At 49.8% G+C, this 287,185-nt stretch overlaps 2 protein-coding genes across 5 annotated transcripts; one reads left to right on the forward strand and one right to left on the reverse strand.

Annotated features, from left to right (window-relative positions):
- The first annotated feature begins 83,881 nt into the window (after window positions 1-83,881).
- On the forward strand, window positions 83,882-177,612 carry SLC6A6 (solute carrier family 6 member 6). 4 transcript variants are annotated; one of them, XM_023547868.2, is made up of 16 exons: window positions 83,882-83,983; window positions 99,075-99,112; window positions 116,519-116,627; window positions 130,444-130,683; window positions 132,262-132,396; window positions 134,160-134,403; window positions 146,657-146,789; window positions 155,068-155,202; window positions 156,481-156,584; window positions 156,721-156,845; window positions 160,767-160,879; window positions 166,946-167,077; window positions 168,930-169,032; window positions 169,597-169,697; window positions 172,227-172,397; window positions 177,362-177,612. In XM_023547868.2, exons 3-16 carry the CDS (start codon window positions 116,609-116,611, stop codon window positions 177,500-177,502), a joined length of 1,896 nt encoding a protein of 631 aa, XP_023403636.1. In that variant the 5' UTR covers window positions 83,882-83,983; window positions 99,075-99,112; window positions 116,519-116,608; the 3' UTR covers window positions 177,503-177,612. The 4 variants fall into 4 exon arrangements, with proteins under 4 accessions (XP_023403636.1, XP_023403637.1, XP_023403639.1 ...); XM_023547869.2 differs by lacking the exon at window positions 116,519-116,627; XM_023547871.2 differs by lacking the exons at window positions 83,882-83,983; window positions 116,519-116,627 and adding an exon at window positions 84,186-84,237.
- Window positions 177,613-187,448: 9,836 nt separating this feature from the next.
- Window positions 187,449-222,562, reverse strand: GRIP2 (glutamate receptor interacting protein 2; the record flags this gene model as incomplete). The annotated part of the gene is made up of 23 exons (XM_010589937.3): window positions 187,449-187,674; window positions 189,695-189,841; window positions 191,044-191,187; window positions 200,353-200,458; window positions 202,183-202,375; window positions 203,238-203,417; window positions 204,050-204,189; window positions 206,250-206,394; window positions 207,286-207,431; window positions 207,532-207,598; window positions 208,334-208,414; window positions 209,661-209,806; window positions 210,372-210,558; window positions 213,706-213,855; window positions 214,216-214,344; window positions 216,654-216,823; window positions 216,936-217,083; window positions 218,300-218,445; window positions 219,574-219,649; window positions 220,363-220,449; window positions 221,097-221,242; window positions 222,064-222,199; window positions 222,442-222,562. Coding segments are annotated over 23 exons (3,150 nt in total), but the record flags the coding sequence as incomplete, so codon positions are not given.
- Between the last annotated feature and the right edge of the window lie 64,623 nt (window positions 222,563-287,185).

Raw genomic sequence — 287,185 nt, forward strand, 5'->3', positions numbered from 1 at the left:
TTTAGCAAGCTGTCCCTTCCCCTCGGTGGGCCACAAGCACCTTACTTGCATAGTCCCACCCAATCACTGTGTGGGAGTCACAAAGACTACAACTAGAAGGTCTGTATTAAGTAATTCACTGCACCACAGAGTTCAAATCGCCGACCTTTAGCTTAGCAGCCAATCACAAACCACTTGCACCACACAGGGATCTAGAGTGACCACGTGTTGTTGTGTGCCATCGAGACAATTCTGACTCATAGCGACTCTACAGAACAGAATAGAACTGCCTCATAGGATTTCCAAAGAGCAGCTGGTGAATTTGAACTGCTACCTTTCAGTTAGCAGCCTGAGCTCTTAACTACTGCACCACCAGGGCTCCAGTGACCATATGACCCAGCAATTTCACTCCTAGGTATACAAAGATGTGGTGCAACCCGTGTGAAATTGTGCACTACAAGTTAGCAAGTAAGCAAAAGTAAGCCCACGAGTGCTGTGCTTACTCTAAACTGGTGTGTACCTCGCTTACCGGCTAATCTGCCCCTGAATGTGGGGATGAAAATAGAATCTACACCGTGGGGCTATTGTGAAGATGAATGGATGTACTTAGAACAGTGTTTGTTCCTGCTAAGGGCTGGGTAAGTATCAGCTACCACCATTCTTGTGACTATTGTTGGTAGCTGTCATTGAGTCGGCCCCCACCTCCTGGGGACCCCATGCACAATGGAAAGAAATACTGCCTAGTCTGCACCACCGCTAGGATCAGTGGTGGATAAGGCCGTCGTGCTCCATAAGGTTTTCATTGGCTGATTTTTGGAAGAAGATCACCAGGCCTTTCTTCCTAGCCCATCTTAGTCTGGAAGCTCCACTGAAGCCTGTTCAGCATCATAGCCACACGCAAGCCTCCAATGACAGATAGTGGCCGCACATGAGGCCTTGCTGTTGTAGTTACGCTAGACATGAGCAGTCTGAAGGAAGTCAAGGGGGCAGGGGACCCATCCTGAAGGAGACTCTTGGTTGGCCAGACGATGGTGGGAGGTGGGGGCAGTTGAGGAAGCAGCTTGAGCAAAGGTTGCCTGGGTAGAAGGCACAGAAGAAGTGTGCACAAGAATGAGAAATGAGATAGGTTCTGCAGGGCTGGGGCTCCTGGTTCTCTCTTCCCTGCCCCTGTGTCTACTTTGGAGAGTCGGAGGTGGGCTTTCCCTCCACATCCCCAAGCAGCCTTGTAGCTTCAACTTTAAAGGAAGCCCCTGGATCCAGCCCAGTGGGAAAAGGTCAAGTGGAAGTGGGCAAAGCGGCTGGGGATGGAGCTGGATGCCAGGGGCTATGAGGGCAGGTGGGCATGAGATACTGACTTCACGGGTTTGCCTCACTTCATCATCATTGCCCTTTGAGGTGGCACATCATCATCCCCATTTTACAGATGAGAAAACTGAGGCTCAGAGAAAGGAACCACCTGGCCAAGGCCACCCAGCTAGTGAGTGGATGTGCTGAAGTTCAAACCTGCATTCATTTCCCTGAACCCCACATCCTTAACCACCAAACCATGGGAGGAAATGGTGGCTGGGGAGGCTGGAGCCTTGGGTTTATGTCTGGTGTTAGACTGGGCTTAGACTTCCTGTGAACCCCAGGAAGCTCACTGAGCTTCAGTTTCCTCCTCTGCAAAATGGGACTGCAACACCCAATTTACCCAGCTGGTGGTCCAAGGAGCATTCACAAAGTGCCAAGCACCTCTGAGTGTCCAGGACGGACACCCTGTAGCTGTGTGACCTTAGGCAATGCCTTCTGTTCTCTGAGTCTCTGTCACTGATGGGCAAAAGTGATTTCTAAGTGACTCCCATCAGGCACTTCCTGAAATTGTACACCTGGGTTTGAATCATGGGGCCTCTTCACACAGTTTTGGAGACTCTGTCTGGAGGTAAAGCTCACAGACTTGGCGGGAGAAGGGATATCAGATTTAGCAAATAAAAATAAAGAATACCCATTTAAAATTAAACTTCAGATAAACACCAAGCACCTTTTTAGTATAAGTATGTCCCATGCAATATTTGGGATATACTTATACTTAAAAAAGAAAAATCATTCCTTGTTGACCCAAAATTCACATTTAACTGAGCATCTATATTTTGTCTCCTGATGCTGATCCTTGATCTCTTTTCACCAGCAAAACATGGCCACTGGGAACCAGGGGCTTTGTGGGTGGGGGTAGGAAAGTCAAAGGAAAAACACATCTTTCTTCCAGCCTCCTCCCCGCTTCTGTTCTTGTTTTGAAATTTACCCTTGCAGTTGACTAAGAGCTGGCACCATTAGTGCTGGGAACAAGAGAGATGTGATGTAAGAATATGCTTTTATCTGATGGGCAAGCTCAGAATGGCTGTTCGGGTGTTTGGGGCCAGGGCACTGGTGGGTGGGGCAGGAGCCTAGGGCCTTGTCAGCTTCAGATCCCAAATTACCTGCGTCACCCTCTCCTGCTTGCCAGTGCGCCACCATGACCTGAAATCAAAGGACGCTCTTGGGCCTGGGTTCTCCCTGAATCCCAGGAAACACCATCCTGGGTGATCTGGTTTGAAGCTGGAATGGGGTCTCGGAGCACTCAGCAGTGAAGAAGTACTTCTCCTCTGAGCCTCATCCTTCCCACCTGTGAAGTAGGGACGTAATCGTTCTGCCCACTCAGGCCAGGGAACAGGTTGTCTCAATCCCCCAGCCAGTGCCTGTCGCGTGGTGGTCTGCACCCTGCCATATGACACAGCTGCTCTGACGTCCTTGAGATCCTTGAACGTGTCCTACTCCAGGGCCGGCTACATCTTTTGTGGGACCTGGTGCAAAATGAAAATGCGGGCTCTTTGATCAAAAAGCAGGAATAAAGTGTCATTAAAGGTACTACAATGTAATGTTTTCCTTTCTCCATTAGTGTTTTTTATTTGCTGTTTGATGTTGCATGCCCTTGGGCACGGATACTCATGGGGGAGTGCAGACCCTCATAGGCACCCAGCAACCTGTCCCATAACTTAGCACATATACGCCCACCGGCCGCTGGGATCTCTCCACTAGCTGCCTGGCCAACACAGCACACACACCCTGGACAGGGGTGGCAGGTAGATCAAGCCAGGTGTCTCCCCTGCCCATGGAGGACAGACAGTTCACGAGGGTTGTCATATCCATGCCTGGTACCTTGATCCCGTGCCGAGTTGCCTGCCAAGCGCTTTGTAGTGCTGCCAGCGTGGGGTGAGGACAGCTACCGCCTTGCCCTGCCCCAAGACACTGTGGGGCACACACGCATGATGCTGACCCTCTCTGTGCCCACACCCAGGTCCTCGGGGAAGGCAGCAGCAGTCACTGGGTGGAGCCTGGGGTGCTGGGGGTGGGGTTATGGGCAGGAACTTTAATGTCTCCAAGAGGTGGTAGGATGTGGGACCAAGTATGAGCCAAGGCCCCAAGCCCATGGTGCATGATCCATTGTCCCTTCAGACTTTACTTATAAAACAACATTCAAAGATAAAATGATTACGAATTTCAAGAGAGCAACTGCAGAGCTTTAACTCCCAGCATGGGGTCCTTCTGAGCACCAAGCCCTGCACAACTGCCTCAGTCTCACCTGCATGAAGGCGACTTGCCGCATTCCCTCCTGCTCCAGGGCCTTTCCATGTGAGGCTCCCCCTGCTCAGAATGCTCTTTTCCTCCCTAGTTCTCCAGTTCACTCCCACTCACCCCTCAGATCCTGCTTGGGCATCACTTCCTCTGAGAAGCCCACCAGGATCTCCCCGCCTGCATCAGTCCCTCCCACGATCATGCTGTTGTCGCAGCTTGTACATTTGCATGTGTGTTCCTGTAAGTCATTTCTGTCGTCCCGCCAGACTACAGGCACCGTAAGAGCAGGGTCCAGGTTTTGTTATTCAACCTCAGAACACCCTGGAGCTACCATATATTAGACATTTCCAAAACCAAAAAACAAATCCATTGCCGTCGAGTCAACTCCGGCCCATAGTGATCCTATAGGACAGACCAGAACTGCCCCATAGGGTTTCTGAGGTGCAGCTGGTGGATTCAAACTGCTGACCACGTGGCTAGCATCTGATCTCTTAACCACTGCGCCACCAGGGCTCTAGTAGGCTCTTAAACCGAAAACACCAAACCCATTGTCGTTGAGTCAACTCCAGCTCATAGGCTCAAATGAATGATTTACTGAACAACCGAATGACCTGGCTGGAGAGGCAGGACGTGCATCCCAGGCCGTGGTCTAGAGGCGTGAAAGGGTACGGAGTGCTTGAAGGACATTGCGGCTGTGTCAGAGGGCGCGTGCAAGGGCTGAGGTCAGATCGTCAAGAGCCTGGAATGCGAGACTGAGAGTTCAGACTGTGTCCGGTACAGGCTTCTATGGGGGAAGTATTAGCAATGGTATGATACGGCCACAGCTCTGCCGAGAATGGAGTCCCTGGATGGTGCAAATGGCTAAGACGCTGGGCTCCTAACCAAAAGGTTAGAGGTTCATGTCCACCCAGTCTACTCTGACACACATGGAGTCATCATGAGTCAAAATCGGCTGTACAGCAATTGGAGCTAAGAACGGATTAAAGTAGGGGAAGATTGGAGGCAGAAGCCAGGAGTGGGGGAGGCTGGTAAGATTGTCCAGGTGCGGGGTAGTGAGGGGGGAAGAAAGCAGAGTGGTTTAGCAGCTGCCCTGTAGGCTTGTCCCTCTCAGGCTAATCCCTTTCCCTGGCACAGGTTAGAATGAGGTACTTAAATATCACGTGGTAGCTGAGCCCCATCATATGGGATTATTGCATGCTCATGGACTTCCTGGCCCAGAGGAGGGAGGTAGATGCACTAAGCCAGTCACCTCTGAATCCCACTGCTGCTACCACCCCTACTGACTATGCCTTCCCTGACCCAGGGTCCCAATTTAGGTCTGAGTTGAAAACCCCTGTCCTAGAATGAGAGGGAGCATGAAAACATTGGAGAGCTTGCTGGACGTTGGAAAAGGAGGAGTGAGCAGGGATGGGCAAATGCCAACTGAGGAGAGTCAGTGACAATTCCAGTAGCATCCGAGATTCCGTCTTGTCTCCTAGAACAGAGGGACACCCTGGGACAGGCAGAGATGCTGTTGGGTCTGCAGGAGGAGGGAGCAGAGTGGCATGAAAGTCAGCTCGCAAGAGTGGGCCACGCTGTCAGTGGTGTCTATGCCAACTGATTCTACTGGATGTGAGAGAGACCCTGGGGCAAGGGGAAGTGCTGGGGCAACTGGAGACCATGGGCTAGGCTACGTCAACCAGGGAGCTGACCAGCTCGCTGCTCTCGAACCAGATGGTCCCAGGAAGAACAGGGAGATGTGCCAGGTCCTGGGGAAAGGGCCCAGTCAGGATGTCAACTGTGTAAGTGGATTAAACAGGTGAGCGAGCATATGTTTTATAACCTTCGGGCACTGTGATGGGGCCTTAGAAGACAAGACGAATCAGCTAGATGTCCCTTCTGCCCTCAAGGAGCTTCCAGTCCGCTGGGGGAGAAACGTGGCTGTCACTTTTCTAGACAAAAGGTGTCGTTTTCTTAAGAGAAGAGTAAACGCTGTTGGGGAGGCCCAAGGAGGGAAAACACAGCCGCAGACACCCAGGTTGGATCCTGGGCTCTGCCGCAGACATGGTGAGGCCTCACTGGGCCTCAGTTTCCTCTCTCTGGTTGGAGTGGTTCTCAACATTTAACAAGCATCAGAATCCTGCTGCTGCTGCTGGGCCCAGGGGCCACACTCTGAGAACACTTGGACAAGAGTAAGGGGTTTTCAAACGCTGCTTTAACCAGATAACCTGTCTTCATAAAATCTCCCAGAGGGCCCTAAAGCAGAGAGAACAGGTAGGGTGGTAGAGGGCCAGCTCCCTCCCCACTGAGTGCCATGCTGGCTGCTCTGTCTATGCTTTCTCTTCATTCATTACAGATGGATCCAGCAAGCCCTGGGTTAGCACTGGAGACACCCCCAGGAGTCAGACACTGTGTGCCCACTAACAATGAGAACTTGGGGAGGCCCTGTGCCTTCTCTGACCTCCACATCCTCATCTGCGAAATGGGTCGTTGTGGGGGCAGAAATCCTCCCCCACCCCTCCACCCTCCTACCCTCCACCCCCACCTCAGGCCTGGACTACAGTCAGCATTCCTACTGTTAGGACATCTCCCTACTTCCTTTAAGGTGGCTGCCTCAAATTATGTTGCTGGAGGCCAAGGATCTGGCTGCATTTGCCCCCCAGCCTCCAAACCACAGGCATGCAGGCCCCTGCTTTGAAGGAGCAGACTGGTTAATCCAGCCCAGGAGCCACTGGCCTCTGGCTTTGGGACAGAACATCCAACAAGGCCACAGCTCTTTGGGGCTTGCTTATCTCTCTCCCCACCCTGTGCAAAGCCCCTTGGACAGGGGCTGAGTCACAGGATGTTGTTTGGTGTTTTGTTATTGAATTTTTCTCGAAGAAAGAGCCCACTGTGTTGTCCATGCCTGGGGGCTGCTGGGGCCAGGGTGTCAGTTCCTGTCTCCCTCCTGCCAGGGCCAGTTGCTGCGGGCAGAGGGCCATGCTTAGTTCCAGGGCCTTAGTTTTCTTCTCCCAAGGTCTCCTTCCTCCAAGGAGCAGCTGTCAAGAAGATAGAGCAGTTTCTAATGTCCCAGTCCTGAACCTGGCATCCAAAAAAGTCTGGGTTCTGGGCAGCTTGGAGCCCAGTTGCAGGCCTCGAAGGCCTCTAAACCCTGTCTCTGTCTGGCTTAATGGGCAACAGGTCTGAGGCCACTCACACGGGCTGTGACCACCTGGATCCAGAGGCTCTTGGGCTCTGCTGGGTCTGGGTACCACAGGCAGCTGCACACTCTGGGCTGCCCCTACACCAGCCCAAGAACACACACTGCAAAGAAGTGTGAACATGAGAAAAACATGTGCCAAGGTCCCTGGAATTCAGCCATAGCATTTTTCTTCTCAATTCCCCAGTTCCCCCAGCCCAGCAGGGCTTCCAAGAGCCCAAGCAGTCACATCTACCACCCTGTTGTTCCCACCTGGCAGCCTTGGCTGGAGCTGGTCCTCCCACCTGTCTGGCCCTCCCGTCATTCCAGAGTGACCTAGGTTCCAATGTATTGAAGACGGTGAAATCTCCCAGGATGCGGGACTTTAGGTGCTCAGACTGGGAAAGCCCCAGACAAACTGGCTGGAGGGTCACCCTGTGCTACTTTCTGCACTCCACATCAAGACCCCCACTAGCTCGCATGGGTGTGGGAACACAGGCACAGAATGGAATAGAAATTCAGAGTCCAGGGTCACATCCCTCCCTCCTCACACATACTCCTTCTGCCTCCCCTCCCACCCCGCTTGCCTTGCTTTGAGGAACCTGGGACCAGATTTACAGAACGAGGTGCCATCAAGTCAATTCATGGCGACCCCATGTGTGTCAGAGTAGAACTGCTCTCTATAGGGTTTTTTTGTTTTTTCCTCCACAGGGTTTTCAATGGATGTTTGTTAAGAAGTAGATTGCCACACCTTTCTTGAGAGGTGCTTGGGATAGACTCGAACCTCCAACCTTCTGGTTAGCAGCCAAGCACATTAGCTGTTTGCACATAGGAAAAGGGGCAAATCTTAAGGCAGCCAGAGTGGCAGAGACTGAGCCTGGAGAGAGAGTGAAGGGAGCAGGCAGAGCTTGGATTTCAGTCTCTCAGGCACTGGGACCACCCAGGGTGCAACAGGGCTGAGCTGTGCCCCTGCACCTCCTGGGGTGACCAAGAAAGGCCTTTCTGAGGAGGCGACCTTTGAGCTGAGACCCAGAGAAGGGTAGGAGCCCAGCTCTGGGGGAAGTGTGTTGCAGCAGAGGGAACAGCCAGTGCAAAGACCTTGAGGCAGTAATTAGTTGGGTATGTACTTGGCCGAGGGAAAAGTGGTGAGAGGTGAGGCCAGAGGCCTGTGTGAGCCAGGCTGGGCAAAGCCCTGAGAGAAGTGGATACTCAGGAAATGCCTGTGGGTCTGCAGAAGGGACATGACCCACGTAGGGTCACGCAGCCAGCTCAAAACCTAAGCCCGCGGTAGCCCTCAGCTCTGCAGCCAGGCCCGTTAGAGGATGCTGCTGTTCTGGGGCCCAGGGGCTGGCCAGCACGCCAAGAGGATTCTAGGATCCAAGGCATAATTCCCCAATGCCCTGTTCAGCTAGGAAGGGCACCCAGAATTGACCAAGGGAAGATGCAGCCTTAGGTGGGCAGACATGCGCTCCAGCCATTCTGAAGCAAGGGCGCAGTAACCTTAGACAGGGGGCAGCACCCGGACCCCTGAAACTATCAGGACAAAAGCCATCATTAAGGGCCCAGCTTCACCTCCAGTCTGGTGGCTGGGTTCTAGGCATTTCTGGGTAGCCTATTGTCTTAGGCTGGGTTCTCTAGAGAAGCAAAACCAGTAAACCATATAAATATATATATAGAGAGAGAGATTTACATCAAGGAAATGGCTCACATGGTTGTAGAGGCTGGAACATCCCAAGTCCACTTTTCCTGAAGCACATAGCCACAGGGGCTGGTGAACCCAATATCATCAGGTCGAAGAGCAGGGCTCTTGTTCACAGGCTGTGAAGGTCAGCGAATTCCAAAGATCAGCCGGGAAGACTGCAGATAAGCTGCTAGCTCAGGTGCCAAGAACCAGAGATCAGATGAATGGGAACCAGCTGCAGGATCCAGGACAAGCAAAAGCCCAAAGCCTTGACAGAATATCCACTTACATTCAATGTCGGCTACACGCCCAAGGAAACTCCCTTTCAACTCACTGGCTACTCACAGCATATCCCATCATGGAGGTGATCACAGAATATCAAATCTCATCATGGAAGTGATCACACCATCATACAACTATCAAATCACTGAGAATCATGGCCCAGAGAAGTTGACACACAGCCTTAACCATTACGCCCATCATGTGTCAACGAGATAGAGCAAAAGTTACTGCCTCTGAGTCTGAGCAAGCTTTGCCATGGCTAGGAGATGGAGTATGGCCCTACACCTATCACCCACTCACTCACTCATTCATTCATTCACTCATTGGAAGAACATTAACTGAGAGCCAGGCTTTGGCTCCAAAATGAGTCAGATCCTATTTGGAGTCACAAAGCCTCAGATCCCCTCAAGGCCCTAAAAAAAGAAAAAAAAGCAAGAGGAACTTGGCTTCAAGGGGCAGGAAAAGTTCCAGAGATTATGACATTTGAACTAAGGTCTGTTAGAGACTGGGCAAGGCCATTCCAGGCACAGGGTACTGGCTGTGCAAAAGACCAGAGCTTCGAGATTGCAGAGCACTGAGCACCAGCGGAAAGGGCTAGGAATTGGGCATGTGGGCATCACAGGCTGCAGGGAAGACGTGGAGGGACAGGAAGGAAATTGGGGTGTGACCAAGGTGAGGACGGATGAACTCCATCCTTGGCTTCCTGACTGCAGGGCTGGCAATCTGGCCTTGACCTTGCCAGAGCTCAGCCCCCTGGGCCCTGGAACAGTTGTTCCCTTTGGCAGCCCTGGCCACTTCCCTGCATGGATTGAGATGATCATAGAACCATCCTTGCATACCTGGTATGAATCCTACTTGGTCATGGTGTGTTATTTATTTTTTTGATACAATGCTGAATTCTGTTGGCTAGAATTTTGTTGAGAATTTTTGCATCAATATTCGTGAGAGATATTGGTCTGTAATTTTCTTTTTTTGTGGTGTCTTTGCCCGGTTTTGGTATCAGGGTTATACTGGCTTCACAGAATGAATTTGGAAGTATTGCTTCCTTTTCTACATTCTGAAATAGTTTGAGTAGCACTGGTGTAAGCTCTTCTCTGGATGTTTGGTAGAATTCTCCAGTGACGCCATCTGGGACAGGGCTTTTTTTGTTGTTGGGAGTTTTTTAAGTTACGTTTTCAATCTCTTCTCTTGTTATGGGTCTGTTCAGATTTTCGACATCATTTTGTGTTCATTTAGGTAGGTAGTGTGTCTCTAGAAATTTGTCCGTTTAGGTTTTCAAATTTTTTGGAGTATAGTTTTTCATAATACTCTGTTATGATTCTTTTTATTTCAGCTGGGTCTGTTGAAATGTCACCCATTTGCTTTCTTATTGGAGTTATTTGTGACCTCTCCTGTTTTTCTTTTGTCAATTTGGTCAGTGGTTTGTCGATTTTGTTGATCCTTTCAAAGAACCAACTTTTGGTTTTGTTGATTCTTTCTATTGTTTTTCTTCAGCGGAAAAAGAGGAAGACCCTCAATGAGGTGGATTGACACAGTGGCTGCAACAATGAGCTCAAGCATAACAACGACTGTAAGGATGGTGCAGGACCGGACAGTGTTTCGCTCTGTTGTGCATAGGGTCGCTATGAGTCGGAACCGACTCGACGGCACCTAACAACAACAACAACATCGTTTTTCTATTCTCTATTTCATTTATTTCTGCTCTGATCTTTATTATTTCCTTTCTTCTGGTGGCTGTGGGCTTCTTTTGCTGTTCTCTTTCTATTTGTTCAAGTTGTGCGGCTAATGTTTTGATTTTGTCCCTTCTTTTTTGTTTAAATAAGTTTTATTGTGCTTTAAGTGAAAGTTTACAAATCAAGTCAGTCTCTCACATATAAGCTTATATACGCCTTACTACATACTCCCATTTACTCTCCCCCAATAAGTCAGCCCACTCCCTCCTTCCAGTCTCTCTTTTCGTGACCATTTTGCCAGTCTCTAACCCTCTCTACCCTCCCATCTCCCCTCCAGACAGAAGATGCCAACACAGTGTCAAGTGTCCACCTGATACAAGTAGCTCACTCTTCATTAGCATCTCTCTCCAAGCCGTTGTCCAGTCCCTTCCATGTCTGATGAGTTGCCTTTGGGAATGGTTCCTGTCCTGGGCCAACAGAAGGTTTGGGGACCATGACCGCTGAGATTCCTCTAGTCTCAGTCAGACCATTAAGTCTGGTGTTTTTATGAGAATTTGGGGTCTGCATCCCACTGTTCTCCTGCTCCCTCAGGGGTTCTCTGTTGTGCTCCCTGTCAAGGTAGTCATCGGTTGTGGCCGTGCACCATCTAGTCCTTCTGGCCTCAGGATGATGTAAGTCTCTAGCTCATGTGGCCCTTTCTGTCTCTTGGGCTCATAGTTATTGTGTGACCTTGGTGTTCTTCATTCTCCTTTGATCCAGGTGGGTCGAGCCCAATTGATGCATCTTAGATGGCCGCTTGTTAGCATTTAAGACCCCACACGCCACACTTCAAAGTGGGATGCAGAATGTTTTCATAATAGAATTTATTTTGCCAATTGACTTAGAAGTCACCTTAAGCCGCAGTTCCCAAACCCCCGCCCTTGCTCCGCTGACCTTCGAAGCATTCAGTTTATCCCGGAAACTTCTTTGCTTTTGGTCCAGTCCAGTTGAGCTGACCTTCCCTGTATTGAGTATTGTCCTTCCCTTCACCTAAAGTAGTTCTTATCTATTAACTAATCTGTAAATAACCCTCTCCCACCCTCCCTCCCTCCCCCATCTCATAACCACAAAAGAATGTGCCTTTTTTTTTGATGTGTGCATTTATTGCTATAAATTGGCCTCTGATCACTGCCTTTGCTATGCCAAAGTTTTGGGTATGATGTGTTTTCATTCTTGTTCGATTTTAGGAATTTTTTTATTCCATCTCTGATTTCTTCTATTACCCAGTGATTTTTAAGCAGGGTGTTATTCAGTTTCCATGTAATTGATTTTTTTCCTTGCTCTTCCTGTTGTTAATTTCTACTTTGATGGCATTGTGGTCAGAGAAGATATTTTGTATTATTTCAGTGTTTTGAATTTTGTTGAGGGTTGCTCTGTGGCCTAAGATGTGATCTGTTCTGGAGAACATTCCATGTGCGTTGGAAAAGAATGTGTGCTTTGCAGCTGTTGGGTGGAGTGTTCTATATGTCTATGAGGTCAAGTTGGCTGACTGTGCCCTTTAGCTCTTTGTATCTTTGTTAAGTTTCTTCCTAGATGTTCTATCCTTTAGCAACAGTGTTGTATTAAAGTCTCGTACTATTATCGTGGAACTGTCAATTTCTCTTTTCAGTGCTGTTTGAGTTTGTTTTATATATTTTTGTGTCCTGCAGTTGGGTGTGTACATGTTTATTATGGTTAAGTCTTCATGATGGATCATCCCTTTAATCATTATATAGTACCCTTCTTTGTCTTTTATGGTGGATTTTGTTTTAAAGTCTGTTTTATCTGAGATTAGTATTGTCTTTCCTGCTCTTTTCTGGTAATTATTTGCTTGATGTATGTTTTTTCCATCCTTTGATTTTTAATAAATTTATGTGTTTGCTCCTAAGGTGTATCTCTTGTAGGCAGCATATTGATGGATCTTGTTTTTTTAATCCATCCTGTCACTTTCTCTCTCTTTATGGGTACATTTAGGCCATTTTCATTCAGTGTAATTATTGATAGGTATGAGTTTATTGCTCTCATTTTGTAGTGCTTTTTTTTTGTGGTGCTGACATTTTCTTTGTTGCTCTTACTCTCCTGTGCTGAGTTCCTTTTGTTTGTGGATTTCTTTCTCATTTTTTTGTCTTTGTGGATTTTGTTTTTTTTTTGGAGACTTTACATTTTTCTTCTTTATTTTGTTGAGTAGGTTTGTTAACTTTCTTTGTGGTTACCTTGAAATTTACCCTCATCTTCCGAGGTTTAAACCAGTCTATTATTACTTGGTATTGCCTTGTCTCCTTTGCCATTAGAAAGTTCTATACCTGTACCATTTATTCCCTTTTATTGTTCTGACATTGTTGTCATTTACAGATTAACCTCTCTGGTTCCCTGTTGCAATTGTTTTGGTTTTGGATAGTCCTTGAGAGTTCATTTCCTAAGTTGGTATCTGGCTGGTACAGTCTTGAGTCCTAGATTCAGGCTGTCATCTGATGTTGTTTGTTCTCAGACTGAAGGACGTCCTTTAATAATTCTCGTAAGTTTGGTTTGGTTTTTACATATTCCCTTAAATTCTGTATCTGGAAATGTCTTAATTTCACCATCATATTCGACCGAGAGTTTTGCAGGATATATTATTCTTGGTTGGCAATTTTTTTCTGTCAAGGTTTTATATATGTCATCCCATTGCCTTCTTGCCTGCATGGTTTCTGCTGAATAATCAGAGCTTAGTCTTATTGTTTTTCCTCTGTATGTGACTTTTTGTTTTTCCTTAGCTGCTCCTAGGAATTTTTCTTTGTTTTTCAGTTTTACCAAGTGAGATTATGATATGCCTCTGTTATTTTCTTTTAGGATTACCCTATATGGGGTTCATTGAGCTTCCTGGATGGTCAGCTTTTCATCTGTCATGATGTTAGGGAAATTTTCTGTCAGGAATTCTTCGATGATTCTCTCTGTATTTTCTGTTTTCTCTCCCTGTTCTGGAACTCCAATCACTTTCTAATTTTTGCTTTTGATTTTATTCCACATAATTCTCAGGGTTTCTTCATTTTTCTTCATTCTTTTTTTCTGCTTTTTCTTCAAACAGAGTTGTATCCATGTGTTTGCCTTCAAATTCTCTGATCCTGGCTTCCATTGTTTCAAACCTGCTCCTCAGCCCTTCTATGACACAGTCCATTTCTAAAATCTTGTTGCTTATCTTTGGGATTTCTAATTGTTGTTTTTGTATGATTTCTAGTTGTGACTTTATTTTTGGCATTTTGGTCCTGTATTGTTTTCCTGAATTCTTCCATTTTTTTGTCTGTATTTTCCTTGAATTTGTCTGCCTTTTCCATGAATTTGTCTATGTTTTCCTAATTTTTGTCTGCTTTTTGTTTCAATGTTTGGATAGCTCTGAATATTAGGGATTTGAATTCCCTGTCAGGCAGTTCTAGTGCCTTTTCTTCTATTGGAAAGTCATCTGGTGTTTTATTTTGGATGCCTTTTTTTTTTTTTTTTTTTTTTTACTAGAACCATCCTGTCCTTTTTTTTATATGTGTTTTGATATTGTCTGCTGTCTTTGGGACATTCAGTAGTTATTTTCTTCATCTCTTTTTCTGTCTTGTTTTTTGTTTTATTTGATTGTATCTGAGCAAACAGGCTGTGTGTTCTTTGTTGTTTGCTCATCTGTGGTCATGATACTTTTTACCTCCTTGTCCAATGGGCAGGGCTGGTCACTCAGCTATGGTGCAGCAGGGCAGACCCAGCTGAAGGAGAGAGGCTGGGATAGGTGGTTTGTGGCATGTACTGGGGCTGATAGGGTAGGCCAGGAATCAGTGCTGGGCAGGTTCCGGTAGTCCATGCCTGTGCTGCTCAGAGGTGTGATGATGTTCACTGTATGGTGCAGGTAGGCAGGAAGGAGGGGGGAAGTTATGATGTGTGGAGTTAATATGGGCATGGGAAAGAGGAAAGAGAAACAGGAGCCAAAAACAAACAAACAAAAAGAGTGCTAAGGGAGCTTGCTGTTGGATTGGAGAGATGAAAAACAGAGAAATGGAGAAAAACAAAAAGGGAAAAAGAAAGAAAAAAATAACTAGGTAAAAATTTGAAAAAAGAAAAAAAAAAAAAGCAGTGGCTCCCAGGCTGCGCAGTATAGCCTGGCTTGAGGGAGTATAGATGTCACACTGCACCAGGTATTCAGGAGACAGGAAAAGAAAGTAAGTATAAAGGGACAAGAACTGAGAAATGAAGAAAGACCAAAAGGAAAAAAAGAAAGAAAAACAAAAGAAACACCCCAGGGGCTGCACAAACTGGGGAAGTGGCTCCTAAGATGTGCAGTACAGCCTGCTTAGAGGGGGCTCCCAAGCAGAGAGGGGAAAAAAAGAAAAGAAACAAACAGAACAAAGCAAAAAAAAAAAAAAAAGCCCAGGGTATCCCACCAGCATATTGTCATGGGTCTGGGGAGTGGTTCTCCAGTTGAGTGGCGCTTCACAGCCTTTCAAGAAGAAACGAAGATGGCACATGGAGCTGAGTCTTTGAGAGAAAGCAGGGGAAGGTGATGAGAGCCACCGAAGAAACCAAAAGAAATGGAAAGAAGCAACACTAGCAACAAACAAATGGCACTCTGGGAGCTGGTCAGTGTGGGTGGGATGAATCCAAGCTGCCTGGGGTGGAAGCAGTTGCCTTCCGGCCAAGAGACTGCAGCTGGCACAAAGCAGAGGAGGCCAAGGTGGGGAGGGAAAAAGGGAGGGGGTTAGGAAAGTGTATATTGCTGGTTACTAGGTGCTCTGTCTCCTGCTGAGAACTTCATGAAGCTGCTCTCCTGTATTGCCTGTCCACTGATCTCCGGTGTGGGTGGGGCAAATCCAAGCAGCATGGACACTGCGCTTCTTGACCGGGTGAGCCACTGCTGCCAGCCAGGAAGCACGGAGGTAGAGCAGCAGGGAGAGGATGGGGGGTGGGAACATGCTCTGTCTCCTGCTGGGAGCTCCATGAAGCTGCTTTCCTGTGCTCCCTGATCACCAGTCTCTGATGGGAGTCCAAGGTGGCGAATCTATGCTGTATCAGCTGATAGAGGACTTCTGCACGTATCTCTCCTCGCTCTCTGTTCTGTCAGTTTCTTATTCCATTCAGTGTTTGGCTGAGTTCTTTAACTCTTCATTTGACACTTTGGGTTCAGAAATGACATTTGTCTCTTTTTTATTTAGTTTTTCTGGTCTTTGCCGGGGAGGGGGTGGTCGGCATGTTGCTTCTGTCTATGGCACCATGCTGGCCAGAAGACTTATTTGATTTCTTGACTGCTGCTTCAATGGGCGTTGATTGTAGATCCAAGTAAAATGAAATCCTTAACGACTTCAATATTCTCTCCATTTATCATGACATTGCTTATCCAGCCAGTTGTGAAGAGTTTTGTTTTCTTTATGTTGAGGTGTAATGTATGCTAAAAGCTGTAGTCTTTGCAAGTAAAATGAAATCCTTAACAACTTCAATATTTTCTCTGTTTATCAGGACATTGCTTGTTGGTCCAGTTGTGAGGAGTTTTGTTTTCTTTATGTTGAGGTATAATCCAAACTGAAAGCTGTAGTCTTTGATCTTCATCAGTAAGTGCTTCAAGTCTTCTTCACTTTCAGCAAGCAAAGTTGTGTCTTCTGCATATGACAGGTTGTTAATGAGTCTTCCTCCAATCCTGATGCCACATTCTTCTTCATATAGTCCAGCTTCTCAGATTATTTGCTCAGCATACAGACTGAATAAGTATGGTGAAAGGATACAACCCCAACACACACCATTCCTGATTTTAACCCATGCAGTATCCCCTTGTTCTGTTTGAACGACTGCCTTTTGATCTATGTACAGGTTTTGCATGAGCACAATTAAGTGTTCTGGAATTTCCATTCTTCATAAGGTTATCTATAATGTGCTATGATTCACACAGTCAAATATCTTTGCATAGTCAATGTCTTAGCCATCTAGTGCTGCTGTAACAGAAATACCACAGTCTAGTAGGAGTCCAAATTCAGGGCATCAGCTCCAGGGAAGGCTTTCTCTGTTGACTCTGGAGGAACACCCTTTCATCAATCTTCCCCTGGACTAGGAGCTTCTCCACACAGGAACCCTAGGTCCAAAGAATGCATTCTGCTCCCAATGCTGCTTTCTTGTTAGTATGAAGTCCCCTTGTCCTCTGCTCACTTCTCTCTTTTATAACTCAAAGAGATTGGCTTGAGACACTATCTAATATTGTAGATCTCATCAGTACAATTGCCACTAATCCATCTCATGAACATCAGTGACAGAATTTGCAACACACAGGGAAATCATCAGTCGACAAAATGGTAGCCAATCATATAGTACAGGGAATCATGACCTAGCCAAGTTGACAGATATTTTGGGGGGACACAGTTCAATCCATGACAGTCAATAAAACACAGGTAAACATCTTCTTGGTATTCTCTGCTTTCAGCCAAGATCCATTTGACATCAGTAACAGTATCCCTCGTTCCACATCCTCTTCTGAATCTGGCTTGAATTTCTGGCTATTCCCTGTTGATGTACTGCTGCAACCATTTTTGAATTATCTTTAGCAAAATCTTACTTACGTGTAATATTAATGATATTATTCAATAATTTATGCATTCTGTTGAATCACCTTTCTTTGGAACGGGCATGAATATGAATCTCTTCCAGTCAGTTGTCCAAGTAGTTGTCTTCCATATTTCTTGGCATAGACAAGTGAGCACTTCCAGCACTGCATCTACTTGTCAAAATATCTCATTTGGTATTCAGGCAATCCCTGGGGCTTATTTTTCATCAATGCCTTCAGTGCAGCTTGGACTTCTTCCTTCAATACCATCGGTTCTTGATCATATGCTACCTTCTGAAATTGTTGAACATTGACGAATTATTTTTGGTACAGTAACTCTGTGTATTCCTTCCATCTTCTTTTGATGCTTCCTGTGTAGTTCAATATTTTACCTATGGAATCCTTCAATATTGCAACTTGAGGCTTGAATTTTTCCTTCATTTCTTTCAGCTTGGGAAATACTGACCATGTTCTTTCCTTTTGGTTCTCTAACTTGAGGTCTTTGCATATTTCATTATAATAACTTTACTTTGTCTTCTCGAGCTGCCCTTCAAAATCTTCTGTTCAATCTTTTACTTCATCATTTCTTCTGTTCACTGTAGCCATTGACATTTAAGAGCAAGTTTCAGTCTCTTCTGACATCGATTTTGGTCTTTTCTTTCTTCCCTGTCTTTTTAATGAGCTCTTGTTTTCTTCACGTACGATGTCCTTGATGTCATCCCACAACTCGTCTGGCCTTCAATCATTAGTGTTCAATGTGTCGAATCTACTCTTGAGATGGTCTCCAAATTCAAGTGGGATATACTCAACTTTGTATTTTGGCTCTCGTGGACTTGCTCTAATTTTCTTCAACTTGAACTTGCAGATGACATTGATAGTCTTTTGAAGTCAGCCTCTGGCCTTGCTCTGACTGATGATATTGAGTTTTCCATCGCCTCTTTCCACATATGTAGTCGATTTGACTCCTGTATTTTCCATGTGATGGGGTTCACATGTATAGTCACCATTTACATTGTTGAAAAAATGGTATTTGCAATGAATAAGTTGTTGGTCTTGAAAAATTCTCTCATAGAATCTCCAGTGTTGTTTCTATCACCAAGGCCATATATTTCAACTACAGATCCTTCGTCTTTGTTTCCAACTTTCGCATTCCAATTACCGGTAATTATCCATACATCTTGATTGCATATTTGATCAATTTCAGACTTCAGAAGTTGATAAAAATCTTCAATTTCCCCATCTTTGGCATTAGAGGTTGATGTGTAAATTTGAATAGTAGTCGCATAAAGTAGTCTTTGTTGTAAGCGTTTGGATATTATCCTATCAGTGGCAGCATATTTCAGGATAGATCTTGAAATGTTCTTTTTGACAGTGAATGTGGTGCCATTATTCTTCAATTTGTCATTCCTGACATAATAGACCATACAATTGTCTGATTCAAAATGGCCAATACCAGTCCTAGCTTGGCCATGTGACTTGCTTTGGTCAATGAGACATCAACAAATGTGATATAAGCTGAGGTTTAGAAAGTGCTTACACACTGAAGCTTACTTCTGGAGAGGCTGCATGCAGTGAAGAAGCCCAGGCTAGACTGCTGGAGACATGGGGCTAAGCCAACAGCTGTGGTCCATGACCGCAAAGCTGTGAGCGAGGCCTTGAGTGAGCCCAAATGAAACCAGCCAAAGAACTGCTCACCTGAGCTATCAAATGGTTGCTATTTTAAGCCATTAAATTTTGGGGTGGTTTTGAAGCATCAATAGATAATTAAGACAAACTTTCAAGTGTCTAGTGCCCAAAGAGAAAGAGGTGGGCAATTCTGTACAGATAAGACACAGAGCCATGGCTGTGTGGTGTCCTGTCCAGGGAGCACTGTGGCAAGAAAAAACTTAAGGGAAAATTTGGGAGCTCTGGATCACTGACATCTGCATCCCCAAGAGGAAGTATCAGGAGTACACAGCCCCTCTAAATTCTGGACCCCAAAAAGGATTTTTTTTTGGCCTAATTTCCACCCATCACTGCCCTTCCTCAAACACCCAGCCACCCTCAAAGGCTGTCAATTCACACCGTTCATCCAGCACCTAATATGAGTCCAGGCACATAGTAGGTGCTTTATAAGTAGTTACCGAATAGTGGTGGAATGCATTCCTCCTCGTGAACCACTGTTGAAACACTTAAGTTCAAGCTGTCTCATTCTAGAACTGGAAAGGGTGGGTCCTTCCTCCACTTTAAACTGGTTGGAGTGTCCACCTCCCCCCTTAGAATAGGTGGATGTTGGCCTTTCCCTCTTAGGTCCAATGAGTTGTCTACCTACCTCTTTAGACTGAATTGGGTGTCAGCCTTCCCCATCTCAGGCTTAAAGGTTTCTGAATATCCCCTGGGGATGGATGGGAGCACCTGTCCCATCCCCTAGACTGGAAGGGGTGCGTGTCTGTCTCTCACCTGAGACTGAACGGTTGTAATCTGCTTCTCCCCTTAGACCAGATGGAGTGTCCACCTCCTCCTTTAGACTGGATGGGGGTAATTCACCTCCCTATGTTTGGACTGGGAACTCCTTGAGGGTAGGGTCCCTGCCTAATCCATCTCTGTGTCCCCACACCCAACACAAGACCTGGCCCCAGTGGTCTGCAGGGTGGAACCCTGTGTGTCCGAGGAGGCTCCTAACCTGTTATCGCTCTCCCACTTCCTGACTTTTTAGCCTTGTTGCTCACACCTGTAGCCCACGTGGGATACTCAGAAAGAAGGACTGATACACACCACAGCCCAATTTCATTTTCACCAGTTTCCTCTACCTAGTTCCCCCTCCTAAAGCAGATTTCTTGCCATTTCACAGAAGACGAAACTGAGGCCCAGAATGGTTAAAGGACTTGGTCAAGATTCCAACCAGGAGTAGGTGGTAAAGGCAAGACTCAAGCCCAGACATGTGGCTACAACCCAGATTCCCGAGAACCACCAGTTACTGCAGTGCTGGGCAGTCCTGGAACTTTGTGTTCTTTACTGAGGCCCTGGGTGAGGCTCATGCTTCAGTCTTGAAATGCTGCCTGGAGAGGGCCCCTCTGGAAAGGCTCTGTTCCTTGGCAGGGTCATCGAGAACCACCTGAGAAGGGCTGGAGGAAATGGTTGGAGGCCCACAGGTACTCAGCAGCCCTACAAAGAGCACTGGGGAGGAGTCATATATAACTGGGTTCCAGGCTTGGTCCACAGCTGACTGGCCACATTGCCTCGGTTTCTTCAGCACCTGAAAGCATGGTGCCGAGTGCCCGGCACATAGTAGGTGCTCAGTAAACATGAGCTCATGGGCCTCACAGGCCACAACATGTCTTGTTCTCCCAACCTCCTCATTCACGCCTGCTGCTCTATTTTCTGGGCCAACCACCAGCCATACATTTCTTTCCCCTTTGCTTTAACCAAGGCAAGTTGGAGTTGGCCACAAAATGGAACAAAATTTGTGCAGGGGAAAACAAAAACCACAACCCAGAACACACAAGCCACCCAGCCTGGATGTCCATGAGTGGCATTCAGGTCAGAGGCAGGTCCATGTCCAGAGATGGTCAGCCAGGGTTACTGAGCCCACTTGGACTGTCGGGCTCTTCTGAGAGGGCTGGAGAACAGCTCGGGGCCCTGGAGTTGCCAGCACTGCGTGTGAATGCAGGCTTCACCTTTCAGTCATGGTGTAACCCTCTGGTACATTGCCTCTCTATTCCTCAGTTTCCCCATCTGTGACATGTGTAGCAGTGCCTATCTCTCTACTTAAAGATCACACATTAGGAGGTTTTTAAGAGGCAGCTATTAGTATTTTTCACCTTCACTGTGGACACTGTGGGGGAACTTAATGCTGCTGTGGACTGAAAGAACCCCCCAGTCTGCACAGCCCCCTCACACCCCACCAGGGCTATGGGCAAAGTAAAACATTGGCGATGGCCCCTCACTGCCTCTAAAGAGCCTGCCCAGAGCCCTGAACACAGTAGGTCGTTTGTAAGTCATAGATCCAGCCCTGCGCATTCATCTAACTCTTAAACATTTCTTGTGGTGATTTTCTCTAGCCTCAATCCTCTTCCTTCAAATGAAATCTTACAAAGCGGCCCAATGGAGAAAAAACATCACAACAACCCAGGTTCATTTTTACCACAACAAAACAAAAAACCCCAGACCCCTGGCTGAGAGGGGAGGGTTCCTGAGTCTTGCCCGCTTGGTGCCCCTTTCCACTTTCAGCCAGTCGTGGACACCCCATTGAAACACAGTGTGCAAAACCTTGCTGAGCCCTGTCGTGATGACATCAGCTCACATTTCTAGGGCACCTGCTGTGTACCCAGCACTGCCGAGCCTGTTGTCTCCACTCCAATGCTCACAGTCCCAAAATTGAGCTCTCATCATCCCACTTCAAGGTGAGAAGACTCAGGCTGAGAAGGGCTAAGTGAATTAGCTGAGGCCACCCGGCTCTTTTGGGGTGGACTGAGATTCAGTCTGGGGCCTGTTATCCCCTCAAAGACCATGCTCCTTCCACTGCCCCACTTGACGCATGGAGAAACTGAGGGCCAGAGTAGGGGTAGCAGATGACTTCCTGAGGCCGTGCCCAAATCTCCTGAGCTTGGTTCAAGGACTTGTGTAGCCTGGGAGACTTCCAGGCTTCAACTGTGGCCAGCACTGCCTGTGGGCTCCCAGCAGGGTGAACTGGCTGGGTTGGATTTTATAACTGCCCCAGGGGCTGTTGTGAGATAGGCCTGAATCCAGAACAGTGAAACCACACCCAGGTTCAGGATCTCTACAGGCTGAATGTTGTCATCACTTTTCACACGAAATCCAGCTACAGAGCATCTGAGGATAACTGGAATGGTGGGGCTACCATGTCCAACCCTACTGTTTACAGATGGGGAAACTGAGGTCCAGGAGTTCAGTGGGCAGTCATTGGCCTTCCAATGGGCAATCACTGTTGCCACTATTTTACGTGTGATATCAGTGACCATGTCCTCTCAATAGCCCCAGCAGCATTTACCAAGCTCCAACTGTAGGCCAGGTATTTTGCTAGATATGTTCTTAACCATCATCTCCTTCACTCTGCGTAACTGACCACCTCATAGAATGGGAAACTGAGGCTCAGACAGGGAAGGTGACTTGCCACCTCTGCCTGACTTTAAGACTCATTCTCCAAACGGCACCTGAACTCACGGTAGGTGTGGTTGTATAAGGTGGAGGGAGGAGGACAATCTATAACTCTAGAGACAGCCACTGAGAAGCCCTCCCCCGCATCCTCATCCTTTACTGCATGTATGTTTACTGAGTGCATGTATGTTTACTGCCAGGCTCATCGGTGGTGCTCAGGCAACTTGGGCAGCTCATAAATGCTTATTGAATGAACGAATGATTTCAAATAGGGCACATCCAAAGGCTCCCAGCCACTGACCTTGGACAGGCCTGGAGGAATCTGCCCCATCCCCCCACCACCACTCTATTTTCTCTTTTCCAACCCCTGCTTCTCCAGGTGAACCACCTGCCCAGCGCCTCCACCCGGTCCTGCTAATTTCTCATGTTCGGAATTAATTGTCTTTGCTTCCTTCTGTTTCCTGTTTATCCAAGCTGAGTTGCTCCATGATCCGTTCCTGCAAAGACATCTCTCTCTTGACTCATGACTCATGACTGAGCACTAATGGGTTGGCTTGGTTCCTTTCTAGGAGATGTGGTAGGGGGAAGTTGTGAGAAAATAGAATCCGAGGACTTGGGCTGTGGTCTGGCAGTGTCCAGAACTGGGGCTCAGCCAGGGGCTGGAGTTAGGGCTAAGTCTGGAGCCAGGATCAGGGATCATCCAGGGATCAAGTTAGGGCTTAGCCTATGATCAGGATCAGAGCTCAATCTATGACCACGATCAGGGCTCAGTCTTTGGCAAGGGTCAGGGCTCAGTTAGGAGTCAGGGTCAGTGGCCATCCAAGGATCAAGGTCAGGGCTCAGTATAACATGGGTCAGAATTCAGCCTGGATTAATGTTTGAGCTCAGACAGGGACCAAGATCAGATTTGAGTCGATAATCAGGAGCAGGGCTTAGTCATTCCGTGAACCAGGATTATGGATTTTTCTATGGCAAAGGTAGGCTCTACCTAAGACCAGGGTCAGGGCTACTTCTATGGCCAGAATTAAGGCCCAGGCTATGACCAGGATCAGGGCTAAGTTTGTAACTAGGTTCAAGATTCAGGCTATGACTGGGATGAGGATTCAGTCTGAGACCAGGATCAAGACTCAGCCTGCATCTGTGTTTAGAACCTTCTGTAGTTTCTTAACAACACAAGAGAGAGAACACAGCTACCAGAACCACTTAGCTCCCTCCCAAAATTTGGACCCCTGGAAACAACTGAGTTTTCCTTTCATTCCTTTAAAGCTGGTTTCTTTCTAGCAAGCTCTCCCCTGGTGCTGCCCCTCTGCCCTTGGCCGCCCTCTCCAAGGGAGCTGTCTTAGCGCCTCCCGTCAGACCCTGCCTCCCCGTCTTCCTGCCAGGGAGCCTCCTGGCTCCAGGGTTATTAAGACAGGAATCTGTGGGAAGAAGAGGGTAAACAGAATCCATCACGCAGGGCTGGGGCAGGCGCCCGTTTCTCCCGTGGCTCCATGGGGCTGACTCGGAGGAAAACCAACGCACTAAGCGAGTGATGTTGACAGGAGGCTTAATGAAAATCAGAGGGAGGTGCCCTGGCCAGGGCCTACGTGGAAGGAGGCCCTGGATGGGTAATTAAATTAATTCTGGTGTATGTCCCAACAAGCGCAGAAGCAAGAGCCAGGGCCAGGGCCCATTCATCCAGGGCTCCAGGAGTTTGTCATAATTACAGAGAAAAATAAGTTTTGGAACTTGGGCCCCCAGAGTTAGGCCTGAACTGCTTTTCTCTTCCAGGAAATGCTCATGTGGCAAAGCTACACCTGCACACCAGGGTCACCTCTGTGGGTCACAGGACGTGGACGAACACAGAGCAAGGACTTGGTTCTTGCCCCCATTTCTCAGATGAGGCCAACTGAGACTCAGGGAGCAAAAGTGTCTGGTTCGGGGTCATGGGATCAAGCCCCAGGCTCCAGTTATCCTTCCTCAACACTTCTGTCAAGTGTGGAGGCTGTGCGAGGGCAGTAGAGAGGGATAGCTCTGCTGAGATAGAAGAAAGGAAGGCTTCCCAGAGGTGGTGATGACCTTAAGGGATGAGTAGGGGTTGGCCAGGCAGAGAAAGGGAATGGGCACACCAAGTGGGGGAAACAGCACACACAGAGGCATGGTGGCTGGACAGAGCACAGCATGGTGGGCAGAAGGAGTTGCCCAGTGGGCTGAGCACTGTGTAAGAGCAGGGCTGGGGAGGAGGTTGAGGCAGAGTAGTGAAAAACCTCATCTGCAGGTGAGTGCAGAAAGGTTTCCCACAGCTTGTCTTATTTAATCCTCATAATGATCCCATGTTTCCATCTTACGGATGAGTAAAATGAGGCTCAGGGAACTTGAGTCAGCTACCCAAAGCAACACAGCCAGGCAACAGCGAAGCTGGGATGAGAACCCACATATGTCAGGTTCAAAACTGTCCCCTTAAACACTCTTCTCTCCTGCTTTACCCCGCAACTTTCCAGCTTTCCAGTTTGGCTCAGCCTGGGGTGCCAAGTCATGGAGATGCTCCCTGCCTGTGTGGAAAACCATCAGATTCTCCAGGAAGCAGGGAGAAGAAATGAGACCACTTGCCCTGGAGCAGAGCAGTCATAGGGAGCCCTGCTGCTGATCTCGACCCTCTGCAGGGCTGTCTCCAGGATGAGTAAACAGAGAGGTCTGGGGGCCTAAACCCATGGCGGTGGGGGTGGGGGGAATTACAGGGAAGCAAGTTCTAGTTGAAGTGACCCTCTTAACTATGGGCTGCTAGACAGAAACTGAGTTCCCCATCCCGGGAGGTATGTAAGCAGGGGAAGGACGGGGAACCGGGAGAGGAGATTCCTGGATTGGGCACCTCTTAAATCTGCAGATCTGAGTTCCCAGCAGCCCCCACTTCTCCCAGGAAAAGCCGTTCTAGGCCCTTAACAATGGAGGATGTCATAAAATGAAGCTCTAAGGAGAGATAAGACCTGGCCAGAGGACCTATTTGCTTCCCAAGACAGTGTCTCCCTTTGGATGTTCCCAGCACCTTGAAAATATCCCCCAAGTGGACTCCGAAGGAGAAATCCTCACATGGGCAAGGATCTCTCAGTGGGGGTTCCATCCCTTCCCTGAGCAGGAGGTGAAGGACACAGCAGCCCAGAGAGGAGGAGCAACTAGTGGGCTGTCACACAGCACAGTCCAGGTGAGCCTTGTGGAGAAGGGATGTGGCCAAAGTGAGGCTCTTCTTTTGGATCCGAGGGTCCTCAAAGTTGCCCTTAATCAGGAAGGAGAGTATTTATTTTCAGCTGAATATTTCCCCAACCGCAGACGAGACGGGATAGGACTACATATTCCAGATTCCTGGCGGCTTGGGAAACTGCACTGAGGGTCCTGCCGGGTCACCTTGCCTCCTCCTGGTGGAGTGGTGTCCAACCCCAAGGCCTGGGGTCTGGCTGCCAGCTTGGAAGAGAACTCTGTCTGTGGCAAAACATGTTGGCCACCTCCCAGCACTCCTCCTGCCCTCATCCTTTCAGACTCCCCCATGCCTCTCCTCCACTCTCAGCCCCACAGATGTGAGCCAGGGCCCTGAGGTTCACCCAGCACAGTGCGGACAAGCATCTCAGGCGGAGGGAATAGCATGTGCTGAGGTCCAGCGGCCAGACAGCCCACCTGCATGGAGAAGGGCCCTGTGCTCTGTAGCTGCAGCAAGGGGTGGAGAAGTGCCAGGAAGGGTGGGTGAGGACCTTAGCCAGGGTGCCACACTAGGATCTGCATTTGTCTTGGGGCAGTAGGGAGCCATGGAAGTTGAGCAGGGGAGGGCCAGGGTCAGAATTGGGTCCCTTGGTCAGGGCAGAGTCAGCGGCCAATGGATTTCCGGGTGAGCACGAGGAAGCCAGGAGATGGAGGAAAAGGCTGGAGTGGGGACCCGGCCCAAGCCAGGTGCAAAGGGGCGTAGGCCGGAGCATCTCCAAAAGATGAGAAAGGCAGGGCCAGATAAGGGACTAGCCATGGGGGTGACAGACAAGAGTATTAGGGTTCTCATTTTACAAAAGAGGAAACTGAAGCTTAAAAGGAGGAAAAGCGACTTGCCCAAGGTCACTCAGCTAGGAATGGATGGAGCTAGCACGTGGGCTCGAAGCCCGGTGCTGTTTCTCTCAGCTGCAGCAACTTAGGCAGGTGAGTTCCTGCCTTTGTAGCTTGTGGTCTGGATTTCCAAGGGAAGTCACACCCCAGCTGGGGGGCCCTGGTCAGAGGATGGCATGTCTCCCCCCACCTTCCCTGCCAAGACCCTGGCCCCCTCCAAGTGGGTGCAGGAAGCCCCACTCCCCCACATTGTCTGCTTCTCCCGCTTCTGCTCTTTGAGGGGCCCATTTGGGGAAGTTCAGGAATTGCCCTCAATTGCCCTCCCTTCCTACCTTCATCCAACCTAAATCCACCCCCATCCCAGTCCCTGCTGCTCTCCTAAGACAGGCCCCATTATTGCTCACCTGGACAACTGAGCAGCTTCCTCCCCAAGCAATGCAGCATGTTGACCCCATGCATACTACCAACTTAATGACACTGAACTGCTTGACGTCCCCAAATAGAGCATAGGCTTTCACGTGTCCATGACCTCACCTTTGCCACTCTCTCTGTCTAGTACCCTCTTCCGGACAAACTCCTACTCACCCCTTGATACCCAACTAAAAATTTACCTGTGCAGGGCTGCCCTCCCAGACTGCCGCCAACAGAATCAGTGTCTCTCTTCTCCAAACCGTGGGGAGGTTGCCAGTTTGTCTGCCTTGCCAACTGGGAGGGCCTTGGGGGCAGGGTGCCTCTCTCACCTCTGCCTCCCCAGCCCCCAGCACAGTACAGTAGGTACTCAATAACTGTTAGAGAGATGGATGAATAAATGAATGAATGAATGAACAAATAAATGAAAGAATAAAAACACTCCCAGCCCAGAAGCACACGGGGTCAAAGACAAGTTTTGAAGCCAGACAGACACGGGACAAATCCCAGCTCTGCCTCTTGCTGGCTGGGTAGCCATGAGGCTTCACGCCTCTGAGCCTCAGTTTCCTACACTGTAGACTATTGGCAATCACATTTCGGTATGCAACCTGAAGAGCAAATTTGGTAACACATGGATAACAGACGGAGCCAAGCGCCACAGTTGAGAGCATGGTCCGTGGAAGCAGCCAGCTCTGCTACTTACTGGTTGTGTAGCTTCAGACAAGTTACTTGAGTGCTCTGCACCTCAGTTTCCCTGTCTATAAAATGGAGAATAATAGTAGTACCTACCTCATAGGGTTGTCAGGATCAAATATGGAAATGTGTGCAAAATGTTTTTAACAGAATGGAAAGTAGCACAGGCCAAACATGTACCCAGATGCCGTTGAGTCAATTATGACTCGTGGCGACCCCATGTGTGTCAGAGCAGAACTGTGCTCCATCAGGTTGCCGATGGCTGACTTTGCAGAAGCAGATCACCAGGTCTTTCTTCCGAGGCATCTCTGGGTAGACTCAAACCTCCAACCTTCAGTTAGCAGCCGTGCGCCTGGCACATAGCGTGTGCTTGAATAGTGTCTTGCCTCCCCCGCTCCCCCACCTCCTCTCATCTTCCAGCCCAGGCAGGGTGACCCACGTCCAGGGGTAGAGGGGACTCTGTTGACTGTCAAAACCAAGGCACCTCTCCGTGGGCAACAATCGGGGGTCAGACACTGTAGGGTCCACTGTTTTTACAGGCAGAGACCCCACATGGATACTGAATTAATCACCTACGTTAACAATAAAGGCCTTCACTTCAGAACATTCACTAAGAGGAGAAAAATATAAAGCAAGTCACACTGCAGGGGGACTTCAATGGAATGGCGTCAGCCTCTGCAGCGCCTCTCCAGAAGCACCTTTTCAATGTGGTTCTTTTAAGTCTTAAATCAAAGCATTCCCTTCCATTCAGCGAGGTCCTCATTGCTGTGAGCAGGATTACTTTAGCTGCTGGTTTTTTGAGCTCTAAGTGCTAGGTGAATGGCCCAATTATGTGATTTAATCCCTTTAGTCTGGTGGTAAGAGAATATCCTTCCCAATTTACTGAGGGGGTTGAGGCTCAGAGAGGCTCTCAAACAAACCCAGGGTCGCCCAGGATGGAAGCAGCAGAGTCAGGATTTGAACCTATATCCCGTATGACTCCAAAGCCAGCGCTCTTAACACCGTTGGCTATACATTGAATCAACTGCGAGCTTTGAAAAACTCCAATGCCTGAGCCCTACCCAGAGATTCTGATTCGACTGACCTCCGTGTGGCCTGGGTTTTATAAATCCCCAGGAGATTCTACAAGGCAGCCAGGTGAGCAGGGCAAGTCACAGGGGACAGAGGAGCCCTGTCCAGAGAAGATGTGTCCAATGAGAGAGATGTAGTCTGTGCACCTCTAGACTTCGCGACCATCTGGTCCTTGGTGAGCTGAACCAGCCCTTTCCCCTATCCTGGGTGTCAATTTAATCACCTTAATCAGTAAAGACCCAGCTGCCAGCCAAATGTAAGGTCAAGTCCCACCACTCTAAAACACCCTGCTGCCTTGCCTCATGATCCTCCCGTTCTGCAAGCAAGGATGTCAACGCACAGAGAGATGGAGGGGCCTGCCTAAAGTCACACAGCCACTAAAGAGATCCAGCCTCAGGCTTCTCCCACCCCGCCTCCTGAGTGATGAGGGGTGCGTGTGATAAGCACTGTCAGGGAGACTTGGCTGGAGAAGCTGGTGATGTGGAACAGAGACTAAAGCAGGTCTGGGAGCCTGGGGTTCTGTCTTCAGGTCTCTGGGGAGTTAGGTGGTAGGTCTGAAGGCCCAGAAGTGGCATGAGGTCCATCGGTCACAGGGAACAATGGAGCCATGTTCCAAGGAGACATGTCCAAGGAGAGAGATTCAATTTCTGCAACCGTAAGCTTGTCTCCTCCAAGGATGCAGTGACCATCTGTGCTTTAGTGAGTCAGCTCCCCCCAATTTATCAGTCTCAATTTAATCATTCAAGACCCAGACCCTAGCCAACCCAGGCTCTCAACTTCTGGAAAGCTCCAGCCCCATAAAGAGTCAGCAAGGGGGCAACAGGTCTTGGGCCAGAATTCCAAGAGTCCCTTCTGACTCCCTGGCCATTACCTGGGCAGAAGTCTCCAACTTGCCCTCCCACATCTGTCCTGGGCCTCTACCCTCCTCTCAGGGCTTCACAGAGACTGGGCTTTTCTAACCATTTATTCCTTTATTAGCAGTGGGGTCATTTCTTCAAACAAAATCTTTGGAACTTGATTTCTCTACACTGACTCAGGCCCGCTCATTTTGATGTTCCAATGAAATGTCCCTGAGCCCCCATCCTGCATGTAGGGACAATGTTTTCCTCCCTCCAAAAGATCTTCTCAAATCCACAAATGCCAGTCTTGGTTGTTCATCTACACTCCTTGAGACTGCAGGATTCCTTCAAAGATACTGAGTTCTAATCCCAGTTCCACCACTTCTGAGCTGAATGGCCTTGGCCTTGGATCTTAAGAGACCTAACTTCCCTGAGTCTCAGTTTCTTCATCTGCAAAATAGGTACCTACCTCATACTCACAAAAAGGCCGCCGAGATTAAATGAGATCATGGCATATATACATAGTGCTCTTAGCCAGTGCCTTGCATACAGTCAGCACTCAATAATGACAACTGTTATTATTAGCTTGATTGTTCCTGTTTTACTGATGAGGAAACTGAGACTCTGAGAAGGACAGAGAATAGCCCAGAGCCCACACAGAGGTGGTGCAGGCCTCTGGGATTCATGCTGCATGTGGCCCAGAGTTCTGATCCCAAGTCATTGTCTAGCTGCTAGGGATTAATCCCGGTGGCCATCCTGTGGGTCAGAGGATGGTGCACCTATGATGCACCCCCACCTCCCCTACACCCAGGCCCAAGTCCACACTGGCTTTAACAATTAATATAACATATTTGGGAACAATATATCTGATAAGGGTTTAATATCCAGAATACATGAAGAACTCCTACAACTCAACAACAAAAAGACAAACAACCCAATAAAAAAAAATGGGCAAAGGATTTGAATAGACAATCCACCAAAAAAGACATAAAGATGTCCAACAAGCGCATAAAAAGATGCTCAATGTCATTAGTCATTAGGAAAATGAAAATCAAAACCACAATGAGATACCATTTCATCCATACCAGAATGACTATTATCAGAAAAATGGAAAACAACAGGTGTTGGCAAGCATGTGGAGAAATTGGAATCCTCATACATTGTTGGTGGAATTTTAAAATGGTGCAGTCACTGTGGAAAACAGTTTGGTAGTTCCTCAGAAAGTTAAACATAGCATTACCATACTCATTTCCATCAAGTCAATTCCAACTCATAGTGACCCTATAAGACAGAGTAGAACTTCCCCATAGGGTTCCCAGGTTGCAGCTGGTGGATTCAAACTGCAGACCTTTGGTTAGCAGTCAAGCTCTTAACCACTGCACCACCAGGGCCCCAGTATTACTATATGACTCAGCAATTCCACTCCCAGGTATGTATCCAAAATAAATGAAAGCCTGTACTCAAACAATACTTGTACACCAATGTTCATGGCAGCATCATTCACAACAGGCAAAAGGTGGAAACAATACAAGTCTCCATAAACAGAAGAATGCATAAACACACTGTGGTATATACATACAATGGAATATTAGCCATAAAGAGAAATGAAGTACTGAAACATGCTACAACATGGATGCACTTTGAAAACATTACAAGGGGAGTTATTGCTTAGGTGGAGGGAGACGAGGGGAGTCATTGCTTAGTGGGCACTGAGTTTCTGTTAATAGTGATGAAAAAATCTGGAAATGAATAGAGATGATTACAGACATGATGAACTTAGTTGATGTCACTGATGTGTACAAGTAAAAACGCCTCAAACGACAAAGGTTTTGTAATATATTTTTTACCAAAAAATAATTAATATAGCAAACCTGAGCCCTTCAAGAGCCCCACTGTGTGACATGCCTATCATCACATCACCTCTAAAGCTCTCACGCCCCACCCCACTGCCTCCACCCTAGCCCAGGCCCCCTTAGTGCTCATTTCCTCACCTACCCTGTCTCCAGACTTACCCCCTCAATGGATTCTCTGCTGTCAAAGCCTTGTAGATTATTTTAAAACAGTGAGATCATCTGATTACAGTCTTCCATGACTCTTTACTACCTTCAGGAGATATCCCATCTCTGCCTGCTTCTGGAGGCCTTTGTGACCTGGCCAGAGCCAATATCTACATGGCCCCCAAACTTCACTGTATACTCTACCTACCTTGAAGCTCTTGCAGATGCCCAAATATGCCAAACTCTCTATTGCCTCTGAGCCTTTGCACATGCTGTTCCCTTTTTCTGCTAGAACATTCTTTCCCCCTTCTCCTCTGCTAACCAACTCCTGCTCATCCTTCAGCTAAAATGTTTGGGGTCTTCGATCTTTTCTGTGTGGGATCTCCACAGGTTACTTGGGCTTCCTCACAGCATGGTGGCTGGATTCTGAGAGCACACGTCTCAAAGAAACAGATGTAAAGTGTATTGCCTTTATGACCTAGCCTTGGAAGTCACACGGCATCACTTCTGCCATATCACAGGTCCAACAAAATTCAAGGGGAGAGAACACCTGGACCTCACCTCTCAAAGAGAGGAGTACCAAACTCACCTTATAAGATGGGAGATATTGTTGCACCATCTTTGGAAAGCATACTAAGTCCCAGGTTGGGCATAGGGGATGTAAATGTAAGAACTGCATAAGCACAGTGATTGTTAACTTTCCATACAAGGGCAAATGTCCGTGACCTTCACTATTGTCTTACACTAGGGCTTTGATAGATGTTAATCTTTTTTTTTTTTTTTTGGCTTAATTTTTTTATAGTTTATTTTATTTTTGTTGTTGTTGTAGAGGATATACACAGCAAAACATACCCCAATTCAACAATTTCTACATGTACAATTCAGTGATGTTGATTACATTCTTTAAGTTGTGCAACCATTCTCACCCTCCTTTTCTGAGTTGTTCCTACCCATTAATATAAACTCACTGCCCCCTAAGTATCCTACCTAATCTTTCAAGTTGCTGCTGTCAGTTTGATCCCATATGGATAGATCTTAAAAGAGTACAATGCTCAAAGCAGACATTTTTTACTAGTTAAGCTAAGCTTTGGTTTTAAGAAGACATCTGGGGCTATTTTTTGGTTTAAGGTTTAAAGGTTATCTCAGGGCAATAGCTTCAGGGGTTCATCCACCCTCCATGGCCAAAAGTCTGGAGTCCATGAGAATTTAAAATTCTGTTCTGCATTTCCCCGCTGTTGATCAGCACTCTTCTATAGAATCTTTGACCAAAATGTTCAGTAATGGTAGCCAGGCACCATCCAGTTCTTCTGGTCTCACGGCAAAGGAAGCGGTTGTTCGTGGAGGTAATTAGCACACATTCAGTTTCCTCCTCCTATTCCTGACTCTCCTTCTTCCTCTGTTGTTTCAGGCAAATAGAAACCAATTGTTGTAACTTGAAAGGCCACTTACAAGCTTCTAAGACCCCAGGCACTACACAACAAACTAAGAAGTACAACAGAAGCACTAAGCAAGTCATTAGGACAATTAACTGGAATGTCCCATGAAACCATGACCCTAACCTCCAAACTAAGAAACCAAACCCCATGAGGTGTTTGGTTGTACATAAACAGTCTCAGCAGCTATTCTTCTTCTTTATTTTTTTTTGTCTTTGTTGTAAATATATCACACAACTTTTGCCAATTCAACTTTTTATAGGTGTACAACTTATTGACAGCAATTATATCAATTGGCTGAGCAACCCTCACCTTAATCAATGCTATTTTTCCATCACCATAAACCTAAATGCAGTACTCCATAAGCAATAACCCCCACTTTCCCCCTCCCTCTCACCCCTGGTAATCACTAATAAACTTTGATCTCTATACGTTTGCCTGTTCTTGTCTTTTCATTTAAGTGAGGTCATACAGTAGTTGTCCTTTTACGATTGACTTATTTCACTCAGCATAATGTCTTCAAGGTCCATCCATATTTTAGCAGGTATCGCAACTGCATTTCTCTTACTGGCTGAGTCGTGTGCCACTGTATATGTACACCACGTTTTGTTTATCACTTCATCTGTTGATGCACATTTACGTTGTTTGCACCTTTTGGCTATTGTGTACAGTGCTGCAAAGAACATTGGTGTACGAGTATCTACTTGAGTATTTTGGGCATATACCTAGAAGTGGAATTGCTGGGTCATATAATAGTTCTGGGAAACCCTGGTAGCATAGTGGTTAAGAGTTTGGCTGCTAACAAAAAGTTCGGCAGTTCGAATCCACCAGGCACTCCTTGGAACACCCTATGAGGCGGTTCTACTCTGTCCTATAGGGTCACTATGAGTCGGAATTGATGTGACGGCAATGAGTTTGGCTTTTGGTTTTTATGGTAGTTCTATTTTTAGTTTTTTGAGGAACCACCACAATGTTTTCCACAAAGGCTGTGCCATTTTGTATTCCCACTAACTATGGATCCAAACCAAAACCCACTGCCAAATAGTCAATTCTGACTCACAGCAACCCTTAAGGACAGAGTACAACTTTCCCATAGGGTTTTCCAAGGAGTAGCTGGTGGGTTCAAACTGTGGACTGTTTGGTTAGCAGCCATAGCTCTGAACCACTATGTCTCCAGAGTTTCCATAAGGGTTCCAAATTTTCCCACATCCTCACCAACATTTGTTATTTTCTGTTTTTTTGTTTTGTTTTGTTTTTATCTTAGCCATTCTACCAAAACCAAACCAAACTCGTCACCGTCCTGTTGATTCTGACTCATAGCGACCGTAGAGGACTGAGTAGAATTGCCCCATAGGGTTTCCAAGGCCGGAATCTTTACAGAAGCAGATTTGCCACATCTTTCTCCCACAGAGCAGCTGGTGGGTTCAAACCCTTAACCTTTTGGTTAGCAGCCAAGTGCTTAAACACTGTGCCAGCAAACCCCCTAAAAAAAACCCCAAACTCGTAGCTGTCGAGCTGATTCTGACTCATAGTGACCCTATAGGACAGAGTAGAACTGCCCCATATGGTTTCCAAGGAGTGCCTGGTAGATTCCAACTGCCAACCTTTTGGTTAGCAACTGTAGCTCTTAGCCACTATGTCACCAGGGTTTCCACTGTGCCACCCAAAAAAAGCCAAACCAAACCCAGTGCTGTCGAGTCAATTCCGACTCACAGTGACCCTATAGGACAGAGTAGAACTGCCCCATAGAGTTTCCAAGGAGCGCCTGGCAGATTCAAACTGCTGACCCTTTGGTTAGCAGCCGTAACACTTAACCACTAGGCTACTAGGGTTTCCACTGTGCCACCAGGGCTCTGTAATTAGCTACCTCAGTGGGAGTGAAAAGGTATCTTATTGTGGTTTTGATTTGCATCTCTCTGATGGCTAATGACCTTGAGCACCTTTTCATGTGTTTATCAGTCATTTGAATGTCCTCCTTGAGGAAATGTCTATTCAAGTCCTTCGCCCATTTTATGATTGGATTATTTGTCATTTTGTCGTTCTGTTTTTGAAATTTTATGTTTATTGTGATTAGTAGATTCTTATCATATATATGGTTTCCAAAGATATTCTCCAAGTCAGTAGCTTGTCTTTTCATTTTTTTGTAAAGTGCCTTGATGAACAAAAGTTTTTAATTTTTATAAGGACCTATTTACTATTTATTTTTGTCTTTTGCTGTTCGTGCCTTTGTTGTTATATTAGATAATTCATTCTTAAAACCTAGGCCCGACAGTGTTACCCCTGGATTTTCTTCCAAGAATTTTATCATTTTCATTTTCACATTTAGGTCTTTAACCCTTTTTGAATTTGTTTTTGTGTATGGTGTAAGGCATGGATCCTGTTTCATTTTTCTGCATCTGGAAATCCAATTTTCCCAACACCATTTAATGACCGATAAACACATGAAAAGGTGCGCTTTCTTCCCTCATTGAATGGACTTAACACCCTTGTCAAAAATCAGCTAACCATAGATGTGTGGGTTTATTTCTGGACTCTCAATTGTATTCAGTTGGTTTTTGTGTCTATGGTTATACCAGTACCAGGCTGTATTGATTACCGTAGCTGCAGAATATGTTTTAAAATCAGAAAGTGTAATACCTCCTACTTTGTTCTTCTCTTTCAATATTCCTTTAGCTATCTGGGGCCTCTTGCCATTCCACATAAAGTTGAAAAGTGCTTTCCATTTCTGTAAAGAAGGCTGTTGGAAGTTTGATCGGGATTGCATTGAATCAATAGATTGCTTTGGGTAGTATTGACATCTTAACAATATTAAGACTCTGAGTATATGAAGATGGAACATCTTTCCATTTATTTAAGTCTTCTTTAATCTCTTTTAGCAGTGTTTTATAATTTTCATTGTGTAAGTCTTTCACATCCCTAGTTAAATTTATTTCCCTAGTTAAATTTATTTCCTAGGTGTTTTAGCCTCTTAGATGCTATTATAAATGGAATCGTTTCCCTAATTTCAGATTTCTAATTGCTGGTGTATAAAAAACCAGCTAATTTTTGTTTGTTGACCTTATACCCTTCAACTTTGCTAAATTCCTCTATTAGCTCTAGAAGTTTTCTGGTAGACTCTTTGAGACGTTCTATATGCAGGAACATGTCATCCATGAATAGAGATAATTAAGCTTCTTTTCCAATCTGAATGCCTTTTATTTCTTTTTCTTGTCTTATTGCTCTGGCTAGAACTTCTGATACAATATTGCATAGATGGTAGATAGTATCTTGATGGCCCTGAATGGATCAGGAAAGCTTAGCTATGATAGTTCTATCTTCGAAGGGCATAAAGGATGGGGGAAGGTTTTCGTCTGTAAAGGGAACATTTACAGTTTAGCACTCTTTGAATTTTAAAGCTCTAAGCCTTGGTGATCTTAAAAACTTCCCCTGTGGTGCTAAAAAGGAGAGATGGACCACAAAAACTTTCTAAAAGGTTTGGGATGGGGAAGTCAGAGAATTTTCCAAGTATGCCTGGTCCACTGAGGATTACATTCTTCAAAGGTTATCGTGGGAAAGGTATCTGCCTAGCTAGCACCCCTCGTTCCAACCACAGGAAAGATCTGGAAGTTTCTGGGGAGATGTGCCAATGGGAATGCTTGTGTACATATCATGGAGAGGTTGCAGAATGGAATTGCAGGGTGGGGGCAAGGGTGCTGGTGTGAACAGAACCCAACCCTGAGTTCCCCCCTTGTTTTTTACCCTAGGCCCTACTTCCTTTTGTCCTCTTACCAGCTGGGTCCAAATAATTCAGATTTCTGGGTAGTAAGGAATCTTTCAGACTCCTAGAATTATACCCTGACATGATATTTTGCTGTCATAGCTGTGAGGACCCCCCCTTTTGCCCTTGGGCCTTCAGTCACACCATGGGGGCATCCTCAGGGCCTTCAGAGTTGGTGCCTGCTCTGTCTCCTTGGCCAGGAAAGCAGCAGCTCTGTGACCTGGAGCACGTCACCTCACCTCTCTGAGCTGCTAGCCTCACAGGGCAGTTAAGAGATGGCAACATGAAAGCACTTTGTAAAAGAACGATAAACCAAAAACCAAACCCGCTGCCATCAAGTCGATTCCGAAGAACGATAAAGGACTGTACAAATTACACTCATGGTTACAATAATGGCACTCCTCTCCAAAGATGAAAGCAGGGATGGTGGGAAAGGAAAGGGGCTTAGGATAAGAAGGCAGGAATTTATTTTCTTCCAACTGTGAGCAAATCTTCCACTGAGCATTTATTGATCACCTTTGTAAGACTTCCTGGGTGGCGCAAATAGTTAAGTGCTCAGCTGCTAACCGAAAGTTTGGAGGTTCAAGTCCATCCAGAAGCATCTCAGGAGAAAGGCCTGGCAATCTACTTCCAGAAAAGCAGCCACTGAAGACCCTCTGGCACACAGGTCTACTCTGACACACGTGGGGCCGCCATGATTGGAGTCGACTCATTGCAACTGGTTTTACCATTTGCCAGGAATGGGGCAGCACGTGGACACGATGACACACAATGTACAAGTGGCTCCTGCCCTTGAGGGCTCACAATCTGGACTGTTTCAGAAGAGAGGCCTGTGGAGGGAAAGTCTAGGTGGAGACCTGGAAGATGAAGAGGAATTAGGTGGATGAAAGGGTGGTTTGGGGAGGAGTTTTCCTGAAGGGAACAGATTATGCAAGTACCCAGGGGTCAGAGAAGAAGGGGGCTTCTAGGGAAGGACAAGCCATTTGGAGCAAATGTCTGAGCACAGAGGAGAGCTAGGGACAGGTGGGGCCCAGACCAAGCACATGATCCTATGCTGGGGTTTGGAGAGCCATGGCAAGGTTTTCCACTGAGAGGCCAGTGACATGGTCAGGTTGAAGCAAGAAGACTGGGTTGGAGGGGGCAAGACTGGGCACCAGGCCACCTCATGCAGGTCACGTCACCTCCAGACTTCAGGCTTCTCAACTAGGCATCATTATTATGGGTAATGGGGGCTAGGGTCCAGGAGCAGGTCTTCCCTCTTCAGGCCAGCCCCTCGTGCTTCTCTCACAGTTGTTCTCCCTTTCTCTCCTAGGAGCAGGGCATAGAGCCAACTACAAGGATGTCCAGAGGAAACTCCCAGCTCTGGGCAGCCCCTGCCCTAGGTGGGACAAGGGCAGCCCAGATCTGGCTCCAGTGTTTCTAAGTCAAGAAGGCACCATGATGAGGCCAAGGGGACCCCACTTCTTAGGCTGAGGCTCAGCCTAGGTTCTGGGGGGGTACTGGGTAAGGCTCATCACTCAGAGGAGATGACACTGCCACTGTCCCAGGGTCCAGACCAGAAACCCAGTGTCTACCTTGACTCCACCCTTTCTTTCACTGTCCACATCCCATCGGCCACAGGACCAGGGAAATGCCCTCTCCTTCTCTCCCTCAGCTCTATCTATGCTATAGGCCCTAGGCAGCTTCATGGACAAGCAGTTCATTCATGCCTTTGTTCATTCATTCATTCAGCAAATATTCACTGCACACTGTGTGCCAGGCACTAGGTGCTAGGGCTACATATGGGAATGGGACAAGAGCCTCTGTCCTCCTGGAGTGCTCACTTGAAGGGGGAATAAATAATAAGAAAGGAAATGGTAAGTGCTAAGGAGAAAAAGAAAGCGGAGAAAGGGACTGAGAATGTGCTAGGGAGCCTCCGGATTGTTATTTTAAATAGGGTGATGAGAGAAGGTTGCACTGACAAGAGGACATTAGTGTAAAGGCCAAAGGAGGTGAGAGAAGAGCATTCCTGACAGGGGGAGCAGCAAGTGCAAAGGCCCTGAGGCAAGACTCTTCCTGCATTTGAGAGGAGCAGCTGGAGCCGAGTGAGTGAAGGGAAAGTGTAGGGGTCAAAGAAGGGGCCAGGCCATGCAGAGCCTTGTGGGCCATTGTGGGGACTTTGGCTTTTACCCAGAGTGAAGTGGAAACCATGGGAGAGTGTGAGCAGAGGAGGGGTGTGCCCTGATTTAGGGAATAACGGGATCCCTCTGGACCCTGTGAGGAAAAGAAGCTGAAGGGCCATCCACTGCCGCCACAAAGGGAGAAAGCAACCAGAACAGTGAAGAGACATGAGGGGGGCTGGGCCAGAGTAGAAACAGTGGATGGATGTGGTAAGAAGTGGTTGGATTCTGGATCTGTTTGGAAGGTAAAGTCAACAGAAACTGGAAAGAGAGAAAAAAATGGTGAACCCATGACACACACCTCTTCTTTTCCCTCCTACTCCATGCAGACATCATCCAATTGAGGTCTGTTTCTCATTGATCACAAAATGATCCCCAGAATCCTCCTCAGTCCAAACCTGCAAGCCACCATTCCCATTTATCAGGGTTGGATGCCCAATGGGACTGGAACGCAGGCTGGTTTTACACCAAAGGTGCAAATCATTATTTGTGGGCATCTGCCATGTGCCCTGCACTAGCTAGTTGCTTTTCAAACCCTCTCATTTCAACACTCACAATACAAATTGTGGGGTTGGCATTAGCATCTCCATTTCACAGAAGAGCAAACTAAGGCCCTGAGAGGCCAGAGACACCCCCCAGGTTTCCCCAGCTAGGAAATGATAGAGCAAGGATTCAAACACAGTGGTCACTTATTTCAGGGCTACCCCAGCTCCCCGTGAGAGACTCCCCCAACCCTGCTCAGGCCTCATCCACCATACCTGGGCCTCATGACCCTGCCAGGGCTCTACATTCCAACAAACAGGCTAGAGGCAGGTGTGGGCAAAGCACACCTGGAGGATGAGAACCCACCTGCCAACCCACTTGCCATCCCAGGAAGGGTGGTGTGGAGGCGAGCCTACACCCATGCTGGGAACCAGAAGCTAATTGAGGGCGGTCCCTGCCTGACCTGCAGCTGCAAGCTGAGCAAGCCATGGTCACCAGTCTCTTCTCTCCTCTAACGTACTTGGCAGTTTAGGGCCAAGAGTTATTAAGAAAAAGGTACACTGACAACACAGTGCCCATCGGCACCTAGTGATGGCTTAAACCAGCAGATGGGGCTGTCCTTGGTCACCTAGCACACATTTTCCCCCATTAGATAGCTGATTGCCAACATGCTGTCTGCCCTGAGAGACCAGAGGTGGGGGCACACCTGTGTGGGCTCCATAGCCAGACAGCCTGAGTTTGGATCCCGGCTCTGCCACATACCTGCTGCGAGGCCTTGGGCCAGTCGTTTTACCTCTCTGGGCCTCTGTCCATGTAAAAAGAGAATTCTAATAGTATCCACCTTATAAGGTGGAGTATTGGCGGTGGGGGCAGGGAGCACTAATACATGTGAAACATTTAGCACAGTGCTTGACACGTAGTAAGTTCTTGGTGTGGCTCTGCTGCCTGGGCCGGACATCTGGAATGGATGAGGGGCTGCTGCCTAGCAGACGCCTGTAGAGTAACCTTGTCCTGAAGAAGTGCCCTTGGGGACTGAGCAGGGATCTGGGCAGCTGGTCAGGCCCCATCCAGGCTGGGTGGCCTCTGGCAAGTGCCCAATACCACAAAGCCTCCACTTTGTTACCTGTTAAGTGGGGCCTCACAGGGCAGTCACGAGAATAACATGAGCTAATAGAAGCAGAGCCTGGCACAGCCAGAAGACAATGCCTCCCTGTGAGTACACGCATCCCTTTTCCAATGCCCATCAGTCCCCTGAAGAGTGGAGGAGGGCTCAGCCTGTGGCACCATGTCTGGTGCCTCTCTGACACCTGCTGTTCTGTCCCTTTAACAAAAGAAAGCAGGGCCCTGGCTCTGAGCCTCTGGAGAAAATGTTAAAACCTCAGTCCATCTTTATTAATTTTCTCAGTACCTTCTCTTTATAGCAGCCTTTTCCTGGATACAGCATCACGTTTCATTTTTAAACATGCGGACTTAAGCAATAGGAGCGGGTAGGAGAGGGGCTAAGTGCGAGGATTTGGGTCAGGCAGTTTGGGTTCAAGTCCCAGTTCTGCCTCTTACTTGCTGTGAGCTCTCAGGCAGTGCTCTCCTTGCCTCAGTTTCCTCATGTGTCCAATGTAAGGATGGCCACAGGGCCTGCATCTGGTTCTAGGGCTGTTGTGAGAGTTGATGCCCGCAGCGTTAGGGCTGGACACAGGGCACAGGCAGCGTCGCCTCCTGCCATGGAATTGTTTGAGAAAGAGGTTGGACACAGAGCGTGAGTGTTGAATAAACACGGTGACTTGCAGACATTACAATTTGCAGATGGCTGGGGCCTGGGAAACACCAGCCGGTCTGCCATCCGCCCCACACTGTTCCACCCCACCAGAGGGCCTGCCACTACCTGCCCGCCCCCTAAAAGCCCCCTGCAGCATGGCCTTCAGCTCCAGGCATGGAAAACAGGCAATGAGGTTTCTCAGCCTTTGTCCTGTGCCTGGGAGCCATTCTCTGGCCCCTAACCATTCTGCCCCCAGCACCTCCCCCACAGCCCTGACTCTCAAAGCCCCAGATTCCAGGCCCAACTCTTCCGCTAACCTGTACCTCAGTTTCCCCACCTGTGAAATGGACAGCAACGCCTATCTCTCACCCGTGAAATGGGTACCAAATAGCCCTTGCCTCCCAGGCCTGGAGCCTGTTATGATCACATGTTCATCGCTGTTCACTGTATCCACCTCCAGTATTGGCCTTGAATGGGGACCTGAAAGACCCCGCTGTGTGCCCTGTACCCACCCTGCTCATTCCTACCTCTCAGCCTTTTCCTTGGCTGGAACCCTCGCCAGGAATGCCTCCCCCCCAATTCTTTGCTGTCTTTCCAAGTCTTACCCAGCCCCTCTGCACATCACACATATAGACACCAAGGGGTACTACCTACCACCTGGCTGGCTGGCCAGGGCAAGGAGAGACAGCAGAGGACAGTCAGACCTGGGTCATCAACTGGGCGACCTGGGGAAAGTGACCTTACACTCCATGCCTCAGTTCACTCATCCACAAAATGGGAGCAGTCATAGTTCCCTCCTCATGAGGTTATTGTGGTGATTTTCTAAGCCATGTGCCTGGCCCATGGTCAGCCTCCCATGGCTGTGCTCTCTGGTCTATTATCATCTATGCGAGATTGAAACGGGAGGGGGCACCCTGCCTTCCACTGGGTGGTTTCTGCTACTGTATTTGGTCTTAGTGTGCATGGAAAAAAATTCATCCCGCCTAGGACTCTGCTCTAAACTCTCCGAACATCACTATCCAGCAAGGTCTCCCAGCACTTCTCTCCTCCCACCCTCATGCCTATGTTTGCACACCCACAATTCAACCCACCGCCACAGGGGGCCAGAGCAGTTTCTAGACCCCACATCTGTCTGGCTTCCGCCCGCACTGGAGTCTTCCCATGGTTTCTCACAGCCCTCATCCACTCCCCGCCTCTCCCCTGGAACTCAAGTCCTCTCCTGCTGCCTCTGGCTGGGGTCCCACCAGGTTGATGACACGCGGTTGTCCAAATGTGCCTCATGCTTTCCTGGTTTGCCCTCTAACCCAGAGGCCTCTTGGGCCAGCCCTGTCCCGTCACCTGCTGCAATCTTACTCATACCTCGAGGCCTCAGGCTTGCCACCATCCTGGGCAGAGCTGGGAGCAAGGAGTTAGCCAGGCCTGGGTTTGAGCTGTGGCTTCCAACACTTAGGTGCTACGTGATCCAGGGTAAGTCACTTTTCCATGCAGAGCCTTAGTTTCCATATCTGGGAAATAGGACAATGCTGGTGATTAGGGATACTGTAATTTATTGGGCAGTTCCAAAGCTCCCGGCACCCAGCCAAGCATTTTACAACCGTGATTTCACTTTCTCTTCCCAGCTGCACTGTGACGTGGGTAATGACTAACGCGTCCTGAACAGGGACTCTGTGCCAAGCACTGTCCCAAGTACTTTATATGTATTAATCCATTTAACCCTCAAGTGAACCCCATTGGAGAGGGACTGTTATTATTCCCATTTTACATGTGGGGAAACTAAGGCACAGGATGACCACGTGGCAGCCCAAGATCACACCATAATAAATGACAAGCCAGATTCACACCAGGCAGTATGGCTCCACAGCATATCACTTAACCACTATGTGGTACAATCTCTAAATATACCCATTTTAGATGAGGAAACTGAGGCCCAGAGAGGAGAAGTGACTTGTTCAAGTTCCACACAGCTAGGAAGTAGCAGAACTAGTCCAAGGTTGATTGATTCCAAACTCCATATCCACCACCCTATGCTGTGCTTAGCACATTGCCAGACACAGAGTAAGGGCTTCTTTAGAAGTGAATTGAATGGGGTGCCACCGATTAAGGGTGAGACCACTCTCTCTGGAAATCTGCAGGCTCCTCTTTTGGACCGCAGAGCCTTTAAGTCTGGGGTGGAAGTAAAATAGGAACTTTGCCTCATTCATCCATCTTCCTACCCACCCACTCATCCTTCCATCCACCCACTGCCCATATATCTACCTCCCCACCCACCCATCCATTCACCCATCCATCTATCTGTTCTGCCATCCTCCATCTCTCCACCCATCCACTCACCTATCCTTCCATCCACCCACCAACCTACCCTTACTTCCATCCTTCTGTTTACCCACCCATTCTTCCATCCGTCAATCCACCGACCCATCCATCCATTCACTCATGTATCTTCATTCACCTGCTCATCCACCCATCCAGCCACCCATTCCACCTTCCATCCACCCACCTACTTATCCATTCATCCATTCACTAATTTTTCCTTCCATCCATCTACTCACCCATGCATACATACATACATTCATTCATTCATACATCATCCACCTACCCATCCATTTACCCACCCACCCACCCATTTACTCATTTTTCATGCCAACCATCCATTCATCTATCCACCTTCCATCCATCCTTCCACCCACCCATGCACCCGTGTAAAAAAATCCAGGGGTGTCATCTGACCTCCTCTCTCTTCACGAGGGGGAAGGAGAATCAAGATCAACAGCCCAAGGCTGATTCCAATGAGAAGAGGTCAGGCATGCCTCCATCCTCCAATCTTTTTACCAGTTCTGACACCAACTGTCCCTCCCATGGCTCTCTCTGCTTCTCTGCTGGGTTTGATAATTCATTGCAATGGCCACACAGAACTCAGAGACAATACTTATGATTATGGGGTTTATTAAGGGAATAACAAGTTACAATTCAGGTTCATGGGCACTCAGGATACAGTTCTCCCATGAGGACAGACTCTTCCCAGCCATGCTCACAGGCACACCTCTCTTTGGCCCTCAGCCTCTGCCCTGCTCTGGCAAGTGTTACAAAGCTCTTTTAGCTCTGCCCATAAGTGCCCAGAGGCACTCTACTCCGCCAGTAAGCGTCACTATGAAGGTACTCAGCTCCAGCTCTGTGGGTCAGCAAACCTAGCTCCACCAAGTACCCGGATGCACCCTACTCTGCCGGCAAGCCTCCTGCCCAAAGGCACTCAGCTTTCTCACTCCATGGGCTGGGAAGTACATCACACCATCTCCTGATGGTCTTTCCTGCCGAAGGTTCTCTGCCACCATTTCTCACCATCTTCAGTGTTACAGTTATGTCTGTTTGTCTGTCTCTCTCTCTCAGTCTCCTGGTTCCAGGAGCTTCTCAGTGCAGGGATCCTGGGTCCAAAGGACGCACTCTGCTCTTTGCCCTTCTTTGGTGGTGGTGCAATCCTCTCCTTCCCACTTCTGGGATGGCTTATTACAATCCCAGGAGGATGGCAAAACTGATAAATCCCCTTGGTGGGCCACAATTACACTATTTGCACAGTCCCATCCAAGTGATTACAAGATACAAGACCATGGCAAGAAAGGTCACACAAAAGTGATCAATCACACTGCAACTCATACACCTACCTACCCATTCATCTATCTGTTCATCTATTCACCTACTTATTCTTCTACTCACCTTTCACCCACCTATCCTTCTATTCCTCCATCCACACACTCATCCTTTCATTCCTCCATCCACACACTCATCCTTTCATTCCTCCATCCACCCACTCATCCTTCCATCCCTTCATCCAACTACCTATCCATCCACCCATACACTCATTTTTCCATCCATCCGTCTGTCCATCCGTCCATCCATCCATCCATCCATCCATCTTTCCATCTATATATCTGTCATGGGTTGAATTGTGTCCCCCCAAAAATATGTGTTAACTTGGTCAGGAAGTGATTCCCAGTATTGTGTGGTTGTCCTCCATTTTGGGATTGTAATTTTATGTTGAGAGTATTAGGGTGGGATTGTAACACCACCTTACTCAGAATCTCCCTGCTCCAAGTTAAAGGGAGTTTCCCTGGAGTATGGCCTGCACCACCTTTTATCAAGAGATAAAAGGAAAGGGAAGCAAGCAGAGAGTTGGGGACCTCATACCACCAAGAAAGCAGCACCAGAAGCAGAGCATGTCCTTTGGACACAGGGTCCCTGTGCCTGAGAAGCTCCTCGACAAGGGGAAGCCTCCCTCCAGAGCTGACAGAGAGAGAAACCCTTCCCCTGGAGCTGACGCCCTGAATTTGGGCTTGAAACCTACTGGACTGTGAGAAAATAAATTTCTCTTCGTTAAAGCCATCCACTTGTGGTATTTCTGTTATGGCAGCACTAGAAGACTGAGACAACATCCATCTCTCCATTTCTCTGACCATCTAGCCACCCATCTGTTCATCCATCCGTCTGTCCTTCCACTCATCTACTCATCCACTCATCCACCCACCTATGCATTCTTCCATCCAACCATCCATCCAGCATGCTGGTCTATGCTGAGGATTTGGGTGAATTAGCTCCATTCTCTCATATCCACAACTCACTCCTCAGTAAGGAGACAGTCTCATAATTCAGTGGAATATTATATGACAAATACTATGTAACTGAGGTAGAATGAGAGGTCAGAGGAAGGGGCCAATGCTGCTTAGCCATCAAGGAAGGCTTTCTAGAAGAGGTACCCTTTGAGAGGTGTTTCAAATGAGGAGGAGCAGGAGTTAAGAACATTCCAGGCAGTAGAAACAGCCCATGCATTGGTCTGGAGGTAGATGTGGCTTCAGGACAAAGGTCCACTAAAAACAGAATGTGGGTAGGAGGTGGGTGTGGCAAGGGCAGTGAGTAGGTGACCCTGGCCTGACACACAGCAGGTGCTCAGGAAATATTTGCTGAATTCTGACTTCTCACACAGAATTGGGAGAGAAGGGAGGAGTTTGTAACTGGCCTTGTCCCTCCATTCCCCCTGCCCCACCCTGGGGACCCTGCCAAGCCAGCCAGATATGGTGGACAAGGAAGAGGGAGGGCCTGGCAGGAGGGGTGTTCCAGCTGCTGCCTCCAGCTGCCCCTGGGTTAAGGGCCCTGTGCCTGCTTTCAGGGAGGGGCAGGCCTGTTTGGGCTCCCTTGTTCCCACCCCTACACTCACTTATTCCCCCCAACCCCCGTGTCTCTACATGTTTGTCTGTCTTTGTTCTCTCCACTCTGTCCCTGCCTATATGCGCCTCTCTTATGTCTCTGTTTTCTCAACTTCCCTCTCAATCTCTGCTGCAATGTCTCATCCTTGCTCTGTGTGTGTGTGTGTGTGTGTGTGTGTGTGTGTATCTCTCCATCTCTGAGACAAATGACGCCAATGGCTCTTTGCCGCTCAGATATTTGGGCATTCCAAACACTAAAAAACTGGGCAGAAACTCAGCTGGAAATGCCTCCAAGACTACCTTGTCCTCAGATGGAGAAACCAAGGCCTCGTGTGAGTCAGAGTCATGGCCAAGGTCACTCAGCAATGAGAGAGGGTGGGAAATGACTCCTACCCACAGATCCAACAAGGAGCACACCAGCCACAGAGCCTCCAGGGTTTGGAGACCCACCCCTTCTGTTCAACTCCCATAGCCACGTAAACCTTTAAACAGCAACTAAACCCAAGGCTTGCAGGAGGGGTCTGCTCGCCAAGGGCCAAAGACTCTGCTTAGTGAAGAGCAGCCTCTTCAGAAGTTTCAGGACAAGGAGAACCCACTGGACACCAGGAGAGGTAGTCAGGAAGGCAGATGTCACATGTCTGCCTCAGTTTCTCCACCTGTCCCTCTCTGCCTCTATGATCCCTCCAGCCCTCAGAGGACTGTGATTGGAGTCTCTTTTTGAGATTTCCTCCCTGGCCTGAACTCTCGGAGACCCCACATTTCAGCTTCTCTCCATAAGCCCACTGATGTGAGGCCTAACAACTCAGGGGTCAATGTTCCGGACCTCGTCAAGCCTGGCTCAACCCCTTCCCTCTGTGTGGGCTTGGGCAAGCCAAGGCCCCTGTTGGTAAAAATGGGGCTAGTCACCCATCCCAGCAGGCAGATGTCAAGTGCCTGGTACATAGCAGGTGCTCAGCAGACCTGTGCTATCTCACATTAATCTCTCTGTGCCTCGATTTTCTCATCCATAAAAAGAGGATAATGCCACCTGCTTCTTAGGAGTGCCGTGAAAGATTAATTAACATTTCTAAGTGGCTAGAGCAGTGCCTGACACAGAGTAGGTACGATGCGTTTGCCATATTCCTCTTTCCTCCTTGTCCTCTTCCTTGTTAGTGTTGTAATTACTATTCCCTTGGCTACAAGGGACAAATTAAAACAGGCTTCAGCCGCTCATTTCTCTGACTGAGAAGATGTCAATTCTACTTGTGTTAGCCCAGGAGAAATTCCCACTTGCTGATACTATGATCTTGCCATCAAGCCCCACCTGGGAAGCAGGACTCCTGGAGCCTTGCGCCACCTCAGTCATGGACTGTTTGGGGAAGCACAGGCAAGTTTTTGACTCTCTCCATGCTCAGTGTCCCCATCTGGAAAATGATATAACTCCAAAGTCCCTTCCAATTTTGATGTAATTCAAATTTGGCAAATCTGGGCAAAAAACTATCACACCTGTTTATGTGCTAAATGTTGGGTGGGCCACCCTGTCGGGAGGTGTAGGGAGGAAAGGAGAAGCCTGGGCTCTGCTTGGGCTGAGGCAGTGGGCTCTGACCCTGGAACCTTCTGGAAATGGTCTGTCTATTGGCATTGAGGGACACTGACTGGTGGACTCATCATCTTGTATCCTTGGTCAGATCAACCTCTTAGTGGGCCCTCTCCCCACCCCCAAAATCTAACTCTTCTGCCCATATCCTCTAGGCTCAGCTCAAGTGCTCCTTCTTCAAGGAACTGTGTTGGGTTCTCCATCCCCTGCCAGGATGTTCCTTTTGCCTTTCTGTTTCTCCCCATCCCTGTCATCACCTTTCCCTGTCCCTCTACCCTTCTATTTGTCTCCCTCTCTCTTTCTCTTTCTGGTTGTCTCTTTCTCAGTTCCTCTGCATCTTTCGGTCTCTCTTTGTCCTTGTTACTATCCCTGCCCCTATCTCTCTCTGACTCTCTCTCTCTCTCTGTTTGCCACTGTTGTTGTTAGCTGTCGTCAAGTCAGCTCTGACTCATGGCAACCTCATGTACAGTGGAACAAAATGCTGCCCAGTCCTGAGCTATCCTCATGATCAGTTGCAGATTGAACTGCTGTGCTCCGTAGGGTTTTCACTGGCTGATTTTTCAGAAGTGGATTGCCAGGCCTTTCTTTTTAGTTTGTCTTAGTCTGGAAGCTTCATTGAAACCTGTTCAGCATCATAGCAACACACAAGCCTCCGCTGACAGACTGATGGTGGCTGGCTGTACATGAGGTGCATTGGCCAGGAATCAAACGCAGGCCTCTTACATGGAAGGCGAGAATTCTACCACTGAACCACTGCTCCCCCTCTTTGCCACTACCTCCCAGCAAATACTTAAGGGTCACATCCAACTCAGCACATGACCCCATGGCCCAGGCGCCCTTCTCTCACTGTCAGCACATCCCCTGGAGTAACTAGTGTGTTCTTGCCTGACTCCCTGAGCCCCTCCAGCATAAGTTCTGGGACATAGTCACTTCTTTGTTTCTAAACTCTGCTCCCTGACCTTGACTCTGTGCCAGCCCCTCTGTGGGCACTGTGTTCCTCAGCATCCCATCAAATTCCATGCCACCACCCAAGGAAGGGGCGTTGTCCCCACTTGGACAAATGAGAAGACTGAGAGGCTCAGATGGGCCAAGCAACATGCCCAAGATCACACAGCCAGGGTGGCAGCTCCAAGAACAGATCCCTGGCTGTCTGACCTGATTCCCACACTCTGGAATCCACCTTGCCGTTTCCCCTTGTTCAGCCTGAACCACCTCAGTGTGGAGCCTTCACAAAGCAGTAGGGGATCTGGGAGGTAGGGGAAGATGAAGTTTGAAGTGGAAGAATGACAAAGCAAGGAAGGAGGGGGGCAATGAAAGGAAAAGCAGGGCCTTGGTACCAGGCGACACCCCACTAGGATTTCCCAGCCAGGGCCTGCAGCAGTCTGAGCAGCGCTGTAGCTGAGGGTGACCTGAATTGGCTCTCCCTGCCCAGTTCATGTTTTTGTCAAGCTTGTGCCTCATGCCCAAGCGACGTGAGGGCAGGCAGGCTTCCCTGGCAGTGGCCGCCCCTGGCAGAATGGACAGGGGCCTGTGCCAGGCTCCAAGCTTGATGGTTGCTGGTAGGTGGGCAGGTAGGACGGCCTGTAAAAACTTTGACAGCAGCAGCTGCCTCTCCCAGGGAGCGGGGGGATGGTGGTGCAGACTCTGGGGAAGGAGGGCTTTTCCCTGGGCCCGTCCTTGGGGTGAAGCGCTCACTTGTCTGGGGCAGGAGCTGAAAGCTTACTGTGCCTGTGGCTGCATCCCAGGGCCTGTCCAGTGTGGGGACAATGCCAGCAGCCAGCACCTCTGGTCTCCAAGACGATCACTGGTGGCCTCCAAGGCTTCCCTCTGGCAGAGAGACTCAGGCTTCGCTTTGCCTGGAGTGGGGGAGGGAAGACATACCCCCTCCCTGTAGCCAGGTAAGGGTCTAGGCACCGCACAAAGCCTGTCCTGCAGGGAAGACAACAGAGGTGCAGAGAGGAGAGACCTGCCAAGGGTCACACAGCTAGTTCCCTGTGTGGGCTGGGGTTAGAGCCCCATAGGCTCACCTTGCTGCTGTCCTCTGCTCTACCCTGGATCCTGGTTGCACAGTGGTTAAGCGCACAGCTGCTAACCAAAAAGTCAGCAGTTTGAACCCACCAGCCACTCCTCTGGAAAAAGGTATGGCAGTCTACTTCTGTAAAGATCACAGCCTCGGAAACCCTATGGGGCAGTTCTACTCTGTCCAATAGGGTCTCTATGAGTTGGAATTGACTCAACGGCAACGGGCTTTGGTTAGCTGGATGCCCAGGGCCTGTTCAGCACCTGGTGAATAGCAGATATCCAGCATGTGTTTGATGAAGGAATGAATTTGGACAAACCTGGAATAGAAGCACCTCAGGATCATTAAATCTCAGATGCTCTGAACAAACAATGTTCAAGCCTTCCTCTGGGGCATGTACAATGATTATTCCCATATTACAAATAATAAGGAAGACTAAAGAGAACTGATACATTTGAATTATGGTGTTGGCAAAGAATACTGAATACACTGTGGACTGCCAGAAGAACGAACAAAGCTGTCTTGGAAGTACAGCCAAGAGTGCTCTTTAGAAGTGAGGATGGTGACACTTTGTTTTCCGTACTTTGGGCATGTTATCAGGAGGGATTAATCTTTGGAGAAGGACATCATGCTTGGTAAAGTAGAGGGTCATTGAAAAATAAGGAGACCCTCATCGAGATGGCTTGACACAGTGGCTCCAACAATGGGCTCAAGCATAACAACGATTGTGAGGATGGTGCAAGACCGGGCGATGTTTCATTCTGTTGTACACAGGGTTAATATGAGTGGGAACTGACTCAACAGCACCTAACAACAGAAATATTACAGATGAGGAAATTGAGGCTTGGAGTAGCATCCAGCTCAGGACCCTCTTATTCCAAGTCCCAGGCAGGAGATGTCTTACAGGCCAGAACACACCCTGTGCCCCATGGGTTGTGTCACCTAGCTGCCTTCCAGTGGAGACAAGCCAACTGATGGATTTGGGGCTGAGCCTCAGTTTACTCATCTGTGAAATGGGGAACACACTGTGCGTGGAGTGCTTCGAGGATTCAGTGCAATAATGCAGGTGAAGCACACAGTATTCCTGGCACCCCAAAATACTCAGTAAGCAAGGGACCATCATAGTAACTGTGGTCGTCACCAAGATGGGGGCTGATGAAGGGAAGTTCACTTGAGCTCCGAGGCTCAGGGTCTCCATAGCCCACCATCAGGGCCAGGGCATTTGCAGCTCCCTCTGTGGAAGGAGGTCAGGCCTGGTGACACTTTGCTCCCTGGCAATCTCTGAAAATCCCTCCCCATGTGACTCGTGGGCCCTTCTAATCGGTCACAAGGCTGACCTTGAGCACTGAGGCTGATCACACAAATTCACACTACCCTCCTCCCGCTCACTGTTGTTGAGCCCTGGGCTTGAGAGGTCTCTCCTGCCAGTGAGGAAGAGAGGCCCAGACAGCACCTGGAGTCCAGAACACTTCTGAGAGCAGGACTGAGGATCCATCTGGGCTCCAGGCTCCCAGTTACAAGGCCTGGTTTTGAAGGCTGGCACTAGCTCTGTCTGCCTCTGTGAACTTGGCCAGTTGCTTTGAGCTCTGAGCCTCATTTTCCTCAGCTGTCAAATGGGGTTATGATAGCAAAGAGCCTGGCACAAGGCACTGTATTTGTGATCAATGGATTTGTGCCAAGTAGGATTTGGGGGTTTGTGTCTCAGAAGGCCCCTGGCATGGGTCTGAATTCTATATTTACCCTGACCCTTGTGTGATACTGTCCTTTCTGCCTGCCTATGTTTTCCCAGACCTTCAAGGCCAGCTCAAATGCCACCTCCTCCTGGAGGCTTCCCTGATTCCCTCCTGGCAGGGACACTTTCTCTGGCCTCCCAGGTCCTGTTGCCCTTCATCCCAGCACTCCTTGAATGTGAGGTTCTTACCCTTGCTAAGGAGGCTGTTGCAGGCTTCAGTGGCTTTGTTCATTCTCATGTGTCCACAGGGCCTTGCTCACCTAATAAACTCTCTGAATGGATACGTTCTTTCTGTGCTTGACTGGAAGCTCCATGAGGCCAGGCCTGCTTACTTCACTCTTGGATGCCAAGGTCTAGCCCAGTGCCTGGCACACAGGATGACTGTGTGGGCCTTAGTCTCTCTTTCTGAAGAATGGGCAGGTAGACCAGATGGACCAGGTAGTAAGGTTCCTTCCATTCACTGGGACTAACTTCTATGTGTATTTCCAGGATAGGTTTCAATGACTCACCTCCTGATATTCACACCCACATGTAGTCCCCTCTCACACTGAACAAGGGTGACCTGTGTGATGAATAAGATAACGTCAAACGGTATTTCCAGGATAGGTTTCAATGACTCACCTCCTGATATTCACACCCACATGTAGTCCCCTCTCACACTGAACAAGGGTGACCTGTGTGATGAATAAGATAACGTCAAACGGCACGTGACCTCCGACAACATTAAGTCATCTAGGCATTGAAGCTTCCACCTTACTCTCTGGGACCACTTCCTCTGGGGAAAGCCAGCTGCCATGGAGGACACAGCCTGTGCAGAGGAACCTGGGCCTCCCACCAACATTTGACACCACCTTCCCAGCCCTGTGAAAAAGCTACCTTAGAAGTAGATGCTCCAGCCCTCGTCAAACCATCCCATGACAGAAGCCCCAGTCAACATCTTGATGCGACCTCATGGGAGACCTCAAGCCAGAATTGCCCAGCTAAGCTGCTCCTGAATTCCTAATTGTCTTAGTTTCCTAGGACTGCTGTGGCAAAGTATTGCAAATTGGGGGGCTTATAAGAACAGAAATTTATTGCCTCATAGTTCTGGAGAATAGGAGTCTGAAATCATGCCATCAGCTATGTTGATTCCTTCTGAAGCACTAAGGAAGAATCTGTTCCATGCCTCTCTCCTAGCTTCTGGTGACAGCCTGGGATCCTTGGTTTGTAGAACACTCCAATCTCTGCGTTGGTCTTCACATAGCCACCTCGCTTCTGTGTTTCTCTCTGTCTTTTCTCCTCTTTCACAGGACACCACTCATATTGGATTAGGACCCACTCTATTCCAGTAGGACCTCATGTTAAGTTAACATCTTCAAAGACCTTGTTTACAAACAAGGCCATGTTCACAGGTACAGGAGTTAGGACTTTAACATACATTTTTGGGGCACACAATGCAATACATAACACTGGCCTACAGAAAATGTAAGATGTAATGTTTTTTGCTGTGACACACCCTCCTTGGGGCAGTTTGTTCCAAAGTGATGAATAACTGATACAGACAGCCTGGGCTCCCCCTGTGTCCCTTGGAACCACCAGGACTTCAGACAGGAGCTGCCCCCAGGTTTCCAGGGGCAGATGACAACACAGAGCCCTGAACCCCACCTCTTGGACAAAGGTGTGGAGATGTGACCATGAGCCCTGGGAAGAAGGAGACAGCTCTTGGTCCCCAGCCCCAATCTGGGAACTTTCTGTCCCCAGAAGAACAGCTGACTGTTGTTGATGTTGTTTGTCACCTTGGGGTGACGTGAATGATGCTCCTTGAAGGCAGAGTGGGAGACACTGGGCCTCTGGTGACCCGTGGTAGTCAGGGAGGAGAGGCTGACCATGCTGTGAATCAGGGGGTGCTTTAATGCCTGTTTTTTTTTTATTGCAGCATCAAACCCAAGAAGTGACAGTTTCCCTGAATTCAGGTGCACCCCAGCAAGACTGGCACATCCAGGCTGGGCACCAGAGGTGAACCAGCCCTAGTTTCTGCCCTCTGGAAGCTCAGCCCAGGCCAACTAGCACTGACTGCACAGCCACTATGTGTGGGTGCTGGAGCTAGCACATCTGCAGGCCCCATCTTCACACTCAGAATCCAGCCACTTCTGGCCCCCAACGCTGCCACCATCCTTGCTGGCCTGGATTATTGCAATAGCCTCCTTGCCAGTCTCCCTGCTTCTGCCCTTGTCCTGTCCCCACTAGCACAGTCTGTTCTCCATATGGAACTCACAGCATTCTTTACAAATAGTAAATCAGATCAACACCCTCCACCAAACTTGACATAAAAGCCAACACTTACCTTTACAGTGGAGAGATCTGGGGGTCTCCACCTGGACCACTCAGCCAATCTTGCATCGCTAATAGTGGGGCCTCATGGCATTCTGAGCCTCCTGAATGGATGTGATATGAGGAACACTGCCCCACCTGTGAAGACTTACCTCAACTTATTCACTCTGCTTCATTCAACTTCAGTGCATATGAAATCAGGGGAGAGAGGAACACGTTAAAGAACACCATGAGGAAACACTCAGACATGGCAACTGTCTAGACTCTTCACCAAAGTCAATGTCTTATTTGTCATCACCAGAAATGGGAAACAGCCCACATGTCCATCAACAGGCAAATGCATCACAGAGTAAACATCTCAGCAGTAACAGGATCAAAGTGCTGACACACGTAACAATGTGGATGAGTCTCTCAGGCTTCATGCTGAGTGAAAGAAGCCTTACACAAAAGAGCACACACTATATGACCCCATGTATATGAAGTCCTAGGATAGGCCTAACCAATCTGCAATGACAGAAATTAGAACTGCGGCTGCCTCAGGCAAGGGTGATGAAAGCCAGGAAGAGGCTCAGAGGAACCTTCTGGAAGGATGGAAATGTTCAGTATCTTGATCTTGTAGTGATTATATATGTAAAAATTCACCAAGCCACATACTGGTCTTGCTCACTGTACTCACTTTATACTATGTGTGTCATAACTCAATCTTTAAAGATAACCAAATAAACTTATAAAAGTTAAAAGATTAAACTTTTATGAAATTAACATCAGGGGGAAATAGGTGGGAAACTGTTATAGTTTAAAAGATTTTAAAGTAACATAGCAATTTAACGCAAAATGTAAACCTTCATTAGCTCCACGAAAGGAAAGGAAGGAAAGAAGAAAGAGGGAGGGGAGGAGGGAGTGAGGCAGGCAGTGAGGAAGAAATAATGGAGATGTAGCAATGTAAATATTTGAGGACAATTTGAATAAGGATTGAGTATTACAGAATTTTTTTTATTAGATAATTATTTTAATTTTCTCTGATGTAAATGGTAATGTGCTTACATAGAGGAACACCATCTTGGCTACCAGAAGACAAGTATTTAGGAGTAAGGAGTCATTAAATCCTCAAGTTACTTTCAGATAGCTAAACATATCTATATATACACCCACTCCTCACTTACGAACATGGTTAGATTCCAAAGATCAAATCGTTCTGTGAAAATCAGCATTATGCAAAAATGGAGGACAAGCACATCAGATCAGAAAATGGAGGATGACTACATCATTACATAACTGCCAAATTACATCACTACATAACTGCCCAATTACATCATTACATAACTGCCAAACCACTGAGAATCATGGCCCAGGCAAGGTGACACATAACTTTGATCATCACAGCCAGCATTAGGCTTGCCTCACACCTCAGCATTCATTACTGCCAGATATATACCAATGCACAAAATAGTCAGATAGTAGATTTTTTTTACTATTGTGGTAAATGGGAAATGTTGGATAAAGAGAGAGTCAATAAGTGAGGGGTAGGCGTATACATGTGTACGTTGTTGTTGTTGTTAAGTGCCGTCCAGTCGATTCTGACTCATAGCGAGCCTATGTACAACAGAACGAAACACGGCCCGGTCCTGCGCCATCCTTACAACGGTTGTTATGCTTGAGCTCATTGTTGCAGCCACTATGTCAATCCACCTTGTTGAGGGTCTTCCTCTTTTCCGCTGACCCTGTACTCTGCCAAGCATGATGTATATGTAGATAAGGTAAATATGGTGAAATATAATGGTTGAATCTAGGTGGAATATATATGAGTAATTTATTCACATCAACTTTTCCGTATTTCAGGAAATTTTTACAAAGAAAAGTTGGAGGACAATGAATAAAATCTATAGTCCTGCCTGTGGGTTGTGAGGTCCTATGTAATCTAGCCCCGGCCACCTCTGATCTCATCCATCACTCTCCTCCCTGCTCTCCCTGCTCCAGACACACACAGACACAGGCACACACACACACACACACACACACACACACACACCTTCCTCACTCTTCCCAGAATACACCAAACTTTCCTGCCTGGGAGCCTTTGCAACTGGCTGTCCCCTCTGCCTGCAACACCCTTCACCTAGATACCCACATGGATGGCTCTTGTCACTCAGGTCTCAGCTCTGCTCCCAGGAGACCCAGTGGCCCAGTGCTGTCCCAGATGAGCCCAGCACTTTCCGACTTCCCACAACACCCCCCTTAGCATGTCAGTCACACTTTCCCTCTTGGACACAAGATAGCAGCTGCAACTCCTAGGTATACACCCAAAATAATTGAAAGCAGAAATGAAGAAAACACTTGTACACCAGTGTTCATTGCAGCACCATTCGCAACAGGCAAAAGGTGGAAAAAATCCAAATGTCCATCAACAGATGAATGGATAAACAAAATGTGGAGTATCACTTAGCCATAAAGAGAAATGAAGTCCTGATACATGCAACAACATAGATGAACCTTGAAAACGTTATGCTAAGAGAAATAAGTCAGTCACAAAAGGACAAATAATGAATGATCACGCTCATATGAAATATCTAGAAGAGGCAAATGCATAAAGACAAAAGCTTATTAGTGGTTACCAGCAGCTAGGGAAGGAAACTCATTGCTTAGGAGGCACTGTTGCCCTCCCCCTTAGGAGGCACTGTTGTCTCTCCAACCCTGTGGCCCCCCCCAATCAGAGTTCTCTTGGCCAGGAGGAAGTGGATAGCTGTTGGGGAAGCAACCACAGGGGTGGTCCTCACACATTTCTGTTAAGGGTGATGGAATCATTTGGAAACAGATAGTGGTTGTCATGGATTGAATTGTGTCCCCCCAAAATATCTATCAATTTGGCTATCTTATGATTCCCAGTACTGTATGATTGCCTACCATTTTGTCATCTGACATGATTTCCCTATGTGTCAGTTTGTTGTACTGTGGGGGCTTGCGTATTGCTGTGATGCTGGAAGCTATGCCACCGGTATTCAAATACCAGCAGGGTCACCTATGGAGGACAGGTTTCAGCTGAGCTTCCAGACTAAGACACACTAGGAAGAAGAACCTGGCAGTCTACTTCTGAAAAGCATTAGCCGGTGAAAACCTTATGAATAGCAGGGGAAGGTTGTCTGGTACAGTGCTGGAAGATGAGCCCTCCAGGTTGGAAGGCACTCAAAAGATGACTGGGGAAGAGCTGCCTCCTCAAAGTAGAGTCGACCTTACTGACGTGGATGGAGTAAAGCTTTCAGGACCTTCATTTGCTGATGCGGCATGACTCAAAGTGAGAAGAAACAGCTGCAAACATCCATTAATAATCGGAACCTGGAATGTACAAAGTATGAATCTAGGAAAATTGGAAACCGTCAAAAATTAAATGGAACGCATAAACATCAATATCCTAGGCATTAGTGAGCTGAAATGGATTGGTATTGGCCATTTTGAATTGGACAATCATATAGTCTACTATGCTGGGAATGACAACCTGAAGAGGAGTGGTGTAGCATTCATCGTCAAAAAGAACGTTTCAAGATCTATCCTAAAGTACAACGCTGTCAGTGATAGGATAATATCCATACGCCTACAAGGAAGACCAGTTAATACGACTATTATTCGAGTTTACGCACCAACCACTAGGGCCAAAGATGAAGAAATAGAAGATTTTTATCAGCTGCTACAGTCTGAAATTGATCGAACATGCAATCAAGATGCATTGATAATTACTGGCGATTGGAATGCAAAAGTTGGAAACAAAGAAGAAGGATCAGTAGTTGGAAAATATGGCCTTGGTGATAGAAACAATGCCGGAGATCGAATGATAGAATTTTGCAAGACCAACGACTTCTTCATTGCAAATACCTTCTTTCACCAACATAAACTGCGACTATACACATGAACCTCGCCAGATGGAACACACAGAAATCAAATTGACTACATCTGTGGAAAGAAACGATGGAAAAGCTCAATATCATCAGTCAGAACAAGCTAAGGGGCCAACGGTGGAACACACCATCAACTGCTCATATGCAAGTTCAAGGTGAAACTGAAGAAAGTCCACGAGAGCCAAAATATGACCTTGAGTATATCCCACCTGAATTTAGAGACCACCTTAAGAATAGATTTGACGCATTGAACACTAGTGACCGAAGACCAGACGAGTTGTGGAATGACCTCAAGGACATCATCCATGAAGAAAGCAAGAGGTCACTGAAAAGACAGGAAAGAAAGAAAAGACCAAGATGGATGTCAGAGAAGACTCTGAAACTTACTCTTGAGCGTTGAGCAGCTAAAGAAAAAGGAAGAAGTGATGAAGTAAAAGAACTGAACAGAAAATTTCAAAGGACCTCTCGAGAAGACAAAGTAAAGTATTATAATGACTTGTGCAAAGAGCTGGAGATGGAAAACCAAAAGGGAAGAACACCCTCAGCGTTTCTCAAGCTGAAAGAACTGAAGAAAAAATTCAAGCCTCGAGTTGCAATAGTGAAGGATTCCATGGGGAAAATATTAAACGACACAGGAAGCATCAAAAGAAGATGGAAGGAATACAGAGTGATTATACCAAAAAGAATTAGTCAATATTTAACCATCTCAAGAGGTGGCATGTGATCAGGAACCGATGGTACTGAAGGAAGAAGTCCAAGCTGCTCTGAAGGCATTGGCGAAAAACAAGGCTCCAGGAATTGATGGAATATCAATTGAGAAGTTTCAACAAACAGATGCAGCAGTGGAGGTGCTCACTCGTCTATGCCAAGAAATATGGAAGACAACTTCCTGGCCAACTGATTGGAAGAGATCTATATTTATGCCTATTCCCCAGAAAGGTGATCCAACCAAATGTGGAAATTATAGAACAATACGTTAATATCACACGCAAGCAAAATTTTGCTGAAGATCATTCAGAAATGGCTGCAGCATTATATCGACAGGGAACTGCCAGAAATTCAGGCTGGTTTCAGAAGAGGACATGGAACCAGGGATACCATTGCTGATGTCAGATGGATCCTGGCTGAAAACAGAGAATACCAGAAGGATGTTTATCTGTGTTTTATTGACTACGCAAAGGTATTTGACTGTGTGGATCATAACAAATTATGGATAACACTGCGAAGAATGGGAATTCCGGAACACTTAATTGTGCTCATGAGGAACCTTTACATGGATCAAGAGGCAGTTGTTTGGACAGAAAAGGGGATACTGATTGGTTTAAAGTCAGGAAAGGTGTGCGGCAGGGTTGTATCCTTTCACCATACCTATTTAATCTGTATGCTGAACAAATAATCCGAGAAGCTGGACTATATGAAGAAGAACAGGGCATCAGGATTGGAGGAAGACTCATTAACAACCTGCGTTATGCAGATGACACAACCTTGCTTGCTGAAAGTGAAGAGGACCTGAAGCACTTACTGATGAAGATCAAAGACCACAGCCTTCAGTGTGGATTACACCTCAACATAAAGAAAACAAAAATCCTCACAACTGGACCAATGAGCAACATCATGATAAATGGAGAAAAGATTGAAGTTGTCAAGGATTTCATTTTACTTGGATCCACAATCAACAGCCATGGAAGCAGCAGTCAAGAAAGCAAAAGATGCATTGCATTGGGCAAATATGCTGCAAAGGAGCTCTTCAAAGTGTTGAAGAGCAAAAACGTCACCCTGAAGGCTAAGGTGTGCCTGACCCAAGCCATGGTATTTTCAATTGCATCATATGCATGTGAAAGCTGGACAATGAATAAGGAAGACCGAAGAAAAGTTGACGCCTTTGAATTGTGGTGTTGGCGAAGAATATTGAATATACCATGGACTGCCAAAAGAACGAACAAGTCTGTCTTGGAGGAAGTGTGGCCAGAATGCTCCTTAGAGGCAAGGATGGCGAGACTGCATCTTACATACTTTGGACATGTTGTCAGAAGGGATCAGCTCTTGGAGAAGGACATCATGCTTGGCAGAGTACAGAGTGAGCGGAAAAGAGGAAGACCCTCAACGAGGTGGATTGACACAGTGGCTGCAACAATGAGCTCAAGCATAATGATTGTGAGGATGGCGCAGGACCAGGCAGTGTTTTGTTCTGTTGTGCATAGGGTCACTATGAGTCGGAACCGACTCAACGGCACCTAACAACAACACCATGTGTTATAAATCCAGTCACTATGATGTAATGAGATGGATTGGTGGCAGTTATATTGATGAGATCTATAAGATTAAATAAGTGTCTTAAGCCAATCTCTTTTGAGATATAGAAGACAGAAGCCAGCAGAGAGACATGGGGACCTCATACCACCAAGAGCATGTCCTTTGGACCTGAGGTTCCTGTGTGGAGAAGTTCCTAGACCAAGGGAAGATTGATGACACAGGCCTTCCTCCAGAGCCTACAGAGAAAGCCTTCTCCTGGAGCTGACGCCCTGAACTTTCACTTGTAGCCTAGCAGACTGGGAGAGGATAAATGTCTCTTTGTTAAAGCCATCCACTTATAGTATTTCTGTTATAGCAGCTAAGTGACCAAGACAGCGGTGATGGTTGCACAACATGCTAAATGTAGTCAGTGTCACCGAATCGTACATGCAAAAAATGTTGAATTGGCAAATGTTTTGTTATGTATATTTTTACCACAATTAAAAAAAAAAAAAAGATGGCAGCTCTGGGTATCAAGTTCCCCAAGAAGGGTGAAATGAGTCAACAGCACCCTCCTCTGAAAAAAAAAGAGGTGCTTATCTTCCTTCTCCAGGAGGAAATCTTTCTCAAAACTCCCCAGTGGGCTTCCTTTTATGTCTCATTGGTCAGAACCTGTTCCGCTCCTACCAGTTACAGCCATGGAGAAAGGAATGTCTAGACTGCCTACACCAATCAAGATTTGTCCCCTGGGTGGGGTTTGTTGATCCCTCCCCCACCCATCAGAGTTCCCTTGGCCAGGAGGAGGAGGATGACTGTTGAGGAGGCAATCACAGTGGTGGTCATCACACGTTTCTGGAGCTTGGAGATGGTCAAGCTCATTTTGCATCTGTGGCTTCTTTTAATCTTTTCATCAGGACTGGGAGCAGCTCGTGGCCTCCAATCCCATTTTACAGATGAGGAAATGTAGGTCCAGAGAGGTGGAATGAATTACTCAGAGTCATACAGTCCAGGCTGGTCTAACCCCAAATTCTCTGTAAGTGGAAAGGTTGCAAGGACAAGGAAGGCAAAATGTCATGGACATCTAGGAAGGGAGAGGTTCCGCTGGGTTGGGAGGCTCCTCCAGACTTCGTGGAGGAGGCGAGACCTGATGGTGCTGGGAAAGTGGGTGAAATTTCAACAAAGGGTGGAACAGAGTAAGTGAGGGCAAGGAGGGAGACAGGACCAGGCACTTTGGGCAATGAGAATGGAGGAGGGAAACTGGAAAGCAGTATGTGGCCAGCCAGATTGCAGGGCCATCTAGAGTAAGGGAAAGGAGCCTATTTCTGTTCTGCATACAGCGGGGAGCCATTGAAGGTTCTAGAGGGAAGGGGCCCTGCAGAGTGAGCTGAAAAAGACTGCAGAGGTGAGATGGAAGGCAGGAGATCTCAGAGGAGGCTGGTGCAGAGCTGTCAGCCTGGAAAGGAGGTGGCTCAGGGGAGGGGGGTTGGGGTAGAGGGATTTCTTTCAGGAAGAAACCACCAAGAAAGGAAGCTCTTTCCTCCCTTGGCAACCAACTTCAGCACTTCCTAGCCCTGGCAGTTAAGTTCTACCTATCCTAAATCCAACATGCGATTTCTCATTCTTGTATTCCCACATCCATTCATCCAACATCCACTGAGTAAGTAAATCGAAGCCAAATCGTGGTGTGGTTAAGAGCCTGAGCTTTGCAGCCAGAACAGCTAGGCCTCCTCCTGCTCCCTCTGCTCTGTGCCGACTAGCTGTGTCCTTGTGGCTTCCTCGTCTGTGAACTAGGAACATCAATAGTAATAATGAAGCTAACTCTCAGCATTTACAGGCTCCCGCTGTATATTAGGCCCTGCGCCAGGCTCTCCACCAGCACTGACTGGCCCATTTGGACCCCACATGTCCTGGGGCAGGTAGCATAGGGTTCCCATTTTACAGAAGGGGAGTAGCCCACACCTCAGGGTGTTGTCTTGGGGATTAAATGAGTTAACAGTGTAAAGCACGTGATTAATGTTAGCTATGGACTTCGTGGAATACAGCAATGTCCTTGTGGGGGCAGGGAATGGGGGGAACACAACATTAAGAAACAGTCACACGGATCTGAAGGACAAGCCCCGCGGGTTAGAGAGGCTGTGGAGGGGGATGGGAGTCCCTGGGTAGTGCAAACAGTTAATGAGCTTGGCTGCTAACCAAAAGGTTAGTGGTCCACCCAGAGGTGCCTTGGAAGAAAGGCCTGGCAATCTACTTCTGAAAAATCAGCCATTGAAAACTCTATGGACCACAATCCTACTCTGACACATGTGGGGTCGCCATAGGTCAGAGTCAGCTCCATGGCCACTGGTCTGCCTGGCCTGGAGGGTGAAGGGAGGGGTGGGGGGGGGAGCCCAGTGAGCCAACCTTGATGGGAGATTGCCCTGAGGAGCTGCAAAAACAGTGCTGTAGGAAGTGAGAACAGCCTTCTTGCTGGCTCCAGGCTCTTGAAGACAGGTCAGATTACTGCTTCCACTAACCTGTGTGTGGTTTTGGACAAGTCCCTCCCTGCTCTGAGCCTCAGTTTCCCTGAGAGAAGGGTCAGCCTGAACCATCTCTGAGGCTTACTCAGCCTCTGCATCTGAGGCCGATCACAGCGCACCCCATGCCCAGGGGGGACACCAAGCTCTCCTGGGCCATTATTGGAATCTTCCACAGCTCCGCCTAGCTTAGGCAGGCACTTTTCCCACAAGACTCCAAGAAGCCACTAGGAGGCTGGCTGGTGCCCCAGCAAGAAGCAGCAAGCTGTTCCCAGCAGCTGCCCTGACCTCTCAGAGTCCACCACCCACCCTCACCTTTAGGCACCAAAGGTCCTTCCTAAATTGAAACAAAAATGCCTGAAAGGGCTAGGGGGAGGTGAGGGCTCAGGCACTTTACTCCTCAGAGGTAGCTGTGGTTCCATTATGCCATTTCCAGATGAGGAAGCAGAGAGGAAGGGGACAGTTGGCACAATCACCCAGTGAGTGGCCAAGCCAGCTTCAGAGAGACTCCAGACCCATCCTCAGAACTACAGCCCTCTCAAGCCCCCTCAACAGGCCCAGGAGGGAGGTCTTGGTGGAGGGTTTGGGGTCTGCTCTTCAGCCTCTGCACCTGAGCCAATTCCAGAGCCCCTCACGCCCAGTGGGACCGCCAGCTCTTCTGGGCCAATGCTGGAATCTTCCATGGTGCCACCTAGAAGCTAGAAGCTGAGGGAGAGGTGAGCCTAAAAGCTGAAGTGGGTGTCAGAGAAGTCCTCTAGAACCCAGCTGTGTCCTGGCTCTCCCCACCTCAAGCCAGAGTTGGCAGAGACAGGGCACAGGGTGGCTGGTCCTAGCTGCCATATCCAGGAGTTGATTCTGGGCTGGGCGGGTGAGGGGAGGCACTGAGGCAGGCGACATGCCTGGGACAATTTGCTATTATTGTTGTCTTGTTGTTTTTTTTATTTTTGTTGTTTTGCTGCCAGCATTTGAACAGTCCCTGCGGGGCCTCCTGGTGCTGAGAACAGCAGGTACTTCACAGGCTGGTTTCCCCAGCCTCCTGTGAGGGTCACACTATCTGAAGATCCTCACCCAAGGCCCACAGCTAAGAAAGCAGCAGAGCTGGGTTTTGAACCTGGATTGTCTGACCCATCACCACAATGTCCCAAAAATCGAGAGCCTTTGTGTTAGCATCCTGTGACCCCCTGACCCACAGCCCCACTGAGTCGTGGCTAGCAGCTCAAGAGTTCCTGGGACCAGAGATGACTCCGTCTCACCCCACCTGACCTTGGGCTACCTCTCAGGTGCCCCCAGCCCTGCCGCTGCCCTGGCATGGTCTCATCTCCAAGCTCTCCACCTCCCTGGGCAGAGCCTCCTGGAGGTGCAGTAACCAGGCCCCCACACCAGGGGCCTCCTACCCCTCATTACTCACAGGATGCAATTTGTGGTCTCAATGAAACAGTACGTGAAAGGGCACTCGTGAGTCCTCCCAACCAGACCCAGAGGATGCGTGGTGAGCTGAAGCTTCCTTTCAACTGCTAATTGATAAGATTCTATGAATCATTAAAATGGGCACAGGGCAGCCGATTTTTATAGCAGAATGAGCTGTGGCAACAACCACCTCAGGGAGGCCAATTTTCTAAAGCCCTGGCTGACTTCCTTGTGGGCTTCTTCCGTTGTAGGAGAGAGTTCACTCCTATTTGGAGCCCCCCTCCTGCCTGCTGCCTGCCATCCCACCATCCCACCACTAGGACCCCAGGCCTCCGGAGCACCTTGGGCTTCTTGGGCTAAGGCCTTCTACCACCATGTGATTCTTTCCTCAACCCGCCAAAGTGGTGCTGGCATTGTGGGTACAAGATGACCCTCTGGGCAGGTGGGTTAGCAAAGCTCTGGTGCCTAACTCAAGAGCAATTGCTAGCTTTGCCTAGGGAACAGGAGGATGGGACCTGTACAGGCAAAGACACAACAATGTGAAAACCAAAGTCAGGTTGATAAAAATGAACTCTTGCATGTGGCTGGTGGGAAGAGTTTAGGGGGAGTGGAAGGAAGTCGAGAAGGAGGGGTAGGATATGGGAGACCTTGAGGACTGAGCTGAGGAGCTAGGGTTTGATCAAATGCAGGCCTGGGGTGGGTGGTCAGGCTCCAGCTGTTCCCCACCCAGCTGCCAGTGGCAATAGAGTGACATGGTGAGTTGGCTTTTCCCCAGGGGCTCAAATGGAAACTGAGGAGCAAGTGAGAAGAGTACCACCAGGGGACGGATTGAGGGGCAAGGCCTAAGTCAGGAACAGGGCTTTAGGCTCACTCTGTTAGGGGGAGAGTCACCGGGGTAGTGGGGGGGTGGGGTGTGGGTAGACCTGGGGGTGAGGAACTGACTAGGGGCTGAGTAGGTGGGGCATGGAGCCCCAGTGAAGAGCAGGAAAAGGCCAAGAGAGGGGAGGTTCTTGGATAATCCAAGAAGGCATGGCTCAACCTTTTATTGCACTAGATAATTAAGACACAGCCAGAGAAAATCCTGTGGATCACAGTGATCCAATCTGTGCCAAACATGAGGATGGTGCAGGAATGGGCATTGTTGTGTTTCATTGTGCATCGGCCACTGCCATGCAGTGAATTACTTAAAATGGCCCTTCTAGCCATAGTCTTTGTAAAATCCCCCTAAATGATTAGTGGGACTATGCAAATGAGGTGCTTGTGGCCCACGAAAGGGATTGGATAGCTTACTAATAATGTAAATAAGTTGCATGGCACTCTTCTGGGGGGTGGGACCAAGCAAATAAGGTGTATAGAACCCTAACAAGTGAATTGATCAGTTTTGCCATTCCTCTAGGCTTCAAATGAGTCATTTCAGAGGCATGTCTGACCTCCCCCTCACAGGAATCAGCCTTGGGCTGTTGATGTTGATTCTCCTTCCCCCTTGGGAAGTTAGTCGAGGAGGTCAGGTGTTGCTGCCGCCACACCATTTTTACAGTTGGCGTCAGGAGGGGAGGTTGTTGCAATGCTCCAGACTCACAGAAGCATGCGACTTGGTAACAAAAAGATCGAAGGGGCACGAGAAGTGAAATTTCGATTCGTAGGTGATTACTTTGGTTATTGTTACCTGTAATGGCTGAAATGAAAGAAAAAGATGTTATGGAGTGGCCTGGGGAAAAACCCAGGTTGATTAAACAAGTTGATTGATAGAGGCCAGGGTCTACTGGTTCCACCCAGCCAGAGGCCTGAGGCCATATGCATATGAATGGGAAGATAGTCAAAGAGTGGAGAAGATGAAACTGGAAGTTTTTAAAAAATGGTTCTGTATTTATTTGAATGTACTATGGATATTGAATACACCTAGTGTTGTAAAAAAAAAAATTACCATTGAGTTGACTCTGATTCACAGTAACACTACAGGATAGAGTAGAACTGCCCTATAGACTTAAATGTATGAAAGAAATGAATTTTGGGCATTATGGATAACAGAGAGCATGTAAGGCCATCTTTAGCCAATACTTAAAAAAAAAGCTAAAAGGGGAACTAGAATTTGCCTGAAAGAACCACAGGTTGTGGGTTTGAATGCAGTAGCCCTGTGTATAGAGTATCAGGGCCTTAGGTCAAAAATCTGAGCCCCATCCAGGAATTCTGCATTTGAAAAGACATGCAGACCCACCCAGAGCTGATGAGAGAGCAGATCTGCATTGGAAGGAAGAACCTGCAGGAAAAAAAAAAGACTTCTGCTTTTTGAATTTTGAGCAAGCAAGTAGTTTGCCTTTGGATGCATTAAGGCAGGAAAAGTCCGTGCATCAGAAGAGCCCCCTTAAAGGACTGGAAATTAAATGGAGCTGGTATAATTGCCAGTGGTGACCACCTGGGTCCACTAATGTGTGAAAGTGGGGCAGCAGTGAAGAGATGGGCTAAATTTGGACATGTTCCATTGACACCTATTGACAGAGCCTATTGGGGCTAGGAATTAAAGAAAGAAGGGGCTGGTTGGTCTGAAGTGCACTGACCTAGCCCACAAGGGCTAAGGATGAGCTGACCAGAACCCAAACAAATAAAGGGAAAGATGTTTGACACTGTGAGCTGGTGTAGATTGCTGCAATTTGATAGCTTGCTCTGTAACCAGTTACTTCCCTAATAAATGCCATAATTGTGAATATTGTCTGGGATTTCTGTGTGGCCATTGCAACAAATTATCAAACCCAGCAGAGAAGTAGAGAGGGCCATGGGAGGGATGGTTAGTGTCAGAACTGGTAAAAAGGTTGGAGAGAGGAGATGTGTTGGACTTTCACCTTGGAAAATGGTGTTGATTTTCCTTGCCCTTGTGAAGTTAGATGAGATCAGTTGCTGCCATCACACCATTTTTACAGTCAGCATGAGTCAGGGGCCAACTCAACAGCAGCTAGCAACAACAACAATAATCACTGGGCTATTTGAGGATTAAATGAATTGACATCCTACAGAGAACTAAGAATAGGGCCAGCATACAGTCCTGCTGCCACTACCCCTCCTCTCTCTTCTTCTCACTCCTTCCCCTTTATCTTCCTTTCTGCCTCCACCTCCACACACAGCCCTTGTCCCCATTTTCTTTTTCCTTTCTGAGAAAATAAGCATCCACCTGGCCAGGTGTGCTTTATAAAACGCAAACGGTAAAAATCCCAATTCCTCATCCTCACTACTATCATCTGAACTCTCCCTCTTTGGGTTCCCACTGCTCTTCCTCACCAAAGAGCCCAGTGAGATAGGGACAATCACAGTTCCACTTAACAGGTGAGGACACCAAGGCCCAGAGAGATGCAGTCACTTGCTAAAGTGAAACAACTCAGAAGCACCAGAGCTGGGGCTTGTTTGACTCTAGAACCCATGGGCTGGACCCTGCACTGTGCTGGGGAAAGGGCTAGGCCTTGGGGCACTGAACTCAGTAGATTTCATTTATTCATTGGCTCATTCATTCATTTATTAATTATCTTTGTGTTTCTTGATGGATTGCAAATTTCTTAAAGAAGTGGACTGCCCTATTTACTTCTGTATCCTCCTGTCCCTAGCCTAGGAGGTGCTTGTAGATGGGAGCTGAACAAAAGAATATTCATAGAAGAATATGAATATTCATAAAAGAATATTAAAAGGACATAAAAGGGTATTTAGGAACATAATATGTCTACACACCATGCCTTTGTTTGCTCATTCAGCTTACTCCCTGGACCACTATGTTTGGCTTCCGTCTCCTCCTGCGGTGTGATGGATCACTTTTGTGCGGCCTTTCTCACCATGGTCTTATAACTCCCACCCAAGTGATTGGATACGACTGTACAAATAGGGTAATTGTGGCCCACCAAAGGGATTGGTCAGTTTTGTCATCCTGCTGGGCTTGAAATGAGCCATCCTGGAGGTGAGAAAAAGAGGATTCTACCACCGCAAAATGAGAACCAAGAGTGGTGCGTATCCTTTGGACCTGGAACCCCTGTGCTGAGAAGCTCCTGGAACCAGAAAACAGAGAGAGAGAGAGAGGGAGCTATAACACTGAAGATGGCAAGAAGTGGTGGCAGAGAAACTGCGGCAGGAGAGACCAGCAGGAGACAGGGTAGTGGGTTTCCCAACCCACAGAGGGAGAAAGCTGAATGCCTTTGGACCGAGGCTTACTGGCAAAGTGGGGTACCTCTGGGCACTTATTGGCAGAGCTAAGAGAGCTTTGTAACGCTTATCTGAACAGGGCAGAGGCCAGGGGCCAGGGAGAGGCGTGCCTATAGGCACATCTGGGAAGAGGTTGTCCGGATGGGAGAACTGTATCCTGAACTTGAATTGTAACCTGTTACTTCCCTAATAAACCCCATGATTGAGAGTACTGTCTGTGAGTTCTGTGCGGCCATTGCAATGAATTATCAAACCCAGCAGAGTAGAGAGGGCTGTGGGTGGGACGGTTGGTGTCAGAATTGGTAAAGGTAGTGAAGAAAGGAGGCATGTCTGACCTCTGCCTCATAGGAATCTGCCTTGGGCTGAGTCTTCCTTGTGAAGTTACAGGAGGTCAGACCAGGGCCACTGACAGTTATTCTCCAGGAGGACACATCCCATCACCACTTTTCAATCCTCTCATTGAGCTGTTCTTTGGCGCTGTTGACCCCTCCTCCTTCATGAATCCTATGCTCTTCCATTGGTTTCCATTACATCCCTCTTCTGGTTTCCTTCGATCTCTTGTTCCTCTTCAGGCTCTATCGTGAGCTCTTCTTTTGATGTTTACCCCTTCAAGATGGGGACTCTCTTCTCTCAAAACACTCTCTTTCTAGATGGTCTCATGCATTCCCTGAGACTTAACACCCTGGTCCGGGAAACATAGTCCTTTCATAAAGGACCAAAACAAAACAAAACAACAAGTTGTCATGGAGTCAATTTCAATTTATGGTGACCGCATGTGTTTTAAAAGGAACCCTGGTGGCACAATGGCTAAGCACTCAGCTGCTAACTGACAGGTTGGAGTTTGAACCCACCAGCTGCTCCACAGGAGAATTATATGGAAATCTGCTTCCTTTAAAAAGATTTACAGCCTCAGAAACCCTATGAGGCAGTTCTACTCTGTCCTATAGGGTCACTATGAGTCAGAATTGACTCAATGGCACACAATAGCAACAATGTACAGTAGTAAAGGAGCCCTGGTGGTACAACGGTTAAGCACTTGGCTGCTAACTGAAAGATTAGCAGTTCAAACCCACTGAGCAGCTCTACAGGAGAAAGACCTGGCAATCGGCTCCCATAAAGATTACAGCCTAGAAAACCCTATGGGGCAGTTTTACTCTGTCACTTGGGGGTCACTGTGAGTTGAAAATTAACTCCACAGCTCCTAACAGCTAAGAACATAGCTACCGAGAACAGTTTTTTTCTCCTCTGATAAATGGGGAAGGGGACCCAGCAGGCTCTCCTGGCCTTGCCAACTCACAAAGGGTGGCAGGGGCCAGTTGACTGGAAGGCTGTCCAAAACATTGACCTGCTCTGTGACCCTAGTTATAAAGTACTATTTCCATTTCCCAATCTCCCAGAGTCACACAGCTAGCAAGCAACACAGCTGGGATGTGAAGCACACTTTGTTGGACTCCCAGTCCAGGGCCCCCTCCACAGATCCTGACCTCAGCCCCATCCTTTGAGCTGAGGCCTTTGAGCATGGCAAGACAGGCCTCACCAAAGAGGCAGCTCTATGGGTCCCAGGCAGCTGTGGACAAGCAGGGACTTGACTAAAGAGGAGGATTAAGGGCACTAAATCCACCCCTGGGGTTTGAAGGATGGCCAGAGCAGGAGGCTCCATGCCAAATGCAGGCCTATGGTGGGGGGAGTGGGCAGCTGCCTGGCTCCAGTGCTGCCAGCCTGTCCCCTTGGAATTCTCAGCACCTTCTACATGTCAGGCACATAGGTCAGACAGATGCCTGAGATGTGATCCTCCCAATAATCTCTTCATTGCAATTATCCTAACGGCCAAGGCTGAGAAACGAAGGGGTTTGGCAAGTACAAAATCTGTACGTCACAGGACAGGCTGGAGGTTCCTGCAGGCTTGTAGCCCCCAGATCCAACGGGGAGAGTGACGAGTGAAGGAGTTCTGGCAAATATATCCTAGAGAAACTTTCTTTTTTGCTCTTAAGACCTTCAGCTGATTGGATGAAGCCCACCCACACTGTGGAGGGTAATCTGCTTTACTAAAGGCCAACTGATTTAATAACACGTAGCTATTCCATAACAGAGCCTAGACTAGTGTTGGCCAAACAACTGGGCATCACAGCCTGACTAAGTTGGCACATAAAATTAACCATCACGGAGTTCCATCCTTTCTACTTCCTAGGTGCGAGACCTAGGGCAAGTTTCCCTCCCTCTCTGAACCTCGGTTTCCTCCTCTGTAAAATGGCGTTGGAAACGCTGCTTTCCTCACAGGGCGGTGATGAGGATAAAGTCAGAGCACGCATTTAAAGCACTGTCTCGGGCCGGGCTTACGGGACGTGTTCTAGAAACATTAGCCACCCTCATCTATAGGGTAGGGTCCACAGTTCCCTCTCCACACCCTGAGTCCAGATTCGCTTGGGGACTAGAAAGGCCACATGGTAACTATGTCACGTACTACGTAGAGCCCTAGTGGGCTCCAGAGTAGGCCCGAGGATCAGCCAAACTGTTCTGCAGCGACACCTGTGGCCATTCACAGTACGTGGGGTAAGAAATGTTTCTAGACAGCTTCACAGAATTTCAATCTTTGCCATTAAATTAGTTTTTTTTTTTTTTTTTTTAATTTTGTTTTCCAAAAAATTTTAGATATGAAAAGAGCAAGTCCTTGCTTGGGGGTACTGAGCTTCTGTTAGAGGTGACAGAAAAATTTGGAAATGGTTAGTGGTGATGGCTGCAGAACACCATGAATGTAATTAGCATCACTGAACCGTACATGGAAAAAATGGTGAAATAGCAAGGGTTTTGTTATCTATATACTTACCACAATAAAAAAAAAAAAAATTAGGGGCATTACGGATAAGGGATTGTTTGGGTCCTTAGTAGTACTCGTCAGTGATTCTCAAACCCTGATAGCTCATTAGAATGAGCTTGTTAAAATGCAGATTCTTGGGCCTGACATGCAATCAGCATCTCAGGAGGTGGTCATCAGCATTTTTTCTTTTTTTAAAAAAAGGTGAGTGTCAAGGTTATTTAGTGCTGTTTTAATGGGAATACCACAAGCAGATGACAATCTGAAAACTAAAACCAAGCCCAGTGCTGTCAAGTCGATTTCGACTCATAGCGACCCTATAGATGACAGTCTAGGAGGCTAGAAGTCTGAATTCAGGGTGCCAGCTCCAGGCGAAGGCTTTCTCTCTCTGTCGGCTCTGGGGGAAGGTCCTTGTCATCAATCTTCCCCTGGTCCAGGAGCTCCTCAGCCCAGGGACACCGGGTCCAAAGGACACGCTCCCCTCCTGGTTCTTCATTCTTAGTGGTAGGAGGTCCCCCTGTTTCCCTACTCGATTTTCTCTTTCGTATCTCAAAAGAGATTGACTCAAAATACAACCTAATCTATTGATTGAGTCCTGCCTTATTAACATAACTGCCTCTATTCCTGCTTCATTAACATCACAGAGGTAAGATTTACAACACATAGGAAAATCACATCAGATGACGAAATTCCCCATATTGAGGACAATCATACAATACCAGAAATCATGGCCTAGCCAAGTTGACACACATTCTGGGGGCATACAGTTCAATCCCTAACGGTGAGTCTAATGCACAGCCAGGGATGAAGCCCTGTAATAAACTTTACAAAGCAGGAAGGAGTGGGGCTTAGCTAGCTACCGAGTATCAGGGCAGGCTTCCCCAAGGGCGAGACTGAAGGATGAGCAGAAGCCACCAGGTAAAGAAGGGGCAAGACCATGTACCCAGCAGGGAATGGCACTTGCAATCTCCCTGTGGCAGGAAGACACTCAGCATCAAGTTAGACTAGAAGTTTCTCTTGCAAGGTTGGGAGCAAGGCTGAGCTCCCCCCTGCAGCTTCCCCTTTGGATCAGACCTTTCCAGAGGGGGAATAGTGCAAACACTCACTCCCACACTCTCTCCAGGGAGAACTGAGCAGCAGCAGAGTCTCTCTTAACCAGGGGAGGGAATGAAATTAGGACCAGAGTGTGTCAGACTGGGAGGGATCAGGCTGGGAGGAATCCCGCGGGTCTGATAACCCAGTGGTTTCAAAATGTTGTTATTTTTTAAATTATTTTGATGCCTCTTCATCAAATAAAATATCTTCCCACTGTCTAATGGTTGGAGCAAAGTGGTGTGATGTTGAGTGGTCTGGAGTCCTTTTACCTCCTTCCCACGTCCCCCAGGTCCTCTTGGGGCTCTGTGGAACCCAGTTTAAAACCTCAGGGAACCCAGGCTCAGGGATGGACAGCGGGATTGCCTGAGGTACTTGGCGTGAGGTACAGGGCAGGGGGAGCTCAGTCCCCAACTCCCTCTCCACTGCTCTCTGGGCTGCGGCTGAGCTTCCCAAGCACTTGTCTATTGAGTCTCCTTTTTGCTGCAAACCACCTAAATCATTACTCATTTAATTCTTTTTCCTTCAAACAGACTCATTTTAAAACAACTTGCCCACATTTTGTTAAAAAGAAAAGTTTCCATCACTGCTATAAACGGAAGGCCAGGATCCTTTCCATAAATACAAGGTACCTTAAAACTAAAGACAGTGAAACCCAGCCTATATGATTCTGCTGTAGCTGGGTGCTGCTGCTGGAAGGCTCTGCTCTGGGAGCTTCTTTGTTGAAAAGGGTGTTGAAAACACACTAACTCACTAGCTGAGATGTCCTCTTGACTTATCAGAGGGATAAAAAGAGAATGGAAAAGAGAAAAACTCCCCTATTGCCCAGAAATATTTCATCCTGGGATGCCTCCAATCACTGTGGCTTCAGCGGTGGGTGTCCCCCACCCTCCCAACTATCCTTTAACATTTGAGGAAATTGAGGCCCAGAAAGGTTCAGGGACTTGTCCAAGGTCACAGAGCAAGCTGGTGGCCAAGTCTGGATTGGAGCCTGCAGTCCTACGTGCTCTCCAGGAAACCACATGCCAGGAACTTCTCGGTCCTATCCAGGAATCCCACGCTGTGTGTCCAGGTGGCCATGGGCTGAGTACCTGGGCACAGAGCAGGAGCATAAACTCTGAAGGCAGAGCAAATAGGCTCAGTCTCATGGTGGAATCACAGAACAGTCATTACCAGCGAAACCAAACCAAAAATCAAACCCACTGCCGTCGAGTGGATCCCTACTCATAGTGACCCTATAGGACAGAGTAGAACTGCCCCATAGAGTTTCCAAGGAGAGCCCAGCGGATCTGAACTGTCGACGTCTTGGTTAGCAGCCATAGCACTTAACCACTACGCCACCAGGGTTTCCTTACCAGTGAAAGCTGCGTAGAATTATCACTGTGCTTCTAGACAACTGGATCTGGGTAAGACTTGGCTCACACAGAGCTTTATATTCCAAGTACTGATCATGAGAGTTTTCTCTTCTCACTCCACTGGGCCATCTACATCAGCATCCATGAGGGAAGTTGTCCCAATACCACAACCTGTCACATACGAGCACGTGCTAAGTGATAGTAGTCATGGTGCCAATCTCCAAACCCGGGCACCCCCTGTCCCTTGTCCTGGCCAGGAGGCCACCTTCTCCTTTGCCTCTCTGCTTCTCTCTCTTCTCCTCTCTGCTTTCCTTGCCCCTTTTGGCCCATGAGGAAGAGGGGCTCATGTCTTAGAGTCTGATACACTTGGATCCATATCCCAGCTCTGCTGTGTATCCTTGGGTAGGTGACTCACCATCTCTGAGCCTCAGTTTCCTCATCCATGAAATGGGCCCCTTATGTGACAGGTTATTAGGGAGGAGGGAGTCAACTAAATAATGTGTTTGGCTTGCTGCCTGGCACATAATAAAACCAGTTGCGTTTGAGTCAATTCCGACTATTCATGCAACTCTCTGAGTGCATGTGCGTAGAGTAGAACTGCACTCCACAGGGTTTTGAGTACCTGTGGCAGATTGCCAGGATTTTCTTCCAAGGTGCATCTAGGTGGATTCAAATCATCACTTTTGCTTAGCACTTGAACACTCAACAGTTTTCACCACTCAGGGACTCCTGACACGCAGTAGAAGCTCAGTAAATATTCATCTCTCTCCCACCCCCACACCCCACCAGACTGTGAGCTCGGTTTTTCTCTGCCCCATGCAAAGCTTACCCTGGGAGTTTTCAATAATAAATAATACCATCAACTATAATGTGAACTGCGCCTTCCTGTGTGTCAGGCCTGTTCTAAGTCTTTCCTGCATTAATTCATTTACTCTTCTCACCCAGCTGTGAACAAGAGGTACTATTACTACTCTTAGTCCCTGGCCAGAGGGTCTGTGCCCTAGAGGGCCCCTCAGTGGCACTCCTCTGCCTGCCCACTTCCCCACGGGATAAGGATTCTACAGAGCCAAAGGGATGTGCCCACTCAGAGCAGGCCCTCCCCATTCTTGCTCACACTCCGGTACTCCAAACCCCAGAGGCCCTGCCTATAGGCCTCTTCCTCAACCATCCATCTGGGGTGGAGAGTCCATCTGTGTGCAGCCCAGGCAGTGGGGTGGATGAAGAGGCTGTTTGAAGGGTTATGGGGCATGGCTGAGCTTCAACGAGCCTGGGTTGCCTACCCGCATGCATGCAAAGCTGCTCCAAGTAGGCGATAGAGCCTGGGGGCAGCAAGAGAGGATGGGGCCTCGGTCACAGCCTCAGACCTCAGCATTTGGTTCTCCCATGCCACCATTTGCTGGCATGAAACTCCAAGGAGTCTGAAAATTTTATATTTGAACGGTGTCTCTAGCTCATCGTGAAAATACACTGGCCAAGGTAGGAGAGGACGGCAAATTTTACTTAATAGTTCATTCGCTTGGTAAATAACATTTAACTTCTGAGACAGATGTGTGTGGGCCTCTACCTGTAGCCTTGCTGCAGACTTCACAAGGGTCAAGGTGCCTGGTGTCACCCCTGTTTTCTCAACCACTACATCACACTGCTTCACAGAGGCCAACGTGTCTGTCAAATAAAGGAACGTGCTGGGCCCAAGCCTTTCCATACACCGTGGAGAATAACAGGCTTAAAACCTGCAAGTAGCATCAAAGCACATCTGATAATGTTGCCGGTGGAGGCACAGGGCCAGGGGGCTGGATTCGAGTCTCATGTGGCAAGTCACCTCGCCAAGGTGCCTCCGTGTCCCCACTTGTATAAAGAGATCATTGGCTTCTCTCCCTCCCCAGGGCCTATCTAGGAATCCCCCTGATAGCTTGGACTTGTCTCTTCCCTTCTCATCCTAGAAAGGAGCCCCTCCTAGATCAGGCATCTGAGACCTAGATGGAGGACCTCCAATCTCATCCTTTCTACCATCTTCCATGTGGTCTACTCTCTTGCACATTCTAGCTAGTTTTGCCATTGTGGCAATAATAACTAGAATGATAGTAATAATTATGAGCACTCATCTGGTGCAGGCCCAGATTGGCACACTAGTCTTGACGGGGCTCTAGTGTCTTTCCAGTTTACAAAAGGGCAAACTGAGGCACTGGTAAGTGGCAGAGCCTGGAACTGAACCCACCCACATCTTTCTGACCCCCGAGCCCAAACATCCTGTCTCATGCCAGCAGCTACAGATTAAATGGCCTTCTCAGCACTGCTGTGTGTCATGGGACAAGTCACTTGCCCTTTCTGAGCCTCCACTTCCCTATGGAAGTAACCTCAGAGGGCATCTGGGGTCATGCAGAACTGAGGAATTCTGGGGTCTCAGGAGTGGAGCTGGGCCGTCTTTGAGCCTGGGCCCACTGCTGTGGCTCAGATGACCAGCCCCAGAGTCCAATCAGGCCCAGCCTGGGATCAGACCATAAGTGGGAACAAAACAGGCAGGGAGTTCTTCTCCCCGGCTTTGTTTATTGTCTGGGAGCTGGGAATATTTTGAATTGTTGTGTTTGGGGAGGGAGGGAAAAATAACCAAATATAAGAAGGCAGCCTTGTAGAGGCCCAGGCAAGAATGCAAAGGAATTAGGCCTGCCCAGGGATGTCTGGGAGGTGGTGGGTGTTGGACGAGTCTCCAGGACCCACTAGGTCAAGGATTCTTGGCACCGGCTCTGAGAAGACATTTGAAACACCTGGAGAGCTTTAAAAAAGCCTCATGGCCAGGCCACACCCCAGACCAATTAGACTAGCGTTTCTGAGGGTGGGACCCAGGCATCAGAATGATTTAAAGCTTCCTGGGTGATGCCTTAGAGGGCTTGCTAAAACCCAGGCTGCTGGGCCCATCCAAGTTTCTAATTCATGAGGTCAAGGTGGGGCCTAAGAATATGCATTTTTCACAAGTTGCCAGGTGATGCTGATGCTGCTGGTCTGGGGCCATACTCTGAGAACCATTCTCCTGAACTCCTGTGACTCAAAGTGGGCTCTGGGGACCAGCACTATCAGGGTCTCCCTGGAGCTCAGACCTCCTGAGTTGACTCTGCAAGTTAATAAGAACCCCAGGTGATTATATGCATATTACAGTTGGAGGAGGGCTGGTCTAGGCACCTCCTCTAACCTTCTGCTACAGATGGGGAGACTGACACCGTGGAGGGGAGTCTTGCCCAGGATCACAGAGCTGTGAAGGATCTCGTCAGGGCTGAGATACGGGTCTTTCTAGGGAAGATGGTGGAGGGCTGGCACCTGTGAGTAGGGCTGAATGCACAGTCTTAAAGACCACCCAAAGGATCAGTTCTGCAGTTAGTGGAGGTGTGAGTGGGAGAGAGTGCTCCCATAAGCGGGTGTGTATGAGGGGAGTGCTCCCATAGGTCTGTGGGGGGGGTGTGGTGGCTGGGTGCTCTTGTAGGTGTATATGTGAGTGCTCCCATAGGTATGTGTGTGTATGGGGGGTGACCCATAGTGGGCATGTGTGTGGGGTACTCCCATAGGTGGGTACGCATGGGGGAAATACTGCCATAGGTGGGCGTGTGTGGGGTGTTCCTGTAGGTGGGTATGTGTGGGGGAGTGCTCCCACAGGAGAGCATGTATGGGGCAAGTGCTCCTGTAGGTGTGTGTGTGTGAGGGAAATGCTACCACAGGCAAGCTTGTGTGTGTGGAGGGTGGTATTCCTCTAGGTGGGAGTGTATGGGGGGATGCTCCCACAGGTGGGTGTGTGTGGGAGTGCTCCCACAGGTGGGTGTGTGTGGAGTACTCCCATAGATGGGCGTGTGTGGGGATGCTCCCACAGGTGGGCATGTGTGGCGAGTGCTCCTATAGGTGGGCATGTGTGGGGATGCTCCCATATATGGGCACATGTGGGGAATGCTCCCATGGGTGGGCATGTGTGGGGATGCTCCCATAGGTGGGCATGTGGGAGTGCTCCCATAGGTGGGCGTGTGTGTGGAGTGCTCCCATAAGTGGGCATGTGTGCGGGGTGCTCCCAAGGTGGGCATGTGTGGCAACTGTGTGCAGCCTCAGCCCTATCATGCCACAGACACTTGTGGAGCACCCACCTCATGCCCAGCACACCTCTAAGCCCTGGGGATTCAGGCCAGGCCAGGCAGACAAGGCTCTGCCCATGTGAAGTGGGCAGTCTAGTTGGGGAAACGCACACTAACAGGTCAACACATCAATGATCAAGGGGCACTCACATGGGTACCCAAGTTATGACGAAAATACAATGAGTGTGTGGGCCACAGGGCACTTTGGGGCAGTGAAACTTTTCTGAAAGGCAGACACATGACGTGATGTATTTGTCAAAACCCACCAGACTGTACAACACCAAGAATGAAGCTCATAGTGTTGCCATGAGTCAGAGCTGACTCCTGGGCGACTAACAACAACAACGTCAACTATGCAGCTCAGTTAATAATAAGGTGTCAATATTGGTTCATCAACTGTAATGAATGTACCTACCGAGCCTGATGTTAGTAATAAGAAAACAGTGTTGAGGGGGTGGAGGGGGAATATGGTAATTCCGTACTTTCTGCATAATTTATCTCTAAACCTAAAACTTCTCTAAAAAGAAGTGAATTTTAAAAAGTCAATAAAATAAAATAAAATGAGATGATGGTGCTGTTTGGGGGCAGAGGCGGTGACTGTATGAAACACAGAGGTCAGGGAAAGTCTTCCGAGGAGGAGGTAGTGGAGCTGAGACCTAAGGGAGGAGAAGGAGCCAGCTCGGGGAGGATTGAGGGGAAAGTACTGGGGGGGCCGAGGGTAGCACGAGCAAAGGCCCTGAGGTAGAAGGGAGCTTGGAGTCTGAGGAAAAGTCAGGAGACCCTTGTGGGAGGAGGAAGAGGAGAGACAGGGATGTGCGGGGAGTGTGGGTTTAGCTCCGGTGTGGTGGGATCCATGGGGCTGTGGAAAGTAGGAGAGGGATCTGAGAGAACCTGTTCTGATTTTTTTTTTTTTTACTGGCGTGTAATTGCACAGTGAAACGCACAGATCTAAAGTCTATAGTGCAACAGAGTCTTACATATGTCTACACCCATGTCACCCTCATCTAGACCCAGACACACCCATCTCCATCCCTCAGACGGTCCCTCACGGTTCTGCAGTAACTCCCCCACCCAGGTCCCACTCTTTTATTCCCATCCCCACCAAGGAGTTCTGCCTAACTCAAAAGTTCACGTACACCACCAGCGTGTGGGCTGTCGAGGCTGGCGTCTCTCACTTCCGTTTTTACATGTCTTGGTAGCTGCTCCTTTTCCCTGCTGAGTTGTAGTCCTCGTACCTTTTTTCATTTCTCCTGTTGAGGTATATAACCTGGGCTGTTTCCATTTTGCTGTACTATGAATTAATTGTGCTGTTATTCCAGTTCTTGTCCAAGTCTTTGGACGTGTTTTCATTTCTTGTCCCTAAATACTAGGAGTGGAATTGCTGGTTCATAGGTTATGTGTATGTTTAACCTTATAAGAAAGGGTCAGACAGTGGTCCACAGTGGCTGAGCCATTCCGCCGCTGCCCCAAGAGTCCCCATCCCCCTGTGCTGAGCCGAGAATGGGTTGGGGCTGGGGGAGGGGAGGGGGTGGAGCCGGAAGCCAGCGAGGCGGCTTTGCGGCCACCCAGGGGGAGACCGTGGCGGCCTGGCTTTGGGGTGGCTGTGGGGCTGAAGGGTTTGTCACAGCCTTTGGTGAATGTGTGTGTGTCTCCCAGGTCTGTCTCCAGCACAGACACAGCAAACCGTCCCCAGGGGCCCTGCCACCAGCAGAGAGGAGGAAGTGAGCCTACAGGCCCACAGACCACATCCGCAAGTCAATTCCGTGCTGGGCTCTGCTAGGGACCCCTGCCTTCTAGGGGCTCTGGGTTGGTGGCTCTAAGTTGGCCTGAGGTCCAGGCTGCAGTGGGGCACCAGGCAAGTGCTTGGGGGCTGGAACAAAGTGAGGGAGGGCCTGGAGGTGGGACAGCCCAAGTATGAGTGGGGGAGGAATGGCAGGCATTGTTGTTAATGTTTGCTGAGCGTCCGTGTGCCCGCTTAACGCTCCACACAAGTCACCTCATTTCCATTTAATCCTCACAGCAGCCCGTGGCGTAGCGCTTGTTATTAGTCCAGTTTTACAGATTAGGAAACTGAGGCACAGAGTCACAGGATTCACTCTAGGTCACACAGCCAGCAAGGTATAAAGCTGGGATTTGCCAGCAGGCAAGAGGAGGGTAGGTAGGCAGGAGGCAGGTCAGCGGAGGCCCAGGTGCCATGGTAAGCCTGGGTGGCACACGGTCTGTACACCTCCAGAGGTGCGGAGACACACTGGAGTGTGCCCAGAAGTGAAAGTGACCAGGACACTGTCCCTTGGTCTCTTCACAGCTGTTCTGGGAATGATGCTCTGAGAGTCATAAGGCTGGCCTCAGCGGGGACGGGGACAGGGGTCTTCCCCGAGCTGGCCAGAGGACCCCACGGCGCCTGGACCTCCAGCACCATTGCCACAAGTCTTGTTGGTTGCCCGATAGCTGAGATAAACTCTTTGGCAAGGGACAAAGGGTTTTGTTCGAAGTCCTGGATCAATTTTATTTTACTGCTGCCAGTTGCTGAAAAATTATAACTAAGCAGCCTTTAAAACATCTCATTCCCTGCCTTTGAGTTAAGGGCTGTGGACTGATGTCCGAAACAACGGCCTTGCTCCTCACACCCCTTCCATTAGCTCTCATTGGCAATAGAGCTCCATTCTTGAAAGAGGAAGCCCAAGTCTCCGTGGAATTCCCTGTTACTATTTGGCTTCTGCAGGAAAGCTCTGCCTGGGTTTCCTTGAAGGTCGTTCCCTGTTGCCAGCACTTTCATTCTTCTTAGTGCCCACAGCCTCCTCCTGGAGTTTCCAGTACCCGTTTCTCGGCCAGGGGACAGAGGCTATACACTGAATGCCCCAGGGGTCTTAAACTCAGCCACCTGTAGGGGCTGGGCAGGTGGGACTCTGGTCGCCTGGGGAGCCTGTGCTCCACCTTGAGGGTGGTAGCTGATGCCACTCAGGTCCAGGTGATTCTAGACAGGGGATGGGTGAGTCTGGGGCAGCCCCCATCTTCCCATTTTTCAAGAGAAACCAGACATTTGGATTTTGAAAATGTGAAGTCTCCCACTTTTATATTCATAATGATTAACTCAAGATATTGTAAAGCCCAGTGGAGGCCAGGTAAGCATATCTGGGAGCTAGATTCAGCCCAGGGACCTCCAGTTTGAGACCTCTGACCTCTCTCACCATGGCCCAACAAGACAGGGCTTATTATCCATATTACAGATGGGGAAACTGAGGTTCAGAGAGTAGGGATATCTGGCCCGAGTCACGAGGAGCAGGGAATGTGAGCTGGGAGACTCCACTCCCGTGACCGGCTCTCTTCACCCACCCTGGCCTCAGGGATCTGGCTCCCCCTGCATCCCCACTTCCTGTCTGACCATCCCATCACCTCATTTTCGCCTCTCTTGAGGGCTGAGGGTGGAGTACTTCCTGCCTCCTTATTTTTCTCTCCTGGCTTTCGGGGCTAGGTTTTCTGTCTGGCAATTAACCATGCCCTAAATCCCCTCACTCAAGAATGTGGCCTGTAGCGCCAGAGTGACCTTAGACAAGTTACCTAACTTTTCTCAGTTTTTCCTTCTGTAAAATGGGAGAAATAATGGTACCAACTTCATAGGGTTATCGTGAGGATTCAGTGAGTTAACATATTTCAAGTGCTTTTAACTGTGCCGGGCACAATATAAGGATTTGTTAATTAAAATAAACTCAGCAAATGTTTGTTGAATACTTACTGTATGCCAGGCCCTGTGTCAGAACCTGGGACTCCAAGAGGAACCCAAGGATCAGGTCCCATCTCTCTTGGAGCTGACAGTCTAAAGGAGGAAGACAAATGATTGGACAAGCCTTGTACTGGGTGTCCTGAAAGCCCCCCACAGACACTACAGCCTCCTCTGGCCACTTTTCATCTACTGAAGAAGGGCTGGGCCATGCTTGGCTCCAAGGGCCAGGCATACTCCTGAGAGGCTGGTCACAGATGTTTATGCTGGTTCTGCTCAATAAACTAATGCAGAAAGCTTTCCTACTTGGGTTGTGTTTCTGTCCTGTCTGCTCATAATGCTTCGACTCGCCCCAGCCCAGCCCTGCCTCAGTTTCCACTCCTCACTATAGCCTGCCCCTTCTCCTTTCAGAAGCTGTCTTTCCCCCTGGGTTCTTGCCATTTCTTCTCTTCCTGTTCTTTCCCCCATCCATTCTCCAAACGCTTACCTAGCTCTTGAGCACCTGGTGGCCCTAGTACTCCAGGCCTTGTTAGGTTTCTGGGTTTTCTTCTAAGTGAAATTGGAAGCTATCAAAGTATTTTTTTTTTCTTTTGATTGTAGTGAAATACATAAAATATTTGCAATTTCAGGCATTTATCAAAAGGGTTTTACAAGTCTGTTTTCTGACTGCTAGGGGTCAAAGTGGAGGGATAAGAGGGGAGGCGGGAGACACATGAGGAGGCTTCTGCCGTGGAAGGAATGACTCCAGGAGTGGTCCCCATAGCTCAGAGGACTCACCCTTCTCACTGAAGCTGAGATCCAATTCCCATCTTAGCCAGAGGGGGAGGTGACCCAGCCCCTTTCCTGGGGGCTAGCCAGCAGCTGTGCTGGTTTACCACCTTACCCAGAGCTAGACAGACCCCAGTGGCATGAGATTCAAGGTCACTCCAGCCAAACCCGAGCTGGCCCACTGGCCTGGTGCAAAGACCCTCATCTCTATGCTGCAGCTTTTGCTGGCCTACAGAAGGCCAGACAATCGTGGGCCTTTCCAGACTGCAGCCCGAGCATGTGACTCCCTCCTCTCAGCCATTCATGGCTTCCGTTGCCCTCACTCTCCTCTACAACCCTTAGCGTGGTCCAAGCCACCTCCGCCTAGTGCTGCCACTGCTCTGGCCAGCAGGCCTTTGCCCAAGCAGTTTCCTCTGCCCAGAACACGCACCCCTCCCCCCTCCCCCCCCCCACCCCTCTTGGCTCTGTCAAAGCCTCCCCTTGGCTCAACCTCAATTCTTGAGCTACTTCCCAGGCTAGGGCCCTGCTGTCTGGCTTCAGCTCCTCCGCCCCTTGCAGGCACACATGTGCAGAGCGGTATAGAGTCCGTGCTTGACATCTGCTCCTTCAGCCCAAAGAGAGGTGGGGCCTCAGTTTCTTCTCTTCTCCAGCTTCACTTTTCTCACCTATAAAAAGAGTGCAATTACCCTGGGCTCAAAGGGGAGAGCCGAGGTGCCCAGAATGGGTGCCATCTGGGGTAGCTGTGGTACTGCTGGCACTGCCGATCCCTGGGGGCATCCTGGAGGAAGGGGTACCTGGGGCCAGCAAAGGAGGGCAGGAAGTGCATGTGCTAAGCCACCTTGCCTGGAGGCCAAGTGGGAGGAACCTGCTGGAGGTCAAGTTGGAACCAGGGGGCAGGGGGCTTGGATGAGGAAACCAGGAAGAGATGAGGGTCACCTCCAGAATGCTGCTCCTCATCCTCCCTGTGCCCCCTCAAGGGTGTCACTGTGGCCCTTCCAGGCAGGGGTCTAGCCTGGGCCAGGCCTGACTGGGGGATGGCTCTCTGTGCCTGTTTGGTATTTCTTCTTTAGTTCTTGCTTTAAGAGGTGGAAGGATCCACGTGCTCATCTCAGTTTCCCAGGGACAGAGAGGGAAAGAAAGAGAGAGAGGAGAAAGCTGTCACCCAGAGAGGAGAAAGGCCAGCTTCTCCTCCCACAGTCTCCCCCTCATGCCTGTCAGGGCTGGATGTAGGGAATGGTCTCCCAGGACCTGCTCATTCAAATAAGGACAAGAATAAGGGCACATTCCCCATCCTCTTTTAAAAATAGTTCAGTTGGCTGGCACACTCTTGGCATTTCCTAGGTGCCAGGTGCTGGTCTGCGTGCTTCACACTGTTAACCTTGAATTCTCATGGGCAAGCCAAGGGGATCCTTTCTACTATTTTTATCTCCATTTTACAGATGAGGAAACCTAGGCACAGAGAGCTTGAGTAACTCACCCAAGATTACACAGTGGAGACCGGGCAAAGACAGGATTCCAGGAGCCCTTTGCCTGTCTTCAACCGCAACCTCAGTTCACCGTCAGTCCACTGGCGGAGGCAGGGAAGGAGGGGCAACTGTGCCCATTTTTCAGAGGGAGGCACCGGGACTCCAATATGGATGTCTGGCCCAAGAGGGCAGTGCAGTGTTAGTTAGCCTAGTCTAGCTTGGACCTCGTAATTCATGGAATCTCAGGCTCTACCCAATGAGCCAGGTAGCTGGGCGCGTGGTGGCGTCTGGTGGCTGGTGATAGGGGAGAGTCGCGGTGGGGGGTTCTTTAGCTCTCCACCTGAAGTCTGGAGGGGTACTGAGGACGGGCTGTACCACTTGGCTCTAGCATCTGGGGGGAACGGTTGCCTCGCAAAGTGCGCGCTCATGGGGGAAGCAGAAGCCGAATATTCGCCGCCAGGCTAGAAGGTGTGTGCGCGCGCTCAGCGTGCCCAGGCTCTTTGTGTGTCCGAGCCAGTGCGCGCGTGCCTGCGTGTGTGTGTGTGTGTGTGTGCGTGTGTGCATGTGTGTGAGTGTGTGTCTCCGCGAGTGAGGCGGGGCCGGGCACCCAGGCCCCGCCCCGGCCCGCCCCCTGACCCCGCCCCCTGCCCGGCAGAGCTGGTATTTTTCCACCCAGCAGGATGGGTGATGCTAAGAGCTGCTCGCTCAGACAACAGACACTCGAGGTCAGGAAGAAGCGGCTTGTAAATTGCCGCTTCCTCCGCGCTGCAAGTGCGGAGCTCGGGCCACCGGCGACAGCCGCGCGCCGCCGCCAGCGCCGAGCCACGCGGGCGCGGGATCCCGAGGCCAAGGCGTGCGGAGAAGCATCGCTGAGCGCGGAGCCCGCCGGATCTCTGGCGCCCGACGAGTGGAGGGCGGCGCGGGCGAGCGCAGCGCGGGGAGTGCGGCGGCCACCGCAGGTACCGACCGCAGGGCGCGGCGAGGGCGGAGCGCGGGGGCCAGCGCAGCCTGCTCTCCCGAGCCCCCTCCTGAGCCCCGCGCTGCGAGCCGCCGCCTGGCGTGCTGGCCAGCCCGGCCTCCCCGCTACCGGGCACCCCATCCTGGCGCCCCTTTCACAACCGGGGAGGCACGGAGGGTCGCCTGCTAGATCCTGCTGGCTGGGCTGTTATTGTTTCCTCGGCGAAGGGGCTGGGGCTTCTAGAGCAGGCGGCAGGTGTGTGTGTGTGTCCGTCTGTCCGTTCATCCCCGTGACCCTGTGTATGTCTCTGTGCCCCTGAGTGTGGCTGTTTCTCTGTATCTGCAGTTTTGTGCACTTGTGCGTTACAGTGTAGGTCTGTTGTTCTCTGTGCTCTGGACGGTCCGTGTGCCTGGTGTGTGTTTGTGTGTCGGTGTGTCCCCGTGTGTGGCTGTGATACCTGAGTATGGCTGTCTCGTGTCTTCGACTGTGTGCACTTGTGTGCTCTGGTATGTGTCTGGATGCCCCTGAGTGTGGCTCTGCTTCTGACTGAGTCCTTAGCTATGCGACTGAGCCCCTGGCTGTGTGCACGTGTGTCTCCAAGTGCGGCTGTGTCTCAGGGTCCCTGACTGTACCTGAGAGTGTCCCCGGTGCCTAGAGGGTTGAAGGGCCAGAGCTGGTTCTCTGGGGCAGGCACTGAGAGGAGAGAGGTGGCGTGTCTCTGAGGGTGCTGCCCACGTACAGTGTGCAGGTGGTGGTGCCAGTGTCCAATAGTTCTGAGCCGCAGGACCGAGGCCCGGAGGGACAGCTGGAGGGCAGGTGGGCGGAGGGCAGGGTCAGCCTGACAGACACATCATCTTCCCGACTTTTCCCCTCCCTTGTGCGTATTCGCCTTTTGGGTAGGAGGTTCTCATCCCCCTTCCACCAGGGAAGCTAGAACCAGAATCCCAGGGGCCTCTCTTCCAGCCTGGAGCCCCGAGGGATACAACCCAAAGGCTAGACTTCAGCCTGGACGGCGGGGGACCTGTGGGTGGCCCTCACTGGCACAAGGAGGGAGGTGTGTGCTGGGCAAGGCCACCGGCCTGGCTATTTTGGTTACTGCCAGCCTTTGCCAGGCCGTGGTCTCCCCCAGGACCAGCCTTAAAGGCTTGGGAGACAGCCTGGATCCCCATTTCCTGGCCCTGGGAGATAAATCAGCTCAGTAACTGCCCAGACAGATGCTGGAGTGGAGGGTCTCTGGATTTAGTGGCACGTGGCTCCATTTGGATTTGAGTAAATTGGCCCCTGCTTTGGCACTGCTGATGTTCAAATAAATGTCATGGAGATCTTTTTTTAAAATTTCTTTTTAATTTTTTGTTGGCTGGAAGGGAGGGCATCTCGTCCAAAGTCTCCCAGCCAGAAGGAGTTTATTTTTAAGAGACAGAGTGCGGGTGAGCGCTTAGCAACCGCCTGCCTCCCTCTCGACCACAGAGTCATCCCAGGAGTGTGGGGTGGGCATGAAGGAGTAGGGGCGAGGGAAGGAATTTCATTAGGATGGTGTTGTGGGATACAGGAGGAGAACGAGGGCACCGGCTGAGAACCCGCCTTAGGGTGAGATTGGCAGAGAGGCTAGCGGTCTTAGACCTGCCTCAGTCTCCAGCTGATCTTGAACAAACTTCTTTTGACCTCAGCTTCCTTATCTGTAAAATGGGTGGGGTAGATCCTGGTTATGGGGTAAGCTGGGGACTGAATGGCAGGAGCTTATCCCCAGGTTTCTGGGTCCCAGTACTGCTCCCTGCCTTAATCAGCCGGTGACCTTGGACGTGTCCTCTTGGCCTCTACAGCCTCGGCTTTCCTGTCTGGGCAGCAAGGACGCCGACACCCACGTCGTTGCGTCCTTGAGGGGATTGAGGGAGATGAGGCTGAATAAGCCTGTGGTAAGCTGCAAAGCCGGGCTCGGCTGCAGAGCTGCTGATTAGCAGATGTCACGAGGTCCCAGGTCACTGTTGTATGAGCAAGGGCCAAGGTGCATTCTCGAGGCTAAGTCCTTCAGGGGGATACCATTATACTGACCTGTGGTGCAGCTGCAGATGGCCTCCCTTGCCCTGCCCCCGTCATCTCATCCTGCAGGGACTTGGTCACATCTGCTCTGCAGAATCCAGAGGTGCTAGTAGGTAGTGCCCATTTTACAGATGGGCAGACTGAGAGCTACCAAGAGGACATAGCCTTGATTGGGCGGTGGCGGAATTGGAGTTTGAAAAGCCTTTCCTTAACCAGCTGTGAGTTTTGGCCCCATGGGACTTTGATCTCCGGATGGCCTGGGGAGTTGGGATTGGACCAGTGCCTGGGGTAAATGAGGGACAAAGGCATCCTGGTCCTCAGGGTTGGAAGCTGAGCTCGTGGGTCCATTGGCACCTTGATTCTGCCCTAGTTATCCATTCTCTGTGCCTCCTCCAGGAGCCTAGCATCTCCCCTGATGCAGTGCCTCCCAGGTTCCAGCCCCCAGGAGGCAGTTTGGGCTCCGGGACCATATTTTCTAGCCTCAGTTTGTCTGTCTGTCCATCTGTCAAAGGATCCGGGAGCTGTACTTCTCTGAAAGTCTTTCCAAAGGTCCCAGGGTGAGAAGACACTTGGGAGTCATTGAGCACATTCTTCTACGTAGGGGAAATAAGTCTCAAGGACATCCCAGAATGCAGCTTGGTCTCAGCAGGGGGGGACCTGGGTGGGGATTGGGGCTGGCCTGGAGCCCCAGGGCTGCCCCAGCAAGCACCGGCTGGTCCCCTGCTTCTGCAGAAGGTCATAAGTGAGAGTCAGATTCTTTGGGGCTGCGTCTCGCTTCTCCGCGTTTGCCAGTCTGCCTTGGCTGAAGCCTTTGTTTAAATGTGTGGGTTCTGGGAAGAGCTGTGGGTATGGAAATGTCCAGGGTGGGCTTCAAGGGAAAACGAGAGCTCTTTTTAAATGTGGCTCAATTAGTTGGTTAATAAACCTTGGCTAACCTTGTGTGTTTTGGACAGGCACTAATTTGGGGTAGAACACTGGCTTTCAAGGGAGCTGGGATAGTGTGGCAGCTGCTGTGACCAAGCTGTCTGTGGGGTGCTCTGAAGAAGACTCTGGGGTGCAGAGTGTGTGTTGATGGTCGGGCAGTAGGCAGGAGGCACCCAAGCTTCTTAGAGGAGGTGATGTCGGAGTTGGCATTATCTGAGGCTGGAAAAACAGGATGGACTGGCATTCTGGGCAGGGGACATAGCAGGTGCAAAGGCACAGAGGCATGAAGTAGCCAAGCATGTTTGTAGAACAAGCTCCCCAGGGTCTCAGCTGGAGAGAAGAAAAGGAGCCAGGGCTGGATTTGGCAGTAGCTCCACAGTTAAGGGCCTTGAATGTGGGGTAGAAGGGCTTGGACTTTATTCTGAGGTCAGCAGGGATTTGAAAGAGGGTCAGACTGGGTTTGGGAACAATGGTGGAGAAGCCAGGCAAGCCTGGAGGCCAGGAGAGCCCTGATGGTGAGGGAGGAATGAAGCTGGTACAGGAGGCAGAGGGTGACTGGGCCACTGCTGGACAGGGCACGGAGCTTTTTCTGTGCCAGTGAGTCTTGCCCTGAGTGCTTTCTGTGAGCACAGGGTGAAGGCCTGAACATGCTGTTTAACAGGTACCAAAAAAAAAAAAAAACGAAACCCACTGCCGTTGAGTCGATTCCAACTGATAGTGACCCTATAGGAGAGAGTGGAACTGCCCCCATAGAGTTTCCAAGGAGCGGCTGGCGGATTCGAACTGCCGACCTCTTGGTTAGCAGCCATAGTACTTAACCACTACATCGCCAGGGTTTCCTTAACAGGTACACATGCCATTAATTTGCTGCGTTTGACCTTCCTGGGAACACGCAGCCCCAGCGTCTTTAAGGGTGAGTTATGTCTGCTCTGGACAGGCCTGTGGGGTTTCTCTTCCCACCTCACCGGGTCAGAGACTTGCTTTGGAAACCTGAGCTGAGATTGATGTAAGAGTGGGGGGTAGCGGGGTGGGGAAGGGCAGAGAGAGTCACAAGCAGATGTTATATTCCTAAAGCTCTGTAGGACTTGGCCAACCAACCCTTGCAAAAACCACCAGCCAGCCACCCAAAATAACAAAAGGGCCAGGGGGAGGGAAAGACAGTGTTGGGGGCTACAGTAGATGATAGACTGTGGTGGTTCACAGCTCTTGGTTAGGCACTGGACTTCCCTGAAGTACTTTCTTAGAAATTCAAATTCCCAGGCTCCACCTAGACATACTGAATCAAAATCTTTGGGGGGGGGGGTGGAGCCTGGGAATCTGTATTTCCTTAAAGTTTCTCATGTGATTAAAAAATTATTATTTTAAGATTGAGATATAGTTTAAATGAAATGCAAAGATTCTGTTACAGTTGGGTGAGTTTTGACAAATTTAAGAGTAGTAGTTAATTGCTGGGCTGCTAACCAAAAGGTTGGCAGTTTGAATCTACCAGCTGCTCCTTGGAAACCCTATGGGACAGTTCTACTCTGTCCTATAGGGTCGCTATGAGTTGAAATTGACTCGAAGGCAACAGATTTGGGTTTTTTTTGGTTTTTGGTATACACCTGTGTAACCACCACCCAGCCTGAGATATAGAACATTTTCAGCTCCCCAGAACCTTTGCTTGTGGCTTTCCCCTCGCAGAGGCAACCACTTTCTGACTCCTATCCCCGTAAATTAGTTTAGCCAAGCCTAAAACTTCACCTGAATGGGATTGTATAGTGTCTCCTCTTACGGGTTTGGCATCGTTTTCTCTGTCTTGACATTGTTGAGATCCATCCAAGCTGTTGAGAGTATCAATAGTTAATTTCTTTTTATCGCCAAGTGGTATGGCATTGTATAGGTGTGTGCAACATTTGTTTATCCATTCTCCTGTTGATGGACATTTGAGTTGTTTCCAGTTTGGGGCTATTATGAATAATGCTGCTGTGAGCATTTGTGTACAATTCTTTGTGAACATATAATTTCATTTCTCTAGGAGTGGAACTGCTGGGTCATAGGGTAAATGTATATTTAACTTTATAAGAAACTACCAAAGGCTTCTCTTTCATTCATTCTAGGGTCTTTTAAATACTACAGTAATAATACCTCAAGCAATACAAAACTCTATGAACTAACAAAGTGAAGTTCTACCTGTCCCCCTCCTTGATTCAAGGCCCACTCATGAGGGTCACCACTTTAATAGTTTGGCATATATTCTTTCAGATCATTATATTAAAAAAAAAATTGCAAACCAATTAGTCTTTAGTTTGTCATCTGACCATCTGTCCATTATCCAGCTTTCTTTGTGTTATAATAATAATAAAAAAGACCTTTAAGGCTGTGCATTTTCCTCTCCATACAGCTTTAACTGTTTCTGTGTGCAGAATACTCCTTTTTATTACCTTCTAGATTAATTTTCATTTCGGTTTTGACTTCCTCTTTGATCTGTTTAGAATCTATTCAGCAAGCTAGCTCTAGTTTTGTTGTTGTTGTTGTTTTAAACAAAAATGACATCATACAATATTTCATTCTGTCACTGCTGTATTCAAAATAGCAGACCATTGTGGACCTGCTGTGTGTCAGAATGAACAGATCTACCCAGGCCATTCTGAATCACTGGTCTTAATTACACCAAGTGCTGCCAACTCAGTGAATGAAGCACACCTACCTATTGACTTTGAACTTGCTCTGGAGGATGGGCAGGGGAGCAGCTCCTTCATTTTTCTGAGAAGAAAGGGAACCAATATTTATTGAGTGACCACTGTACTTTATCTCTCTTCTTGCATTTTGTCTAATCTTCCTGCACTTATTTTGTGAGATAAGGGTTATTACTCTCATCTTACAGAAGAATTCATCAAGGCTCAGAGAAGTGTCTTGACCCAGCACACACAACTAGGAAACGGTGGAAGGGGAATTTGGACCAGCGGCCACCTGACACCAAAGCCCATCTTCATTTCACTGATGGCACTACAAATGTTTACTGAGTACCTACTGTGTGTCAGGCATGTTGCCAGGGCCAGGAGCACAGGGATAAATAAAATGGCCCCCGTGTGCAAATAGCTCATAGTCTTGTAGGGTGCAGGGAGGGGAGAAGATCTGTATCTGGAAGAAGTTAATGTACAATCCCAGGAGGTTTATGCCAAGAGCAAGGAATGCCCTGGAAGGTCAGGGAGAGTAGTCCCTTCTCTGTGGAGTTTGGGAACTTGGAGTGTAGGATCACTGAGTTAACCTTCTCTGCCCACCCACTTTATGAATGAGAAGCTTGAAGTTTCCTGAGTGAGGCCTGTATCCACACAGGACTATAAAGCCATCGTAAGGGCTATTGTTCAGAAATGGATTGTTCTTCCCCAGTTCTGCCCCGCATTCAGCGATTATATAAAACTTCCCTTTGCAGAGGTGAAATTAAGGACAATGTTTTTGCCTTTTGATGATTGTGCTCATGGTTCTCAATGCTGATTTTATCACAGTTAATGGGGAAGAGGGCCAGAGATCCAAGCTGTACAAAGATTCCTTAGGGCTTGGCTGCCCCCAGATGCCTCCAGAGTCCAGGATGGGGGTTCCTGGAAAGCAGGGCCTTCTGCTCAGAGATGAGCATGAACCTGGCATGTGGAGAGCAGGTCTGGCCACATTTTTGGGCACAGCGTTGAGGAGGTGGCTGTGAGAGGGCTGAAGGGGCTGAGGGTAAGTGCCACCTGCCTGGTGGTGGTCTGCCTGCACCCTCAAATGGGGTTTGAGTAGGCCTGGGCTGGAAGGAGGAGAGCTGAATTCTTACCCTGCTCACTTGGGCCCTCCCTGCTTCCCTTCCCCCCTCCCCTGAGCCTCAGCCTCCATTAAGTGGAGGGGTGGGACCTCATCTCTGTGATCACTGTGCTGGGACATTCTGAGAGTCCCCACCCTTACCCAAGACTTTTTTGAGCACAATGTAAGTGCTAAATGACTCACTGCCATTTTCAATCGCCCTTCTAGCAAAGTCCTTAACTTGAGGATGCCTTGGTGCCTGGTGGGGGCTGAGGGGTGTGCTGGTTGGTGGATTTTAGCAGAGTCATGCTTAATGAGTGAAGGGCACCGGAAGGGGCAGTCTTGAGGGCTCTGCTTTCTTGGCCCCACAGCCAGTTGGTAGGTAGAGAAGATAGCTGCTCAGCCCTGAGGGAAGATTCTGAAGTCATGATTTCAAAGGCATTCCATCATCAGATGCATCTGGTATCTCCTCTCCAGCCGGACATCACTACTTAAGACAGCAGCCTCTTTATCAGCCTCTGTGCTTCCTGGGAGCTTCTCTGCACCACCCAGGGGACAGCTGTAAGCATGTCACTCTTCTGCTCTAAAGTCTTCAGTGGCTCCCTAGTGCTTTGTGAAATCAAGTCTAAACTTAGCATGGCATTTGAGGCCTTTCATGATCTGGCTCTTGCCCAATGTTTACCCTCATCTTTCTCAACTTCTTTCCTCTCTCCTGTGGTTTGGCGGGTTTATACTCCTTGGCTGAGCAATGGGATCCCTCGGCCTTGCCTGCCATTCTCTTGGCCCTCAATATACTTTCGGCTTTCTCTTCTTAGTCCCAGTCTTTAAGGGCCAACTCGATGCTGCCTGCTCTGAAAGCTTCTGTTGAGCCATTTGACAGTGCCAGGCATTCAAAGGTGACCTGAGTCAAAGTGGCCTGAATCTCTCCTTGCTCTGAGACCCTGTGGCCCTTTCTCTGGCCCAAGCTCAGACCTTTGTGGTCTTGCCTTATATCCATCAACCTTGAGAGGTGACTCCAGCATCCGGCAGAGGGCCTGATGCATAGTAGGTGCTCAGTACACAAGTAATAAAGAGTATCTGACTCCCTCTATCCTGAAATGAGAGGCTGAAGTTTGAATATCTGAGTGGGTCCAGGCTTGGAAATTATATTCACCCACCTACCATCTACCTACCTGCCCACATGCCTACTCACTTACCCATCCACCCATTCACCCGTTCATTCATCCATCTACCTACCCATCCATCCATCCACCTACCCATCTGCCTATCCACCATCCACCCATCCATCCACCTACCCATCTGCCTATCCACCATCCACCCATCCACCCACCCACCCATCCGTCTGTCTGTCCGTCCGTCCGTCCGTCCACCTACCCATCCATCCGTCCACCTACCCATCCGTCCGTCCGTCTGTCTGCCCGTCCATCCACCCGTCCACCTACCCACCCACCCACCCATCCAACATTTATTTGTTCCGGGCCATGTGCTAGGCACTGGGGATATGGCAGGTGAACAAGACAGACCAAATCATGCCCTAATGGAGCTGACTCTCTGGTAGAGGTGATAGATGTTAAACAAAAAATTACTCACAAATGATTAATGAAGTATAACAGGAGCCCTTTTAAAATCAAAGACCCAGTGTTGGGCATCACAACATCCTTGGCCGCTGGCTTCCTGTGTGGCCTAGGCAAGTCTTCTCTGGCCCTCAGTTTCCTAATGTTGTAAGGGATGGCCTGGCTCAGCATCATTTTTGGAGGAATTCCCTGCTGAGTAAAGAGGAAAAGACCCTTCCTTCTCTCTGTTGTGGGAACGCACGCTGTCACTGTTACCACGTGGGTGGCTGTACCTGTGGGTCTCCTGAAGGAAGTGGTTGCCCTCCTGTTGGTTTTTCAAGATGCCTCAGCTTTCAATCTGAAAGGAGGCACCCTTCTCAATCTGGGGTCTGGAGTTCTAGTCAAAAACATTTCCTTAGGGCTCAGTGGAATTTTCTTCCACCATTGGTAGAAGAACATAAATTAGAACAGACCTCAAAAAAAAGAAAAAGGAAGAGAAAATATTCCACACCTGCAGCCTCTTTGTGCAGATGTGAGCGGAGGTCATGTTCTTGGCTTCCACTCTCACCCAGAAAGGTCTCCTGGGGGCAGCTCTGGCCACAGATGTGTTGTGTGTTGTCCACACAGAGCTCTATAAATTTGAGCTAACTTTTTCGTATGAAAAGTTTATCAATGTATATCTATATAAAGCTTAAATATACACATACTTACACTTTTTATTTTGAAATGGTATTAGCTTCATATGCAGCTGTAAGAAATAATAAAGAGAGACCTGTATACACTTGACCCAGTTTCTTCCAATGGTAACATCTGCAAAAGTGTAGGACAATATCAAACAAGGATATTGACATTGGTACAGTCAAAACGATTAATACACTCGGCTGGTAACTGAAAGGTTGGAGGTTCTAGTCCACCCAGGGGTGCTTCAGAAGCAAGGCTTGGCGATCCACTTCTGGAAAAGCAGCCACTGAAAACCCCGTGAAGCGCAGTTCTGTGCTGACGCACATGGGGTCGCCATGAGTCGGGGTTGACCCCACAGCAGCTGGTACGGTTAAAATACGGAACGCTTACATCACCACCAGGATTCTTCCTTTGCCCTTCTGTAGCAGTGCCAACGTCCGTCTTCCACCCTGCCTTAACGACTGTCCTTGACCGTTATCAGTTCTCCATCTCTGGGGAATCAGACAGCCTGTAACCCTTTAGTGTTGGCTTTTTTCAGGCAGCATAATTCCCTGGAGATCCACCCAGGCTGTTGCATATCATCAATTGTTCATCTTCATTGCTGCCTAGTATTCTATGATGTCGATGTACCACCGTTTATTTAACCATTCATCCTTTGAAGGCCATCTGAGTTGTTTCTTGTTTCAGACTAGTACAAATAAAGCTGCTGTGAACACTCATGTCAGAGCCAATAGTTTTTAAATGTGGGCACTTTTTGCCCGTGCATCTTGCCACCTGGTTTCTCTAGACACATGGGGAGATGTAGCCGCCTTGGGCCTGCCATCCCTTTGGATGTTCCCTTGGACGGAGACATGGCCCAGGCTTCCCAGTGTGTCCCAGCCCCATTGACCACCTCCTTGCTATCTCATACTGGAGGTGTGGCAGTGTGGCGCCCCTCACTGCTGAAGATTTGGGAACAATCCCTGCTCCAGCTAATTGAACCGAGCCGAGTGCAGCGGAGGAGAGAGTGATTCATGAACTTCCTTATGCTTTCAATTTACAGCCCCTCGAACTGGAGGTAAGTCCTCCAGTTCAGGGTCCAGGTTCAGGGCGCACTGAATTTATGGACTTACTTGTATCTGGTGCCAACCTCGAGCACTTTCATCAGTAGACAGTTCAAGGCTGAAGCGGGGGAAATCCCTATGGTCCTGCACCCTGAAACACTCCCATGGGAGATCCACATCAGGCTGGAGATGTTTCTGGTCGGATGCCAGGTGATGCCCTATCCAGGGCTGCACTTGGGCCCCTGTCTGCTTTGAACTGTGGGCAGCACACCCCAAGTTCAGACCCCAGCTGGGCCAAGACGGCAGACAATGTGCCTTTGTGAACTTAAGAAATTCAGCCTTGCGCAGAGAACAGAGGCCGCCAGAGTCTTCCCCAAGCCCCACATCTGAGACCTGGAATGTTGTTTTCAGTATATTTTGTTACCGTGGCTGTGGAGTTGAGTCTGGGGAGGGTAACTGCTCGCTAGTTCTCGCAGAAGGACAGACCTAGCTTTCTGCTCCTCCTGGTAACTGGTTTGGAGGCTGAGAGACAACAGATAATTTTTCTCCCCTCTTTCAGCATTTCTTTACACCTCTGACCTCTGCTTGTCGTTAGCCTAGGCGGGGACTTCAGGAGCTGAAGCAGCTCAGGGGCTTGTTTGGTTGCATCTTGGCTCCATCTTGGAACCACTGTAGCAATAACAACAATGGCAATAGTAGTAACGGCATAGCCCAGCTCTCCGCAGGCCTGAAAGCATGTAGCCATCACGTGGGGATCTTGCGAAGATGCCCTTTCCTAGGTCTAGGGTAGGGCCTGAGATCCTGGATCTCTAACCAGTTCCCCGGTGCTGCTGATGCTGCCATCGATCTGCGGGACCACACTTGGAGAAAAGGCGATGAATGATCACTGTTGATGAGGCAGTGGTGGTCCCATGTTAGAATTCTGAATAAGGAAGTTCATGAATCACTCTCTCCTCTGCTGCATGGCTCTGTTGAATTAACTGGAGCAGGGATTGTTCCCAAACCTTCAGCAGTGAGGGGTGACACATTGCCATACCTCCAGGGCCAGGCCATGACATAGTGAGGAGGTGGTCAGTGGGGCTGGGCACACTGGGGAGGCCAGGCCATGTCACTGTCCAACAGAGCATCCAAAGGGATGGTGGGCCCAGGGCTGCTACATCTCCCCATTGTGTCTAGAGAAACCAGATGGCCAGGTGCAAGTGCAAAAATGCCCACATTTAAAAACTATTGGCTCTTGCATGAACGTTCACGGTAGCTTTATTTGTACTAGTCTGAAACAAGAAACAACCCAGATGTGCTTCAATGGGTGAATGGCTAAACAAACGGTGGTATATCAACATCATAGAATACTAGCCAGCAATGAAAAGAAACAAGCTATTGATAGCATGTAACAACCTGGGTGGACCTCCAGGGAATTACGCCGACTGGAAAAAACCAATACCGACCTCCATACAGGAGACCTGGGTTCGATTTCTGGCTCGTACACCTCATGCGCAGCTACCACTTGTCTGTCCGTAGAGGCTTGCATGTTGCTGTGATTCTGAACAGGTTTCAGTGGAGCTTCTACACCAAGACAGACTAGGAAGAAAAGCCTGGCAATCTACTTCCAGATATTAGCCCGTGAAAACCACATAGAGCACAACAGTTCAATTTGCAACCGATCGTGGGGATGGCACAGGACCGGGCAGTGTTTTGTTCTGTAATGCATGGTGTTGCTGTGAGTCAGGGGCAGGCTGCAGCTGACAACAACCACAACAGGTACTGGGTGCCTGTAAGCGTAAGCCAGACCCCAAATCATGCCCTGTGCTTTATAAGCATCATCTCCTTGAATTTTTCCAAAGATACTATTGTTTTTATTTTGCAAATGAAAACCTGAGGCTCCAGAGAGGGCAGGTAACTTGCCCAAGGTCACGCAGCTGGAAGGCAGCCACTGCCACTTTGGAAAGGATGCAGATGGGAAAAGCCCTTTTCTGAACAGTGACCACAGTCCAAAAACCACAGGCGGCTTTTCAAGGGAGCCAAGTCAGATGTAAATCAGTGGCGAGCCTAGCAGGCCAAACTTGCTGACAGCCGGCAGTGTGTCAGATTAAGACCCACAGTGGGATTTGGTGCTGGTGGACTGGTGATGGGGGCGCCGTTGGGGGTGTTCACAGCTCCTGGAAGGCCAGCATGGGGCCTGCTGGAGTCAGGCTCACAGCCTCCCCCATTATTTAGACAAATTCCAGGGCAGAGCACTGGCTGGAAGGGCCGGCAGTGGGGCCTGGCACTGTAGTTACTTAAAGACTAATCCATCCTTGAAACCACTCAGGTGTTTTCCCCAGCTGGGGGCCTGGCTTGAGGACAGAGAGGCTGTGGTCTCCTGCCTGGCGAGGGTTTTATTTTTGCACTGAGCACCTGCCCTCAGGAACTAGGAAGAGTGGGACAGAGATTTAGAGATTTGTTTCTCAGCATGATTCCCGGACCCACAGCTCGGGAGTCACCTGGGAGCAGGTTAGAAAAGCAGGGTCTCGGGCCCCAGCCCAGATCTGCTGACTCAGGTTCCCTGGAGATGGGGCCTTGCAGTCTGTGTTTTAATGAGCCCTCCCAGTGATTCTATGCCTGTTTAACTTCGAGAAGGGCTGTTTTCAACATCTTGGCAGGATGCCTGGGTTGGGATCAGTCCTAACTTTTGCGATGCACATGTGATAGCTAGGGCTAGGGCCACGGGGGACCACAGATGTCATTTCATCTGTGTGCCTCTTTTTCTGAGTGTCAGAGAGATAAAGGGACATGCATAAAGTTATACAGCAAGATCAAGGCAGGGCGTGGGTCTGGCTTCTTAGGGTTGCAAGTGGCAGAAAACTGTTCAAACTAACCTAAAAAAAAAAAAAAAAAAGAACATTTATTGACTCCTAGCTGAAAAGCTCAGTGTATACTTCAGGCACGGCTGGATCCAGGTGCTGAGAGATGTCATTGGGAATCAGTTTCTTTTTCTCCACTTTTGGGCTCCGCGTCCCTCTGTGTTGGCTCCATTCTCCTTGGACTGCCTCTTGCTGCTCCAAGCAAACGCCCTCCCAACCTAGCAATCAGAGAAAGAGCCTTCTTTTTTCATAATATTTTTAGCAAAAGTCCCAGTCATCGCTCACATTATCCAGGTGGGAGCTTAAGTACTATCCTGGACAATCACAGCAGCCCCCTCTGATTGGCTAGGCATGGCTCACCACCCATCCCTGGAAGCGGGAGGTAGGATCAGCCCACCAGAACCCCATGGACTGAGAGCAGGGTGCATGGGTCTCCACGTGGAAGAGATGCCCACTGTCCCCAGAAGAAGTGCATGGGTGCCAGCAGGTGACCTAGTGCCGTTCTCACCTTCTTCTCTGAGCTGGGCTGGCTTCATGCACCTGGTAAGGTCTCACCCCAGACAAAATTATGCTATCTTTCCCCTGGCTCCCTTAACACTCCTTTTGTAATTGCGTTTGCAACATCCTAACTTCATCTTTCACGGTTTCCCTCTACCCTTGGTACAGTCCAGTATAGAAAAGTACCTGCTGGCACTTCCACCCCCTGCACCCGAGGCAGACATTGCTAATCTACCCTAGTCTTCATGGAGCCAGGTGTCCACCCAGGTATGGCTCCAGTCTCTGTGAGAGCAGGGAACTCAGCTGTCTTATTCAGTGCCATGTTCCTAGTGCCCAGAACAGTGCTTGGAACATAGTAGGTGCTCAGTAAATCGTTGACTGATTGTCCCTACCCTGCAGTGCCTGGAACCTGTGTGAGCTGCTGAAGGATGTCGTCTGGGACCAGTGCTTACTGACTCTGGTGTTTTTGAGTTCTGGGGAAGAGGCTTAAGGGCAAGGCTACAGGTATGAGGAGGAGGAAAGAAGAGGTTTAAAAAGAGAAGAAAGAAGTGCCCAGCTCTGGAGGCTTTCTCTGCCCCCCCCTCCCTCCATGACCCCCTTCTCTTGTCTGGTAATCCCAATTTAACTGTTCATTGAGCTTAGATCTTGGTTGATAAGGAGCCTTTCTTAGTTTTTACATTTTTAGATTCTGGGCAACCTCGAGCACCTCCAGCCTCAGGCAAGTAGCTTTGTTGGTGGACTGAGAAGCCGAGGTGACCTGTCCCCACTTGTATTACTTCCCCAACTGAGTTCCAAAGAACAAGAGGTGTTATATTAAAAAAAGGGGATCTATGGGCAGTCATACTGGAGACCCCTCAGCTCAGCAAAGGTCCGCAGGTTTCCTTGGCGGTCCTTCTCAGAGCCTCTGAAAGGTTGGTAAGCATCATGGTCTCCAAGAACCTGGGGCTTCCGGGGCCTCCCACAAACCCTCCAGCTAGCCTTGGTGCTTCCTTGAGCTCATGCGGGGGAGTCTGTCACAGGCCTGGTCTCCTGATTGAGCTTGGGGGGCTGTCAGGGCTAGGGGCAGCCACCCATAGCCCTTTTCCCATGTGACCACTGGCTGGGCCCCTGCCTCTCTCAGCACAGGCAGGAGGATGCCTGGCGATTAGCCAGTTCTTGCTGCCCACTGGGTTTCAGGGACACAGCACCCAAGAGATGGGTGTGTGGGAGTGTATGTGTGAGCGCATATCTGCACGTGTGTCTGCGTTTGTGTATATTTGTGCGTCTCTGAGAGCGTATGTGTGCATGTGGTTCTGTGTATGTGACAGTGAGCTTCTATGTGAGTGTGAATATGTGTGTCTGTGTATGAGTGCACGTCTGAGTGTGGGTCTGTGTAACACTGTGCGTGTGAATGCCTCTGTGTGTGTGCGTGTCTGTGCATGAGAGTATATGCGAGTGTGTGAGTCTGTGTGTGACACTACATGTGTGAACGTGTGTGTCTGTAAGAATATACATGTGTGTCTGACTGGGAGGCTGTGTGTCTGTGAGAGCATATGTGTGTATGTGTGTGTGAGCATGTGTATATGAGAATGTGAGTGTGTGTGCGTGTGAGTGTGTGTGGTGTAAGCCAGAGTGTCCCAGCTTTCTCAGTCTCCGTGTTGATATGACCCTTCTCCAGCACATGCTATGTTTGGTGGTCACAAGTGAGAAGAGGACTTCCTGTGCACAGTCAGTCCCTGATGGAATCTTCTTTCCTTCTTTGCTTCCTCTCTTTGCAATAGGTCAGGAACAACCGTCCTTTCTGAGGAGACTTCAAAACGTAAGTGGCATCTTGATCTTGTCTGTGATGGTGTTGTCTTGCTGATGTGTGGTGGGTGACCTGAGGTGGGAACCCCAGGAAGAGAGGACAGAGCCCCCGAGATGCCAGGACCTGGTTCACCCATCACCTCCGAGTGGTGGTCCCCAGGCCTGGGTTGGCCACCTATGCCCACTCAGACCCCACGTGGGAGGTGGCCCAGCCAAAAGGCCAAGCACTGGTTGTAGAGTCCTGGCTGGGTCCCATCCTGACCCTGCTACAGCACCACCTCGGGCAAGTACGCTCCTCACTTCTCTCAGCCGGTTTCCTTGTTTGCAAACTGGATAACGAGGCTGTATTCAGACCCTGCTTTGCCTCTGGAAGGCTCTAAGGCAGCTTCATGGCGTGGTTATTCTGAGGATTAGGAGTGAGATGTATAGGAAAGGGTGAGCTTGGCTCCTCACAGAGCACAGGCAAGATATTCCAGAAATCGGGGCTGTTGGCACAATTGTTTTCTTTTTAGACTTTTTATTAAAAAAAAAATTGAAAACCTTCAGAAAAGTTGTAGGAGTATTACAGTGACTTCCCATCTCCCCATCCACTTAGATTTTCCTCTTGTTATATCTCTGCCACACCTGCTTCGTCTGTCTATAATATATACTGTCAACGTAGGCACGTCATATTCTTCTCATGCCTTTTTTTGCTGAATCACTGGGGAGTAAGTTACCGGCCCGATGCTCCTTTACCCCTAAGCCTTCTGCGTAAATTTTGTACGAACAAGGCCGCTCTCTCATAATACTCCAGCACAATTATCAACTCCAGGACATTTAACATCGACAGAATTCTTTTATCTAATCTGCGGGCCTTAATGGCATCTTGTTGATTGTCTCCATGTTTACAGCAACTTTTTTTTTTTTTTTTTTTCTTCCAGTTTAGGATCATAGTAATGCTTTTAAAAGGAGTTTAATGGGGCAAGAACCTGCCCTTTGTGCGACTGTCTTATCTTGTTCACCCTGGTTTGGAACGTTGTCTTGGTTACTATTGAAAGTCTCTTAATCAGGACATTCAGTAAGAAATACATTTTACAACAGGATGCAGTGAGAGCTCACACACGTAGACGTGTGAAACCGAGACCAAAGTTTCACCAAACAGGCCTGTGGTCACCATCTGCACTGCCCTATTCCATTTGGTTCTGTTCCATAAACATGATAGTCCTGACTCTACACTGATTTCACGGCCTGCTAGTAGATCCTACTCTGGAATTTGAAGACTTTCGCTTTCTGGGCAGAAATTTCTAGGAGGTAAAGTAGTGCCCCCGGCCAGATTCCCACTGGTCCAGGGAAATGCGGGTCGGATAGGGAGTCCCTGGGTGATGCAAATGGCTAACGCACTTTGCTGCTAACTGAAAGGTTGGAGGTTCAGGTCCACTCAAGTCACCTCGAAAAAAAGCCTTGACAATCTCCTTCCAAAAACTCAGCCACTGAAAACCCTATGGAGCACAGTTCTACTCTGACACCCACGGGGTCACCATGAATTGGAGTCGACTTGATAGCAACAGGTTTTCTGAAGCCACACTGAGAAAAAAGCCACTTTGTGGCCCCAACGATCGGTTGCCCTCAGCCCAGGTCCTCTGTCATGAGCAGCCACAGACCGCCCACCCCAGGGAGATGTGTTCTTCACCCCATGACGCTGGCCGTGGAAAATCAGACAGGTGTGCCCTTGGTGTCTCCTGCCTCTCTGAGCAGCTGTGGAGTGGGCATGAGGATAACCTTCGGCATCTGCCTCCAGAATGATCATTGTAATCCTAATCAATGTCAATACTTACAATTGCCAACATTTATGGAAGTCGTCACTGTGTGCTCATTTAAGATGGTGCTAAGAGGTTCAGTATGTATTAGCTCATTTCATTCTAGAACCCTGTGAGATGGGTACTCTTACTCTTTCTGTAAAAGCGACAGATGAATTTATTGAGTGCTTACTCTGCGTGTCGGGCATTGCTAAGCACTTTGTGAACTCATGCTGTCTTCCTATAGCCCTGTGAGGTGGGCACGGACATTATCTCCGTTGTCCAGGTGAGGAAACTGAGGCTCAGAGAGATGAGTGTACTCCCCCAAGGTCACACAGCTGGGAAGGATTTGAGCCCCGGTTGATCCGATGCTGCTGTGCACACTGCCCAACACTGCCCGGCCCACCTCCATGCTGGGCGTAGGCGCCCGGTCCAGCACCTTCTCTAGGCCTGGCTGCTGGTTAATGAGTAGCAGAGGGCAATGGGGAGCAAGATACCTGCTGCTGTGAAGCTGGAATGTGACTTCTGCTTCCAGATAAAGACGGTCTTGTGCAAGAAGCCCCAGCCCCCACCCAGGCTGGTGGCTTTATAGGTGGTAAACGGATGGAGTCCAGCCATTGTTCCTCTTTTTCGAGGCTTGCTGATCTGTCTGCACTGAGGTGGGAGCCCATTTTATAGGAGAAGCAGCTGAGGCTAAAAGGTGGGTTTGCTCTCAGGCCTACCTGATGCCTCCTCCAAGCAGCCCTCTTGGTTTAGTCTTTCTGTAAGAGCTCCCTGGCTCCCTGACATGGTGGGCAGTGGGATTTGGAGGTGGAGTCTTTAGAGGACCAGGATGGAAGAGCAGAAGCTATCACCTCTGAAGTGTGAGGACTACTAGTGTTTGTCTCTCCTGTCTGGGGTGGATCACTGGGTGCCTTTGACCTTCAGATTTCTATCTGAGAAAGGGGGTGATAATTGCTCATGAGCCCCTCACAGGGTCCTGTGCCACTAGGTAGAGATTATGAAGTGAAGAAGTAACCAAAATGACTTAGTCAAGGTTCTCTAGAGAAACAGAACCAGTGGGGAATTGGCTTATGCAGTTGTGGGGCCTAGGAAGTCCAAAATTCGTAGGTCAGGTGAAAGGCTTATATGCCCAAGTCCATAGGTCAGGTGATGGGAAGAGTGAAGAGTGAGGGAGTTCTGACAAAATGTCTATTTATAGTCTCGAGGCAGAGCACACCCTAGGAAAATACCCCTTTTGCTCTTAAGACCTTCAACTGATTAGATGAAGCCCATCCATATTATGAAGGATAATCTGCTTTGCTGAAGGCCAACTGATTTAATCACGCGGAACTACTTCGTAATAGCAACTAGACTAGCGTTTGACCAAATATCTGGGCACCATAGCCTAGCCAAGTTGACACATAAAATTAACCGTCACGGTCCACCCCTTGACTGCTTGGCACCCACATGCATCTCCTTAAACCATACATAATTTGCAAATAAAGACAATAACAAAGCCCTACTTTGCCTAATATGATACAGCTATTATCCTGCATTACCATTAAAAATGCACTAACCCCTTTTCCAGAGATGATGCAGAGTTAATGCATCTTATGTTTTATGATATATAATGGAATAAGAGAGGGAGGAAAACAAAGATTTACATATGCAAATCCATGTCTGTGCTGTGTGGGAGTGTCAAGTAAAATTAATCAAAATCCCATTTTTTCCACTTCTCTGTTCAGTTCTGACAACAACTGCCCTCACAGCACTTATTTCTCTGACCCTAGCTACCTAGATGGAAACCCTGATGGCGTAATGGTTAAGTGCTATGGCTGCTAACCAAAGGGTCAGCAGTTCGAATCCGCCAGGCGCTCCTTGGAAACTCTGTGGGGCAGTTCTACCCTGTCCTATAGGGTCACTATGAGTCGGAATCGACTCGACGGCACTGGGTTTTACTGGAGCTACCTAGAGCGAGGCCAGACCTCATAAGTTAAAAAGACACCATCCTTCAGACTGCCAAATAGGCAGATGCCAGCCACAAGTTTGGGGAGTCCCCACAACACCCTCATTTCTGAGCTGATGGCCTCCAAATTCAGGGGTTTTCCTCTGTTCCTTTAAGATTCTAGCTGCAAGTTCAGGGTTCTCCTGAGCTCTCTTACTTCTTACCTGCTGGCTCCCACTAATCCCTTGGTATCTTAGTTATCTAGTCCTACTATAATAGAAATACCACAAGCAGATGCTTTAACAAAGAGAAATTTATTCTTTCACAGTCTAGGAGGCTAAAAGTCCAATTTCAGAGTGTCAGGTCCAGGAGAAGGCTTTCCCTCTCTGTTGGCTCTGGTAAGATCCTTGTCATCCATCTTCCCCTGGTCTAGGAGCTTCTCAGCGCAGGAACCTTGGGCCCAAAGACACGCTTCCCTCCTGGTTCTTCATTCTTGGTGGTATGAGGTCCCCCTGTCTTGCTGCTTACTGCTCTCTTTTCTGTCTCAAAAGAGATTGACTCAGGACACAGCCTAACCTTGTAGATTGAGTCCTGATGCCTCGTTAACATAACTGCCTCTTATCCTGCCTCATTAACATCATAGAGGCAGAATTTACAACACACAGGAAAATCACATCAGATGACAAAATGGTGGACAGTCACACAATACTGGTAACCATGGCCTAGCCAAGTCACCACACATTTTTGGGGGACACAATTCAATCCATAACCTCAGGCTCCAGAATTATCTGGAATGACTCACAGAACTCACAGAAAGTGCTATACGTACAATTACAGATTTATTATAGCAAAAAGGATACATGCCGGGATCAAAACAAATAAGATGCACAGGGCAAGGTCTGGGAGGGCTCCCAGCACGAAGCTTCCATCTCCCAACAAGGGCAGGATCATTCTCCCTCCACCAACCGGGAAGCTCCATGGGCTTCCCAACAGGCTTCCTGATCCACAGCTTTTACTGGCTTCAGATTGGATCAGCACCCCCCTACCTCCCCTGATGTCAGCTGATAGGAGGCCACATGGTTGTCTTTCTGGTTAGGCCAGCTCCACGCATTAGCACAAACCCCCAGGTGTGGTCTAGAGGTCTAGATAACAAAGGCACTTTAACTACTTAGGAAATTCCAAGGGTTTAGAGTTATCTCTCAGGAACAAATTACTTGAGATAAGTAATTCTTTACTCCACATATACACACACAAAAATATATTAACAAAACAAGGAAGAAATACTCATAATAATTACAGTCCTCATGTCTGCAACTAGTCACATGGTCATAGCTGATATTTATAGCTTCCTTTTTCCACTACCCATTCCATATTCCCTTTGTCCTCAGCAAGCACCTCAGCTGGCTGTTCTTTACCTTCATCCCTGAGGGGTCTGGGCCATTAGTACTCAGTTGTGCCTGAGTTATTATTTATGAGCCAGCCACAAAAATTGTTCCTGACAGGGACAGTCCATGTAGTGGACAGTCCGTGGAGCTGAAGAGCTGATCCCGGGTTCAAATTCAGGCTCTGGACCATGCCAGCTGTGTGTCCTTGAGGGAAATCGCTGAACCTCTCTGAGCCTCAGCTTCTTCACCTGTAAAATGGAACAATAACTGCACCCAAGAGGATTAGAAAGACAGCAGCATCAGGGGTAAGGTAACTTCATCACTTTGATGACAGTAGTTTTGAAGCCCCCATGTGCCGAACAATTTTAGCGCTAAGCACCCACGTACAGTTTCTCATCTCATCCTCCCAGGTGGGGCCCCTTAGAGCAGCCCCCTTCAGCTAACAGAGTTGGCCCCAAGTGTCTTGGGACTATCCCCAAAAATCTGATCCACCCTCCCTGGTACCTCGGATAATTTAAGGAAGATAGGAGATTTTTAACAGCAGAACCTCTCAAGGGTTGGTATGAGATTTTTCTTGGGGCCTTTCCTGCTTCCCCCAACAGGCCTGTAAACTTTGGCAAGGTGGGGCTTACACAACAGACCTGTGACTTCTAGTGTCCTTGGAAAATGCCAGCTTCAGGCCTGTTACACAAGAGCGTTAAGCTCGCCCTTCCATCCAGGGAGAGGCCAAGATAATTATAAAATGATACTTATTGTTTGTTTGCCCTGATTATACAAGTACCATAATATGTTTTTAATACAGAAAACTGGGAAAGCCAAGAACAGTCTAAAGAAGAAAAGAAAACTCCTCCATGTTCCCACATCCAAAGATAACCATGGTGTGGCCTAACAGTGGGTGAAGAGAAATAGTTTTAAATTTTCTTGTCAAAGTTGAGTTCACAACTTTGGGAACCTACCTTCCCCTCAAGTAACATTTCTGAGCATTTTTTGGGGGGGAGGTCTTTGATCTTCTAAGTTCTTAAAGGGCCGCATTGGGCTTGTGGGCCATATAGTCTCAACTGCAATGGTAGGACAACCCAACCACAGATAACATGCAAATGAATGGGTGTGGCTGCGTCCCAGTAAAATTTTATTTGCAAAAACAGACCACTGAATTTGGCTCGGGGACCCACAGTGTGGTGGTGTAGCAGTTAAGAGCTACAGCAAGCGGTCGCTGCCAACCAAAAAGGTCGGCAGTTCGAATCCACCAGCAACTCCTTAGAAACCTTATGGGGCGGTTCTACTCTGTCCTATAGGGTCGCTATGAGTCGGAATCAACTCGAAGGCAATGGGTTTAGTTTTGGGGTTTGTGTGTGTGTGTGTGTAGTAGTGGATTGTTTAGGTAAACTCTTTCTTTAATCTAGTGATGGGGGTCTGGCCATTTGCAGTTTGTCTTTCTTGTAAACCACTCTGCAGTGAACATCTTCCAGTTTCCAGTGGGCGTCTTTACACACGGGCCTGGTCAAGAAGTTGGGATTGCAAGGCTAAAGGGGGTGCACATTTGTAAGATTCTGGACACCTGGTGCCCAATAATTGCCCTTCTAGTAAGTAGTTCCCCTAATTTGCACTCCCATCAGCCATCAGTCGCAGCCGCAAAGGCATCAAGAGCGAGTGGGCAACTCCCTGGCCCCTGCCTTCAGGGCTCTAGGGAACAGAGGGTGTCAGATCACCCATCACAGACAAGCAGCTCCCTGTCCACCAGCCTGCCTCATTTGGGGAAGGAAATGGTTATGAATACTGCACCAGACTTGGGGGGCGGGGAGGGTAAAGAACCACCCTTTAGAGAGAGGAGCTTCCTGGTTAAGACCTTGGGCTCAGCTGTACCGTGAGCCTAGGTGTGGATGTCATTCCATCTCTACCTTGCTGTGTGACCCTGGGTACATCGCTTAATCTCTCTGGGCCCCAGGGTCCTCTGTTAAAATGGGCTTGATGTAGAATCTCCTTTCTCTGGTCGTTGTATCAGGGGAGAACAACTGTGAAAATTCTTGGGACAGTGGCTGGCACATAATACTTACTCCATAAATGGCAGTTGTCATTATTGTGAATCCTAGTGCTAGTATTGTTGTTATTTTTGACCGCTCTATCTCAGAGGAGTCTGGATATATGGACAATAATAGCGTTTGCAGTCCTTTGCAGTTCTCAAATTTTTTCCGTCTTTAGTACTTATATCGTCTTGATAAAGTAGTTACTACTATCTCCATGTTACAGATGAAAAAGTTGAGGCTTGAAGAGGCGGTGACAAACTCGAGGTCAGCCATGTGTCAGGACAGGAGAGGATCCTGAGTTTGGACTGGGAGACCAGGACGCATAGGTGCCTCCTCTCCTCTGGCTTTACCTGTGGCGGGAAAGCTTGGGCCTCAGGTTGAGGAATGACTCCTTGGGTGTATCTTCCTGTCTTGGCCCTCAGCCAAAACAAGGGTCTAATGGGAATTTCTTCAGGGAGAGGGTATTTTTCCCCAGAAACTTACAGGGCCTTTCAGAGACCGGAGCAGCCCACCGTGGTGAAACCTGAGACAGGTTTCCAGAAGATATTCCTATCTGTTAGTCTGTTCTTAACCAGCAGAAACCCAGGGTTCCAAAAGCAGGAGCCTCTTGGATCCCTGGGGGCAGACAGCTTCTGGGTTTGGAGGGGCTGGCTCCCTGGGGCTCTCCTAAAGAAGGGTGCCCTGGGATTAGTATTCAGGCCCAGCTACCCGGAAGGACCCCTCGGCACCTCCTTTACCCACCCATTTCCCCACCAACTTTCTGGGGGACCTTGGGCAAGTCACTTCCCCTCTCAGGACCCTGGGTTTCCTCGTGTGTAAAACAAGGGGTCTGGATTCATTTGTTCCCAGAGTAGCTTCTCTCAGAATGGCAGTATTAAGCTTGGGACTTGAATCTCAGCTGTTCCATTTTAGCTGTGTGGCTGGTATGAGTGGCCTTCCTCTCTGAGCTGAGCATTCTGTAAGACCTGCAGAAGTGTATGTGCACCCAGGTCTGGGTGGGTGTTCAGGAAAGCTCTGCCCCCGCTTGGTCTGCAGCTCCTTGAATAGCTTGGGTGGGGCCTGCATACTGAGGCTTCTCACCCTCCCACCTTAGTCCCTAGGAGTAGCCCCAGGTATTTTTTTGGTGGCCTGATCCTCTGTCCTTCATTTCCCAGACCCCAGTCGGGTTCTCTCTTGCCTCCAAATTCCCTTTCCCTCCTCATTTATCTCCTCATCCCTCAGCTCCTCATCCCTCTGAGGTTCCCACCAGGGCTGCCATGTTGTGAAGGGCTCACACCTCTTCCCCTTGGTGCCCCCCGACACAGTCAGGCCAGTGTGGTTCATGTTTATCTCTTCGGGGTCATGCTGTGAGCGCCTGCCTGTTTCACTGCCCTGCCATCCCCTCACCTCCCGGTCTTTTCTGGGGCCCCATCTGCTCAGGCCATCTCCCCCAAATGGGGGCTGTCTCTTGTCCACCGAGTTCCTGAGGCCCATTGAGACCAGGTTCTGATGAGGAATCTGAGGCTGGATCCAAATCAGGTGGAAGATGCTGTGATCGATTAGCAATGTCTGTCAAGGGGGCAGGCTAGATGAAGGTGGCAGGAAGGCCGTCTGAGGGATATCCTTCTAAGGGACACCTGCTTTGGAAAAACCACGTGGAAACAGGAGGAACAGAGAGGACTGTCATAAGTGTGAGACAGCCAGCAGGCAAGAGGCTTCTTGTGGGTGGGAGGAAGAAGCGTGTCTAGGAACAAGTGTGACCATTAGGTCAGAGTCATGTAATTTGCACTCAGTAGAGGGTTTCAGTCCAGACAGCCAGAGAGCAGAGGATTTGATCACTCTTATTCCCTGAGTCTCATATTTTGTGCCAAGGGGCGGATAACACAGAGATCCCTAAGGACATTCTGCATAGGGTTGCCAGATAAAATACAGAGCACTCAGTTAAATTAGAATTTCATATAAACAGCCCCTACAATATTTGCTAAATCTGGCAACCCAAGCTCTAGAGCCTCATTCATCCAGTAGCCCAGGGAGGAAACGGTTATTCAAGGAAACTCATAGAACTGTTTCTTGAGGACTGGGATCTTGTGACTCTAGTCTCAGTGGACTCTAGTCCTGGTCTTGCTACCCCAGACCTCTGTTTCCTCACCCAGAGAACAAGGGATCAGCCTGGTCGATTTTACTAGGTCCAGCTCTGATTTAGAGATGGTCACTGAGCACCTGCTACGCCGCAGAATATTACCATCGTTTCCTTGCCGGGGCTCGGAGGGGCAGCAGCGATGTCACCAAGACTGCACAGTGAGAGATGGGTTTGCTGGTGTCAGAGCCCATGTTCCTTGCCTGTCCTCTTCTTAGGGGCACTGCCTGTAGAGCATTGGTGCCCTTTCCAGACTTGTCCCCCAGACCTGCCCCAGCCCCTGGGATGACCTCACACGTGAATGAACCAAGTCACTCATTCAATGTTCGTTCATTTGTTCCACTCGCAAGTATTTATTGAGCACCACTATTTACTAGGTGCAGTGCTAGGCAGCAGGGACAGAAGGGCGAACAAAGCAGGTGAGATGCTCACAGCCTCGGGAAGGGGCGGTATAAACCACCACCAAAAACCAAACCAAACCCATTGCCGTCAAGTCAATTCCAACTCATAGAGATCCTATAGGACAGAGTAGAACTGCCCCATAGGGTTTCTAAGGAGTAGCTGGTAGATTTAAACTGCCGACCTTTTGGTTAGCAGCTGAGCACTTAACCGCTGCTCCACCAGGGCTCCATAAGTGACCACACAAACAATTATTCAGTTGCAAAATGGGATGAAGGTCCCAGAGACTCAGACAGTGTGTATAACTGGGAGGTTGGGCCTTGTCTCAGGACGGCAGAGGGGAAAGATCTGGAGATGTGAGCCACTCCTCCTCATGAACCTGCCTGCCTCCACTTTTCCCATCCTTCCTCCCTCATAAAGGGCCTCTGAGGCTTAGAGAGGTGCAGTGACCTGCCCAAGTTCACACAGCACCCTGTAACATCGGGCCCCTGCTCCTCTCAAGTCCACTTTCTTGTCGTGCTGTCAAGGGAACAGTCTGACTGTGTGATCTCGTGCAAGTCACGTCCTCTGCTTAGGCCTCAGTTGCCCCATCTGTAAAATGGGGACAGTGTTCTCACTGGGTTAACTGCTGCACCTATGAGAAAACACTTTGGTGTACTGAAAAGCTTGCTGCAAATATTTCTTATTAATATATCTTATTAATAATGCACTTTAGGGGGTGATTTAGTTACATTTAACAGTCTAGACACTCAGCAAAGACTCATACTAAAAGAGACAAAACTAGAGAGCATGCAAAAAGATGTTGCTGCCAGACAAGATCCCCGAGGTGGCTGCTTTTTGGCCCTGATCCCCACACGTCTCTGAATATGACCCAGCCTGGGAGCACCATAGCTGAGGAACGTGCCTGTGGGACGTTTCTGGAGAGAAAGATCACCCCAACTTTTTAAAGCTCATGGTGTGGAGACCTTTCATTTCCCCTTGTCCTTTCCAGTGTAGGACCATCCGAGAACTTTACAAGTTTTCATCCCCCTTCCAGGCCTGCTGAGAGGGGAAAGGCCCAGGCAAGAGTATGTGATGTCAGGGAAAGTTTGGGGAAAACCTCTACGCATCTGAAAATTGAGAGTGAAAGTCTGATCATCCAGTCATCAAAAAGTTGTGTACTTTTCCTGTGACCCGGGCCCTGGGGACCGGAGATGGCAGCACTGTGTTCCAGGTATCGGGAAGACCTTGTAAATCAGGCATCCATCAGCACACCTCTTGAGGGTGCTTTGGCACATAAAGTTGGAAAAACTTGAATAACAAAGAAAAGCACGCCAGGTGGGGATGAGGCAGGAAAACATTACCAGAAGGGAAAGGGCACATGCAAAGGCCCGGAGGCAGAGTGAAAGTGTGGACTGAGTGTTCTAGATGCATAGGAGCATGGCTTGGTTGGAGCGTCGTGTCTGCAGGACAGTGGGGAGGGCGGAGGAGCTGGACATGTCGGTGGTCTAGCTTGATGACCTCAAATGTGACTGAGCAGTTGTCTCAGTGCACTCTGGGGAAACAGTCTAGAACCAGAGGGCATTAAATTATCAATGGCCGCAAGTGCCGCTTAAAGGTCGTGGCTGTTGTTTAGTTGTTTTGACAACTGGCTTCTGCTCAGGAAGAAAAACAGACAAGCCCAGCCCTCGCCCAAACAGGTGTAGGAGAATCACAGAGTCCCAGGGGGAAACCCACTCTAATGAGATTTCTAACCTACTTCTGCTGACTCACGTGGTTTTGGGAAAGTGTGAAGTCCCTCAGGAGTGGTGGAGGAGGGGCAGCACCAATTAGTGCGGCTCCATTTGGATGCTGATTGTTTGACACAGAACACCAGATGGAGAAACTGTTTCTCTGTTTTGCCTGCGTGGCGGATCTTGAGCCCTGAGAATTTCAGTTTCAGCCTCTCCCAGCACTTAGCTTGATGCTAGGAAGGGGCTTAGTCAGTGTTTGCTGCACAACTGCATGCAAGGGAAGATGCCAGATCTTTCTCCTGAGAGCCAGTTCACGCGTGTGTTGCAGCACTTCCGTCTGTCTTCCCCCGTGTCATGTGAGATGGCCCATTTTACAGGTGATGCAACTGAGGCCCCAAGAAGGAAGTGACATTTCCGAGGTCACCCTCACAGCTGGCAAGTGGCAGATTTAGGTTCCAACTAGAATCTTTTATGACGATGCAGCAGAGGCACAGATGGAACCAGGCGAGGTATATTTGGGGAGCAAAGTCTCGCAGGGACGTCCCTGCTGGAGGACTCAGAGAATAAGGCTGGAGAAGTGACAAAGGCCCTTCCTCCTCACCCACAGTGTCCGGGAGGCGTTATGTGGAACTCAGCCATCTGGGGGTCAGCAGGAACTGACTGACCAAGTAAATGGATGAGTTAATTAAAAAAGATGGCGGCTCTCTTTTCTATTTATAGTTGTGGCCTAAATCTCAAGGATCCTTGTACCCAAGGAGTGCAAAGGAGACTTTTTCAGATGGCCCAGGCCATCTACCAGGTGAATAAGCTGATTAGGTCCCTGGGCTGCAGCAGGATGGGACACTGCAGGAGGGCCAGGTGACAAACATGCAGAGGAGGCATACAGGGGTGGGGGTAATAAGGGGGCGTGCAAGGGGCAGGCAGGGAGGCAACAAGTACATTTCTATAAAGAGTGTGGGCTGGGAGACAGAACACCTGCGTTCTTCTCTCCCTTCCCATCATCAGCTCATTGAGATTAGACACACCCTGGACATAAGCTGCCTGACTGCTCAGGCCCCGCTGAATTTTAAATGGTTAAGAACTCCACTCTGGTGAGAGGGAGCAGTATTTAGTCATCACGGCAGGTATACCTGATGGTCACTATTAGGAGTTAAATGAGACATGGCCATGTAGTATCCCAGAGCCCAGTGGTTAAGGACCCGGGATCCAAGACTCTGGAGTCCGCCCCTGCATGGCTGTGCAACCTTGGTCAAGTCACTTGGCATCTCTGAGCCAAAGTTTCACATCTGCGAAGTGAGGGAAGATCCCTCCCTTATCTCATCGGGTGGTTGGGTGGCTGGAAAGGGCCAGGCAAGATGAGGCCTGGCCCACCGAGCTCAGCCTGGGGTGCTGGAGCCCTTCACCGGTATTGGGCTGCGTGATTTGGGGATTTTGCCTGCAATTAAAGCATTTCAGGTGTGTTTTTTGTCATCTCAAAATCTCTGAAAATACAATGGCGTCATTATCTTTGGACCAATTAGGAGATAGTGAAATAAATAAGGAAGGAAATGTGAAAAATATTTAGCAGAATTAAACCATTACTATTTTTATTATCTAGTGTCTCAATGATCTAGTGCTGCTGTTAACAGAAATACCACAAGTGGGTGGCTTTAATAAACAGAATTGTATTTTCCTCACAGTTGAGGAGACTAGAAGTCCAAATTCAGGGTGCTGGCTCAGGAAGAAGGTTTTCTGTCTCTGTCAGCTCTGGAGGAAGGTCCTTGTCTCTTTTTGAGCTTCTGCCCCTGGGTGATCTTCGTGCATCTTGGCATTTCTCTTCCACCGACTCTGTTTACTGGCTTGCTTGTTTAATCTTACATCTCAAAAGAGATCGACTCAAAACACACCCTACACAAACCCTCTCTCATTAATACGACAAAGACAACTCAAATAGGATTATAACTACAGGCATAAAGATTAAGATTTGCAACGTATTTTGTGGGGACACAATTCAGTCCATCACAGCTAGTATTATATAAAGTGCTCAGCACAGTGCCGGACACACAACATCAGCTGCTATTATTATTCCTACCACTGCTATTATTTCAAGGGACTGAGAGCAGTTGGAATTAGGAGAATGGAAGTGTTGCTACGACAATGGTAAAACAGGTCCCTTCTCATCCCTGCCTGGGATGAGGTCTGTCCTTGCTCTTGTGCAGTCTGTAACCTCAATCTGTTGAGGGTCACCAATGAAGAAACAAGGCTTACAACTGAGTAATGAGCTACTTGTTCTGCAGAGTCCGGCAGGGAATGGTCAGGGAAGGCTTCCTGGAGGAGGTGCCATTGGAGAAGTACAGGCACGTGTATTCTAGGGCCTGGGACAGCCTCCCAGACGCCAGCTATGTGTGCGATGAGAACCCGAGTTCCAGGATTACAGCACCCATCTCTGATTTTAGTGCTGCTAAGAGCTTTCCTCATTGGCGTTTTCTGGACAACATAGTCTCCAGGCCCCCTCCACAGTGAAGCCCCTCAACCCTGGGCTGTGACCTGCACTGTGACCTCATCGCCAGGTACTCTGAGTCTAGAACCCAGGTTCTGGGCCTCCTCCACTCCACTCCCTGTTTCCCAGTGCCCTGCGATGTCCCCGCAGCTCACAGAGTCCTCTGTCCCTTTACAGAACCACACCCGGCTGCCCTCTATGACGTGCCCTGTGAGGTCACTGACAGCCATGGTTACCTGGGAAACAGCGTTAGGGTGTCAGCGTGGGAGAGGGAGCAGGGACAAATGGGGAAGCCCTTCAGTGCTTCCTAGCTCTCGGGGACCTGTGTGGCCTGGCTGGGGGCCTGGGGGTCTTTCTCAGAAGTGTCTGGCTTGGAGCAAGGCATGGCTCCCCTTGCTGAGGACCACCTGCCCGAGTCCCCCCCAGTCAGCCCCCAATGGCAGCCTCTGCTTTCCACCACTTGAGCCCACATCCTTGCTCAGTGGAGCCTCTCGGGCCCCTGAGCTGCCAGAAGGTAGGTGTGGCTAGGCAGCAGGTGTCGGCGGCCTGGCGATTCCCTTCCCTGGGCTGCCTCTCTCCTGGTCTTCAAACTCTGGGGCTGGATGTCTGGGTGGAGCTGTTACTCAGTGGCCCAGGGACCTCAGCCAGGACCTTCGGGTCTTGAAGTTGCTGGGTTGTGGGTCACAGTATCGGATTTCTACAGCGGCAGTTGGCCTTGGGAGCACCAGTAAGGCCACCTTCCTCTCCCGATGGTTTCATTCACAGCCGCCCAAAGTCTTAGGCTGTGTTGTGATGGCCTGACCCCTCTGCTCCAGGTAGCTGGTGCACGGTCCCTCCTGCAGGCGGCCCAGGCTGGCGGTGGGGGCTCTGTACCCTGCTTGCCTGCGGTGTTGGCAGCAAAGCCTGTTTCTGTCCTCTGGTCCAGCGCAGGCCCCCATAACATCCTTCTTCCCAGCCTGGTGGATGCCACCCCCCATGGGCCCAAAGGTTACCAACTGCAGGCCCCTGCTTTGGCAGCCAGAAGTGTTCCCCCCATATATACCCCATGGCTGTGTAAGGAGGTGATAGTGAAAGGAGGTTTTGATGTCATGCTCAGATCCCCAGGACCCCCCGGCCCACTGGACCCCCACCATCCCTCAGTCAGCAGGTATAATGCCAGGAACCCCAGGGTCACCTGATCGTGCTTACTCTGAGAAGGGGAGGCTGAGGCCCTGGGAGGCCCGGGAGAGGAATTTGGAATAGAAGGTAAAGAGCAGCTGGAGAAGCAGGGGTATTGGGGGAAACCCTGAATTTTCAACCTGTGTTGACCTGCGTTTGAATCTTGTGTGGACCTTCCTCCCTTCCAAGCCTTCGTTTCCTCGGCGGCAAAGAGCCCTTGCCAGAGTTACAGTGAGGCGACCTGCCAAAGCACCCAGCAGCCGACACAGGAGTTGCTCAGCAGGGACTTGGCTTTGAGGGAGAAATGTTATCAATTTGGTTGAAATCCTAAGAGCTCACACTTTGTAAGCACCTACTATGTGCCAGACGCTGCTCTAAGCATTCTGTACACATTAGCTCTTTTCGTCCTTGCAACAATCCTAAGAGGTAGGAACTATGATCCCACTTCTGTATTTGAGGAAACTGAGGCACAGAGAGATTTATATGCACTGTGCAATTTCTTCTGCTGGGAGTTGCCTTTCCACGGAGAGGGGCCTGTATGAATGCACGTGTGTGCATGTATGCGTACATGTGTGTGCATGTATGCATGTGCATGTGCGTGTGTGTGTGAGATCAGCTGGTCTAAACCACAGCCCAGAGAGGAGCAGGGCTTGCCCTGGTCAGACAGTGGTGAGTAGCAGGGCTGGGGACTCCCCAGGGCCACCTGTGGCCTTTGCTGCTATTGGTCCTGTGCTTAGGGAACTGGTATCTTACAGGCAAGTGTTTCTCCTTTTGGAGGTCTCCACTTCAGGGAGAAAGTGACTACCCTCCGGGGTGATGGCAGTAGGGGCCCCAAGCCCCAGGTGATGTGCCCGGTGGGGCTTATCCCTGCCCTTGGACATGCTCCCAGAGCTGTTGTTGTGGACTAGGGCCTGCCTGCGGCCTGCCCAGCTGGACACTGCTCCTCTGCAGGGCACAGAGCCAGGCCCTGGCCTCCTTTGCCCCTGGGGGGAGGAGTGCTCTGACATTGGCCCCCAGGATCAGAACAAACAGGCGCCACTTGACTTCCCAACCCTCACAGCGCCGGGTGATCCCTCTGCCATTTAGCAAGTGGCTGAAAGAGTTGACCATGTTCTGGGCCCCAGTCCTGACTGTCACTTGTTCACTGGGTAACCTGGGGCCAGGTCATATCTTCTTTTTGAACCTCAGTTGTCTCATCTGTAAAATGGAGGCAGGAGTGCCATCTCCCAGGGGGATTGTCAGGAGCAGAGACAATAGGGAGTAGGAGAACCTCTGGAAAACTGTCAAGTCTTTGGCAAGTGAATTGGGTTAGGCCTGGACTTAGTGGGGCTGGCCCAAGTGAACCCTAGCCTGATGCCAACCCCCAGATGTTCACAGTCTGGCAAAGGAAGCCATACACACACGTGTGTACATTGTTGTGCACGTGTACACATATTACAATCTGCTAGTGATCATCTCTTTCGTAGTTGATTTGTTTTATATTTTACCAAGCATCTCCCAGTCCATTAGCATTCCAGCCTCCCCTGACTCTAAGATTCACTTGGGGAGCAGGTTAACAGTACAGATTCCTGAGCCCCCACCCTGAAGATTCAGGTGGTACGTCTGGGGTAGGCCCAGGAGTCTGCATTTTTAGGTGATGTGCAGAGACATGTGGAAAATTTGGTCCTCTACGAATTCCTTCCAAGAGCCCAGAGATTGCAGCAGGGACCATTTTAAAGATGAGGAAACAGGTTTCCCCCTTAAGGAGAACTTTGGACTTCATCCAGAGTTGCATGTCTCTGAGTGAGAGTCAGCCTTCTGAGACCCCAGTGCCTGGTGAATGGTGGGGCGGCGCGGGCTGGAGGCGGCAAGAAGGAGAACCTGGGGTGGGCAGGAAGGGCTTCCAGGAGGAAGTGACACTTGGGCCAGGTCTTCAAGGTGGGTGGGATCCACCTAGACAGAGAGCCCACCAGCAAAACACAAGTTTGAGTGGGGAGGCCCCAGGACTCATGCAGGGCAAGAGGAGGAAGGGGTGGACAAGGGTAAGGAGCCTTGGATTTAAGGTGGAGAAATGTAGAGATCATTCTTCAGGCAGCTGGGAGCCACTGATTGTTCTTGAGCTGGGGCTGACATGGCAGGTGGTGGGAGTCGAGGGCAGGATGTACCTCCAAGGGAGTGTCCAGTGGTTGGGATGGCTTTGTCTTGGGATGCAGCACAAGTAGCAGGCTATGAGAAGGCAGCACTGTTTCCCTGCCACTGTGCCTCTGGCGGGTGGAAGCCGTTAAAGCTTACACAGCTTTGCAATGAAATGTTAATGGAGGCAGGGAATGTTTGGCGGTTGGGAAGCCCCTTGCTCCGGGAGATGGCCTTCCCCTGTATGAAGAGCGCAGTTAAGCACTGTCAGTCTTCACCTGAGCCTGCACCCCGCCCCTGGTGTGGATTTTAACACTGAGTTTTTCTTCTAGCTGGGCAGTAGCTGCTGTTAGGCACCATCTTGTAGTGCTGGGAGCCGCTGCCACCGCTGCACCAACATCTGCAACCTGAGAGAATTAGATATGAATCCGCTCCACCCAGGTTTGGAACAAGAGCTTTAACCTTCAGCCTCTGGCACCCACCGTGTCTTACAGGGTTGGGGTTGTTGGGAACATCCACACCCTCCACCGCCTCCTTTGGGCCTCAGTTTCCTAGTCTGTGACACAAGTTCCCCCAGCTCTGAGGGTCTATCCGTGGAAGAGGCTGGTGTGCGCCCCTTTGGTACAGCATGGATTTGCTTTGGGTCCAGGGCCTCAGTTTCCTCATCTATAAAATGGGCTTGCAAATGGACACACAAAGACCTCTAAACTCCATTTTGAGACTTTGACTTTGTGTGGGATACAGGGGTTTTCCCCAGCACTTGGCAGACCCTGAAAGGGCCAAGGAAAATTCACTCCAAAGTCCTTTTTGGAAGATGCTGAGGGAACACTTTAGGAAAATGGATTTTCCTAAAGATTTGTGGAGTCCCTGGGCGTTGCAAATGGTTCATGCACTCAGCTGCTGACCAGAAAGTTAGAGGCTCAAATCTACCCCGGAGGCACCTGGGAAGGAAGGCCTGGTGATCTACTTCCGGAAAATCTGCCACTGTAAATGCTTTGGAGCACAGCTTTACTCTGACACATTGACTCAGTGGCAACTGGTTTAAAGATTGCCTCAAAAAAAGGCAGAGCTTACAGAGTTGTGAACACTTTTGTGGAAACTTATGCTCAAATGCCGGGAGCACGTCCTTTCTTTCTTCAGCAGAGGATACGGCCCACCCTTCCTTTCTCTGGCAGTATTCTGCCATCTGCCATTGTTCTTTGTTCTCTCACCCTAAAGAGGAGCCCTCAGAGCTACTGAGATGTGAGGGCTCTTTGCCCTGAGGCTGCGCATCCCCAGAGCACTCAACGGTCAGTGCGACACAATACTTGCTGTGCCAGGACCTGCACTAAGTGTCAGGAAACAGCTTAATAACACATTGTTCTTGCCCACAAGCTTGTCCCAGGCAGTTACAGTGTGGGCTAGGGTGGAGTTGGCCTGGCCGCAGAGCCTGGAAGGCTCTGTGAGCGCTTGGGGCAGTAGATCTGGAAGCTGGTCCCCAGGTGAGGTTTGAAGATTGCCTGTGAGTTACTCAGGGGAAGGGCTCACCAGGGGAATAGCTGCAAAGGTGTGGAGGCCTGAGAAAGCCTGGAGTCCGTGGTTCAGTAACCCCTGGCAGGTCTTGGGTGGGTTCCGATGGTGGAGGGTACCAGAAACCCAGTCTCCAAGTAAGTGGAGCAAAATTTCAAGCAACAAACCACTTTGCCCTGGGACAGACGTGATACGCTTGGGCACCAGTGGCAGACATTGCTAGTCGATCTCCACCTGTTACCTCAGGCACCAGATGCAGACATTGTTGATCAGTTATCACTTCTGTCTTACTAAATCCCTAGCTGTTTCATTTCACTGGCACCAAACTCTTGTTGAGCTAAATTTCTGAGAGAGTATGAGGTAAGGGTGGAGATAGGAAGGAATAGGAAGGTCCTTCCTCTTTGAGGAGAAACATGTTTAAAAGAGGAACAACTAGGACATGGAGGTTGTTTACATTTAATAAGCTAGGAGTTTTTACTCACTTTAGACTGGATATTATGCCCATTTTACAGATGGTAACACTGAGGCTGAGAGAGAGAAGGTGATTTGCCGAAAGCGGCATTGCAAAGAATGCCCTGACTGGCTTCCATGACACAGCCGGGGAGACTGGGCTCTGGGTGGCATTGAGCCACAGGCACCCTTAGCTGACTGACCTTGTCCTTGAGGGCCTGTCTGCTTCCAGTTGCTGTAGAGCAAGGGAGGAGCTGTCTGTTTGCTTTTCACAGGCCTTGAGAAGAGGGCCGCTTCAGAGTGCTTACAGCTGAAATGGGAAATTTGAGGAAATGGAAACCAAACCTTTCTTTTTTGTTGTTGTTGTTGTTTTTTTGCAGCCTCCAGAAATAATCCTGGGTTCTACAGAGCCCGGGATCATGGTTGACCTCACCCACCCCCACTTCCTGCAAAACCAGGCTGCCTGGCGGGGGGAAGGGGGATGTCAGAGCGGTGGGGAAACTGAAAGGAGTGACAAGCGTGTCATCAGTGACTCAGTGCCGGGAGGCCACTGCCTGCTGACTCACCCGCTCCAAGGCTGGGCCCCTCCAGCCGCTGACTGGAGCAGACCAGGGTGTGGGGAAGGGGATGAAGAGGGGCCTCGCTGACCCCCCATACCCTAGAGCAGTGCCAGGCTGCAGTCTGACTGTTGTACTGTTACTGGCTCCCAAACAACAGGAAAACAAAACCAAACACCTCAACGTGACAAGCCAGTCCCACGGTTTGTCCAGGGAAGACACAGATGACACACAGGTCAGGTGCCAGGTGTTCCTGAGCCCCCGTGTGCAGCATCAATAGATGTGCGATTAGGAGCCCTGTCACCTGTACGTGAAAGCAGGCCCCGGCGTCCACTGCAGACACCCTGGCAGCCCTCCTTCTCCTCCTCCGGCTTTTGCTCAGCTATGGTTACAGTGTGTGCCAGGGAATTTACCGAGCGGTCTTTGGGGTTTGAGTCCCTGCGGATAGGATCTGTGAGGCTTAACTGTTCTCTTCCCCTGGATTGTCACCTTCCTTCAGGAATCTGATTTCAACCAGGCTGTGAGGCCGAGCTCGGTGGCGTCACAGCACCTTCTCCTTAAACACTTTCTCTGTGCCCTTGGCCAGACGTGGCACTCCTATCCTGCCTCTGAATGTGTAGAATAATTCTTGTGTTGTTTAGAACAATGAGCACCTCCCACCTGTGGGTGGACATTAGCACCATGAGGGCAGGAGGGTGACCTTGGGTTTCTAGCAGTGTTCCTAGACCAGGCATATAGTAGGTGCTCAATGCATGCTGCAGGAGCATGGGGCAGATGACAATGGGGGCCTCAGGTGAATGTCAGCTCAGAGAGGGGAGGTGACTTATTCAAGGTCACATAGCATTGAAGGATGACCCCATCCTTTCCAAAGCCACAGGCTTGACCCTCTGGGGAGGTGATTTAGCTTAACACACAGACACAGTTTCTTATCTGCGTCACCAGTGTTATCAGCCCTAGGCCTTGGCCTAGGGAAAGGAATTCAGCCACCTGTCCTGGGTTGGTCCCTAATTGCAGAAAAAGACACCACCTCCAACCCATCCTAGAGGTGTTTCACTAATGACGGCGAAGCTGACAGCTTCAGGGTGTAGGGGCTCAGACTCAGACTCTACAGGTCGGCCCCTACCAAAAAATTGCAACTGCTTACAGGAAAGAGCCCAACTTAGGCAACTTCTGCCTCTCCCAGAGTGGAGGGGGAGTTGGGCGGGCGGTCGCAGACAAGCTGGGGCTTCTAGCCCTACCATCTGCGGGACAAAATCTAGGGTCTAACCATGACCTCCCAGGCCTCCCCTCCCGTCTCTGTCCCACACTGGCTTTCTCTCTGTTCCTTTAATGTGCCCAGCGTGACCCTCTTTATACACACTGTTCCCTGTTCTTAGAACACCCTTCCCCCAGATCTCTGCCAGAGAGATCTCAGCTTCAGTGACATTAAAAGCATGGGCCTGGGGCAGAGCGTCTGGATTCTAGAACCCAGCTATGTGACCTTGGGCAAGGGGCTTCCCTTCTCTGGGCCTCATTGCCTGTACTGAGGAGAAAATGAATCGTGCCTGGAAAGGGCTTAGTGCAGTGCCAGGCCCACCGAGAGTCCTCAGTAAGCGTCTGCTGTTAGGTGAAAGCAGCCCCAGCCGCGTCACGCACACATCTGTCTGCTTCAATGTTTCCTCCGTGCTTGTCAAGGAGTCCTGGTGGTACAGTGGTTAAGCACTTGACTTCTAACTGAAAGATCTGTGGTTCTAACCCACCAGGCGCTCTGAGGGAGAAAAGACCAGGTGATCTACTCCTGTAAAGATGACAGCCTTGGGAACCCTCTGGGGCCGTTCTACTCTGTCCTATATAGAATCTGCTCAATGGCACACGACAACTAAAACAACACTGTCAGGAGTATTCATTCAATTGCTTATTTCGTGTCTGCCTTCCTTCTGGAATGTCGGCTCCTTAGGACTCTCCTCTGGGCCCCTGGTTCCTAGTGCAGTGCTGGCACCCACACAGTGGGGTAGGTTCTCAGTAAGTCTTTATCAGACAGTCACGGCGTGCCCCAGTTCACCCTGCTCTCCTTTTCCCCTGACCGCTGAGATGACGAGAGGGGAAGTGGCCCGACCCACGTGACCCAGCAGAGCGGTTGAGGACCACGTTCTGACTCCCAGCCCACTGCTCTTTCCCCTGACTCAGCCTCTGGCTTGGCCATGCCTTGGAGCACCTCTGTCCCCCGGCCCGTCTTCACTTCAGGGGAGCAGTGCTGGCTGTTCTGTGCCTCTGCCCCTCTGTGCCTCACTGGTCCCAGCCCTGCAGAGCGGCCTCAGCTTGTGCCTTCCTTACCTATCCGGGGTGTCCACGGTTTGCAGGTTTGTGTCCTCCTCTCTGTTATTTCTGACCGCTGGGGCTTTGGGGTCAATCCTGCGACTTCCAAGGAGATAAGAAAACTGTTTCAACCCCGGCCCTAGACCTTATGTTTACCTACAGAAGTTCTTGTGTGCAGAAGATGACAAGGTGGCTGTAGTTGGGCCCCCAATCCTGTCCCCAAACCCCATGTTGTCCCAGAGGCCAGTTCTTCACAAAACCTGCCCACCCTCACCCACCGTTTCCTTTGCAAACCACAGACCAAGAAGTACTGGTTCTGACAGGTCCCGATCCAGAAGTCACCTCGGTGCAAGTCCTGACCCGCCACCTCCTAGCTGTGTGACCGACAGCATGACCCTCCCCTTTTCTGAGCCTCGGTTTCCTTATCTGTGAAAGAAGGAGTCTTGGGGAGAAATAGAAACTTCTGCAGGCTGAGGGCTGGCCAGGAGCATAGGTGCGTGGAGCTGCCATGGGCAGACGCCATGCTGTCCCAGGGTGGCGAAGTTAGATAAGGAGGTGGGAGGATCTTGCCCGCAGACCCTGGCCCCCAGGTGGAAAACAAGCCCTGTCCCTAGAAGTGTTACCCTGAGAACAAGTCCTCAAACGAACTTCACTTTCACTGTAGCTAGAAGACTGTTGCTCATTGTTTCGGCTTTGTTCCGGGCAAAACAACGCCTGGGTTCCCGGATGACCTCACTGGGAAGAGCGAGGAGGGCTGTGAGGCTGGCTCAGTAGCAGCTCCTGGCGAGCCCGTCTACCCTTCACTGTGCCACCTTAGGTGACCTGGAGCGAAGGTGTGACCAGAGGGGACAAACTGGCCCCAGGCCAAGTCCGGCCTTCCTTGTGTCTATGTTTGGCCCACACAGTGTGTTAAAAATTGGAAACTGTGAAGCCCTGGTGGTGTAGTGGTTAATAGCTATGGCTGCTAACTAAAGGGTTGGCAGTTCAAATCCACCAGGTGCTCCTTGGAAAATCTGTGGGGCAGTTTTACTTTGTCCTTTAGGGTCGCCCTGAGTCAGAATTGACTTGATGGCAACGGGGTTTTTTTGGGGGGGGGAGGTATGCACATAAAAATCCAGATTTCAACATCTCTTGAGAAATTGGAGGATCTGGTCCCAAAGGACAGCTGCAGTTGCTGGAGCTGAGGAGCAGCCGCCCCTCAGCTTACCGAAGTCCCCACTCCTCCCTGCTGCCTCCCACCGGGCTCACTTGCCTTATGGCCTTTGCCCGCCAAGCTCCAGAGGCATTCAAGCTTGTCATGCTTGAGTTAACCTTTCCTCAAGAAGAGATAGACAAGCTAGAAGGATACTGGCCACATGATCGGACCAAATTATTCAATCTTTTGAAGGTATAATTTTTTATGAGAAAAAAAAAAAAAACTTTCTAGGATTAATTTCTCCTTTCTTTCCAAGAACAACTACCCCAGTTACAGTGTGAAAGAACACTCTTAACACAGAACTTAAATTTTATTTTTTGCCCCAGTACTTAATTGTTACCTGGGTGGTGCAAATGGTTTGCGCTTGGCTGCTAACTGAAAGGCAGGTGGTTTGAATCCACCCAGCGGCGCTTCAGAAGACAGACCTGGTGATCTTCTTCCATAAAATTAAAGTCATTGAAAACCCTATGGAGCACAGTTCTGCTCTGAAACGTGGGGTCACCAGGAGTCGGTGTTGACTTGACGGCACTGGGTTTGGGTTTTTTTGGTAATTGTTACCATCCCCACTGACTGTGGCCCGGGATGGTTTGTGAGTAGCATGCCTGTGCAGACATGACTAGTTGATCCCAGCACTCCTCACTGAACCTGTGCCTCACCTTGGAATCTGTGGACACTGTGCTTGAAGGAGCCTCTTCAAATCTACCAGGAAGTCTGGAGACACCTGGGTTTGCTAGAGGAAGGCTTTTGTCCATAGTGGCAACTGTCCTACCTGCTTCTATGCTGTTTAATCAGCACAAAGGACTTCTCTGCCTGCCCAACTTGTACCTGTGGCCCTGGGGCCTGCCTGCTCCCCAGGAGCCCTGCTTGGCCTCTTGTCTCTATCACATAGTCCTCACTTCCCTGTTTACCTACTTCCCTAATTTGTCAGCCTGGCCTGAGGCTTGGGGCTGACTTTTGAAAGGAGCCAGACTCCATTTCACTTTGTGAAGTTACCAAAACAAGTGACTCAAGATAGCAGGGGGTTGAGAGTATGGACTTTGGAGGACACAACAGGCCTGGAAGCCCATCACAGCTTAAGCAGCCTTTTACTGTATTGCGTAGCCCTGGTCAAGTGACTTCACCCCTCTGCACCCTGGTGTCCTTATCGGCAAAATGGGGTGGCAGCAGCACCCATGGAGGAGACTAAAAAATGCATGCCAAGTGCTTAGCACAGTGCCTGGCATGCCGTAAATGCTCATTAAATGCACCTTATTTTTTTAAACACTTAGGATACAACGCCTAGCATACAGTATAATAAAATTCCAATGTGGTCAGCTTTTTTCTTCAATAATGGCTAGTAATTTTGTATGTACTAGGCCCTGAGCTGAGCATTTTACAGGCATCATCCTATTTAAAGTCCCCGTGCAGCAGGTATTATTTTTATCCCCATTTTTCAATGAGGAAACTGAGGCACAGGTTGTCACTTGCTCAGTTGTGACCCCAGTGAGCCCAGAGTGAGAGGACTGACATCTGTTCCAGAAAGGGCAGGACAAGGTGTCTGGCCACCTGCTTGCTTCTGCAGTGAGCCTAACAGGCTGGAGGCTGCTCAAATTTATTTCCCCACCTGTGAAATGGGTCTGTCCTCCAGGTCTCCTCCTGCCCCTCAGTTCTGGGATTCTGGAAGCCACTTGCCCAACCCACAAAACAGCAGCACCCCTAAGATTCGCTGAGAAACAGTGAACTATAAAACCTTTCTTAGAGGCCTGCTCTATGCTGTTGGGGTAAGGGGAGCACCCCAAAGAGGAAAAAGACAAAGAACCTGCCCTCCTGGAAAAAAAGGTGGAAGGTCACAGGTGGTTAAGTCAGTGATAATTAGATTTCAGTCCCTCCATAAGCAGTATGATGAATCACTTTTATATGGCCTTTCTCACCATAGTCTTGTGACTCCTACAAAATGATTAAGTGGGACTATGCAAATAAGGTGCTTGTGTCCCACCAAGGGGATTGGACAGCTTGCTAATAATGCAAATAAGGTGCATGGAACCTCTGTGGGAGTGGGACCCTAATGAGAAGATTTGTCAGTTTTGCCATCTTGCTAGCTTAATAGAGAGCCAATCCCAGAGCAGAGGGGGACTGCCAAGAAGAGACGTAAGCAGAGCTCATCCTTTGGACCTAGGGACGCTACGTTGAGAACCTCGTAGACCCTGGAGACAGCCGTAACACTGAAGATAGCATGAGACAGACACAGCAGTAGAGAAGTGGCAGAGGAACGGCAGCAGCAGAACCAGGAGACCGGTGCAAGGCAGTGCAGTGGGCTTCCCAGCCCACGGAACAAGGCGGGTACAGTGGATATACCTACCCACGGAATGAGAGAGCTGGGTGACTTTGGGCAAGAGACTCCCTCTGGGCGCGTATTGGCAGAGCTAAAGAGCTTTGTAACACGGGCCTGAGCAGGGCAGAGGCTGGGCTGAGGGGTGAAAGGCCGAGGGCCAGAAAGAAGCCTGCATGCGGGCACGGCTGAGAAGCTTTCCTGATCTAAGAACTGTATCCTGAGTCATTCCTGATCCTGAATTGTAACCTGTTACTTCTCTAATAAACCCCATAATCGTGAGTATGGTCTGTGAGTTCTGTGTGGCCATTGCAATGAATTATCGAACCCAGCAGAGAAGTAGAGAGCGCCCTGGGAGGGACAGTTGGTGTCAGAATTGGTAAAGATGGTGGAGAAGGAAGCATGCTGGCCTCCACCTCATAGGAATCAGCCTTGGGCTGATGATTTTGATTCGTTCTCCTCTTGTAAAGTTAGACCAGGAGGTCTGGCGACACTGTGCACCATTTTTACACTGTACCAGAGACAGAGATGTGTCTGATGCTCATTGTTTCCTTGTGGAAATTCAGATTCTGCAGGGGAGGGTGAGGCAGGCTGATGAGCCACATGGAGGACTCCAGAGTCCCCGGACAGCTTGTCCAGGACAAAGAGGCGAGAACTTGGTTTCCCCAAAGCCTGGGACTGAGTGGCAGGTGCTAGTGGAAGCAGCCACAGCGGCACCTACAACTCAGTTCAAGGTCAAATTGGCCATTGTGTGGGCTCCTGACGGTCCTTGGGTTGAGGGGCACAGGGAACAGGCAGAGCATCTGCATGTCCTTTCCCTTTGGGATGTCAGCTTCCCTGCCTGCAAACCTTTCTAAGTTTCTGTCTGTCCCTTAGGCATTAGGCACACCAGCCTCGGGAGTTCCCATTCTGACCTTCTTCCAACTGTGTAGCCTCAGGCAGGCTACTTTCTTCCCTGCTTGAGCCTCAACTTCCCTCATGTGCAAAACAAAACTAAAAACCCCTTCCATAATAAGGTTTCTTGAGCAATGAATAGGAAATCATGTTTGTAATCAGCTCAGCCCAAAGGAAGTACTCAGAAACCTGGTGGTTTTTTAAAAAGGGAGAGCGAAGGAACATCTGATAAATCCATGGTGTCTCTGGAACTGGGTTAAATATCCACACTTGTGCCAAAATTACCAGATGATCAGCAAGGTGGTCTTCAGGCATGGCTGGCTCAGGTTGCCTGGAACAGAGACAAGGAGAGTTTTCAGTGAGGCAGGGAGGGAGGCTTCATCCGGGAGACTTTTTATCAGAGCCCACTCTAATCCCTTGTAGCTGTAATAACCAAAGAGGAAGCTCTTAAAATGGGGAATTATGTATTTCAGCTGCTACAAAATAACCCTGGGCCCAGTGCCAAGGAAAACAGCTCTGTCTTTAGTTGGTGGCTGGCAGGGAAGCAGCCTGCTCAAATGTGTGTGGAGGGGACCTGTTCCCAAGCACTTACTGCACACGGGCCAATGGGTTGTTGGGGCTGATGGGCGAGAACTGATAAGCCATTTGCGAGTCTGCAAAGGTGGATGGAGATATTCCAGGGAAGGTGTTTGAAGTCAGGCCAGGTGGGCGGAGGGACAGTGATTAGGCAGAAGCTGAGGGCTTGGGCACAACATCACCGGTCACTGCCACTACCAGCTGAGGGACTTCGGGGGTGTCCCTTGGCGTCTCTGGGCCTTGCTGATCCCACCCTAAGTAGGGCTAAGGCCGTATGAACCCTAAGGGCAGGCGTGGGCTTGATAATAATTATAGCTGTACTAACAACAGCAGATACTATTCATGGAGCTCCTGCCACGTACCAGATGCTGTCTGAGGTGCATTCAGTACACACACACACCCGCCATTTAGTCCTCACAACATCGCTATGAGGTAGGCACGGCTATGCCCATTTTATAGATAAGGACACTGAGGCCCAGAGAGGTTGAGTAACTTGCCCTAGGTTACCCAGCCAGGAAGTAGCTCTCAGTTCCTAGGCCAGGGCTCACACTCTCAGATTCCTGGAGGGACCAGGCAGCCCCCAGAAGGGCCTGGAGCAGGTGGAGGTCACAGCAGGAAATGGGAAGGATCCGAGGTGACCCGGACCTGAGGCCTGGGAGGGACTAAAGGCTGGGATCCCCAGGAGAAAGGACAGTGAACAGATGGGGCCTGAGGGTCAGCAGGGGCATGGGTGAGGATCTTTGTGTGACTGGAGGGTTTGGGCTGGGAGGGCATTATGGTCTGACTTGTGCTGGCATGAGTTCCCTTCAGCTGCTGTGTCAAGAATAGATGGGGATGTGTGCAGAGTGGCGGTGGGGAGACCTACAAGGAGGCTGTGCAGATGCCCTTGTGAGGGCTGATGCCCTGAGCACGGTGGTTGCCATGGTAATGGAGATGTGGGTGGCTGCCAGGAAAGTTCAGGAGGCAGCATCTGTGGGTCCCACTGAAATGGGCTTTTACAGACACAGGTCTGGTCACACACCCCAGAGGGCGTTGGGGGGTGCCTGCGCCTGTGTCCGACCTCATCTGATCTCATCTAGGCTTGGGCGAGGCCATGGGCAGTGACCTCACTTGCAGCTGGCCCTAGGGGAGCCTGAGGCAAGCCCAGGTGAGGGCAGAGGCAACGCAGGTGGAGCACATCCACGGGGTGCCGTGGGAACGAGGCATGGAGAGATCCCCACACCACAAGGTATAGGATGGGCCCCTGCCTTGCACATTCAAACTCCCTCCCTACCCCAACACACACATACTTCCTAGCTCAGCCAAGGGAGCCAGGGAGGCAAGTCCCACCAGAAGAGGTGCCCAGAGTGGCAGGGACTGGAGAATGTGTTCTGTAAGAAACCAGAGCCTGGAGCAAAGCAGTCTCAGGGAACTGCAATTGCTGTCTCCCAAGTTTCTAGAACATTCTCTGAGTGCCAGTGTGGCAGGTGGGCCTGGGGGTCCAGAGGGCAGAGCCAGGCCTCTCCAGGTCACCACAGGGAAGCAGACCCAGTTCTAGTGGGAAGACCTACTGTGAGGTTGGGAGTCCCTCACTGGGAATGTGAGAAGAAGCTGACACCACCCCTGGCCCCTTAAATCTGAAGGCCTGGCTGAACTTGTGAAGCCCCTTCCAGCTCTGCGATCCGAGCTGGCTCCTACAGAGCAGAACCAGCCCTTTGGGGAGCTGAGGCCCCGGGGGTCATTCCCTGAACAACTTCTTCACGAGGAGGGAGTTGAGTCCTACATCCTCCAATTATGCTCCGTGGAGCAGGCCACAATGAGCCCTCAGATAACCATCAGGCGCACATCAGCCCTGGAACAATGCGCACGCCACACCGCTCGGGCTATTTTTGCAGGAGCTGCCGCCGGCCAGGCCCAAGCCTCACCCCAAGGGAGCAGGGCAGGGAAAGGCTCGCAGGGTGCCAACTCAGGGCCGTCGCGGAGGCGCGCGTCTGCACTCCAGGGGTTGGGCAAGGCCTTAGCGAGTGGCCAGTCCCTCCAGGAAACCTTTTCTTGTCCTGCTCGCTGCCAAATAGCTGAACAATCAGGAGCCCCCACCCCACCCCAGGAGAGGAAGGAGACGTGGGGGAAACGGGTTTCTGTGTGCGCTATGTCTCAGCTCCTTAGCACGGCCCCACATGGCCCTGGCTGCCGTGGCCAGGCCCACACCGTCCCCATGTCCCCTCCACACGCCCTGACTCGGACTCCTTACACAGCCCCTGTCTGGCCCCCACCTGGCCCCACAGGAGCTGATGTTGGACTACCTCCCCTGTGCTGGGAAGCAGGGGAAGGGAGCACCTGAGGCTGAGGGGCTCACCCAAGCTCACAGTCAGGATGCAGTACCGGGATTTGAACTTGGTACTGCCTGCTCTAAGATTCCCCTCTGTGAGCCATCAGCTCCTGCATGACCACCCGGTATGTGCCATCTTGGTGGACATGGAATAAACCAGGCGGACAAGGTCCTTGCCCTCCTGCAGCCTCTGTTCTAGTTGAGGAATAAATTAACAAAGACACAGGTAAATGAACAGGGTATTTTCAGGTAGTGATGAGTGCTCTGACGAAAAGACAAGCTTGGATGCCTACTGGAACCAGACAGGCGAGTCAGTCACATGGGTGGACTGGTTTGAGGCTGCCCTCGTGAAGAGTGGCCACATCAGCTCCAGCTGATGGTTGCCCTGAGGAAGTAGGAGCCCCATATTGCCAGACCCTCCAGTATTTTAAGAGAACCCTGAACTAACTCTTCTGCTATTTCAAGTTGGCTACCAGTTTGGATCATGAAGACAAACAAGTTATGCCCTGGGCTGCTTGGCTGTGAGTCAGCCACCTTTGCTGTCATTTACTTCATTTTGCAGATGGGGAAACTGAAGCCCAGAGAGGGTTAAGTAGGCACAGTAGCTCTGGTTTTCCTCAGCTCACCTTTCTGTCTCCATGGTTCTCTGCCATTTCATGGTAAACCCTTAAAGGCAGGGACCCAGCCTTGTCCTCTGTTCTCTCCCTCTAGGCTGGGCCTCTGGTGTTTCCGGTGAGCCTTGGTCAGTTCTCTGGGCATGGATTACAGCTGCTGGATGAGACTGTGGCCCTCAGGGTTGCGCTGCCAGGGAGGGTGCAGACTCAGGGACCTGAGGAAGCACAGAAAGAGGCGGCTGTGCCCTGGCTGGTGGCAGGCCCCCTTTAGAGTGGTGTCCGAGTGGGGATGGGATGGAGGTGGCTGTGAGCAGCTCCTGAGGACTTTGGAGACTTGACTGCTGGATCACTGAGGGCCTGACTAGTTGCTTCCAGAGACTTTACTGGGCAGGGTTGAGGGAAGCCAGTAGAGGGGGCGATGATGCAGCACCCAGAGCCTGGCAGTAGTAGGAGCTGTTAACACCTGGAGGCCTGAAGGTACAGTGGAGGGAGCTTTTAACAGAATCTGGAGAGAGGTCTGGAGCCGTGGAGGGGCCACCCACCGACAGGGCTGTGGTCAAGAACGGTCACAACTACCACCAGAAACATGTGACACCACAGGGGGTGGTAGGGGAGAAATACTCCTCGTCTTTCACTCTCTGAAGGAGCCCTTGTGACGCAGTGGTTAAGACCTCAGCAGCTAAACAAAAGTTTGACAGTTTGAACCCACCAGCCTCTCTAAGGGAGAAAGATGTGGTAGTCTGCTTCCCTAAAGATTACAGCCTTGGAGACCCTATGGGGCACTTACACTCTGTTGCTGTGAGTTGGAATCGATTTGATGGCAATGGGTTTGGTTTTCTCACTCCCTGACCTCCTCTGAGGCCTCGCATTGGCTGAACCCAACAGAGAGCCAAGGGCATGGAGCCTAGGGGTGGGAGGTGCATTCATGGGATCAGCCTCCCAAGTTCCAGAGCCAGACAGGGAATGGGTGAAGAGGAGGCAGATGGAAGATGGCTAGCCCTTTGGCATAACCCTCACTGGGACAGATAGATACCTTATCTTTCTTTTTTTTTTTTTTTCAATATTGTGTTTTCAGTGAAGGTTTACACAGCAGTTTAGGTTCCTATTCAATAATTTCTGTACAAGTTGTTCAGTGACATTGGTTACATTCTTCACAATGCGTCAACATTCTCATTTCTGTTCGGGTTGTTCCACTTCCATTAATCTAGTTTTCTTGCCCCCTTACACTCTCATCCCTTAACTGCTAGTAGCTACGGGCTGAAGTGTAACCCTCAGGATCCCCAGTGCATCTGTTCAGCAGGTGCCCAGGGAATGGAGCCTGTGAATTCTGTGGGTCCCAAGTGTCCCCAGTGTCCCCAGCCTGAACCATGAGGTCCCGGATCCCAGGAGATCCAAATGACCCAGGGTGTTGTGGGCAGAGCAGTGGGCAGTCGGGAGAGCTGGGCCCCCTGCCACAGCCCAGGCAGGTCAGAGCCAGCCCATGGGTGAGAAGGAAGAGGTGGTGATGCCTTGTCAACTGACCTTGTGCTGGATTTGGTTTTGTCCCCATAGAAGGCGAGGAGATGGCCACCAAGGAGAAGCTGCAGTGCCTGAAAGATTTCCACAAGGACATCCTGAAGCCATCACCAGGGAAGAGTCCAGGCACGAGGCCCGAGGATGAGGCAGAAGGCAAGCACCCGCAGAGGGAGAAGTGGTCCAGCAAGATCGACTTCGTGCTCTCTGTGGCTGGCGGCTTCATCGGTTTGGGCAACGTCTGGCGTTTCCCGTACCTCTGCTACAAAAATGGTGGAGGTAATCCGGGGCCGGGCCGAGGAAGGGGAGAGGATGAGTGGGGCCCAAGCGTGGGTACCTTGGAATACACTTGACCGCAATGGGTTTTTTTTTTGTTGTTGGTTGGTTTGTTTGTTTTTTAACCTGTCCCCGCCCTGACCCCTTCCTGCCTCAACTCCGAGACAGGTGAACTCAGATGGTGCTCTGTCGGGGTTTTACTGTGTGACCTTCAGCAGGTCCTTCTCCCTCTCTGATTCTTGAGTTTGCCATCTCCAAAGAGGTGGGACTAGGTTAGACCCATGTCTCCCAAGCCACAGTTATTCACATGCCCCCTGCACAAGTTTCCCCATGATCACACGCCTCCTGATGGGTCCTTACTTGATGTCTTTCCTTGTATTTGCTTTTGCTTCTAACGTAGGAGCCCTGGTGGCACAGTGGTTAAGAGCTTGGCTGTTAACCAAAAAGTCAGCAGTTTGAATCCACAAGCTGTTCTCTATGGGGCAGTTCCACTCTGTCCAATAGGGTCGCTATGAGGCGGAATCAACTCGATGGCTACAGGCTTTCTAACTTAACTAAAGTAAACATAGTTCAAAAGCAAGCTTTGTTTTCCCCCATAAATGGAAAGCCACTATTGTTTGCCATAATGAAAAGACATCCACAAAAACAAAATGCTGTGAAGTTTTTTTTTTTTTAATATGAGGTCTCTGATTGGTTGGTTGATTTGGTTTGGGTTTTTGAGGGGGTTTTGTGTGTGTGTGTGTGTTTTGGCCTGCTGAAAGCTCTGAGCTAGACTCCTCTCCCTTTTAACACATCTCCTGTTTGTGGTGTTAAAGATAGGCAGTATTGAATAGAGTCGTGCTGGCTGATATAACGAGGGGGGCTGATGCCAGCCACATATGCCCCTGGGCCAGCAGTGGGCATGCCATGTGCTACCACGTTGGGGCAAGTCTGTATTAGAGCCCGGCTCTTAGCCTTTTGTAGGTCTCCGGCCTCTTGGAGACTCTAAGAGCCTTAGCCACTCTCCAGAACAAAGCTTATACTCATAGACTCAAGTTATACAGCTTCAAAGGGTTCATGGAACCGCTGAAACCATCAGTAGAGGCCAGGCAGGAGCTCCACCCAGATTCTTTGCCCCTCGTTCCTCTGCTGGCTCCCACTCCCTGGCTGGAGACACCCGCCTCCTGCTTCTTAACACTGTACCCTTCCAGACAGTTCTTCTTAACTTCCTGCCCTGGACAGTCCTGGATAAAGGGAGGTGAAGGCTTCAGCGAGGAAGTGACTTTTGAGATTGGTCTCAAAGGCTAAGTGGTGCTTATTCAGATGGATGGATGCGAGAAAGCAGGCAGGTGCAGCTTAAGCAGAGACTCAGAGGCCGTGGAATATTTGAGAAGTCACGGGCACACTGCAAAGAGGATGCCAGCCACACGGGGGCACGGCCTGCAGAATTCTCATGTTCCTCACGTCGTTCACTTGTTCTCTCGAATTCTGTTGGCTAGAGAAGCTTGGGAGGGAGTGTCTTCTAGCTGCAGTTCTCAGGAGCATCGGCCCCATGGCAGCCACAGCTTGATCAACTCTTGCCCTACTCTGTTTTCTCTGCAGGTGCGTTTCTCATACCATATTTTATTTTCCTGTTTGGTGGCGGCCTGCCTGTGTTTTTCCTGGAAGTGGTCATTGGCCAGTACACCTCCCAAGGGGGTATCACCTGCTGGGAAAAGATCTGCCCCTTGTTCACTGGTGAGTATGGGACTGAAGTCACTGGGGCCCTGGTGTTCATTGGTTCAGCAGGTTTTTATTGAGCACCTACTATTTGCCAGGCACATTGAACCCTCATGAAATTGCCCAGCACCTTGCCTGATACAAGGTAGCAGCCAATCCATTATACCTGTGCTGCTGCTTCCACTGCTGAGTAATAGTAGGGGGAAGGAGGCATGGCGAGTAGCTGGGACATGGTAGTTTCTCTCCAAGGACCAACTGTGCTGTCTTGCAGGACTGTTGAAGGATGAAATCGGCACGCAGGGTCAGGAGCCTTTCAGCCTTGGCTCAAGTCCCACTTCCTCCTCTTGGTAGCTTTGTGACTTTGGGAAAGTCATTTAACCTCTTTGTGCCTCCACATTCTCATCTGTAAAATGGAAGTAGTATGCTTACTTCATAGGGCTGCCATGAAGACAAGATGACATAGCCGTGTAAAAATGCTTCGTACATGTAGTAGGCACCAAATTAATGGTAGCTATTTATTAAACATTAGGAAACCCTGGTGGCATAGTGGTTAAGGACTACCACTGCTAACCAAAAGGCTGGCAGTTCGAATCCGCCAGGTGCTCCTTGGAAGCTCTACGGGCAGTTCTACTCTGTTCTATAGGGTCGCTATGAGTCAGAATCGACTCGACGGCAGTGGGTTTGGTTTTTTGGGTTTTATTAAACATTATGACATTTACACTCATAAAGTAGTCAGCTATGATCATAAATGGCAGAGATGAGAGTATGTATGAGTCTGCTCATTCAGCCATCCATGTAAATCTATGTATCCACCCATCCATCGAACACTTTTTACATTAAACCATTCGATGACTAGACCATCCCTCCGTGCAACCATCCATCCATCCATTTTACCCATTCGCTCACTCATTATTTATCCATCCATTCATCCACTCAAGCTTCCAGCCAAATGCCATCCATACACCCATCCAACAAATCCAATATTTATCCATCAGACATCCATCTATTCAGGTATCTATCCATCCAGCCAACCAACCATCTGTCAGCTTATCCCTTTATTTAGCCATTCATCCTTCTGACCAACCAACCATTCGCCCACCTAACCATCTGTCTTAGTCATCTAGTGCTGCTTTAACAGAAATACCACAAGTGGGTGGCTTCAACAAACAGAAATTTTATTTTCTCTCAGTTTAGGAGGCTATTCAGAGTACCAATTCAGACCACCGGCTCTAGGGGAAGGCATTCTCTCTCTGTTGGCTCTTGAGGAAAGTCCTTGTCTCTTCAGCTTCTGCTTCAGGTTTCTTAGAGATCTCCATGTGTCTTGGCATCTATCTTACCCCATCTCGGCTTCTGGCTTGCATTTAATCTATTTCATATCTCAAAAGAGATGGACCCAAGGTACATCCTACATTAATCCTGCCTCGTTAACATAACAGAGATAACCTATTCCCAAATGGGATTATAACCACAGGTATAGAGGTTAGGATTTACAACACATATTTTTGGGGGACACAATTCCATCCGTAACACCATGCATTTGTTTATCCCTTCTTCCACCTATTTTTTGATTCCTCCAACCACTCCATTTATGTAGCCATCCATCCTTTCACCTGTCCATCCATCCAATCATCCATTCTTCCCGCCCATAATTTGCTGGTCACTGTTGAAGGGCCACTTCTGGCCCCAGGCCCCTGGGGATGCTGTGGCTTTCTAGCTGAGTATGTGGCCATAGTGGGCCCAGCCTCTCTCCTGATGCTTGTTTTGCTTGCCCACACCTGCAGGCATTGGCTATGCCTCCATCGTGATCGTGTCCCTGCTGAACGTGTACTACATCATCATCCTGGCCTGGGCCATGTACTACCTGTTCCACTCCTTCCAGACGGATCTGCCCTGGGCACACTGCAACCACAGCTGGAACACGCCCCACTGCATGGAAGACACTATGCGCAAGAACAAGAGCATGTGGCTCGCCCTTGGCACCAGCAACACCACCAACTACACCTCCCCCGTCATCGAGTTCTGGGAGTAAGGCTGGCTTCGTGGATGGAGGGAAAGAGGGCATGGGTGTGGGGGCAAAGGGGACAACCTACTGCCTCATCTTCTCCCCAAGGATGTGGGAGTTGCTGTCTTTTAGGGGGAGAGAGGCATGGGTTTAGAGATATATCCTTGCCCTTGGCCTCAGGCAGGCCTGAAATCAAGTTCCAGTTCTACTGTGTTACTGGCCATTTGACCTTAGGCAAGTCACTTCCCCTTTCTGAGCCTTGGCTTCTTTTACCTGTCACGTAAGCAAAATGAATCATTCTTAACCCCATGGGATCACTGTGAACATTGTTTCCCAAATACAGACTCGCACTTACTTTAGATGAAACATATATTGTCTGAAAATGCTATGGTCTTCTTATTGTATTTTAGAGAAGAAATAACATATCAGACTTGTAATTGCACAGAGGAAAATGCTTATATGAAGCTGCAGTAGTTATTTAAGTGAGAAGGTGAGCAGACAGAGCAAAAAGTGTACGTACGTCAGTTAGCTTTTGCTGCGTAACAATCATTCCAAAGCTTGCGGCGTTAAACAACAGCCAGTTATTTAGTTCATAGTTCTGCTGGTTAGCAGTTTGGGCTAGCTCAGCTGAGCAGTTTTTCTGGTCTTGGTTGGGTTCCCTCATGTGTCTGCGGTTAGCTATAGCCCATGTCAGTGTAGGGTGTGTCCTAGACCTCATCACTGCTGAGTTATAAGCAGCAGCATAGACCCAGAGGCAAGAAAGCAGACACAGGGGAAGACATGCTATCTGACAATGAAGGAGGTAGATGAATCCACGAGTCCAGGAACTCCATGCAGTGGTCATCAGGGTAACTCTTCTGGGATTGGCTGGCTTTTGGCTGGGGCTCTAGGGGCATCTGGTCCACGTGGCCAGCAGATTAGCCTGGGCTTGCTCACAGGTGGCTCAGCATTCCAAGAACAGAAAATAGGAAAGTCCCAATGTAGAAGGACTTTTGAAGGTTCTGCTTGCATCATTTTTGCTAATAACCCGTTGGTCAAAGAGAATCACATGGCTAACTCAGATTCAAGAAGTGACTTAGTGCTGCTGTAACAAAAATACCACAAGTGGGTGGCTTTACGGAGCAGAAGTTTATTTTCTCATCATTCAGGAGGCTAGAAGTCCCAATTCAGGGTGTGTCTGTACGGGAAAGTTCTTCCTTGTCTATTTCAGCTTCTAGTAGCCGGCCGTGCGTGGAGTTCTTGGGCTTGTGGATTCATCTACCTCCTTCATCGTCAGATAACATGCCTTCCCCTCTGTCTGCTTTCTTGCCTCTGGGTCTATATTGCTGCTCATAACTCAGTAGTGATGAAGTCTAGGACACACCCTACACTGACATGGGCTCGTTGACATAACAAATAAAACCCTATTTCCAGATGGGATTACATCCACAAGTATGGGGTTAGGGTTTCAACACAGCCCATAACAGACTCTGCCTCTTTCTGAGAGGAGTGGAGAAGTATGGGCGGTTTTTTCAATATGCCACAATCTAATCAGTAACCCTGCCAGGGGTATACAAATAGGACAAGCACCATGAAGGCAGAGGTGGAGGTCTGAATTATGGGTAACTCTCAGTAAGCTGGAAACCTGGTGGCATAGTGGTTAAGAGCTACTACGGCTGCTAACCAAAAGGTCAGCAGCTCAAATCCACCAGGTGCTCCTTGGAAGCCATATGGGGGTAGTTCTACTCTGTCGTATAGGGTCTCTGTGAGTTGGAATCGACTCAATGGCAATGGGTTTGGCTTTTTGGTTTTTCTTAGTAAGCTGGAGCCCTGTTGGTGCAGTAGTTAAGAGCTACGGCGAGCTACAGCTGCTAACCAAAAGGTTGGCAGATCGAATCTACCAGCCGCTTCTTGGAAACTCTATGGAGCAGTTCCGCTCTGTCTTATAGGGTCGCAGTGAGTTGCCATCGACCCCAGGACAATGGGTTTGGGTGGTTTTTTTTGGTTCTTTGTAAGCTGATATATGGGGAAGTCCTAATGCAGTGTTTGGATGCTGATCAAAATGTATATTAGTACATCACACTCCCTGCTCTTCATGAGCTCTTAAATTTGGAGATTCAGCACTGAGCTGTGGCCCCCTCAACCCTGGAATGGCTGAACTAAGACTCAGGAGGAGGGCTGAGAGCCAGGGGCACCGGAGGCTGTAAAGGAAGGAGGTGGCCCTTAGTTACCATCTCCCTCTTTACTGTGTGGCTTTGCTGTTTTCAGGATGTTTGCCCACCTCTTGGGGACAGTGGTGGTTCAGTGGTAGAATTCTCACCTTCCATGCAGGAGATCCAGTTTCGATTCCTGGCCAATGCACCCACCTCATGCACGGCCACCACCTGTCTGTCAGTGGAGGCTCGCATATTGCTATGATGCTGAACAGGTTTCAACGGTGCTTCCAGACTGAGACAGACTAGGAAGAGAGGTTTGACGGTCTATTTCTGAAAATGAGCCAGTGAAAACCCTGTGGATCACAGTAATTTAATCCCATTGTGCATGCGGCTGCCATGAGTCTGTGACTGACCGCACAGCAGCTGATCACACCAACAGTCCACCCCGTAGAACCTGGCCAGGGAAGCAGGCCCCGAGAGGAGGGAGTTGCCTGACTGGTCTCAGCCACACTTTGGGCCAGGGCTGGTAAGTCACAGGCTTAGGGTCAGCTGCCCTCACTTGGGTGTGGAGCCCTCATTTGGGTGGCTCATGGCCCTCTTACGACACGTGGGCATTCAGTATATGCCCATGGGTCCCTGAGGCTACTTTCTGTGTATATATTTTCCACTTGCAGACAAAGAGGGCATTAAAAGCACATTCCTCGCCCCCTCAGCTCCCCACTGTCTGGCAAGCTGCGTTTACAAGGGCCTGGAGCCTAGGGAGGCTGAGACAAAGAACGGCTGGCATTTCATTCTTCTCACTTGAATGGGGCCTGAGGTCACAGCCCTGTCCTTTCTATGGTGTTCTTGGCACAGGCTGGACAAACCAGGGCCTGACTCACCCAAGGCACTGGCTCCAAACAGCAGCGTTTGCTTAGTGAGTGGCTACCAGGGCCTCCTTACCTCGGGCACAGACTTGACTTCCTGGGGTCATACCTTCATGGGTCTTTTCTGCTTGGGCATATGCCTTCACCTCTCTGGGCCTCGGGGTCCTTGTCTATAAGTAGGGTACCATAGCACTGCCCTCCCAGGGCCATAGGGCAGGCCTGAGTGAACAAGAGTGCACATGGCCAGCCCTTAGAACCTGGTAGGCAGTTGCAGTCAAGCCGGTTTCATTGTGTGGTGACCCCGTGTGTGCCAGAGTAGATCTGCGCTCCCCAGGATGTTCAACGGCTGGTTGCTCGGATGTAGATTGCTAGACCTTTCTTCTGAGGCACCTCTGGGCGGAATTAGTCAGCAGCCAAGCGTGTTAACAGTTTGCACCACTTGGGGACTCCTAGAGCCTGGTAGAAACTCCATATGTGGGTCGTTATTATTGAATATCCTCACAGGGGTTAAAACTGCCCCCAGGGGCCTTTGGAAATGTGTGGAAGTGTCACAGTGGCAGGGGATGCTGCTGACACCTAGGACTAAGAACCATCTCTTCTTCAATGCCCATAAGGCCCTCCCTCTGTTGCGCCGGGGCCGCCTTCTCTGTTCACCTCCCCATGATCTTCAGGCCAGAGTGGTCTTAGGGAAGGTGCTCACGTGAGAGACGAGAGGTTCTGGGGTGCCCAGGCCTCACCTCCATTTCTCCCCACACACCCCCACCCTGGGACCTCCTGGGGGATTCTGAGTCCCCTGCCTTCCATAGTACTCATCTGAGCTCCTCGCCTCCTTTTCTGGCACAGAAGATGCTGAGATGGTTGTTTATCTTTGGACATTTCCTGGTTCCACAGGCACCTTCCCAAGTCCCTTAGACGATCCAGATGGATTTGCTCTGTCCACAGCACGCTGGCCGCCTGCCTGGCGCTGGCCTCTCTCCCATCTGGCCTTTGTGCCCTGCACACTCCCGGATTCTAGCAGAGCCACGCGAGACCACCTGACTGTCCATGAATAACTTGCCATCTTTCTAGAACCCTGGGAGGACTGGGGTCCACAGAGAAGGAGCCCAGGAAGGAGACTTCGGTGAAAGATCCAGTCCTGCAGCCTGTGTGAATGGAGAGTCCGAGGCCAGACACGGGACAAGGAGATGTCAAACAGCTCATTCCAGCCCCGAGCCAGGCACTGTGGGTGGGGGTGAGCCGGCCAGGGGAGGGTGGCCTCCTGCCTTCAGGAGCCTGCTGTTCTCTTTGCATGAAGCATTGAGAAGGAAGGAGAACTGATGTGGAATAACTACTGACCACCAAGAGCACGGTGCTAGGAATTTGCTCCACTTTTTATTTAATCTTTGCCACCTCCACCACTAGTTGGTGTGGAGTTGACTCCGACTCATCGCGACCCCATGTATGTCAGAGGGGAACTGTGCTCTGTAGGGTTTTCAATGAATGATTTTTCAGAAGAAGGTCACCAGGCCTTTCTTCTGAGGCCCCACTGGGTGGACTAGAACCTCTAACCTTTTTGTTAGCAGCTGAGCTCATTAACCGTTTGCACCACCCAGGCAGTCTTGGCAGAGACACTAAGTTGGGAAAATATCTAGGAATCTTCCAAAAACTCTTCTTCCTACCTCAGCTCCTACCCTCAGTGCACGTATCCCCTTGGCTCTGTTTTCAAAGTGTGTCTTCTCTCCCTGCTTGTGCTGCCACGTCACTGGGGGACCCCAGCATTGCTCTCCTGGACTCCAGCACTGACTCCTTGCTGCTCTTCCTGCTTTACCCTTGCAGCTCTCTAATCAGATATGAGCCCGGACAGGTCATTTACCACTCAAAGCCCTCTCGTGATTTTCTGCACACTATGACCTTTTTTTTAAATTTTTTTTTTTTATGACCTGACCTTGCCAGAAGGGGTTAAGCAAGGGTATTTTGACGCAGTGTCTGGCACAAGGTAAGTGCTCACCTGGTGCTGATCCTTCTTCTTAGCTTCATGTCTGCGTCCACTAGACTCTGCAACCTGGAGCATCAGGTCACCACCCTTCTCTGACCTTGTTTCTCCATCTGGCCATGTGAACTGGGCTTTGAGGGATGATCAGGAGCTCACCAGGCAGAAAAAAGACATTATAGGCAGAAGAAACAGCCCATGCAGGGACACAGCATTCTGAAAACATGTGACTTTTTGGGAATAGCAAATAATTGGTTTGACCAGAGTTAGGCAGACTTGTGGGAAGGTGACAAGAGGTAGAGCCAGGGAGAAAGGTTGAGGCCTGGTGATAAGGGAGGGCCTGGAAGGGTAGGCTGATAAGTTTGAACTTTGCTCTGTAAGAGGGGGATCCATGAAAGGCATATGAGAACAAAGTGACATAATGGAATCTGTTTCTCTGGACGTTACTTAGGGAATCCACACGTAGGAGAGAGATGTTGGGACACGTATTAAGCACTGACTATGTACAGGGCCCCAGGGGGCTCAGCCATCAGTGAGCGTGGGTTCTCTTTGATGTGAACCTTACCTTAGATGATTTCCCCTGAAAACAGCCAGCAACCCTGCAATGACTGTAACTCGGGGTCTCCATTGGGTAGGGCTGCCCAGACATTATCGCAGCTTCACCTGCTGGAACCGTAGCTGGGCTGCAGAGCAGCAAGGTCACTCTTCTGGGCTGGTCTCCAGTTCCTTGCCCCCGCCCACCCAGCTACAACCGATGCTTCATTCCCCTTCTTTTACCTGCCCCAGATGCTTAGATCCCTGGCCCTACCTTGCCTTTGACAAACATTGACCGATGGAGCACAAGAGGTTCTCCCTGGGCATCAGTGCTAACGAGGCAGGGTTGGAACTGGGACTCCTCTCTGGCTGCTTCTTAGTGACTCTACCTGCTGGCCCCCTTCACCCCCTCCCAGGTTTACAGAGAGGAGGTAGTGGAGCCACCATGGGTAACGCTCCACTTCCCCGGAGGAGGGAGACCCAGCTGTACGCCTTGGCTTCTACTCCTCCGTGCTACATGCCCTTGGTGAGCCACCTCCTCACTCCAAACCTCAGCATCCTCTTCTGTGAACTGGACACACTGTGGCCCCAACCTCTCACAGCCTTGCTGGAGGATTAATGAGCTCAGACGAGCAAGGGCCTAGGACAGGGCGTCCAGGCACTGTTTATAAGGGTACCAAGGCCCAGAGAGGTCAAGTGCCTTGCCCAAGGTCACATTCCCAGTTAGAAGAGGTACAGCTCTCAGCTCTGACCTTCCACACTGACCCCCCAATTCAGTCAACCTTGTCTGTGTCTTCCCTTCCCTCCCACCAGCCATAAGCCCAGGGAAGACCTCAGAGCCCAGGCCCCAGACACAGGTAACATTGTGCCACTTGGGTGACTGCACTGCCAGGTGACTGTGGGGTCTTCTCTCAGCCTAGACCCCACCCCATCTCCAACGCTGATCTACCATTCTCAGCAGGAGCAGATGAGACATCCTTCTCCAGGTCCCCATGAGAAACCGCTGGGCCCCAGAGACTGCCATTTCACGTTGGCTTTGTAATTAACCTCTGTATTGCTCTGTGATGAGGAAGCACAGCTCTGCCCCCAGCCCCCACCGCATCCCTCTTCCCCGGTCCCTGCTTTCTGGGGTTGCCTCTGTCCCAAGGACCCTGCTTCCCCACAGGCCCCCGAGGACAGACGGAGCTACCCCTGGCCCAATGCCCTTCATCAGGCCGGAGCCGTGCCTTCCTCCCCGGCTCCTCCAAAGCCCTCGGGAGTTCAGCACGTATCATTAGACTTTATTAGAATCAAAGAAATGAGTCATATTTGCAAACAAGCCCTGCACAGCCAATCTTCCCCTGCAGCTGTCGGAAAGGGGGACAGCAGTGCGAGCCTTGAGCTGCTCCGTGCTCTGGTGGACGGACGTTTTTATAATTGTTGCCTTTGCCGGTCTCCAGGGGAGAGCCATCGCCAATAAACGGCTGGACCACAGTCAAAAGGAAACGATTTGGCCCACTCGGAGGACGTATTTACATCTCTGAGTGCCGGCTGGACGGCAGCAGGGCGGCGGGCTCAAAACAGGCGTCCAGGCAGTTCTTTTTTGGATCCTGCCCTGGAATGAATCATTACTATTCTTGGACAAGAATGCAGCTCACCTCTCGGGCTTGTCCTTCTTGTCTGAGGGGTGTGAGGATGCCTGGGAGGCTGGGGCCATTGAGAAAGGCAGTATAGGACTAGCACACGGGTTGGCTGGTCCCTCGGGTGGCATAAGGAAAAAGGAACCCTGCCCCAGGGTTGATTTTTATGTAGGTGAGTTCAGGTGAATTCCTAAACCTCTCTGAGCCTCAGTTTCCTCATCACCCAAATGGGTATAATGAGGTCACTCAGCTATATATTGAGCACCTACTACGTGTCAGATGCTGTTCTGGGATCCAACAGTGAACAAGACAGACGCAGTCCCTGCCCCTGTGGAGCTGACAGACATGCTTCTTACATGCTCTGTGAAAGTGGCATTTGAGCAGAGACTTGACGGAAAAGAGTGTGCGAACGATGCGATGTGTGGCTGAGGGAGCAACCAGTGCAAAGAGCCTGAGGCAGGAGCCTACACAACCTATTCAGAGATGATATGAGAAGCCAGTGTGGCTGAAGGAGCCCTGGTGGCATAGTGGTTAAGAGCTCAGCTGCTAACCAAAAAGTCAGCAGTTCAAATCTACCATCCACTCCTTGGAAACCCTGTGGGGCAGTTCTACTCTGTCCTACAGGGTCACTGTGAGTCAGAACCGACTCGATGGCACTTAACAACAACAACAAACTGGCTGAAGGAGGAAGTAAAGGGAGCAGCATGGGCGACAAGGTTAGAGATGGGATGAGCACCCATCCTGTTTGCCCAGGACAATCCCAGTTAACCCCTGTTGTCCTGACATCACCATTGATAGGCTCCCCTTCCACTGAAGTACCTGGGTCTGAATGATAGAGTATTTTGTCACCCTATCAGGGAGGTGACAGAGGAACGGGACAGATCTGCAGGGCTTTGGTAGACTAGGGAGGTGGGAGTCATGGAAGGGTGTTGAGCAGGGGAGGGACCAGACTGTCAGGAGCAATGGTGGAGGCAGGAAAGCCAGTGAAGAGGCTCTTGAGATAGTCCTGGGGAGCACTGGGGCCCTGGACCAGGGATTTGGGGTAACAGCCTGTTTCCTGCTGGAGTGATTAGGAGGCTCCTTGGGCACGGCACTCTGCGGTTTGCTGAGTGCCCCCACGTGCTACAGGGCCCACAGGGACCTGGTCTGCCTCTGGGTGAGGACAGGGGAAGGACCTTGTGAGGGTCTCGGCCAGGATTCAAACTCAGGCCCGTCTGACCTGGCGCCCCCCACCTCTGTTCCACCTGTGTGGAGTTCCGTCCTGACAGCCCCTGATCAGGGAGATGCGTTTATCCCATTCCCAGGACATGTACAGGGCCCATGAAACACGTTTTAGACATTTAAAATAGTCTTTATAAAGGGAATATGTACACATTAAAAGGTTTAAATAGAAAAAAAGATATTAATGGAAAAGTGAGTCCCACTCCCATGCCCCTGCCACCGTGTCACCTCCTGAGAGGCAGCCATGACACGTGGTTTGTGTACCCTGCCAAAAGTAAAACCAAAAACCCACTGCCGTCGAGTTGGAGTAGTCCATGCACAATGTCTGACTTAACAGAAGACAACTATAGGATTCTCTTATCTGCTTCTGTAGTTAATCTGGTGTTTGGTTAAAGCATATGAAGAAAACCTGGCTTCACACAGATATGTAGTTAAGAGGGCAAGACCTCTCAGATCCCCTAAGAGGGCCTTAAAAAAAAACAAACCAAACCCAGTGCCATCGAGTCAATTCCAACTCATAGCGACCCTATAGGACAGAGTAGAACTACCCCATAGAGTTTCCAAGGAGCGCCTGGTGGATTCAAACTGCTGACCCTTTGGTTAGCAGCCTTGGCACTTAACCACTACGCCACCAGGGTTTCTTAGGGGCCCCCTAGGAGTCATCAAAGCAACCTTGAGAACCGCTGGTATATGTAAAACATGAAGGCCGGCGTTCTACGGCGCTGACACTCAGAAGCCAGACTGCCTGGATTTAAATCTGAGCTGCGTGGGCCAGTCACCTAACCTCTCTGAGCCTCAGTTTCCTCATTTGTAAAATGGAGCAATAAAAATAATAGAGATGGATGAATGACTTGGCCCACGTGGAGTGATCAGAGCAGTGCTTGGCACATAGCGAACGTTCAGTAAATACCGACTTCATCACTCATCTGTCAGCCTGTTGAACTATGGTTGCTTGGATGTTGCCGTGATGCTGGAAGCAACGCCACTGGTATTTCAAATACCAGCAGGGTCATCCATCGTGAACAAGTTTCAGTAGAGCTTACAGACTAAGATAGACTAGGAAGAAAGTCCTGGAGACCTATTTCTGAAAATAAGCCAATGAAAACTGTATGGATCACGACAGAATACAGTTCGATACAGAGCTGGCAGATGAGCCCCCTGGGCTGGAAGGCACTCAAAGCACATAGTGGCTGCAACAACGGACTCAAGCATACCAGCGATCATGAAGATGGCACAGGACTGGGCAACATTTTGTTCTGTTGTGAGTAGGGTCATCGTGAGTTGGAGCCGACTTGATGGCAGCTAACAACAGCAACAAAATACTGACTGTTGTGATTATTAGCTCAGTGCTTGGCACTCGTGTTGTGTGCTATGGAGTTGATTCTGACTCATAGCGACCCTATAGGACAAAGTAGAACTGCCCCACAGGGTTTCCAAGGAGCGGCTGGTGGATTCGAACTGCTGACCTTTTGGTTAGCACCTGAGCTCTTAACCACTCTGCCACCAGGGCTCCAGTCCATGCATAAAAAAAAACAAAAACCAATTGTCATCGAGTCAATTCCAACTCATAATGACCCTATAGGACAGAGTAGAACTGCCCCATAGAGTTTCCAAGGAGCGCCTGGCGGATTTGAACTGCTGACCCTTTCCAGTCCATGCATAGTCAAGTGCAAATGTGTATCCCCCTCATTTTGTGCCGTTGGGTAGCCTACCATATGTACTGGTCTTCTCCTTGCTTTATTCACTTATTTTATCTTTGAGACACACTTCCTTATCAGTACGAGGAGCCCTTCCCTATTGTTTTTACCATCATGTAGTATTCCATTGTGTACTGCTCCGTGCTGTATGGGCCCCTTGAGGGGACACTTGGCTTGTTTCCGATCTGCTGCTCTTACAGACAATGCCGGGATGAATGGCTTTGGGTAGACGCCGCCGTGTCTTTGCCCACGTGTGCAAGTATAGTTGTAGGAGAGTCTTGAAAGTGGAATCACCGAGTCCAAGAAAATGAGCTAAGACATTCCTGGATGGCGCCATGAGCCACTACAAAGGGCCTGCCGCCAACAAGAGAGGAGCGAGGGTGTGACTCAGTGTCTGGGGGGACCTCTGTAGTCAGTCAGGCGCACGGCACAGGCCATTGCATCGTGCCTTCCCCTCCCCCTGTCAGCAGGGGCACCACCTGTCTGTCCAGCGTGGTGCTGGAGGAGAGCGGAGAGGTGACATGTTCACTGGCTCCAGGCTGGGTAGGGTCAGAAGCAGGGCTCTAGGGGCATAAGCTTCTCAGTCAGCTTGCCCAGCTCACGAGTGGGCCTCTTGCATTAACTGAGCACCTACTGTGTGCCGTATCCTTGGGTGCAGAGGCCGGTGGGCAGGGTAGACATTTCAGGAGAGAATGGACTTCCTTCAGAGTGAGAGGGCAGTGCAGAAGACAGATAGGGACCCCTTCTGGTCATCGTTGGAGGAAACATCGGAGAAGGCTTCCCGGAGCCTCAGAGCTTAGTGGGGGAGCACCTGGCCACTAGGGAGGGTGCAGAGGTGTGGGGGGGAGCTGCTTCTCCCACTCTGCTCATTCATGGAGAGGCCCCGGGCTCCCTGCCCACCATGTCCTGGGGCACATCGAAGGCCAGGGGCTGCAAGCTAAATGGGGACCTGCTGTTGTTCTGAGGCTGCTGCAGCCTCCAGATCCACGTGCTTGGCAGGGTCACAGTGGGATGTGCTTGGCTGACAGCCAGGTTCACAGGGTGTCCCCTACCCCAGGGCTCCAGGCCACCTGGCCGTAGCAGAAGGCTAGAGAGAGCTCTCTTTTTAAAGGCTTTATTTTATTTTTATATCAGTTTCCGTGTGGCATAGAGAGAGCACTGCTGGCTTTGGAGTCAGGCAGGCCTGGGTTTGAGGCAGCAGTTTTGCTGCCTACTGGCTGTGTGACCCTGGGCAAGCTGAGACTCTCAGCGTCAGTTTTCCTCATCTATAAAATGGGATAAATAACCTATACTCTTTGGATCAGCTGAGATACACTGAAAAGGCCTTAGCAAGCTGGCAGTAGCTGGCTGTTCTTGTTGTTATCGCCAACAATATCCTGAGCATGCAGCATCCTACCCTTCCAGGTGGACCCACAGGTGTTGCTGTGACCAGCAAGGAAAATTCAGAGAGCTGCCCCTTCTTAAGACTCGTTAAAACCGGTTGCTATCAAGTCAATTCCGACTCATGACAACTCCATTTGTGTCAGAGTACAACTGTGTACCACAGGCCTTTCAATGGCTGATTTTTTTGAAAGTAAATCACCCGGCCTTTCTTCTGAGGTGCCTCTGGGTGGACTCAAACCTCCAACCTTCTGGTTAATAGTTGAGCATGTTAATCGTTTGTACCACCCAGGTGCTCTTTTAAGGCTCATTATTGGGAGTGTTTCGTGGATTGGCCCAAAGTGATGCTCGCATTTGTTGTTCATTCCACCTGAGCTCTTTCATTCATTCAACAGATGGTTATTGAGCCCCTATTATGTGCCAGGTGCCATCCTAGGTGCTGAGAACACACCTATGAACAAAAATCTTGCTTGAATGTCTCAACTCAGTGGGTTTGGTTTGGGTTCAGGTGCTGAAGAAGGGTTTGCTGAGGCCATACAGTACTCATTTTACAGATGAGGAAGCTGAAGCTTAGGGGTTACTTGGTTTGCTCCAGGCCAGGCTGGGTTGAATTCAAATTTGCCTGACTCAGGAGTCTGAATCCATCCCGTTCTTGACTTCTCAGTGACCCTGTGACATGTCCCTGAGACAGATGGGGACTCCAGGGCTTGGAGAGGTAGAGTGGCTTGTACAAATTCAGCGCCTCAGTCAGGATCTGAACTCAGCCTATTGGACTGCAGGCCACGTCTGTCTCCCCCTGCCCTGGTCTGCACGCCCCAGCCCGCACTGACTGATTCTCCTTCTGTTTGCTTAAAGGCGCAACGTGCTGAGTCTGTCCTCTGGAATCGACCGCCCTGGGGCTCTGAAGTGGGACCTCGCTCTCTGCCTCCTCCTTGTCTGGCTGGTCTGTTTCTTCTGCATCTGGAAGGGCGTCAAGTCCACGGGGAAAGTAAGTCGTGCTTCTGTCCCTCCCCTGCCCTCAGCAGGGAGCCTCCAGGAGGGAGTTGGCCAGTGGTGTGCTGAGAACCAGTCCTCCGAAAAATAAAAGAGCCCTGGCTTATAGAACTTGCCCATTTCATGGTGTAAATTACTCCCATCATGTCTCATTTCGAGTTATTAATGGCTTCACAACCAGCTTGCACAATCCCTGAAAATTTAGCAGTCCACTCTTGAGCCATGCCAGCAGCTCCAGTACACCACAGGTTTCGCACACGTCAAGGTGCTGGCAGTCAAGGCAGGTGTTAGCAGAAAAGCAGAGTAGTTGTAACTAGTAAGTTAGCTGGTAACAAGGTTAGCCAGCAGCTGTGTTGCTAATTCTGAGCTACTAGCAGACATGGGGACTCTTGCTTCGCAAAGTGTGTGGTGACCAGCAGCTCCAGCATCACGGGGGAGCTTGTCAGAAATGCAGACCCAGGGACCCACCCCCAACCTACAGAGTCAGGATCTGCCCTTTAACTCGGTCCCCAGATAGTTTGAATGCACACTGTGGTTTAAGAAGAACCAACTTAGATATTTGCTGCTCATTCAAGGTGCACTGAGTTATCTTTTAACTAACATTTTATCTGGTAACTACTGGTATTAGCTGATAATGAAATCATTAGCTAATAAACAAGATGTTAGCGGTTAGCCAAGGTATCGGCTATAACAGATATCTGCTGCTGGTGAATATATTACATAGCCTATGGTGTTAGCTATTAACGAATGTGGTAACTGATAATCAAAATGTTAGTTTGTAATTAAGGTTTTAAGGGCCCTGCATGGCACGAACAGTTTGCCTCGGTTTCTAACTAAAAGGTTGACTTTGGGGTGGTTCAAATCCACCCAGTGGAACAGTGGAAGAAAGACCTGGCAATCTACTTCCGTAAGAATGTTATTAGCTGCCGTTGAGTTTGCCCCTGACTCTTTGTGACTCTGTGTGTCAGAGCACAACTGCTCCATAGTCTTTTCTTGGCTGTAGTCTTTACGGAATTTTTGTGGAACCATTTTCGTCACCCAGGCTCCTTTCCATAAGATACAGCCGTCGAAAACCTAATGAATGGAGTATAGGTCTACTCTGACACATGGTGTCGCCTGAGTTGGAGTCAACTCGATGACGTCTTTTTTTTTTTTTTTTTCTGGCCCTAGAGCCCATGCACAGAACGACGGGCTTGCAGCAATGGGGTGAAGTTGGGACAACTGGTTTGGCTTTTTTTCTTTTTTTAACTAAGGTTTTAGGTCTAATTGGTGTATTGGCAACAGTGAAAATGTTACCTGTTAACAATGGTGCTCGTGAGAGTGGAGCAGATCTGATAACCTAGCTACTGGCTGATAGGGTGGTGCTTTTGATGCCAAAGGCCAGGTGTGAGTCCTAACCCAAGGTATAACCCATAGCAAGGTGTCGGTCATCTGCCTTTAGAGTCACCATTCTCAGAAATAGTTGCATCTTGATAGGGGGAAAATCTCTTTAAGATCAAAAAGTCTTGAAGGGTCGAAAGAATATCTGAAGGTGGCATTGCAGCCACGGTGATAGGCATTGGAGAAAGGGTCTTTGCTGCCCCAGCCCCGTAGTTGAATCTAGAATCAAGGTGTGTACCGTGCCCTGGATGAAAAGCCACCTCAGCGGTGAAATCCTTGATCTGAGCAGACCCAAGCACTTTGCAAGAGCTGTGCCCCTGGGGTTGCAGGGTGAAATGGGAATGTCCTGGACAGTGGGTCCTGTACCACCCACCCCTCTGCCTGCCTTCAGGCGGAGCAACAGTGTGATCCTAAAGCCCGTCTGGAAAGGGAGCAGGCCAAGCCTCAGAAACCTCGGCATGCACCCAAAGAGGCTCCAGATAACACTGTCCCTGATCCTGGGACAGGCAGGAAGAGGGGAAGCACAGGTTGTTCCCACACTGTCTGTTACCCCATTTCCTCCTTAGTCTTAGGAGAAAACCATGAATGTTCTTACTTTTCTTTGAAGGATGAGTAAACTGAGGCTCAGAGAGGTTAAGTAGTCACAAATCTGCCCAAGGTCACTCCCTCATCTCTGAGATCAGTTTCTTCATCTGTAAAGTGGGTTGTAGTGGGGGTTAGGGTGAGGCGTTTTAAGTACCTAGCACAATGCTTGCAGCAGACAGTTCAGCAAACGCTAATTCCCTTCTTCACTCCGCCTCGGTTTCCCCACATAGAAGTGCATCTGTTGGGAAGTTTCCGCGGAGCACCGGGCCTGGAGACATAATCATTTACTTCTTCGCTAATGGCTTTTGAGCCTCTACTATGTGCCAGGTACTGTTCTAGGAATAGGGTCAGGGGTGTGCAGGGACCAACAAAACAGACAGAATTCCCTGTCCTCAGAAGCCGACGGACAGCCTGGAGGGAAGAGTCAGATTGTGACTAGCTCATGTATTTGCTGTATTTGAACAAACACTTACCTAGCGCTTATTGTGTGCCAGACACTGTGCAGAGAGCTTTCGACTCATTAAGTCATTTTATCCTCACAACAGCTTGAAGAGGTAGGCACTATTACTACCTCCAGTTTCTAGATGAGGAAACCGAGACCCAGGGAGTTGAGGTCACCTGCCTGATGTCACAGGGCTGGCAGGTGGCAGGGGTAGGGTTTGAATTCAGGAGTCAGATGGTGACAAACCAAACCAAAAAACCCACTGCCATCAAGTCAATTCCAACTCATAGCAGCCCTAGAGGACAGAGTGGAAGTGCCTTGTAGGGCTTCCAAGGAGTACCTGGTGGATTCGAACTGCTGACCTTTTGGTTAGCAGCTGTAGCTCTTAACCACCGCGCCACCAGGGCTTCCAAAAGCTATGGAAATGAATAAAGTGGTGAAGGCGGTCAGGGAGGGTTGGGTGCATTTCGGATAGGGTGGCCAGGGAAGGCCCTTGGAGGAGGTGACTTTGGGGCAAAGATCTGAAGGAAACGAGGAGTGAGCCAGGCAGATATCTGGAGGAAAAAATTCTAGATAAAGGGGACGGAAAGTGCAGAGGCCCTGCGGTGTATCTGACCAAGACCCTTGGGGAGCCCCCAGTGTGATGGAGGAGCTGATGTGTCCTGGGAACAGTTGGTGACATTTGAGACAAAATGGAGTGAATGGAAGGATAGGAATCAAAGCTGAAAGCATGGGGGGCCCGCCCACGACTGAGGTGCAGCACAGACGTGACTTACCGGAGGTTCTCCCACCCACCCCTAGCGATGCCCTCCTCCTTGGGGCAGGCGTGGTTCCCAGAACAATTGCAGGGCCTTAGAGAAGCCAAGACAAACAGTGAGGGCTCTGCAGACTTCCTTGCTCTCCGTGCCTAAGAGGCCTCCCGCCTGCCTGCCTGCCCACCGCTGGCTGTGGCTTCTAGCCCTGGCGGCAGCCCGGGCCACAGGCAGCAGGAAAGCCTCATCCTGGCCGTGGCCCCACTGCCAGGCTGACACTGGTCCAGACTGCATCCCACAGGAGGTGGATGGAGGGAGGGCCCAGCCAGGAGGCGCAAGACCCAAGTTTAACTCACTTTGCCTTTCTATCACTGTGTACCTCCCTCTAGGGAGTCTGAAACTTGGCCCCAGAATACGGTGTAGCTCAATTCATTCAAGAAATAATGATAATACCAGCAGCAAACTCTGTGCAGTGTGTTTGTGCCAGGCACTGTTCTGTAGCTCATTTAGTCCTCACATAGTTCTGGGGACAGTGCAATTGTTAGTCCTGTTTTATAGATGGAGGCACTGAAGGCCAGACAGGTTAATTAACTTGCCCGAGGTCACACAGCTTATGGGTGGCCAAGCTGGGATTTGAACCTAGGCAGCCAGCTCCCATGCTCTCCCCACTGTCTAATGGTCACCTGGCCTTGGCCCTCACCCCATACTGGCCAGAGGATGCAGGAGGGTGCGAGGCAGGCACAGACCTGCTCACAGAGCACGTGGTTGGGTAGGGCACAGAAGTCCTGACTCTCACCCAGGAAGTCCAGCCCTGGGGCCCCAAAGGGGAGTAAAGCCTCATAAGTGAGCAAACATTCCTGTGACTGGGGCCTCTTCACTGTCACCTTTGGGGCCACTCTGTGTCCCCTGGTTAGAAACAAAGAGGAATTCAGAGCCAGACAGACTTGGCTTTGGATTTCAGCTCTGTACCCTCACCCCACCCCACAAGCTGCATGACTGTGCAAGTCCCTTTCCCTCTCTGAGCCTCAGTTTCCCCTTGTGATGTCTCCCCCAGATCTCTCCCGGGTGGCCCCATCTCAGCCCCCTCCTGCCCAGGGCTCTGTCCCCAGAGGAAGCACAGGGGCAGTCTGGAGCCTGGTGCCCAGCCCCTGCCTGCCTCCCAGGCCAACCCTTTCCCCACTGTCCTTGTGGAATGGGGAGAAGTTGTCCTTGCAAGTTTCCAGGGCAATTGGGCCATAGGGCTTTTGGGCTGAGGGCTCTGAAGAGCCCTGGAGGTTCACCAGCAAGAGCGGAAAAATACCATGTCCTGTAGCAAGGCCTGCTGGGCCACCCGCCAGAGGCCCCCTGGCAGCGGCTGCCACCGCGTCTCCTGCCGGGATCCCGGGGGAGTCACAGAAAAGTTGAGAACATGCCTCTCAGGGGCTTGTCCGCGGAGTGCCAAATTCTGCAAAACAAGGGTAGCTTTCTGAAGAAGCGGCTGAGGTGGTGTGACCAGGTAGGGCTGCCAGCTCTGAATTTGGGGGAAGGACAACACACACGCATGCACACACACACACACACACGCCCGCGCACGCGCACACACACACACACACACAGCATGTGGGCTGTGCAGCCAGGCGGCCTGGATTGGAATCCCACCTCTGCCACCTGCCAGCCCTGTGACCTCAGGCAGATGATTTCACTTCTCTGGGCCTCAGTTTCCTTGTCTAGGAAATGGAGGTACTAATAGCCGCTACCTCTTGGAGGTGCTGCAAGGATGAAATGAGTTAATATGTGCAAGGCTTAAGTGCCGCATAAGTGTTTCTTCAATGTGTTAAATACATGAAAACAAGGAGCCGCCCGCATTCCTAGCTCCAGTCCTGTGTCCCTGACACGGAGCTGCTGGCTGCAGCCTGGGCTGCCCAGTCCATGGGGCCCCAGCTGGCTTTGAAGTGGCAGCCCTCTGGGGACCAGCGTGGGGACACTTTCAGCCACTATTGTTCACTAGCCGCCAGGCGTGGCTCAGCGTACAGGGCCCCAGGGGTGGACACTGGACACGGTCGCCTGTCTGCAGGAAGGGAGGGGCAGGCTGTGGGGCTGGGCTGGTGTTATTTCTTTCACCCTTTCTGGGGCTTCCTGGCCTGTCCCTGACCTCCACAACTGCCTTCCCATCCTAGGGAATTTGGGCGGGTGCCCTGCCTGGAGAAGAAGAAAGTAAGACTGGCTGGGGAAACTGAGGCCAGAGGGAGGAAAAATGTCCAGGGAGAGGCAGGGGTGGGAGCCCCCTCTTAGCCATATAGGATTGTCACAACTGTGGTAATGACTGAGGTTTCAGTGGCACTTTCTATGTGCCAGGTGGCAGGTGGGGTGAGCCCTGTCATTGCACAGACTAGGAAGCTGAGGCCAAGGCACACAGCTAGTGGGTGGCAGGTCCAGGTGGCCCCCAGCAGGCCCTCTCAACCATTGTACTCCTCCCCCAGAGCGACAGAGCCGGAGGGAACCTCAGCTCATCGGGCCAAGACCCCCACGTCACAATAACAACGCACCCAGGGAGGTGGCCATAACTTGCTCAAGGTCTTGCAGCCATCCAGCCACTGGGCTGTAATCGAGACCCAGGGCTCTCAACCTCTAGCACTTGGGGAGCTCGGCCTCCCTCGGGTCATTAGGAGGATTAAATAAACGGCCAGACACGAAAGGCTTTGAAAGAGTTGAGCGTTGTCATTGCTCTGTTGTTGCCATTGGGAGGCAGTGCCGAGTGGCCAGTTCTGCCACTTCCATGCTCTGTGACCCTGGGCAAGTGATGAACCCTCTCTGGGCCTACATATTCTCACCTACAAAATAAGGACAGTGATAAAACCTGCCTAAAAGGGTTAACGGCAGGATCAAGTGAACGTAGAAGTTACAGCACGCGGAATAGGACCAGGCACATAGTAAGTGTCCAGTAAATGCTGGCTGGTGTTTTGGGCTGAGGGCAGCAGGCCAGGCAGGACTTGAGAGCATCCTTCTTGCCCTTTTCCAAAGCCCCTTTCTGGTTGTTTCTATTTAAAGGGATCATGGCCTGAAAATTCTCCTCTGTGGGGGACTCCTATGTGAGACAGGTGAGGCTCGGGGCTCTCTCAGCACCTGTCAGCATGTGCTATGCCCCTGAGCTCCAAAAGTGCTGTGCAGGGGCAGGCAGAGGCCAGGGGCCTCAATGCAATGAGCATCTTCCTCCTGTTCTCTGGGTCTCAGTTTCCTCACCTGTAAAATGGACTTGTTGATTGTGCAGCAGCTCTGCCTGGTTCCCAGGTCCCCAAGGCCCTCAGAGGTAGCCAGGGACTCTGACAGCCAGTCTCAGCATTTCAGAATGCCAACACAAGCTTTCTGCATGTCCCCTCACTGGTAAAGTACAATACCTTGTGCCTGGGCTCCGGGCAAGGTGCTTAGCCCTCCATGAGCCCTAGGTTCAAGTCTTGCCCTCTATAGATGATCTGAGCTAGGCCTTGAGACCAGCTGAGTCTCGGGTCCTCCTCTGAGTTGAGCTGCTGGCATACCAACATTGGGGCCTTGTTGAGGACAAAGTGGGCTTGTGGCTGTCCATTCGGCCAGGCCCCTTTGAGCTTATCCCAGGCACAAAGACTGCCTGGACATGTCACATGTTAAATAAAAAGATGGCAGATGTGTCCGTATGCACTGAAGCCACAGGACAGTTTGGCCAGCCAGTGCTTTTCAGGACAGGAGAAGGGGAGTGAGGAGGGCAGGTAGGTCCCTTGGGGTGAAAAACCTTGGCCGGGTCATTTCTTGTCTCCACCTTGACCGTGACCATGGCTTGTCTGGACATGCATTGTGACCTAGGGAAGGGCTGGGACCTCCTGTGGGCCCAGGGCAGGTGGCATCTTCCCCACCCTGGCTGAGGAGCTTTGAGAGGCCTTGTTTGCTTTTTAGACGTCCCTGTGTGCTTCCTGCAGGCTTACAATGCTGGCAACGTGCCCATTTTCTCCAGCCCCTACCAAGCTCCAGGCGCTGCTTCAGGGGTGTTTTAAGCATCATTCCATTGCATCCTGACCTCACCATTTGATGAAGGGCTTCTGCTACTCTTACCCCCATTTTACACATGAGGAAACTGAGTCCCAGAGTGGTTAAGCGGCAGGCCCAATGTCCTATAGCAAGCGCAGGGTATTTTTCCACTGGGCCTGTGGTGAGTGTGGATTTGAACCCACACTTGTCTGATTCTTGCAGCCCTGGTGGTACAGTGGCTAAAGAGCACAGCTGCTAACCAAAAGGTCAACAGTCCGAATCCACCAGCCACTCCTTGGAAACCCTTTGGGGCAGTTCTACTCTGTCCTATAGGGTTGCTAGGAGTTGGAATTGACTCAACAGCAATGGGTTTGGTTTGGGGTTTGGTTTCTTCTGATTCTTAACCATGAGAGTCACACAGACAGTTGTGATATTAGCTAATATGTCCTAAAAGTGCTGTGTGGCAAACACTGAGCTAAGCCCTTTACATACACAGCTGAATTATGTGAACCAGCTGAATATGTTAATATGTGCATCGCTCAGGCACTCCAGGACAAAATGTTTGTTGTTGTGGGCCACCAAATTCATTCCAACTCATAGCGACCCTGTAAGACAGAGTAGAACTGCCCCATAGGATTTCCAAGGAGCGGCTGTCAGATTGGAACTGCCAGCCTTTTTGGTTAGCAGCCTGAGCTTTTAACCACTTCGCCACCAGGGCTCCCCAGGACATAATAACCAAACCTACTGCTGTCGAGTCAATTCCAACTCATAGCGACCCTATAGGACAGAATAGAACTACCCCATAGAGTTTCCAAGGAGCGCCTGGTGGATTTGAACTGCTGACCTTTTGGTTAGCAGCCATAGCACTTAAACACTGTGCCACCAGGGTTTCCCAGGACATAATAGGTGCTGATAAATATTTATGAGGTTTTTTCATTTACTCTCTAAATCAGTGAGGTAGGTACTTGCATTATACCCAAGTTACAGGTGAGGAAACAGGCCCACCCAGGTGCAGTGAGGTTTGGACACAGGGAACCTAGCTGTAGAACCCACGCTCTTGACCTGCATACTCCTGCTCTCAAGCCAAGCACAGCCGGCGATGCCCAAGGCCGGCCTGAACCTCCCCTGTCTCCCTGCAGGTCGTCTACATCACAGCCACCTTCCCCTTCATCATGCTCCTGGTGCTGCTGGTCCGTGGACTCACACTGCCTGGGGCCGGCGCAGGCATCAAGTTCTATCTGTACCCTGACATCTCCCGCCTCAAGGACCCCCAGGTACTGTGGGTGGGCCCCGTACCTGTCGTCTCTCCCACCCAGGGTCAGGCCAACGCAGACACTAAGGGGACAGCTGGTGGCTTGCTCTCGCCTTCTTGGATGCACAGACCTAGCCAGGCCATCACCCTGGTATTTTTCCACTGGGCCTGTGGTGGGCGCGGTTGTTTCCAGTATCCCCAGGCCTTTCCAGGGGGGTGTGTATCTTTTAATGTTGACAATCCTGTGGCTGGCCAATTATAGTGTCTGCCTCAGGCCCTGTGCCAGGTAAGGGAGAGCTTGCCTCCTCTCAGCCCGGTCCTCTGTCCACAGCGGCCTGAGAAGGCTGAGGTGAGGAGGCGAGGAGGTGGGATAGCTGAGCCGGGGAGAGGCACTGGCTTCCTCGGCTGGGAGTGGAAATCACGGTCAGTGACCGCTTGGGAGTTTGAGGGGCAGATACTTGAGGTGCCCCTGCTGGTGTTCTGCCACATGACCTTGGGGAGTTGGAAAAAGCTCTGGGAGATTGTATTGGCCCGTTAGAGGACCTTTTTCCCCCAGGCTGCTCGGGCTCCTCCTCAGCCTTTGGGTTGCCTCCCAAGGGCCTGCTCCTATTCAGGGGTCCTTCCCACCATCCTCCCTGTGCAAGAGGTGGGTGGGCTGGTGGGTGGCCAGCATCAAAAGATAGCTGGGAAGGCAGCTTTGTGGCAATCAGGAGCTATTTGGTGAAGGTTCTGGAGAACAGCTTTGTCTGCATAATCCATTAGAGAATTCCTCTCTATTCCATCTTGAAGATCCCCAATAATAACAATAATAATAGCAGCCTTGATGTCTGAGCTTACCATGGCTCTGGGCTAAGTCCTCTCTGAACCTGCAGAATAGCTGTGTGGGGTAGCGCAGTGGAGCCCATTCTACAGATGTGAAAACTGAGGCTCAGGGAGTGATATTTTCTTGCCCAGGATCATTCCAGGGTTGGAATCCAGATCCACCTGCTTCAAAAGCCTGGCCTCAGCCTTGATGCTAGGTGACTGGGGGATTTCTTTGATTTCTGAGGTTCTTTGCAGCTCAGAATTGCCTTAGAAAGGCCTCTTGGATTCCAACATAAAGGTTTCATTCGCCATGGAGAAGCTAACAGGCTCCTTTTTCTTTGGCTCTGGGGCAGGGGTACAGAGAGTGGCCCATCGTGAGATCCGGTCCTCGGGCCATTCACTGCCAGATTGGCCAAGAACCCACGCTGCCACCTTCATGAAGCTGCCTGTAACGACCCTTCTTTCTCCCCTCCCACCCCACCCTTGCCCCGCCTAGGTGTGGATTGATGCTGGGACCCAAATATTCTTCTCCTATGCTATCTGCCTGGGGGCCATGACCTCGCTGGGAAGCTACAACAAGTACAAGTACAACTCGTACAGGCAAGTGTCGGCCCGGCGGGCCTGCTGCCCCTTAGAGATGATGATGATGATGATGTTTAACGAAAAAGAAAGAAGTAGGGAGCGTGGCTTCCATGTGTTGTGAATTAACTTGCTCCCTGACATATGTGTAACTTAGGGACTGTATGCTGCTGGGATGCCTGAACAGTGGTACCAGTTTTGTGTCTGGCTTCGCAATTTTTTCCATCCTGGGCTTCATGGCACAAGAGCAAGGGGTGGACATTGCTGATGTGGCTGAGTCAGGTATGGTGGTATTGGTGGCAGTGGTGGTGGGCACTGCCACCTAGTGTCTGAGCCAAGTACTGTAGGCATGAAGCCAGATCCCAGGGGGAATGGGGGGGGATGAGCCTGGCTTTCAAAATGAACCCCCCCCTACTAAGACATCCCCCAAATATCAAAGTGTACAACAGCTAAATTTTAAAACTTTTCATTGCGATTTGGCCCAAGGGGCAGCAGGAACATGGGGGTGGTTAAAGTTGGGAACTACTCAACTACCTGCTTGTGGTCTTTCCCCCACCCCCCTTTCCCAGCAAAGTCCTGGTTTCAGCTAGGAACCACTTTCGTAACTCAGGCCCAAGCCAGCCACCAACTGACAGGTCACTGCCGCCTTCGCAGCCTTGGTTTCTGTATTTGCACTTTGCCCCCCCATGTGCCCCCTCGCAGCGAGCCCTTTCATTCCTTCACTCCATTGACATTTATTTATCCAGTGTCTACTCTGTGTCGGGAGCTGCTGTGGGCACTGCAGCCCAGTGGGGATGAGACAGATGAGAGAGAAAGAGTGGGAGTGGGGGGAGGGGACACCCTCCAGGTGACATCTTTTAGCACAGTTTTGGAGAAGCAGATGATAGATCCCGTTTTGAAGCAGGATATGAGAACACTGTCACTCCTTGGGGTTGGCTTCTATTGACAAGTTTGCCCAGGACACCTGGATCGTAGGAGTGAAGAATCAGAGTTTCAGAAACATGGTGTTTGTGGGATATGGGACTTTAGGAACCTCCAACAAGATGGGCTGGAACCTGAGAATTATAGGGTGTTCTGTTGCTAGAATCCTAGAGCCTCCAAAACCAGAGCACCATAGGTACGCAGACTCTAGACCTTGCCCACGGATGCTTAAATCTTTGGAGCCTGCAGGTTTAACACTGCAGAGGCTTCGATATGGGACTGAGAACATTAGAATCCCAGCATCCTTGAAGTCTGCCTTTCCAGCTTCTCTACCCTTCCCCCTCCTGCCCAGTTCACTTGGTTGTAAGTGGGCTGGAAAGTTTTGTTGTCCCCCCCGCCCCACACCCTCTCTGGGGCCCTGGGTCAAGGCTCCTCTCAGAGGCCAGGGGAGCTCCAGGGACCACCAAGATCCAGGAACAGGTCCAGCTGGAGTCCCCACAGCTTTGTCCTTGTCCTCATCCATCTCCTGTGTGTGAAATCAGAGACAGGGTTTGGTCCAGCTCCCAGGCACAGAGCCCTGGCATTTGAGGGCCAGAAGGCACCTTGGCCATGTGCATTCAGATGTCCATTTCCCAGGTGCGGAGACTAATGGCCTGAGTGCAAAGCCTTGTTCAAGCTGGTTAGGGTCAGGGCTGGGGTCTCTGGCAGCACCCTGTCCTGTATTCCTCTCACCACACAACAGATAGGCCCTTCTGTAGTGAGGGTGCCCACACCCGCCTCACCACCCCACCGTGGACGTATACAAGGTGGAGCCCTTCCTGTGTGAGGATCTGCTGGGTTCTTCTGACCATTCAGGGCTTAGCCCTGCCTTTCCCCTACCTGACAAAGATACTTCCTGCCGTGCCCCCATCCCGACACCCTGAGCCCTGGCAGCACAACCCCACACATCCCCAAATTAGACCTTCAGATATACTGCGAAGGGTCACTGAGAGCCCCACGAGGCAGACTGGAGATGGAGGACACAGAAAGTAATTCCAGAAGTTTCCAACCTGCTTGGGCCTGTGGCAGTTGGAGTGATGAGGGGGAGCCCGGGACAGTTAATACCACCTGGAAGCTAGCTTTCTTCCAGTCAAGGGTTTGCAAACCAGTCCTGATTGACAGCATCGCCAGGCGCACGGAGGGAACTTGGTGGTACAGAGATGTATATAGATACATAAAATACGTCTTTCTCTGTGGACAGCTAGGTATTTTTATATGTGTATATATCGTCAACCTGAGTTGTTTTCTTCCTCCGGTCCACTTCAAAGAAGACCTTGCTATTTATTCCCCACGGTGATAGCCCCACAGCCGACAAATCAGGGGTGATTATTTCTCTAACAGCTCTTAACAAGCACCATATTGAGCGAAGTGCATTTGAACAAGACAATTACTTAGCCGAACAGAGTGCACCAGACACAGCGTGGCGTGGCATGGCCTCCCTTAAGGGAGAGTGACCCAGAGGTGCTCGGAGCGGCTGCGTTCTTTCTCTTGGACTTCTCTCTCTATAGTTCACCATGCGCTTTTAGAGAAAGAAGCTCAGAGCCACTCCCACAGGCTGGCTTGAGAAGGGCAAAACTGAAATACAGAACTGAGCGAATCGAGAACTTCCAAGACCCCAGTGGGTGGGGCTGTGGGGGGCCCCATTTTACATCTGTCTCACAGGACTTGATCCCCCCATGGTGATGCCCACCAGTCAGTATGCTGAGGGGCTGGAGGGTTCTGGCCTGGGTGGGAATGCCGCGCTTTTGATTTCCACATGGAGTTGGATTCCAAAGCTCTTTGTTCTACAGTGTCTTTGGGGACCATGTTTTTCTTGACCCAGCTCTCTTCCCTCACTCTTGTCCTCTCAGGCAGCTTTGGGGGCTGGTAAGAGCACCCCTTCTACTTGTGGATTTTTATAGCATCCCTGGGACCAGGCGCTCTGTGGCCACCCCAAGAATGTTCCATTTTAATCAGGTTTCCCCTGGGACAAGTGAACTCTGGACTGTAAAAGGACTTGCTTTTCCCCAGCCACGTTTGTGATTGTTAACACTGTATAATGTGGTTTCTGGTTCCAATGTATTTGAAAGTTTTTTTTTTTTTTTTCCATTCTTTTCATAAGCCATTAATTTGGTTTCTAATAGTTGACTTACAAAATCGTCCACATAATTTCCTGCTCTCCAGCCCTTTTTGTTTCACGTTTCTTGTTATATTTTTTTAATTGTGAATTTTACTTTCTATTTTTTAGCCCATGCCCTTTAGGCCAATCTTTTACTGCTCCTGATTGCTTCTTGGACCCACAGGTCTCTGACACAACTAAACTCTTACCCTTGGGGGTCTTCTCTCCGGCCAGTTGAATGGCTGGGAGACAGGAGGAGACATTTTTCTGTTTCTGGAATGTTCCCAGTCAGAGAGGCAGCACTGAACTGATAGAGCTTCTGTCTTGCCAGCCTGGCTAGCCTCAGGGCTCTGTCAGAGTCTCCTCTCTTGAAAGCAAAACCCCTTTACTAGAGAAACAGCTTCAGCCTCTGAGGACCTGAACACAGAAGGCTACTTGGGAGTCCTTTCTGGAACCAATCCCTCACTTAGAGATGGGGGGAACTGGAGACTCTGAGAGGGTGTGTGGTGGTATAATGAGGAAACAGCGGGCCGAGGAACCAGATCCAGGCCTTGGGATCCCTAGGCCCAGGATCTCCCCGCTGCCCACACTTCCCTCTGGGTTGGGCCCTGGTCAGGCCCAGCCCCAGACTGTGCTCGGGAGGATGCTGCGGACCCTACGGGGCTTGGCTCTGGGTTCTTTTTTCTTCCCGCCCATGCAATGCTTTAGCCATCAACTCAAAAATAGAAATCTCTCCCTTCCACACGAGGACTCGAGTGGTCAGATAATCAGACCTTTTGCCCTCGTTTCCTTCCAGCAGAAGCTGACTTGATTGCTTTGGTTTGAGGACCTCCCTTTTCCAAGCTGGCAGACTGACTTCCAGCTCAGTCTTGCATCCTGCCCCCCATAACATGTGTTCTTGGGAAGCCAGTTTGAGAGGAGGCTGCTTGTGCTGTGTTGGAGACAGATGCTAAAACGGGGCCCTGCCCAGCCCCCGTGCATCCCCGGCTCCGTCCCCAGGCAGGAGCTCAGACCCGGCCCCTCCCTGCACTTTGGGTTGGGAGCCCCACCTCAGGACCAAGTGTCTGTGTGTGAGCCCCGGTGGCGGGGGCTTGGTGGCTGACATCCTCCTCCCTGTCCCCCTCCCCATTTTCTCTCTCCTCTAGGTCCTGGCTTGGCTTTCATCGCCTACCCCAAGGCTGTGACAATGATGCCGCTGCCCACGTTTTGGTCCATCCTTTTTTTTATTATGCTTCTCTTGCTTGGACTGGATAGCCAGGTAAGGGCAAGCCCGAGGGTCGCCCCCAGGGTGGGATGTACCACAGGGAAGCTTGTTCTGGAAAAGCCTTCTTATTTGGGCTGGGAGGTAGTTACACCCCTTCCCACCGCAGATCTGACTTCCAGGGGCCAGCGAGGGGTCCTCCGGGAGCCCAGGGATGGAAAGTCCACAGGGCAGCAGGAAGGGGACATCTGCCACCAAGCTCAAGTGTTTCACCAAATCTGGGGGACGACAGATGACCGGGAGTGGGGTTAAAATCAAGCGATAGATGGAAAATAGAACAAGATGGAAGCAGTAATGATGAATTGCAGTGGAGCGTCCCTTCAGGCAGGGGCCAGGGCACAAGACAGAGGGACAGTTCAGGGAAAAGGCATCAGAGGACACTCCCAGACCATCACCATTAAATGCACTAAAACCTGATGAAAGCAGGAGAAATCTAAACCCCAGTCAGAATTTTGTGCTTCCTGGAACAAGTGAGGGGAGTGTCTGGATGGTAGAAATGGTTAAACTCTCAGCTCCTAACCAAAAGGTTAGAGGTTTGAGTCCACCCAGAGGTACCTTGGAAGAAAGGCCTGGCGATCTGCTTATGAAAAAGCAGCCATTGAAAACCCTATGGAGCTCAGTTCTATTCTGACACTCATGGGGTTGCCATGAGTCAGGGTCCACTCAACAGTAGCTGGTTTCTAACTGGTTTTAGAGTGAGTGAGGAGGTAAGTGTTGTCCTTCCGTTAAAACAGAGCACCCTCCGGTATATTTTCAATGGCTAAATGCTGGGTGCCTCACTCCAATCCGCCCTGTTCTCTGGCCATGCTGACTCTGTCCTCCCCAGGCAGGGCTCCTACACTGTGGTTGTTTCCTGCACTTCTGAACTCCCCCTCCCACCTCCCAAGGCTCTGGCCTCCACAGGGCTGCGAGCCCCACCATGCTGCTCTGTGACTTTGGGCAAGTTTCCTAACCTAAGCCTCATTCTCCTCATCTGGTAATGGTATGATTGTACCCACCCCAACGGGTGTTGTGAGAGCCCTGTGGTCTACCTTGCATGAAGCATGAGGCACGGTGCCTGGTACAGAGTGGTCAGCTGTGCTTGGGGGACAGTTAACATGAGCTACCGAGTCCCCTTTCCATGGAAGAATGTACATTTCATTGGGGCCTTCTTGAGACAGCAGTTTAGACCATGAGCATGCTTCCAGGAGTGAGGCATTATGGCCTACAGGGCAGGTGGACAAGCCATTCAGGTGGCGCCACCTAGGGGCCACCAGCGGAAGTTGGCCACTGTGAAAATCGAGTGTGATTTAAAAAAAAAAAAAAAAACCCAGTGCCGTCAAGTCGATTCTGACTCATAGCGACCCTATAGGACAGAGTAGAGCTGCCCCATGGAGTTTCCAAGGAGCGCCTGGCAGATTTGAACTGCCGACTCTTTGGTTAGCAGCCGCAGCACTTAACCACTATGCCACCAGGGTTTCCTCAAGTGTGATAGGATCTCCTGTATGCTCTGAAGTGTCAGCACAGACCCTATGAGAGGTCCCAGCCTGCGGCCAGTTCAGGAGAGAGCATAGCTGCCCTCCCCACAGGAAACCTTCTGCAAACCCAGTGCCCAGGGTAGGTTCCAGGGGAGCTAGGCCCTGGTAGGGGGAAAATCTTACAAGGTCAGGCAGAGGAGAAGAATTCCAGAAAGAAGAGGCGATCAGTGAGCAAGGTCAAGAACTGAGCAAAAGATTTGGCAAAAGGGGACCAGGATTAGCAGAGAAGACAGAATAGAAACATTTGGGAGGCTGAAAACAAAATATTTCTGCAGTTGTTGACCAGCTTGAGCTATATAAACAGACAAAGAGGACATCATTAATCACTTCTAGTTAATGAGTTTGGCCTTCGGAGGCCCCAAACAAATGGCTTTTATAACTTCAAGAGCTCTAAGTGAAAGAAAAAAACAAAAACAGAGAGAGGTTAATAAGTGACAAGGCGTGACATCTCCTCAGGCCTAGAATGCACGGCTCAGGCTTTTGAAACTGCTCCCTGAGCAGAGGTGGGTATTGCTTAGATTTTCTCCCAGGGTGATGTGTGGGGCCTGCGTGAGGATGCCCGACTTGGAGCTAAGCACCAGGTCAGCCAGCACACTGAGAGAGTCGGTTAGTTCTCAAAGCCCGCCTACATCACAGGGCAGGGAACTCAAGACTTAAAGAGGTTAAGTGACTCACCTGAGATCACACAGGACTCCTTAGGTAGTATAAATGGTTAACACATTGGACTGCTAACCAAAAGACTGGCGATTTGAGTCTACTCATGGGGTGCCTTGGAAGAAAATCCTGGCTATCTACTTTCCAAAAATCAGCCATTGAAAACCCTATGGAGTTCAGTTCTACTCTGGCACACATGGGGCTGCCATGCGTCAGAGTCGACTCTATGGCACCTGGTTTCTGGTTCACAGCAGAGCGAACTGAGGCAGAGAGAGATTGAGAATTCACGCATCTAGTTAAGGCATGGAACCAGAATGTGACTGTTGGCCTGCCTGTTCCCAGAACCTATCCTCTTACCTGTTAGTCTGTCAGCCTTACCTTTGACTTTCCCGGTATGGCTTCTTCTTGAGCTGTGGAGATTTCCACCAACCTCAGGCAGAGGCCTCTCACCTTTGTTATCAAATTCCAAGAAGCGTGAGCCTCGCTCAGGAGAGGCACTACTCTCCCGGGGTTCCCAGCTCAGTGAGCATCATTTTGGGAGTTGCACTATGGCTCAGGACCACCATGTGGCTATGTTTCTTGGAGAGATGGGTTAGGGAAGTCACCACCATAGAGGCAGGTGCCTGTTTATATCTGGGTTATCCAAGGGACACAGGTTGTGAACAGACAGAGCTGGAGCCCGTCTCTGAGAAGCTCACCTCCCCCAGCTCCCCATGACATGGGGTGACAGTAACCACCCTTCCTTGGAACTGAACCCCGTACGTGCACGGTCAGGGCAGTGGTCGCTCAGTGGTAGAATTCTCCCTTCCATGCGGGGGACCCAGGCTCAGTGCCTGGCCCATGCACCTCATGAACAGCCACCACCCATGTGTCACTGAAGACACTTGTGTTGCTATGATGCTGAACAGGTTTCAGCAGAGCTTTCAGACTAGGATGAACTAGGAAGAAAGACCTGACAATCTACTTCCAAAAATTAGTCAATGAAAACTCTGTGGATCGTAACGATCCAATCTGCAACCAATCATGGGAAGGGCGCAGGAGAGGGCAATATTTCCTTCCATTGTGCACGGGATTGCCACGAGTGAGGGGCCAACTTGATGGCAGCTAACAACAGCAACAACATGTCCATGGTACTACAGTGGCCAGTTTACCCTTAGAATCCCAAGTCTTTCTCATCGTCCCTACTGAGTAAGCAAGAGCCTCCCATTTCACAGAGGAGGAAGTTGAGGCTCAGAGACGTAAGGGTCACGTGGTAATTAAGTGAGGGTGCCTGAATTTGCACCCATGTGTGGGGCGAGGTCAGAGTTCTCCACGGAAGACGCTCGGGGAACTTGGAAGTCAGGTGTCTGTGCCACCAGCGTTGCTGGACCTTCCTGTCCTCAATTCTCCATCTCAGGAAAGGAAAGAGCCCTTGATTTTAACTCCTGCTGAAGCTTAAGACGCACGTCTGAGCTGCAGGTTTGCTATAATTAGTTTGCTATTTATGTTCCAAACTCCTTCAGTTGACTTATCAGTTGGGGGTCAAAAAGCCAACCCCTCTCTCCAGGCACTTCCGAGAACCTTCAGCCTTAATTTCTCTGCATTCTTGGCAACAAAGTGCTGTCTCCTGGTGCCTTTCGGCACATGAAAGAGTTTTCTCCTTTTTTTGGTACTCCTTTCCTTGATCCTACTATAACGAGTCCCAAAGGAGCAAGTGGTTAGATTTGTCTTGTGGAATGTTGGGAAAACATCCTTCACAAAAGCCTCTCCCAGATCAAACAATAGATGGACAAGGCTTTAGCCTTTTAACATGTGAAGGACTCCAGTTGGCTGGCAGGGTGAGTTGGCAGTAACCATCCAAATGAAAAAGGCTTCTACATACCCTTTGTTGTTGCTGTTGTTGTTGTCAGGTGCTGTCGAGTTGGTTCCGACTCATAGCAACCCTATGTGCAACAGAATGAAAACTGCCTGGTCCTGCCCTATCCTCGCAGCCATTGCTATGTTTGAGCCCATTGTTCCATCCACTGTGTCATTCCATCTTATTGAGGTCTTCCTCTTTTTCGCTGGCCCTCTACCTCACCAAGCATGATGTCCTTCTCCAGGGACTGGTCCCTCCTGATAACATGTCCAAAGCACATGAGATGAAGTCTTTCTATCCTTTCTTCCAAGGAGCACTCTGGCTATACTTTCCAAAACAGACCTGTCTGTTCTTCTGGCAGTCCACGGTATATTCAATATTCTTCGCCAACACCATAATTCAAAGGCATCAATTCTTCTTCTGTCTTCCTTATTCATCGTCCAGCGTTCACATGCATATGAGGTGATTGAAAATACCATGGCTTGGGTCAAGTGTACCTTAGTCCTCAAAGTGACGTCTTTGCTTTTCAACACTTTAAAGAGCTCTTTTGCAGCAGTTTTGCCCAATGCAATGTGTCATTTGATTTCTTGACTACTGCTTCCATGAATATTGATTGGGGACCCAAGTAAAATGAAACCCTTGACAACTTCAGTGTTTTCTCCTTTTATCATGATGTTGCTTATCAGTCCAGTTGTGAGGATTTTTGTGTGTTAAAATCCTAAAAGTCCTAGAACAGGCCCTTTAGCCTTGCAGTTTTACTTCTGAGACTGTGCTGCAGATACCCATGCATGTGTGCCTAGAGACAAGTGGCAGGAGATTGGAAACAGCCTAAATACCTGTCATTTGGGGACTGGATAAATCCCTGATGCCGTATCATAAGCTGGAGTATTATGCAGCCATTTGAAAAAATGAGGCAGCTCTCTGTGGAGTGATAGGTAACAGCCTCCAGGATAGAGATCAGGTGAAAAGATAGATTTAGATTGTCCAGTCCTAGAGCATTCCCTGTGGGTAGGCTTTTTCACATTTCCTTCTTTATCCCTGAAAGTCCCGGGTGGGTCCCTGGAGCCCATGTGATCTCCGGAATCATGGTAGTACTTGGTTTACATGTGTGGACCTGGGGGTGCACACACGCCTGTAAAATTCTCTAATGGCCTAACAACCCCCAAAGGGGATCACTGCACAAGCCTGACGAATGCCCTCCATTTCACTGATGGGGAAACCAATGCCCAGACTTGCCCTGGGGCACCCAGCAAGTTAATGCTGAGGTCCACTTACTCACTCGCCATGTATTTGTTGAGCAGCCACCTGTGCCTGACCCTGAGCTAGACACTTGAGGCCAGGAAACAAGTGTGGCACCAGCCACGCCTTCAGAGAGGGACAAGACTGGTGGGGGAGGCAGTCGTGTAAACACACACCTTCCCTCAGGTGTTTCAGGGTAAAGCAGCTTCAGAGAAGTAGTAGTTCTTGAGCAGACTCTTCAGTGATGAGGAAAAGGTATTCTGGTGGCAGGAACAGCCTAAGTGAAGACATGGAGGTGTGTAATATTTGGCAAGCTATGTGTGCATCAGTGTCTCTGGGTGGAGCAAACAGCAATTGTGCTCGGCTGCTAACCAAAAGGTTAGAGGTTCAAGTCTACTCAGAGGTGCCTCGGAAGGCCTGGTGATTACTTCTGAAAAATCAGCCGCTAAAAACCTTATGGAGCACATTTCTACGCTGACACACATGGGGTCACCATGAGTCAGAGTCAACTTGATGGTGACTAGGTAACTGGTTTCGTGTATGGGTCAGTGGGCCAGTGCAGGGTGTGGTGACCACATGGTGCAGGGCCTTGGCTCCAAGGAGCAGCTGATGGGACTCCCCCTGCAGAGAGGGCCTGGAGGGCCAGGTTCACACATTTGGACTTGATCCCACAGGCTGATTCTGGACGTAGACCCACTTCTCTGCCCCTTGCCATGCTGTCCTTGTTCCTGGGCCGCCTCTGAGCAGGAGCGTCAGTGGGCATCTGACACTCAGCCACTCTCTTTTTTTCTCTCTCCCACCTCCCTTGCTCCTCAGTTCGTTGAAGTTGAAGGACAGATCACGTCCTTGGTTGACCTTTACCCATCCTTCCTAAGGAAGCATCGGGAAATCTTCATCGCCCTCATCTGTTGCGCCAGCTACCTGCTGGGGCTGACAATGGTGACAGAGGTAAGTGGCTCTCCCACCTGGCAGAGGAGACTTCTCTCTGCAAGGCATGGTGCCCCGATATACCCTCAGAGTGGTTCAGGTCCACCACCACCCACGGGTGGAGACAGGAGATGGGTGAGATGACCAGGGTGGGGTGATTACCCAGCACCCCCAGTTCAAGGGCCCCACTCTGCCCAGGGGGCTCGGGCCTACACTGAGGGTAGCACAAAGAGGCTCAGGACCCAACAGCTGACCCAGATGTAGTCTATTCAACCCTCAGACTACCCTGCCCCTTTTTCCTGTTACTGTGGCTATCTTCTGCTTTCTGGCCCATCCCTTGCCCTGAGAGGCACCAGGAAGGAGAGCTCGGGCCCAAATCCATTATAACAATAGCTCTGTCCCCCATGATGGTGTGTGACAGCCCTTCTCAGGTCTGGGAAGGCTGGTGGAACAATTGCAAGGGTGAATGCAGACTTCCCAGGGAGATACCGCAGGTGGTGCCTGGTGAAGGTTCACCAATTCCTGGGCCAGCATCTTAGCGCAGACCACCTGCACAGGGCCAGGGCCAGGTGGGGAGGGCACACTGTTCAGGGTGGTAGGGGCCATGGAGAGACTCGGTTCAGAATGGGAAAAAGGGAAGCAGAGAGAGGAAGAGGGCAAGAGTGTCAGAGGCATCGGTAGATCAGCGTATCTAGTGAAAGGCCAGCCCAGAAAGAAAAAGATGATTGGGCTAAGAGAAGATTGCCTGCTCTCCCCTCCTCCCCGTAGTCTCTGGCAAAGGGTTGCATTTAATAATCACCCGTAAGCCTCTTAGTCACCACTTCACTTACCAGGAGTAAAAATAAATGTTTTTCTGGCGATGCCTTTGAAAAAACTTTCCATAAAGGCAGATTACAGCTCCGTGAACTGAGCAGCTGGACGCCCCTGAACTCTTCTGTGTCTGCTGCAGTTGGTTTTAAGCACTGCCTTTGAAAGCAGGCTTTAGTGAAGCCATCATTTTTTTGTTAGGAAATATATGTTATTCCACATTCATTTTTCTGTGTGTGTGTGTTTTTTTATTGTGCTTTAAGTGGAAGTTTATAGTTCAAGTTAGTTTGGCTTACAAAAATTTATACGCACATTGTTATGGGACCCTAGCCACTCTCCCTACAATGGGACAGCACATTCCTTCTCTCCACCCTGTATTTCCCGTGTCCACTCAACCAGCTCCTGTCCCTTTCCGCCTTTTCATTTCACCTCTGGACGGGAGCTGCCCATTTAGTCTCATGTATCTACTTGAGCTAAGAAGCACACTCTTCACAATGTCATTTTATGTCTTATAGTCCAGTCCAATCTTTGTCTGAAGAGTTGGCTTCGGGAATGGTTTTAGTTTTGGGCTAACAGTCTGGGGGCCATGTCTTCTGGGGTCATTCCAGTCTCAGTCAGACCACAAAGTCTGGCCTTTTTACTAGAATTTGAGTTCTGCACCCCACTTTTCTTCTGCTCCGTCAGGAACTCTCAGTTGTGTTCCCTGTCAGGGCGATCACGTGATAGCCGGGCACCATCTAGTTCTTCTGGTCTCAGGCTGATGGAGTCTCTGGCTTATGTGGCCCTTTCTGTCTCTTGGGCTCATATTTTCCTTGTGTCTTTGGTGTTCTTCATTCTCCTTTGCTCCAGGTTGTTTGTGTGTTTTTCATTCAAATTTTTAAAAATAAGTTGAGCATCTTTTTACGTGTTTATCTTTAAACCACCAGGATACAGCTTTTGCTCATTTTTTGCTTGGGTTTTTTTTTTTTTTTTTAATTTCTAATTGATATGCCAGAGCTCTTTATATATGAAGGAAATTAGATACCAAATAACAAATCAGCCTTCTCTGTGGTTTTTTTCTTCCCAGGGTGGCATGTATGTGTTTCAGCTCTTTGACTACTATGCAGCTAGCGGTGTATGCCTTTTGTGGGTTGCATTCTTTGAATGTGTTACTATTGCCTGGGTATATGGTGAGTACAGATTTTTGCATATCCTTTCTCAAGTTTCTCCTTTGGGACTGTACTTAGAAACTTCAGAAGCAGAGAATTCTAATAGGGACTCAGCCTGAGTAGAACACAGAGGCCCTTTCTACGTGGACCCCTCCTCAAGATTATCTTTCCCCACGACAATAATATCTTTGTAGCCACAGTACAGATTTTCCCCATATTGACGATGCAAGATGTGACCATATTCTTTTGACAAACACATACTTGACTATGCAGGGGACTGTGATTAATTGCTCTGGGAATCAAGAATGGTCCATTTCAGCCTCCTTGAGACCTTGGATTGGCCACGCCAGGATTTGAGGTCTGCCTGGCGTTGTCAGAAAAATACAGGTTGGCCAGTTAAATTTGAATTTCAGATAATTTCAGATAAGGATCTGCCACTTTGAGTCTACGTGGTATAGAGACAGAGGCCTGGATCAGGCCCCAGAGATGCCCCCTCATGGCCCTCGATCCTCTGCTGTGCCATTTCCAGGGATGACGCTGGTATTGGATGCCATGTCACCTTGTACCCATCTCTGTCTCTTGTAGGCGCTGATAACTTTTATAACGGTATTGAGGACATGATTGGCTATCGGCCTGGGCCCTGGATGAAGTACAGCTGGGCTGTCGTCACTCCAGTTCTCTGTGTTGTGAGTTTCATCCTACCTGTCTGTGGGTGGCCTTTTCTCCCTGGTTCTTGACATTGTCACCTGCTCATCACCATCCATTCACATCTGCTAAGTGCTGGCCAGTAGCAAGCCCAGTGACGAGCTCTGCCTGGGAGAGTCGAGGAAGGCTGCTCCCAGAAGGTTACCTTGAGTTGGGTTTTAAAGGATGAGTAGGAGATTGTCAGGAAGGACATTCCAGTAGAGGAACCAGCCTGTGCAAAGGCACAGAGCTCTGGAAGAGGAAGGTGTATGTACCTGGAGCACACTGAGAAATCCAGAGATCTGAGACTGAGTGCATGACCTTTCCCTCAAGCCCTCCAGAGCTCATGAACTTAGACTGGGTCGTTGGTTAAGTTGAGAGTTCTTTGGAACATCTAATGGACAGGTCATGGACATTGGAAATAGGGTCTCTGTGGCAGGCTGGGGTGTCTTAGGAGAAGTCTCAGCAGAAGGTTACTCTGAGTTATCCTAAACACGAGAACACTTTATACCAGCCCAGGAGCCAAGGGCAGTGACGTGCCACATTCTTCTGCCCACAAGGGCTGTCTTGCCCCTTCATCTTGAAATGTGGCCTTGGAGTGTGCCAGGCACCCTCCTTCAAGGTGCTACTCAGGCTCCGGCTAACGAGAATTCCTCTGCAGCAAAAGCTGCTTAACCGTTGGTATTTGAAACCAATTATGAGCTTCGGAGCTTTTCACAGGGGAAGACAACAGCTGCTGTGCCATTGTCAGCTCACAGCGCGGGGAGACAAACAGCAGGAATGTGCCTTGCCTTTAGGAACGGGTGCTGAGGGATAAGCGGGCCCTCCCCCCAGTGATCTCTGCTTCCAGCACAGACTAAGTCAACATTGCCATTAACTCTCTATGTGACCTTAAGTTACTTCCCCTCTCTGGGCCTCAGTTTCCCCATTTATAAAATAAGGAGGATCCTAAGTGGGACTTGAGGGGCAGTTAGCAACTCGAGGTCATTACTGTTATTATTTAATATGATCATGCCCTTTTCACCCAGCAGTACATGTTTTCCCCACAGAAATAAGTAATCTTAGCAGCCAGTAACCACAACAGCTGGTGAGTTTGTTGTTGGAGATGAACTGAGTTGAGTTCAAGCCCATGTTCTCATAGTCACTTAATGTTTGTTTGTGGGCAGCTCCTCTCACCTCTGACCCTCAGTTTTTCCCTGTCTCCCCCCTCAGGAGTTAGATAGATTAGCGCTAGGCAGCCTTCCGAGAGCGGGATGGGGCCCCCCTCGTGGGAGGAGTGTGGTGTGGGCAGGTACGGGTCCTGGGTGGGTATGAAGTGTCTGCATAGCCTTGCCTGGGCCACAGCCTCATGTATAAGAGACAGAAACTGTGACAGCCCAGGCATTCGGTAGGTGACCAATAGAAGGTGTCTGGAGCCGAATGCTCTCCCTACCCCCATTGTCAATTCTGTACTTAAGTAGGTTTGTTTAAACCAGTTTAATTCTTCAAGTTCTGGTTATTAGACAATGAGGATTTAAGTCATTTTCATATTGTGGATCGATCCAAGACGGCCCCAGGTGAAACTCAGAGACAGGTCATTTCCAACCAGAGCAAAAGCCTTGACCTCTAGCCAGCCTAGATGCTCTCTGCCTAGGGCTTTCCACAGGTTCTGAGGACCAGAGCTGACCCCAGCCGCCTCCCCACTGGTGGGCGCTAATGGCACTGCCATGAGCCTGGGTCAGGGCTGTGCTGTGCCACTGAGCAGGGCAAGGCCCAGGGCCACGCCCTGTCCTGGCAGCTGGGCCTAGGGCTCACCCGGCTGCCCGTGGACTCAGGGCTGGGCAGGCAGCACCGGAGGGGAGGGGACGGGAAGCCTTTGATTAGTGCGGCAGCAAGCGTTTTTTGTACACCCATTGTATGTACCTGGAACTGAAGTGGAGGGGGGATATTACAGACACCCTCATGGACTCATAATCTGGTGGGAGAGATGCGTGCTGAAGAAGCGATGATAACCACAGGTAGTTCTGGGAAGGAAAAGTATGGGCGCCTGAGTCTGGGTGGGGCCTGGGCAAGTAAGGCTTCCGAGACGCAGGGCCACCGGAACTAAGCTAGAATGAAGAGGCATCAGTCAGGTGAAGAGGAGGGGAAAAGAAGGAACAGCCTGTGCTAAAGCCCTGAGGCAGGTGGCTGAGGAGCTGGAATAAGTCAGGTGGCTGGAGTATAGATGTGGAGGAGGGCGTGGGAGATAAAGAGAGGAGAGGGGAAGGAGCATAGCTCCTGGCAGGCATCGCTGGCCAAGCTGAGGAGTTTGTACCATATCCTGAAGGTACTGGGGAGCCATACAAGGATTTGAAGCAGGGAAGCAACATGGTCAGATTTGCATTGGATGGAGAGCCTTATGGCAGCTGGGTGGCGAAGGATGCAAGGCATAAAGCTGGTCCTTGCCCAAGGAGTGAGGCCTTCCCCTCAGGTTGTGGCCTGCATGGGCACACTACCCTGCCCCCTCGCCCCCCATGCCCAGGACCCCCCTGACTGCCTCCGTCTCTCTGCAGGGATGTTTTATCTTCTCTCTCGTCAAGTACCAGCCCCTGACGTATAACAAAGTCTACGTGTACCCCGACTGGGCCATTGGGCTGGGCTGGGGCCTGGCCCTGTCCTCCATGGTGTGCATCCCCCTGGTGTTCCTCATCTCCCTTTGCCAGGCACGAGGACCTCTCTCCGTGGTGAGTGGGCCCCGCAGCTGGGAGGCTGGGAGGCTGGCTGGCTCTCAGTTTGCTGTGTGACCTTGAGCCAGTGGCTTGCCCTCTCTGAGTCCTGCTGGATGGAGTTGTTGAGATTGTGGGCAGGAGAATGCAATGCGGGAAAACGGTGATGAAGTAGTTTACCTCAGAGGAGGCTTTGTGGTGGCCTTCAAAAGCAGGCCTTTGAGCAAGAGGAGGAATTTATCAAGCAGAGAGTGTGAGAGGATGGGGCACAGTGCAGTCATAGGTGGGGAGGTATGAGAGTGCTCAGGCAGCAGTGACAAGCCCAGGGTTGGCTGATGAGGCTGGAAAGATGGATGTGGCTTTAAGTGCCCCACTCAAGAGCTCGGGCTTTATCCGGGAACAGTGGGGGCCAGGTATGTAAAGTGGGGAGGTGGGAGACAGGCCCTGGAATGAAGCTGAGCTCTGCCCAGTTGCCTCCCCTTACTGTGGAGCCAAGTGTAGGGTAAGCCCAGCCCATGCCAGTGTCCTCCCGTGGGGTCTGCTGCCGGCTCTGTGGCCAGACCTTGGGATGCTACCTCTGCCCAGGACAAGCCTCCCCATGCCCAGACCTCTGGGCCAGCCCATGTCCTACCCCAGATCTCTGCTCCCGAGGCCCTCCAGCCCTCCTCCAGCCTCCTCTGAGAAACTCCTTTAACAATACTGGAGACTCCAGGCCCTGGCAAAGCAGGGCCTCTTTCCAAGAAATCTTTTTCTCAGAATCGCCCTTAACCTTTGGGCTTGGGCTGGCTCCAAGTTGTCCCTGTTTTGTTCTGAGCTATTTTATTGTTATTCTCTTTTTAAAAATGTGGAGCCAGGATGTCCTGGGCCTGGCTCCTCCTTGGGCTGAGGCACGTTTCCTCATCACAGGGAGATGGCCTGAAGGTGGGGTTGGGACAACGAGGCCTGATCGGGGGGAAAGGGGAGACTGAGCCGACAGGGACCAGCTTTCCGGAGATTCAGGAAGTCGGGGCGTGGCAGGGAGGAAACCATGAAGCTGGGGTGTGGGTGTGGGTGTGTCTGAGCCAGTCAGCCCCTGGGTGTTCCTGGAGCGTTGGACCCCCTGTTGTCTTTTGTTTTTCAGCAAGACCCCAATATGCAGCCAGAGACTGAATGGCCTATCAGTTGTTAAAGTCAGGGGGTAATAGCTACTGCTCTGAGCCCCCCATTTTCTCCCCTAAATATTCCGTGCCAGCCCAGCCTCTTCCTGGGGGCTTCCAGTATGTACTCACCCAGAAACTAAAGGGTTAATTTGGACACAGCAGGGGGGTGTCTAGATGTCTGTTCTGATTGGTCAGTGCCCATGGCAGTGCTGTATTTCAAATATTGGGTGGGGGAAGCAGGACACCCACTAACTTAAATTTTTACAAGACGTAAAAAATAAAAAATGGCGCTAACTATAAAAATGGTATGGCAACAGCGTCAGACCTCCTTTTCTGACTTCAAAAGGGGAAGGAGAGAGAACCATTATTGGCATCAGCTCAAAGCTGATTCCTATGAGGTGGAGGTCAAACATAACTCCACTCTCCAGCCTTTTCACCAATTCTGACACCAGCCATCCCTCCCACGGCACCCTGTACACCTCTGCTGGGTGATAATTTATTGCAATGGCTACATAGAGCTCATAGACCGTGCTCACAGTTATGGGGTTTATTGAGGAAGTCACAGGTTACAGTTCAGAATCAGGAATGACTCAGGATACAGTTCTTCGGTCAGTACTTCTTAGCTTCTTCTTAGCTGTGCCTGCAGACAGGCCTCTCTCTGGCCCTTGGCCTCTCAGCCCCTCTGCCCTCAGTCCTTGCCCTGATTGGGCAAGTTTTACAAAGCTTTTCAGCTCTACCAATGAGCGCCCAAGGGCACCCCATTCTGCTGAAAAGCCTAAGCCCAAAGGTGCTCAGGTCTCTCCCTCCTGGCATCGGCACACCTAGCTGTGCCGCTAAGGCCCAGAGGCACCCCACTCAGCCAGGAAGCCTCCTGCCCAAAGGTTCTCAGCTCTCTCTGTGTGGGTCAGCACACCCGTTGAAATCATCTCGCACTGTGGGCTGGAAAGCCCACCGTGCCATCTTACACCAATCTCCTGGTTCTGCTGCTGCCATTTCTCTGCAGCTCCTTTCGCAGTCTTGCTCTGTCTCTGGTGTTACAGCTCTCTCACTCTCTTCTCCCTGGGTCTAGGAGGTTCTCAGCACAAGGACCACATGTCCAAAGGATGTGTTCCACTCCCATCTCTTCTTCTTGACATTAGTGAGGTCCTCCCTTTCTGCCTCTGGGATGGCTCATTTTAAGCCTAGAGGTATGGCAAAACTGACCAATCTCCTTGTTAGGGTTCCATATAACTGTTTTGCATGGTCCTGCCCCCACAAAGCTGCCATGCCCCTTATTTGCATTATTGGCAAGCTATCCAATCCCCTGGGTGGGCCACAAGCCCCTTATTTGCATAGTCTCATCATTTGGGGGGAGTTATAAGACCATGGCAAGAAAGGGCATATAAAAGTGATCCATTCCACCATACAATATTAGCACAACCCAAGTTTAGAGGTCTGGTTAGAGTGGGGTTGGCATGGGGGAAGGGGGAGGGCACAGGTGAGGAATCCCAGTCCCTCCCCGACTTGCACTCTTTCCACATCTAGAATTCTGACCTGGCCATTAACCAAACCCCTTCCTCTTTGCCCATGTCCCTCAGGGACTCCCACCTGCACAGGTTGCCAAGGTGTCTCAAGGCACCTCCCAGCCATGACCCTGGCAAGCACAGCTTTCTGTGTCCTGGGATGACTGTGGTGGCACCTGAGTCTCCTGTCCAGATGGAGCCTAGGTGCCCCCCTCCCCTCCGGGGCCTGCCTCCTGGCTGTACTCCTGCATTCACATCCATCTTACAGATGTTGAGAATGGGGAGAGTGGAGAAACAGGAGCAGAAGCAGGCCACTTCCTGCTGGTGTTTCCTCTGGCCCCTTTACCTGGGGTCTCCAGTCTGATCCCTTCAGGGACCAGGAAGCCCCCTGGCAGCTGGCAGTGAAGGGGAAAAGGCATCCCCCATCAGCAGCAGGCAGTCATACTCCTCCTCGGTGCTGGCCAGGAGGGAGTGTTGGCCTGGGGTTGCCAGGTCTTAGAGTTTTAATTGAAGGTAAAATGCTAGAGGGCTACTTGTTTGCAGCTGCTGGCCTGTTTAAGTCTCTGGATGGATACTTGGCAGGAGGTGAACTGGGAAGCAGGAGCCCTGGGACCAAATAGCTGTTCTCCCATTGATTTTCTGGGTGTCCTTAGGGCGAGCTCCTTTTCCACATTGATTCCATGATCGGGCAACCAGCTGGAGGCCAAAAATCACCCTGCCCAGAAGTCATCTGAGAATTTGTATCCAGCCTATCCCGTGGCTCCTCTCTGTTGGAAATGCAAACAGTGGTCCCCATGCCTTTTTTTTTTACTTTCGTCTTTAATTTTTTGTTGTCGTTGTTGAGGATATAAACAGCAACATACACCAATTTGACCCCTTCTGCATGTCCAACCCAGTAACACCAATTACTTTCTTTGAGTTGTGCAATGATTCTCACCCTCGTTTTCCAAGTTCTTCCTGCATTAACATAAACTCACTGCCCGCTAAGGTCCCTGTCTAATCTTTCAAGTTGCTCCTGTCACTTTGATCCCATAGCCAAAACCAAATCCATTGCCATTGAATGGGTTCCCACTTGTTGCAACCCTATCGGACAGGGCAGAACTACTCCCTGGGGTTTCCAAGGCTGTAAATCTTTTTGGAAGCAGACTGCCACATCTTCCTCCCACAGAGCTTCTGGTAGGTTCGAAGTGCCAACCTTTTGGTTAGCAGCTGGGTGCTTAACCACTGTGCCACCAAAAAAAAACCAAACCCACTGCCGTTGAATCGATTCCGACTCATAGGGCTTCTTAATTCCATATAGATAGCTCTTAAAAGAACATAATGCTCAAGGCAGACATTTTTTACCCGTTTAGCCAGAAAGACTTTCCGGGGGTATTTCTGGTTTAAAGTTTCAAGATTACAGTGGTCCCCACTCTTTTAAGATGAAGCATGAGGGGAAGAGTGGGATGCCTGCAAGGTCAGGAGCTGCCTCTGGTATAAGGCAAAAAAGTAGCTTGTGGGAGGCTGAGAGGAGTTGAATTTGTCCTTGGGGAAAGTGGGAGTCATGGGAGGCTTAAGACAGTGGCTCCACTGTTGTTGTTAGTTGCCATCAAGATGACCCCCGTGTACAACAGAACAAAATTCTACTTGGTCCTACTCCATCTTCATCATCAGTGGTATGCTCGAGTCCACTGCTGCAGCCACTGTGTGTTTTGAGTGCCTTCCAGTGTAAGGGACTCATTTTCCAGCACTATATCAGTCAGTGTTCTGTTGTGATCCATAGGGTTTTCATTGGCTAATTATTGGTTTAGATCACCAGGCCTCTCTTCCTGGTCTGTCTTAGTCTGAAAGCTCCACTGAAACCTGTCCACCATGGATGACCCTGCTGGTATTTGAAATACCGGTGGCATAGCTTCCAGCATCATAGCAACCCACAAGCCACCAAAGTACGACAAACTGACAGATTGCTGAAACTTGGCTGCTTTGCAAGTCAGAGAAATCAGGGCAAGGAATTCACAGGGAGGCATATTTCAGCTCCATAGGAGAAAGAAGCCACAGCATGGAGGTTGTGGGGCCCCCAAACCTGGAGACCTGTAAGCAGAGGCTGACCAGGAGCTATGCCCTGATTGAAGCCTAGAAGTCACCTTAGTTCAGTCCCTTCACTTCCCAAGAGGGTGAAAAAGGGAGGGACCTGTAGGGTCACTATGAATCGCAGTCTACTCGATGGCGATGGGTTTGGGCTAGAGAGAGCAGTTGGACAAGGGCCAAACAGCACACGAGCAGGACCAGAGGAGATAGATGACAAGGTGACAAGGTGATGAGGGAACCAGGCCTCTGATTTTTTCCTCCCCTCCTTTTGCAGAGATTCAAGTACCTGCTGACCCCAAGGGACCCCAACCGTTGGGCTGTGGAACACGAGGGGGCCCTCCCCTATAACTCCTCTTCCACCATCAATGGCGTTCTCAGGAAGCCGACCCACATCATTGTGGAGACTATGATGTGAGCTCTCGGGTCGACGGGCCGCTTTCCTGCTGTTTACTAACATTAGATTCTCATAGGACCAGGTTTACAGAGCTTTACATTTGCACTAGGATTTTTTTTTTTTTTAATTGTCACAGAAAATGTTACCGTGTATTGGGGGGTATATGTGTGTGTGTGTGTTGTGCGTGTGTGTTTTGTTTTGTTCTGGGGATATTTTGTACAAAAAGAACTGCCCCTCCCCAGGCAGATGTCTGGGGAATGACAGAGCTTTCATACCCAATTAGATGTATTTTATGGGAACTTGTTAAATTTTTCTTGGGTTTTTTTTTTTTTTTACACATAACTATATATACACTTAGAGATTGTATACACTCGACCACTTGAATTAATCTCCTTGCCAGCAATAGATCTCATTTCAAAAGCAATTCTTTGGTGCTTGTGGGGCTGGCAGAATGTTCTGCCCCATACACCCAGGGAGGAATTGCCCTGGGACAGCAGACCTATTTCAAAGGTGTAGTACCTTCCAAAGCCTGGTTCAGGTGGAAGAAAACAGCACGGGAGAGGGCCGCACCTGCAGGCCAGATCTGGAGGGGCAGAAGGAAAGTAGGGCCATAAGTTGACACCTCATTAAACTTGTCTTAGCCAAGAAGAGAGATGCCAAAATAATGAACCAAGCCCTCCAAGAAAGGTGAGACCTTCCTGCAGAAGTCTGATTCTGAGAGCAGTGGAAACCGTTGCACAAGGAGCAAAATCCCGTCTTCTACTTTGAGACTGAGAGAGGATTGTCTGTAGGACTGTCAGCACCATTCATCCAAGAGGGAGGGGCGAGAGATCTGACAGAGCCAGTGAGAATGAGGTCAGGTTTGGGAGCCATTGTGGAGCTCCATACTAGCCTCAGAGGAGGCAGGGCCAAGCCATGGTCCTTCCTGGGGTTTCCTTGGGCACCCCAGGTGGAGACGTAGCTGGCCTGCTCCAGGGTGTGGACCTTGCTCGCACAGGTGGGTCTGTTGCACTGGAAGGGAACATGGCAGGTTGAGGTCGTTCCTCTGGAAGCTGCTTTTGGGAAATGCGATGTGTATGCAGTTAGGGACAGGGTGAGGCAGGGAGGGCGTGTGGACCAAAGGGCACGGGCCCAAGTACGGATGCGCTGCTGTGGCTAGGGGTGCTTTTCCTTCCTCATCTCCCCACCCTCAACTCTGTTTTCACCTCCCAGAGGCTGGGAAGCTCCTGATCAGCTTTTGTTAAAGACACATTCCTGGGGCTGCCCTAGCTCCTAGCAAGGAATGCCAAGAACATCTTTTGAGGTTGGATCTTGAATTCAGATTAAGTGCTTCTCAAAGCAGGAAGTGCTCTCCACCTTCCCCAGCTCCTCTCAGTTCAGGCCCAAGTGTGGTCCTTGGTGCAGACCCCCGGGGTATGAGAAGACTCATTTCAAAACCCCTGCAGTAGTGGGTGTCAGACAAACTCTGTGTGGGCACTGGAAGGGGAGAGTTTTCTCGGAGGCTGGAACTGGCTTGACCAACAGCCTTATGCAGAGTGGACTTCCTTCCTGGACCAGGAGAGAAGGTACAACATCTTTAAAATCACACCTACAGACACCACCCCCACCTTGCCCCCATTCAGACATAAACTGTGCCATTTAAACGGTTTCTTGCAAGTTCAGAGTCTAAACTAAATGCAAATATTGTCAAGCCCAAAGGCAACGACTGCCTGGAGGAGTATCGAGAGTGAAGACCAGCTCAGGTTTTCCAAGCAGGAGCTCTCTGGACCCCAGAATCCACCAGATGCCGGAAGGGGAGGAGCTTTGGTATCCCTCTCTCAAGGGACGAGGCAATGGTCTACCACTTGTCTTTGGCAAGTATACACATTTGCTGTTTCCAAAGCTATATACTCTGCCAGACAGCATCCAATCTTATTCCAAACCGTGAACAATTCTAACGTGTTCCTATTTTTCTATGTATTTATGTTTGCCGCCATGTCTGGTTTTATTTTACTGTGTTTTCCTAATTTGACTGAGTAGCAATGTGACCTATTTTCCTTTATCTTATGGAACTTTAGTAAACTAACCACTGTTATGACTGGGGACAGGTGACATGTGGGTAAATAGAGGGGCTTGGTGAGCTGTGGCTACCAGGGCATTTGTGGTCATTTCGGTCCACAGCATCTCCTCCTCCCCGCTGGGGACTCAAACCCTAGGTGCAAGGCTGCAGTATTTCGGGTTGGTAGGCAAATTGCAACATTCTGGAAATTGCCTGAGGAAGGCGCCTTCTTAAAAGTTTCCCAGACCAAATTCTAGACCAAAGACACATGCAGACCAAGTCTCCAAGCCTCCAGGCTCTGCCTGGAAGGAAGGTTGCCACTTTCCCCAAGCCCGGTCCTTAACCCCCTCCTGGGTCACCTGTCTCCAACACAATCCCTCTTCCCCAACCCTTCGCTCTTGCGTACCTGCAGAACTTGGCTCTATGAGTACAATATGTAACAATGCTCAACTTTTATGTCTCTGTGTAAATGAAACTTTTTATTAGAGCTCACAACTCTAGTCTACCAGTCTCTGGAGAATGGACACAGTGCTCCACCCACTCTGTGCCTGGGATGGAGCAGAGATGCTGAGGCCTGCACAGGGTCCAGCCAGCCAGACCTGGAAGGGAGGGAGGACGGAGTCAAAAGAATTTCTTTAAGATGCAGAGATGGGGAATGGTCCTAGGATAAATCTCCTCCAGGCAGGTCAGCCGAATTAGTCACTGCGGTCGGGGATGGCCAGTGATGGAGAGGCCTCGAGACCACCAATCCAACACCCTTGTAAAATGGGGAAACTGAGGCCCAAAGAAGGGAAAGGACTTTCACGCAGCAAACCAGGACCTAAACTGGACTTTGTCAAGTCAACCTCAACTGCCGGCTCTCCTGATCTGGGGCATTGAGTGTGAGGGCGTGACCAGGACTAAATCTGGAATTCCTCAGTGCCCTGCCTGACAGCCATGGATGAGCCTTCCCAGAAGAGGAAACACCAGCCCCTAGTGTTGAGGGGTGAGGTGAGCAACACCCCCCCCTTCAACCATCCTCAAGCTGGCTATGGCCCAGGGATGCAGGTGCCCCAGGCCTCATCCACTCAGCTTTACACCACCCCTCCTTCCTCCTACCGGTCCTCTGTGAGGTGGGAGTTGCACACGAGGAAACTGAGGCCCAAGAAAATAAGTTGGTGTTGCAAGAGGTACACTCCTTGGGCAGTGTTTAAATGAAGGCCCCTCAGCGTCACACTCACTCCGGAGCCCTTTGGGACAGACATACCCAGTCTCAGCCTTGGTTAATTTTCCCTCTCACTGTCCCATGTGTGATGGGCAGCTCCTCTCCATCCCCTGGTCCTTGGTTCTCCCCCTATATCCCTAGCACACTCCAGAAGACATAGTGAAGCACAAGGGGGACAACATGTCCCCAGGCACTCTTGTCCCACAGCCAGCCTCTGCCGACACTGCCCCTGTGGGGTGGGGAAATGCTCTGGGCAGCCAGGGCTGAAGCCAGAGCCACCTCCCTGCCCCCCGAGACTTAGACAATAAGCCTGAGAAGCACCCAAGAGAGACTCCCTTCAAGTGGCTGGAGGTCCCATCCGGCACTCAGATCCAAGCCCAGGTGGATGCTGTAAAGAATACTTGGTGCAAAAATCCAACAATGCAAAACCCCAAAACAAAAGGAAAACCCAGGTTTCAGAACTTGGAGAGGGGTTTGGGCAGCCTAGAGGCCCCGGAACGGTGTTCCTTTCTCTCTTCCTCTCTCCCTCTTCCCCAACCCCGGAATGCATCTCGTTTCAATAGGAAGCTATTTTCGTTGTTCTTTTGTGGATGTCACTGCAGGCCGACTGAATTGGACGTGTTCCCTGAGGATGGAGCATCTTGTTGTGTATATTTGGCTTTGGGTGGAGATGTTGGCTCCATTTTTTTTTCTTTTTACCCAATTAATTTTCCAGTTCCTGCAACTGTGACTGTATTTAGCACAAGGGAAAGCTGAGAATGTGGGTCTTGCCTCCTTCCAGAAATATGTCTGGCTCATCAGGACTTGTTTTGTTTTTAAACTTCAAAATATTTTTAAGATATTTTAAACTTTTTTAAACAAAATCAACCATCGGGAGACTCTCCTGAGGAGGAACCTTTGTATTTGAACAAGATCCTTGGTGTGTAAATTCATTCTTGCAGTATACAGGCTTTTGTGTATAAATGTTTTATGATATGAATCTCTGTATTTTGCAGGGTTTTTTTCCCCTTCTTTTGCTTTTTAGATAAATATGTACATCGATATTTTAAATTCATCTTTGCTTTTTTAGAGGAGTTTGTAATCACCTTATAACATGAAAATAAACATTTCCTTTTTAAAATCTGGCACGTGTTGATTCTGGTTTGGTGAGACTGTTTTCTTCATGTTTGGCGGGTGCTTTAGAGTTTGTAAAGGACTTTGAATCCTACACCAGGATGCTCTTGAAAGGTGGGTGTTATCCAAGGCTCACAGAGAGGAAATAGTTTGTCCAAGGGCACACAGCAAGGCAGGAAAGAGCCTGACTTGCATCCAGGTCCTCAGACATCTGGGTCTGTACTGGCAGGTTCTAGGGCTACTCGTTCAAGCCCAGCTCTGTGCAGCTGAGAGATCTCACACACATCGCCTGAGCCTGAGTTACCCATCTGGAATAAACTGTGGGATGATTAGAAGTGATGTCATAAAGCATTCAGAAGCTCCAGTGAGGAGACTCCCTCCCCTCCTTTCAGCCCAGGGTTACCCATCTGGAGGTAGGGACGGAAGCCCTGTAGGTCCAGGAAGGGAAGTGGGAGAGGTACCTCTGGGTGGGCTCGAACTGCCAACCTTTCGGCTAGTAGTGGAGCACTTACCCATTTGTGCCACCCAGGAACTCCTATTACTTTACCTCAAATAATTTGGCCTTTGTCCTTGGTTTCTGAGTGATATGCCTCGTTAGGTGCCACCCAGTCAGTTCCAACTCATTGCGACCGTATGTACAACAGAATGAAATACTGCCCAGTCCTGTGCCATCCTCACAACCCTTGTTATGCTTGAGCCCATTGTTGCAGCCACTGTGTCAGTTCACCTCACTGAAGGTCTTCCTCTTTTTCGCTGACCCTTTACCAAGCATGATGTCCTTCTCCAGGGACTGGTCCCTCCTGATAACATGTCCAAAGTATGTGAGACGAAATCTCACCATCCTTGCTTCTAAGGGGTGTTCTGGCTGTACTTCTTCCAAAACAGTCCATGTCTTCTGGCAGTCCATGGTATGTTCAATATTCTTCACCAACACCATAATTCCAAGGCATCAATTCTTCTGTCTTCCTTATTCATTGTCCAGCTTTCACCTGCATATGAGGTGAATGAAAACACCATGGCTTGGATCAGGCGCACCTTAGTCCTTAAAGTGACATCTTTGCTTTTTTAATGCTTTTAAGAGGTCTTTTGCCTCAAATTTGCCCAATGCAATGTGTTGTTTGATTTCTTGACTGCTGCCTCCATGGGTCTTGACTGTGGATCCAAGTAAAATGAAATCCTTGACAACTTCAATATTTTCTCCGTTTATCATGATGTTGCTTATTGGTCCCAGTTGCAAGGATTTTTGTTTTCTTTGTGTTGAGGTATAATCCATACTGGAGGCTGTGGTCCTTGATCTTCATCAGTAAGTACTTCAAGTCCGCTTTTAGCAAGCAAGGTTGTGTCATCTGCGTATCTCAGGTTATTAATGAGTCTTCTTCCAATCCTGATGCTTTGTCCTTCTTCGTATCGTTCAGCTTCTCCAATTATTTGCTCAGCATACAGATTGAACAAGTACGGTGAAAGGATACAGCCCTGACACACACCTTTCTTGACTTTAAACCACTCACTATCCCCTTGTTTTGTTCAAATGACTGCCTCTTGGTCTAAGCAGAGATTCCTCATGAGCGCAATTAAGTGTTCTGGAATTTCAGTTCTTCACAATGTTATCCATAATTTCTTATGATCCACGCAGTCAAACAGTAGGACGATCTTCAGCGAAACTGAATAACTCTAAACCCTTGGAATTTCCTGAGTAGTTGATGTGCCTTTGTTATGTAGACCTCTAGACTACATCTGAGGGTTTGTGCTAATGGATAGGGGCTGGCCTGACCAGAAAGACCACCACATGGCCTGGTATCTGCTGACCTCAGGGGTGGGGAGGGCTGATCCAATCAACCTTGACTGAGGTAATGAAGCCAATAAAATCTCTGGATATGGACATTCCATAGGCTTCCTGGTTGGTAAAAGACATTGAAGCACGTGGGAGAGTAATGTACCCCTTGGAACATGGAAGCTTCAGGCTGGTAACCCTCCCACACCTCGTCCTATGTGTCTTTTCATTTTTTTTTTCTTTTTTTTTGCTATAAAAAAGCTGTAATTGTACGTATAGCACTTTTTCTGAGTTCTGTGAGTTGTTCCAGTGAATTATTGAACCCAATGAAGTAGTGGGAACCAGCAGGTCAAAAGTGAGGGAGCCCAGAGGAAAGGTCTTGAGCTTGTAGCTAGCATCCTGAAGGGGTAGTTAGTGGGAAACCCCAGATTTGTAGCCAGTAGTTCAGAAGTGAGGGTGTCATGTGGGCTCCCACACTTGTACTTGGCGTCTGCCTGTTTGGCAGTCTGAGGCACAGTTTCCTTTTAACTTGTGAGGTCTGGCCTAGCTCCGAGTGGCTAGGGTCAGAGAAGTGCTGCATGGGCAGCTGGTATTGGAATTGAACAGAAGAGTGGGAGTTTCTTGTATTTTTGTAGTTGAGGACAGAACAGTGGATTCTGAGATTCCAACACGACTCAGGGGGACACAATTCAACCTGTAACAGGCAGGTTACTTGTACCTGATTTCCTCATCTGTAATGTGGCAATGAAGACAGATCCTACCTCTGTGGCTACCAGGAGGATCCAGCGAGTTCACGCAAGGTGCTCAGAGCAGTGCTGTGAGCAGGCTGCTGTGTCCTGGTCTCTCCATCTCTCAGTCTACCTGGCCTGGCCCTCACCTCCCTCGCTGTTCAGGAAGTGCCCCTGAGGCCTTGGCCCCACTCCCCTGCCCCAGCCAAATAAGCATACGATATGGAGTCCCCAGGTGGTGCAAACAGGGCTGACGCATTCAACTGCTAACTGAAAGGTTGTTGGCTCGAGTTCCCCCAGAGGCACCCTGGAAGAAAGGCCTGTTGATCTACTTCCAAAAGACCAGCTACTGAAAACCCGGTGGAGCACAGTTCCACTTTGACACACATGGGGTTGCCATGAGTCAGAGTCGATGCTACTGGCAATTGGTTTGGTTTTTGTTTTTAATGGTCACATAAGTTGTCCAGCCTCTGCTTGCATGCCTCCCAGACTGAGCACTCACTCCGATTCTGCACAGCTGGTGGGAGGAAGCTCTCCTGCCCACACAGGGCTTTGAGTCTTCCAGTGAGGCCCTAGAACCCTTCAGCTCACCCTGCACAGATGCCTGTGGAGATGGAGGCACTGGCTGAGGGCCAAGCTCCCTTTTCTCCAGCCCTTTCTTCCCCACCCCAGGCTAAAGAGTTTCCTACGGCAGACCATCCTGTACCTGCCTCAGTGGCTTCCCCTGCACTTAGAATAGAAGCCATACTCCCTACCAAGCCTCATGATTAGGCCCCCGCGACCTTCCAGGCCTCATTTCTCTTCCTCAAGCCCTCCAAACTCATTCCCACCTCAGGACCTTTGAATTTGCTGTTCCCTGTCCCGGAAACGCCCATCCTCTAGGTCTTCACAGGGCTGGCTCGTGGGGCTGGCTTGTGTCTTTCAATTCTCATCAGACAATGTCTCCCCTTCAGAGAAGCCCTTCCTGACCCTCTGTGCTAAAGCCCACCTCCTCTCCTGAGTTACTCTCTACTCCTGTTCCTTGTCTGTCTTCCACTAGACTATAAGCCCATGCAGACAGGAACTCATCTGTCTTGTTCACGTTGTATTCCCAGGGGCTAGAATGATGCCTGGTACACAGCAGAGCTTTTGAGTAAATGAATGAGTGGATGAATCAATCAATCAAAAGCAGGTGAGATGTCACAAGATCCTGCCTGGTGCTCCAAGCAGAAGCTGACTCTTGCCAAGCCATGGTAAACAAACAAACAAACAAGACACCTACTCCAGGTGCATTTAAGTTATTTTATTTTTAAAAAAATCATCCCAATAGCCTCTACCCCACTCCCAAGTCACTGCAACCTTGGGTGGGACGAGATTTACAGGCCCCCAGGCAGGCCCCAAATGACCTTTGTAATCCAGCCCCTTGCCATGTTGTGCGTCCCGAGAGCCCTAAGAAAACCCCACATAGAAAAATACTTTACAAGGAATATGCTCTAATTCAGCTAGAGAAAAATACAGCTTTGGGGGGCCAGGGGCATGTCACAGGGGCTATACCCAAAATGCATAGGCAGGCAGAAGGCTCACCGGGGAGGGGAGTCAGGGAAGGTCAAGTCTGGGATGAACAATCCCCATGAGAAGCCAGAGAAATATTGCATATGAGAAGGCCTGGCAGCAGCGAGGAGGCCCACCCCAGGCCTGGCTGCATACATCTGGGAGAATGGCTGAGACCTGGAGTTTGAGGAGGGATGGGGGCATTGGTCAGAGTCAGGATGCATTGTCCCTCACCTGGAGGCCCCTGAGTGTCCTGTGCAGCCCTGCTACTTGACAGGTGCCCAGAAAGGCTGGGGCCACTTGCCTAAGATCACACTGACGTGCTGTGGAAGAAAGGCCTGGTAATCTACTTCCAAAAAATCAGCCATTGAAAACCGTATGGAGCACAGTTCTACTCTGACACATATTGGGTCACCATGAGTCGGGGTCAACTGGACAGCAGCTGGTTTTAATGACCACCTTGGACACTGTCGACACTGGGTGGGCAAGCAAGCATGTTCCATCTTTTCTAGCTCTCTGGCTGTCCATCTGTCTGTCTCTCCATCTCTGTGCCTCTCCCCCTCTCTCCCCTCCATCACTGACGTGGGTATTGGAGAAGCACTGTGTGATCACATATATCATATATATGTACCATAGTTCCATGGTTCCCAATCTTCATTGAAATGGCAGGTGAGTGGAACCTCTTGGTCCCAAAATTATCCCCTCCGGCACTGAGGGGCTAGGCTGAGAGGCATGTGTGCAGATGGATCAGTGACCCCGGGCCCTAAAACAGATGCAGGAAGGACTGAGAGCCAGAAGCCAGATCCTGAGATGCCCAGTGAGCCCAGAAACGCAGTCTCAAATCGCAGAAACTTCAGATCAGAGATGCTGGAAGGACAGAATCGCCGACATTCTGAGACCAAAGACTAGCGCTTCCTAGGATCACAGATATTCCAGCTCAGAGTCTCATAAGTGAAGACGCAATCCCCAAACACCAGTGTTCTGGAGCCTGGGAAGGGCTGAGCTCTCACCCAGAGCAGCATCCTTACTGGTGGCACACAATCCCTATGATGTGGCCCCCAGCCTCGCCTCGAATGCTCCCATTGTCGGGAAACTCACCACCTACACGGTGTGCTGATATGCTTGGGCTGAGCCCATGTGCATGCATCCACAGGATGTCCACAATTGCACTAGGGGGTCCATGATTGCATCAGCTCCCAATTGCTCAGCATCTGGGACAGGGAACTCCCCCCTTTCCTGGAGGGAACTCACCCTCCCTGCCAGCTCATTCCAGCTCCATGACTTTGGCTGGGAGAAGGCACTCCCGACACTGAGCTGGGTGGTCCCCCTGCCTGTGACCCTTCCAGAGAAGTCCAGTGGGGACTCCTGGCCAAGTAGCCTGTCTCCAACCCCTCCCACCCCAGCTGGGGTTCTTCTGGGCATTTCGGAGACCCGACTTGGTGAAAGATCCAGATGTCGCTCCAGCTGCAGCACAGAGCCCCCTGCCTGGCACCCAGTTCCCGTGGAACCAGAGAACAGAGACAGTCCCATCCTGGGTTCAGAGCCTGCCAGGCAGACAGATGCACAAATGGGTGGGTGTCCGCTTCTCTAGCCGGACTACAGGTCTGGGAGCCAGGATTCACTCCATGGGTGTCGGACTTCGAGCTGACTTCAGAGCATGCGGGGGCTGCGGGGGCCTGGTGTGCGTGGGGACCGGGTGGCCTGGGCCAGCGGGTTGCGGCTGACCACCAGCTCCAAGATGTCCCCCGCCTCAGCCAGGAGCGGCACCGCCAGACAGCAGTCGAAGTCCCGTGTGCGGACGTGGTTGACCTGCAGAAGGCACAAACCGGGGACAGAATTGGGTCAGCTAAGCCTGGGACAGGAGACTGTGGTGTTTGCCAAAATGCCAGCCCCGGCTTTACCCAGACCCAAGGGTAAATAACAACACACACCTATGGAGGGAGTCATTCTTCACTTAACTCTCTTTAAATCTTTATCACCGAGAAAGCCCTGGGGAGGTGCTAATACATCTTTCACACCTCTCCAGCACTTGCTTCGCTCCCTTTGTAAGGCAGAAGAGCAGACCACACACAGAGATCCTCCTGGCCAGAACGCGGTGCCATTGCCCTGTTTCCTTGTATGTGTATTTTACATACCTAACCTAGTGCCCGTTGAGTCATAGACCTTTTATTTTAAGCAAGGGGTGCTGGATTTTCATTTCTAATTGTGAATAGAAGTCCCCTTTTAAAAGGACCATCAGGAAAGAAAATCCAGCACCCCTTGCTTATGTTTAAAAACTCTATCAATAGAGAAAACATACGTTAAGCATTATCTCTGGGTGGTGCAAAGAGCTAGTGGAGGTTTAAGTCCATCCAGAGAAGCCTTGGAAGAAAAGCCTGGCAATCTACTTCCAAAAATCTAGCCATTGAAAACCCTACGGAACACAGTTCTACTCTGCCATACATGGGGTCGCCACGAGTCGGAATCAGCTCCACGGCAACTTTGTGTTTGTTTGTTTAATAATATAAATATGGCAAAAATCATAAGGGTGTTGGGGAAGAACGGCCCAGAGTGGCTGAGGCCGGGCACCTCACAGCTTTCCGCCTGCTCACCCACATCTCCCAGGCCCCCTTGCACTTAGGCACCAAACCACCTGACACTCTGGCCTCCGGGCTGTGAAGGGAAGTGATGGTGTTGCTTTTGGGTGAAGGCAAGGAAAAACCATGTGCGATTTCCCAGTCTCTTCTCCTCTGCTGTGGAGACCGTGGAGGCCATGTGTTTTAGACGGGCAATTGCAAGATTGTGGGACCTCTTGCTGGGAGGAGCAAAGCCCATACCAACCCTCAATGGACATGCGGTGTAAGCAATGAGTGAATGTTCGTGTATGTTAATTAAGTCACTGAGATTTGGGGGTCATTTGTTACTGTAACATAACTTAGCCTAACCTGACTAATAAAATACAACTCATATAATCATTCCCTTTTTACAGATGAGGAAGCTGAGGCTCAGGGAGGGGAAGTGACCTCCCAGGGCCACTCAGCTGGGGTAGAAGGGGGCCCTATCCCCACCCTAGGGCTAGAAAACACAGCCTCTTATAGAAATGCGCCAAAGATGGCCTCTGTGTATTGGCCCCAAACTGTTTGCTTCATAGCAAGCCGAGGTCCAAAAAGCCAGCCGGCAACGAACTCAAATTTGTACATATTCAATCTTTTTTTTTATTAAAAAAAGCCCCAGTAAGTAGATTTTTAGCCACTTAGAGCAAGTAGAGTCTGTCTGCTTTACATACCCGAAAAACTGCACCCGACATCAGCTAGCCCTAAAAAAAATTTTTTTTTTTTTTTTTTAAAGCCTTTAGTTATAAGGACCCCAGCTGCAGCTGTCCTTTGGAACTCTTGACCCAGGGACTCCCCACCTTGCAGCAGGAGGACACAACCTAGGGACACGTAAGTGCTCAACTACTAGTTGAAAATTTGGCATTTCAAACCCACCCAGAGATGCCTCGGAAGAAAGGACTGGAGATCTACTTCTGAAAGGTCACAGCCTTAAAAACCCTATGAAGCATAGTTCTGTTCTGCACACGTGGGGTCGCCATGAGTTAGAATCAACTCGGCGGTACCCGGTTTGATTTGGTTTTCTCCTTCTGGTGGCCCCCTGCCCCACTTGCCTCTAGCAGACCTCCTGCTGTGGGGGACTGCCCCCTGCATGTGGTTGCCAGTGTGCTGGACCCCAACAAATAGCTTGTTGTGCAATACTGCTATCTTGTGGTCATATATTTTTCCTTGATCAATCCCAAATTCCCCTGAACTCAGTACACGGCCCAGCCCATCTGTGGTGCCCTGCCCAGCCTCACCTGGAGGACCCTGTCGAAGGGCCGGAGGCCTCCACGCTGGGCTGGTCCATCAGGTCGTACAGTGTGGACATAGACACCCTTCTCCAGGAGGCCATCTGAGACGCTGAACCCAAAGTCATTCCGCATGGGGTCCTTGTGCAGGGTCACCTGGGAGTAGAAGAAAGGAGGAGGCCCCTGGAACTCTGCCTCCGGTGCCATGGTAGCCCAAATCGCTTGATCTGGCATTCAGTGCCTCGTGGACCCAGACCCCAGCCCACTTGAGCAACCCCATGCTCTACTGCATCAGGATCTTGCCTTTGCCTCTTCTCCCTCTCAGCAAATTCTCCAGTTCATAGCATCAAATCTCCTCGGAATCCCTTAGAAGGGGATTTCCTTTCCAGTTCTTGCTTTCATCAAGGAGAAAGTCTTGTGGGGTGCTAGTGTGTTTTTAACACCCCCTCTTTTTTTTTTTTTTTTTTTTTTTAACACTTATCTCCCATTTAAACAAAGAGGCTTCTGGTGACTATTAAATTGGGCTGGAATTCTTCTTCTCCTCTGTGTTTTGTTTCTTATGGATGGCAAGAGATGCTGGCTTTCATTTAAGCTAGCAATGTAAAGGGCTTTATGTTTTTTAACATATATACAGTAAGTTGAGTGAGGAAACAGGGAGTCTACTTAAAGAAAAATATTAAGCCCTGTGTGTGTGTGTGTATCTGTATGTATGTATATTATGTATATAAGTATGTGTGTATGCGTACATATATATGTGTACATATTCATACATGTGTGTATAGGTATATGAAAGTGTGTATATGTGCATGTATGTATATGTTTATATGTATGCACGCACATACACGTGTGTATGCATGTTTTGTATACCCATGTGTATATACATATATGTGTGTGCATATATGTGTGTGTGCATGCACGTATATGTGTGTATGTATGTATGCATGCTAAGGCACCCCGGTGGTGCTAATGGTTAAGTGCTCAGCTGCTAACTAAAAGGTCAGCAGTTTGAACCCATGAGCAGCTTTGGGGGAGAAAGACCTGGCAATCTGCTCCTGTAAAGATTATAGCCTAGGAAACCCTATGGGGCAGTTTTACTCTGTCATACAGTGCACTATGAGTTGGAATTGACTCAACAACAACAATATACATGTATGGATGGATGGATATGCGTGCATGTGTGTGTGTGTGTGTGTATCACCCAAATAATGGGAATTTTAGAAAGCTAGTATAAAATCCTTGTTTTATGGTAAAGGAGAGCAAAGTCTGGATAGGGGCAAGAACCCATCTGGCAACACATGGCAAGTCCTGATGGCACCAAGACACAGGACCCGGCCTCCTGTCCCCGCCCCAGCGCCCACCTTGTGCATCTCCAAGGGCGTCGGCAACAACAGCTCCTGCATCTCTTCGGGGGGAGGGCAGACCTCCCGGCTCCTCCGCCAGGGCCCAGGGCCAGGCCTGCTCTCGAGGGCCACGCTCTGCACAGTGCCTGTCATGATGGATGCCTGCAGATGACACAGTCCTTCACGCATTTGTTCATTCAGTCATGCAGCATCGATGAACACCTACTATGAGCCAGCCTCTAAGGGCATATTATGAACAACACAGACATGGTCCCTGCCCACTTGGGGATCTCCATCCAGTGGTGTAAGGGGTTAGTGATCAATCACACAAACAATATGAAAAATAGCCATCTACAATTATATCACACTTAGTCTGTGCTAGGCTCCACTCTAGGCACTTCACACATGTTTTGTTTTCTATAATATTATGAGACAGGAAACCACTATTATTTTCTCCATTTTACGGATGAGGAAAATGAGGCTCAGAGAGACTAAGATCTGAAGCCAGAGTCTGGCTATAAGTTGAGGCTCTTAAACCACTCTGCTATAATGCTCCTCACAAAAACAAGGTAAAACTGTACACTGCTGTATATGTTACACAGACGAGGTCCAGTCTAGTCTGAGGCGCCAAGGAAGCATCCCTGAGCCGAGATCTGAAAGATGAGCAAGAAGACTGGGAGGAAAGACAGTCTCGGATAGAGGGAACAGCATATGCAAAGGCTCTGTGGCTGAAGGGAGTGTGGTGTAGGGTGAGGCTGGAGAAGTATAAGGACTGTATCCTACAGGGAGAAATGGGAACTTGATCCTGACAGCAACAGGGAGACACTGAAGGATTTAAGCAGAGGTGGCAGAAGGTGACACAATCAGATTTGTGGATTTAAAAGCACCTTCAGGCTTCTGGGTGGAGACTGGATTCAGAACAGGAGGATGGAAGCCAAGAGGGAGACCTGTTAGGGACCACTGTAGTTGTCCTAGCTAAAGATGACTGTGGCTTAAACAAGGGTGGTATTATGAATTGAATTCTGTCTCTCAAAAATAAGTTTTGGAGTTCTAACTCCTATACCTATAGATGTGATTCCATTTGGAAATAAGGCTTTCTTTGTTATGTTAATGAGGCCATATCAGCTTAGGGGTGTCTTAAACCAAATCACTTTTGAGATATAAAAAGAGCAGATTAGGCACAGAAGCAAGCAAACACCAAAGGGGAAAGAAAGACAGATGCTACATGGAGATGGTGAAGGAACTGAAGGATGCCAAGAAGAACGATAGCGAAACTGAGACACAGATCTTCCCCCAGACAGACAGAGCCTTCCCCTAGAGCTGGGGTCCTGAATTAGGGCTCCTAGTCTCCTAACTGTGAGAAAATAAATTTCTGTTGGCTAAACCCACTCCAGTGCAGTATTTCCGTTATGGCAACACTAGATGACTAAGACAGATTGTGACAGTGGGGAATGGGAGAAGGAGCAGAGTAGTGACATGTCTAGGAGGTAAATCGACAGGTGTGCTGAACGAGGGGTACACAGAGTCATAGATGCACTGCCCTCAGCTGAGAGGAGCAAGCTTGTGGCCCTGAGGGAAATTCATTCATGTCCAGTTCAGACTGGGACATCGGGCAGTTGGGTGGTGCTAGGGTTGGTGGGATGAGAAGATTTGATTCTTAAAGGTCATATACAATTTGTTAGGCACAGAATTATCTCCACGGTTTAGAAACTTCTCTCCCACTAACCATCACAGTACCTGAGTTTTCACCATTTGTATCTGACATTGGGTAGGGTGCATCTTTGGTCTTCTGGAGATCCCCCAAGGGAAGGCAGATTATAATAATAGCTGTCTTAGGGCCAAGCGGTTGGGTTGGGGAGAGAGGGAAGATAGGAAAACACAGTGAAGAGGTATTGAGCCAAGAGGTGGGGAAGCCCCTTTTTTAGAGCTTATAACTGGTGCTCATCCGCCTGAAGGGTCCAAAAAACAAGGGACTCAGAATCTTGGAATGATAGAATCATTAAAAATCAGAATTAGTGAGTCCAGGTATCAAACTCTTGGACCCTTAGAATTGTAGAATTCTAGGACCTCTAGCTAAGATATAGACTGAGCTGATATTGAAGCTCACAGCTCCCTTCAAGCACATAGATGTAGTAGGTTAAATTTTTTTTTAATTAATGCTCCAAAAGTGAGAAAGAAAAACTTCAGAGCCATATAAGAGCAGGAGTGGAATCTTTTGGGTTAAGGACGTAATGGGACCAGACATATGTATTAGCAGCTGGGATTCCTGTTTAGGGAGAAGATAGTGTTGTGTCAAAGCAAGAAGCTGGAGGAGTGCCACCTCATTGTTGAATGAGGACTAGAAAATGTCTTCCCACCAGCACAGGGGCACAGAAGGGAGCCACCAGGACTGAGTAGGTGTGTGTGTTGGTGGTGGGGAGGGTGGTGGAGGATGCAATCACTTGTGACACACAAGAAAACTTATAGCTTGACCTCTGCATGAGTGTGGGCCAGAATTTACCTTCCATGAATAGTACAGGAACATTGAGTTGAAAAATTAATGTTAAAAACAGGTCTGGAACTGGTAAAGTTAAAAGGACCAAACAAAGACATTTAAGAAACTACCTCAGAGTACTTCATCAATCCAAAGCAGATGTGAGATGCTTACAGAAATAACCACTGCTGAAAGTAAGCTCAACCGCTGCTGAAAGTAAGCTCAATGATGAGATTAAAAAGCTCACCTGCCCCTAAACATAACAAATGGAGAATTCACATCCAGGAAACTAAAAATAATAGAGAAACCCAAATAAACTTTAAAATAAGTGTCTTTAAAATGTGCAGAAGATAAGAAAACAAAAAGCAAAAGACACTAATAAAAAGGTTATGAATATTTCAAAAGTAAAGAGTAATTATAGAAATGAAAAATGTAGAAATTGAAATTCAATATCTAGGAAATGAGCTAAACGGTAGACTAAATACAGCTAAAGAAAGAATTAGTGAATTGGAAGACAGATCAAGGAAAACAATTAGAACACAGTCCAGAGAAAATATGAAAGAAAAGTTAAAAGATATAGAAGATAAAATGACAAAGTCCAATGAACACTTAATACAACTGCCAGAAAGAGATAATAAAGTAGAGGTGACATTAAAGAATATAATGACTGGGAATTTTCCAAAATATAAGGAAAAATGACTCCCCAGACTGAAAAGACAGGCTGAATCCTGAATAAGATAAATTAAAAAACAAAACAAACTCACAAAGAGACGTCAGAGCAAAAGAACCAGCCATTACAGATCAAGAGAAATCCTCAAAGCCACTGTAAAGAAACAACATTACTTTCTAGGGAACAGTGAACCTAATAGCAGCAACACGAGTTGCTAGAAGACAATGGAATAATGTCTTCAAAGCCTTGAGGAAAATTTTAATTTCATACCCAACTGAACTATAATTCAATAAAAACCAAAACCAAGTCCATTGCTGTCAAGCCGATTCCAACTCATAGTGACCCTATAGGACACAGCAGAACTGCCCCCATAGGGTTTCCAATCTTTATGGAGGCAGACTGCCACGTCTTTCTCCCAAGGAGCAGCTGGTGAGTTGAACCATGGACCTTTCGGTTAGCAGCAGCGTGCTTCAATTACTGCATCACCAGGGCTTCTTGTAGTTAGGATGAAATAGAGACATTTTGAAAACACAAAGTCTAAAAGCATTTACCACCCAAAAACCCTCACTGAAAGAACTTCTAAAGGACAAACTCAGAAGGAAAGAGTAGGATGCATGAGGCAATGGTGCAAAGAAATTGGTCAAACATTCTGGTAAAACGAAATCATTTTTAGTTCACGTTCACTAATTTAGAGCAAAAAGTTCTCCCAAAAAGTTGGAGGATGGGAGGAGGAAGTTTTTGTCTGGAGGGAAGTTTCCATTGGCATTCTACAAGCATTCTAAAGTGCTTGTCTTATTCAGAAAGAGGACAATATTGATGAGATTTTGTTAGAAAAACAAAGTTAGGAAAGACATTGAAAAACTCAGGTAAGGTCAATTGGCCTAGTCTTTTCAAAAAGTTAGTGTCATGGCACACAATGGAATATTACTCAGTCATAAAAATTATTGACGTTCTGATAAATGCGACATCAGTGAACCTTGAAAACACACTGAAAGAAGCCAGACACAAAAGGCCATATATGTATGATCGCATTTATATGATACATCCAGAATATTCAAATCCACAGAAACAGAAGATAAATATTGGTTGTCAGGGGATGGGAGACAAGAGGGGAATTAAGGGATACGGGCTTTCTTTTTGAGGTGATGGAAATATTCTGGAATTAGGTACTGGTGATGGTTGCACAACATTGTGAATATACTACACACCATCAAACTGTATGCTTTAAAATGGGGAATTTTATGTTATGTGAATTTTATATTAAAAAAATTTTATAGGGTCGCTATGAGTCAGAATTGACTCGACAGCAACAGGTTTTTGGTTTGTTTGTTTTGGTCATTGCAAAGTGACTAGGCTATAATTTAAGAGAGTCTTTGTTGTTGTTAGGTGCCATCGAGTCAGTTCCAACTCACAGCGACCCCACATACCACAGGATAAAACACTGCCCAGTCCTGGCCATGCACAATCGTTGCTATGCTTGAGCCCATTGTTGCAGCCACTGTGTCAATCCATCTCGGTGAGGGTCTTCCTCTTTTCCACTGACCATCTACTTTACCGAGTATGATGTCCTTCTCCAGGGACTGATCCCTCCTGACGACATGTCCAAAGTAAGTAAGACGAAGTCTTGCCATCCTTGCTTCTAAGGAGCATTCTGGTTGTACTTCTTCCAAAACAGATTTGTTCATTCTTTTGGCAGTCCACGGTATATTCAATATTCTTCGCCAATACCACGATTCAAAGGCATCAATTCTTCTTTGGTCTTCCTTATTCACTGTCCAGCTTTCACGTGCATATGATGTGGTTGAAAATACCATGGCTTGGGTTAGGCACACCTTAGTCTTCAAGGTGACATCTTTGCTTTTCAACACTTTAAAGATTTCTTGACTGTTGTTTCCATGGGTGTTGAATTGTGGATCCAAGTAAAACAAAATCCTTGACAAGTTCAATCTTTTCTCCATTTATCATGATATTGCTTATTAGTCCAGTTGTGAGGATTTTTGTTTTCTTTATGTTGAGATGTAACCCATACTGAAGGCTGTAGTCATTGATCTTCATCAGTAAGTGCTTCATGTCCTCTTCACTTTCACACCAAGCAAGGTTGTTAATGAGTCTTCCACCAATCCTGATGCCTCATTCTTCTTCATATAGTCCAGCTTCTCAGATTATTTGCTCAGCATACAGATTGAATAGGTATGGTGAAAGGATACAACTCTGATGCACACCTTTCCTGACTTTAAATCACGCAGTATCCCCTTGTTTTGTCTGAACAACTGCCTCTTGATCTATGTACAGGTTTCTTATGAGCACAATTAAGTGTTCCAGAATTCCCATTCTTCACAATTATATTCATAATTTGTTATGATCCACACAGCCAAATGTCTTTGTATAGTCAATAAAACACAGATAAGCATCCTTCTGGTATACTCTGCTTTCAGCCAGGATCCATCTGACATCAGCAGTGTTCCATGTCCTCTTCTGAATCCAGCCTGAATCTCTGGCAGTTCCCTGTTGATATACTGCTGCAGCCACTTTTAAATGATTTTCAGCAAAATTTTGCTTGTGTGTGATGTTAATGATATTGTTTGATAATTTCCTTATTCAGTTTGATCACCTTTCTTGGGAATAGGCATAAACATGGATCTCTTCCAGTTGGTTGGCCAGGTAGCTGTTTTCCAAATTTCTTGGCATAGACAAGTGAGCACTTCCAGCACTACATCCGTTTGTTGAAATATCTCAGTTGATAGTCCGTCAATTCCTGGAGCCTTGTTTTCACCATTCCCTTCAGTGCAGCTTGGGCTTCTTCCTTTAGTACCATCAGTTCCTGATCATATGCTACCTCTTGAAATCATTGAAAGTCGACCAATTCTTTTTGGTATAATGACTCTGTGTATTCCTTCCATCATCTTTTGATGCTTCCTGCATTGTTTAATATTTTCCCCATAGAATCCTTCACTGTTGCAACTCGAGGCTTGAATTTTTTCCTCAGTTCTTTCAGCTTGAGAAATGCCAAGCATGTTCTTCCCCTTTGGTTTTCTATCTCCAGCTCTTTGCACATGTCATTATAATATTTTACTTTGTCTTCTCGAGCTACCCTTTGAAATCTTCTGTTCTTTAGTTCTGTTCAGAGTCTTTAGGGATAAAATAATAACCAGGTGCCAAGCATGGATTAGACACTGGTTTAGACAAATCAAGTGTAAAGGGCAATTTAGAGTCAACTGACGAAATCTGAATATGATCTTGGTATTACAAGAAATTAAAATATGTTGAGATGGAAAATAGAGCACCTAAATAAAAAAAAGCAGATTACAAAACAGTATATACATCTTGATCTCATCATCTTAAAAATGGATATATACTTCTTTATGTGGTAATTTGTGGATGGCAGGAATGTTAAGCTTATTTTTTAATTTTTGTTTTTATATTGCTTATCTAATTTTGCACCATACACACGCATCACTTCTTTAATAATAAAAGTTTTCAATGCAAAATTTGAATATTAAAAACAAAACAAATGATTTTAAAGATAATTACTAAAATAATAAAATTAAAATTAATAATCTCCAAATCCATCGTGGAGAGATTGGATAGGAACAAGAAATGCATCGACATAAAAGAAGGAAAGATAGATGATTGAAAAAAATATAGAGAAAACAGGATAAAAAGAAAGTATAAAATAATATGCTAGAATTATGTTTAACTATATTAGTAATCACAATATATATAAATAGACTAAACTTGCCTTTAAAAAAGAGACTGTTGGATTGGGACAAAAATAAGCTATATACTGTGTACAATAGACACACTTAAAGCAGTGATACAGAAAGTTTGAAAATAAATAAACTGGGAAAATATTATTAAAGCTGGTGGACTAATATTTTTATGTGAAAAAATGGAATTTAAGGTGGAAAGCACATTTAGGGAGAGAAATACTGATTAAAGATTTGTTTTAAATTCATCAAGAAGTTATAGCAATCATTAATTTATATGCAACTAACAATATAATTTCAAAGAAGAGAAAGCAAAATTGGCAGAATGTCAAAGAGCAGTTGTCAGATTGAAAATCATAGTGGGTATTTTATCATACTGCTAACAGAAAAAATAAACATAAAGCATATAAAAATTTAGTAACGATGTAGTTTTTAACAAGTTTATTAACAACCTTGACCTACACAGAATCCTGCACTCAACAAAAGAAAATTCACATTATTTCATAAGCATATATGGAATATTAACTAAAACTAATCACATACTAGGCCACAAAGAAAGAAATTTCAACAAACTCCAAAGAATTAATATCAAATCAAACATATTTTCTGACCAAAGTACATGAAAATTAGAAACCAATATGAATTGGCTTTAAAATTTGTGTTATAAAATGAAAACAAAAATACAAAGTTCAAAACCAAAAACTCTGCTTCCATATAATTCAAAGGCTTAAGTGAAACTCACACTGGAAATTTAAAAAAGATTTGCAATTGAATGAACAATAAAAGTACCATAAATCAAAACTGGTGTGATACAGCCAAAGCAGGGCTTACAGGGAAATTCACAGCTTTAAAATGCACTGTTATGGATTGAACTGTGTTTCTCCAAAATATGTGTTGTAATAATCTAACCACGATAACCCACTGCCATCAAGCCAATTCTGACTCACAGCAACCCTACAGGACAGAGTAGAACCACCCCATAGGGTTTCCAAGGAGCGCCTGGCAGATTCCAACTGCTGACCTTTGGGTTAGCAGCGGTAACGCTTAACCACTACGCACCAGGATTTCCTCTAACCACTATACCTGTGGTTATAATCCTATTTGGGAATGAGTTGTCTTTGTTGTGTTAATAAGGCAGGATTAGCGTAGGGTGTGTCTTAAATCAATCTCGTCTGAGATATAAAAGAAGCAAGCTAGAAGGAGAGATATGGGAAGAGAGATGCCAAGCCGCCTGAAGACTGTCCAGGAGCAGAAGCTCAAAAGAGACGAGGGCCTTCTTCCAGAGCTAACAGAGAGAAAGGCTTCCCCAGAGCCAGCGCCCTGAGTTCGGACTTCTAGCCTTCTAAACTGTGAGAAAATAAAGTTCTGTTTGTTAAAGCCGCCCACTTATGGTATTTCTGTTATAGCAGCACCGGATAACTAAGACCTGCACTATGTTACAAAACAAGAAAGACTGAAAATTAAGGAGCTAAGAAGCCAGGAAAAATACCATTACTTAAATACAAAAAAGTAATAGGAAGAAAATATCGAAACTAAACAGAAATTAATAAGACAGAAAACAATAAAACAAGAGAGGTAATTAATAAAACCAAAAACTGGTTCTTTGAGTAGCCTAGTAACTGTTGAAGAAGACAAAAAAAAGGGCCCCAATCAGCAATATTAAAAAAAGGGGGCAAAAACCCACTGCGGGGGCAAAGGCACAGATAAAAAATACGTTGGCATCAAGTCAATTCTGGCTCACAGCAACCCTAAAGGACAGAGTAGAACTGCCACACAGGGTTTCCAAGGAGCGCCTGGTGGATTTGAACTGCCGACCTTTTGGTTAGCAGCCATAGCTCTTAACCACTATGCCATCAGGGCTTCCAAATAAAACAGAGGTTTAAATTCTTGTTCTCAGGGTATGAAGGAGCTTCCGGAGTGGTTTAGCCTAATCCTTCCCAGATCATTCCCTCCCAAGCAGCCTGTTTCTTTGTGGGCCACACTGACCTCACGCAAAGCTGCTTTCCCCTCTGGACTCCCAGGGTCCCTCATTTCTCATGTTGTCAATAACATCGACATCCACCAGCTTCCACAGGGCACACCCATAACCACATCCACATAGTTACACATGCATACACAGACGTCAGAACTCACTATGTACGTAAACGTTCACACGTAGACATACATATTCTGAATATACACCTTGCATCTGTGCATGTATGAACGTGCTCCCAGTGCATACTCAATGACGTCAAACATGTTCATGTATCCACATGCCCCGATGTGCTACCATGATACCCTCGACTGCACTTGTACGCATGTCCATGAACAATCTGCACGTGTGAGGACACATTTACGCAGATGAAAGTGTCCAGGTGAGTGCATGCCTAACAGATGTCACACACGTGCATGCCCCTGTCAACACACTCACCTAGCACCCACACCCTTGCGCCCAGACATGTGTGTCCCACTCAGGCCTGCAGGGTGGGTGGACATACCTCCAGTTCCCTCAGCAGCTCTGACTGACCACATGACTCCAGGTCCTCCAGAGCTTCCCCAAACACGTGCCAGAAGCCCTCCTTGCTGGCGGGGCCAGGAACTGGGCTGTAACGTAGGAACCAGAGAGGGTCAACTCCTGGCGGGTGGGCAGGCAGGCGGGCAGGCTGAGGCCTGAGAACTCTTCGGGGCTCTAGGGCCCAGCGTTGGGCTCGAGGGGCCATAGGGTAGGCAGGCGGGCAGGTGGGCAGGCAGGCAGACAGGCGGGCATCCTCGGTGGCAGTGCTGGGGCCCCAGGGCAGTGGTTGGTGACACGGAATGAGGGGAAGACGCAGTTAGGGGTAACCAGAACTGTCGGTGGCCAGTTAGAACAGGGGCAGATGAGACGGGGTGGACAGCGGTGACACAGGACGCCTGAGAAGAGAGACGGACGGACAGACAACAGACAGACAGAGAGGAGATCCACAGTGTAACCCCAGAGGACGGCCCCTGGCCCCACCCAGACACATAACTGGGACAGTGACAGGAACAGAGCAGCAGCCAGCAAGGACACAGATGAATGGAGAGGATGAAGTATTTGTGCTGGGGAGATGTTGAGACTACCCCACAACTTCTGTCACATCGTATGAGCCCCTTATCAGTTCAAAAATCAAGCCTCATTAGAATGGCAGCAACTCATTTTCACACTTGACTGCTGTCTACAAGGTCCTAGACATTTATCAAGCATGCTATGGTTGGCCCAGCACATTGTCTTTCACCAAGGCTTCACACTCGTATCCTACTCTGTCCTATAGGGTCGTTATGAGTCGGAATCGACTCGACAGCAACGAGTTCACTCTCTTAGGGGAGCCTCAGGGAGGACGATGCGAAACAGTTGCCTCCTTCCTTTCCCATTTTACAGAAGAGAAAACTGAGGCTGAAGGACATTCACTCCATTCGAGTCAACCCTATAAACATTCCCTGAGCCAAGCCCGGTACTGGGCACAGGGCTATGGCAGTGGATGAGGTGTGGCCCCTGTTCTTGAGATGCTGGCGGTTCATTCACAAGGTGAATGAGTACCAAATAGGCATCAGGCACTGAGGCAAGGTTGCCTTGTAGAAGAGATAATAGCCAGGTAATTAACCAGATACGACACAAGGTAGCCAGTGCCACTAGGAGGCTCACACAAACAGCTGGGGGTACCAGGGGAGTGAAGAGAGAATTCCTTCTTCCTGAGAAAGTTCGGGAAGCTTCCCAGACTTGAGCAGAGCCATCTCAGGGGAATTAGGGCTGGGTTTTGAGGGATGAGTAGGAGTTTCCCAGGAGAGAAGAGGGAAAGGCATTCTAAGCAGAAACAAAGTACAGAGATGGGATGGGGTGGCCATTACCCAACAGGGCCTGCTCTGCACGAGCTTTCCCCTCCAGGGATAAGGCTGAGTCATTTGATACCGACACTAAGAAAACAACCACACCACCAGCCCAAGGCTTTTGGGGTACAGAGCCCTTGCAGAGCCATCAAGCAATTCGGGTTTAGTGAAGTGGGTCTGGGTTTCAGCTCTGAGTCCATTGCTGCTCTTTCAAAAACAGACTTTGAGACTTGGGAAGGCCAAGCCAGGCTGCTTCTCCATGTTCACACCTCGGCCTACTGCGCCCCCACCCAGTCTGCCCTCTCCCCATATCGGCTTGGCAGAGATGGCTCTGCTCAGTGCTTCAGCTTCTGGGAGGTCCTGCACTCAGGGGCCAGGCAAGCTCTTCCGTATCACACACACCCACCCTGGGTGGCTGACTGCCCTCTCCGACCTAGCCAAGAGACCATGACTGCCTCCTCCTTCATGGCCTTCCCACCACAGACCTAGTTGGCGGCTCCCAATCCTCCTCCTCCTCCTCCTCCTCCTCCTCCTCTTCCTCAGGGAAGCTCTCGTCTGCAGGGGCCGGAGTATAGCTCCTCCTCCGGGGCTCCGTGGGTGGGGGGCTGCTCCTCAGGCGACCAGGCCGCCATTCCTGGGGAGCCACGCCCCGGGCTGCCGCCTGGGAGGTGTAAGAACCTGCCGGGTGGAGAGGGGGCATCTGTGTCCTCGCCATGGCCCTCACCTTGCCCCCCTCCCTGCCCCATTACCAGCCATGCGGGGTAGCGCTGGAGTCTTCACCCTTCTCTTTGTCTGCATGGTTACCCAGACCTCCCCCACAAGGGGCCTTCCGCCCCAGTCCCATCCCCAGAACCTAAGCTCCCTCTTATCCAGCACGTAGATTTAATGCCCAGCTCTGGGACCCCAAACCAGCTCCACTGGGCTAGGCTGGGCTGACTCCTTGCCCGAGAGGGACGTTCAGTTGTTTTCACCACTACGCCACATTTGGGAGCTTTAAGTTCCTGCCCCAAGGGGTGAGCTGACAGACCCTGACCAGGAATTCAAGAAAGAAAGCTGAGATCTAGACAGGGCAGAGTCCAGCAAGTGAGGAACAGGGCTGGGAGGCCACTTGAGGCCACCTGAGGCCTCCCTCCAGCTAACCCCTGAGCTGGGAGTCCCTGCAGTCTGGGTCACCAAGGTGCCCCCTGTGGTCACCAGCAGTCTCAACATAGATGGAGGGAGCTTGTATCCTGGGGGTGTAGTCTGGGGGCTCCGACCCAAGCTGGGTCTTGTAGGGAGGGCTTTCTTCCTCTTCAACTATATGCAACAAACATTGATTGAGCACACGCTGTGTGCCAAACACTGGGCTAGGCACGAGGGATATATCATAAGTAAGGCTGACTTGGCCCCTGACCTCATGGTGGGAAAATTGAATAGCCAGTTATGGAACTGTGGCCAAGGGGCACAGAGTGGCTAATGGGCTCAATTAGTCCCTAAAGAATGGAGCTAGCTAGGAGAGGGAGGAGAGCATGGTGCTTGTCCAAGGAGACTGAGGCATTACCTGTACCCACAAAGCCACCCTCTGTGGTTGAGCTGTCCCACGACTCCACAGCGCTATCCACACTGGGCACGGCGGGCGAGAACCGGGATGCCAGCAGGCCCCCTTTGAGAGCCTCGGGTGGGTCCTCATCTGCATCACTGGCCTCACTAAGGCTGCCTGACTTGTAGGGTGGGAGGGAGCCTGGGCGGAAAAGGGGTAATGTCACTGTCACTGCCTCTGACCCCAGTGGACAATGAAAGACACAGAGACACTCAGCGAGCCTCAGTTTCCCCACTTCAGTCTGGTTTTGGAATCCACAGGCACTGAGCCCCCACTGGGTGCTCCTGACACATGCTCCCTCATTTAAGCACCCACGAGGGGGCACGCACAGATGGTGAAACTGAAGCTGGGGGTGGCTGAACCAGATGACCAGGTCCCATGGTGAGCAACAGTGGAGCCCAGATGAGAAGTCAGGCTCCTTCCACTGCTCATGGGGCCTTCTTACCAAGACTCTGGGGACATATCTGGGGAAACTGAAGAATGCACAGGTCATGACCATGAAGCACAAGCAGGCACATTAAGAGGCAAGAGGTGATGAAGAACATGGGCATGGAGTGCTGGGTTCAAGCCCAGCCTCTGGCCCCCACCAGCTGTGTGACCGTGGGCTCATCACTCCCCGCTCTGAGTCTTTGTTTCCTCAGCTCTATCAGGTAGCCTCCCACCTGCACAGGGCTGTGTCTTTGGGGAGGTTGCACAAGCAAAGCCTAGCACAGAATTAGGAGTTCCCTTCCTAAATGGGCTAGGTGGTCCCTAGGGCATAAGGCGAGGCTCACGGTCCAGCTGCTTCTTGATCTTCAGTGTGACGGTCTCACCAGCCACCTGCAGGAGGTGGATGGCCTCACTCAGCGGCCGGCCCTTGAGGCTAACACTGTTGATGGCCAGGATACGGTCCCCAACATGGATGGCACCAGTCCTGGGGAGGGGGTACAGGGCAAGGGATGAGGATTAGATACCCAGAGCCTTAGAGACAGGCTCTGCCCATGATGAACCTGGAGGAGCCCTGAGGCTTAAGCCTGGCTGGCCCTAGTTAAACCCAGTGTGACCTTGGGTTGCATTAATAGAGGTATAAAGTCTAGGGTCTGAGAGGCGATTACCCTGCCCCTCTAAAGACAGTGTCCAGCATGAGTTTTGAGAATGATTTGAATCCCATATCTGCCACATACTAGCTGTGGATCCTGGGCCAAGTTTCTTAACTTCCCTGAGTCTCAGTTCCTTCATCTGTAAAATGGGGATGATAATAGTATTTATTTCATCAAATTATAATCCAGGAATCAGTGGAATGAATGCATACTTCATCACCAGCAGAAACCCTTGGGTAGACTTTCCCTTTCTCTGAAGAGCAGCCAGGGCTGAGTGGGCAGAGCAGTTACAGCAGGTGCTGAGAACACACCTGGGTGGGAGAGAAGGAGACTGACGACTGGGGTCAGGGGTCTTGAACCCCAAATGTGGAGGTTTCCCTCAGGCAGGGAGCACCTGGAGGATTGAGCCCAGGTGTACCCTCATGCCCAGCATTACCCAGAAGGCTCCCTGGGGACATCCAGGAGTGAGGGAGTCAGGAATGACACATTCAGGGACAGAACCCCTGAGCTGTACTGTTGAGCACTGCAATGTGGCAGGTCTGAACGGAGGTGGGCTCAGGTGTAAAATACACACTGGAATCTGAAGACTGTGTGTGTAAAAAGAATGTAAAATATCTTGTTAATGTTTTTATATGAATTACATATTGATTATTATTATTTTTTTTAAGTTATATGTATATTAAAGATTGGAAACCCTGGTGGCGTAGTGGGTAAGTGCTACGGCTGCTAACCAAAAGGTCGGCAGTTCGAATCTGCCAGGCGTTCCTTGGAAACTCTATGGGGCAGTTCTACTCTGTCCTATAGGGTCGCTATGAATCGGAATTGACTCGACGGCAGTGGGTTTGTTTGTTTGTTTATATTAAAGATGAATTTTGTTTTTTACTTTTCTAATGTGGCTATTAGAACATTTACTATGAAAATTGTGGCTCACATTATGTCTGTTGGGTAACGCTGCGCTAGACCAGCCCTACGAGGGCAGGGGGGTTGTCTGCTGCATGGCACTCAGCAGGTACCAAGCAAATGCTGTAGCTGATGAGGATATCTGGGGTCAGAATGGCTGCACCGGTCCCTGCAGTCTGCCGGGTATCCAGCAGGGGGCACCCCAGAAGCAGAGACACCAATAGGGCTAAATCCTGTTGTCTGAGCCTCAGGCCCCAGAATCCCACGCCTCCTGCCTGCCCATATGCTGACCTCTCCTCTATATGTCCTCTGCAGGGGCCCACCTGCCCCTCCAGCCCAGGCCAGGCTCCCCCGCTGCCAGCCACCCCTCCCAGAGCCAGAGGGCTCCTCTTTCCGTGCCTGCTCCATCTCCGGCACTGCTCTGTCTCACCTGTGCTAGGATCGCCAACACTGTGACGCCTGTGGGGCCCGTTCCACCCCTGGGCCCCCAGACCCACCTGCTTCCCCATCCGGGACAGCCTGAGACAGAGCCTGAGACACCTCCCTTCTCACAGCTCCCGGCTTGCCACAGTTTCAGACACACTTCCTGAAGGCAGGGCCTGGGGGTGGGGGGGCAGTCCCCCAATGCCTCAGGAAACGCTCCCCCTATACTATGAAGGCACACAGTGAGTGCCCCTCAAGAAAGCTTACAATGCTGACTTTTGAGAAACTGTGGAATCTCCAGGTTGGGAGCAGGGGTTAGCACACTTTTAACCAATATTTACCTGGGATTATGAGGTGTGCAGGGGCTGGGGGCCTGCCTCTGCCCTGGGAGGCAGGGGCTAACACTTTCACCTTACAGATGAGGAAACCGAGGCACAGAGAGAGGAAGTGACCGGCCCAAAGACACCCAGAACAAAGGTCAGAATCTAGTTTGGCTGTTCCCAAAGCCTAGCTCTTTGCCCCATGGGGGTCCCTGGGCCCACCCATGCATCCCCACAGAGCCCAGGCCCACCTCTCAGCCAGACCACGCTTAGTGAGGCCTGAGATGATGATGGGGTCAAAAGGCTCCTCCGTGCCTGAGATGGTGATGCCCAGGGGGCCCCCATAGCGTTTCAGCTCAACTGTGTAGCTGATGGCGCCGGTAGTCTCCTGTTCATCTGCAAGGGTAGGCACCCATCAAGGGTGGAGGTGGGGGGTCAAGGGTCAGGGGACAGGTCCTCACCACCCCCTGTAACCTCAGTGCTGTTGCTTATTCACTCATTCACCCACTCACTAATTAATCCATTCACTCAGGCCATAACTTCAGACAGTTCAACCTGGGAACCCTGAGGCAGTCTTCTGTCTCCAGAAGTATTTTCTTCAGCCCAAACACCATTAAAATAAAAGAAGGAAGGGGGAAAAAAAAAAACTGGACCCAACATTTTAAAATATAGATTTCACACACCACACAAAATAACAATAATGATATGGTGATAATAGGAAACCAGATTTCTAACTTCTCTTAAAAAAATAAGAAATCTGCCCACTAGTGATCCTCTTTCTCAAGGCTGGAGTTGACAGCTGCCTCTTTGATAGGGGATTCACCTGCCAGCTGCCACAGTCCTCACCCCTCCCATTTGCCTCCCCAACCTGTAGAATGATTCTTACCTTCTATCTGGTTTGCTCATTCATGGCATCTGTCTATCCTCAGTGGTGTCTGAGTTTGCAGCCTTTGTTCATTCTTCACACTCCCACCCATTCAGTCCTGCACGCACTCTCTCATTCATACACAGCCCTACCCACCCATCTGTTCTCCAGGGGGTCTCCTCTGCCAGGCTTTGAGCTAGGCGTGAAGGATACAGGCAGGGTTTCAAACTTCAGCCCACTATGCAAAGGCCCTGGGGCCTCCCCTACATTGCTGCCACCTCCTCCATTTGTTTATTCCGGGGGTCTCCTCAAGCCAGTCCTCAGGTGGTACCCACAGCCTCTCTTCCCCTGGCAGAGGGAGCCAAGATTGCAGGCTGAGGATTCGTAGGACTGGAGGGCAGGGTGGGGTGGTGGGGCCATACCGGAATTGTCCTCATCCTTCCGGACCTTCAGCTTCACCAGGTCCTCGCACTGCCGAAGGATCTGCACGGCATCCTCCATGGGGCAGTTGTCCAGGCGGATGTTGTCAATGGCCAGCAGCTTGTCGCCCGGCTCTAGGGTGCCAGTCCTGCACAGACGGGTGTGCGGATGGGAAGAAGCCTGGCACATGTAGGTGCTGTACCCACCCCCATTGCCGCTGTCCACGCCCATGCTCGGGGAAGTCCTACCTGTGTGCCACGCTGCCTTTCTTGATGTCAGAGATGATCAGGGGCTCCCCTCGCTTCCTGCTGGCCGCTGGAGGAAAAGGGGCATGAGTCCAACCTTTGACTGCCTTAGTCATGGGGGTGGCCAGGCCCAGGGGTGGGGGGCATAGACTGTGGGCCCCACAGCCTGCTCACATCCCAGTACCATTGCTTCTTGGCTGGGTTACCGAGGGCAAATCAGCACACCTCTTTAAAAATGGAGATGATGCCAGGGACCTCAAGGGGATATGAGATGAACCTAGATACCAGAGGCACAAAACCTAGTGTGATTCCTAGCATACAGTAGGTGCTCAATAAATATCAGCTTGTTTTCCCCTCCTGCTGAGCCCATCCCCCAGCAAACTGTGAGCTCCTTGGGGGGCTGTGTCTTGCTCATGTCTGTTTCTCCAGCACCTACTCTGTTCCTCTATGAGTTAAGCGCCTACTTGCGGGTGCTGGAAACACAGTGTCTATCTAGAAAAGCCAAACCACTTAGAACTAAGGGTACCTCACCCCCCTGCCCTGAGGAGCTCTGTATGCAGGCACTCCCATTATGCATAATTGGAAACTGAGGCTTCTAGAAGTTCAGGTCTGGTTCGAGTATACACAGCCAGGTGCCGCAAAATACACCAGGACTGAAGTTAGCCAGACCCTCCCACACTGTGGCCTCTCTGCCCGGAAATGCTAGTTTGAGCAGCAGCCACCGTCCTTAGCGTGGCAAGCTCTTTCTCCAGGCGGGTGAGCTCTGTGGGGCGGGTGGGGAGGCTGTGCAGGTGAGGGGACTCACAGCTGATGGTGATGCCCAGCTCCACACCACGTCTCTTGGGTAGCTTCACATGGAAGGTGCCACTGCTCGGGATGACAGACTCTGGGTACAAACAGCATGGATGACAGAAGAGCCACAGGAGTCCCTGCCCCAGCCACTCAAGGCCCCCTGGGAGGGACCCCAAACAATCACTATCTCAACCCCTGGCAGATGAGGAAACTGAGGCATAATGATTAACAGATTTGCCCAAGACAGCCAACTTACCCGGTCAGGGCAGAGTGGGGGGTGAGAACCCAGACCCCACACTTCTAGCTGGGGTCCCCACAGCCAAACCCGGCCCAGCTCAATTCAGCAAGGAAGCTCTGAGCCAGGCCTTGGTGGGCTGTTTTCCTGTGACCTATCTAACCCTAACCACACTCCTGCTGTGGAAGAACTTCATTTTACAAATAGAGGGGGAAGTGTCTTGTCCAAAGTCACAGAGTGTCTAAACCACAAAAGCAGAATTCTGACATGAATTGTTTTGGATTCTTTGCCTAAGCCATGCAGACCAGGAGCTTGGAGTATTTTCACCATCCTTCACCCCACCAGGTCCTGCCCCACCCCATCAGGTCCTGCCCCATGCCACCAGGTCCTGCCCCACCCCACCAGGTCCTGCCCCACCCCACCAGGTCCTGCCCCACCCCACCAGGTCCTGCCCCACCCCACCAGGTCCTGCCCCACTCCACCAGGTCCTGCCCCACTCCAAAACCCCCTCATCAGCCCAGCACTGGTGTGTGGAGCTCCTTCCTCGCCAGCCAAGGCCCTTCTTTCCACCATTAGTGCTTAGTCATAAACTGCAAACATCCCCTGGAGGAGGGCCACCGGGGCAAGGAGTGGGGTGAGGTGGAAGAACAATTGCACAAGGCAGGAGCAGGACACAGACTGGACGGAGTGCAGGGGTCCAGAAGGAGGGGGCTGCTAGCACAGGGGTGGATTACCCATTAGGCAAGGTAAGCATAGTGCTTACCTTGCTTACCAGATCATCGGTTGTGAACAATTTCACATTTTTTCACCACATCAAAGATTCTGCTTCTAGGTATGGTTGGCATCTGTCTCTCAACCCCACAGCACCTTCCTACAGAATCAAAGCCTCTTTTCAAATTTACAATCCCTGACAGGGGCGGATGACCCAGTAAGCAAGGTAAGCACTGGCTTACTTGTGCTTACTTACTAATCTGTAGTGAACAATTTCACATGGGTTTTATCTGTAGTGAAATTGTTTATTACGGATGACCTGGTAAGCAAGGTAAGCACTGTGCTTACCTTGCCTATTGGATAATCCATCCCTGTGGTAGGGTCACTCACTCACCGGCCACATCAAACTCGATCTCCAGCACAACCTTGTGGGCCAGAGCAGCATCCCGCAGCAGCTGATTGGCTTCCTCCATTGTCCCATCCTCGGTGGCGATGCCATTGATGGAGAGGACACGGTCCCCCACCTGCAGCAGCCCACACCTGAACCGGGAGCAGCCCAGCAAAGAGAAGAGGCCAGCATCACGGCTCCACAGGGAGAGAGGATCTCTGTGCAGGACAGGGCCAGGACCAGACCTGGGCCCCCACCGCTTTCCCTCGCCAGCTGGGTTTGCCTCTCAGCTCTGCCCCGCGCCAGCTATGTATCCCCCAGCAATTTGCCATGTGGCTCTGGCTAAGGGTATGACCTTGCTGGGCCTCAGTTTCTCATCTATCCAGTGGGCCTCAGTTTCTCATCTATCCAGTGGGGATGATACCATGGGCCTTACAGGATGTACATACAGAGTGGTTAAGCCCATGGACTCTGTCAAACAGACAGGGGTTCAAGCCCTGGAGATTCCACTCACAATCTGTGTGACCCTGGGCAAGCAGGTCAGCCTCTCTGAGCTTCAGTTTCCTCATCTGTGAAATGGGGCTGGTGATGGTTGATGTGATGAGTGATATATGCTTTTGAAGGCCGGGGCATGGTGTTATGACTCGGTTTCCCTGGTAGTCTATGAGCCCCTGATTTTAAAGATTGACAGGTGTGGGGACAGGACAGCAGGCTCACCTCTCAGCTGGGCTGTCAGGCTCGATGAAGCGCACGAGGGGCGGGGAAGACAGGGTCTCAGTGGCAAAGATGCCACCCTGGAGCTGGAGGCCGAAGCCGCTGAGGGGGTCTCCGCACAGCACAACCTCGGTGGTCTCTGTATGCACAATCTGCCCACCTGGTCCCACCGTGCTGGAGGCCAGCGACACTGCAGGGCAGGTAGGCACGGGCACTCAGGTGGGGCACCCCATGGGGCCTTCCTGCCTACCCACCCGCAACCCAAGACCTGGAGTCAGGGGGCAAGTAAGTAGGGGTCCTGGCTAGGTTCTGTTCTGAGCCTTGGTTTCCTCATCTGTACAATGGGATTATGATGCCCACCTGGAGGGCTATGGCAAGGATTAGGGAAGGCAGTGTATGGGACTGTCCCATTGTAAGACAAGAGATTCTAAGGGTCCCTACTATTATGTTTTGTTATGCTAGTATATACTATAAAAAAACAAAAACAAAAAACCTGTTGTTGTGGAGTTGATTCTGACTCATGGCAACCCCATGTGTTATAGAGTGGAACTGCTACATAGGGTTTCCTTGCCAGTAGTTTGTATGGAAGCAAATCACCGGGCCTTTCTTTCACAGTGCCACTTGGTGGGTTCGAACCGCCAACCCTGATGTTATTAGTCAAGTGCAAACCATTTGCGCCACCCAAGGACCTTAGTATATGCTATAGCAAATATTATATCAAGAAGCCCTTGTGGCACAGTGGTTAAGTGCTCAGCTACGAACCAAAAGGTAAGCGGCTCAAATCCATCAGTCGCTCCATGGGAGAAAGATGTGGCAGTCTGCTTCCATAAAGATTTACAGCCCTGGAAACCCTATTGGGCAGTTCTACTCTGTCCTATAGGGCCACTATGAGTGGGAATTGACTCGATGGCAATGAGTTTTTTTTTTTTAATCTATATTATGTTTTTTTTGTAATATATTTATTGAGATACAGTTTCACATATCATATTATTCACTCATTTAAAGTGTACAATTCAATGGTTTTTACTACATTCACAAATTTGTGCAATCATCACCACAATCAATTTTAGGACATTTTCATTGCCTCAGTAGGAAACCCTCTTCCCTTTAGGTGTCACCCCCAATCTCCCCATCTCCACCAGCCCCTCACAAACACTAATCTACTTTCCGTCTCTATAGGCTTGCCTACTCTGGACCTCTCATATAAATGGAATCATTCCATGCGTGGCATTTGTGACTGGCTTCTTTCACTCAGCATAATGTTTTCAAAGTTCGTTCGCATTGTAGCATCTTTCAGAATTTCATTCTTTTTGAATGGCTGAGTAATATTCCATTGTATATAGATACACCATATTTTATTATCCATTCATGGACATGTGGGTTGTTTCCACCTTTTGGCTGTAATGAATAATGCTGCTACAAACATTCGTGTACAAGTTATTGTGTCAACATATGTTTTCATTTCTATTGGGTATATATATACACCTCAAAGAGAAATTGCTGGGTGAAATGGTAACTCTGTGTTTAACTATTAGATACATTATGTTATTTAATAGATGTTGTTTTATATGCCATATACAGGACACATTTGTAGTATTACTATAGTTATTAAATATTATTTATTATGTATTAAAGGAGCCTTGCTGGCACAGTGCTTAAACACTCCGCTGTTAACCAAAAGGTTGGCGGTTCAAAACCACCAGCTATTCGTTGGGAGAAAGATGTGGTAGTATGCTTCCATAAAGATTTACAGCCTTGGAAACCCTATGGGGCAGTTCTACTCTGTCCTACAGGGTCGCTATGATAAGAGTCGGAATCAGCTTAACGGCAAGGGGTTTTTTGAGTTAAATAACAATAATAAAAAAAAATTGTTGCCATCGAATTGATTCCAACTCATGGCAACCCTGTAGGATGGAGTAGAACTTCCTCCTAGGGTTTCCAAGGAGCAGCTGTGGATTTGAATGCTGATCTTTTAGTTAGCAGCTGAGTTCTTAGCCACTGTACCACCAGGGCTCCTTGGTATTATATATTAAATAAAACTTACTGCTGCATTTCATTGTATTACTAATTATATGCCATTGTATCTTTATATATTAATTACCTATTATATTACACAGCACAAAATATGTAATATATGATGTTGCTATATGTACTATGTTTTTATATATGTATTTTTTTCACCATTACATCCCCAATGATAAAAGTGGTGACTGGTACGTAAGAGGTACTAAAATCTTTTTATTAAATTAATTCATTAATTGCTATAGTCAGTAATAATAATGATAATACTTTATTAGTCACCCATCCTAGGAAGGGGACAGGCAACAGGTCCCAAGAGCCCCCAGGCCTAAGAACAGCATTTCTGTGATTTTTCACCTACGTACCCCCGGCTTTGGTCATTAGCAAAGGTAGTTGGCAAAGGTGTATTTTATCTCTCATCTGTCTCTGATATCTGCTTCCCTTTTCACTTTGGCTTGTGGGAAGCTCGGAATTTATCTCCTTTCAGTTCCCAAATGACCTATCCTCTCTTCCCTCCCCTGGCTCAATCATGAATGGCCAAATGTGACCTTCTGTCCTTCCTGGAAGCCTCTGCAACTCATGTGGCAAGTGGCTGGGAGCACACTCTACATCAACAAAGGAAAGCCTCTTCCCAGGAAAGATTTCAAAATTCCAGGCATTCTCGTGACTCTTGCCACTTCCACACGCCTCCTGCCTTATCATTCACTACTGTCTGTCTTTACATAGATTTACGTTTGTTTAATACTTACTTTCATTTCAAAAAGGAGCTATATATAGCAATCATAAGTACATAGAAATATCTGTAAACAAAAGGTACTGGAAATGTATAGTCAAACGAAATAATTCAAACAAAAATTATTAACTTCTGGATAGAGAGTCTCTGTCCTGCGTGTTTTTATCTTAGAAGAAATAAACAAATGTCAGAAAGGCGGTAAAGACACGGGAACACCACACTGAGACTTTCTCTTTGACTAGATCAGGACAGAGTGAAAGGGTCATGGAGTGGAATTACTGTGCCGCCTCCACGCAAATCTGCAAAGACATCCTCAAGACACTTTTTACCACCTGCTAGGAATTTTTCATTAAGAAAAAAAAAAGGGACAACCCTAGAAGTGTGCAAAGTACCTAGTGTCCTGCAGGTGTACCCTTATGCAGTGTGCAACCTGCCCAACCATCAGTGGCAGCCCGGTATGTCACTCATGTCATTTAACACTCCCTCCCAGGGCCCTGGCCAAAATACCCGTCACCCGTCACCCTTTGTAAGCCTCGTTTTCAGGCCTGCAGGTGGCCCAAAAGGGAGGGAAGGATCACAACTTACGTGAGCTTTTGTGCTCCCTTCTTCGCTGCCTCCTCCGCCCCATTGTGGTCCGGGGGCTCATAGGCTGGGTTCCACGAGGAAGAGTGCTGGGGTTGGCGCAGGAGAAGGCGTGGTTCATGGTCGGCGAGGAAAAGGGAGTCGAGGACAGGGCTGGGGAGATGAGGGCACAACCCCGTGAACCCTAGCCGGGCCCCTCAGCCCTGCCCCACAGTGAGTGCCAGGAAGCCACCCCAGTATGGGGAGACTTGGGGATGCCTTCGCCTTTTCACCTCAACTAACTTCTTACTGTGTGACCTCAGAGAAGTCTCTTTCCCCCTCTGGGCCTCACGGATCTGGTGAAACCCGGCTGTCAGGGGCAGGGGCCCATTTCAGCCATTGACATGCTAAAGGAAGATGGGTAGGCCCCCTGATTTCTCTGTATCTTGGTTTCCTCCCCTATAAAACAGGCACAACCCCCTCTCTGGGGCAAGGTGGAAGGACTAGGTGAGCGACAGCATTCAGGCATGTTACATCGGCTGTGGTCCTGGTTGGCCGGCATGGCCCAGGTGGGTGTCCTGCAGTGGCCAGGGGGCCGGGGGCTGTGGCAGGTGGGCATGCAGGGATCCCAGCGATATGGCTGCTCGCTCCTCTGCACCTTCACTGTGACCAGGAGTGAGAGGAGAGAAGTACAGGCATCAGGCTGAGTGCGCCTGGGGTGCTCCCATCTACACCATGAAGGGGAAGGCAGGGACCGGCAGAGACCAATTTCCCCTGAGCCAGGTGAGGCATGAACATTCTGCCTACATGTCCTGGTCACCTGGTATGTGCCAGCACCATGCCCAGAACACCAGTTGCAGCATCTTTCCTCAGCCACATGACAGTGGAGGGCAGAGGGGGGTGCTGGCTGAGGCCCATGGTGGGCATTTATTTGAGCCCAGGTAGCCTGGCTCTGGGGCCCAATTACAAGCTGGTCAGCTATGAGGAGTGCAGTTGGCTGGTGCTTTCAGGTCTAGCCGAGGCAGCCCCGTCCAGTGACAGCCTGGCCATTACTGCCTCGCACTGAACTCTCTGGGGCAATCTCTGCTCCAGGGACCCCAATTGGACCAGCTGAGGCTGGCTGGGACCTGGCTTCACCTGCCTGCTCCTGCTTCCTCCCCTTGACCTTTCACAGGCCTTACCCCCAATATCGAGCACAGTTCTACTCTGACACACATGGGGTCAAATGCCTAGTCGTACATGGAAGCTCGACTCAACGGCAACTGGTAGCTGGTACTGGTACCCCCAGTAAACCCTGTACACAGCTACTCCATTTAAGCATCTACACCCCAGGAGACCCTGATGACCCTCTACGAGACTATTCCTCCCCAACCTGATCCTCGAAACTGGCCATCATACCACTCCTCTTTCCAGATGGCCTGGCCCTTGTCCTAGCTTTGGGGATTCTGGTCTGGTCCAATGCTTCATGAATGGATGGGTGAGGACCCAAATATCTCAGCCTACTGGAACCTCCTGCTTAAATGCTTCTTGGGGTGGGGAACTCATTTCTGCTGCAGGCATGCCTCCCTGTGCAGTGCTCCCACCCCCTTACACCTCCCCACACTGGGGCATGGCGGACCCTGGAGCCAGCTGCCTGAGTCAAAGCCTGGCTCCATCACTGACCATGTGTGGGACTTGGACAAGTCACCTAGCCTCTCTGTGCCTCACTGTTATTGTCTGCAAAATGGGACTGAAATAGTAGCTGACTCCTAGGGTAATGGGGAGGACTAAAATGAGTTAATATGTGTATCCAAAGTGCCTAGAACAGGGCCTGGCACTTAGTAGACAATAAGTGATAACCAAGGGTATGGGGACCAGCTGTAACCTTGTAAAGCATACACTTCTCTGTGCCTCAGCTTCCTCATCATAGTAATAGTGACCCCATAATGTTGTTGAAAGGATTAAACAAGATGACCTATGGAACCCCCCAGGTCTGAGCCCGGCCCAAATCACGTGCTCGATACATGGACAAGAATGAATGGCACTGTTTCAAGTCCCAACACTTCCTGTATCAGCCCTGTAGTTGTGGCTTAATGGGGCCTTTTCAGGTCCTGGCAGAAGCCATAGAGACGGACCCTTCCCAGACACATCCCCCCACATCTGATCTGGGAGATATCTTTCTCTTCCAGTAAGACTGAGTTTGCAGAGGACGGGTGGGCAGCCCGACCACTCTGACCATAGGCCTGTGCTGAGCTCTTTCTGTCCATTTTCTCTTTTAATCTTACAAGCACTCAGGGTCTTCATCCCATTTACAGGTGAGGCTCAGAGGTGAAATCACTTGTCCAGTGGCTGGGAGCAAAGCTGGAACTTGAACCCAAGGCCAGAGGATTAGGCAGGAAGTGCTTCTCCACCCTAACCTGGATGCTGCCTCCTTTTGACCTCCCTTCACCCCAGATCCCAGCTCTGCCCTCCTGACTCCAGACCACCTGCTCCCTCTGCTCCTGGAACTGTCCAGCACCCAGCTTCTTGGAGGCTCCCTGCTCCAGGCTGAGAGCCCCGGCTCCTCACAGAAGGGGCTCCAGGGTATCCCTGCCTGCTCGGCTGCCTCCTCTGGGCCCTCCAAGGGCCCACCAGTGGCCCCCAGCTGAGCCCAGGATGCGATATCTGAGTAACACAGAGCATAGAAGGACTGTCCCCTCCCTCATTCTAGCCTTTTCACTTCTATTAATGCAACCACCAATGTAACCAACTTTGGGGGCATCCATGACAGCAGGCTGTCAACTCAAACCCCCAAGTTTTTCCTCCGCCCCATTACCCCATCATTAGCAAGTGACAGCTTCAGCTTCCCTGTGCCACTGGCCATTGGTTCCAGTAAACTTTAGTCTGGTACCCCCAGCCTGCCCAGGGTTTTGATCCTGGGCCTCTCGGGCCCCATGCACCCCCTCCCCATCAGCCCTGAGGCCTGAGCCCTGAGACGCTCCCAGGGGACCCACCTGCCTCCGAGGGCTTCAGGGGCCGCCGACTTTGGGGTGCAGGCAGGATCTCCAGCCGCACTTTCTCTGAGACACCAGCCAGGAGTTTGGTGGCCTCAAGCAGCGAGCAGTGCTCCGTGCTGGTACCGTCGATGGACAGGATGTGGTCTCCAGCATGCAGCGCCCCGCTCCTGGCCAGGCGGACAGCGGAGGGGAAGGCTGAGCCCGGACAGACAGAACTCCGGCTGCCTCTCAGGCAGCCTCACACCTCCCCATGGCAGCATGCACGTGCGTGTGCCTTACCTGTCCACCACGCTGGCTGGCTTGATGCGGTCGATGGTGATGACCGGCTTGTTGCGGTGGGAGCACGTGGTGAGTGAGATGCCCAGGGTAGAGCCTGGTGTCTTGGAGATCTCCACCATCAAGGGCCCTGAGGCATTGGCCACTGTGTCTGGCACGGTGGAAGGAGAGAAGAGCTCAAGATGCAAATATTGAGTGCCTTCCTCCCCAGCCTTACTCTGCCACCTCTACTTAACCCTCACTGCCAAGGAGGGATTATTACACCCATTTTACAGACAAGAAAGTTGAGTGTGGAGGGGTGAAGGTCTTGTCCAAGTTTACCCAGCCAGCCAGCAGCAGAGGTGGGGCTGGGATGCAGGGCTGGGAGATTCTGAATCCAGGGCCGTGCTGGCAAATAATAATTTGCTAGCATTTATTGAGCATCTGCTGTATGCCAGGCACAAAACTGTAGTGCTCACTACAATCCTTCCCCATCTCAGAAAATGGCACCACCATTATTAATTCAGCCCGTTGCTCAGACTCAAAGCTTTGGTGTCATCCTTGGCACCTCCCTCTCTCAGCTGCCACGTCCAAACTGCCAGTAGGTCAGGTCAGCTCAATGTTCTTCATGTTTCCTGAGTCCAACCCCTCCTCCTTACCTTCTCTGCACGCAGCCTGGGCCGGCCACCATCATCTTTCACTGGGATGGCTGCAATTGCCTCTTGCGGGTCTCCTGGCTGCCACCTCCACCCCTCCCCTTCATTCTGTTCTCCCCATGGGTTGTAAGTTAGATCACTGAGAGCAAAAACCCAAGTTCTCGCAGAGGCCCAGAAGGTCTGGAGGGTCTGGCCCCATTACAGCTCTGCCCTTACCTCCTCCCACTCTCCGATCACTCTCTGTTTCAGCCACAGCAGCCTCTGTGCTGCTCCTCCAACATGCCCGCCAGGCTCCTGCCTCAGGGCATTTGTACTTGCTGTTCCTTCTGCCTGGAAAGCCCTATCCACAGATGTCCACGTAACTCACTGCCTCACTCCTCTAGCTAATACAGAGCCTTTGTCTCTCTCTCTGCCATCTGACACACTGTATTTTCCCAGCCTTTCCCATCTCTCTCCCTGTCATCTGAGGACACATTCTATTTTATTGATTTTGTTGACTGTCCACCTCTGCCACCTGAATGTCAGCTTCCAGAGAAAAGAGACCTCATTCATATTGTTCAAGGCTGTGCTCCCAGTGCGTCCAACAATGCTTGGCACATATTATTCATTGCTCAGAAGCTCAAGGAGGTGCCCAAGGTCACGCAGCTTTGCAGTGGTGAGGATCTGTGCCCACTGCTCCCCCTTACCCCCCAGGCCTCTTCCTCCCCAGCCCTCACCCTTGGGCCCACTCACCAGGGGTGGCCACGTCATACTCCACCTGAAAGAGGGCCTCGTGGCTGCACTGCCGCAGGGTGGCCAGGGCAGCAGCATGGCTGGCCCCATGCAGAGGGACACCATCAACACTGAGCAGCCGGTCACCTGCCTTCAAGGAACCCTCCCTGCACGGAAGGGCCATGCACACTCAGAGGCACTGGGCAGGTGGGGTGCCGAGGACAAGTGCAGGGTGGCAGGGGGTGAACGTATGAGTGAGTGACTCTGAGAGTGAGTGGATGAATGAATGAAGTGGTCAAGCCCTGGTTGGGGCAACTTGACACCTGTCCACCCAGTGCCTAGTCCAGGTACAGACTTGGTTCCAGCTGAGTCCTAGAATGTCTGAGCTGGGGGTGCCCTTCAAGGTCACTCCCACCCTTCTGCCCTGGGGGAAGAAGAGGGTGCCAGGGCCCAGAGGTGACGCCAGCCCCACCAGGCCACATGCCATCCGGGGCAGCACTCCCCCCCCACCCGTTTATCAGCAGCAGCTCTGGCTTGGTGACAAATGGGCCTGGGAGAGAATTTAGCAGGGACCCCAGTGGAAGGGCCCCAGCTGGGGTTCATCTCAGTTTGGGTCATATCCTTGCCCAGGACGCATGCTCTGACAGGTGGCCAAAGCTAATCCGGGAGGTTCTATGAATAGCTCATCACAGAGCCCAGTCCCAAGGACAGATTTAGATTTCCAACAAGGCCATTCCTGGCTTCTCTTAAAATGGACAGGAATCTCCCGCCTGGAAGGTCAGGGGGTCAGGGCTGGGGACTGGTCATGTTCCCTCCCACATTCTTTCCTCCTGGCCCCTCTGGGCCAGGCCCAGGCAGGGCAGGGCTGGGTGGTGCAGCCAGGACTCAGGAGCCTGGGTTGCAGACGGCCACAGGGACAGAGGACAATCTGCCCCAAAATCTCTCACAGCACCTCTTAGGAGCTGCAGTATTGGACCCATTTCAAAGATGGGAAAAACTAAGGTCCAAGGAATGGAAGAGCAACACCAAGTCTTACTCCCTGCCCCCTACCCCTGTGACAGTAGGATGTTGGGGAAGAAAGAGCTTGGGGTCTCTCTCATTTGGGGTTTAGTCCTGGTTCCATCAACAAGTCCCTGAGTGACTCTGGGCAGGGGTGTCCCCTCTCCGAGCCTAAGTCCCTCACCTGTGGAATGGACACAATTGTCCCTGCTCTGCCCTCTTCACAGGGGTGTTGGGTGGGGGGAGGTGGCCAGTGCAGTATGAATATGTAAGGTTTCCTCAGGTCCAGGGCTTACCTGTCAGCTGGGCCACCAGGCCTCACGTAGGTCAGGACGAGTGGGCGGGACTTGTGTCCATCTTCATGGGCACCCCCTAAACAGAATTCAACAAGAGGCATCCCCTTCTCTGATGTCTGGAAGCCCTGATCCAGCCCCGGAGCAGGCTTTCTCAGTGAAACCTGTTTAAGGACCTTGTCTTTGCTATCAACTGACCCTCTTAGGAGACACTGAGACACCAAATGCAAATTGGTACTGGGGGAAGGGGTAGAGGACATACCCAAAGTCCTCTCTATTAAATGGCTTGCTTCCCCTCCTGTGCAAACCCTGGTGGCGTAGTGGTTAAGTGCTACGGCTGCTAACCAAAAGGTCGGTAGTTTGAATCTGCCAGGTGCTCGTTGGAAACTCTATGGGGCAGTTCTACTCTGTCCTATAGGGTCTCTATGAGTCAGAATCGACTCGACAGCAGTGGGTTTGGTTTGGTTTTGGGTCCCTTCCTGTGATTTCATCCTATTTCCTTTTTGTCCCAGATGTTAGGCAGCTCCATACTTTGTCCTCAGTCTCTCAGTAGTGGCTTCCATCGTTATTTTCTAGTACAACTATCTCCCCTCAATCCCCCACCCCTGCGCCGCACTTCATCACTTGGGAATGTTTCCATCAACATTTGACTTAACAGTCCCAGGTCCTCTAAAGTCAGGAGCAAGATATAAAAAAAATACATTTGTTAAAGCAAAACAGAACACATGGAATTAGTGTTAGCCTTCTTCCTGCCCCTTGAACTCTGATCCCAAGGGTGACTCTTCCACTGACCTCTGATGACAAAGCCAAAGCTATTGCCCTCCTTGTAGAGGGAGACGTCCACTGTCTTTGAAATGATCCCTGGGTTGTTCTCAGAAGCTGGAGAGAAATGGAGAAGGATTCCTTGAGTCCCTCAGTCACTTACCCACGCCAGCAAATGTCCCAAATGCCCATTCCAGGAGGGTTGAGTGGCCATTTTCACAGAGATTACACGGAGGGTAAACGCTTGCTCATTTTATAGATGGGAAAAGTGAGGCTTAGAGGGACCCTCTACCAACCTAGTCCACCACTTAGAGAGACGATAGCAGAACTCAGGTTCAAGTCCATGACCAGCTCAGGCTCAGCCCAGTGTTTAATTCCAGATAGATCATTTACATTTCAACACTTTAAACCAACTTTGAAAAGTCAGAGGTAGGCCACAGTACTCAATGCAGGGCGGTGGAATGGAAGAGCAGTAGGGCAGGGAACAATTTATTCAACCAATGTTCCTTTCTAAAGGAAAACCTCCCCCCTAAAGCAAAGGCATCTGGAAACTAAAAACAGCAATGAGTTATAAACATGGCTCCACCACCTCCTGGTGACAGCGTACCACAGGTGCAGGCAAAGCATGGATGTTTGTGGCTTGTCTCCCGGTCCCACCCACCCCATCTGGCAGGATTCCCCACCACCCAGGCCCTGGTGGGGAGGCAGATGTGTCCACCCACAACCGAGGCAGTGGAGAGAGTATCCCATCCAAGGGCACCCACCGGGCGGGGGCAGCTCATACTCCACCTCCAGCACCACGCGCTCGCCCACGTTCTTGAGCAGGGTGATGATCTCATCATGGCGGAGCCTGGTCAGGTGGATCCCGTTCACTGAGCGAATGTAGTCGCCCACGTTCAGCAGGTCACTCCTGGCAGCAGGGATGGCAGAGCTCACAGGAAGTAACAGGGACAGCTCATGTGCCCTCGCGGTACTGGCATCCACACCCACCTCTCATTTAATCCTCAGGACTTTTCGATCCCCATTTTACAGATGGGGAAGCTGAGGCTCAGAGAGGATTCTAACCTGGATCTGTCTGATGCCCAGGCCTGCCTTTCCACTGAGGCTGGTCTGTCTGCTTCTGGGCACTGTGGTATAGGGCAAGTCCACTAAGTAGACAGATAATTCCCTTCTTTTTCACCCTAATCTTCCATTCTGTTCAAATGGACTTTTATCAGGCCCTGTGCCGGGTGCCCACAAAAGCAGCAGTGGAGATGCTAACTCCAAGACCCCAAGAAGCTCACACCCTAAGGGAGCGGAAGAGGGAAAATGACCAGGAAACTCCAGGGCCACCCAAGCAGAGAAGAGCAGCTGCCTAGGGTCAGGGAGGGCTTCTCAGAGGTGGTGGCCTCTCTGTTGAGTTTGGAGGGATGAATAGGAGTTTGCCAGGAAGATATTATAGGGAACAGGCATCCCAGGCAGAGGGAACTGCATATGCCTGTTGAGCCTGATGAGCACTAGGCACTGTGGCTGGGTCAGGCCCTGGTGTACAGGGAAAGAGAAGAAGCGGGGGAGGTCAAAGTTACAGCCTCCACTGTAGGCATGTCCTGTCTGGAGGCCAAGCTCTTGGGTGCTGCTGGAAACAGCCACCTAATTGTTTGCCTAAGGTCCTAGTACATTTCCACCAGCCCTGGGCCCCCATGATGGCCTCCTCATCCACTTCCTGCTGCCACCACCAAGCCCTCTTCTCACCTGGCGGCGAGCCCCCCAGGTCTCAGGTTGGAGACCCTGGGCTTCCCGTCCTTGTCAGTGCCCCCTGAGATGGTCAGGCCCAGCGTACTGCCTTCTTTCTTGATCAGCTCCACCATGGTGACCCCTCGGAACTCCTCTGCCGACAGATAAGGGGGCTGAACTGGCAGCATGGGGGCAATCTGGGCTCACACTTGGTAAGCAGAGCGCTTTACTGCATTACACTGGGTGACATCACCTTTTCACAGACGAGAGTCAGAGAGGTGAAATGACTTGTCTAAGCACAGTGAGCTGGCAGCAGAGCGGACAGTGTCTGACCCACTTAGGGCTCTCCGCCCCCGCCCCTCAGGGCAGAGAAAAAGGGAAGGAGGGGCTCCTTACCTGGAATACTCTGCCTGCGGCACACCAGGGCCACGTCGGCCCCTCCTGCATCCTTGCCTCCTTTGGAGTAAGGCGCATCGTCTGCAGAAGAGAAAAGGAAAAGAGCTCTTGAGCCCAGCTTTCATCTTCATCCAGGCAAACCCCTTCTGCCTAGGGAATCTCACCGCTTCATGGATATGTCCTATCAAAGGGGTTCCTTCCTGCCCCAGCCCCACCTGATTCTCTGCTGGGGAATCCTCGTGGCTTCTCCCAAGGAAGGCTCGGTCCCTTCTCTTGGGTTGAATAACATTCTTTTGAGCACCTACTATGTGCTGGGAGCTTCAGAGCCATCCTGTGGTTAACCATTTTGACGCCCCCATCTATGGGTGGTATTATTATGGGTAGTAGTATCAGATTCCCCTGTACACATAAGGAGACTGAGGTTCAGAGAGGGATGGCACACACCCATGGTCACACAGCTGGTGAGTTGTACAATCTGGATTAGAACTCAGGTCGGCTGACTCCACCACCCAGGGTTGTGCTTGCACGCCTGCCGGGATGGGGAGCTCCCTCACATTCAGGCAGCCACCTCAGTGTAAGACTGCTGACTGTGAGCGAACTCAGACTGGTGTGGCCCTGATTAATACTCCTTCATGAGGTGTGCACTTTACTGTCTACAGGGGACATTCTCAGACATTCTACGCAGCCCAAGATAAGTCTGTCTCCCTTAGAAAATCCTAGAAAACGCTCTCCTATTATTTTTTCAAATATTGTTTCCCTCATTCTCCCTCTTTTGAAATGCTTAATAGATGCACTTTGGGCTTTTCCACATTTTCCTCCAAGACTCAACCTCTTTTTCTTATTTCCTATCTGTTTATCTCTCGGGAATGTCTAATCTGCGATTAAGTCTTTTTTTTTTTAACTCGTTATGAAAATTTTCATACACTGCAAACATAACGAAAATAGGATAGTATAATATAGAAGTTCTGAAAGCATGGGCCCCAGACTAGCAGCAGCAGTATTATCAGGAAACTTATCAGAAATGCAAATTCTTGGGCCCTCCCTACTAAATTACAGGGAAACCCTGGTGGTGTAGTGGCTAAGAGTTCAGCTGCTAACCAAAAGGGCAGCAGTTTGAATCCACAGGTGCTCCTTGGAAGCCCTATGGGGCAGTTCTACTGTGTCCTATAGGGTCGCTATGAGTTGGAATTGACTGGAGGAGAGCAACAGGTTTGAATGGGTTTACCTACTCAATTAGAAACTTTGGGGGGCAAGGTCCAGTAATCTGTGTGTATTTTAGTATATAAACTTAACATACTTTTCTCCATTTTTAAATTTTACACCCAGCAAAATTCACTCTTTGTGAAGAACTATGAGTTTTGGAAAATATCTCCTAACCATCACCAGCACCATCCTGTTTCAGAACATTTCCATCACCCCTCCTCCCCAAATTCCCTCAAGCACCCGCTTTGTAGTCAGCCCTTCCCTCCATCCTCACCCCTGACAATTGCCAATCTCTTTTTCAGTCTCTATAATTTTGCCTCCTCCAGACTGACACATAAGTAGAATCGCACAGTAAATTGGCTTTTTAGTCTAATTTCTTTCGCTTGGCATAACCATTTGAGATTCATCCATGTTGTTGATGTTGTGTGTATTGGTAGTTTGTTTCTTTTTATTTTATAACTGTATTTTATTATATTGATGTACCACAATTTGTCTATCTTATTCACCAGGTAAAAGACATTTTGTGTTTTTTTTTCCAGTTTTTGGAGATTTTGAATACAGCCATTGTAAACATTATTGTACAGGCTTTGGGTTGAATATGTTTTTCATTTCATTTCCTACTACCCAGGAGTAGCATAGCTGGATCATAGGGTAAAATGAAAACAAAAACAAAAACCAGTTACTATGGAGTTGATTCCAACTCATGGCAACCCCCAGTCTGTCAGAGTAGAACTGTGCGCCACAGAGTTTTCATTGGCTGATTTTTTGGAAGTAGATCTTTAGGTCTTTCTTCCGAGGACCCTCTGGGTGGATTCAAAGCTCCAAACTTTCAGTTAGCAGCAGAGCCCATTCACCATTTGCACCATCCAGGGACTCCTGAAATGTTTGAAAGAAACTCCAAACTTTTTTTCAAAGTGGCTGCACTGTTTTGCACTCTCACTAGCAATGTAAGAGAGTTCCAGTTGCTTCACATCCTTATCAGCACTTGGTAATGTCAGTTTTAACTTGTGTTTGCCTAATAACAAATGACTTTGAGCACTCCCGAGATCCTTATTTGCCATCTATATATATCTTCTTTGGGAAGTATCTGTTCAAAGTGTTTGCCCATGTTAAAATTTTTTTTTATTATATCTAATTTTTTATATATTCTGGGTATAAGTCCTTTGCCAGATATAATAATCTGTGTTTTGAAAGGTTTTCTAATCGACTCTGTGTCACTAAAGTTTGAGAACCAATTCTAACCTTCAACAGAAACAAAAGACACACTTTGGATCACAAATTCTCAAAGGAGACCACCCAAAACCAAACCGAGACAGACGAGCTTTTGTTTTACCTTCCTGGTAGATGGGTAGATATTTTCTTAGTCCCCCCTTTCACTGAGGGTATATCTCTTTTTTGTTTGTTCATTTGAAAATGTCTAAATATAAATTTTTGAAAGATATATTTGCTGAGTATTGAATCTAGATCGGCATTGTGTATATCTTTTTAAAGGTCCTGGCTTTACTGGGATGTCAGTTCCAACTAGGGAAGGTACAATATCCCTGAGTCATTAAAGCTCAAGCCATTGGTTAACAGATCAGCAGACACCTCCATTCCTGTCATCATTCCCATAGGGAAGCCCCACCATGAGCTTACACTCATCCTGATGGTTTTGTTTCCTCTTCGTTTTTTTTCATTGGAAATGCATTAAATTTATAAATCAATTTGTGGGCATCTGACATCTTCACAATATTGAGTCTTCCAATACATGAACATAGTATATTCTGCCATTTATTTTTGTATTTTTATGGATAAATGTTTTGTACTTCTTTCATTAAAGCTATTCTTAGATATTTGAGGTGTTTTAATGCTATTGTAGACTGTATTATTTTTCAAATATTATTTTCTAATTATTTGTTGATGATACATAAAAGTAAAATCAATTTTACATTCTGACCATGTTAAGTTCAGCTATTAATTCCAGTAGTTCTTCTGTAGATTCTTTCAGATTTTCTATATACATAATCATGTCATCTGTGAGTATGGCAGTTTTAGTCCTTACTTTCTAATCTTTATACGCTTTATTTCTTTTACTTGCCTTATTGCACTGGCCGGCACCTCCAATGCAAAGTTGATAGAAGTGGTTATACAGATCATATGATCTCATTTTAGATCTCACTTTCTGCATTTTTAATGCCTGTAGTCTTCCTTACTTTGCTGTGAGTGCATCTGTGTGTTTCAAAGGAGTCTGACCCTGGAGGGTTTTCAGGTTACCTACTCGGTGATAATGCCAGCCTTCTTGCTATATCCCCTGGTTTTATACACTATGCATTTTCCAGTTTCTCCTCCATGTCCTGACAGGAGAGGGGAAGGGAACTCACACGTCATGCACCAACCACACTCTCTGCCCGCCACCCACACTATCTCATTCGCTTCTCACAGTGACCTGGAGGAAGCAGGTGCTATCATCGCACCCTCTTGACAGATACAGAAACTGAGGCTCAAAAGAGAAAATCTTTGGTCCAGCCAGTTGCTGCAAAGAGCAAGGACCAGGATCAGGCCCCTTTGCCCACCCTACACTATGCCCCTGGCTCCCTTGGCCAATTGAAAAAACACAAACAAATCCATTGCAGTCAAGTTGATTCCAACTCATAGAGGCCCTATAGGACAGAATAGAACCGCCCCATAGGGTTTCCAAGGAGCGGCTGGTGGATTCAAACTGCCGACCTTTTGGTTAGCTCTTAACCACTGCACCACCAGGCCCCTCCTTTGACTAGTTAATTTTTTTCACATTCTTCCTCTAAGCTGTCTTGCTCAGCACTGCACTTGATTGGCAAGGGCAAGAGCTAAAGTGACAACTGAAAAAACATCAAACTGGAGAGCTCTCCCATGTGGCCTCAAAGGCCACCCCTCTCAGGCACCAGGTGTACCCTGTGTTCCTTCCTCAGGCCAGCCTCATCCAAGCCTGCTCATGACTCCTCCACCACCCCCCTCCGACACACACCTGCACATGACTCCCCCATGCCCCCACTCTGGTTCTGCTTGGCCTAGCATTAAGAGAATGGGCTCAGGGGTCAGCCAAGCTTGAGTGGAGATATTGGCTCAGCCACTCACCAGCTGTGAGAATGGCTCTCCACCTGAGCCTCATGGTCATAGTAAGACCTAACTCACAGGACCCACCTCCCTCCTCCTTACTCCTCAGGGATCGAGTGAGAAAGCAGAGCTGGGGAGAAATCAGCCTGAAAGGGGTAGAAGCCACTCGTCCCATTCCAGCCAGGTCCTTGTTATCAGATCAGGATTCATCCAAGGCTGGGGTCAGTCTGGGTCAAGATCAGGACTCAGCCTGGGCCAGGTCAGGGCTCAACTTGAAGTCAGGGTCAGGGCTTAGGCAAAACCAGGAACAGGGCTCAGTCTACAGCAGGATTCTCAACCTCAGCACTATTGACATTTTTTGCCCAACAATTCTTTGTAGTGGAGTCTTTCTTATGCGTTGTAAGATGTTTAGCACCAACCCTGGCCTCTAAACACTAGATGCCAGTAGCACCCCCTGCCCCAGTCTTGACAATCAAAAGTTTCTATAGGTATTGCCAAGTGCCCCTAGGCAATATCCTTCCCCTCCTCCCACCACTGAGAACCACTCTTCTAGAGTCAGGATCAGGGTTCAGCCTAGGTCAGGGCTGGGGTTCAATTTGGGGAACAGGGGCAGGGCTCAGCCTGGGTCAGCAACTATGGACACCTGAGAGCCTTCACTACCACAGCTCTAGCCCCTGGGATGCCAGCCCAGCTCTGCATTCACTCACCCTGCCACACCAGGACCAGGATCCCTTTGTTTGCCAGAAGCTGGTAAATAACAAATCAAATGTCAGTGAAGCCTGGAATCATTTCTAAGGCCCCTGGGGTTAGACCCTAGCAGCTCTGTGCAACCCCCCACCCTAGGCCCCATGTTCACATCAGCCTCCACCCATTCAGGCAACAACCCATTAAGTATAATGCCTCCCATTATCGTTCCCTAATACACACTTCATTTAGATTCAACAAGATGTTTCTGAGCTAATAAAATTAAAAAGGCTGTGTTCTATCAACTGTGTGACAATGAATGTCTCCGGTATTTCGCGTGGGCAATCCTGGAATTAAAATCCGTCTTATCTTGTGCAAATTAAGAGTCTGCTGCTGGAATGTCCATCTTGCTCCTCTCCATCCTGGGAAGACCAGAGATAAGCTTTCTACCTCCAGGTTTGGGAGTTCTGGGGGGAAATTATCTCTTAAGGAAAGGACAAGGAAGCTGAGGACCAAGCTTGCCAAATTCAGAGCAGCAGAATCCCAAAGGACAGGCCTGGAACAACACTGGGGTTAAAGATGGTGCAAGCGATAGGTCACTTTTAGATGGCCTTTTCCACTATGGTCTTGTAACTCCCACCAAATGATTGGGTGGGGCTATGCAAATAAGGTGCTTGTGGCCCATCAAGAGGTTTGGACAACTTGCTAATAATGCAAATAAAGTACATGGGACCCTTGTGGGGGTGAGACCATGCAAATAAGGTGTATGAAACCCTAACAAGAAGATTGGTCAGTTTTGCCATCCTGCTAGGCTTAAAATGAGCCACCCCAGAGGTGAGAAGAGGGGACCTCACTACCATCAAGAAGAAAGTGCCAGGAGTGGAGCACGTCCTTTGGATCCAAGGTCCCTGCACTGAGAACCTCCTAGACCCAGGAGGCAGAGAGAAGACTGTGATACCAGGCCTGCTGATCCAAAGAACAAGAGAGCTGAGTGCCTTCGGGCAGGGGGCTTCCTGGCAGAGTAGGGTGGCTCTGTGCAGAGCTTAAGAGCTTTGTAACATCTGCCCCAGCAAGGCAGAGGCCAGGCCTGAGTGGGACCGAGTGCTGAGAGAGGAAGCTTGTCTTCATGGGGTCTGAGAGGAGCCTGTCCTCAGGAGGCCAAGAGGAGCCCTGCAAGGCTGAGAGGGTCTGAGACAACTGTCCTATATGCTTTCTGATCCTGATCATGAGTTGTGGCTTGTTAATTCCCTAATAAACCTCATAACTGCAAGTATGGTCTATGAGTCCTGTGCGGCCACTGAACAAATTATAGAACCCGGCAGAGAAGCAGAGTACCGTGAGAGGGACGGCTGGTGTCAGATTTGGTAAAAAGATAGGAGAGAGGAGGCATGTCTGACATCCATCTCACAGGAATCAGCCTTGGGCTGATGTTGATGATGGCCTCCCCACCCCTTATGAAGTTAGAGGAGGTTGGATGACACCCCCCACGCCATTCTTACAGGTGAAGTTCTGAGTCCTGATACTTAAAACAAAAGACTCAGAAACCTAGAAAGGGATGCAATGGAATCCCCAAACAACTCTAGATTCAGAAGCAATGGATTCTGGCTGCTAAAAGAGAGAACTGATTTCCTTAGGTGTCTCCAAGTTTGGCTTTGACACAGCAGCTCCTCTCCTTCCCGCCTCCCGCCATCCTGATTTTGTTCCTGTGAACTACACTTGGTGGCATGACAGCATCAATAATGGTGCTGCATTGGGCTGCAATGACATGCTCGGGATGGCTGAGGGCATGGGTCTCTTTGACTAAACACTGAGTGGCCTCAACTCCCTCCCTTCTACAATTTTGTGCCTGTTTTGGGTTCAGGCTGTGAGCTGTCTCCCCTCCCAGCTGTCGGGGTCGGGGGAGCTGATTGTGCTGCAAGCCAAGACTCACACAATTGTGTGCAGACCAAGAATCAGTGGGTAATAAGCAAGGACTTGAGAGACTTCTCTAGGGAAGGTGTGTGTGCTTTAGAGTATAGCCTAGGTGACCACTCTTTGCTCCAAGAGGCGACTCTGAATAAGTGAGTTGCCAGGGCATAAGAGGCTTTTGGATACCAAAGACCCCCTGTTGTATGTGAAAAGACGCCTACCAGGAACGCTACCAATGTTTGCTGACACATATTCAGAGCAGACATAGAGCCCCACTTTCACAAAAATCCTTGAGTGGAGGGAAACTGAGGCAGCAGTCAAACCCAGAGTCAACACAGGGCCAGAATTACCAATTTGTTGTGTGACCTGAGTCTGTAAAATGGGGGCATCTCTCCCCCCAACCCTGGTCCAACCAGCCCATGTGTTTTCTTCCAGGTTTGAGACGTCAAGGGGATTACTTTATTTATAGAAAACCCCACGGGGGTTAGGACCCCAGTCCTCCTCCCTCAGAGAACGTCCTTACTCTCTCCCCCTCTCTCTCTTTTTTTTCTTCTGGAGCCTGGTAATTATATGCTTAGAGATGAAGGCTTTTCAAAAACATCTTTCCAACCAATTTTCAGCTGGAAACATCCATGAAAAAAAAAAAAAAAAACAGAGATATTTTTATCCGCATGCTTTTTTTCCATCTCCTCTTTCCAGCAATGGGCAATTATGAGCTTTTGCCTTCAGTCAATTCGTCCTGTGAGAACTCACTTCAGAGGGAAATTTATTTCGTGTTGATGCCAGCCAGTCCCCCGGTGAACACCGGTTTGGCGCTCAGGGGTAGCAGCAGGAGAGAGAAAGACAATCTGTACACCTGGTACCTGACCCCAAGCTGGGGCTAGGAAGGGTGAGTGGGTTCCTTTCTTATTTTCTTTCTCTTGCAATGGTTGCTAATTTGCCTTCATTATCTCCAGCTCCCCAGGGCCCCAGGGAGCTATTGAGCTTTGACAAAAGGGAAAGGAAGTCAGCCCCTTGCCAGGCTGTCTTTGCACAGTCCCGCCTAAGTGGCAGGAATGGGCTTGGGCTGGGTGGGGCTGTAAAAGCTGCTTGGCTGATGCCTGGTTCCCAGGCCTCCAGGAGGAAGTGCTTAGCATCTGGGAGTGACCACTGGAAAACAAATGTCCAGAGGCCAGAGTTATGACAGACAAGAAGTGACTGCAGTGACAGCAAGCCACCAGCAGGTCCAGCCAAGCTCCCAACACCCCTCTGTTCCAGTGGAGAGAAAGTGCCCTCCAATGACTGTCCTGTGACCTGACCTTCACAACTGCACATGGTGGCCCTGGTCATCCACAACTGCTTCCAACCTTGGCTTGACTGCCCCCACTGACAGGCCACTCACTACCTAGAAGGCGTGGTTGGTGGGGTGGGAGAGAAGGGTGAACTAGGTGGCCAACTTTGGGTTCTGATTCTAAACCTGTTGCTGACTGGCTAGGGGATCTGGCCCAAGTCACTTCTGTCCGAGTGCCAGGTTTCTCCTCTACGCCTACTCAGAGTCCTGGCTGGCGCAAACGGTTAAGCACTCTACTACTAGCCTGTCGAAGAGAAAAATTAATAACATATCTTACTCATGAAATCAAAAAGTCACTGTAAAGAAATTCCCGACCAAAATTAATCCTGCGGGGGCGGGGGGGGGGGGCTTTTCTTTCACCCAAAGTTGCTTATCTTTTTTTTCCAGCCGAAAGTCTGGTTTACTAAATTTGAGTTTCAAAAGCTATAGCTGGGTGGAGGGCTTGTGACTTGGTATCGGTTGATCTCAGTCAACAGGGAAGGGCAAAATCCAATCGATGTTAAGATTAGCCAGCGGCGGATCTATATTTCTCCCTCCTCTTCTCTTTATGGAAATCCCGGTGGTTCAGAGCTAAGTCGGCTAACCAAAAGGTCGGCAGTTCAAATCCACCAGGTGCTTCTTGGAAACCCTGTGGGGCAGTTCTACTCTGTCCCATAGGGTTGCTATGAGTCAGAATTGATGGCAATGGGCTTGGCTTTTTTTTTTTTTTCTTCTCTTTATAAGCCTCATGGTACCTAGCTTACTTGGAGCCATTTACTTTTTCTGGCATCAGAATGATCTTTCCACATGCATATAAAATAACTGCTCAGAATAACCCTTACGTTTCAATTTCATTGAGTTTTGATTATTTTTAACAACCCGAAAGGTTGTTGGTTTGGACCCACTCAGAGGCACCTGGGAAGAGAGGCCTGACGATTTGCTTCCAAAAGGTCACAGCCTTGAAAACCCTAATGGAGCAGTTCTACTCTGCACACGTGGGGTCACCATGAGTTGGAATTGACTCAACGGCAACTAACAACAACAAGAAGTGCCTGCCTCATGGGCTGGTGGGAGAAATCAATGAGATTATGTGGTAGATAGAAATTCTAAAAGATGGTGGTTCTCACTCTGCCCACTTTACTCACCTCATTAGGAAGATCTTCCTAGATTAATAATAGGAATAGCTCCTATTGATTAAGTGCTGGGCACTATGGTATGCATTTTATAAACATTATCTCATTTAATCCTCATCACTTTCTGAGGCAGGTATGATCTTTAGTTCCCTTTTATAATGAGAAAACTGAGGCACAGAGAGGTTAAGGGAATTGCTCAAGGGACACACAGCTGGTAAGCAACAGGGCCAGGATTTGAACCCAGGCCTTATTCTAAGAACTTTAAAAGTATTACCACTTTATCCTCACGATGATCCTACGTGATGGATGCCATTATCCTCCGCATGTTATACATGAGTAAACTGAGACACAGAGAGGCTCAGAGAACTGCTCAGAGTCACTGGCAAAACCAATATTCACCCTAGGCCTTCTGGCCCTGGAGTCTCTAAGGTGCCTGACCCTGCCCTCTAGGCGCCATTCTCCCTACCCCCACCCCACCCCATGACAGTCCTAGTGGGCTCAGGGTCAGGGCCTACAGCCCTGAGGGAGCAGCCCCAGCTCCTTTGGGCACTCCTCAAGGAACAATGCCCCTCTGGCCATCCAGGACTGGAATGGGGCAGAGGGCTGGACCGAGGTGCATGGAAGCCGATTACTGGCTGCCCTCAGAATTGCAGGCCCATAACCCCCCTGACTAACAAGCCGGAATCCAGCCTCTTATCGGGAAAGAAACACCGAAAGAGCAGCTTAGCAACAGGACAACCCCTCCTGCTGTTTAATGAATTTTTTTTTTTTTTAAGGGAAACAAGAAGAAATACATCAATGGATTAAAACATCAGAAGGCTGATTCACTCAGAGCCAAGGGTTGCAGAAGAAAAAGAACATTATGAAAGTAGCAATCGAGTATTGGGCTCTTCCCCAGGGCCAAGCCTCTTCTTAGCACCTTACACGTGCTGGCCCATTTCATTCTTCCAAGAACAACAGGAGAGAGGCTCACTGATTATCCCCATTTTACAGATGAGGATACTGAGGCCCAGACAGGTGAAGTGACTGGCGCAGGGTCATTCAGCTGGTGAGTTGCAGAGTAAAAACTGGAACTCAGATCTTTCTGATTCCCAACAAACCACATCTTTAGCCCTTGGCTCTGTTCTCTCTCTCTGAGCAGGACCAAAAAACCAAACCAGGTACTGTCAAGCCAACTCCAACTCATGGTGACCCCATGTGTATCAGAGTAAAACCGTGCCCTTTAGGGTCTTCAGTGGCTGATTTTCAGAAGTAGACCCCCAGGCCTTTTTTCTGAGGTGCCTCTGAGTGGGCTCAAACCCCCAACCTTTTGGTTAGCAGCCAAGTGTGTTAACAATCTGAACAGGACAACGGACCCCAAATGAGGGGCAGCCGGGCATCGGGAAGACACCGTGGCACTCGAGGAGGCCCTGTGTTGGGGCTCAGGGATCCATAGGCTGGGCACATCAGGAACACTAAGAGCCACCACATGACAAGAAGAAGGTGCTAGCCCCATGGTCACCCTTCCGTGTCTGTGTGTAGAGCTTGGGCGTCAGGCCCCCTGACCCAGTCACGGCCACAGACCCTGCTCAGCCGAGCACTGAGCTACAGTCTAGCCAACGCCCACCCCCACGGGGCAGCGGTGGCCCAGACACCACATGGGGTTGGGGCACAGGCTCAAGTCAGGGCTCAGCCTTTTGCATTCTGGGTCCGTGGGCCCGGCTCTCTACCTTCCCCCTGAAATCGGCACTATCAAACAAAATGATTTTTACTTCCAGACTGCAGCTGCCTGGAGCAGTGAAAAGACTCAATTCGTCCCGTTGAGAATAAAAGCGAAAGCTTTCACCTGGACTGACAAAGGCCTTCCGTGATCTGTCCCTGGGCCTCTCTGACCTCACCTCCTAACACTCTCCCCTTTCCTCACTCCACTCGAGCTGCAAGCTGTACCAGCCTCCTCGCTTCTGCATACAAAGACACAGGCCCACCTCAGAGCCTTTGCACTGGCTACTCCCTCTGTCTTGGACACTCTTCCCAAACATCCACAGGCTTCTTCCCTCGCCTCCTTCAAGGACTTGCAGAAATGTCACTTTCTCAGTGAAGAAATTCCCCAAACAGCCCATTTAAACTTATCACTGCACCCCTGCCTCCTGTACCACCTGTCACCCCCCTTCTCTGCTTTATTTTTCTTCCTAACACTCAACACCATCTTATTTACTCTTATTTATCTTATTGATTATCTGCCTCCACCAATTAGGATGTCTGGTCCAGGAGGGCAAGGCTCTTCCCCGTCTGTCTGTCCATGGTTGTGTCTGCAGTACTGAGAGCCCTGCTTGGCACCTAGTAGGTGCTCAGTAAAAACTGTATTAATTCAGCTCCCAGGTACAGATTAGGAGGGGTAGTGAGCTCTCAAGGTTAGATAACCAGTAAGAGGCAGAGCCAGGATGTAGCCCAGGCCTCCCTGGCTCCAGGCCCTGGCTGCTGTCCCTGAGTGTGTGGTCACTGTGGTGTGGGCACAGGCTTTCTCCCATGGCCCCAGTCCCTGCTTCATGGAGGTCAGGCCTTCCCAAGGGATTCCAGTGGCCCAGGGCTGGTTCTAGCCAGGGTCTGCTCAGAGGAGCAGGCAGCCCAGGCCACGGCAGAAGGACCTTGTCCCCCACCCTGCCTGAGCCTTCTCAGGCCCCACTGGTCAGCAAGAACTCGCTCAAGTCCTGGGAACAAAGGCATCTTTCTGGCCAGTGAGACACAGGATGCCTCCCATCCTCGAGGCAGGAAAGTGAACACCAGTGAGGGGCTTTCTGCCAAAACCCATGATCAGGCCTACTGTGTGCCCCAGCTCCAGCCAATCAGAGACAGATCGCTATCCCTCCCTGCAAGGGGCTCCGGGGTAAGCAGGGAGGCGTACAAGGTTCCAAGGGGTGAGACCGGACATGCCAGGGCCTGAAAAAGGACTCAAACAGGCAGGAGTTGTTTGGGCAGAGAAAGAGCACAGGGCCATGAGTCAAATAGAGCTTCTCTGAGATTGTCTGACTTTTCGGGCCTCAGTTTTCTCCTCTGCAAAATGTGGAGGGTATGTGTAGTGGCCACCTGTCGACTGCCCTTGTTCCCCAGCTCCAGAGGAGGCCACATGACCAGGCCTGGCCAGATACCCAGCTATTGGTTCAGGGATGGTCATATGATCCAAGCTGGGCCAATGAGAACTAGCCCTGGGACTTTTGCTGGAATGATGGAGAAACGGGTGCCCTTTCCTTAGGGGTGACTGAGCTGGATGACTCTAAGCTTGGAAGTGCCCTCTGGAAATGTGGTACCTGCCAAGAAATGAAGCTAACCTCAAGAGAAGCAGAGCAAAGGATGAAGAGATTTAAGTCCTGAAGATGTTAATTGAGCACCTGGATCCCACAGTGCCTGAAGCCTCATCTTTGGACATTTCTAAAAAAGAACCTCATGCTGACTTCAACTAAGGCAGGTGTGATTATGAGGTTCTGTGACCTAGGGAAGAAACTGGAGTGGGGCCACAGTAGTAAGGATGAGGTTTGAGCAAGTCATCAGAAAAAGCCAGAGAGGTCAGGAAGGTTCTTGAATGCTAGGATAAGGGCTATGATCAAATTTGAGCTTAAGCAAGCTCCCTCCAATGGCAGCAAGGGGGAGGTGGTAGAGGCCAGGAGGCCAGAGAGGAGACTGGTAAAAAGGAGCATCCAGGCAGGTGATACTGAGGCCTGAGCTGGGGTGGAGGACACAGGCCCAAGAGGAGGAGCAGATGCCTCCTTGGCAGTGCCCCAGTTGAGGTCTCCAGGGTATTGCTGCCCTGTGGCTCTGCTGCAAGATGAGGCCACCCCACTCATCTGGGCCTTGGACTCCAAACGCCAGGCCAGGAAGGCAGTTGCCAACAGTGGGGCAGACCACATGGGTTCAAATTCCAGCTTTACTACTTCTAGCTGTGTAACCTTGGACAAGTTACTTAGTGGCTCTGTGCCTCAGTTTCCCCACCTGTAAAATAGGGTAAATAACAGTACCCAACCCATAGTATTGTTTGAGGATTAAATGAGATAATGCATGGTAAGAGTAAGATCTCAACACCTATCAGATATTATAACATTATTATTATCTGGGGGCCTTAGGTGAAACCTGGGTGGGGGGTGTGACCCGGTCTCTGTCCCTTGCTGTGGGAGCGGAGGTAGGAGCTGAAGTTCACTGTTAAAGTTATCTGGGTTTTCCACCCTGGCTTGGCCACTGCATCATAGCTGTGGGGCTTTAGGCAAGCCACCTCCAATCTCTGAGCCTCAGTTTCCTCATCTGTCCAATGTCCCTACTCTTGGAGCTGTTGTGAGGAGACAACATCAAGAGTGTGTCAAGGGAGCGGCACATGGGAAAGAAGCTCAGAGCAGAGTGTGAGTGTGACATCGTCCCTGCTCCTGACAAGCTCCTTGTAGGGGAAGGAAGCGAGGCCCGCCCAGCAGGCCAAGGATGGAGAAGAGAGAAAATGCAGACGCCACAGACTAGGATGGAGAAGCCGTGTCTGCTCTGGAACCCCTCTCCTCCCGGAGGTCCTAGTCTCCGCCCTCCCAGGCTTGTGAGGAGTGGTGCCCACATTCCCAGAGCCCCCAGGGGCTCACCCATGCACCCTGGTGCCAGGTGCTGAGGTCCAGCCTCCGCCCATGCAGGAGCTCCCTTTACACCCGCACCACCTTGACCTGGGCTTTGGGGTGGGGAGCTCACTCCTACCCCACAGCCTGGGCTCTTCCTGTGACTGGCCGCTGAAGCTGGGACCTGACTCCTGAGGCGCCTTGCAGGGCTGGGGACTGCCCTCAGAGCCTCCAGACCTGCCAGCTCCCTCTGCTGTGGGACAGCCCTGTGGAGACACTCCTCTTGCTGCAGGAGGGCAGCCAGGATCAGACCTCCAAACAGGCAGCCCTCTCACCTGCCTGCCCCTGCTAGGTTTCCCAGCCCAGCATTCTTCCCAAGTCCTGGGTCTATGGGGAGTGACAGTCACCTCTCTCTGGGCAGCAGCTCTGGAGGGACAGGGAGTTCAGCCCATCACCCTGCCTTCAGGTCCCCATTACTCACCGCCCTCTCCAGGGGTCTCCCGGCTGAGCCCGCACAGCATGTCTGCTATTGTCTCTCCTGCTGCCCACTGGACTCCCCTGAAGCCACGCTATGCTACTCAGCCCCTCCTTCCCCTTTCCCAGGGAGGGGCAGGGAGGGAAGCTTATGGCTCCCACTGGCTGGGCACAGAGTCCACCCACTGCAGCGAGTGGCTCCTCCCCTAAAGGGGACAGAGCTGTCTTGGTGGCTGGCTCCAGGACCAGGGTCCGATACCTCCACCTCTGCAGCCTGAGTCTGGACGGAAGGGGGGTGCTTTGAAGACTGCACGTCCGGGGCCTCCCACAGAACAGACATAGGAGACAGCCCTGCAGGAGGCAGGACCCCTGGGTGTCAGGTCCAGTTCTGCTCCTAACTTGCCCTGGGACTTTGGCAAGTGATTGTCCTCTCCTGGCCTCAGTTTCCCTTCCCGGAAAAGGGGAGCAGTGCCTTCTAAACTCTATTTAAAAGTAGCAAATTCCAACAGAATCCCAGATGTAACAGACTGAGATGCAAAGCCTCTTGGTTTAGAAGCCCCTGTGCTCAGAGCCCCTGGGACCCCTCTACTGACGTTCCAACAGCTGGTCTGCTCAGCCTCAGTTTTCTCTTCTATAAAGTGGGGGCTGGGGAAGGAGCACCCCAGCAGCCTGCCACATGGAGCTTCCACTCAGCTTTTAGTGAAGACTGAGAAAGGGAGATGGGCCCAGGCTCTGCCTGCTCTGGGCTTGATGGGCAGGGGCAGCTGGTCAGAGGCTCCAGCCACAGCTGGCGGGCTGTGTCCTCCCCACCCCAGCTGACCTCAGTCCTACACGCTCCTAGGATTCCTCCATGCCAGCCCAGACTGACTGAGCTGATCCAGTTGGGCACCCAGAGCCCCTCCTCCAGCTGCCCACCAGAAGGGGCAGCCAGCTGGACCCAGCTGCTCCTGCTCTCCATCCTACCAATGTGTGTTGGCACCATCTGAGTGCCAGACACTGTGTAGGTGCTGGAGAGGTCGTGGGGGATGGTGACATGGAGGCACTGGGTGGCGGGCAGGGACTTGATGTCAATAAACCATACAACTACATGGTTCATCCTGCTGAATGCAGCATAGAATGAGTGCTGGCTCCCACAGACCTCTGGGCCTTCTGGGAACAAGCAGGGTTCCAATTTGCTCTGTGTGTCCTGCAGGGAGTGGGACAGTGCATCCCAGTTATTAGGGCCCCAGGGACTTCCTCTGGGTTCCCTCCTGAGCAGGGATCTCACCATGGCATTCAGCCCACAATTCCCAGGCCACCGATGCTGGCTCCTGCCAGCTCAACACTGACGGCACCTTCAAAACAACCCAGTTTCTAAATCCAGGGTCTGGGCCACTCGTACCCCTGCACCTGCAGGCTCAGGTTCCTCCACTGCTGTCCACTTCCCGAGGCTGCCTTCCTCTTGTAATGACCTCAGGTATGCCCCAGGCGCAGGGCCCAGGTACCACCCCAGGGTGCAGGCAGGGTTCACTGGGGTCAGCAGTGAGGCCAAAGGTCAAAGAGAGACTTTAGGGTCTCAGCCACAGGTGGGGTGGGGTTGGGTAGTAGTAGGAGGACCAGAAGCCCGTGGACATTTGCAAGAAGAATTGGATCGGCAGGGAAGGGGGTACAGGTTGGTCAGGGCAGGCCTTGTAAAAGCCTGACCATTGCCAGGGCACCGGGGCCACTTTGGGGCAGTTCCACCTCCAAGCTGGCTCTCCTCAGACTGAAATGTTCTAACGGATCCTCACCCACAGCCTGCCTCTTTCCCCACATTCACAGCCTCTTCAGGGAAGAGGGGAAGCATGGCACACAGACCTTGGGAGTTGCATCTGTCCCTTCTTTGCAGAAAATATTTGCTTGTTATACAAGTGCATTTAAATGAGTGATTACAACTGGCAATTGGAAACCTTGCCACATCTCTGTCTTGCTGCTTTTTTGCAGTTTACTTTTGTGGACGAGGAACTCCTGAAAAGGTTATTCCATGGGTGTCTGGAGAGCTTTCACCCGGCATTTCTCTGCACGTCCGTTGTGCCAGGCACTGTTGTTGTTGTTGTTGTTAGGTGCCATCGAGTTGTTTCCAACTCATAGCAACCCCACGTACCACAGGACGAAACAGTGCCCGGTCCTGCACCATCCTTACAATCATTGTTATGCTTGAGCCCATTGTTGCAGTCACCGTGCCAATCCATCTCGTTGAGCATCTTCCTCTTTTCCGCTGACCCTGTACTTTACCAAGCATGATGTCCTTCTCCAGGGACTGGGGACTCAGAATGGAGGCGACAGATGGGAAACAATGCCTTCTTTTAGCCTCTGTCCCCATCACCCTACTGAGTTCATTTTTACTTGATTTTATTAAAGTGTATGTTTGGAAGCAACATTTGTTCATTTTGAAACAAAGAAGCATATTCTAAATAAAGAAGCACAGAGAGGTTAAGTAACTTGCCCAGGGTCACCCAGCAGGTAAGGGGTGGAACCAGGTTCACACTCAGGTGGTCTGCACCAGCACCGCTGTTCTTAACCGCATGGCTCTGTGGCCTCCCAGTACTGCAGGGATATACTAAAGGGCAAATCTGGGGGTCTGAGAGTGCAGATGAGGGCACACTTAGCTCTGTCTGGAGGTCGACCGAGGAGGTTTTTTTCAGCCTGACTTTGGAGGATGGGAGGGAATTTGTCAAAGAAAGGAAAAGACATTTCAGAGGTGAGAGTCTGTGGCAGAAATTCCAGGTGACTAGCGAGAAGGAGGAAACCCTGGTGGCATAGTGGTTAAGTGCTACGGCTGCTAACCAAAGGGTCAGCACTTTGAATCTGCCAGGCTCTCCATGGAAACTCTACGGGGCAGTTCTACTCTGTCCTATAGGGTTGCTATGAGTTGGAATCGACTCTAGGACACTGGGTTTGGTTTTTTGGTTGGCTAGTGAGGAGTGTGGGAGGAGCCGTACCATGAAGAGTCTACTAAGGTCTCCTTCCTCCAAGTGCCAAGTGTGGCCCGTGCACCAGCAGCAGTGACATCACCTGGAGCCTGTCAGAAATGCAGATTCTCAGGCCCCACCTCAGTCTTGCTGAGTCAGAACCTGCATTTTAACAGGGCCCCCAGGTGACAGGTGACTAGAATAAAGTTTGAGAAGCCGTGTAGTAAGGAGTTTGGCTTTCATCCTGCAAGCAGCAGGAAGCCATAGATGGTTGTAGAGCAAGAGGGTGAGGGGGCTTTGCCAGCACCTCAGGCATGGAGAGCCAGCTTCGAGGAGCAAGAAGGAGGATTTCTGCCCTGAAGGCAGCCTGGGAGTGAGCATCAAGGGCGCCTTCTGGGAGCTGGGAGCAAGCAATGCTGCTGCTCAGGCCAGGTCCAAAGATGACCCTCTCGTCCAACGCTACCAACCTCAGAGAAGCAGAGGAAAAGGGAGACAGATTGCTGGGCATGCACAGTGGCTGGAAGCCAGGCCTGCCAGGCAATCGGGTGCCAGTGGCTTTGGTGACAGCATCTGACTGCTGCACGCTCCGAACACGGCGGATGGCACGTGAAGGGAATTATTTTTTATGGGAGATGGCAGGGCTCCTGAGCTGGCAGGGCAGTCCCGCCATTGTCAGGAGAGGCCCTACTATCTCTGCATCCCCATTTATGCCTCTGAGCTCCATCCTTGGGTTTGGGCCACGCTGGGGGTTTGTGCTATGAGTCGAAATCAACTTGACGGCAGTGGGTTTGGTTTGGGTTTTTGGCGGGCGGGGGGGGGGGGGGAGCGGTTTGTGAGACAATTGGGCCTGGAGGTAGGCAGACCCAAAGGTGGATTCCAGCCCAGTTATTCACAGGCTGCGTGACTGCGGCATGTGCCCCAAACCTCTGGACCTCAGCTTCCTCAGCTGTGGAATGGGAATAATAAAAGCGCTCAGCCCCCAGGGTGGGGAGACCATATGTTAACAAGTTAGAAAGTGTTTATCCATTGGCTTTCCTGCCAAGGGAAACCGTGGTGGTGTAGGAGTTAAGTGCTACGGCTGCGAACCAAAGGGTCAGCAGTTCAAATCCACCAGGTGCGCCTTGAAAACTCTGTGGGGCAGTTCTACTCTGTCCTATAGGGTCGCTATGAGTCGGAATCGACTCGACAGCACTGGGTTTTGGGTTCCTGCTGGGAGACTCATGCCAACGCTGAGAAACAGGCTGGAGGGGCAGAACTTCAGGGTGGCTGGACACACAGGCCTTGGAGTCAGACGCACCCAGGTTCAAATCCCAGCAGCTGTGTGACTCTGGGCAAGTTGCTTCTCTCTGGACCTCTGTTTCCCCATCTGTGAGGAATGAGGGGCTTGGCAAAGTGAGGATGAAGCACATGCTCATTAATTCATCCCTACCTGGGCCCAGGCCTGGGGTCCCCTTCCCGCTCGCTTAAGAGGGAACATTAGCACCGTCGTTGGGACAATTCCTTGGTATATGACGACTCCTAGCACCGCCGGCCCCCTCCCACTAAATGCCAGTAGGGGCCTGAGTCCTTGAGATAACCCAACATATTCCCACCTCCCTGGGGGCAGCAACCATCACAGTTGAGAGCCAACCACGCTGTGCAGACGAGGAAACAGAGGGGGAAGGAGCCATGTGAAGATCCGTCCCAAGCAGCAAAGGATTGCCAAGGATTGCTGGCAGCCACGAGAAGCCGGGAGAAGGCCCAGAACACTTCCTCTTTCAGAGCTCTCAGAAGAAATTAGCACAGCCAATACCCAGATTCGGATTTCCAGCTTCCAGAACTGTGAGAAGATTAATTTCTGTTCTTTCAAGCCACCCTAGGAGATTAAAGATGGGGGCAGTGGTGATTCAGCGGTAGAATTCTCACCTCCAATGCAGGAGACCTGGGTTCCCAGCCAATGCACCTCATGTGCAGTTGCCACCCATCTGTCAGTGGAGGCTTGGGTGTTGCTGTGATGCCGAACAGGTTTCAGTGGCGCTCCCAGACTAAGATGGACTAGGAAGAAAGGTCTGGCAATCTACTTCCAAAAATGAGCCAATGAAAACCCTATGGATCACAACGGTCCAATCTGCAAACAATCAGGGGGATGGTGCAGGACTGGACAGTGTTTTGCTCCACTGTGCATGGGGTCACCACAAGCCGAGGGGCTGACCTGATGGCAGCTAACAACAGGAGACTAAGAGAGAGTTTGGGACATGGGAGAACAAAAACCTGGAGAGGGCCTGGTCTCAGGCCTCTGCCAGGACAGAGCAGGGCCCTGGACCCAGGCTTCCATCCTTCCTTTCAGGCCCAGGGCTGAGTTTATCAGACCCAGGCTTCTGTCCTTCCTCTCAGGCCCAGGGCTGAGTCTATCATAACCATCAGCAAGCCGTGTCCTGAGCCCACTGGGGACCCTGACTGACAGCCGGAAATGAAGTCTGGCAGGAGGGAAGCAGAGATGGCAAGATGGGAGGCAGAGAGGGAAAAGAGATAACTCTAATTGCTGTGGGTTCTCAGCTGCTTCTACCTTCCTCCTTCCCTCCTCACCCCACCCCAAGGGCCATGCCAGGACAATTGCTCCTCTCTGGTCCCCCCAGACCCTGCACGCTGCTGCTAGACATTTCCACCAGGTGGGTATTACCGTCTCCATTACACAGAAGGGGAAACAGAGGCTCAGGCTGTGATTTCACCAGACACAGGTGAGGGGCACTCAGTGACTCCTCTTGGTGAGGGCTGTTAGGTTGTGGCCCCCACCCTGGCAGTTAGTCACTGCCCACATCTCCCCCCAGCCATGGCCCCTCACCTGACTTTAGGGTAGATTGGGTAGAGTTTCATGGGTAATGCCACACCAGTGGGCTGCTTCCAGGCTGTGGGACCCATATCAACAGGGGGCCGGGGATACATCAATGGCCAATGGCGGTTGTGAGAGCAAAGCATGACAGGCCCAGTGTGGACAGACCAGGAGAGAAGAAGGTCCCATGCTGTAGGAACCACCAAACCAAAACCAAACTCACTGCCGTCGGGTCGATTCTGACTCATAGCAACCCTACAGGAGAGAGTAGAACTGCCCCATAGGGTTTCCAAGGAGCAGCTGGTGGATTCGAACTGTTGACCTTGTGGTTAGCAGCCGAGCTCTTAATCACTGCACCACCAAAGCACATGTGCCAGGCCTTGTCCTCAGCATCTTACACATATGGAATTTCATTTCATCCCCACTACGGGGTGAGGATTACATTCTTACTTCAGAGATGAGCAAACTGGGGCCCAGAAAGGTGAGGCCACATGCTCTTGGTCACACAGAGTATAAGGGGTGAGCTGGGATTTGAACCCAGACCCATCCAATGCCTTCTACACAAAGCCCTTGCCCACCAGGATTTGAATCCCAGGCCTGTCCAATGCCATCTACATGGCTTGCCTATGGTTATGACAGACTCAGCCCTGGGCCTGACAGGAAGGACAGAAGCCTGGGTCCTGGCATCACCCAGAGCCCCCTGAGAAGGGCACCCAGGGGAGTGCTTTCACCAGCACACGCATGTGCACATGACACAGAAAGCCAGACGCTGTTGGAAGAACAGACCTACATGTTCAGCTGGGTGGGGGCCCTCAGCTGCTGCTCCTGGGGGTTTTGGGAATCCCTGACTGTGAGGGGCCACCAGCCCAGGTGTCTGGCCACAGATAAGGGCAGCTCCCTTGGCATCCTTCTTGGGAGAGAAAGCATTGAATGGTGGCATTCCAGGCACAGTAGCCAGGCATGTGGTCACACTTAGGGAGGGACAGGCTTTCCAGAGACCCTCCAATGAGGTGATGGGGCACAGAGGGCACAGCCAAGCTGTCAGAAGAAGCAGCAGGAGCTGCCACACACTGGAGTTTAATCACAGGGACTCCCACTGGTGACTGGATAATGAAGGCAATGGTGGTGACTGCTGAGCCTCTGGGAGGGGACCAGTGCAGCAGGCACCCTGTGCTGAGCTGGGAAGACTGGTCTCAGGACCAGGGAGAAGATCCTGGGAGGCTAACACTGTGCCTAGAATCCCCCATTCATGCCTCTAGACCAAGCATTACCCTCCGTACAAGAGAAAATGCCCCAGAGAAAGCAGAGGGGTCGGCACTGATTGAGTGCCTACTGGGCGCCCAGTTCTTTATGTACAGTGTCTTGTGGGATGGTTCAAGAGCGCTGTGAGTAGTCATGGTTGCTCCCATGTTCAGAGTCCCAGAGAGTGAAAGGTAGTTGGCCAAGGTGCACAGCTATGATGTCCTGAGGGTCAGGACGGTCAGAATCAGGTCTGTGGCCACAGAGCCAAGCTTTGCTCAGTTCTTAGAAGGCATCAAAGTTTTCCCTCTTCGGGTCCTCTGTACAAGCTCTTTCCTCGTCCAGGTCTACTTTTCCCCCCTTCCATCCTTACAGTGGACCTAAATGCTGCCTCCACCAAGCAGCCCACCCTGACCACACTGGCTCGGTCCCCCTTTACCCTCTCTCTGCCTTTCCTCCATGTGTTTGTTTGCTCACCTGTCCTTGTTCATCCTTCCACTGAATGTGGGACCCTTGACTGTCCTGCTCACCGATTTAAGCCCAGTACCCAGGGCAAAGCTTTGCATGCAGTAATAAATGTTTGTTGAATGAATGAGAAATAAACGGATGAGTATACATAATCTCTGAATTCCTCCATTGGAAAGAAATCAATAACTCATCTCCTCTAACACCTCAGTCCAATACAGAAATCCTTACTGCACTCTAGTCCTTACTTGCACACCCCCACAAACAAGGAGCTCACCACCCCGAGCGCCCACTCTATTCCTGAAGAGTTGTGAGAAACCCCACCTTATCCTGAGTTGGTTGGAGCCTGCTTCCCAGTGACTCCCCCAGCTCCGGCTCAGTTCTCTGGACCCCCAGTCCCAGGACCTCCCTGCATGGACTCAGGGGCCATGGCCGGGTCTGTGTCATGTCTTCTGAACCCTGGTAGGAAAGGCCACAGCTCAGGGTCTAGATGAGGCTCCCCTCCAGACCAGAGGGGCCTGCTCCTCTGTGGGCCTAGGGCTGCCTCCTTGGGAATTTCCCTCACCAGAGAGGACAAACCGTCTCCACCCGAGCCACAGCCCCGGTGTCACCAGCATCTCCACACCAGATAAGGTATCCTCTAGGCCCAGCTCCTTATTGTACAAGTGGGGAAACTGAGGCTCAGAGAGAGTACAGGAGCACAAGCCATACAACCTTCCAGGCTAGGTTTTGCCTGGCCCCTACAGATCATAGTGTCATTTCACCTCCTGCTGCGTTTCATCACCTCCTTTTCACACATGGGCAAGAAGCTGAGCAACCCGGATCTCTACGGCCCAAAGCCGTAATCACAGCTCAACATACACGTTCTCAAAACGGCTTTGTGGACATGAAATAGCCTCATCTTATTCCGTGTTTTCCTGGTGAACTTAAATATTGAGGAGAACCCTGGAGTTGTGGACTAACGGTGGAACTTCCGGCAGGGTGATCATACAGGGACTTCACACGGCCCAGACAGAGGGCCCCACGCTGGCAGACGTGTGGCGTAGAGCCCTGCAAGGTTTGGAGTGGGCCCTAGCAGAGACTGTTTCTTTGAGGACAGGGCTTGGCCCTGAAATTTCCACGCCAGTGCCCACAGCCTGACAGCTGAGGCACCTCGCGTTCAACGGCCCCTCAGCGCAGTTTAAGAAGAATCATTGAGAGGTTGCCAGTGGGGTCCACAGCCAACCCAGCTGCCTCTTCACGTCCTCTCCCCTGGCTGCTTCCCAGCACCAAACATGCAGAGCCTTTTCCCACCTCTGAGCTTCTGTACTCAGGGGCCCAGGAATGTCCTCGCCCTGATGCTTTGTCAGCCAGGCTAAATCTTGTAGGTCCATCAAGATTGCTCCACTGTCCCTGCCCCCAGGACACCTTTTCTGACCCTCCCTAACCCCCTCTGGCTGGTTGGTGCCTCATCTGTGTTCCCAGAGCTCTAGGGTACCCCTCAGCCTCACAGTTTGTCAACTTACTAGACGTCCCACCCATCTACTTCCATCTGAGCCTGACACCAAAGTGGTGATGAATACAAGAGGAATATTCTAGTCTCCCCTTCCTGGTCTGTCAGCTCCCCCCACCTCCTGCACTGGGGCCTCAGAGGGACACTGGGTTCAAGTCCTGGCGTTGATCAAAACTGGCCTCGATCTTCCCATGTGTAAAACGGGGTGCATATGTGGGCTCAGAGAGGTAGGGCCTGTGGTCTTCAGGGGCTGCTTCAGCTCCTGGTTGGCCAGCCTGGGACCCCCTCACCCTCGTACTCAGCTTGGGCTCCAGACAACAGCAAACTTTCCTCAACAGATACATTCTGCAAACAGGGCACTGAGACTCAGTGAGGGACAGGGACCTTGCCCAAGGTCACCCACAGGGTCCGAATACTCTTTGGCTATGTGGCTGTTAGAGGTTACCAGGTGTGGCCCCGCCTTGTCCACCCACCTGCCCACCACATCTGCTTATGAGTCACCATCGCCTCAGCCAAAACACCCATGCGGGAGCTGGAGAGAAAAGGTCGGACCAAGGGGAGTGAGTGGGTAGATGGAGGAGGTGGCTCTGAAGCTTCCAGAACTGGAGAGCCGGGAGGGGGAAAAGCACAGAAGGGAAACTGAGGCCTGGAGGAGCAGGGACACGCTCGGGAACTCACAGAGAGTTCTGTGGGTCTCAGGTCTCCGGCCCATCTGATTAATGTTCTTTCCACTCTGTCAGGCCATCTCCCCAGGGAGGAAGACAGGGCCAGCGGCCTGTGCAATTATCTGGTCAATTAAGACAGCAGATGGCCCCACTGGATCATAGATGCCAGCCAACAAGTGGGGACAGTGCAAGACGTGAGCCGACAGGACCAGCACAGGTTCTGGGGAGATGTGCTCTGGAGACATGCAGAACTATGCCTAGATCGGGAGAGCCGGCTGGGCCTGCCAGCTCTGGTCTGCTCAGACTTCCCTAATCCTGGGCTTAGCCCTGTGCTCTGCTCTGCCAGAGGGACACAGACTGGCTGGGGCACTGACAGACGCAGTGGCCTGGGGCAGGGAGCAAGGGACCCTGTCATGTGAGTAAGGGGCAGCTCAACCCAGGGCAGAGAAGCTGTGGATGGCCAATGGCTGTCTGCAGGGCTGTCCTGGGGCAAGGGGGCAGAAAGTGGGCAGAGTCCCTGGGGAGCCTCTGGAAGGCAGGCTGGAAAGCCACACTTGGGGACACAACAGAGGTGACCCATGCTCCTGGGAGGGAGGCCGGCTTATCTGACCTCTGAGAAAAGACGGGGTTTGGAAGCCAGATGCCTAGGGTGGGCTCAGGCTCTACCTCCCCTCTTAGCTGTGTGACCTTGGAAGGTGACTTCGCCTTTGAGCCACAGTTTTTTCGGCTACAGAATGTAGCGATTTAGCGCATACCTCACAGCGCTGTTGTGAGAATGAGAAAATACATGGGAAAGACTTAGCACGGGGCCTGGCATACAGCAGGTGCTCAAAAAAGGCCCAAGGAACAAAGAACAGGTCCAGTGTGACAGGTTCTGCAATTCCAGGAACAATTCCAACCAGTGTATCCCTGGCTCCTTGATAAAAACAGAGCACCCAGGGTCTCTGAGACACGGTGGCTGACAGGAAATTCAGGTGCCCTAGACGACCCTGGAGAGAGTCAGGCTTGTGACCCCACTACAGCTGCCGCAGGTGAGAGATGCCAGGAGCCAGATGTGGCAGCGAGTGGGAGACCCAGGAGCCTCTTTATGAAGTGAAGGAAGGAGTGATAATTCATCACAAAGCTCAGAGGATGCAAGCACTGGCCTCCCTGGGCCCAGGAAGCCCCAACTCAGCCAGCAGGAGGGATCATCACCCTTAATAACCTCGTTATCCCTCCAATTGCCCACCAGTCCGCAAAGTATCCACTCTCACCATCCTGGACCAGGAGGCTGGACCACCTGCCCCCATCCAGCACCTCCCTGAGTTCATTGCCCCCACCCTCCCCTTCACCCCTCTGCTCCAGCCTTGTCTGCCTGTAAACACGAGCAAGTTCCTGTCTCAGGACCTCTGCACTGGCTGTGCCCTCTGCCAGCCACACTCTTCTTTTGGATCAAAAAACAGCTTCTTCCTTCAGCTCCTTCAGTGAGGCCTTCCCTGACCACCTAATTTAAAACTGCACCCCTCCATGCAAACCCCTTCCCTCTGTTCTTTCTCCTGCAGCATTCATCACCATACCATGTTTTCCACATGGGTCTTGCCTACTCTCTGTCACTCCTCCTAGAATGTCAGCTCCAGGAAGGTAGGAATTGTGTCTGTCTTAAAACCTGTTGTATTCTCAAGGCCTAGAACAGTGCCTGGCACATAACAGTCATTCAATAAATGTTGAATGAGTGAATGGCGTGGGTCAATCCTGTCCACACTACTGCCATTCCTCCCCCACCCATCTCTCTCTATGGCCCACACAGTGGCCAGTGCTCATTCAAACACTCAAAGCTGTCTTCCACTCTCCTCCTTAAGAACCATCCAGGGCTCCCACTGCCCCAGGCCAGTGTCAAGTCCCACAGCCTGCCCATCTCTTCACACTGACCGTACCAAAGTCCTCGCAGGCTCCAGGCATTTGCACAAGCTCTTCCCTTTGCCTAAAGCTGTCTCCCCTCTTATCCACTTGGCAAACTCCTACTTGCCTTAAATGCCCCACTCTGAGAGCCTTCCTCAACCTCTCTCAAGCACAATCATTCTTCAGGCACCAACTGTACCTTGTACAGTATCCCCTCTCCCCACTGAAGCACTACATCATCTACCCACCATTTCTCCCCCTGGTCTGAGCCTTCCGGGTCAGGGAAGGGGACCGTGAATGATCCAGGGCCTGTCCTCCAGTACAGAGTGGAAGCTCAGTTAACAGGGCTGACCTGTGACATCATTACCCACTATTCAGGACGGGCGCACTTACTAAGACAGAGGTCCCCAGGCTGTGGAAAATTCCACTGCCTCAAGCAGCTTGCCTGGCAAGCCCTGTAGCTTTACATTAAAATCCTGGTTCCTTTGCTTGGCATGTCCCATAACTTTACATTAAAATACTGGTTCCCCTCTCCTTAACTGCTGCCCAAAACTAGAGGAAATTGGTGGAAACCAGTTTAGGCACCATGTTGACATTCAGGATAAACTTATAGCTCATTAAATACCTCATAAACAGTAACTTCCCCACCTCTGGGTGGAGTTTAAATGCCCTTTTCTGAACATGCGATGCATGAAGTTATATGTAAACTCTATTGTGCCAGTGTAGTATGATTAAGAATGTTGCTAATGTAACCTGTATGAACTTCCTACTTGTAAACCCCTTAAAAGCAACCTTCCCTCTTGCCCTTGATGAGCAGTCTTGGCAGTGGAAGCCCCAACTGTTTCTTTCCTTGCACAGCAAAATAAAGGCTCCTTTCTACTCTCCCACCTACGTCTCTCGTTTACTGGCTGAGACAAGTCGCACTGAGCAGAACCTAGGGTTTCTACCTGGCAACATTACAGATGGAAGGAAAGGAATGACTGAAGATTTATCTAAAAAAAAAAGCTCAAGTCATGTGGCCTTAAAGCAAGTCACTTCACTTCTCTGCACCTCAGTTTTCCCACCTGCCAGGGTGGGAGAGGAGAGCTGTCTTGCAGCCCAGAATAGGGTAGGGTTCTGGGTCTCTTGCTACTGCTTATATCTGACTTTCAGCCAAGCCCTCTGCTTTCAGCCCAGGTGCCAGCAGTATCCACCGCACCAGGAACATGCAGCAAATGTGGAAGGGCAAGCAGGAAGGTGGGTGGGTGGGTACAGGTAACAGGCTTGCATGTGCCTGGCACATAGCCACGCAATCAGCTGCTATGAACATGACTCCATGAATCAACCAAACTCCAGACCCAGGACACTACTTCTGACCACTCCAGGCCAACGTGGTTTTATTGATTTTGAATGTTTGAGGCCATCACCCCAATCAATTCTCCACTCTAGTTTCCAGATGGAAAAAAAGGCAGGGCTACCTGCCAACAGATCTCACAGCCTTACCATGGAGCCCTGCCTGGGGCTAGGGCTCAGGGGGAGGATGAAGAAATCTCCCCAGGGCAAGGCACCTGGAGCGAGGTGGAGACAGGACATCAGGTATGCCCACGTGGCTTGCCCAGCTTTAGGCCCTGGGGCCCTGGGGGAAGCTAGCTGCCCTCCACAGTGGCCAATTAACCCCAGGTTGAACCTAACCCCGAAGCATTTCTCCTCAGAGAAAGAGCACTGGATAGAGACTCAGGCAGACACAGGGTTGCTGCCAGGCCTAGGGTCACACACCCTGGAGGGCTTAACTCCCAGCTCCAGGTACTCTTCCCCACCCCCACTCCCTACGCTCTCCCCTCAGCCTCCAGCTGCAGCCTCCTATGCTCAGGCTGGTTTCCTCCCAAGAGTGAGACCTTGGGGGCTGGAGCAAGGGCACTGGGGTCGGGGGCGGGGGCTTTAAACATGGGTCCAGGATGAGACTCACACACACTGGGCCTCAACAGCGACAGTCCTGCTAGAAAGCAAGTCTACCCTCCAGCCACAGCCTCTGCCCAGACTCCTCACATGCAGCCCCTCACCATACAAACACACTCACACACACTGACACACACACTCGCTCTCACACACACAAGGACACACACGCACACTCACACAATGCACACACTGTCGCACACACGCCTCACACACTCACATACACAGTGGTCCTGCCAGCCCGGCTAGATCCAGGCAGCCCCATGCCCAAAAAAGGAGGAGAGAAAAGGCCTTCGGGGACTTGTCACATGAGGGGGGAACAAAGGAGTCTGTGGCACAAAAAAGTAGACAGAGACAGACAGAGAGGGACAGCACCAACGGAGAGGGACAGACATGAACAAGACAGACAGCCAGGCACAGAGAGTGGGAGAGAGACAAGGAAAAACACAGAGGCTGGGGCAGAGAACCAAAGAGAGAGGGAGAGACAGAGACAGAGGAAGAGAGACTCAGACAATCAAACAGAGACACAGGAAGAGACAGAGAAAGGCATGTTGAAAGATGAGGAGATATGGAATTGGAGAGACTCAGACAAAGAGATGGGGTGGAAGGGAGAGAGAGATCCAGAGAGAGATGGAGAAGGCAGGAGAGGCTTGGGCAGAGAGAAGCCAGAGGCACACACAGATGCAGAGAACGATGGAAATTCAGAGCCAGAGAGAAACACAGCAGAGCAACCCAGAAAGCGCCAGGAGAGACAGAGAGAAAGGACAGAGGCAAGGTACAGCAGGCAGTGTCCAGGAGCAGGGAGGGAGCCAGGCAGAGACCCTGGAAGCCCCTCTGTGCCCTCAGCCCTGCTCCACCCCAACCCCCCGCACCCCGCCCCCCCTCCCCTGCAGCCCAGCACACCATCCCGCCAGTACCTTTGGGTCTCCGCCTCACTATACCCAGCCGCCACTTGAGCGACACAGCCAGCATCGTGGCCCTCCGCTGCGGTGTCCCCAGGCCGGGGGCCAGAACTTGATCTGCCTGGAGCCTCCTGGGTGTTCTGCGTGGCTCCGGAGCTCCCGCGCTAACTGGCAGAGGCTGAGCACTCCCTGCTCCGCCCTCCGAGTTGCTAAAATAGATAATCCTCCCGGAGCAAAGCAGCGGTAGCATCCGTGGTGACAAGACCCTCCCTCCACCGCAGCCCTGGCCTTGGGAGTGCAGCTCCAAGCAACCTGGGCCCTGCAGTAAACTCCACCCCAAGCTCTCTTCCTGCCAAAGTCCTCACCTTGCCCACCCCATCTTACCTGGGAATCTTGGAATCTAACAGGGTTGGAGGAAGACTTGTTAACAACCTGTGTTTTGCAGACGACACAACCGTGCTTGCTGAAAGTGAAGAGGACTTGAAGCACTTACTGATGAAGATCAAAGACCACAGACTTCAGTATGGATTGCACCTCAACATAAAGAAAACAAACATCCTCACAACTGGACCAATAAGTCACATCATGCCAAACAGAGAAAAGATTGAAGTTGTCAAACATTTCATTTTACTTGGATCCACAATCAACACCCATGGAAGCAGCAGTCAAGAAATCAAAAGACGCATCGCATTGGGCAAATATGCTGAAAAGGACCTCTTTAAAGTGTTGAAAAGCAAAGATGTCACCTTGAAAACTAAGGTGCGCCTGACCCAAGCCATGGTATTTTCAATCGCATCATATGCACATGAAAGCTGGAAAATGAATACGGAAGACAGAAGAAGAATTGATGCCTTCGAATCCTGGTGATGGTGAAGCATATTGAATATACCATGGACTGCCAAAAGAATGGAAGAAGTAGAACCAGAATGCTCCTTAGAAGCAAGGATGGCGAGACTGCGTCTTAGATACTTTGGACATGTTGTCAGGAGGGGTCGGTCTCTGGAGAAGGACATCATGCTTGGCAGAGTACAGGGTCAGCAGAAAAGAGGAAGACCCTCAACAAGATGGACTGACACAGTGGCTGCAACAATGGGCTCAAGCATAACAACGATTGTAAGGATGGCGCAGGACTGGACAGTGGTTCGTTCTGTGGTACGTGGGGTCGCTATAAGTCGGAACCGACTCGATGGCACCTAATAACAACAACAACCAGTCCCCACTCCCGAGGCTGGGATGTTTGATGCCCCAGGCCTGTGCACGCAGGACCATCTGCCTGTGACGCCCTTCCTCTCTGGTCTGGCTCCACTGGACTTCTCTGTTTGGAAACGTTTGCTCTGCCTCAGAGATCCCTGATCACTACAAGCCTTTGCCTGCTGGGTCTCATAGTGCCTTCCATACTAGGTTGAGATTGTCTACCCACCTCTGAGACGAGGCGCTCCAAAGGGCAAGGACAGGAACCACTGGTCCTATGTCCCCAGAGGTCAGCACAGGGCTGGGATATGCTGGGGTCATCAGTGTAGAGCCATGAGCCCTAGACCCCACCTCTTCCCTCTGTGCCTTCATCTGTAGCACGAGGATAATGAGGTGAGGATCCACCCAGCTGGCTGGCTAGGTGCAGTCAACGTGACTGCACAGAAGCACTCCAGGCATTCAGCAATAATTCCATCAACTTCTCTGGCTCCCAACGTCCGGCATCTCTTCCATCTCACACACCACTAGCCTCTTCTTGATCCCCAGATCCAGCCCCGGAGGTCAGCAGGACAATGTGAAGCAGGGGGGTGGCGACTTGCTGAGGTCACAGGGCATGTACCCCGGGCTCCTGCCCCCTCCACACCAAGGCAGCTGCTCACACTTCCTCCATCCTTTTTCCAAGCCACCGAGGCCCCTGTGATGGATCAGGCCTCGGGCGTGAACCAGCAGTAGGGCCATCCGCTAGAGTCAGGGCTTCTCCACTACAGGTGTCCTGACACCCCCCAACGACCCACAATCATCCATGTCGAGGTCTGTGGCCAGCGCTCACCAAAGTGTGGGACCCCTGATGTGGCTGAAGCACAGGGCGATTCTACATGAACAGACCTGCACCGGAGAAAAACCAAAACCAAACCAGTTGCTATGGAGTTCATTGTGACTCACGGTGACCCCACACGTGTCAGAGTAGAATTGCGCTTCATAGGGTTTGTGGCCTTTCAGTAGTAGATATGAAACAGGCTGCTCAGCCATATTGAAAAACCCCAATCAACACCTCTTCACCCCTCTCTTTGTGTTGCTAACCACAAGCTTGTTTTGAGCAGGAAGTCACAGGGGGTAGTGGCTCCATCCACTGACTAGCCCTAATTACACCTTGAAGCATGCACAGATTGAAATCACACCCTTCAACTGACCCCCTCCCCGACCCCAAATGCAGGCATGGGAGGGCTAAAGGCAGAAAGTTCCAGGTACCAAACCTAACCCCCTGACGCCATGGAAACAAAAAGCCCCCCAGCCCCCTTAGTCAGGGAGCACGTGGCCTTATGGTCACTAGACCCCACACGCTCCTTGTATGCGCAGACAATAAACTTGCCACTTTCTGTTTCCGTTGCAATCAGTGTCTGTCTTATTTCAACCGGCTAATAAGATAGAACAAGAACCCGAGTGGCCTTCGGTTACAGATAGATCACCAAGCCTTTCTTCTGAGGCACCTCTGAGCGGACTTGAACCTCCAACCTTCCAGTTAGCAGCCGAGCACATTAATCATTTGGGCCACCCAGGTACTCCTGAGCGAGTCCTTTTCATTCATCCACTAGTCCTTCTGATTCCATCCAAGAGGAAGTCTCCATTCAGGTCTACTATGCCTTCAATGTCTCCCTGATGCTTGTGGACCAAACTTTTCAACCAGGAGGGAACAGGTCTGGGTCAGAGCCTCCTGCAGGCCGCTAGTCACAGCTGCAGGCATCCAGGGGGCACATCCTGGCAGGAGTCAGGCTTGGGAGGTTCTCCTGGGGTGACTCAGAGAGACCAGACCAGGCACCCTCATACTGACTCCAGTGGGGGAACTCAGTCCCTCCATCCCTCAAGGTACATACGGTGGGGAGCCCCTGAGGGCTCCTGCCTGAGGAAGACATTACTTCTCCCTGAGTCTTAGTTTCCCCTTCTGAACACTAGAGACAAGAATCTGCACCTCACAGGCTGCAAGGAGGAAATTGTGATTCTGTACATGGAAGCATCTGTATACAATAGATGCTCAATACCCACCTCCTCTCCCAACTTCTCCTCCAGGGTGCGGATGGGCTCTTTGAGAGCTGGCATCTGCGTGGACCCCTGTTGGTCCTGCCTCTTGTCCCTACTTCTTCTGGCAGCATGACTCCCTTTTTCCCTGGGGAGATGCTCCTCCCCTGCCCTCAGTTTGGGTAGAGATTTGTCCCCCAGCTCCAGAAAGGGCCCTTGACCCAAAGCAGGCCAAAAAGCATACCCAACCTCTGGCCATGGTGATTGGCTCAGGAATGAGCACATGACCCAAGTCTATGCAATGAGAGACTATTCTGGGACTTTGGATAAAATGACTGGGAATGGGAAACTCGTTCCAATGGGGGTGCAGAGAAAGTGGGTGTCAGTCTGGGACTGCTAGCAGCCCTTGTGGTATCGAGAGAGAAGAGCCTACTTGACAATGGAGCCAGCACAGAGGGAACCAGAGCCATGGTTGGGGAAGGGGGGCAGGGGAAGGGAGACTTATCAAATCCCGATGATGTCATCTCACACCTGGAACTAACCATGCGTGAAGCCAATAATATCCCTTTTCGGTTACATTAGCCAGTAAATTCTCCTCTTTGCTTAAAGCCAGTTTGGGTTGCGTTTTTTGATAGTCTAAACCCAAAAGAGTCCTGACCAATCCAGTATATTCTCACCTCAGAGCCCCAGATTCTAGCATAGAGCAGGGGCTCGACAAATGCACAGTGGTCGCGTGAACGAATGAATGAATGAGAAACAGAACGTAGATTCATATGCTTCCCAAACCGCCTTCAGCGAAGGTTTCCAAGCCCTGACTTTAGTCAAAGGAGGCCACCAATGGATATTGAATTCCTCCATACCCAGGAGCCCCACTGAGCTTTGTAACCAGCAGGTCCGTCAGGCAGACAGCTGAGTCAGTGCTCAGGGAGGGACTTGGAGCTCTGGTTTCCAGCCATCTAAAGCTTGCCTCTTACGTGAGCTGCACCTGCCAGGGCCCTGTGATCCCCGAATATGCTCAGGACTCTTTCTGCCAAGATGGCCGCTCCAGGAGAGTGTGAGGGAGTACAGCCCCACAAAGGAGATGAGACCACAGGACAAGTCAACTGAGTCATTATGTGAACAGGCCAGGGGCAGGGTGGCCTGAGCTCAGGTCACAGTGGGCCACAGACTACTGTGTAGCCTTAAGCAAGTCTCTCATTCTCTGGTCTGTTTCCTGCTAAAGAAGGGGGTGTACTCTATGGTCCTCCCTGGGGACACTTCCATGTGGCATTCTCACTTCCTCTGTCCCCAGGCCCAGAGAAGTCCATCTGTTCCTGAGGTCACACAGCCAGTAAAGCAGCCGAGTCAGGACTGGAACCCAGGGCTGGCTGAGTTCCCTCAGAAATGAATGGCACAGACAGAGCCCAAGAGACAGGTTCAGAGGAGGAGAAAGATCACAAAGGGATCCAGGCCAGCCTCCACTCCCCCCTTCCCCCCATTCTGCTTCTCCCATTCCTGCTCAGCCTCACAAAGCCCCAGAGGCTCAGGGTTGCTGCCGCCCCCACCAGCTTCCTGAAACAAATTAGCATCTCATCAGAGAGGCCTTTAATCTTCTGGCCCTCTCTTCCCCACAGGCCAAGTGGTGATATTTCTGTACCCAGCAGCTGATCTAAATATGTCAGAGGCCTCTGAGGTGCTCTACAGCAAAGGGGGTCGGGGGGCAGACCCCTTTCAGCTGCTTCTCAGGCTGGGGGAGGGAAAGAATCCAGGGCATCTACCCATTCTTTAGCTTATTCAGCAAATATTTATTACATACCTTCTCTGTGCCAGACCTGGAGGCACAGCCCTGAGCAAAACAAAGCCTGCAAGGTGCTGACGTGCTAGCGGGAGGTTGGGAAGGGGGGATAAATAAATACCAAATATAACAAATAAGCAAATGATACAGTGGGTTAGAAGGTGAAATAGGTGAGGAATAAATAGAGCGGGTTGAGCTATCTGAGTGCAGAGGGAGGTATTGCCGATTTTAAAGGGGGCGGTCTCCCCAGAAAGGTCTCTGGGTGGCACAGCTTACACTTCGCTACTAGTCTAAAGGTTGGCAGTTCGAACCCATTCAGCGGCATCACGGAAGAAAGACCTGGTGATCTGCTTCTGTGAAGACTACAGCCAAGAAGACCCGATGGAGCTGTTCTACTCTGTAACACTTGGGGTCACCATGAGGCAGAATTGACTCAACAGCAACAGGTCCGGTTTTTCTTTGTTGTTGTTGTTGATTTGCCTGGTCTCCGCAGAGCCCAAGCAGTGATCTCAAAATACCCTCCCCCACTTGGGAAAAAGGACTCCCAAGGCTCCTCGGAGAAAATGGTGGGTCCCAGGGTGGAGGAAGGGAAACCACAGAGAGTCCTGGAGAATCTGGTGGTGCCAGAAAGTAAAGAAGTGCTTCAAGTTGGGGGAGGGGGGTGGCGGGGGGGGGTGGGGAGGAGGTTGAAAGGACACAGAAGCCAGACTGAGGGGCTCCCACTGGCCAAATCTGGGATAACTTGAGCATCAAAAAGAATTATGACTGCTGCAATGGATGTTAAAATTCCCGCGTTCAAAATGATCCTTGGAAGAAGCTCATTGGTCCCTTTGGAGGTAGTTACAGCACCAACTCACTATTCTGTAAGCAGATGAACGAAAGCAAGAATCAAGCATTTATTCTGTCTTCCTTAACAGTATTTTGGGGGACCAGCCCTGGTGGCGCAGTGGTTAAGAGCTCGGCTGCTAACCAAAAGGTCACCAGTTCGAAACCACCGGTTGCTCCTTGGAAACCCTACAGAGCAGTTCTGCTTTGTCCTATAGGGTCGCTATGAATCGGAATTGACTCAACGGCAACCAGTTTGGTTTTTGGTTTTAATGAAGGCAGGGAAACCCTGGGTGGTGAAAAGGTTAATGTGCTCAGCTGCTGATTTGGTGGTTCAAGTCCACCCAGAGACGCCTTGGAAGAAAGACATGGTGATATATTTCTGAAAAATCAGCCACTGAAAACATTCTGGGTCACGGTTCTATTCTGACGCAAGTGGGGTCACCACAAGCAGGAATTTATTTCACAGCACCTGGCTTGCTTTCGTTTTGGAATAAGAGAACCATAAAAGAACCACAGTAAATACAAGTAGAAGAAATGATAGAATTGGAAAATCACCTCTTTGCAACCTCTAATGAAATAATGGAGTCCTGGTGGCACAGTGGTTAAGAGCTCAGCTGCTAACCAAAAGGTTAGCAGTTCGAATCCACCAGCAGCTCCTTGGAAACCTTATAGGGCAGTTCAGCTCTAACACGTCCAGCAATGATCCTCAGTGGAAGGCTAAAAGGAGCCTGATGACAGACTGACCAGGAGATAGCACTTGAACCCCAGATTAAGGTTAGCATCACCAAAAGTGGAACACCTGGCATTAGGTGCCTCCTGATGGAATGGGACAGGAACCCCACAGTAACAGCACTACTAGGGGCGGATTCTTGCCCACAAAATGGAACCTAGCTCAAATCTAGCTTGAGGCCTAAATACCAGTTTACAGAAAGTCCAGGGGACAGAAGAATGCACTACACGATACCACGAGGACATTCCACAGCAAAACGACCTGATTTTCTCAATAAGTAGTTGTTAGGTGCTGTCGAGTCAATTCCGACTCGTGGCAACACTATGTACAACAGAATGAAACACCGTCCGGTGCTGGCCATCCTCACAGTCGTTGTTATGCTTGAGCCTACCACGGCAGCCACTGTGTCAATCCATCTCATCGAGGGTCTTGAAAAAAGGGTTTTAAAAGAGAGGAAAAGGGACTATCTCTCTCTCTCTCTCTCTCTCTCTCTCTCTCGCGTGCCCGCACACACACACACACACACACACACACACGAGACTTAAGAGACTTATCAACCGAATGCAATATAAGATCCTGATTTGAATAAACCAAGTGGGAAAAAGTATTTAGGAGATCATTACAGGAAACTGCACAAGGACTATGTATGAAATGATATTAAGGAATTATTGTTAGTTTTACTGGGTTGATATTGTTATGGTAATTATATTCAAGAAGACGACTTTATCTGTCAGAGTTACAGATGAGAGAAAAAAAAAAAGTCTGTAAAAGTCTGTGATTTGCCCTTAAAATGCCTCAGGGATATTCCTGTGTTATGTGTGCCATTTAGATAAAATTTAAGAACACAGAAGAAAAATAAATAGGGTGGTCAGAAAAGGCCTTACTGAGAAGGTGATGGCATTTGAGGAAAGGCTTAGAAGAAGGAGGAAACCCTCAGGAGGTACAGGGGGAGGGAGGTTCCAGGCTGAGGGTGGGCAGCCAGTACGAAGGTGGAGGCAGAACGGGCCTGGTGTGTTCAAGCAGAGAGGAGGTCAGAGCGAGGAGATGAAGGAGGGTGCTGGGAGGTAAAGGAGTGAAGGGGACTGTGGCTTTTCCTTGGCGGGAGGTGGGAGTCCCTGCAGTGCTCAGAGCAGAGGAGAGACATGATCTGACCTGGGTTCTAACATGACCCCACTGGCTGCTATGGGGGTGGGGGGTAAGGGCAGAGGCTGGGAGACCAGGGAGGAGACCCCTGCCTCAGTCCAGGCAAGCAATGATGGGGACTAGACCAGGGTGGGCCAAGGAGGTGAGGAGAGCTATGGATTCTGGTTTGTTTGGAAGGTGGAGTCACCTTCCTCTGCCAGAGTGAGTGTTTGCAGAACGGCAGACAAGACCTTTCCCTGGGGTAACAACCTTAGCTCTGGAGTCAAAATGGCCTGGGGTCAGATCCCAACCTTCATCTTCCTCACTCTCTGTGTGGTTACTTCCCCACTCTGGGCCTCAGTTTCCCTATCGACAAAATGAGGGTGGTAATAACTCAGGCAATTATTATGATGCTCGATGGAGAAAGAAGTGCCATGCTGTGAAAGGCAGGTGTCACCAAGAGGGAAACAGCCTGTACTGGGCACCTACTATGTGCCAGTGGAGTCCCTGGGTGGTGCAAACGTTAACACAATCAGCTGCTAAACGAAAGCTTGGCAGTTGGAGTCCACCCACAGGCAGCTCAGAAGACAGGCCTGGCAATCTAATTCCAAAAAATCAGCCATTAAAAACCATATGGAGCACAGCTCTACCCTGACACACATGGGGTCGCCGAGAATTGATCTTAAGTCAACTATGTGCCAGAATCACCTGGGGAGCTTAAAAGAATCAGAAACTTTGAGATTGGGGCCTGGCAGTGGTAGATTTTTAAGCTCCCTGGTCATTAAGGTGTGCACCTGGGTGGATAGTCACTATCTCATTGTCACCCTGTAATAAAGATGGGGACAATGGTATTCAGAGTGGGAGAGCAACTGCTTCAGCATCACACAGCTTCCAAGTGGCAAAGGAGGAATTTCCAACACAGCCAAGCCCCTCCACCTTCCACAGACCACTTCTGAGGCCAAGAGCCAGAGAGAGCAGCCCCAAGAGAGGCTAAGCCCCTTCCAGAGGAAGCAGCTCATCTGTATGACGGCTCCAAGACATTCCTGAGCCAGAAAGAAAACGCCACCAGGCGTTTTCAGTGTGGGCCAGGGAAGACGGCCAACAGGTGCACCAACAGGGCCACCTGCCAGGAAACAGGTGGCATGCCTGTTAATATTCTTGGCACTGCTGGACCACACAATAATTAGGAGCAAATGCCTGGGCAGGCCCCATTGAGTATGAAGATTAAATCACAGGGCACTTGGGCTGAGGTATTGGAAGTGCTGCAATTATGGTTTCCATGTGCCTCAGGGGCAGCAGGCTTGGCCAGGCCATGGCAGTTGTCAGCCACCCTTCCAGGAGCTCACTTCCTGGGCCACCTTCCCCATACCTGCCGAGTCCCAGTGAGGAGAGGGCCTGGTGAGGATGTTTAGAGTCTGACAGTGCTGGGTTCAAATCTTGCCCTGCTTGGCCAAGATTCTTTCCTTATCCATGTTGTTGTTCTTAGCTGCCGTCAAGTCAGGCCCAGACTCATGGCAAACCCAAGCACAATGGAAGGAAACACTGCCTGGTCATATGTTATCCCCATGATTGGTTTCAGATCTGACCATTGTGATCCAGTAGATCACCAGGCCTTTCTTCCTAGTCCATCTTAGTCTGGAAGCGCCACTGAAACCTGTTCCGCATCATAGCAACACATAAGCCTCCACTGACAGACAGGTGGTGGCTGTGCCTGACGTTCATTGGCCAGGAATCAAACCCAGGTCACTCACACAGAAGGTGATAATTCTACCATGGAAGCACCACCACCTTCTTCCTCATCCATAGAGTGGGTATAAAAGGGGTTGTTGCAGCCATTTTATGAAATAATACAGTACAGGGCCTGGGAGGGCTCCATGAACATGTCTTATCTTTATAATTATGTGCCAGGCATTTGCTTTCTGAGGTTCAGTTTCCTCATCTGAAAAATGGGATTAACACAGTTAATTGGCCTAATAATGTTGGTGCTTCTGTTCTACCTCCTAGTTTGCTGCATAGTGCCTGGGGTCTTAAAAGCTTGCAAATGGCCATCCAAGGTACAACAATTGGTCTCTATTCACCTGGAGCAACAGAGGAAGAAGGAAAGGAAGGAATAGGAGGAGGATATGAAATGTGTGGCTAACTGCCTCCATGAACAACTGCCTCCTTTGCCACGTGACCGGAACAACTGGATGGTACCCAGCTACCATTACTGAACACTTTGATCAAAGGTTCCATAGAAGAATCCTGATCAAAAGGGGGAAAATGTAGAACAGAATTTCAAATTCTCATAGACTCTAGATTTTCTGGAGCCATGGAGAATGGATGAATGCCTGAAACTATTACCCTGAGATAATCTTTAAACCTTAAGCCAAAAATACCCCCTGAAATCATCTTAAAACAATACTTTAGCTTAACTAATAAAAAACATCTGCTTTGACCATTGTACTCTCTTAAGATCTGTCTGTATGGATTGAATTGACAACAGCAACTCGAAAGATTAGATAGGAATCTTAGGGGGCAGTGAGTTTATGTTAACGAAGGAGGAACTCAGAAAAGGAAGGTGGAAATGGTTGCACAACTCGAAGATGTCATCAATGTTATGAAATTGTACATGTAGAAACTGTTGAATTGGTGTATGGTTTGCTGTGCATATTCTTAACAATAACAACAAAATAAATAAAATTAAGGGAAAAAAATGAGGATAACAACAACTAAGGTCTATGAAGCATGACTCAGTGGTAGCCAGTATTCTCAGCCCTGTGTGCATCAAGCCTCTCCATCACCCCATGAGCTATCACTATTCCCATTTTACGCATGTGCAGACTGAGGTACAGAGAAGCCTGGCAGCCAGCCAAGGCCACACTGCTTGGGAGGGGGCAGCAGAGTTGGAATCAGAACCCAGGCAGCCTGACCCTAAGCCCACCCTCCCATCTACCCTAAACATAGGTCTTCTCTGTTGGTGTGTCTGTGCCTGTGTGTAGGTGGGTGTGATTACATACAGCAGTCATGCCATGAAGACCACGAAGGGCCAGCCCGGGCGAGCATCCAGAATGCTGGTCCTTTCTCTCTTCCCACCTCGCTTTCCACCGTGTGCCACCCCTACCCCCGACAGGCAGGATGGCCACGGTACCCTGGATTTGGAGGAAGACTGGGGCACGTGTCTCCCTGTGGGACCTCTGACCAGCCATGTGACCCTGGGACTCCATTTCCCCATGGGGGGGGGGACTGACATTTTAGTTGGTTGGGAGGGTTCATCTGGGTCATACGTGGGAACTGGGATCACGCCCACCTCTTCCCTTGGCACCAGCCAGTGAGAGTGCCATCAGGGTAACCAAGGCATGAATGGCAGGAGGAGTAAAGGTTGGGTCTACCCTTGGGGAGATACCATGTCATGTAAAGGGTTAGGTTTTTTGTCACCATCTGACAGATAAGGAAATGGAGGCCCAGGTGGCGAAGGAACAAGCTCAAAGTCACAGAGGCAGGACTCAAATCCAGTGCTGGGCTCCCAACTAGGATTGGGCCCCACTGACTGAGGGCTTCTCAGTTCCTAAGATATGGGCCAAGAAAAGCCAGGAAAAGCCCTCAGGCTGGGCCAGAGCCTGCTGGCCTGAGGACCAGCCTGCTCCCTGCCTCCCAAATAGCTGCCACGCCCCAACCCTCAAAGGCCATGAGAGGAGGGAGGGCGGTGCAGCGGAAGTAAGAGTGGGCTGCATAAAACTTAACAGCCTTCCACAGATGACTGGACGAACAAAATGTGGTACATACACACAATGGAATACTACTCAGCCAGAAAGAGAAATGAAGTCTTGAAACATATTACAATATGGATGGAGTCTGAAGACATTATGCTAAGTGAAATGAGTCAATCACAAAAGGGCAAATATTGTATGACCTCGCTTCTATAAAAAGAAAAAAAAAAGGTAAATGTATTGAGACCAAAGTTTGTTAGTGATTACTAGGGGTGGGAGGGAGGGGTAGAGGGGAGATTACTGCTTATGGAGTACTGAGTTTTGATTTAAGGTAATGGAAAATCGCACTGATTAAGGGTAGGGTTTGCACAGCTGATTATTTTAATTGCTGTCAATAAATTGTACACCTGTAAAAAGCTGAACTGGCAAAAGTTGTGTGACAGACTTACTTGTAACAACAACAACAACAAAGAGTAGCTGCTGGGGCTACTCATGTACAACAAAACACCTCATGGAATTTGGTTCCTTGGTTTGGAGGGTTAGGGTCATGGTTTCATGGGACATCCAGTTAATTGGCCTAATAACATGTTTAGTACTTCTGTTGTTCCACCTGTTAGTTGGTTATGTAGTACCTGGGGTCTTAAAATCTTGCAAGTGACCATCCAAGGCACAACAAAATATTTCCTTGTGCTTTGCTGGCCGTAAGCCCTGCCCTTCTGGCCAGCTGGTCCTGAGGATGGAGACAGGGTTCGTTCCTCCTGGCTCCCCCACCCGTCTCAGTATGGACAGATACTTGTGTAAGGTCACACAGCAATGAGGACAGGGTTGGGACTCAAACCCAGGACCCTGGGTTCCGAGCACCCTTCCCATCTGTTCCGGAGTACTGAAAACACACCTAAGGTAAGGAGAGCGCCAGCCCTTCTCAAAGGGTCCTGGCAAGGAGTCACCCAAGTGCCCACCTGCCCTCAGCCCCCTGCCAACACGTGGGTTCTAGCTCAGTGAGGCCTACTTTCCATCACAGCCAGATTTAATGAGGCTATTAAACGCCAGGGCCTTCCTGGGGGACGCTGCACACCTCTGGGCTGCAGTGTCACATGGCATCCCAGAGGACATGGCATCACAGAGTCAGGAGAGACAACAGGAGGCCCAGGCTGATGCCACCTCAGAAATAAGGAGAGCTTGGGGTCAGGGCGAGGTTACCACCACAGGCTGGGCCTGTCTCAGCCTCGCACATGGGGCCTGAGCAGCAGAGGCACTGTGATGTAAAAATAATAATGATGACAGCAATGACAATCCCAGTGCCACTTATTACCAGGCCCCATGCATTCATTGCATGGCATCATTCACTCATTCATTCATTCACCAAATAGTTGCTGAGCAGCTCTTATAGTCCATCAGTGAATGAAACATATAGCACTTATGTGATCGTTAAGGTTGTGTGTCAACGTGGCTGGGCCACGATCCTCAGTAGTTTGGCAGTTATGATGTAGTCTGGCAGTTGTATGATGATGTGATCACCTACATGATGAGATCTGATATAATGTGATTGCCTCCATGATAGGATCTGCTGTGAGTAGCCAATCAGTTGAAAGTGAGTTTCCTTGGGGGTGTGGCCTGCATCCAATATAGGTGGACTTTCTGGCAAGGCTCGTGCATTTTTGCTCACACTAGATCCTGCAGCTGGCTTCTTTTCTCAGGACTTGAGCTAGCAGCTTTCCTGCCATCTTGCCTGCTTATCTTGGGATTTGTCAGTCTTCTCAGCCTGTGAGCAAGAACCCTGCTGTCTGACCTGCTGATCTTGGATTTACCAGCCCCTGAATCAGGAGAAGCCTCCATCCTCACCCATGGACTTGGGATGTTCCAGCGTCTACAACCATGTGAGCCATTTCCTTGATACAAATCTCTCTCTCTATATATTTATATGCTTTACTGGTTTGGCTTCTCTAGAGAACCCAGCTTAAGACAACTTACATTTCACTAAGGAGACAGGCAATATACAAATAAAGGATCAAATATGTAATATAATGTCAGGTGGAAATAAGCTTCTTGAAGAAAAATGAAGCAGGTGAGAGGATTGTGAGATGGGGGAGGTCTCTCTAATCAAGTCTTTACACAAAAGAAGTGGAGACCCAGCTATGCTGATCTCCAGGCAGAGTACATGGCCAGTGTAAAGGCCCTGAGGCAGGACCATGCCTGGTCTGTTTGAGGACCAGCAAGGAAGCCAGGGTAGCTGGAGCTGAGCGAACAAGGGGAAGGGGTCAGGGAGGTCACAGGGGTTGACCACAGAGGGCCTTGTCCCCGGAGTGAGGACTCTGCCTTTTCCTCTGAGGAGTGTGGAAGGGTATGGAACTGTGGAGGGATGTACTCTGTTTTAGGTTTTAATAAGAAAGGACTACAGGGAGGCGAGGGTGGAGGCAGGAATATCTGTGAGGAGGCCACTGCTATAATGCAAATGAGCGATGCTGGGGCTTGGACCTGGGGGCGAGATGTAGCAAGATCTGAGAAATGTTTAAAAGGAAAGTTGTGACCTATTACATACTCACACAAACCTGTGAGGCCAGAAGTACATCCATGTTACACAGGAGGAAACTGAGGTTCAGGGAGGTTAAGTCATTGCCCAAAGTCACATAGTAAGGAAGTGTCAGAGCTGGGATTATAACCCCAGCCACTTGCCTCCAAACCTGTGCACTCTCGTCAACTGACAAGACTGCCTCAAGAGTGTCTTTGAGGCTCATGCTGACTCACAAGGCACAAAGTCCAAGGTCTGAGACTGGGAAGGGTCTCACCAGCAGCCCGGTGCCTCAGCTACAAAGCAGGGCTGGGAAGGGGACCAGGAGGATGCTGCGTGGAAGGGAGGGAGAGATGCCGTCGAGCACACCTGGGGAGAGGTGAGAGCCAGAGGAAGGCTTCTGGGGACACAGTCTCAGTTTTCCAGGTCTGTTTGTAAAATGGAAAGTCAGCACAGTGCCTGGCACTGGCGAGCACTTGGCAGACGCTCCACCCACTAGGGGAGGCAGTGGAGAACGGGTGCAGTCAGACCACCTGGGCTCCAATCCCAGCTCCGTCCTTCACTAGCTGTGTGACCTTCTCTTTGCTGCAGTTTCCTCGCCTGCTACAGGGGCTATTGTAGGGTGAACGCCTGGAAGGAGCCAGCGCTCGATAAACTGGTACGCAGCAGCTGGACTCTCAGCACCCCGGGGAGGGGAGACAGGAGGGCCTTCCCCCATCTGCCGGCCGCACCACCCCAGCCTTGTGGGCCTTTGCAGGAGACTCAGAGCCTCCTTCCTGTCGCTAATTCAGGAGTCACAGCCGTGACCAAGTCGAGCCTGCCTACCTGAGATTACAGCTTCATAGCAACAAAAAGATTAACGCACTCCCTCCCCAGCCCCTGCCCAACTCCAGCCTGTCACTAAATGACATGATCCCTGAAGGTTGGACTCCTGGAACCCTGTTGTGCCAGAGACAGCCTTCTGGTCCAAGCAAGCCCACCCCAATTTTATAGACTGGGAAATCAAGGCCCATAAGAGAAGGGACATTTTCCGAGCCACGCAGCAGCAAGTCAGGGGTCTGGTCTGTGGCTGTGCCCCCTCCCCTGCCCTGGGGGATCCAGAGAAGGTGATGGCTGGCACAGGACAATCGGATGGACAGGGCCCTGCATTAACCCTTCAGTCGCTGGATCACAGAGACCCAAGGGTCCTGGGGGAAAGGCCTGGGGGCACTCAGTTGGGAGATGAACTTGAGGCAGCAGCTGGTTCCCAACCAATGTGGAAGAATTTGCTAATTTAACACCAGCCACACACCAGCAGGATGTCTCCTCCACAACAACCCTTGCTACAAGACCATTATTATTCCCGTTGCACACATGAAGAAACTGAGGCTCAGAGAGATTAAGCATCTTGCCCAAGGTCACACAACTAGCAAGTGGCAGCGCTGGGTTTTGAGCCCAGGCTGAGTCCCTGTGTGTTGCGAATGGCTAAGTGCTCAGCTGCTAACTGAAGGGTCGGAGGTTTGAGTCCACCCAGAGGTACCCTGGAAGAAAGGCCTGGGGATCTACTTCCAAAAAATCAGCCATTAAAAACACTATGGAGCACAATTCTGTTCTGACTCACGTGAGGTTGCCATGAATCAGAATTGACTCAACAGAAGCTAGTTTTTTTGTCTGGTCCCAGAGCCTACTCAGAGAAAGAGGGGCTTGGGACAATGGGGCAAAGCTGGGGGGAGAAGCTAGGGAAACAGTCCCCAGTGGGGAACAAGGGTGTCTAAGATTCAACTAGAAGATATGTGAGGTGTTTGTGCACGGAAACCCCCTCCAACCTCTCCCTACCAGCACCTTAGCCAAGGCTGCTGCTCCACATGGGTCTTCAGGACTTATATACCCCAGCTTGCTTCAGTTTGGCATTGTGTGGACAGAGACAGCCCACTTGGGACAGGAAGGTGACCCTTACTCTGAGGCAGCAGCAGGGGTTCAGAGCAGGGGGCTGGACACAGAAACCTTGGAGGGTGTTTAGGCCGCCTGGAGCCTGGATAGGTCCCTGGGTGGCACAAATGGTTTGCACTTGACTACTAACCTAAAGGTTGGTGGCTTGAACCCACCCAACAGTACCACAGAAGAAAGGCCTGGTGATCTGCTTCTGCGAAGATTACAGCCAAGAAGATTCTATGAAGCAGTTCTACTCTGTAACACACGAGGTTGCCATGAGTCAAAATCAACTTGATGGCAACGGGTTTGACTTTTTTAGGGGGACTGGATGGGAAGTAGGGGGTGAGGTAATTACAGGCTCTGTCAGATGAACAGCAGAGCTATTCAAAGCGCCATCTGCAGACCTGGGCCTGTCCTTGGACTATTTGTTGCTGGACAACCACAGATAAGTATAGAAACTGAGGATAAACTTCTAGGAACTGTTACAGCAATTTGACATTGCCACAATACCCAAGCGCGTGATCCATGGCTTGCGTTTTGGGAGTCTCTGTTTTTTATTTCATTTGTCAGTAATTCATTGCTATTGCATTTTTCAAATGTACTAGTCTACATTGGATTGAAAATAAAAAGAAAATGCTGGCCTTTCACTGGGTAGTTTGAGAAGCTCTGCTTCAGAAGTGCTAACCAGTGACAAGAAGCTGGCGCCTGGCCCCACACATAACTCAACATGTATTGAAGCTGTGAAATAAAACTTTAGCTTTTGAAATACACAAAACTTTTATGTGTGCTGAAACTGAAGTAGCTTTGTTTAGATCAGGGTTTCTCAACCTGGACACTACTGACATTTTAGGCCGGATAATTCTTTGTTGTGCGGGGGCTACCCTCTTGCACTATAGGATGTTTAGCAGCATCCATAGTCTGTACACAATGGATGCCAGTAGCAGCCTCTGACCCCAGTTGTGACCATGAAAAGTGTCTCCAGACATTGCTCAATGCCCCATGGGGGGGCAAAATAACACCCAGTTGAGAACTACTGAGGAAACCGTCTGAGGAAGTCACCATGGAAACCAGGGGGCCCCCAGAGCTGTTGTCCACACAGGGGTGAAGTTGTTTTAAATGCCCCCCCTTCCCTCTCCCTGTAATTCCTATCCCCACTGCAACTACCAAGACACCCAGGGCAGTTGATAAGTTCTCAGCAGCAGGGCAGAAACCAAGGCCTCCAACCCAGGGAGAAGGGATTCATTGTTAAGTCCACCTAAGACTCTATTTGCAGAAGATATGATCTTATACACAGAAAACCCCAAAAAATCCACAAGAAAATTACTGGAACTAATAGAAGATTTCAGCGAAGCATCTCAATACAAGATAAACATACAAAAATGAATTGGATTTCTCTATACCAACAAAGAGAACTTCGAGGAGGAAATCACCAAATCAATACTATTTACAATAACCCCCAAGAAAATAAAGTACTTAGGAATAAATCTAACCAGAGATGTAAAAGACCTATACGAAGAAAATTACAAGACTCTATTGCAAGAAACCAAAAGATACCTACATAAGTGGAAAAACATATCTTGCTCATGGATAGGAAGACTCAACATTGTGAAAATGTCTATTCTACCCAAAGCAACCTACAGATACAATGCAATCCCAGTCCAAATTCCAATGGCATTTTTTTAATGAGGTGGAGAAACAAATCACCAACTTCATATGGAAAGGGAAGAGGCCCCAGATAAGTAAAGCATTACTGAAGAAGAAGAACAAAGTGGGAAGCTTCACACTACCTGATTTTAGAACCTATTATACAACCAGGGTAGTCAAAGCAGCCCGGTACTGGTACAACAACAACAACAACTGGTACAACAAGATACATAGAATCCAGTCGTAAATTTGTCCACCGAACAGCAGCTGATATTTGACAAAGGCCCAAAGTCCATTAACTGGGGAAAAGACAGTCTCTTTAACATATGGTGCTGGCATAACTGGATATCTATCTGCAAAAAAATGAAAAAAGACCCATACCTCACACCATGCACAAAAACTAACTCAAAATGAATCAAAGACCTAAATATAAAATCTAAAACGATAAATATCAAAGAAGAAAAAATAGGGACAACACTAGGAGCCCTAACACATGGCATAAACAGAATACAGAACATTACTAACAATGTACAAACACCAGAAGAGAAACTAGATAACTGGGAGCTCCTAAAAATCAAACACTATGCTCATCCAAGGACTTCAACAAAAGAATAAAGAAACAACCTACAGACTGGGAAAAAATTTTGGGCTATGACAAATTTGATCAGCGTCTAATCTCTAAAATCTACAAGACACTGCAAAAACTCAACAACAAAAAGACAAATAATCCAATTAAAAAATGAGAAAAGATAAGAACAGGCACTTCACTAAAGAAGACATTCAGGTAGCTAACAGATACATGAGGAAATACTCATGATCATTAGCCATTACAGAAATGCAAATCAAAGCTACAATGAGAAACCATCTCACCCCAACAAGGCCGGCATTAATCCAAAAAACACAAAATAATAAATGTTGGAGAGGCTGTGGAGACACTGGAACACTTATAAACTGCTAGTGGGAATGTAAAATGGTACAACCACTTTGGAAATCGATTTGGCGCTTCCTTAAAAAGCTAGAAATAGAAGGACCATTCAATCCAGCAATCCCACTCCTTGGAATATATCCTAGAGATATAAGAGCTGTTGCACGAAAAGATATATGCGTATCCATGCCCATTGCAGCACTGTTCACAATAGCAAAAAGATGGAAACCACCTAGGTGCCCATTAATGGATGAATGGATAAATAAATTACGGTACATTCACACAATGGAATACTACACAATGATAAAGAACAATGACGAATCCTTGAAACATCTCACAACATGGATGAATCTGGAAGGTATTATGTTGAGTGAAATTAGTCAGTCGCAAAAGGACAAATATTTTATGAGACCACTATTATAAAAACTCAAGAAAAGGTTTAAACACAGAAGAAAACATTCTTTGATGGCTACGAGGGTGGGGAAGGATGGAGACGGGTATTCAGTAACTAGATAGTAGACAAGATTTATCTTAGGTGAAGGGAAGGACAATGCACAATACAGGGGAAGTCAGCATAACTGGAATAAACCAAAAGCTAAGAAATTTCCTGAATATAACCAAATACTTCAAGGGACAGAGTAGCAGGGGCAGGGGTCTGGGGACCATGGTTTCAGGAGACATCTAGGTCAATTGGTTTAACAAAGCTTATTAAGAAAATGTTCTGCATTCTACTTTGGTGAGGCGTCTGGGGGTCTTAAATCTAGCAAGCAGCCATCTAAGATGCATCAATTGGTCCCAACCTACCTGGAGTAAAGGAGAATGAAAAACACCAAAGACACAAGGAAAATATGAGCTCAAGAGACAGAAAGGGCCACATAAACCAGAGACTCCATCAGCCTGAGACCAAAAGAACTTGATGGTGTTCGGCTACCACCAATGACTGCCCTGACAGGGAACACAACAGAAAGTCCCTGACGGAGCAAGAGTAAAGTGGGGTGCAGAACTCAAATTCTAGTAAAAAGACCAGACTTAATGGTCTGACTGCGACTGGGGGGACCCCAGAAGACATGACCCCCAGACTCTCTGTTAGCCCAAAACTAAAACCATTCCCGAGGCCAACTCTTCAGACAAAGACTGGACTATAAGACATAAAATGATACTTGTGAAGAGCTTCTTAGCTCAAGGAGATAAGATACACGAGACTAAACAGGCAGCTTCTGACCGGAGGCGAGATGAGAAGGCAGAAGGGGACAGGAGCTGGTTGAATGGACATGAGAAATACAGGGTAGAAAGGAGGAGTGTGCTGTCACATTACAGGGAGATCAGCTAGGGTCACATAACAATATGTGTATGAGTTTTTTGTATAAGAAACTAACTTGAACTGTAAACTTTCACTTAAAGCACAATAAAAAGAAAAAAATAATTGAAAAAAAAAAGGTCCGCCTAAGTATGACAGGTTTAGTTTGAGAGAAGCGGGCACCGAGAACCATGAAATCAAGATGTAGCTGGATGACCCCTGTCAGGTAAGTGAGGCCCCTGATGGAATCCACAGCTTTCTCAAACCACAAATGTCTTCGTCCCAACCCTGGCGGATTCTGGTGCAGGATGGCCTCACAGGACTCCAGGGTCTGTATTTTTAAATCTCTCCAGGTGTACCTTCCATGGCACTCTCTACTTCTCTGCTGGGTTCAGTAGCTCACTGCTGTGGCCACACAGAACTCACAGACAATACTCACAATTACGGGGTTTATTAGGGAAGTAACAGGTTACAATTCAGGTTCAAGAAGGCTCAGTATATAGCTCTTGAATCAGGACAGCCTCTTCTCAGCTGTGCCTGCAGGCAGGTCTCTCTCTGGCCCCTCAGCCTCGCCCTGCTTGGGCAAGTGTAACAAAGCTTTTTAGCTCTGCCAATAAGTGCCCAAAGGCACCCACTCCACCAGCAAACCTAGCTCCACCAAGTGCACCTACTCCACCAGCAAGCCTCCTGCAGAAGGCTCTCAGCTTTCTCCCTCTGTGGGCTGGGAAGGCCACTGCCATCTCCTGCCTGTCTCCTGCCTCTGCTGCTGCTTCTCACTGTCTTCAGTGTTACAGCTCTCTCTCAAGGTCTCCTGGTTCCAGGAGCTTCTCAGAGCAAGGATTCTGGATCCAGCTCTTCTTTCCTTAGTATTGAGATTCTCCCTTCCTGCCTCTGGGATGGCTCATTTTAAAACTAGCAGGATGGCAAAACTGACGAATCCCTTTGTAAGTGTTCCATATACTTTATTTGCGTAGTTCCACTCAACCACTGTGTGTGAGTCACAAAGACTACGGTTAGAAGGGCCATATTAAGTAATTTCAAATTCTCATGGACTCCAGACTTTCTGGAGCTATGGAGGGTGGATGAACCCCTAAAACTATTGCCCTGAGATAATCTTTAAACCTTAAACAAAAAATATACCCTGAAGCCACCTTAAAACAGAACAATAGGAAACTCTGGTGGCGTAGTGGTTAAGAGCTACATCTGCTAACCAAAAGGTCAGGAGTTCGAATCCACCAGGTATGCTTCGGAAACTCAATGGGGCAGCTCTACTTTGTACTATAGGGTCGCTATGAGTCAGAATTGACTCGACAGCAACAGGTTTGGTTTTGTGTTTTTTTTGTAAAAAAAAAAAAAAAAGGTCTGCCTTGATCATTACGCTCTTTTAAGAAATACCTATATGGAATCAAATTGACAACAGCAACTCAGAAGATTAGATAGAAGCCTTAGGGGGCAGTGAGTTTATGTTAATGAGGGAGGAACAACTCAGAAAAGGAGGGTGAGAATGGTTGCACAACTCAAAGAATGCAACCAACGTCACTAAATTATACAGGTAGAAACTGTTGACATGGTATATGTTTTACTGTGTATATTCTCAATGACAACAAAATAAAGTTTAGAAGAAAAAAGATTTCGGGCTAAATGCAGGAACTTCTAATGTGCAACTCTAGATGCAGGGAGCCTTCGGAGGGAAGGTGGGGAGGGGCACTTCAGTCACTGGGATCACATCGAAGAGTGGCTGGCAGCTGAGTGTGCCCATGCTGGAGGCCAGGCGAGCTGACAGCCCTTTAAGGAAAACAAAAAGGATGGGGAGGAAGCAATTAAGGGGCTGTCATCAGGGAGGCAGCTGGCATCTGCTTGGGCATCTGCTGAGGCTCATCCTGCCTCCCCAGAGCCTGGAGGGGAGGGTGGTACGAGGAGCCGTCAGGGCCTGTCCTCTCTGCAAGAAGCCTTAGAAGACAGCAAGCAGCATAGTTGCCCTGTCTCAGTTATCAGCCAGGATGGGCTCAGGCCAATCTCATGCCCACGTGGTCGCTGCCTCAGCAGCCCCTGATTTGCCGATGGCCTCCTAAGTACCAGGCACCTCGGAAGTGCTGGGTTAGAAGGATGAGCATGATGAGCGGGCCATCATACTCAGGCGGCCGGGCCCTGCCCTTGTGGAACTCACAGACGACTGTCACACGATGGAGTGAGGGCCCTGGAGGACAAGCTCAGGTCGGTACCCTGGGGCCTTTCCTAGAGGAAAGATGCTTGAGTCAAAGTCTGGAGGATCAGTGGGGATTAACCAGACAAGGGGCACTCCAGGCAGAAAGAACAGCATGGGCAAGGGCCCTGAGATAGGAGAAGAGTCACCATGCACCGGGCATCCCCGCGCACCAGACACTGCTCTGGGAGCCTGACTGCATTAGCCCATTCAATCCTCATGACCACACTCTGATGTGAGTCCCACCATCCCCGTTTTACAGATGGGAAAACTACAGCACAGACAGGTTAAGTAAGCTGCAGAAGGTCACACAACTCATAAGGAGCAGAGATGGAATTCGAACCCAGGCCATCCAGCACCAGAACTCACTCTCCTCACCACTGTGCTACACTATTCTCATTTAGCTTGTTTCTCCCCAAGAATGGAAAGAAGGCCAGTGTGTCTGGAACCCAGCAAGAAGGAGGAGAGCAGTGAGAATTAAGGGCAGAGAGGGCAGTAGCACCCAGTCTCATAAGGCTCTGCGGGGCACAGAAGCTTTTCTCTGGACAGTATGGTCCCCTCGGACACCGCTGTTAGACAGCTAGGACATTATAAACACAATTTGATGGCACTAGCCTCGTTAACTCTGTTTGAACCTTTGATTAATCCTCTAAAAAGCACAGTTGAGGTTTTTCCATTTTCAGGTTCATTTTAGTGCGGTTGACATCACTGAGATCCAGTCTTTCCTCCTTAAAATTTGTAATGAAAATTTGATTCCTCAACCCATTTCTTTTCCATATCAAATACTACTGATGGTAGATAACTTCTACCACGGTGGATTTCCCTTTCTGGCGGTTACATCTGTCAACCCCAATTCTCTCCGGTCAAATATTACAGATTTAAGGGTTGGCATGGAGATTGGACTCTTCTGTCAATGTTGAGATCAGTAACTATTTTCACGGTGTGCAGTGTCAGCCGATGACAGTTTTATTTTGTGTTGATTAGTTCCACGAGTAATGTTCCTGATGGGTTGGCTAACAGACAAATGACTCATGTTTCTTTTGGGGGAGAGGGAAATCCATGAGAAATTCAAACATGTTTGTGAGTCAGAGAAAGAAAAGGAGACTGAAGACAAAGAGAGAGACAGACAGACAACCACAGACAAAGTCTGACAGCCAGGGAGAGACAGAAAGACACAGAGACACAGAGGGGGACAGAGACACACGTGAAATGACAGTTTAGCCCCTGACTGCTCAGCAGAGTCAAATGGCAGTGTCCAGTGTCCAAAATGGTGGCCCAATTGCCCCACTTCCTCCCCGGTCACATTCTGGACTTCCAACAACCGGGGCTTTGCCTGGGCTGTGACCCCAGCCTTGAAGGCCCTTCCCTCCTTGACTCTCAGCTCAGGGTTTGCTCCTTCAGTGGCTCAGGGAAGCACTACCAAAATAAGAAAAGAAGTCATCTGGATTGTGTCCCAGTAGACTTGACCTCTGGGCAGACAGCTGGCCAGCTAACAACACCCAGGCCCACCTAAAGCCAGTCCAACCCCTGGCCTGGAGCCAAGGAAGGCCCAGCAAAAAGAGACAGTCAATGTGGTAGAGGGAGTATGGGTTTTGGGCCTGTGGGGTGGTGGGGATCAGGCTTCAGGCCAGAGAGGGGTCCTTCTTCCCCAGGGCAGGTCTGAACTCTGAGAGGGGCAGGGGCTGGCTTTGGGAGCTCTTCTGCTGCTTGCCTTGTCCCATCCATCCAGAGCACTGTGTGGAGCTCCATGGTAAAGCCAATGAGGCAGAGTCAGTGGGAAAGGGCAACATGGTCCACAAGCAATATCTCCACTGATGGCTGGGGCGGGAGCAGGGATGAATTACCCAATCAGCAAGGTATGCACAGGCTTACTTGCACTTACTTACTAATCCGTAGTGCCCAACTTCACCTGTTTTCACCACATCAAAGATGTGCATACCTTGCATACTAGGTGGGGGTCTTGTGTTTTCTGCATCTTTAGTGGGTGCAGTGGAAAGACCAGGAGCACAGACTGGGCTACAGCCTTAACTACACTGCTATTAGCTGGTGATCTTGGGCAGCCATGTTATATCTCTGAGCCTCAGTTCTCCACCTGGGAAATGGAGATAATGTGGTTTCTTTCATAGGATTGTTGTAAGGATTAAGTGAAATGGCAAAGATGTAGGTACTAACACAAATTTATGAATGAATGGTTTTGTGTTTTGTTTTTTCTCTTATTTACCAGGAGAGTTAATAGGTCGAAGAGCTTGGGGCGAGATCGTCTTTGCACTGGGTGACCAAGGCCTGCTGCTTTCTCTCTCTGACCCTCCGTATTCTCATCCATAAAAAGAGCCTCACAGTTTCTTACCAAAGTCAAACAAACTCCGCATACACCTAGCAATCCCACTCCTAGGCACTCACCCAAGAGAAATGAAAACACACGTTCACACAAGCATTGTATATGGGTGTTCAGAGTAGCTTGATTCACAACAGCCCCAACTGCAAGCCATCCAAATGCCCATGAACAAGTGAATGGAGAAGAAAGTGGGGGTTCATCCAATCAACAGGCCACTGCCCAGCAATAAAAGGAAACAAGCCACATACAGCTATATGCAACCAGAGGGCTGCATCTCAAAAGTAGTATGTGGAATGAAAGACTCTAGAGACAAAGGACTATACACTCAGACTTCATTATACGAAACACTGAGAAACGCAAATCTATTATAGACTGAGGAGTCCCTGGGTGGTGCGAATGGTTAACACTCACAGCTGCTAACTGAAAGACTGAAGGTTCAAATCCACCCAGAGGTGCCTCAGAAGAAAGACCTGGCAAACTACTTCCAAAAAATCAGTCATTGAAAACCCCATGGAGCACAGTTCTACTGTGACACACATGGGGTCACCATCAGTCAGAAGCGACTTGATGGCAACTGGTTTTTACTACAGGTGACAAAAAGCAGATTCGTGGTTGCTTGGGTCTGGTCTGATGGGAGAAGGAGGGTGGCAGGAACGATGTGGGAAGGGGCACAAAAAATTTGGGGGTGATGGAAATGTTCTAATTATGCCTTGATCGGTGTGGTGGTTACAGAGGTATATACATTTGTCAAAACTTATTAGACTGCATACGGGACAGGAGTGCATTTTATGGCGTGTAAATTATACCTCAGTAAAGTTTGTGTGTGTGTGTGTGTGTGCGCACGCATGTGTGTTAATGTTCCTGAGACAACCTTCCTGCAGGCCTCCCAGGGCTGGTATGTGATCAGAGGAACAAGTGACACGCGGGAGCTTTGTCAAACGGGGAAGCATTTTAACGGTTGGAAGGACTGTGGTTATTTCTATGGGTGGTACCGAAGACAACAGCAGCCCAGAGGCACAGATTCTGTTGGGACTCCCCTGTGAAGGTGAGAACACTTCATGGCTCTGGAGTCAGGGAGGCCTCCCACCTTCACCCATGCGTTCTGTGACCTGGGGTGAAGTGGCCACCCTCCCAGAGCCTCAGTTTCCAGAGTAATCCTCTCAGCCAACGTCAGCAGAGCTTGGCTCTATACTGAGCACTAGACATGCAGTGTCCTTCATCAGAAGTTGATTTCTCTGTTATTCCTGCTCCCTCAGGCTCCAGCTTAGGGTGGCAGAGGCAGCCACGGAAACCCATGTGCTTCCACCCAATCCTTGGGTGGGTCCTCTGGGCTGCACTCAGTGCACTGTGGGGGATAGGGTGGGCCCGGCATGTCCATCACACACAGAGCTGGTCTGTCTGTCCGCTAATCACTGTGGTTTTCTTGTCATGCCATGACACTCTCCCTCCGGCACAGCAGCTGATGGGTAAATCACTCCATGCCAGGGTCCTGGGACAGCTGTCTGCCTCCACCTCTGGACTTGCAGCTGGATGCCAGGGGTTTCTTCTTCTACTCACATGAGAGGCCCTGTGGGGCAGGGTCTGGGGGTCTTGGCCACTCCTGCGCCCAGTGCCCAGAGCACATGCTGAGCCAACATTCGTTTATAAACAGTCAGTGGAAACCAGGCCCAGTTTTGGGGGCCCAGAAGGTTCTCCTCTCCTTCCCCTCTGCTGAGGCCATGTGGCCTTGCCTGGCTCTCTCGGAGTGATTCTCCTAGCCTCAGGTGGGAAGAAGGTAAGAAAGCCAGTTGCCGGCAAGTCAATCCTGACTCATGGCGACCCCATGTGTGTCAGAGTAGAACTGTGCTCCACAGGGTTTTCAATGGCAAATTTTTTTGGAAGTAGATTACCAGGCCTTTCTTTTGAGGCAAGTCTGGGTGGCCCTTAACCTCCAACCTTTCAGTTAGCAGCCGAGAGCGTGTTAAAATATTTGCACCACCCAGGGAAAAGAAAAAAACACACCTTTGAAGTTTTGAGCCCCACTTTCCTTATCTGGGTGGACTGAGGCCTCAGCAGTGGACATCAGTTGTTTCCACCCATTCAGGATCCAGACCCCCTTCTGGCAACAACTCTCTGGTTTCCCCCTTCGCTACTCTCAATCCATGGAGTTGATGGGGCTGACCTTGCTTCCAGGGCAGGCATAAGATAGGTCTAACCAGTTAGAGCACTCCATTCTCTAGGCCACAATGATTAGCTCAGGAACAGGCATGTGACCCAACACAATCCAGTGGGTAATGGCCCCAGGACTTTTGCTGGAGTCAACTCTGCATACTCCTTCCACTAGAACGTGGAATGATCTGGGTTTGGAGACGCTGAGGGCTATCCGTACCCTGTGATGGAAAGCCCGCCTAAAATGAAGTCAGCAGCTCAGAGAGAGAGAAAGCCAAGGGAAGGAGAGGTCAAGCTCTGAGGCTGCCTTTTGAGCCCCTAGATCCAGCCCTTCCTGAAGCTGATATGAGCATTTAAGTTCTCTTTCTTGCTCAAGCTAGTTAGTGTTCAGTTCTTGTTACTTATAACCAAAAGCTTCCTGACTAGTATTTTAAAGTTTCAAAATGTAAAGATATCACTTGGATGACTGAGATGCACCTGATTCATGTTATGGCATTTTCAATCATCTCATATGCATGTGAAAGCTGGACAATGAAAAAGGAAGACAGAAAAATAATTACATTTGAACTGTGCTCTTGGTGAAGAATATTGAAAATACTGTGGACTGCCAGAAGACTGAACAAATTAGTCTTAGAAAAAAGACAACCAGAATGCTCCTTAGACGGGAGGATGGTGAGACACTGACTTGCTTTCTTTGGACACATCATCAGGAAAGATCAAATTCTAGAAAAGGACATCATGTCTGGTAAAGTAGAGGGCCAGCGAAAACAAGGGAAATCCTCAATGAGATGGGTTAACACAAAATTATTGCAGTAATGGACTCAAACATACCAATGATCATGAAGATGGCACAGGACTAGGCAATGTTTCATTCTGTTATACATACATACGGTCACCATGAGTCAGAGCCAACTGGATAGCAAATAACGACTACCCCCCTCAGGCTGACTTAACGAAGAAGTATGTGGCCTTGGCTCGGCCGATAGGGCCTGGCTTCTATTTTGCACATTGGTGTGTGCGAGCTTGAAAAAAGCTGATGAGCGAAGAGACAGAGGAAGGGCTGTGAGGCATGAGAGAAGGGACCCAGCACCCGGGCTGCCGGGGAGTCAGGCTGGGTGAGAAACGAGAGATGTTGCTGGGTTAATGTGACTCCCTGTTGTTCTATGTAAGCTGCTCCTCCATCTCTCCAGGAAAATTTTCCCTAAAGCCGCATTTACATTCCACCCTCAATGTATGAAGTCCTGCTGCTCCACATCCTTGCAGACAGCATCGTCAGCCTTTTTAATGTTAGCTGCTCACCCTCATGGGTATCTCACTCACTGTGGTAATAATTTCCATTTCCCTTATGTGAGATGCTGTTAAGCAACTTTTCATTTGCCAGCCATTTGGGTATCCTCTTTTGTGAAGTGCCCGTTGAAGTCTCTTGCCCAGTTTTCTATTGGGTTGTTTGTCTTTTTCTTATTGACTTATAGGAACTCTTTATACATTGTGGATATGAACCCTTTGTTTGCTGACTATATATGCTAAATATGGCTACAAGGTGGGCACAGGGTGAGACCAGAGTCTACCCACAGGACTTAGGCAAATTCAGGATGCGTCTAAAACGGGTCTTTTCACAAACTGTGAAGGCTTTCCAGTGTGGAAGTTTTAGAAATCTCTGACCCTCGCACCTAGATTACGGGAAGGATTTAAGCACAGGCCGTGGACAGTGAGAACGCATGAGGGTAGGGAAAGGAGGGTCAACAAGTGTTTGCCTGTGCCAAGAACTGTGCCAGGTCTTTCACATGCTTTATCTCACCATGCTCCAGCCACCCTGCCTTCCCTGAACATGCCAAACTTGTGTGCACCACAGGACCTTTGCATTTGCTGTTCCCTCTGCCTTTGCAGGCTGGCTCCTTCTTATCATTCAGATCTCGGCTCGATTGTCACCGCCTCAGAGAGGCCTCCCTGAGTGCCTCTCTCCCCTGACTTTGCTTCATTTATTTTCATTGCATGACCTGCCATTAGAGCACATGTCTATTTGTTTCCATGATATGTGGCTGGTTCTCCCATTGGAATAGATGATCCAATCTGTTAGGGCAAGGTCTTAGTCTATCCACCACTGTATCCCCAGGGCCTAAGGCAGTGCCTGGCACAGAGTAGATGCTCAGTGAACATTTGTTGAGTGAATGAATGAAGTCGCACAACAATCCTGTTTGGTCAATACCAACACCGTGCCCATATAGCAGATGAAGACACAGAGACCCCGAGAAGTCCGATAACTTGGCCAAGGTCTCAGAGTAGAGCAGAACAGGCATTGCATCCAGGTCTTTCTGACTCCACTGGCTGCCCCTGTGCCCCTGCCCTGCTCCAGGTTTCTTTCAGCTCTGGGGCTGCAGCTCTGTGAACGGTTACCCTATCTTAAAACTTTCTGGCTCCCAGATGGGTGTGGTGAGAGCAGCAGGGGAGAGTCTACTGCTGTGGGGAGAAGGAATAGAAGCCAGTGCATCACCCAGAAGCAGGTCAGATTTACAAACCTAGGTCACCTCCAAGGCCACAGCATCCCAAGAGATGTCCTCAGAGTCCCCTAGTCCAAACTCCACAGAACAGGAACCTTTTTGGCAGCAACCTTGCTAGGGAGCTCACTACCTCCTGAGACAGTCTGGTCCAGTCTTGCACAGCTCCAAGAGGTGCAAAAGGTCCTGGTGTACCTCTTTGATCTGAGCACAGCTGAGAGGCTTGGAAGGGAAGCCCAGAGCCTCCTGAACGGGGAATTCTGAGCATGGTTGGATGTGTGGCAAGAAATTAGGTTAAAGCCAGAATAATCAGCTCATTAACCCCCTTGCCAGACTCCACACACACACAGCCTGTTTCAAACCAACGCTCACTGCCTGCCTGCATTTGGGTGGAGTGGCACAAGTGAGATATTTTATTTATGTGTGTGCATATTTATTAGGAAGAGGTAAATAAATTAGCTGCTTGCCATCTGCAACCGCCAGCCTACGCCAAGTTCCCTCCATCCTCCTCAGCTTTGGGAGGCGCCCGCCTTAGCAAAGCCCAGGACTTGTAAAAAGAAGGGGCTCCTTTTCTAGCAGGATCGCCCCCAAAGTTTGAGCAGCCCTAGAATTATCATTTTTCTGAGAGGAAATGTATGCTTGGTACTATTATTCTAGGCTATTTGCCAATATCCAATCCTCCCAACAACCCTGGGAGTGGGCATACTGTCATGCCCATTTTATAGACAGACATGGAGGCTCAGAGAGGTCAGGCTACTAGCTCAAGGTCACACAGCAAGTGAGCTCATGTCAAACCAAAACAAAACAAACTAGCTTCTGTCAAGTTGACCCTGACTCACGGGAGAGCAGAGCTGTGCTACATAGGGTTTTCAAGGCTGTGAACTTTCAGAAGCAGATCACCAGGCCTTTCTTCCAAGTTGCCTCTGGGTCAGTACAAACTGGTTGGCAGTTGAATGCTTAATCATTTGCACCACCGAGGGACTCCTTAAGCTCAAACCAGGGGAGGTCAAAGACTCGTAGAGCATGTTGGAAAGGCTGGACCAGGAGATGACGCCATTCCTGGCCCGGGCACGAGTTGCTGTGGGGTCCAGGCTGGTCCCCTAACTCTCCTGGTCCTTCTTTGTGTAATGGGAGAATAAAACAAAAGGGACATATTCCGGCAGGGCTGTATGGGGATTGAGCTCGCTGGCCGTCCACCACCATGCATCCAAATCCTGAGTGTCACCTGAGACCACCACTCAGAGGCTCCTGATTCCATGAAGCTGCCTCCTTCCCCACTTGAAGGGGCCGGACAGCCCCTCATCACAGCCCCAGTCTTGCTGTGTGACTGTGGGCTGGTCGATGAACCTCGCGGGCCTCTTTGTCTTTGAGTCAATTCCGACTCATAGTGACCCTATAGGACAGGGTTGAACTACCCCATAAGGTTTCCAAGGAGCAGCTGGTGGATTTGAAATACAGACCTTTTGCTTAGCAGCCGTAGCTCTTAACAGCTGTGCCACCAGGGCTCCAACAAGCACCGAAGTGGTTGTTAAGGCAAGCCTGGCGGGAGACAGGCTCCAGGCTGAGACTATGGGGGACAAGGAGAGCCTGGAATGCCCAATGGCACTGCAGAGGCACAAAGAGGGGCCTTGACTTGCCCAGGGCCACACAACAGTCAGAGTCACAGAAGCCCTGGCCACCTGCCTCCTAGGCTGCAGAGACAGAGCCAGGGCGCCAAGCCCAGCACCGCTCTGGCTCAGCCTGGATCTGAATCTTTTATGAAGCGCCATAACTCTCCACTGGAATCACACTCCTGCCCACAGCCACAGGCCTTACCTCGCTGCCTCTCCCTCCCCACAGGGCCTCTTCATTAAATTAAGTGTGGAATCCAAAGCAATTGCCTTTGATTTTCCCCCAGGGCCACCAGCCACCTCCCTCCAGGGTACCCACATGGCCAGGGCTGCAGTGGGGTGCTTACACAGCCCCTCCAAACACCCATTATAGAGATTTCTAGATTAAATATGATCTTTTAAGATTTGTGACTTCATATCTTAGGGGAGGGCTAGCCTCCCCACAGCACTGGGAGGCAGAATCAGCCCGGTGCACACATAGGGGCAGTTCAGTACAAACACAGTCCCCTGGGACTCTATTTGCCAGCCCAAGGGGAAGGAAGTGGAGGGGACTGTAGAGGTTCAGAGCTACCTTCTCCTTGTCCTGGGGTAACTGTCCAAGGGAACAGGTGTGAGCTGCGGCAAAGAGACAGGTTATACTTGAAGGAGGCCAGTGAGCAGCCCCATGAACCCTGTGCAACAAGCGAATCTTAGCCCCCTGACTCCTTTGGACATGGAGGGCGCCACAACGACAGCAAAAATAACAGCAGCCAGCCCACAGGAGCACCCACTGTGTGCCAGGCCCTGACATCATACCCGCTCAGTTAATCCTCACAATCTCCCAAGGAGGAAGGCACCATTATTGTTCCCATCGTACAGATGAAGAAATAAGAAATGAAAAGGACAGAGGAGACAGCTGGTGCAAAGTTATGGTTGTAAGAAATCAGGTCACACAGGACCCCCAGCTTAAAACCCTGCAGAGGTTTCCCATGCCTCTCAGAAGAACCCCGCGGCCTACGGCTCCTGCGTGATCTGGCCTCTGCTGACCTCTCTGACTTCACCTCATTCCCTCTCCTGCTCCCTCGTGGCACTGCACTCCCACTAGCCTCTGTTCCTCAAATGCACCAGGCACTCTCCTGCCTGAGGACCTTTGCACTTTCTGTTTCCACGCCTGGAACGCTCAACCCCCACGGCTTCCCAAGGCTGGTCCCAGCACAAATGTCACCTCCTCCAGAAGGTCCTCCCTGACTACCTCACCATCCTCTATCATCTCATCCTGTTTTTCTGTCTTCAGAGTAGCACCTTCCCTCTGGGAACTCGTATTTATCTGTCCACTTGATTTATTGCCTGTTTCATTCACTAGCATGTCAGCTCCACAAGGGCCAAGGCTGTCTTGTTCACTGCCATAACCCCGGCACTTAGAATAGTGGCTGGCACATGGTAGGTGCTGGTCAGACATCTGAAGAATGAATGGATGAAGAAAGGAAGGAATCAGCCTGTAAGTCTGGAGAACCGGGGCCCGGTTCGTTCCCTGAGTCAAAAGGCGCTGAGGTGGGGGTGGCTTCCCAGAGGGAGGGAGGCAGCCTCGTGGGCTGTGGTGAGGGAGAAATGGCCTGGAACACAAGGAATAGCAACACTCCGGGAGATGATGTGACCATTAAAAATGACAAGCGTAAGAAATCACAACTGTGGGGGAAAAGCCTACACAGAGTTGCATTACAGGCTGATGGCAACCACAGAAAACCTGAGTCTTCCTGCAGCCTTATTTACAACAGCAAAATGCTGGAAACGACCTCGTTGTCGAATCATGGGGGAGCAAGTAAATCAACCTTGCCCGGCACAGCCAATCGACTGGGCATTCTGAGCTAGAAGACCTTAACCTTAAGCTTACCCTGTTGCCATCGAGTCGATTCTGACTCATGGCAACTTCGTGTGCGTCAGAGTAGAAAACCATAGGGTTTTCGATGGCTGATTTTTTGGAAGTGGATTCCCAGGTCTTTCTTCCAAAGTGTCTCTGGGTGGACTTGAACCAACAACCTTTTGGTCAGTAGTTGAGCACATTAACTTTCTGCACCACTCAGGTACTCCTCAGCTAGAAGAGTTTTTAATAATCCAGGAAAATCCTGACCCTATAAAGCCAAGTGAGGAAAAAGCAAAACCCACAATGGCATGCGTGGTGTGGTGTGATTTCAACAAAAACAGACTAGAAAAAAGGCTGGAGGGAAGGAAATACATCAGGATGTCCCTGTGGGGCTGGGTGAGGGGGAGACAGGTGGCAGAGAATGATTTTACTTTCTTCTTGGTCTTCATCTTTATTTTCAAAATGGTCTACATTTAATAGCAATTACATGTTTAATCAGAGAGAGAGTAATGTAATTCAAAAGGATAGTGATTTTATTGTTTTAATGAGAGCAAGACGTCAAAGAAATGTGTACATAGTAGCCTTGTCTGGAGAAGGAGGGACATTGCAACATCTCTGTTTATTGATATTGCTGTGTTTAATTATTAAGAATAGTTTAATTGCCCAATAAATATTTTATAAGAAGTTTAATTAGAAACACAGAAAAAGGAAGCACCATGAAACTGGTCAACAAGTGAGCTGAGAGTCCAGTCCCAGCTTAGCCGTTAAAACCAAGCCAAACTCAGGGCCATCAAGTCGATTCCGACTCACAGTAACCTTACAGGACAGAGTAGAACTGTCCCATAAGGTTTCCAAGGAGCGGCTGGTGGATTTGAACTGCCAACCTTTTGGTTAGCAGCCGAGTTCTTAACCACTGCTCCACCAGGGCTCTGACACTAAGTTGGGCAAATCCCTTCTCTCCAGGCCTTAGTCTCCTCATCTGAAAAATGGGGCAAACCATCCCTGCATCCCATTGTTGTAGGATTAGGCTTTCTATACAAAGAGCTGCACCTGTGCCCAGTAGTAATAGGTGCTCAGTAATGCTGGGCACCCTCCACGTGCCCAGAGAAGATCTCAGCCTGGGGTCCTTTCAACTACTACATAGTCACAACAGTTGGGCAGGGAGTGGCCCCCAAACCTCTTTGATCTTGCACCTCCATCTGTAAAAAAAAAAAATAAAATAAAAAAATTGTGCATTTCTCTGCAACAATATATGCATATTATTTATGGATTATGCAAATATTACTGTATTTGCACATTATATACATTATACGACATATATAAAAACAGAAAAAATTAAAGTGCAATAGAAAATAAATGAAAACTGAAGCTCTGAATATTTTTTTCCATCTTGCTCCTCAAGGGATTGTCCTGGATGTGGAGCCCACACCCCATTTTGGAGACCACTAGCTTAATCTGTGAATTCCTCGAGGGCAGAGCTCATTGAGGTCTTGTTGTGGTGATGGTTAGGCGCCATCAAGTCAGTCCCGACTCATAGCGGCCCTCTGAACAACAGAACGGAACACTGCCAGGTCCTGCGTCATCCTCACACCCATTGCTATGTTTGAGCCCATTGTTGCTGCCACTGTTATAATCCATCTCGTAGAAAGTCTTCCTTTTTTTTTTTGCTAACCCTCTGCTTTCCAAGCATGATGTTCTCCCGGGAACTGATCCCTCCTGATAATATGTCCAAGGTACATGAGACAAAGTCTCGTTATCCTTGCATCTAATGAGCTTTCTGGCTGTACTTCTTCCAACACAGATTTGTTTGTTCTTCCGGCAGTCCATGGCATATTCAATATTCTTCGCCGACACCGTAATTCAAAGGTATCAATTCTTCTTCGGTCTTCCTCATTCATTGTCTAGCTTTCTCGCATGCATATGAGGTGATTGAAAATACCATGGCTTGGGTCAGGAGCACTGTAGTCCCCAAAGTGACATCTTTGCTTTTTAACACTTGAAGAAGATTTGCCCAATGCAGTGTGTTGTTTGATTTCCTAACTGCTGCTTCCCTGGGCGTTGACTGCGGCTCCAAGTAAAATGAAATCCTTGACAACTTCAATCTTTTCTTCATTTATCATGATGTTGCTCACTGGCCCAGTTGTGAAGATTTTTGTTTTCTTTACGTTGAGGTATAGACCATACTGAAGGCTGTGGTCTTTGATCTTCTTCAGTAAGTGCTTCCAGTCCTCTTCACTTTCAGCAAGCAGGGTTGTGTCATCTGCATAATGCAGGTTGTTAATGAGTCTTCCTCCAATCCTGATGCTCCGTTCTTCATACAGTCCAGCATCTCGGATTATTTGCTCAGCATACAGACTGAACAGGTATAGTGAAAGGATACAACTCTGACGCACACCTTTTCTGATTTTAGACTACGAAATATCCCCTTGTTCTGTTCCAACAACTGCCTCTTGGTCTATGTACAGGTTTCTCATGAGCACAATTAAGTGTTCTGGAGTTCCCATTCTTTGCAACCTTATCCATAATTTGTTATGTTCCACACCGTCAAACACCTTTACATAATCAATAAAACACAGGTAAACATCTTTCAGGTATCCTCTGCTCTCAGCCAAGATCCATCTGACATCAGCAGTGATATCCCTCGCTCCACAGCCTCTTCTGAATCCAGCTTGAATTTCTGGCAGTTCCCTGTGTATGTATTGCTGCAACCACTTTTGAATGATTTTCAGCAAAATTTTACTTCAGTGTGATACAATGATACTGTTCAATAATTTCTGCATTCTCTTGGATCCCTTTCTTTGGAATGGGTACAAACATGGATCTCTTTCAGCTGGTTGGCCAGGAAGCCGTCTTCCAAATTTCTTGACACAGACGAGTGAGAGCCTCCAGCGCTGCAACTGTTTGTGAAAACATATCAATTGATATTCCGCCAGTTCCTGGAGCCTTGTCTTTCACCAATGCCTTCAGTGCAGCTTGGACTTCTTCCTTCAGTATCATCGGTTCTTGATCCTATGCCACCTCCTGAAATGGCTGAATGTTGACCACTTCTTTTTGGTACAGTGACTCTGTATATTCCTTCCAGCTTCTTTTTTTTTTTTTTTAATTAATTTTTATTAAGCTTCAAGTGAACATTTACCATTCTAATCAGTCTGTCACATGTAGGTTTACATACATCTTACTCCCTTCTCCCACTTGCTCTCCCCCTATTGAGTCAGCCCTTTCAGTCTCTCGTTTCGTGCCAATTTTGCCAGCTTCCCTCTCTCTCTATCTTCCCATCCCCCCTCCAGTCAAGAGTTGCCAACACACTCTCCAGTGTCCACCTGATTTAATTAGCTCACTCTTCATCAGCGTCTCTCTCCCTCCCGCTGACCCGTCCTTTTCATGCCTGATGAGTTGTCTTCGGGGATGGTTCCTGTCCTGTGCCATCAGAAGTTCGGGGGAGCATTGTCTCTGGGACTCCTCTAGTCGCAGTCATACCATTAGGTATGGTCTTTTTATGAGAATTTGGGGTCTGTATCCCATTGGTTTCCTGCTCCCTCAGGAGTTGTCTGTTGTGCTCCCTGACAGGGCAGACATCGATTGTGGCCGGGCACCAACTAGTTCTTCTGGTCTCAGGATAATGTAGGTCTCTGGTTCATGTGGCCCTTTCTGTCTCTTGGGTTCTTAGTTGTCGTGTGACCTTGGTGTTCTTCCTTTGCCTTTGCTCCAGGTGGGTTGAGACCAACTGATGTATCTTAGATGGCCACTTGTTGGCTTTTAGGACCCCAGGCGCCACAGTTGAAAGTGGGATGCAGAATGTTTTCATAATAGAATTATTTTGCCAATT

The sequence above is a fragment of the Loxodonta africana genome, chromosome 22, assembly GCF_030014295.1.
Source record: "Loxodonta africana isolate mLoxAfr1 chromosome 22, mLoxAfr1.hap2, whole genome shotgun sequence".
Lineage (NCBI taxonomy): Eukaryota > Metazoa > Chordata > Mammalia > Proboscidea > Elephantidae > Loxodonta > Loxodonta africana.

Coding starts and splice junctions, on each gene's coding strand:
- SLC6A6 (XM_023547868.2), top strand. Junction 146,790..155,067: donor GCGTCAAGTCCACGGGGAAA/GTAAGTCGTGCT, acceptor GTCTCCCTGCAG/GTCGTCTACATCACAGCCAC. Junction 172,398..177,361: donor CACGAGGACCTCTCTCCGTG/GTGAGTGGGCCC, acceptor CTCCTTTTGCAG/AGATTCAAGTACCTGCTGAC.